The sequence below is a fragment of the Erythrolamprus reginae genome, chromosome 1 (genome assembly GCF_031021105.1).
Source record: "Erythrolamprus reginae isolate rEryReg1 chromosome 1, rEryReg1.hap1, whole genome shotgun sequence".
Classification (NCBI taxonomy): Eukaryota; Metazoa; Chordata; class Lepidosauria; order Squamata; family Dipsadidae; genus Erythrolamprus; species Erythrolamprus reginae.
The window spans coordinates 209,654,555-209,897,877 of NC_091950.1; the positions used below are offsets into that span (position 1 = coordinate 209,654,555).

A 243,323-nucleotide genomic window follows, 5' to 3' on the forward strand; every position below is an offset into this window, starting at 1 on the left:
GCCCCAGTGTGATTGGACACACAACGAATTGGTTTTTGGCGTAGATTCTCTCGGTGTACATGAGAATAAAATATATTCATCACGAATAAAAAGAGACAACACAGTGATAATCCAGGTTATTAATAAACTATCAAATCGTACTAGGAAACACAAACTATAAATTAAAAGATACAAGCAGAATACAGTAGTTATAATCATAAATTGGAAGAGATAGATACTAGGAAAGAAGAGAATAATAGTAATACAGTCTTAGTAAATTATTTGACAGTATTGTGGGAATTAGTAGTTAAGCAGACAGTCTGTGTCTAGTTGTTCTGGTGTGCACTGCCCTATAGCATTGTTTTGAGGGTAGAAGTTGAAACAGTTTGTGTCCAGGATGTGAGGCGTCTAAATATTTTCACAACCCTCTTTGATTTGTACTGTTTTAGGTAGTGTGTATCTGTTACTTATAAAATAATAAAAAAAATGTTTTTTTTAAAAAACCTGATGTGTGCACTACACAGGTCCTCAGTGGAAGACAGGTTGACAGTAATTATTTTTTCTGCAGTTCTGATTATCCTGTGAACCCTGTGTTTTGTTTTATTTGGTTTCAGAGCCAAACGGGACAGTTATGGAGATGCAGGTGATAGACTCAATAATTCATCTGTAGAACTGAATCAGCAGCTCTTTGGGCAGTTTGAGCTTTCAGAGTTTACACAGAAAGAACGTTGTTTGTTGTGCTTTTTTGATGCTTTTGAGGTTGCACCACAAGGCTAGGTGTTCAACCTCCTGTCTGTATGCAGATTTATCGTTGCCCTGAATGAGACCACTCACTGTTGTATCATCTGAAAATTTCATGATTTTAACAGAGGGATCTTTTGAGGTGCAGTCATTGGTGTACAGAGGGAAGAGGAGAGAGCACACAGCCCTTCCTCCCATTTAAATCATTTCTTGGTAGCAGAAGCTTTCTTAAGGAAAAAGCTGCTGAGTTTGACAGTGGCTTCTGCTTTCTTTTTCCCCTGAGGAGAACTAAAAACAAGGGTGGGTTTCCCCAGCTATGACAACACAAACTAATGGGCTGGGTTAACCAGCAGTTCATGATTCAACTATGGAGTCCTTGGTGCCCACTCAGCTTGTTTTCTTGCAGATGTTAGCCAAATAACATCTTCAGTTGATCAGAAAATGTCGGGAGTGGGGGGAGAGAAATGACCCATGAAGCTCACTGAGCACCAAGGACTCCACAGTTTTGTCTTTTGATATTAGTGAGAATAAATCCCCTCCTGGAGAATAGGTCCACTACCAAATATACAGTATACACGCCTTCTTCCTTTTTCAGTAGTAAGTGAGAAACTGCTCAAGTGTAAAGACGCCTTTGCTGGAAATGAGTTGAAAAATGTGTTATTTACACTTCACAAATTATACATCCGTTAGAGGGATATGAAAGTCAGTTGAAGTCAAATTTCACCAAAGCAATACGGTGTATTTTTTTTAGAATAGAATGAAATGGAAGGGACCTTGAAGGTCTTCTAGTCCAGCCCCTTGCTGAAGCAGGAGAACCTATACTATTTCAGATAAATGGGTGTCTAGACCGAAGGGGGGAATGGTGGTCCATGGACAAAATGCATGATGTACAGGCCACACCCACTCCCCAAAGGGGGGGAAACGTCTTGAGATGTCATGTGACAGCAACATAACGCTGCGAGTTTGACCCCCATGGTCTAGACCAGTAGTTCTCAACCTGGGGGTCGGGACCCCTTTGGGGGCTGAATGACCATTTCACAGGGATAGCCTAAGACCATGGGAAAAGACAAATTTCCCATGGTGTTAGAAACTAAAGCTTCTATTCTGGCACCTTGGAACATATTTTTACAATCTGACCAATCAGGCCTTTACAGTGGGTACTCTGACCTTCCTGCCAATCAACTTAAATCTGTTGGGAGAATTGGCACTAAACTTTTGATTGGTGATCACAACATGATTAGCATTAAGGGGTAGCAGCTGCACGAATCCCAGCAACCAGTTAGATCCCACAGAGTGGGTCTTCTCTGGGTCCTGTCAACCAAACAATGCCGCTTGGCGGGACCCAGGGGAAGAGCCTTCTCTGTGGCGGCCCCGGCCCTCTGGAACCAACTCCCCCCCAGAAATTAGAATTGCCCCCACCCTCCTTGCCTTTCGTAAGCTACTTTAAACCCATCTCTGCCGCCAGGCATGGGGGAATTGAGATACTCTTTCCCCCTAGGCCTTTACAATTTTATGCATGGTATGTCTGTCTGTCTGTATGTTTGGTTTTTATATTAATGGGTTTTTAATCGTTTTTAGTATTGAATTATTATTGTACACTGTCTTATTATTGCTGTTAGCCGCCACGAGTCTCCGGAGAGGGGCGGCATACAAATCTAAAAAATAAATAAATAAATTAGAAAGATTGAAAACCACTGGTCTAGACTCTTTAAAACAACCAGGGACAGAGTGCCCACAATTTCTGGAGGCAAGCTGTTTCACTGGTTAATTCCATCTCCTCACTGTTTAGAAGTTTCTTCTTAATTTCACGTTGCTTCTCTCTGTCATAGAAGTTTTCAACTACTGGAAATGATTAGAATTGATAAGAGCCAAGACTTGTGCCTGTGAAGTTGTACCAGTGATGTCATTCCTTTAGAAGAGGAACAAAGATCTGTTAACAGAAAACCTTCAGGTTTTCTGTATATCTCTGCTGCTTATTCGTGGTCTGGAGTTTTGCAGCCAGGATGTGGTGGTGTATTCTCCACCCTACACTTGCTCACATCATTTCCACATAAGTGTGGGCCACATAGAAGATCAAATAGAATCAGGAGAGAGAACTAAGAAAAAAGTGCACTTGTGTACAATTAATAACGGGTTGTCTGTAACTTTCCAAACCAGGGATCATTCTGGTCTACACCCTGCCATTCAAATCTCCGCATTCTTCTCAAAAGAAAGCCTAACTCAAAGATACCTAAGTCAAATGAGAAGACACATTAATCACATGAACTTGTTAATACTGAAAAATATTTTTGCTTAAGCAGGCTCATGTGTTTTATTTATTTATTTATGTATTTATGTATTTATTTATTTATTTATTAGATTTGTATGCCGCCCCTCTCCGCAGACTCAGGGCGGCTCACAACAGCGATAAAAACAATATATAATGACAAATCTAATAATTAGAATCTAAAATAACAATTATACATTTAAAAATCTAAAAGCAAGGAACCCCAATATAAAAAACATACATACAGTCATATCATGCACAAAAACTACATAGGCAGGGGGAGATGTCTCAGTTCCCCCACGCTTGACGACAGAGGTGGGTTTTAAGGAGTTTATGAAAGGCAAGGAGGGTAGGGGCAGTTCTAATCTCTGGAGGGAGCCGATTCCAGAGGGTCGGAGCCGCCACAGAGAAGGCTATTCCCCTGGGTCCCTCCAGACGACATTGTTTAGTCGACGGGACCCGGAGAAAACCAACTCTGTGGAATCTAACCGGTCGCTGGGATTCGTGCGGCAGAAGGCAGTCTCGCAGATATCCTGCTAAATTATATTTAGCAATAAATTTTACTGTATTTATCAACACTTATTATTGTAATTCGACTCTTTATTTCACAAAATGGGGAATTTAGTCAAGCATAAATTAGGCTACCATATGTAGGCTTCAAAAATCCAGATGTCTATTACATGGTCACAGAGATAGTTTCCTGCCACCTGGTGGCTACTTGGATTTTTATAACCCAGATATAATAGGCCTACTGGGAAAACATAGTCACATGGGATTTTTCCATTGAAGAATCCATCTTTAGCAGAGACTGAAATCTGTTAGAACAGGGTTCTCCAACCCTCAAGCTGTGGCCCACTACTGCACTGTGGCTTGTTTGGAACTAACCTGTATGAGCTATTGGGCTAGTATGTATAGCTCCACTTATATGAGCAGTTTCCCTCTTCCCTCCTCCCCACCCTGCCAAGCTGCAAAGTTTGTGACTCTCCGTGTTACAAGATCTAAATCGTTTTGCTGTCATGGCTGCAAGGAATACCCCCAATGAAAGAAGACCCCAAGGCTTGAAGTTCCTCAAAGTTCAATTTTATTAGAGATGACATATTGGCATATCTGGAAAAGAATCTGAGAGTTCTGGGTTTTCCCCACCCAAAAGTCAAATATCCATCCTCTGCACCCACAAGTCCATCACACGGTCCAATCAATTTACCATCCCAATTGGAAACAACGCCCGGTCACTCCCATCCAGGTGCAGGCCAAATGCCCTGGACTCCCAGAGAAAGGAATGTTATTATGGCTAATCCTCCTCCACTCTGTGTAATCCCCTCTCCCATTTTACCAGGCACTAAATGTGGCAGCCCTGAAGCTCCAACGGTAAAGATGGGTTCCAAGGCTGATGTGCATTTTCCTCAATATCAGAAACATTATGTTAGTAAATATTTTATTAGTTTAGCAAGTCAGAATAATAATTATCTATCCTCTCTTTTTACGAGCCTGTAATCCAGAGGTGGCATTCAGCCAGTTTGCACCGGTTCGTGTGTACCTTTGGCAGAAATTTGGCCAAGGTGGCTGAACACGGCAGGCTCGTCATGCCCTCAAACCATTTCCCCAGTCGTTGCTTGCTCATCCTGTCTGCCATGCTTGTCAACATGTTCTTTGTGCACGCACATCTCATTGACTTGCAAGTCCAATGGGATGCACATGCATGAAGAACATGTCAGCAATGGCAGCATTGCAACAAAGAGTGTGACACTGCGCCAAGAAGCATTGTATATGGAGTGTGACGCCACGCCGAGAAGCAGAGAGCAAAAGTAGCAGAGAGAAAACAACTTCCCGCGCAGCCTTTTCTAAGGCCATGCAACAGGAAGTGCCGCCCGTCCCCGCTCGCCGCAGATGTGCCGGTGCTAAACCTCTGGCTCCCCCGGCGCCCTCCCGCCCGCCTGCCCGATCCGCCCCTCTCTCCGGTTTTCTCCTCCTTCACCTCCCGCCTTGGGGTGCTGCTCCTCCCGCAGCAATGGCGGCTGCGGCTTCTCCTCCTCATCTGGCCGCTAGCGAAGGGGCTGCGAGAGGGATGGGGCAGGTGTTCCCAAAGCACTCCCAGGCTATGAGAGGGTTTTCTCCGAGTGCTCCGGGAGCGCCCGCCCCAACCCTCTTGAGTCGCAGCCCCTTCGCTTGGAGCGCTTTCCCCAAGCGCTTCCAGTACGCCTCAAAGAAAAATCTTCCACGGCCTCCAGAGAAGAAAGCAAGAGAGAGAAAGAGAGAACAAGAGAGAGAGCAACAGACAGAATGAGGTAGAAAGAAAGAGAGAATAAAAGAGAGAGATAAAGAGAGATAGCAAGAGAGAGAAAGCAAGAGAGAGATAAAGAGAGAGAGCAACAGACAGAGCGAGATAGAAAGAAAGAGGGAGAAAGTGAGAAAAAGAGGGAGAGAGAAAGAGGTGGGAGAGAGAAAGAGAGAAGGGGAGAGAGAGTGAGAGAAAGAAAAAAGAGAGAGAGATGATTTTGTTTTATTATTAATTTCTTTTAATAAAAAAGAAGGGAAATTTTTTATTTATTTGTTTGTTTGTTTATTCTTCTATGCCGCTCAGTCCCAAAGGGACTGCCGCTCAGACACTATATTTTTCCGCCCACACCGGAAAAAAATTAGAGGGAACATTGCCTGCCACATGTAGAATATAACTGTGGGAATAGGGGAGGGGTGGTTGCATTAGAGGGAAAAATACTAGCCACAATGAATTGTTTCCAGAGATTCAAGATCATGCTTTGTTCAGCATCAGCTGGAAGTACAGGGGAGGATCATGGACATTGAGAAAACTGGAGTGGTCCATGTGATGAACTTTTGGGTGTGGGGATGAGGGATGAACCTTAACGTGGGTGGAGAATTGTAGGAAAAGTTAGTATCGGGTTGACTACAGTTCGTAACCAACATGGCTCTGTTAATAAATTGGAACTTGGAAGAAGGTCAAAGTTTGGAATCTGATTTATTTTTTGGATGCTAATTGGTATGCTGACAACTAAATGATTTAGGGGTAAAAGGAAACCAGACCGAACATTGTGACTGGATGCTTATCAGAGCTGACACCAACTCAAGATCAGAAGATATAGACACCTAGCCCATAGAATTGCCAAAAGTAGGACTTGACTGAATGGATAACTTTATCATCAAATGATTTAGAATGTTGTATATTTGCTATATATTATATTAATAAAAACATTAATCAACAGTCTTTTAAAAGTTGGACTACAAAAGTTTAGCATCCTTACATTAGTAAAGAAAGCTTCTCCAAAATACACATCCAAAAATACAGATAACCATTTTAGTTAGACAGCTTGGAAAAATAGTTGAAATGGATAGCCAAAATCCAAAGTTTTATTTTATTTAACAAGTAAATGTAATACACTTCATGGTTGTGTTTTTATAAATTTTGGTTTAATAAACCAATATTCAAGAAAGCAACCCTTCCTTTGGTATACAGCAAGCAATTACGGTAATTTTGAAACCTCTTCAATTAACTAAACTTTTGTAATATGAATTATACAAAGGTGATGGAGTGGCCAAGCATGTCTCCAGACATAAACCCTACTGAGCATCTGTGGGGCATCCTGAAACGGAAAGTGGAAGTGCACAGTCTCTAACATCCACTAGCTCTGTGATATCTTCACTGAATGAAAGAGGACTCCTCGGCAACTTATGAATGCTGGTGAACTCTATGGCAGTGCTGGGAAATATTGGTGGCCACACAATATATTGACATTCTGTGCTTTAGTTGGACATTATCACTTAAGGATGTACTCACTTTTGTTGCCAGCAGTTTAGACCTTAAGGGCTGTGTTGCATTATTTTGAGGGGACAGCAGATTCATAGTTTTACAAGCTGTATACTCACTACTTTATATTGTAGCCAAGTGTCATTTCTTCAGTGTTATCATCTGAAAAGATATACTTAAATATTTACGAAATGTGAGAGGTGTACTCACTTTTGTGACATACTGTACTTGAAATTGCAAATATCTTGCTTGAGCAAACCTCTGCCATTCATTAATTGGCTGCCACATCTCCAAAATAATGAGATAGGAAGGTATATCCATTTAATAAATAAAATTGGAGGTGACACTCAACAGGATTAGGAGAAGCTGTCTGTTAACTGACCAGGAGGATATCTTGTGAGAGGGAGAAGATGCTCTTCCAGAGCTGCTCTGTATAGACAAGTTCATTTCTCCTCCCAGCCCATCTTCTCAATCAAGGCCCACGGTGGACAAACTGCTGGGTGGAGAGTAAGATTCACCCCTCCAGTTTTGGCTGTGGCTCGCAATGGTCCATCAACCCCTGAAGGGATGCCATCTACAGCAGGAGTCTTCAACCTTGGCAATTTTAAGACTTGTGGACTTCAACTCCCAGAATTCCTCTGTCCACAAATCTTAAAGTTGACAAGGTTGGAGACCTCTGACGCAGGGGTGGGCTACTACCCGAAGTGGGGGGGGGGGGACGCGGTGGGGTAGTGAAAATGGAGCTCCACCCAGAGCACCCAATGGAGCTCCACCCAGAGCACTGAAAGATGTGGAAAGAAAATGCAGGGCGTCCTGCATAAGCCACGCCCACTGTGTGGTAGTAAAAATTTTGGTAGCCCTTCACTGCCTCTGACCTATAGGGTACTTACTTTCTGGGGACGAGTTGGCCTTCCGACGAGCAGGCGAAGGACGGGGTTATTATATAAAGGGCAGAATTCCAAGAGCAGGAACCTCGTCTCATCCACGCCTTCGAGCGAGTCTGAGCGTTCCACGCTCTACTGTTTAACCGGCCTCCTTTCCTCCACGCCTGCGCGGGAGCTTCCCTCGCAGACTCCGCCCACCAGCGGAAGTTGACGTCGCCGCGAGAAGGCGCTCAGCGCCCCCTTCCATCTCGCTTCCCGTTTTTTTTCTTTCGAGCTTCACAAAATGGCGAAGATCGCCAAGACCCACGAAGGTAAGGGGGGGGGAAACAACGGTCGCCGTCTTTTACATTTGAGCCGCGCTCCTTCTGGCTACCTCTCCTCGCCTTTCCCTTCCCAACGGTTCGTCAGGTTCTCGAGAAGAAAGCGCAGGGTGTGAGGAGAATCCGGCTGGGTCTCCGGTCGGGCCTGCGCGTAATGGCGTCGCGGAGAGATTTTTTCCCCGTTTGCGCTCTCCACTCCGTCCGGCCTCTGCGTCGTCGATAGAGCAGTGGAACGGGAAGGCCCAGAAGGCGGTTGCAGTAGTTGGGGTGTGAGCCGGAGAGCCACGGGCGTTAAAGGGGATGGGCCCGTCAGATAACCGCCATCTGTTTTCTTTCCCGCTTCGATATAAGCCGCGCACTCTTTGGTGCCCGCTCGACGGATTAAAATGGGGGAACGCTTTTTGTTCGTTAAACGGCGAAGGCTTTTGTTTGACAACAACGGTTTATTATGAAGCTTGAGCGCCCGGGGGGGGGGGGGACGTGCGAGAATATGTAGGGGGCGTGCATAAGCGCACCATTGTGCCTACCGTTCCTGTCCTATTCCTAATTTACTTGTACCTACTTTGCTAATGTTTATACCAATAACTACTACCTTGTACATGCTTGACTAAATTAATAAGTACATACATAAATACATAAACAAATAAATAAATAGTAAAATATGGAGATTGGGGTCGACCGGTATTGGGACATAAGGCCCGTTCTCTTTTCATTTGGGGCGTCCGACGAAACGTAGCCTGCTTTTGGGGTCGGGTGGGAAGTTTGTGGTTTAACCTAAGACGGTTAAAAGGTCCAAAGGGGGTTTTACTAAAGGAAACCCGCAACAGACCAAACATGAGAAAAGGATCTCAGAGTATAGGAGGTGTGTGGTTATGATTTTGAACCAGGGTGGAACGACACAAGTTTAGATTCATTAATAACAACGGAAGTATTCTTGCGCATAAAGCTTACTCTCAGGGTTACTACTAGGAGTATGATTTGTTCTTAGTAAACTTAGTAAACTAAGAACCTCCCGAAAAAATACTCATAGAAAGAACCTCTCAAACGAGACAAAGTCATGTAATTTCAATTTTCAGATATGCAGGGAATTTTTTTTACAGGGTCTCAAACTTTGTTTTGGGTCAAATATGACCCGAACACAACAGCAGGGTTAAGAGAGGAACACGGTGCAGCTCTTTTTGCACTTTTCCTGCCTGAGTTATTCATTAACTTTTTATTTCAGATTGGCTTGTTCTTTTCAATAGGAAGTTCAAAATGTATCAATCCAGTTGAGCACCTTTTTTAAAAAAAAGTTAATGAGGAAATGAATTTTTCACTTTAAACTCACGGCATAAATGTTGATTGATGAACATTAAACAGTATTAAAGATCTTAGAAAAATTAGAAATTATATAAATGGAAACAATTCTAAAGATATTGGGAAAAAAGGAAAATTCAATGTTCACATAACATACAAAAAACTATTATTTATAGCAGTCATTTATATCTATTTATATCAATCTATTAATTAGAGTAGTCATGAATGTACCACATAATATATGTTTTAAAATTAATAGCATACATGTAAAACTAATCAGAAGATATTTCATCTGTTTTTAAAAATTGAATTGGCATGTATTTTGCATGGCGTTAAGATTTCTAGAAATGGTACATCAGAATGTAAAAACAAATATGGAGGACAGGACCCAACCATAGACTCATCGGTATAAGCTAGGAATGGAAAGAGAGCTAAATTTAGTGTAAATGTATTATTTAATCAGAGATTTGAGAATTTTCCTAATAGTCTGGTGAGTTAATTTCTTTAATAGAAAAATGATTTAGCTTGAATATGGACTGAAGATATTCAGGGAAAGATGAAAAATTATATGGCCTACCACTAATAATGCACGAAAGATTGGTTTTTAATAAGTTGGTCTATTTGTATTGAGAGTTGGCAAAATAACTGCATTTATTGAGATGGCTGGATACCACAGCTAGGTATTCATATATTACTTGCTAAATATTATGTATTAGTTATTTAAAAGAGACTGTGCATTAGCATGTCACATTAAGCAATAACTTTAAGAGTCCCTGATTAACTGGGATTTATCAAAATGGTAGGGTATTTTGCTCAGATGCTTCCACTTGGCTGTTGCTGTAAAGCAGGATAAAATTGAAAACAACCAACCAAAGTGTATTATGATGTCTGAATTCAGACTTCTGATTTGTTTCAGTCTTATAAATCAAGAGTTGAAAGTCATGAACAAAGATTCTAGAATGAATTCTAAGAATTAAAGTGATGCAAGCACAGCCTTTGTTTATAGAATTTTGTAGAATTCTATAGAATTTTGTTTCTTAATGTTCTTAATGTGTTTTTCTCACTTCAATGCACATAACAGTCCTTGCATATAATATCTTCTCTGATAAGTTAGAAGATCTTTAAGCTTCTTAAAAAGTTGTTTGTAACGTTTTTTGATTTCCCCCCAAAAAAGTAATGGGTAGTATTTTTACAAAATTGTAATATTGGTTAAACCAGTTGTTTGTTGGGGAGAGTTACTTAAATATGCCAGTGTTTAAGATCCCAATCCCTTTCTGTTAACTGGTCCCAGTATCCAAGTATCCAAAATGCAAGTAGATAAATAGGTACTACAGTGGGAAGATAATAGTGTTCCGGGCACCTTGGCATATAGTCATACCAGCCATATGACCATGGATGTATCGCTAAACACCGGCTCCCTCAGTTAGGAAACAGAATTGAGCATCGCACCTTAGAGTCAGACATGACTGGATACAGAAATCTTTACCTTTTTTTTTTACCTTGCCCTACTGTACTTGTTGAATGTGTATGCTGGAGAGTGCCCTTAATTAAGAGTTCAACATATGTGGTTTTTTTCCATAAGAACAAATTAAAGTTATTCTCACTTGGAAAAAATGTATTTTTGCACATTTTATTTATTTATTTATTTAATTTTTAATGCCGCCCTTCTCCTTAGACTCAGGGCAGCTTACAACATGTTAGCAACAGCACTTTTTAACAGAGCCAGCATATTACCCGCACAGTCCAGGTCCTCATTTTACCCACCTCAGAAGGCTGAGTCAATCTTATGGATGAATATGGAGCTGGAATATATTGCAATATGGTTTAAGCAAAATATGATTTGATATGGTATTGAATACCGTTGGTTAAAACATAATGCATTGCCCAATCATGTGAAACTTAAGTTTTCTCTAAAATGCTTTAATACTTCCTTTTCCTATGCATGGAGGGGAAGGCAAGCTGACAATATAAACCATGGTTTATTAATTGTAAGCATTTAACATACAGAGTAATAGAAGGTTCTCCAACTCAAAATCTTTTTTAAAAGGTAGAAAAATTAGGAAACTTTGGGACCAGTTCCTAATATTTTGGTATCTCCAATTTCTAACAGTGCTAAAAATGCTGCTGTGGGACACCCAATTGTCCTGCAGCACCATAACAAAAAAATGATTCTGATAGACTCCTTTGAGAAAAGACCCCTCCCCCTTTTAAAAAAAATATGATGAATGAATATAGGAGTTTTTTTCCTGGCTATTTTTGTGTTTTCAGACAGTTGTGTGACTCAGGTTAGAGTCTAGTTACATTCTGTCATTCAAACATTTATTAGGGTTTATGGAGTCACAAATAAAATTTGATTGCGAATAAAGCTAAACTTCTCAAAATCAGGCAGAAATTTCCCCAGAGAATAAATGTGCATTTGATGCTTTTTAAGCATATTCATATAATTGTTCTTTACGCCAAGATGTGTGTACAAGACATTCATCAAATTATACATTTAAATTGACCTTACACAGAAATCATATGCAAATTCTCAAAATCAATTTTGCCAAGATTCATAAATTAAGAGTGGAGAGAAGATAAAAGTTATAGGAAAGGTCAATGTAATGCTTTCAAGATGTTTATAAAATTGTTTTGAAATGTATATAATATTGGCTTGTAACTTTTTCACAGACATTGAAGCCCAGATTCGAGAAATTCAAGGCAAAAAAGCTGCACTTGACGAAGCTCAAGGGGTTGGCCTTGATTCTACAGGGTATTATGATCAAGAGATCTATGGTGGAAGTGATAGCAGGTTTGCTGGATATGTAACTTCAATTGCAGCAACTGAACTTGAAGATGTAAGTGTAACTTATTTTAATTAGCTACAGCACAACTGCATTGTTTAAAGATTTCATGGATTCAGTTGTTTAACCATTAAGCTTAAACAGTACCATTTACATTTTTAAAGAAATCTTGAATTATTTTAGTACAAAAGTATATTAAATAAAAATGGTATTGATCTCTCCTAATCATCTTGATTTTTTTAGGATGATGACGACTATTCTTCTACAAGTTTGCTTGGCCAGAAGAAGCCTGGGTATCATGCTCCGGTGGCATTACTTAATGACATACCCCAATCAACTGAACAGGTAAATTTTAGAATATATTAATACAATAATATAGAGAGGTGTATGTATGTATGTATGTATGTATGTATGTATGTATGTATGTATGTTTCAATAAATAAATAAATGATAGGTAGAGTATTGACAACCCCTGTGCCGAGGAGAAGAACCAACACAAGAGTCAACTGGGGTCATATAGTGGCCTCTTTATCAGCTATTCTGTGCAGGGAGTCCAAAAGACGAAAGGTGGAAGGAGTGTAATATACAGGAGAGGAATTTAAGTGGAGGCTGTTTGTGCAGCAGGACAAAACAAATGTGAGGTATTTGCCTAAGGACTGTGTGGTCCTGGCTTAATGACTATAGCAGAAATTGCCTCCATTTACTTAGTAACATAAATTCTGGTCCCAATTATGGTCATTAAGGAAGGACTATCTCTAATCAATATAATTTATATATAAACAAGATTCCTTATTTAGTAGAATATATTTTGATGGCAGATTTTAAGGGGGACCTGGGCATTTTATGCACCTAGGTCACATTTTGCCCTTTGGGTATGTTGTCCAGCCGTTGTGATGTCAATTGGAAATTAGAAATCAAATATACATGGATGCCATGAATGCAATACAACTGATTTACTTTTATTTTGAAGGTGACTTTTTCAATTTACATATGTGCTTGTCTGTCTGCCTGTGCACCTTTACACTCCTGTTTTGGCCTTTTACAACATTGCCCATTTCTTATGTGCCCCCCTGGGAAAATTAATGCCTACCTCTCTTAAGGGGATTAATGGCACTTTATTGTTGATAGAATATATTATTTGAAAATAATTATGCTGAAATCTAAAAGATTAGAACATCATCTTAATTCATCTGACTTCCATGATGTAGAAATGTGACTACAAATATAAAGCTCAGAGTCCTCGGGAGAGGGGCGGCATACAAATCTAATAAATTATTATTATTATTATTATTATTATTATTTATTCATATGTTGGTATTTTACCTAAATAATTGTTTAAGGAGAAACAGTACTAATCAGTAACCTCTTAGACTATTCAAGGTAATGCAAAGTATAGCTACATGAAGTTCTTTTTACCATAATTGTCTTCAGTTTGTCTTTTTCCAGTTTCTCTAGAATGTCTTTCAACATTCCAGAACAGATTTTGAGTACGATAGAATAATCTGTTCCAGCCTTTATCCAAAAACCTTTATTGAGAGTTGTATCTTATTTATCTCATGTTTAGTATGATCCATTTGCTGAACATCGCCCACCAAAGATTGCCGACAGAGAAGATGAATACAAAAATCGGAGACGGATGATGATTATTTCCCCTGAACGTCTTGATCCTTTCGCAGATGGTAAATTATTTTCATTTTTCACTCAACTTTATCAGTTTTGTTTCCTTAAATTATCTTTAGCCCTTTGATTTCTGTTGGCATGCTTGAAAATTCAGGAGTTTTAGTTTATACACTTTGAAAGTTGTTTGAAATCATAGCTTGCCATTTTGTTCATCCTTTATAATACAGATTTTCTTTCCAGGTAGAAGGACAAGAAAATAATGAACCATTGCCATAGAAACACAAAGGGTTAAAGGTTTCTCTTTTCTTATTGCTTTGGTTATATGTGCTGTACTTTGAGTGATTTTAATATTTAGTGCTCAAGAATCTTCCAACTTACTGGATGCTTTCAATCCAAAAGTAGAACATAAAGAATTACTGCTTTTAAAACAGTACCTATCAAACTGGAGCAGTTGATTCTCACATTTTGAATTTTCAAGCTTAAGCTTAAAAGAAACAAAAGTAACATTTAAGAATATTTGTTACTTTTAGTAGTTCAGATATATTCTGATAGATTTTATAAATCTAGCTTAGTGCAAGGGGTACCTGTGGGCCTGATGGAAGCTTTCCTTGGGTGAGTTAGTTTGACAAAGAACCTTGGAGCACCTGTTGACTGAAACTATAACTGGTTGCAGGTTTTTGTAAATTGGCATTTCACCCTGCATGAATTAATAGGGATATGGATTTTACTTGCTTAACTGTCATTGATATAAACATGTGTTGTCAGAATTCACAGGCCCATACTAACTGTCCTTAATTTCTTTCCTACAGCAGTACTGCTATATGCCAGTCCTGTCTGCATTCTTAAGGGTGCAGTTCAACACATCCTGTGTAGATAATGGTGAAAAAGTATCCCAAAGGAAAGTCCTATCAAAGCTGGTGTCAGAATGACACTGCCAATTGGGCATTGATGTTCAGCATAGAAAATGTATTACGAATTTTATTTTGTCCTAAATACTTATGCTATACTACTGGTATAGCCAATCTGCACTTTAAAAATAGTGCTTCCTAGATAAGATTGTTACTATATGGCTGGGCTTCTGTAAATATTTGAAGTTAGAATAAATTTCAAGATTCAAATTAGTATTTATGATGTGGGAAAAGACTTTTTGCCTGTGAGTATCCTTATGGTAAAAACAGTGTACTGCAATCAGTTCACAGTTGTAATAATACCTTCAAAATAAGTGGGGGGAGAAATTGGGTGCTCTTAAAGGGAAGCCCTTTTAACATGCCTCCACAAAGTAAGAATCTGGGGTTCGTTGTCCAGATTCATCAAACATATACACTGATCTGTATAATAAGACAATTTGAGTTATTTAGGTTTACAGTAGTACATATAGTCAGATATCATAGGCTTTATCAGCTTGAACAAGGTAATGTGTTGATTATAAATATCTTTCCAAAGTGTTACTAATGGTAAAGAGATAATTTTCTAGGCTTCTATTCTGCTGCTTGAAGTCAGAACTGCTGATGGAGACAAAAGGCACGAAAGTGTACGTATTCCGGATTAGCAACCCAGGAACCCATCACTTCTGAAGACTCTTAACTGTGCTGTCATTTTATCATTCTTATCTCCTTTAAAATATTTGTTTTAAGCTGTGTAGTTATGTTTGTGTTCAAACAGGTTAAATTGATCAGCAAAGTGAATAAAAGTAAGATTCGTATAATTTCTTAAAAATCAGACAATATTAAAATTAATTGATTTTGAAATAAAGTAAAGTTAGAATAGAGCAGTTTTAAAAGCCAACTTTTCTGCTTTTCCTGCACTTATTATGCTTTTGTCCTGTTGCTGTTCTCTTCTGCAGGTGGGAAGACACCTGATCCTAAAATGAATGCCAGAACATATATGGATGTTATGCGTGAACAACATTTAACAAAAGAAGAGGTCAGTTGGTTAAGATAGTACACTCAGTTTCATTTCTCTTGGGCAAGGCTTTATTTAGTTCATGGCATGTTGAGGAGTTCCTGAAAAACCATTAGTACTGCTGTCTTCTTTTGGTGTATTTCCTCTCTGCTTAATGTCCACTATTGAATGCTTTGGAGACAGAATACTTAAGAATATTGTAGGAAAATTTAGCGATATGCAACATACAGAGAGGTTCCTCTAACATTAATGTTGAAATGTTGATAATATACAATTATATGAATATTTAAAAGCCTGTTGAAATTCCTGTCTCAATAAATTGATTAAAAATTCTGCCTTGGTGTACATGAAATAGGCTGATTTGTCTGCTGAATAGATAATGCTTTCAGAGAAATGCATAACACATGTTTCAAGTATAAATTATTCAGATAAATATTTATTTAATTTAAAAAAAACCTGACTTACACTACCTAGGAAATACTGTGACAATTTAGAAAATGTAGACCAATATATTCTGTGTTTTACTTCATATGCCACTCTCTGTATACGTGGTTTGGGTCCATTCATTTAACTATAGAAGTTGTTGTCACTTAATAATGGTAATGGGACTGGAATTTCTGTTGTTTGACATGCTGCTTAGTGGCAGCAGTTCTGGTCTCTGTGGGGTTGCCATTTGTTAAGCAAATCACCATTAGTGACAGCTTCCCCATTGACTTTTTTCTTGGAAGCCAGTGGTGACGGTCTCAAATGATGCTCATGTGACCATGGGAGACTGACTAACATAAGTATGAGGACTGGTTGGAAATGCCACTTACTGAGCACTGTTATGAGTTTGAATAGCTGCTGAATGCTGGTTAAAGGAGGATCATCTGTAATTGATTATAATATTTTCTCTTTGACAGAGAGAAATTCGACAGCAACTAGCAGAAAAGGCTAAAGCTGGTGAACTTAAAGTCGTCAATGGTGCTGCATCCCAGCCACCATCAAAACGCAAACGACGTTGGGACCAGACTGCTGACCAGACTCCTGGTGCCACACCTAAGAAATTGTCTAGCTGGGATCAAGCTGAGGTAACATCTTAATGCATGTTCTATTTTTTATCCATTAACTTTGTATTTGCCAAGTTGGAAATAAAGTACAGTAATACCTCATGATACGAACTTAATTGGTGCAAGGAGGAGGTTCGTAAGACGAAAGGTTCGTAAGACGAAACATTGTTTCCCATAGGAAACAATGTAAAGTCAATTAATCCGTGCAACCAAAAAACCCCCCCCAAAAAAACGGCTTTCCGGCTGTTTTAAAAGGTCGCAGCCGGCCTGGGGGGCTTGCCAGCACCCCCCGCACCCGGGTTCGGGGTGCGGGGGGGTGCTGGCAAGCCCCCCAGGCCGGCTGCGACCTTTTAAAACACCCACGCTCTTCCCTCTCCCCCGCCCCCGCAAGGCATCGCAGCGACAAGCAGGTTTTTCCAACGCGGGTCTTATGCGCCCGAGCCGCGTTTCCCCCCACGTCCGGGCCCACGCACCTCTTCCAGCGGGCTATTTTCCGCCGGTAGTAACGCAGCGCCTCCTGCCCGTTGAGCAGCTTCTCGGCCGGCCTCTCGGGGGTGCTGTAGAGCGGGTGCGCGAATAGCCTCCTCAGCTTGGAGTGGGGGGGCCTGGCTGCTCAGGTTGGCGGGTGGCCGAGTCCGGAGCTTTGGACCGGCGGCGACGGCGGCTTCTTCGGCGGGGCAGGAGCAGCGGGGCTCAGCCGTCTCCGTGGCCGGACCGAGGCGCCGCCTCATTTGGGGCCAGAGGTGGAAGTAGAAATCGGCGCTGAGCAGCGCCCCGAGAAGCAGCAGAATGAGCAGCCGGTCGCGCCGGGTCCCCAGCATGGTCAGCGCCGGCGGCTGGGCGAGAAGCAGGCCGGGCGCGAAGGCAGCGGCGCACGGGCGATGCCGGGCCGTGGGTGGGAAAGGAAGGCGAGCCACGCGCCTGTTTGGCCGCGAGAGCCCGGGCGAGTCCCGGCAGGGCCTCTGCCCCGCTGCCGCCGCAGGAGCAGGTGGGGGAAGCCGAGGCAAGGGAAGCAGCAGGCAGCGCCCCGCTTGTGGCCGAGAGGCGACCGGCTGCATCTTTGCCCGGTGGCCTCTCCCGAGTAGGCAGACCGTGCCGCCTCTGGAAGGATGGACGCGTTGGGCGTTTGTTTGCATCACGTGATTGACCGGGTGAAATAAAAGATCTAAAAACCCCTTGTCTCCCCAACCCGGATTTTTAGATCTTTTATTTCACCCGGTCAATCACGAGATGCAAACGAACGCCCAACGTGTCCGAAAGCCAGAGACTTTGGCTAGAGGTCTCTCCGACGAGCTCCGGTTCTCGTTGGAGAGACCGCTTGCCAAAGTCTCTGGCTTTCGGACACGTTGGGCGTTTGTTTGCATCTCGTGATTGACCGGGTGAAATAAAAGATCTAAAAATCCCTTGTCTCCCCAACCTGTATTCAATCCGGGTTGGGGAGACAAGGGATTTTTAGATCTTTTATTTCACCCGGTCAATCACGAGATGCAAACGAACGCCCAACGTGTCCGAAAGCCAGAGACTTTGGCTAGAGGTCTCTCCGACGAGCTCCGGTTCTCGTCGGAGAGACCTCTAGCCAAAGTCTCTGGCTTTCGGACACGTTGAGCGTTCGTTTGCATCTCGTGATTGACCGGGTGAAATAAAAGATCTAAAAATCCCTTGTCTCCCCAACCCGGATTGAATACAGGTTGGGGAGACAAGGGATTTTTAGATCTTTTATTTCACCCGGTCAATCACGAGATGCAAACAAACGCCCAACGTGTCCGAAAGCCAGAGACTTTGGCAAGCGGTCTCTCCGACGAGAACCGGAGCTCGTCGGAGAGACCTCTAGCCAAAGTCTCTGGCTTTCGGACACGTTGGGCGTTCGTTTGCATCTCGTGATTGACCGGGTGAAATAAAAGATCTAAAAATCCCTTGTCTCCCCAACCCGGATTGAAAACAGGTTGGGGAGACAAGGGATTTTTAGATCTTTTATTTCACCCGGTCAATCACGAGATGCAAACAAACGCCCAACGTGTCCGAAAGCCAGAGACTTTAGCAAGCGGTCTCTCCGACGAGAACCGGAGCTCGTCGGAGAGACCTCTAGCCAAAGTCTCTGGCTTTCGGACACGTTGGGCGTTCGTTTGCATCTCGTGATTGACCGGGTGAAATAAAAGATCTAAAAATCCCTTGTCTCCCCAACCCGGATTGAATACAGGTTGGGGAGACAAGGGATTTTTAGATCTTTTATTTCACCCGGTCAATCACGAGATGCAAACAAACGCCCAACGTGTCCGAAAGCCAGAGACTTTAGCAAGCGGTCTCTCCGACGAGAACCGGAGCTCGTCGGAGAGACCTCTAGCCAAAGTCTCTGGCTTTCGGACACGTTGGGCGTTCGTTTGCATCTCGTGATTGACCGGGTGAAATAAAAGATCTAAAAATCCCTTGTCTCCCCAACCCGGATTGAATACAGGTTGGGGAGACAAGGGATTTTTAGATCTTTTATTTCACCCGGTCAATCACGAGATGCAAACAAACGCCCAACGTGTCCGAAAGCCAGAGACTTTAGCAAGCGGTCTCTCCGACGAGAACCGGAGCTCGTCGGAGAGACCTCTAGCCAAAGTCTCTGGCTTTCGGACACGTTGGGCGTTCGTTTGCATCTCGTGATTGACCGGGTGAAATAAAAGATCTAAAAATCCGGGTTGGGGAGACAAGGGATTTTTAGATCTTTTATTTCACCCGGTCAATCACGTGATGCAAACAAACGCCCAACGCGGCCATCCTTCCAGAGGCGGCCCGGTCTGCCTACTCGGGAGAGGCCACCGGGCAAAGATGCAGCCGGTCGCCTCTCGGCCACAAGCGGGGCGCTGCCTGCTGCTTCCCTTGCCTCGGCTTCCCCCACCTGCTCCTGCGGCGGCAGCGGGGCAGAGGCCCTGCCGGGACTCGCCCGGGCTCTCGCGGCCAAACAGGCGCGTGGCTCGCCTTCCTTTCCCACCCACGGCCCGGCATCGCCCGTGCGCCGCTGCCTTCGCGCCCGGCCTGCTTCTCGCCCAGCCGCCGGCGCTGACCATGCTGGGGACCCGGCGCGACCGGCTGCTCATTCTGCTGCTTCTCGGGGCGCTGCTCAGCGCCGATTTCTACTTCCACCTCTGGCCCCAAATGAGGCGGCGCCTCGGTCCGGCCACGGAGACGGCTGAGCCCCGCTGCTCCTGCCCCGCCGAAGAAGCCGCCGTCGCCGCCGGTCCAAAGCTCCGGACTCGGCCGCCCGCCAACCTGAGCAGCCAGGCCCCCCCACTCCAAGCTGAGGAGGCTATTCGCGCACCCGCTCTACAGCACCCCCGAGAGACCGGCCGAGAAGCTGCTCAACGGGCAGGAGGCGCTGCGTTACTACCGGCGGAAAATAGCCCGCTGGAACAGGTGTGTGGGCCCGGATGTGGGGGGAAACCCGGCTCGGGCGCATAAGACCCGCGTCGGAAAAACCCGCTTGTCGCTGCGATGCCTTGCGGGGGCGGGGGTGAGGGAAGAGCGTGGGTGTTTTAAAAGGTCGCAGCCAGCCTGGGGGGCTTGCCAGCACCCCCCCACACCCGGGTTCGGGGTGCGGGGGTTGCTGGCAAGCCCCCCAGGCCAGCTGCGACCTTTTAAAACACCCGCGCCGCTTCCCATGTGTCTCCTGGAGCCGAATGCGGAAGTTCGGCTTTGCTGTTCAGCTTCAGGCTTTGCTGTTCGGCTCCGGGAGACAGCTGCGAAGCGGCGCGGGTGTTTTAAAAGGTCGCAGTCTGCCTGGGGGGGCTTCCCAGCAACCTCCCGAACCGAACCTGGGGTTCAGCAAAATTTTGCCTCGGTGTTCGGGAGGCTTCTGGGAAGCCCCGCCGCCCAGCTGTTACCTTTTAAAACAGCCGCGGGGCTTCCCAGCAGTCTCCGAACGCAGGTTCGTAACTCGAAAAAAGTTCGTAAGAAGAGGCAAAATTTTTCTGAACCCCGGGTTCGTATCACGAGTTGTTCGTAAGACGAGGGGTTCGTATCTTAAGGTACCACTGTATAGGATAAGCTATAATACTGCTCAATGGATACCTGTTTCAAGCACTGATAAGATTCTATGACATTTCTAAATTAATCCATCAATGCAAATGAATCTGCAGGTCTGAGCCTCAACATTAAAAAAAAATAATGTATCCTGTTATTTGAACCAGACATAAGACTGTTGATTGAAAGATATAAGTGTTTTTGTAAAAAGTTAATACTTTTCCTTGAAACCCTATTTTGTTTGTTCAGACACCCGGACATACTCCGTCACTGCGCTGGGATGAAACACCTGGTCGTGCAAAGGGTAGTGAGACGCCTGGAGCCACCCCTGGATCTAAAATATGGGATCCAACTCCTAGTCATACACCAGCAGGAGCTGCAACACCTGGGCGTGGTGATACACCTGGTCATGCAACACCCGGGCATGGAGGTGCAACTTCCAGTGCTCGGAAGAATCGATGGGATGAGACTCCCAAAACAGAAAGAGGTATTCTTTGTGGAACATGCTAAAATATGTTTAGTATACTGTATCAATCAGTAAATTAGCACATTATGTTTAGCAGTTTATCTTAATTGCAAATGAGACCAACTGCTTCTTTGGTGTGCTATTGGAAAGCTTTTGAGTTCATGAATTTTTATTCTTTTAACTTTATGTTTGTCCCCCTAGTTCTATTAAACTAGCTATATCTTGATGACTAATATTTAAGCTTAAAGTAGAAATGTAGGTGACCTAATAAGCTACTTTTTAAAAAGGAGTGTATTTTGGGTATGTTTATGGAGGTCTTTTGCTCAGAAGAGCAAGACAGTATTGCATATTAGTAAGCTCCCTGTATATCAGTCCCAGAAATTAAGCTAGTAACTCAGTATAACTTTGCTTGGTTTAATTATTATAGATAAACCTGAGATTAGATTAGTTAAAAGCACTGTGAAAGTTTTCATCTTTACTTGTGAATGGAATTCAATTTGAAATGGTTGGATTTTGTTTTTCAGATACCCCAGGACACGGGAGTGGATGGGCAGAAACTCCTCGTACTGATCGAGGGGGTGATTCCATTGGTGAAACGCCAACTCCTGGAGCGAGTAAAAGAAAATCACGTTGGGATGAGACACCAGCAAGTCAGATGGGTGGCAGCACCCCTGTATTAACACCAGGCAAAACACCAATTGGTACACCAGCTATGAATATGGCAACACCTACACCAGGTAATTTCAGTTACCTTAATAGCCAAAAATCTAGTAATGTCTGCTAGACATTACATGGTATTGCTATTACATGAGAAGGGATCTTTGGCCAGTAGAATTTTCATTATATTCTTAAAGTTTAATTAAAGTACACATACATCTGCCCTGCTTGTCATTTTCCTTGAATAGGAACATTTTTGAAAACATTACTTCTCACAATGACTTGAAAACTTTGCTAAGAATTTTTTAAAAATATGCATATTGTCTCCATGTACTTCATATATTGAAAAATTCTTTATAGGGCACATAATGAGCATGACTCCCGAACAACTCCAAGCCTGGCGATGGGAAAGGGAAATTGATGAAAGAAATAGACCCCTTTCTGATGAAGAGTTGGATGCCATGTTTCCTGAGGGCTATAGGGTACGGAATAAGCCATGTACAATGATAGTATCAATGTGCTAATTTCAATGTATACATAAATAATCTACATGTCACTAATGGGAATAAAATATTTTGGTTCTATATGAACTATAAAAAAGAAATCTTTTAAAAGGCCGAAGATATTTCATTCTAAAATTTAGCATGATCTCGAAAATTAGACTGAACTTCAAAGATCTATTTAGAATGAACCAAAGTAGCTGAAAAGCTAATTCATCCCCCACTTGTTGATTTTATTGTATCTGATTAAACGGTAAGGGAGTTAATAAATGGTTGAGGAGGATCCTGGCTTTCAGCTCTTTCCATGTTGTTCTTTCTTTGACCACAACATCCTCTAATGCAGTTTCATTAGTAGGAGCTAAAAATTAACCCTAATAATTCTTTGAAAAGAATGTAGGACAAGATACAGGCATATTTTACCAGATTCATACTTTTCCAGTCTTTAAATACTGATATTCAAGAAGTCCATATCATTGGTGCATATTTTCCGGGAAGAGAGTCTTAGAATTGAGAAGGGCGGCATAAAAATCAAATAAATAAATAAATAAAAATAAAGGGTTGTGATAGCCTGAGTTACTTGGACACTCTACCTTACATGCACCTTTGACAGAATTGTATCCCAAAAGAGAGCTTGAGAACCGGCAGTGTTCAGTACAGTACAATGTACAGTAACTCTCAGAGTAAAATGACAAAAACTCTGAGTCATGGCATTTGTTGCCTTGGTCTGGAATAGTAGAGCTATGGGAAGGCTAGTTAATTGCTTTCTGTTGGGCCAAGCTGCCTTATAAGTTTCTTATTTTAGTGGAACATTGGGAATGCTATATAAATCACCTTGAGCTTCTAGAAAAAAGGCAGTGTATAAATTAACTTGAAACTTCCTAGAAAAAATAGCTCTTTTCAGTTTGAAGTACGAAATTCCTTTTTCTTCTGTGATGTGACTCTGCTTATTTGTCTGTTCAGGTTCTCCCTCCCCCAGCAGGTTATGTTCCTATTCGTACTCCAGCTCGTAAACTTACAGCAACACCAACTCCCTTGGGTGGTATGACTGGATTCCACATGCAAACAGAAGACAGGACTATGAAGAGTGTCAATGACCAGCCCTCAGGAAATCTTCCTTTCCTAAAACCAGATGACATACAGTATTTTGATAAACTGTTGGTGAGTTCTTTGTTCTGACAGTGTTGTGTTCTTTGGTGAAGAAATTCAAGTAAATATATGTTAATCTTGTACATATGTGACAATTACAGGTTGATGTTGATGAATCAACTCTCAGTCCAGAGGAACAGAAAGAAAGAAAAATAATGAAACTGCTTTTGAAGATTAAAAATGGCACCCCTCCAATGAGGAAGGTAAAATAGACTACTTCTGTATCAATGGCATTTTCCTTTCATTCCCATTTTTGGTTCATTTTGTCTTTGTTCCTAGATTGCTTTCAGCTTTGAGAGGTGTATGTGTGTCCGCATACTCTCTCTGTCTCTCTCTCTCTCTCTCTCTCTCTCTCTGTCTCTCTCTCTCTCTCTCTCTCTCTCACACACACACACACACACACACAAACACCCTTTATTAATAAGCTGCTTCTGAAATATTCTTGTTTGCTTTATGTGTCATAACTAAAATGGTTCCTATGTTGAAAGGCACTGTGGTATCAAATGTAACAGCAATGTATGTACCTTTATAACTGATTATTTGACAACGGAATTTTGGAGTGAACAGACTATATATAATACTCTGCTTTTTTTCTTCTGCTTCCATAGGCTGCTTTGCGACAGATTACTGACAAAGCTCGAGAATTTGGAGCTGGCCCATTGTTCAATCAAATTTTGCCCCTTCTGATGTCTCCAACCCTTGAAGATCAAGAACGCCACTTGCTTGTTAAAGTTATTGACAGAATCTTGTATAAGTTGGATGACTTAGTCCGGCCATATGTGCACAAGGTTTGTGTCTCTGAATGTAGTATTTCAGTGTGTTACATATTTGATCAGAAGCCTCTTGTAAACTCATAATTGTAACTAGATTTTGTACATAAATATAGAATGACACTGGCTATAATTGCAATGTAATGCTATTCTAGGATATAGGATTTTATGTGCAAGCTTCTAATCTTTGCCATATTGTTTCATACACTTTTCCCTCTCCTGTTGTTTTTTCAAATGATAAGAGAATTAGCATCATGTAAAAACAGAATTGTGATTAGAAACTAATAATAGGCTATTTTTTTCAAAGTCCTTGGGGTTGACAGGGTTTTTTAAGCAATTGATTAAATATATCATTTTAATAGGCTAAGAATTGAAATAATTGAAATGAACCTTAATTTATTCCACTTCCCAGCTATACAAGCAACAGAGAATGAGCAGGCAAGCCACAGGTTTTAAACAGTCCTTCAAAGAACTCTTTAGTGTTACCTATGAATTGCTATCTTGTTAAATTATTAGTTCAGATAGTTTCTATGTGAGTGTGTGTATAGTTTTCCAAAATTAACCTTTAAATGGAAATCTTAAGCTATCAAGTTAGATCGGTAAGTGTTTACTTTACAAGAGACTGAGGTTTAATTTGTGCTTGCAAAGTTAATATTACATTATTTGTATTAAACATTAATTTCCATGAGTTTTGATTTTTATTAAATTTCTTTTAGATTCTTGTGGTCATTGAACCTTTGCTGATTGATGAAGATTATTATGCTAGAGTGGAAGGCAGAGAAATCATTTCCAACCTGGCTAAGGTAATCTATCTTAATTTATTGGGTTGATATTAACAGATACTACCTTAGAGGTAGAGGAATAGATATGCCAAATCATTGTGTACAATTTGAATTGATGTATAGATATGCACACCAAATTGAGCTGTTAAAAAAGAAGGTTTCACTTTAATCCATATTCTATTTCTGAAAAGCAGCCAATAATGGCAAAATATGGAGCATGGATTTTTTTGGATTTTGATTGGATTAACAGCCAATGTTTTGGGGGTTTGGTTGGATTAATTCTTATGTTTTTGGTCCATTCAGGCAGCTGGGCTGGCGACAATGATCTCTACCATGCGACCTGATATTGATAACATGGATGAATATGTTCGTAACACAACAGCTCGAGCTTTTGCTGTTGTTGCTTCTGCGCTAGGAATTCCATCCTTGTTGCCATTTTTAAAAGCTGTGTGCAAAAGCAAGAAGTCCTGGCAAGCCAGACACACTGGCATCAAGATTGTGCAGCAAATTGCTATTCTGATGGGTTGTGCAATTTTACCCCATCTCAGGAGTTTGGTTGAAATTATTGAGCATGGTAAGTGTGTTAAATGTGTTACACAGTGCTGCTGTTGTGTAACTGTGAGATTGAATGATTTAGAGTTGAATGTTAGTAATCTAACAATTAAATGAAGTGGATTAAAGCAGTTGTTTTCTGTATTCCTTTTGAAATGTAATAGTCTTTACATTTAAGAATAATAAAACTTACAGTTGATCTTTATCCTTTACTTCCTCATGACAAATTAGCCCTCATGACAAATCAATACTGTATTGTTAGGTTGTAAGCAGTATATATCAATTAGATGGATTTTGCAGAAGTATAGGATGTTATGTCAAAAATGAGGTTATCTCTGGTGAAACAAACTATTCAGTATGTTGATATTTGTCTCTTATTACAATCCAGGAAAACTCCCTGCTTATTTTTTTGCTTTCATCTCTTTGTTTTCTGGGCTCTATCGCATTCTGAAATCCCCCCCAAAACCCTTCTGCTGTTGATCTTGTCTATCTCAAAGTTTATAAGACCTACTACCTATTGCAATACCCTAGTACCCTAACATCATTGCAGACTTTCCATGATGTTCCTCCAAAGCTGCCATCACCTGGACTTCTAGGACAGTTGCTGACTTCCCACCAAATATTAAGTCAAAAATTATTCTAGATCAGTGGTGGTGAACCTTTATTTTCCTTGGGTGCCAAAAGCACACATGCCCCTGCTATTGCATGCATATGCGTGCCCAAATGCATAATTCAATGCCCCCCATGCATCCCGCACCCCCATGCATGGGCGCATAACCCACCTGCTCCCATTTTCTGACTTCTGGTATGCCCATTTTTCACCTTCTCCAGGCTCTAGAAGCTTCCCTGGATCTTGGGGAGGGAGAAAACACCATCCCCCCACCCAAGGCCCTCCAGAGGCTTAAAATGCCCTCCCAGAGCTTCTACACAAGCTGAAAGTCAGCTGACTAGCATGTATGTGTGTGGTGGAACTTAGGTAGGGCAACAGCTCGCATGCCAGCAGATATGGCTCCACGTGCCACCCGTGGCACCATGCCATAGGTTCACCATCATGGTTCTAGATAGTTAACCCTGCAGAGCAGATCCTTGAATCTCTGGAAAAACCAGAGTTTCTCTTTATCTGAAAGCAGTAAGGGAAATTGAACCTTCCTTATTTAAAAAATAATAATTACCGTAGATGTTCTCCGCCCCGCCCCCCCTTTAGCAATATGTTTTTAAAATGGCAGCATAGTTACACACACACACACACACACACACACTCTATAATAGGTAAAAGAAATCTGAAATAGAGAATAAACTACATATTTGTTTTGCAGGCTTGGTTGATGAGCAACAGAAAGTACGCACCATTAGTGCTTTAGCCATTGCTGCTTTAGCTGAAGCAGCAACCCCGTATGGTATTGAATCATTTGACTCTGTTCTAAAGCCTCTCTGGAAAGGAATACGTCAACACAGAGGAAAGGTATGTCTAATTTAACATCAGCCAGATAATATTATTTAACAGGTGATGTTATTTATAATAACATTTGTTTTATATATATGTTTTAGGGTCTGGCTGCTTTCTTGAAAGCCATAGGATATCTTATTCCACTTATGGATGCAGAGTATGCCAACTACTATACCAGAGAAGTAATGCTCATTCTTATCAGAGAGTTTCAGTCTCCTGATGAAGAAATGAAGAAGATTGTGTTGAAGGTACGTAGCTATATTTGAACATGGAAGAATTTGTTGGATTCTGCTTTGTTCTGCTGATGGAAGCCTCGCCATTGTGAGATAAAGAAAAATGGATATGACTCTAAGATGCATGTAGAGAGGTGTACATAAATGTAGAGATGGTGGTAAAACTTAGAACTTCAGTTTCTTAATAAAAAATATTCATGATTGGCACCTACATTTCATTTTACCTGAAGAATTAGACTTCACAATTTTAAAAATATGTTTATATGTTCCTGTCCATTATCCAAATAATCTTGAAGTTTCTAAAATAAAGGTATAGTAGCTTTTTAAGATTTGCTAATGAAGTAGTGACTGAACTGAATTCTGAACTAATTGAACTAGTTTCTGAGGAGATTCTAAAGATTATTAGTGTAAATATGAGAAGCCTATAAGTGCTCTGGATATTGCTAAATTCACAGACCGCATTAGTATAATCACTCCATATATGCAAGCACATTCAGTGTCTTACTTTCTGGAAAATTTTACATCAGCTTGTCTTTTTTTTTGCAGGTGGTAAAGCAGTGTTGTGGTACAGATGGTGTTGAAGCAAACTACATTAAAACTGAAATTTTACCTCCATTTTTCAAGCATTTCTGGCAGCATAGAATGGCATTGGATAGAAGAAATTATAGACAGGTATGTTACTATTGATATCAGCTCAGTAAATTTTAGCAGAAATTCCTAACTACATTGAGCACAATATAGATAATACTAAAGGATGCTTTTTGTTGGTCAAAATTTAATTCCAATTGCTGGGAAGTGGAATTGGGAACATATGTAGAAGTCTCTAAGCAGCGACAATCAATGTAGAAGAAAAGGAATATATATTGTGTGCCTGATACATATATATCCTAAAGGGGAAAGAAATGGGGTGTTCCCTCATGTTTTACTTTGTGTTTGGTTACCTGTTACCAGCTACCAGTATTTTTCAGAGTATAAAATGCACCGGAATATAAGACAAAACTTAGTTTTGGGGGAGCAAAATAGGGGGGGAAATCTGCTTATCAGCTATTCATCTGGCTAATGTCCTTACTCTGGTTAGCTTCAGTGCATTATTTTAGGTTAGGGCTTTTAAAAAAACCTTATTTGGAGAGAGTAACAATGAAAAGCCTGCAAGCCGGTAAGATTGTTAGTACAGTATATAGTTATGGGTGGGGAAAAAAAGCTTTGAAAAAAGCTACATTCAAAGACACACCCAAATTTTCAGCCTCTTTTAGGGAGAAAAAGGTGTGTCTTATACTCCGAAAAATATGGTGATTTGTGATGGTATCTAGTATACTTTTCAAAAATCCAGATGTATCTATTTTGCCTTTATCCTTAATACATTATTTTTGTTTGGAAATGGAATTGAGATAATTCTAAACTTCTAAATTGATCATTGATGCCACAAAACTCTTGTGTTCATTGTAGTTGGTTGACACAACTGTGGAGCTCGCAAACAAAGTTGGAGCTGCAGAAATTATTTCCAGGATTGTGGACGATCTGAAAGATGAAGCTGAGCAATATAGGAAAATGGTTATGGAAACTATTGAAAAGATCATGGGGAATCTGGGTGCAGCTGACATTGACCACAAGTTGGAAGAACAACTTATTGATGGCATTCTATATGCCTTCCAAGAACAGACTACAGAGGTATTTGAATATACTCACAAAAATTATTCTGGATTCAGATTCAAGTTACAACAAATATTGGGAAATGCTGGAAAGAGATGTTCATGCCATCAAAAGTCACTTGATTGTTGCAGATGGCAAATTAATAATGTTAGAGATACATAAGGTCTGTTTAATGAGATATTTCATTTCTTACTAGGGCTATGTTTGAACTGAGATAAACTATTCTCTGCCCCAGTAAATCATCAGCATCTTTTTCATGATAGGAAAGAGCTCTCAAGCTTTCTTCTTCTATATTTCCTGCTTTTGGAGTCAACTTAGTCCTTTTTTCAGTAGAATAGAAATTAATATTAAAATTCTTAAATTCTCTTTGATGGGCATCATTGCTAAATATTCTGAAGATAGAATTGATTTATTTCAGTGTAAGGGCTGGGGTTACTGTAAATTATAGAAAGTTCTTGCATTCTTTTCTTATCAGAGGACTACAGTTCTAGTGCTTGCAATATTTCTTGCTTATCAGGTCACTTGAAAAGATGATAGCCTAGAATTTCATCTTGCCGGAATGTGACAATAAAAACCACAATCAAGGCAGTATTTTAACACTAGTCTAATTTTTTTTATTGATAGGACTCGGTGATGTTGAATGGCTTTGGAACAGTGGTAAATGCTCTTGGCAAGCGAGTGAAACCATACTTACCCCAGATCTGTGGTACAGTGCTGTGGCGTTTGAACAACAAATCAGCCAAAGTGAGGCAGCAAGCTGCCGACCTGATATCTCGTACTGCAGTTGTCATGAAAACCTGTCAAGAGGTATTCACTGTGCTCTGTCTTCTTCCATAAACATCTGCTATTGCTTTAAAGTTGTTGCATTTTAAGCATTTTTCTTTATCTTTTGGTCCTAGGAAAAATTGATGGGTCATTTGGGTGTGGTATTGTATGAGTATTTGGGTGAAGAATACCCAGAAGTACTGGGCAGTATCTTAGGAGCTCTTAAAGCCATTGTGAACGTCATAGGTAAGTATGTGAATTGTGGTTGGAGTGACATTTTTACTTTGAAAAACAGAAATGGAGATTAAATGTATTGTTTCCTGTATTTAACAGGTATGCACAAAATGACTCCTCCAATTAAAGATCTGCTGCCAAGACTCACACCTATCTTGAAGAACAGGCATGAAAAAGTTCAAGAGAATTGTATTGACTTGGTTGGACGTATTGCAGACAGGTAAATTCATTTGTAACACATTATAAATAATTAAATATATCTTAAGAATAAAATTACTTCTTAAAATGAATTTATGCAAGTAATTCTCGACTTACAATATAGTTCATTTAGTGACCATTCAAATTTACAGTATCACTGAGAAAAAGTGACTTACAACCATTTTTTCCAACTGTTTCAACAATCCTTATGGTCACGTGATCAAACTTCAGATGCTTGACAACTGACTCATATTGATGATGGTTGCGGCGTCGCGGGGTCATGTAATCGCCTTTTGCGACCTTCTGACAAGTAAAGTCAGTGGGGAAGTCAAATTCCCTTAATTGTGTTACTAAATTAATGACCCTAGGGGTTCACTTAACAACTGTGGGTAAGAAAGATCGCAAAATGGAGCAACATTCATTTTACAACTGTCTCACTTAGTGACATAAATTTTGGGCTCAATTGTGGTCGTAAACTGTACAGAGTTTATGAAATCTGAATTTATTTATTATTATTATTTGGATTTGTATGCCGCCCCTCTCCGAAGACTCGGGGTGGCTCACAACAAATGAAAAAACAATCCAATACATAATCCAATTAATTAAAATATTAAAAGTTTTATTAAAAAAACCTATACTAACATACACACACACAAGCATACCATGTATAAATTCAGCGGGCCCAGGGGGAGATGTTTAGTTTCCCCATGCCTGACGGCAAAGGTGGGTTTTGAGAAGTTTACGGAAGGCAGGAAGAGTAGGGGCAGTTCTGATCTCCGGGGGGAGTTGGTTCCAGAGAGTCGGTGCCGCCACAGAGAAGGCTCTCCCCCTGGGGCCCGCCAACCGACATTGTTTAGTTGACGGGACCCGGAGGAGGCCCACTCTGTGGGACCTAATCGGTCGCTGGGATTCGTGCGGCAGAAGGCGGTCTCGGAGATATTCTGGTCCGATGCCATGAAGGGCTTTAAAGGTCATAACCAACACTTTGAATTGTGACCGGAAACTGATCGGCAGCCAGTGCAGACTGCGGAGTGATGGTGAAACATGGGCATACCTGGGTAAGCCCATGACTGCTCTCGCAGCTGCATTCTGCACGATCTGAAGTTTCCGAACACTTTTCAAAGGTAGCCCCATGTAGAGAGCATTACAGTAGTCGAACCTCGAGGTGATGAGGGCATGAGTGACTGTGAGCAGTGAGTCCCGGTCCAGATAGGGCCGCAACTGGTGCACCAGGCGAACCTGGGCAAACGCCCCCCTCGCCACAGCTGAGAGATGGTTTTCTAATGTGAGCTGTGGATCAAGGAGGACGCCCAAGTTGCGGACCCTCTCTGAGGGGGTCAATAATTCCCCCCCCAGGGTAATGGACGGACAGATGGAATTGTCCTTGGGAGGCAAAACCCACAGCCACTCCGTCTTATCCGGGTTGAGCTTGAGTCTGTTGACACCCATCCAGGCCCCAACAGCCTCCAGGCACTGGCACATCACTTCCATGTTCTTATGAAGACCATGTGCCTACTATCATTGCCTCTGTCCTCATTAAATACCTTTCATCTTTCCTTTTCCCTCAAAATTTAGTAGTATATTTCAGAGATAGAAAATTCCCAACCTACTCTGTTTTTAGGTCCAAGAGAAGTCAGGACAAAGCTGTTCTCCTGCCGAGAAATCCCATCTTATTTAGTGCCTTTCTCTGCATAGAGAAAAGTACAGAAAGACCTTAGCATAAAGAGAGTGACTGCATCTATCAGGATAGATAATGCCATCTTGTAGAGGTGCTTTGGTGTAGAGGTTAGAGTTTTTGGGGAAGGAGGTCGTCTCTATAGATGCTACCTGATCTTCTCTACTATTTCACCTTAATTTGGCAGATGTATTTAAATGTTCTTTATTAATGTTATTAATACCATTTCCTCTTTCTTACAGAGGAGCAGAATATGTTTCTGCAAGGGAATGGATGAGGATTTGCTTTGAATTGCTTGAATTGTTAAAAGCACATAAGAAAGCTATTAGAAGAGCTACTGTGAATACATTTGGTTATATTGCAAAAGCTATTGGGTAAGTACTGATTTGTTTAAATGGGAAATAAAAAGTTAATGCTACAGTTTACTGTAATTATCTTGGATGTTAGTGGCAGGACATTCTTACATTGAACACTTGACCTAGCTTAGATTTTATGCATTTATCTGGAAATTAATTTCTTGAACAGAATTTAACATCTGAAACAGAAGAGGGCATTGGTTCATTCAATGTAATCATTCCAAAGAGAATTGGAAAGAAGAAAAAACAAGATGAAAAAGTTAGCAGTTTTAAAAAACCCTGATATAATCTGGCTGCGCGTTACATGTAAAAAAATGTGATTGATTAAATAAGTTGTTAGAATTTTTACCAAGGAAAATACTATGCATCAGACATTATCACATGAGCTTCCCCATGATTATTGTAAGCTTGTGTAATAATTACATATAAAGTTAATTTAGTTTCATATGATTTTGTAAGCGCATTCTAAAACTTCTGTCAACAAAAATACAAAATCTTTTCTTGAAAAGGATTAATTGTATGGATAGGCAGGCAGGCAGATTTCTAACTGTAATTTTTCTCTAACATTTTTATCTATCCCTCATTTTAGGCCCCATGATGTGCTTGCAACCCTGCTAAATAATTTGAAAGTACAAGAAAGACAAAACAGAGTGTGTACAACAGTGGCAATTGCTATTGTGGCTGAAACGTGTTCCCCTTTTACAGTACTGCCTGCACTTATGAATGAATACAGAGTTCCAGAGTTGAATGTTCAGAATGGTGTATTAAAATCTCTTTCTTTCCTATTTGAATATATTGGAGAAATGGGAAAAGACTACATCTATGCTGTTACCCCCTTACTTGAAGATGCTTTAATGGACAGGTAATTTTTCCCTCCACACCAAACTATTTTGTTAGTTTTTTTCCTTTGCTCTTATTTGCCAGGTTATAGTAAACCTAACAGATATTAAGCCAATTACATAGGTTCATGACTGTCATTCTGTGGAAGGGCCATAGAGACATGCACACTGAGATGTGAAATTTTGGGGCTAGCTGAAAATTATTTTTCTAAGGAATATACACATATATACAGTATATATATACTGTGTGTGTGTGTATGTGTGTGTAATATGTTTTTTGCTGATAATAAAATATATTTTGAAATTCAGCAAAAACGTGACATATCTATGAATCTACGTATCTATATCTACAAAAGCATATATACACACATACATTCATTCATTAGCATATTTGAGAGTTGTTCTACAGTATATAGCAGTGATGGTGAACCTATGGCACGGGTGCCACAGGTGGCACGCGGAGCCGTATCTGCTGGCACACGAGCCATTGCCCTAGCTCAACTCCAAGTACATGAGTGTGCCAGCCAGCTGATATTTGGCTCACACAGAGGCTCTTGGTAGGGCAATGATCTGGCAATGTTTTTTTTCTTCTTTTTTGTGGTAAGGAAGCAGTTTTGACTTTGAGTCAAAAGGGGGGAAGTTAACTCTGCCAACTATCAACCCAAGACTAGAAGAGAAAAAGATGAACAGTCATATTCGATATTAAAATATTTTATTTTATCAAATTAGAACAATTTCTGGCTCAACTTAAGCTTGCTGGCAAAAAAAAAGAAACTAGAAAAAATAGGGAGCAAGTTACTGATAATTTCTGCTATACAATTTCTTTTTCAGGGATCTGGTGCACAGGCAAACAGCTAGTGCAGTAGTGCAGCATATGTCTCTTGGAGTATATGGATTTGGTTGTGAGGACTCTCTGAATCACTTGCTAAATTATGTATGGCCCAACGTATTTGAGACATCTCCTCATGTCATCCAAGCAGTTATGGGAGCACTGGAGGGCCTAAGGGTGGCTATTGGACCTTGCCGGATGTTGCAGTATTGTTTACAGGTAAGTTGAATAAAAATGCGTGCCTAGATTTCTGAATAATTTTTAACCATAATATTACATCAGGAAAATTATTTAATTGAAGAGTATCCTGCCAGCTGTCTTAAAGACTTCTTTATATTGAACTGTAAAAAATAATTGTAATGTAGTAAGATTCTATGTATATGATTTGCGAATGAACATAGGTAATGAAATCTTCCAAGATCAGGTTTTGCTAGTTGAAAATTTTCTGAATGATTCATATGATAAGAAATAATATTTAGCATGGGCAACATATACATTTGTCTTAATAAACAGATAAATTATTTCAATAAAAGACTACATAAGCCACAAAGTATAAAATCAACTGATAAGTAGAAAGGCAATGGCTACATACAGTATAAGCAGTTGGTGGGATTCAACCGATTGAAGCAAATTGTTAGCTCTGACAATCAGCTGGAGTGAACCAGTTCACCCTGATTATCAGATGGGCCAATCTGTTATTTTTCTACCTTTATCTTCTCAGCTGAATTGCGTAGGAGAGCCAATTGCTGCGCAAATCAGCTGTGTTACACTTCCAAAGAAACCTGATTTTTTCAAACTGTGTGTGTGTATAGCGCATGTCTAGCCTGGGCACACGCACAGTGCACGATCACTGAACTGGGAGGATCCCAGCACTGCTTATAAGAACTTCTGCATTATTGTAATGTAGCTTTTACCACACCCTTCTTGTGGTCTATTATGTAAGTAGCTTCTCAAAGCGTTTGCAAACTATTTCTAGTAAGGATGAGCTAGACTATATAGATCAAATTGAATAGCATGATACTCAGATTGCTGAAATGTCATAAAACGCCATTTCTTTGTAAAATGATCAGTAAATAAGGTAATTTACTTAAGTGCAATTTAATTTCTGGTTCTATTCTTTTCCTAGGGTTTGTTTCACCCTGCCAGAAAAGTCAGAGATGTGTATTGGAAGATTTATAATTCCATCTACATTGGTTCACAGGATGCTCTAATAGCACATTATCCACGAATCTACAACGACGAAAAGAATACCTACATTCGTTACGAACTTGATTATGTCTTGTAATTTTATTTCTCATTTGTTTTGTGTTCAATAGACAGCTATTCCATATTTGGTTCAGAACTGGTGATGTACAATTTTTAAGACACTGCAGAGTACCGTAGAATGGTCAGAGGCAGAGCTTAGCATGATTTTTAAATAACATGTCTTTGTTTTGGTGTTAAAGCCAGTAGTGACCAAGAACACAATGATTGCAGAGAATATGAGGAGGGAAATCATCTTGATGAGGATTTAAGACTCTGTTCCTTGTGTTTAAAGGGGCTGTTTGAGAAATAAACATTTGTGTATAAAATATTAATGGTTATTTGTGTGTGAGCATTTTTGGGCAGGGAGACATATAAGAAGTCTCAGATCATCAAGCAATTCATGTAAAAAGGTGACATATTACATTTTACTTGTCTTTGTCATACCCTAGCTTTTGAATAAATAAGAAACGTTCACATTTTGATTGTTGTGTCTTTATCTTGAAAAAGCACTTATTATAAAATTGTCTTTTGTACAATTGCCTTGAGGTTTGAGTCTTTTTTCTTTTTTCCACCAAATATTTTCCTGTCATATGTCCACTGTTTTCTTCCATTATGATTTGTTCTACTGAAGCAAAACTGGATAGTTATTGAATATTGAAACATGGTTGTGGATAATACACTAAAATAGGTATATATGTGAGGTTGATTAGGAGGCTATGTACAATATGTAAGTGGGTAAAATATATACCAAATACCAGTGGCTGGTCATGGTAATATTTTTGTTCAAAAGGGGAAAATGGCAGAGATGTCTAACTGATGATAGCAGTATGTGAGATATGGAAAGACTGAGTACGTTTCAGGCCCAATGTAAAAGAAAAATAAAGCCTGTGGTTAACAGATGCCATTCAAGTTGCCATTTTGAGGTTGCTGTTCCCACTTAACTATCTGGAGATTGGAAAGTAACATTGACAATTGATAGCAAACATTCAATTCAACTTCAAATGACACTGCAAACCTGGGTGAACCTAGACACCCATTGTGGTAACTTGAATCAAGGGTTAGCAAGGGAAAGCATTCACTTGTTGGCCAGGGAAAACACTGTTTAATTTTAAAGACTAGGGCTGTAGCTGTGTGGTGAAAAATTGGGAGCCATGCAATGTTTATGGAAATCTTCCAAGGCCACATTTTTAAAAACTTGTCTCTCAATTTTTACTTCAGATTTTCTTTAAACATGCCAGAATTTTACGACACTTGGATTCTCAAATTCTTGAACATTCATGGAAAACACGGCAGTCACACATTTTAAGCTCTACTTTAAGCTTGGAGTTTGACTAAAATAATGCGCATCAGATGCTTACATATACAGTGATCCCTCGAGTTTCGCGATCTCGATCTTTGCGAAACGCTATATCGCAATTTTTCCACCCGATGACGTCACTCCCTTTCTCATCTTTCTTTCTCTCTTTATCTTGCTTCTTCCTCTCTCACACTCTCTTCCTCCCTCTCTCATCTCTTTCTTTCCTTGTCTCTCTTTATCTCTCCCCCTCTTGCTCTCGAGTGGCGGGCGGCACCCAGTGAAGGTTCCTTCGGCCGGACAAGCGGCCGGCGGAAAAGCAGCGGAAAAGCGGCGGGCAGGCAGGCGGCTCCTCAGCTGCTGGGCGGCGGAAGGAACCTTCCCTGGGTCTTCCCAGGTGCGGAAGTAAAAACACCATCTGCGCATGCGTGGCCATGGAAAAAGAGGCGCGGATGCACAGATGGTGTTTTTACTTCCGCACTACTACATCCTGAAAAATCTATTATCGCGAGGGGTCTTGGAACGGAACCCTCGCGATAATAGAGGGATCACTGTACTGTAGTAATTCATAGCCTTCCCATCTACTGGAATATTTTTTTTAATTCCAAAGCTACTTAGGGTTCAAAACACTAGCTTACTAGTTAATCTCACTTTTTTCTATCCCTGTTAGTTCTTTAACACATGGAAAGACATGCTTTTTTAAAAAAAATTATATATTTTCCCATACTTATTTCTCATTTCATTCTTTTACAAAATCTTTATACATATATGCTAAGGTAGTTCAAGGTTGCTTTATTTCACCATCCTCCCCATCTCATACAGCCCTTTCTCACCTTTGTCTTTCTCTTTCTAAACCTACCTCCTCTCCCTTTCTCCTTGTCTTCCATACTTCCCCTCCCCTCTTCACTCTTCTTTCCTCCTCTTTCTTCCTCCTCTCTTCCCTTTCTTCTTCCTTTTCATTTTTCTGGGATGGTATTCCAGCAACCTTGAATTCTTTTACAGTCTTACATTTTTTCATATTTTATTCCATATACACTGCTCAAAAAGATAAAGGGAACACTTAAACATAGTATAACTCCAAGTAAATTAAACTTCTGTGGAATCAAACTGTCCACTTAGGAAGCAACACTGACTGACAATCAATTTCACATGCTGTCGTGCACATTCAACTTTGTAAGGGAACAAAGTATTCAATGAGAATATTTCATTCATTCAAATCTAGGATGTGTTGCCTTTTTTTGAGCAGTATATATTCCTTTAATCTATTTCTTTTATCTTTGTTTGTCTATTAATACACTTCAGATTTAGGATTTTCTACCCCCCTCCCTATCCCCTCCTTTCTTTCAAGTAATAAATCTGGATTATATCATTCAGTAATACAGTGGTACCTCGACATATGAGTTTAATTCGTTCCAGACCCGAGCTCATAAGTCGATCAACTCGCATCTCGAACGAATGCCTTTAGACTTTGTTTTTCGCACTGAGATAACGAAGCAAGGATATTCTTACGCCACCTAGCGGAAGCTCAGCTCGTATCCCAAATTTGAGCTCGGGCGTCAAACAGAATTTTCGCTCGTGTCACAGCTCATAACTTGGAATACTCGCATGTGGAGCAGCTCGTATCTAGATGTACCACTGTATTCCAACTTCTTTATATTCATTTTCTAATCTATAAAGCTTCTGAGTCCTCTTTATCTTTTAATCTTAGGTTTAATCTTTCAGTGCAGTCCAAAATTTTATTATCTGCTCATCTCCAGGAATGATATCCGCTTTCCAATTTTGCACAAATACAATCCTAGCTGCTGTTACACTCACTCACTGTTATACTGTTATACATGTGCGTCTTATACTCACAATGTAGCTTTTTCAAAGCTTTTTTTCCTCAGCCCTAACAAGGTGCTAATGATCTTCCTGGCTTGTAGGGTTGTTTTTATTGTTACTCCTTCCAAAAAAAATTTTTTCAGCTCTAAGGAGGTGCTAATGATCTGGCTTGCAGGATTTTTTTCATTCCTATTCCCTCTGAATAATTTTTTTCCAGCCCTAAGTTTTTGCAGGCTTGTTTTCATTCCTACTCCCTTCAAAGAAAACTTTTTCGGCCCTAACCAGGGAATAAAATAATGTGCTGAAGCTGATCAAACCAAAGACAGTAGCCAGATGAATACCTAGTAAGGTTATTTTTCCTTCCCCAAAACTAAGGTGCATCTTATACTCTAAAAATACATTACATTACAACTACATATTTAGTAGTTGCTAAAGGTGAATTTAAGCCATCACCTTTGTGAGAAGGGGTCAAGACATTGGAATATGTCCTTTTATGGAACATCTCTGTGAGGATGAGTCTTACCTGAGAGATTCAAGGGCTATTGGTAAAAAAAAAGCCTATGGATTTTAAAAAGGTGCAGGCCATTTTTAACATCTTTAGATGTTTGCCTTCTACAAGCACTAGCCTGATCCTTCCCCCAATAGTTCCAGTTGCCTTTAAAAACTCTTAACTTTGGATCCTATGTCTACATTTGATGGCTGCAAATTTCATTACTGTAACTAGCCCGTGTCAAACAAGTACAGTAGTATTTCCCTTTATCTGTCCAAAAGGGGAGAAGAGTTTTTCCACGTCCTACTTGATTTTATATACCTATCTTATAGTTTCTCAAGTTCTCATCTTTCATTAGAAGACATATGAATTTGCCCTCCATTTAAAAATATTTAAATATTCAGTAACTGAATTTAAACATGCCTGGGATAAACATATATCCATCCAAAGATAAAATACAAGAAATAGTATAAGGGCAGACTAGATGGACCAGGAGGTCTTTTTCTGCTGTCAATCTATGTTTCTAAAAAATATTTCACAAGAAGAGTTCTCCACTCCTCTGTTCACAACAGACTACCTTATTCCACCAGACTTGAAATTTTGGGCTTAGATAGCCCTAGAACATTGTCGCCTGACCTAACTGTAGTTCACGAAATCATTTTACCACAATGTCCCGTCTGTCAATAATTTCTTCAGCTTCAACCACACGAGCACACAAATCGATTCAAAGTTAATGTAAAGTGCTCCAAACTCGACTGCAGAAAATACGCCTTCAGCAAGAGTGGTCAATGCCTGGAACACGCTACCTGAACTTTGTGGTTTCTTCCTCATCCCATTCCTCAGAGGTCTGTAAGGGGGGTGCATAAGCGCACCATCGAGCCTACTGTCCCTGTCTTTTTTTTTTTTAGTTTTTTTCACTTTTTTACTTTTGCTTTCTTTTTACTATTTATTTATTTATTATTAATTATTGGGATTTGTATGCTGCCCAACTCCTAATGGACTCTTGCCCAATTTACCTGTACCTACCTTGCTAATTCTTCTGCTAATACATTCTTGACAAATGTATATTTTTCTTTTATGTACGTTGAGAGCATATGCACCAAGACAAATTCCTTATGTGTCCAATCACACTTGACCAATAAAATTCTATTCTATTCTAATTTTTATGTTTATACCAATACCTACTACTTTGTACATACATGTTTGACAAAATGGATAGATGGATAGAAGGATAGAGATAGATGTACCAGTCCATATGTAAGTGACGACCTCGAAAGGACCAAAAAAGGCTGAACTGAAACGCAACGCCGTCAGAAGCGAGGGACAAACATAGCAATAGCATTTAGACTTATATGCCGCTTCATGGTGTTTTTACAGCCCTCCCTTAAGTGGCTTACAGAGTCAGCATACCGCCCCCAACAATCTGGGTGTCACATGGGCGTAACAGCATTTTCTAGCCTGGCCCAAGTACCCCAATCGAACCCAGCCGCGGCTAACTTTAATTGCCGATCAAGAAAGGAGAGCAATCGCAAAAGGGAAGATTTCGCGCGCGGGAGGCGGGGGGCGGAGGGAAAGGCGGGTAACACCAGGGAATGGAACAAAGGAAACGACGCCGACTGGGCTCTCCAAGGCAAGCCTCGCATTTCCGGACACGGAGGGAGGTAGAAGGACGCGGGCGGAGGAGGGCGGGTTCTTTAAAGAGCGGAGGCACAGTTCCAAGCTACGCTCGCCAGGGGGCGCTCTTATTCAAGGCGAGCGTGTTGGCGTGATGTCAGGGCTAGCTAGGTTGAACGCATCCGTACTTCCTGTATCAGAGCAGGCTCGGCTAAATACCAGCGGGTGTTTTTTTTTTCTCTCTCTCTCTCTCTCCTTCTTCTCCTGACCTAAGCGAGCTGCCGCGGGAGGAGGAGGAGGATTGTCAGCCCGCAATCGCGCGCGTCTCTCCCCTTCGGATCGCGGCTTGGCATCTCCAGGCGGGAGAAGAGCTGCATGTGGGCGAGCAAAGCCCGGGGGAGATCATGGCAGTGCTCAAACTGACCGACCAGGTAATTTTTTTTTTTTAAAAAAGAGCCCACCAACAATGGAATCGGGGAGTGCGGGGGGGGGGGACCCACGAATAGCTGCTGCGTTGCTGGGAGGCTTCTGGAAAGCAGCCGCTGCAGCAGCAAGCAAGGCGGCGGCAGGTCGCGTCGGAGGCCGGGTCTTCATTTTCGAGGAGGTCGGGGATCCTAAGCCGAGCGCCGGGTCTTCCTCCTCCTCTCGGGAGCTTTGCAAGCGAGCCATCTCGCGGGGGCGGAGGAGAGGGGAGAGTGCGGAGGACGCGGTTGAGGCGGCGGATCGCCCGTCAAGTTCCTCATTGTCTCTAGGAAATGGGAGTAGTTGTCAAAACAAGGAGGCGGCGGGGGGGGGGGGGACCGCAGCGCTTTAGCCGCGTTCGCACGACCGCGCAATCCTTGACGCGCTTTCAATGCGCTGGCCTTTCAGTGAACCCGCACGGACGGCCCGTCTCGGGTCTCAAAAGTAGCGGGTTGCGTTTTGGTGCCTCCCCCCCCCCATTTTCCTTTTCCCCTCAGTTCCGACCCGCGGCTTTGAATATACCTACCGCCGCGTTTTTTGCCCTCATCTTCCCTATCTTGGGCCGGAGACATTGCTTTTCACGTGTTGACCCGCCTCTCTCTCTCCATTGCTGGGAGCTGAGGGGAGATAATAAACGTCTCTTAATAAACATGTATCTTTGGGGGGGGGGGGAATAGAGAGCAAATGGTTTAATGGCTCCTTCGTGTTGCCCCTTTTTAGTCCCAGCTTTTTGACGCGAATGGCTTCCCCCGAAATGTCCATACATCCTTATGGCGCCCCCCCCCCCCCGCCTCTCTCGGCTTCCCACGTTTTATGCTTTAAGCAGTGTTTCCCAACCTTGGCAACTTGAAGATATTTGGACTTCAACTCCCAGAATTCCCCAGCCAGCGAATTCTGGGAGTTGAAGTCCAAATATCTTCAAGTTGTCAAGGTTGGGAAACACTGCTTTTATAGCGACCTGCCTTCGTGGCTGTTAATTGGCTGTTCAGTCGGGACGGGAGCCCAGTTTGCTGGTGAGCTCAAATATTTATGCAGCTTTTATTAAGTCGGAATTCTTAAAAAAAAAAAAAATAAGAAAAAAGGAGCCGCTTTTAATAGGTTGTTTGGTTGAACCAGTCCTCTGAACTTTTAGATTGGTTGAAGGACAAAGCTAGGAGGAGTGAGTTGCCAACTTACCCGGTTTTGGGTTTTTTTTAAGCGCTTGGTGGGATGAAAAGCAACCACAAGCCCCTGTTAAAAAGTGCTCTTGAGTGCATATTTGTCAAAGAATATAGGAAGGGCCAACCTAACTGTTTTTCCAAGCACAGGGATGCTATGTCTTTGGATGCCAGGCAGATAGGCCCTTTCATTCTTTTCTAGGCTGCAGGCGGTGGGTGAGTTTGGCAGAGATTCAGATGGTTTTCATAAATGAGTGAAATGTGGGGTGTGAAAGTTAAATTTCCTCCACCTTCCCCAGTGTGCTCCGAAGCCCACACGTTATACATCTAATTTGAAAAATAATAATAATCAAGATTGATAACACATTAGCTTTGGAACACACCCAAAAGAACTAAAAGGAAGTTTTAACCAGCGCAGTTCAAAATGTTCAGTTTAAATATTATCCTGGAACCTTGTAGTAAAATTGTCTCCAAAATCCCAGCAAGTAGGGATGATCTCTTTAGATTTGCTGAAAAGTAAATAAATTGTTGGTTGTCCTTGCATGAAATCCTATATGCTATTCATTGGGCAAGAATTATGCTTTCTTAGAGATGTTTGGGAAAGAACTTTTAATAATAATAACAACAGAGTTGGAAGGGAGCTTGGAGGTCTTTTAGTCCAACCCCCTGTTTGGGCAGGAGACCCTACACTACTTCAGACAAATGGTTATCCAACATCTTCTTAAAATCTTCCAGTGTTGAAGCATTCACAACTCATGGAGGCAAGCTGTTCCATTGATCAATTGTTCTGTCAGGAATTTTCTCCTTAGTTCTAAGTTGCTTCTCTCCTTGCTTAGTTTTCGCCCATTGCTTCTTGTCCTATCCCCAGGTGCTTTGAAGAATAGCCTGACTCCCTCTTCTTTGTGGCAATCCCTGAGATATTGGAACACTGCTATCATGTCTCTCCTAATCCTTCTTTTAATTAAACTGGACGTGGCCAGTTCCTGCAACCATTCTTCATGTTTTAGCCTCCAGTCCCCTAATCATCTTTGTTGCTCTTCTCTGCACTCTTTCTAGACTCTCAACATCCTTTTTACATTGTGGTGACCAAAAATGAATGCAGTATTTCAAGTGTGGCCTTACCAAGGCCTTATATAGTAGTATTAACATTTCACGTGATCTTGATTCTATCCCTTTCTTAATGCAGCCTAGAACTGGCTTTTTTGTTAGCTGCTGCACACTGCTGGTTCATATTTAAATGGTTGTCCACTAGGACTCCAAGATCCCTCTCACAGTTACTACTGTTGAGCAAGGTATCACATATACTGTACTGTGCATTTTGTTTTTGTTGCCTAGATGTAGAACCTTACTTTTTTCACCATTGAATTTCATTTTGTTTGATAGTGCCCAATATTCAAGTCTGTCAAGATCCTTCTGTATCTTGAGCCTATCTTCTGGAGAGTTGGCTATTCTTGCCAGTTTGGTGTCATCTGCAGATTTGATTAATTCCCCATCTATCCCTTCGTCCAAGTCATTTTAAATGCATATGAAGGAGAACTTTGACTTAATTCATTCTAAATAATTTATTTCTATTCTTACTGTAAATAGAACATTTTTTTCTAATTTTCTTATCAATAGTCAAGTAAAGAATTTAAGGGTGATATTAAGTTCCTTTAGTAGTCTAACATGTCAACAGAATATGCTGACTATTTTGCATTTAATTAATTTAATCTAATAATTTTGATTTAATTTAGTGTGTGTGTATAATTTGTCACATGGATTTTGGTCTCAGCCTTCTAAAAGTATTATTTAAGATTTATTTATAGGAATACAGTACAGCGTCTTCTCTAGATCCAATACACTACTGTACTGCAGCATAGCTAATAACTTCATGTAGTCTTACATTAAATTTATTCTGTAAGGTAGACAATATGTTTTTGGTAACCTAGATTTTTTTTTAGAGTTGTAAGGCTAGTAGCATTTAAAAGTGCTGTCTCAGGACTACCTCTTGATGCTGCTTTATTTTTATATAGATACTCCTAACATACAACAAAATGCTTTCATTTTAGGTGGATTTCTCTAGTCTCCACAGGATATGTCCAAGTTCCATTAATTCAGCTAAGATTTGTAAATTGAACATCTTTCCTGCAGTGACTATTTAATGTGTTTATATTTCTGAATTTGCGCATTCTGTAAAAATCATCTTTTGGCTTAGCATGTTGTGATTTTTAAAAAATATATATATATGAGTAAACAAACTAATATTTTAGCACAAGGTGCGAAGGAGTTTATTTTTTTTCCTCATGTTGATTAGTTTTAGTCATAGGCAAATTAGTTTTAATCAGCCAAACTTAATAATAAGAAATAAGACTTCTCTGGAAAGTAAAGGCAAGACTTCCTGCTTTTCCTGATATGGTTCCAGCAAACATCCCACCCACCTCTCCATCCCACCTCAAATAGGAGGCCTTCTTATTCCCTGGAGCTTTTTCATTGGTTAAAAAAGGGAAGAGCCAATCTTTGCCAGCAGCCTTTTCCCCTGAAGATTGAGGAGCAATCCAGAGTAGTGGGAGAGGTACAGGGAGAGGTTGTTTCCATCCCTACCAATTGCAATAAAATTAGACATGTTGGACTTTTGAATATTGACCAAAAGAGCTCGACTGGTTATCTTAGTCCAGTATTCCTCAGAAAATGGGCAACCAGATACCCGTTGGGTGCTTACTAGAGCAGCGACATACCATTTTCCCACCCTTATTTCCCTGCTGGTATTTGGAAAAAGTGCTACATTCAGTCTTCAGGATTAATAGTTTCTGAGAGACGGTCCACCCTCTACCCTGCCCCACCCCCCTTTTGAAACCATTGTACTTCAAATTCTGTTTTGAATTATGATTGTTAAACCGTTTTCAAATAGCAAAGCTGGGAGAGAAATAATGGCGAATAAATAATATTTCTGTCAATGGAAAAAGCATGAATAGAAAGGTATGCTTTTCTAGGAAATCATCATACATTCAACAGCCAAACATTATGCATGCTTAAATTGCCTCCCTTACAAATAGAGTTACGTACATATTCTCTTCTGTGTGATATAAATATGCCCGTTATCTTAGCTGTGACCCTTTGTATATGCTAAAATTGTTTCCAAATTATTATTCTTAATAAGACAAAATGACAGAACAGTCTCTTTAAACACATTTAAATGTAAATCAAATTTTAATTACAATTTTGTTCTGGCTCCAGCATGACTACCTACAAGCCATTCAAATCTATATCAGCTCTCCACCCCTCAAAAGTTGCACACTTGTGGCTTATTGCAGCTGTCACAGCACACACTGTATGTTCATCTTGTTGAATTGATTGATTTTTGCCAGATGTCTTTAGCTTATACTGTCCACATTTGCTACTTAAGGCTGGAGGTGCTTCAGCAAATCCCCTTTCAGTGAATGTGTTGTCCTGTGAAGAACTAATTTCTGCTTTTTAGGGAGAGAAGAGACCTGTGGTTTGTGTAAACATCCTGCTTGTGAGTGTTTCATGGAGGTTGATGCAAGAACTTCTGCAATTAACTCTTGTGACATATGTTACAAGACACTATGCCCCTGGATTTGCTACAAGTCTGTGAATCTGAATGCAGTGTTACTGCATGCTTAGCCAGAAATAAATGTGCCTGTTTTCATGAAATACTTAGCATGGTATATTGCATGAAAAACCATTTCTAAACACAGAGAAAGTTCTGAGCATGAGTAGAATATTGGTTCTGTGATGAAACAAACACGTTATTTTGCAAGCAACAAGACAATTCTGCTTAACTAGTAAACATCCAGAAAAAATACCCAGCAAAATCATCATCATCATCATCATCATCATATTATTATTATTATTATTATTATTATTATTATTATTATTATTATTATTATTATTTATTGGATTTGTATGCCGCCCCTCTCTGCAGACTCGGGGCGGCTAACAACAATGATAAAAAAACAACATGTAACAATCCAATTTAATAAAACAACTAAAAACCCTTATTATAAAAACCAAACATACACACAAACAAACAAACATACCATACATAACTTGTAATGGCCCAGGGGAAGGAATATCCTAACTCCCCCATGCCTGGCGACAAAGGTGGGTCTTGATACCATTCATTGGTACAGTTGGGTAGATAATTGCTACGCTAGGGTGCTTTCAGATTAAAAATCCTGTTGACGTAACTCAGATTCTTCATAGATCCATTCATTGATTAGTTTTGTATGTTTTATTATGCTATGTTTGTCTCCTCTATGGTTTATTGAATAAATCACAATAGGAGAGATTACATATTTCACCAAACCTAATTATGAGTTACAAATAGTAATCATGTGCTTGACTTAATCTGCTAATCTAAAACCAAATCATGTTTTCGCACAGACTGAGTATAATTTAGGAAGCAAATAGCCATAAACTGAGTTCAACCTAGAGTAAAATTATCAACCCTCAAGCTGAATCTTAAATATTCTTTAAGCTATAGCTCTTAGATTATGATATTTACTGTAATTCCACCCCAACTGTTTATTGTACCCAATACCCCTCTAAAGCCACAGGAACAATAAGGAGTCAATTTAATAGCTTTAATGTTGCCTTCAGAAATATCACAATATGTTGAAGAAACCAAAATGATCCTAAATTTGACAGAAACCATTAGTGATTTCAAGTGACTTATATTGTATTCTGGAATAACTCAGCCATCACTGAAGGGATATAAATCCTTTCTTCATTACTATTCTGTCAACACAGTCTGGGTTAGATAAATCTAGAGGAAGCACTGTAGTCAATATGACCAAAGGCCTGTTACACGCAACACTCTGTTCCCCCAATGGGCAAGGAGATCAGGACTTTAGCCCAACAGCCCTTTCTACCACAGACACTATTATTAGTATAAAGTTCAGCTGACAAGTCAATTATCTCTGTTTGCATTTAAAGATTTCTCTCTTTCTCAGTCACTCTATAGCCTGTGGTCAAAATTCAGTATTTTACAAAAATGTGAACTCCGCAAACTTGCTAACCAGAGTAATGATGCTTTTAAAAATGCCTTTTTCTTTTATTCGGTTCATTGTTTGCTTTTTTGAACACAGAATTTCAGAGAATCTGTATTTTTATGACATTTTCAGAGCTTAAGGATATGGATTAGGAATAGGATGATTGCCACCATTCCCTCAGAGCTTTGCAAATAAGATTTGTGTTTATATTTTAGCCTCAAGGAAGGAAGAGATAAAATTAACTGTGTTTATCAAATGGTTCGTCCAAAAGAAATCTAATCAAAATATGTGCCTCTCCCAGAAAGTAATTAGCTACAACTTTGCTTTTCGAATAAGGAAGTGCAGCAGTCTATAAAAGTCTGTTATATTATGTGTATCCATCGGTTAGGTGTACATGCGCTTTCTTGAAATATAAATGTCATTCACCAAAACTCTTCATTCTTAAGGTTTTTTTCTTCTGTGCCTAATGTGTGACTTGTAACCTTTTCCACCTAATTGCAGCAGGGGGATTTGGTTGTCATGCCAACGTTTGAATAGCCGGGAACCTTATACTGTGCAAGCATTCATAGATCCTGGTAATCCCAAGGCCATATCTGACCTTATAATGAATGTTTTTTGGATAAGTCTAGAGAAGCAGGTAAATTTTGCTGATAGCTTTCCTATACTGTAATATGATCAGCTTTAACCAGCCTGAACATTTTGGAATCAGGAATGGAGTCTGATTTGTCTGTAAAAATTAATTTATTTGCTGTTTAAATTAAATTCTTCTTCCCTCCTCTTTATCTTCCTTAGATCAAGCTAATTGACCTATGTCAAAAATAAGCATAAAATTTAATCTAATTTTCTCTAGATACTTTTCCCAAACCTTGAGTGTGCCTCAGTGGTACTAGTAAAGTGTAATTTTTAAGATGAACTTACAAACACCATAAATCCATCTACAAATTAAGGAACAAGGTTTATGCAAATTTATAGTTCAAAAAATATACAAAACAGCATATTACTTATCTGGTCTATGCATGATAAATGTTTTATAGTTTCTCCTTTCCTTCTCAAGCTTCAAGGGAATCACAATACAGTATTCTGTAATATTAACCATATTTATTTATTCACAATATTGTTTAGGATTGGCTGTTAAAAGCATCTGGTATAGATAGTGAACTTTCATCACAACAGGATTTATATACGGTATTTGTTTTATCATGTTTCCACAGTGAAAAGGTAGAAATTGCTATTCTGACATTTAGACTCAATAACTGGATTCATAGTTCAGAAAAATAGGATGCTTCATTGAGTTCAGTATCCGTGGTCCAACCTTGTTTTCTTTAGGATAAGAAGACAATTTTTTTCATGTATCAGTGACATTTCATGGTTTTAGTCCTAGCTCTATCAGGTTCCTTGATCCCGTGAAGCGGCCTTCCTCAATCTGAGGCTGTGAAGTTATGTTGAATTTTGATGGCCACAACATCTGTAGGATGGATGGGAGTTAGCTTAAACCAGGGGTGGGGAACTAGGGCATTTTTATGACCTATGGACTTAAACTCCCAGAATTCCTGAGCCAGCATGTCTGGATCAGGAATTCTGGGAGTTGAAGTCCATAAATCATAAATGGAACATAATTCCTCACCTGTAGTTTAAATATTTATAGAGAACAGCAGGTGAATGAAGACTGCTGTGGGAAGTCCTGTATATGTTCAAATGAAATCCTGTTTCAGCTAAAAGACATGGATATGTAGGACACAGGCCAGAGGTGGGTTTGGATCAGTTTGGACCGTTTCTTCCAAACCATCACCACTGGTGATGTCACAATGACGTCACAGAACCTGTTTGATTGGTAGTGGTCCATGGGCACCGCCATCTTTTATTTATTTATTTTTTTATCTTTATTTTTTTTCTTCTGTACATGTGCATGTGTAGAAGTCGAGTTTCTGGTACTGTGCATGCACCACTAGCTTGTTTTGGGCTTTTTTAAAAAATTGGGTTTTTTCGCACTGTGCATGCATGCACTCACAAGACACAACCATGTGGCACGGGAGAAAGCAAACCGGCAGCGAGGTGAATTAGAACCCACCGTTGAGGCAGGCCTAATATCTATCACTCTGTCCCCTTGCACAGTTTGAGCCTACCTGCATTTTAGAAGCACCGCTAATCTTCAGAATAAATATTAATAGAATATTGCATTGGGTGTATTGAAAACTCATCACATTTGCAGATGACACTAAACTAGCAGGAATAGCCAACACCCCAGAAGATAGGTTCAAGATCCCAAAGGATCTTGACAGGTTTGAATATTGAGTCCTATCTAGCAAAATTAAATTCAATATGAATAAAAGTAAGATTTTCTTACTTTTTCTTGCTTTTTTCACGTTTTACCCAATCTATTCCATTTCTACAGGGATAGATTGGGTAAAACCTGACAGTATACATGAAGTTTTTTTTATTATGTGATTAAGAAACATAGACAATGAATGTCGGTTGATCTTTTGCATGTATTTTTCTCAGATACATGTAGAGCATTCAATATTTCTATGCTATGTAATAAAATGAATAAAGCAATGATTAAAATCATAACTTTTAAAATAAAACAGTAATGAGGAAATAGTAGGAATGTCATCCACTGGAATATACATTAGTAGATTATTAAAGATTATTCATTTTTAGTTGACTAAAACTATTTCTGAAAGAAACTTTTTTTCATTTTTAGATGAAATTGAATGCATTGCAATTGGTGGCAAAGAAGATTTAGAGGATATACTTAGGTGGCAAGCCAGATAAATTTATTTCTTTATTTCTATTAGCAAGAACTAAAATAGGAAACTACTGACTCACCCAAATGCAGTTGAGCTCATTGCCATCTAGTGACTAAACGATACCATGGCGCTATCAGCACCAAAGACATAATTTTAGGGGAAAAATGCCATCTTGGGTAAAAATTATTTTAGAATTATTCTGAGAATGCAGAATGTTCTTCTGTAGCATCTGTAAGTAGAATCTTGATCAGAGTGGCATATAGATCTGAATAAATAAGTGCCTATAGACCAGACTGAATAAATAAGCACAAGAATTGGAATTGTCTTTGTGTGATTTGGCTTGGCTAATTGGAGTTGGTCTCAAACTTGGGAAGGTAACAGTTTGAGAAAGCTGGGTTGAATACTTACATAAATTTTTATAGTTATGAATGGGCTGTTCTTTTGGGAAATGGCCCTCAAATGCTGTACTGTTGTTCAGAGAGAATGAATGTTATGAAATGCAGCCTAATCCTAAACCTTGTAGTTAGGTCACCATTGGTCTTTCAGTAGAACTTTGACTAATTCATCATTTCACTCTCTCTTTATTTTCCTATAATGATCTGCAAGTCTGAGAGTGTCAGTTCCTACATCTTTCTTACTTCCTCAAAAAAATAATAATAATTTGGTGTATGCATATAAAGAGGAAGTGAGTATTTTGTAAGAATATTTTCTTAACATATCCTCAGTGAAGGGCTACCAAACTTTTTACTACTACACTGTGGGCGTGGCTTATGCAGGACACCCTGCATTTTCTTTCAACATCTTTCAGTGCAAATTGGGTGCTTTGGGGTGGAGCTCCATTTTCGCTACCCCACTGCGTCCCCCCCCCGTCCAGGCAGTAGCCCACCCCTGAATATTAAGAGTCAACATTCAGTTCTTATGATATATTTAAAACATGAGGTTTCATTTTAATAGTGCCGTATACTAAGAGTCTTATGAGTCCTCTAGGTTAGTAAGAAAGAGCTTATAAATCTTAATAAGCTACTCATTACCCTAATTTTTGCTTTTGATTTAGATATTTAATCATAAGTCCACTACAGGTCTCTAGTGCTGCCTTGTCATATTCCCGTTTACAGGATTTTGACCACATTAGTCTTATGCCCTTGGCCAATAGTGTATTTCTCTGTTGTAGGACTTGCTAGAAGATAAGGATGCTTGTTCTTTGTGTTAGGCCTCCTGCTTATTGAATAACCTCCCCGGGTTATTGATCTTTAACATGGGGACAATGAGGTTTTACTAATGATAGCTAGCTACACTGCCAAAGCATCATCACATTTTGCCAACTTGAGCATGCCAAATTATCTGGCTGTTTTCATCTTCACAGTGGGTCCTTGTTAGTCTAAGACTAGCATTATTGTGGTAGTACATCAATTATGAACTTTGGCTTTGGGCTCTTCCTCGTGACCGCCTTGAAAGGGCAGAGAAATAGGAAATCATATTTTGCTGAACCCTATTCTGCTTTAATCATGAAGACAGGGTGTGGTGATGTACCTATGATTTTAATGGTGGATTTTCCTGGTTTTATTCACTCTTCCTCTGTAAGGTTGGCAGGAGAAACAGCCATCCGCCGTTTATCTTAATGTGGAGTAGGTTGTTTGAGATGGTTAAAGGAGTTAGGAGGGGGGTTAGTCTTTTATCAAACCTTGCTCTGTCTTTGTGTAAGCGTTAAAAGGAAGCTGGAATAGTCTTTTTTTGTTTATTAAAGGGTTAAAACAGCATGGCTAAATTAAGGGATAATTTTCAATGTGCTGCTGGGTGGGTCACACATTTTATAAAGTAAACAGTTAATGTTTCATTCCACATGAAGGAGTTTGAGTATACAGTGGTACCTCTATTTAAGAACTTAATTCGTTCCGGGATCAGGTTTGTAAGCAGAAGCATTTTTTCCCCAGAGGAATCAATGTAAAAGCAAATAATGTGTGCAAACCCATTAGGAAAGAAATAAAAGTTCGGAATTTGGGTGGGAGGAGGAGGAGAAAGAAGAGAAGAAGGAAAGTCACTGCCCAGAGCAAAGGGAGCGTTTCTTTTCTCTGGGTGCTATCAGAGGTTTATTCCCTCTCCAAGCGCCCAGAGAAAGGAAAATGCTCCGTTCGCTCTGGACTGCCAAAGCCTCCTTAAGTGCCACCGAAAGGCTCCTCTGGCAGTCCAGAAAAGCCCGAGATGGCCGGGATTAAAGGGGGAATGGCAGAAAACTGGCCAGGCCTTCATATTTCCTAGGAATTTTTTCCGGGCTCGGGTTCTTAAGTAGAAAATGGTCCTTGAGAAGAGGCAAAAATATCTTGAACACCCGTTTCTTATCTAGAAAAGTTCTTAAGTAGAGGCGTTCTTAAGTAAAGGTACCACTGTATTTTGAGGACTACTGGAGTACTAACTTTGTAGTTAGTTGCTCTACTCTAGGTGGAAGTTTACTTAGCTGAAGTGAACGTACTTTCTCTTGCCCTTGAAGGGGGCACCTGTACACATTAAGAGTCTCCACTACTGTATCTGAAGGGAGCAAGTCCTAGTAAGAGATTCTGTCTGCATTTGGTGGTTTACATCTGTGGTTCACAGGTTGAGTCAGCTTCCATCCTTTCGAGGTGAGTAAAATGAGGACCTGGATTGTGGGGGCAATATGCTGGCTCTGTTAAAAAGTGGTATTGCTAACATGTTGTAAGTCTGAGTCTAAGGAGAAGGGCTACATAAAAAATAGAATGAATGAATGAATGAATGAATGAATAAATAAAATAAAAAATAAAAAACCCTCACCCTCAAAGATCCCCTTGTGGTACGCAGAGATCAAATGCTCGGAAACTGCAAGCAGGGACTCTTTCAGCAAATTCTGAGCTGCAGCTTTCTCCAAAAATGAAACTACAAACGATTGTCTGGGGTAGGATTTAAATCTTTGCTTCTGTCTTTATTAGTATATTGAGGTTTATTGTTCCTATGGCTGAGGTGAGACCACCCAGAACCAGCAGGACAATTGCAATCCAGACCTCATTCTTTTGCACTGGTGATTAAAACCTGGTGACCTACTAAAGAGATGCAGGGTCTAAATAATGGCAAATAACGGTTAAGAGCTGGTTTCACACTGTTTGTACAGAAGAGAGGGAAAAAGTGTCTGCTGTTTAGGCAACTATTCGCAACATAGCATGCATTGCCAACTGGCCTGTCTGTCTTTCTTTCTTTCTTTCTTTCTTTCTTTCTTTCTTTCTTTCTTTTTCTTTCTTTCTGTCTCTCTCTCTCTATCTCTTTTTGTTTGCTTGCTTGCTTGCTCCACCCTCTCTCTCTTCCCCTTCCTTCCCTTCCTTAAAACAAAAATAGTAATCCAATCAGTGCACCAGATTTGCCCTTCTGACATCTGTTTATAGTTACCTGTTTAGTATGAAGCAGGCAGAGTTTAAATCTCCAGCAGTAAACATTGAAACAGCGACCCCCTCTCTCTGGCCATATGTGCTCTTTCCAAAGTACCAAGAATCTAGAAATAATTGTTATCTACTGAGATTGCATGCTGTTATTTTGCCAGAAGGTGTGGGTTTGGAAAAATATGGCTTCAATTAAGAGCTCCCTCCTACTTTTTCTTTAATACCCCAGCATCAAATTCCACTTTTCCTCCAGCATGCAGCCCTTTTGGGCCTTGGCTGCATTTTTTCACTTGTGCCGTAATGCATCTTGCCCTGTTTTGACACTTTCCAATTTCAGGTGAGTTGAAACTGCAGCGCCCAGAATTATGAGCTTGGCTATGTTGGGTGGGAATTCTGGGAGTTGCAGTCCCTGCAGAGCTGGAAGGACCAGCACAATAATGTGTTCATGGCAAAACTGTGTAATAGATCCTGAGCAATATGTATCAAATCTCATGTTGTTTCAAGGGGTTTTTTTCTGAAAGATTATTTAAAGTAATTAGGGGCCAAACGCAACAACAGATTTGGAGGCTTTACCTATGCATACTATAGAACAGTGTTTCTCAACCTTTGGCAACTTTAAGATGTGTAGACTTCAACCCCCAGAATTCTCCAACTACCGTGAAGTCCACACATTTTGAAATCCCCATGGTTGAGAAAAACTGTTCAAGATAAACCGTGCCAATGGATTCCTGCAAAATGTGATGTTGAAGCAGCGTATTAAAAATGGCATACCCAAGAGCCAGAACTATACATGTAAAAGAATCATATTAGACACTAGATCTGAATGTTTATTATTTCTATTTTTTAAATTTTTAAACTTGATTTCTTTAGGGAGAGCCATTTACTTCAGCAAAAGGAGAAAAAACAATTTTCATTTTTGAAATGCACTTTTCCATGTTTTTATCCACTGTGCTTTCACAAAACTGCTGTAATAACTGCCTCTGATTCAGCTACACCAGAGGTCCCCAACCTTTTTTGCACCAGGGACCGGCTTTAAGCTAGACCAGTTTTCCATGGCCCGGTGGGGGGGGGGCTAGCTGTCAGCGGCGCCGTAAAAGGGGCGATCAAGAGAGGAATGGGTGAATGAATGGACGGAGGGTGGGAAGGAAGGAAGGAAAGAGGGAAGGGACAGGAACAGAAGAAGGGTGCAAAGGAAGCAAGGAAAGGTGTGAAAGGGGAGAGTAAGAGAGGAAGGAGTGAAAGAAGGGAATGAGGGAGGAAAGAAGGGAGAAAGGAAAAGGAAAGCAAGAAATGGAGGGAGGAAAGGAAGGAAAGAAAGAAAGAAGGGGGGAAGGGACAGGAACAGAGGAAGGAAGCAAGGAAACTTATGAAAGGGGAGAGTAAGGGAAGAAGGTAGGAAGGAGAAAGAAAAGAAGAAATAGAGGAAGGGAAGGTAAAAGAGAGAAAGAAAAAGAGCAAGAAAGAAAGCAAGAAAGAGAAAGAAAGAAAGAAAGGCAACTTCAAAGAAAGGCTCACTGAGCATCTCTCACTCTCTCTCTCTTTCTATCCCTCTTTCTTTCTTTCTCTTCCTTTCTCTCTCTCCTCTTCCTTTATCTCCTCTCTCTCTCCCTCTCTCTTTCTCTCCCCCCTCTCTCCCCTTTCCCTCTCTCTTTCTCTCTCTCCCTCTCTTGCTATCTCTCCCCCCTTTCCCTCTCTCTTTCTCTCTCTCCCTCTCTTGCTATCTCTCCCCCTCTCCCTCTCTCTTTCTCCCTCTCCCTCTCTTTCTCTCTCCCCCTCTTTCTCTCTCTTCTTCTCACTTTCTCTCTCTTGTTTTCTTTCTGTCTCTTTTGCTTTCTCTCTCTCTCACTCTTTCTTGTTTTCTTTCTCACGCTCTTTTTCTCTCTTGTTCTCTCTCTTGCTATCTCTTTCTCCCCCCCCTTTCTCTCACTCTCTCTTTCACACTTTCTCTCTATCTTGCTGTCTGTTGCTATCACTCACTCTCGTTCTCCGTTCTTCTCAGCGGTGACGCGCGCACGCCCTGCCCGCCTCACCTTTGCGAGAGCACTTTCGCCCCGGGCTCTCAGCAAGGGGGTTTGCAGGAGAGGTGGGGCCGGCGAAGGTGATATTCAATGTCGGGGGCGCACAGGCGGTTGCACGCGCTCCCTATCTCCCTGCTAGCCCACTCGGAATATTCAAAATAAGAAAAGCCTTCGCCGGCAAAGGTTTTTCTTATTTTGAATACTCCGAGTGGGCTAGCAGGGAGATAGGGAGCGCGTGCAACCGCCCGTGCGCCCCCAACATTGAAGACCTCCGCTGAGAAAAGCCTTTGCCGGCATTTCCTCTCGGCGTCCAGGAGGCGCAGCGGCGGGCGGAGAGAGGGAAGGGGGGGCAGCGGCGTCCCTCCTGGCCTTGGCGGGCCGCCTGACCCTTCCCACCTCCTGCAAACGCGGCGGGCGGCGGGGGGAGAGCGAGGAGCCGGTTCCGGCGGGCGCGGGGCTTGGCTGGCTGGCGGGGGGAGCGCCGCTGGTGGTGCGCAAAGGCTGAGGGGGCCCTGGCGCCGCGGACCGGCTGAAAACCCCCAACGGCCCGGTGCCGGTCCGCGGACCGGCGGTTGGGGACCCCTGAGCTACACCAATGGTGGCTAACCTGTAGTACGCATGGCACAGGTGGCACGCAGAGCCATAACTGAGGACATGTGAGGTGTTGCCATATGTCGATTGTCCCATTTGGCCATTGTTCACTGTACCCATGCTTCAAGAGGCTTTCCTGAACTCTGGGGAGAGTGAAAAACAGCCCAATGGGCCTATCGGAAGTCCGGAGACTTCAGTGAGGCCTGCACATGTGTGGGGTCCAGCAAAGAGGGGTTGTGCTCATGCACAGCTGAAAAAAGTTCACCATCACTGGATTAAACTGTATTATAGGATGAAACCAGAAATCATGAAACATATTTCAAGAGCCGTATTTCTAGAAGTAACATACATGTACTCATGTACTCCCACTCACTGTTTCCTGGTATTTGGTCAGTTGCTTCATCAGAAAGCAACCTGTTTTGCTCACTGACAGCTGCTAAGCTTTTTTAAAATTTATATTTATCACTATGTAATGAAAAGAGGGGTGGGCGTAAAAATAGTCCAATCTGTATGCAAGGTAATACAGGGTGCGTTCCAAAAGTAATGCAATTTTTTTTTTTAAAGTACAGTGGTACCTCAGTACTCGAACGCTTCCTTTCTCGTACATTTCGGATACCGAACAAAATTTTCGGCAAAAATTTGCTTCGGTATCTGAAAAAAAATTCGGATACCGAACAGCCACAGAAAATTTTGTTTATTATCCGAAATGAGTGAGAAGGAATGGGAGTCGGAATCCGACACGCCCATTCTGGCCGCCCACTAAACAGCCTCCCAGTCGTGCTCCGAGCTGTAGGGAGTGGGGGGGGGGGCGGCTGCAATACCGGCAGTTTCGGGGGAGCTCCTTTCCTTTAAGCAGTTACACCAACTTTCTCTTTCCCGAGAGTAGCGACGGCAGCAGAGGCTTTCCTTAGAGCAGCAGCAGCGCCGGGAACGTGAGATGAGAAAGGGAAGCCTCTGACGTTCCCGGCGCTGCTGCTGCTCTAAGGAAAGCCTCTGCTGCCGTCGCTACTCTCGGGAAAGAGAAAGTTGGTGTAACTGCTTAAAGGAAAGGAGCCCCCCCGAAACTGCCGGTATTGCAGCCGCCCCCCCCCACTCCCTACAGCTTGAAGCGGAAGGGTGTAGGAAGGGTGGGGCGGCTGCAATACCGGCAGTTTCGGGGGGGGCTCCTCTCCTTTAAGCAGTTACACCAAATTTCTCTTTCCCAAGAGTAGCGACGGCAGCAGAGGCTTTCCTTAGAGCAGCAGCAGCGCCGGGAACGTGAGATGAGAAAGGGAAGCCTCTGACGTTCCCGGCGCTGCTGCTGCTCTAAGGAAAGCCTCTGCTGCCGTCGCTACTCTCGGGAAAGAGAAAGTTGGTGTAACTGCTTAAAGGGAAGATGAACCACTGAGGAAAGGAGCCCCCCCCCGAAACTTCCCCCACCCTAACTACAGCTTGAAGTGCTTAGACCTCATATCTTTATCCCATAGGAAATAAAGGAAATAGGGGCTAGAAACCAATTAAACCCATTTCCATTATTTCCTATGGGATAAATTAATTCGGTACTCGACCAAATCGGTTCTCGACCACACTTTTGGAACGGATTATGGTCGAATACCGAGGTACCACTGTAATTTATTGAACAGATTTGCACAAACACTTAAAATTCTTCAAAGTACTGTCCTTGGGCCTCTACACATTTTTTCCAGAGACTCTGCCATGACCGGTACGCGCCTTGGAAGAGTCTTTGGGGACCTCTCACAAGGTCTTTGTCATGGCTGATTGGATCTCTTCTATGGATGAAAAACGGGTTCCTTTCAGGGCTGGGAACAAAAAGAAATCTGCTGGGGCTGGGGCAGCATTGGCACCTGTTGTTTGGCCAGGAACTTGCGGACTCGTAGCGCGTTGTGGCTAGGCACGTTTACACTATTCCCCCAACCACCTAAGCCCTTAGTGGTATTATCCAACCTCCCAGCTGACCGGCCTGGAATCCAAGCTTTGAGTCCTGACCTGGATCCCTCTTGCCTTGAGCTTCCCCTTCCCCTGCCCTGACCTTGAGCACCGGTGCTGCCGCCACCACCATGGGAAACGCCGGCAGCGAGCACAGCAAAGCACCCAGCTTGCCGCCCTGTTGCCCCTGCAGGTTCTGGGGGGTAAGTAAAACCAGGAATGGAGAAGGCAGTGGGAGGAAGGAAGGAAGGAAGGAAGGAAGGAAGGAAGGAAGGAAGGAAGGAAGGAAGGAAGGAAGGAAGGAAGGGAGTGTCTCTACTCCGTGGAAATTTGACTTTCACAGGCGGTCTTGGAACGTATCCCCCACGAAAGTCAAGGGACCACTGTAGTACTTTGGTTTGCCAAAAGTCAAGGTACAACTATTATTTGTTAAGTTTATATTTTGTCTTTTATTCTGGAGTTCGAGGCAATGTACCATAGGTTCCTTTCTTTCATTTTTCTCAACAATAATCTTGTGAAATAATGGCTGAGAAGGTGACTGGCCTGAAGTCATGCAATGATCTTCCATGACTGAAGTGACTAGAATTTGGGTCTTTGTTCCTAGTTCAAAATTTTAACCACTGTGTCAAAAATAATTCAATAAAATCATATGAAAATAAAAGAAAAAATATCTCAAGTTAGGTCAAATTAACTTTAAAAATCATAATAGACACACATATCCAATTTATTTTTTATTGTGTACCAAAAGTTTAGGAACAGTGAAGCTGACTTCATAGTCAGTTTTTGTTATAAAGAGTTGTGTCATCTATTTCTCAGCAACCTCGCCATTCTGAGTAGTAGAATGGATATTACAGCAGCCTCAGAGGGAGATGAATAGTTTTATACACAGGAAACAAGAATTCCAATGTGCATGTATTTTCTATGTATACATGCACTACATCAAGAAACTGGTACCAAACCTAATTAGTCAAATGGAGAAGCTGTATGTTAGAGATCTGATTGTTGGGGTTGCAACTTGAAATACATATTTCAAGATGAAAATAATAGATTCGTACAAGGAAACAGAACATGGCTAAGTAATGTAGAGTTGAGATCGATGTCAAAGCTGTGAAAGTTTCTAGATTCTAGACGAAAAGGGCTAAGATCTTAGTGAGTTAAATGAGGAAGTTCAACAGGACTGCCTGTAGTTCCAAAACTGCATGAAGATTTATTGCATTTGGGCAGATATGTTTTTCTACTGTTTAATTTTAAAGCTGTCCTGGTGGCTAATTAAGTCCATAAGGCAATGGAAATCTATTATTATTTTGCTGAGTTACTGAGTCACAAGGGCTGCTAGAGTGACAGAACTTTAAGGACCTGGCTTTTGATTTGCATGATCTAAAATACCTACACAGTTGCCCTCAGCCAACTTTCAGCACCTGCCATTTTGCCATGTGGCAACAATTGCTTTCCCTTTCCTTGTCTCCTTCCCCTTCAGCTAGATGTTGCATATCTTTCCTTGTGAAGCATACTGCTCTGATTTCAGCAGTCCTGGACTTGTCAAGAAAATGGTTTAGAGCAGGGGTCTCCAACCTTGGCAACTTTAACCCTTGTGGACTTCAACTCCCAGAATCCCTCAGCCAGCAAATCTGGCTGAGGAATTCTGGCAGTTGAAGTCCACAAGAGTTAAAGATAGCAAGGTTGGAGACCCCAGTTTTAGAGGATGAAGAAGTTTACACTGCTGGAAAGAGTTGTCTTAGAAGTAATTGGTATTTATTCATGGTTTCATCATTATTCAGTTTCTTTATGATGATTTCATTTTGCCTTGGGTCCACAGTCCAATGTTAAGCTAAGTATTTGTTCCTTTCCAAACTATGTCATTCTAGCTAACAGGAAGTGAATGTTGTACAGAAGATTTCTGACCTTACTGATAGAGATCCGCTGTGAGCCATTTCTCTCCTCAGCTGCTGCCCCAAACATCTGCCATCCTTCAAAGAGAGAAAACTCAAGGGACTTTCCCCCCATGCTGGTAGTTTGTTTTGGTTGTAGGCATGATAACAGGAATGGTAGCAACTTCTTTCAGTTCTGAAGTTTTCTAATATAGTTCTGTGTGCTGAGTTCACAAATTATATGAAGGTTGCCTTTCCTAAGCTGGTAGCCTCCAGATGTGTTGACTGAAGCATGGCCATTGTTGAGAATTCTTGGACTCAAAGTCTATACAAATGTAATACTTGCAGTTTGGGGCAAATTACTTAAAGTCACAATATATTTTGTTTGATCTTGATTTAATGTATTTTGTTAACATTGTAAGACATAGGTAAAACTTGGTATGTTATATAAATCTGAACAAAAAATAAATGATGTATTTAATACAAGCATGAACAAAGTCGTATGGGGAGTAAAAAAAAAAAGGTGGGGATAAAAATCACAATCTATACAAGTTGTGAAAATACTATACGGAAAGTATAATTGAGAGTAAGGGTGACATCAGAAGATTATCATCCCCTATTGTGCTAAACTGTCAACTGTGTACATATAATTTCTCAAATAATATCATAAACTTTGATTTATGGAATATAAGGGTTCTTGGAAATAACATGAAAAAGGAATTGAATCATATCACTTATCTAAGATTCATAGTAATGAAAGAAATCTAGTATATGAGAGCAATTTAGTTTCCTGCTGCAGCCTTAATGTCCCTCTATAACACTGAACAATAGAAATACAGTATGGTTAGACCTTAAAATTAAAAAAAATCTCCAATAGAGCTCTCAACTTTCTCTACATGAATATCTAGTCCTGGCATAATTATTTTATCTCATGTGCTTTGTTTCTATGGTCAAGTGGCAGTCAGAAATCCCTGCTGGTTGATTTTTATTTTTATATTTAATCTACATCCTATATCTTGTATAGGAATTCCAGAATTGTATATAAAACTCCTCTTATTTATCCTTCATAAAGAACCCAGCTGAGACCCACTGACCAAAGTCTTCCACTGAGCTTCCAGAAACACCATGGACTAAAATCCACTCTTGTTCCTAGACCAACTCCTAGATCAACTACACAATGGAGTAATTTATCAGTCAATTATCCAGTAATTTTTAGTAATCTCAGTATCAGCAGATTCAGAACTACTTCCTGATGAGCTTTAGAGTGGACAGGATTGAGGTATAAGCTCAAAAGTATGCATTTATTTATATAGTCAAAAACAGTCAAAAATATAGAAGTATATGCAACATTCATACATGTGGCTGATTTACTATAGTCTAGGTAACTGCATGCAATTGAACAAACTCTTTCAATTGTTTTGTTTTGTTTTCAAAAAATAAGTAGAGTTTCATGTTCAATGTTTTGCCCCTGGTACAATGTGTGAAGAAAGTACTGTGCTGCATCCAACTGAAGCAAAGCCCCTTTCAACACAGAAGAACAGAACAGAATATAATAGAATTCTTTATTGGCCAAGTGTGATTGGACATACAAGGAATTTGTCTTTGGTGCGTTTGCTCTCAGTGTACATAAAAGAAAAAGATACATTTGTCAAGAATCATGAGGTACAACACTTAATGATTGTCATGGGGGTCAAATAAGCAATGAGGAAACAATATTAATAAAAATCTTAAGGATACAAGCAACATGTTACAGTCTTACAATCATAAGTGGGAGGAAATGGGTGATAGGAATGATGGGAAAAACTACTAGTAATTGTAGGGCAGACTTAGTAAATAGTTTGACAGTGTTGAGGGAATTATTTGTTTAGTAGAGTGATGGTGTCTAGTTGTCTTAGTGTGCAGTGCTCTGTAGCGACGTTTTGAGGGTAGGAGTTGAAGCAGTTTGTGGTCCAGGATGCGAGGGGTTAATAAATATCTTCACAGCCCTCTTTTTGACTCATGCAGTATGCAGGTCCTCAATGGAAGGCAGGTTGGCAGCAATTGTTTTTTCTGCAGTTCTGATTATCATCTGAAGTCTGTGTCAGTCCTGTTGGTTTGCAGAACCAAATCAGACATGTGAAATTACATATAATTTAATTACATAACATACTACATACTTTTTATTTACTCTATGTGTGTGGGATTAAATGCCCATATAACCTTGTTTGTGCCTAAATTTAGATACATTTAGATATTTAGATAACTTCAACCTAAGAACACCACTACTTAAGAACTTTTCTAGATAAGAACCGGGTGTTCAATTTTTTTGCCTCTTCTCAAAAAACATTTTCTACTTAATTTCCCTGGAAATTTGAAAGCGGCACGAAGGCCTGGATAGATTCCCGCCATTCCCCCTTTAATCCCAGCCATCTTGGGCTTTTCTGGGCTGCCAGAGGAGCCTTTCGGTGGCGTTTAAGGAGGCTTTGGCAGTCCAGAGCAAATGAAGGTTTTCCTTTCTTTGGGCGCTTAGAGAGGGAATAAACCACTTCGCTGTAGTGATTCCCTCATTCTGCCTCCCATACACCCAGCGCAAGGTTGCCTCCCAGCGTGTCTGGGCGCGGAAAGGCCAAAGGGGGTGTTTCGCTCTGGCTGGATCAACTCAGCTTCAGCCAAACCGAGGAATCACCACAGTGAAGGAAAAGCACTGGCTTCAAAGAGAGTGAGTGAGAGGAGAGGGGAGCCCTTCAGCATGGGAAGGAAGAGGAAGCAGGTAGCAGCAGCCACCTTTCGGTCAAAGGAGCGGGAGGTTCCCCCCTCTCGCCTGCCTGGGTTTCTCCCTCTGGCGCAGTGTATGGGAGGCAGCCTTGCGCCGGGTGTATGAGAGGCACATGCTCCTCCTCACTGCCTCAAAGTCCCTCTTTTTTTTTTAAGCCTTTAACATTTTGGATTTTTTTGATTCCCCTCACCTCACCTTCTTCCTTTGGCAACGACTGTCCTCCTCCTCCTCCCACCCAAATTCGGAGTTTTTATTTCTTTCCTAAAGGGCTTGCACGCATTATTTGCTTTTACATTGATTCCTATGGGAAAAATTGCTTCTACTTACAAACTTTTCTACTTAAGAATCTGGTCACAGAACGAATTAAGTTCTTAAGTAGAGGTACCACTGTATTTACTTTGCACCTAAATTTTTAATTTAAATCATTTTCACTCTATCCCTTTCTAGTCCTGCAACACCTGGTAACAAAACAAAACAACAAAACCCTGTAATAATTACAAGCAATGTTTGACAAACTTTACAATTAGAGTAGTAAATAAAAAAGAAACCCTTGATGTTTCAAGGTTGCAAAACTGGACTCAATTTGGAAATCTTGGCTATGTCAAAATAGTTTTACTTAGGATCAAAACCACATTCACGCTGCTGCCTGTTTGGTCTTTCTGCTTGGAAAGTGAGTCCTCATGTCAATGATGAAGACTTTCTATGATGAAGAAGCATTGGGAGAAGAGGGTCTAGAGATGAAGAAGTGCAACAGATCTGATTTACTGCTTTTTAAAATAAATGTTGCCCATTAACATCTCAAATATAGCTCCACTTCTTTACGACCACCATAATTGGACGTTTAATAATACTTGTATGCACCATACCATAACTATGGGAATGATGGGCTTTGTTTCCAAACCTCAGGAAATCCAGAATATCAGGGAATATCCAAGAATAGCAGCATACAAATCCAATAAATAAATAAAATCAATAAAAAAGTTTGCTTAAGAAAAGGCAATTGCACTGTCAGTGCTAAGGTGCCAAAAGGGTACATGCGCTATAGTGCACCTTTATGCTAAGGTGCCAAAAGGGTACATGCGCTATAGTGCACCTTTATGCTAAGGTGCCAAAAGGACGCATGCACATGCCCACATCCATAATGCAATACCCCCCTCCCATGCATGCACAACCTCCACCCCCCCCACCCACCCCGTACACATGCATGCAGGCCTCACTGAAGCTTCTGGACTTCCGGTAGACCCATTGGTTTGTTTTTCACCTTCCTCAGGCTTGAGGAGGCTTTCATGAAGCCTGTAGAGGATGAAAAATGGCCCAATAGGCCTACCGTAAGTTTGGAAATGAACTTCTGGTAGGCCTGTTGGGTCCGTTTTTCACCATCCACAGACTCCAGAAGCTTTCCTGAAGCCTGGGGAGTGTGAAAACAGCCTCCCCACAGCTTCCAGAAGGCCAGAAATCAGTTGGCCAGTACACACACGTGTGCTGGAGCTGAGACACGACAATGCCTTGTGTTTCTTCAGATATGGCTCTACGTGCCACCTGTAGCACATGTGCCATAGGTTCGCCATCACGGGCCTATAGTATTTCTTCTTCAGTGAAGTAAGAGCAGGAAGTAAAAAGCCAAACCTTACTGAGTTAGCTAGAGGGACTCTTTAAAAAATGAATAGATAATTCAGGCGTCACATTTCAAGTTCATACATAGTATTTCAAATTCATGAATTTTCAAGTTTTTAGTTCCTGAATAATATTTTTATATTCTCTTTGCTTTTTTAAAGTACCATAATATTTTTGGAAGAAAAGTAAGAAAAGCTTTACATGTGACATACACTTCAGAAATAATTCTATTCCAAGTCCACCCAGTAGACTAAATTCTGGAATTGCAGGGATGGAACAAAGCATTTTGAGCAAAAGCTGACGCAACTTTGTGTTTGTGGAATGTTGGTTGCTAGTAGGAAAATGTAATATGAGGATGACTTAGATAAAGCTATGAAGGATGGAATAACAAACAGGAGGCTGTCATTTCCTTCCCAGTGCCCTCTAGGCTTTTGTTATCAGACTGATGACAGAACTTGCATAGATTCAGGCTACCATAACTAAATGTATTATTTGTGGCTTGCAAAGAGAGAGAGAGAGAGAGAGAGAGAGAGTTTTAGAGCATTTTTTTAAAGATGAAAAGAAAGCCTATTCATGGCTGCCATTTGAGATATCTTAAAATATAGCAGGAGTATTATATAGGTCTAAAAATAAAACCATAACTTACTATTTCTGAAACGTATCCAAGGGCTCAGTGTTATTGAGGCTCACCTTAACAAGGGTCCCAGTGTTGACTCATCAGTAATATTCTGCCTGCTGTACTACTCTTCCTTCTTGATCTCAGAGGCAAACAGAAATGAGAAAGGCACCATCATTTTCTCTTCACCTTCTATTTCTTTCTCCTTATTTAATTGTGGTGATAGGGACTAGGAGGACCTTGTCCAACTCTGTAGCCAACACCGACACATCAACAAATGGTATCACTCATACTTTTGGGTATATGTAGACATGGCCACTGAATCCATTCAGAATTAGTTGTCAAATTATTGCTTGTAATGTGAAACAGTAAAAAAGATAAATGCACAAAGAATAATCATACAGTCTGTATTGAATCCATTTTAACACTGTTTCCATTTAAATTAAATCTCAATTTATCTCTTTCCTTGTCCTACCAACACTACTTCATCTTGGAAGCAGCATGCCATTTGAAAGCCAAGCATGTTCTCAGCCCCTAAAAAGTTATACACTCTTCTTGAAAGGCAGTTATAATTATGTGGTATAAGCAGACTTTCATCAGCATCGTATGTCCCATGAAGTCTTATAGTATAATATTTTTTTGAGTTGTATTCCACCAATCTATTCTGCTAGTTAGTAGAATAGGTACTTTCTATCACCTTCCCTTTATTTAAAATACTGTGCACTTATTTACACAATAAATCAGAATAGAAACGAGACAAGTATGTGTATAGAAGAAAAATGTAGGAGCAAGTGAATGCATAATGTGAAGAGGAGCCCCATTAAATTGCTTCAGTCTTTTAGATGCTGTTCAAAGTACAGGAATGGCTGTGCTTTTATACATGTGATCTTTGACTCTGGTTGCTTTAGAGAGCAGAGTATGTTGTGCTGTTATTTCATGTGCTTCCAGGGTAAGAGGAACGTGTAATCCAGGCATTTTCTACAATTGAACATGACCACTTTCCCTCCTTTGAAAAGCAACCACAATAATCGATGGTCAAGTACACAGTTATCTTGGTCATCTCCTGTTTTTTTATTAGGTTTCCTGAAGTGATTTTCATAGTTGTTCCTGTCTTTGTTTCTTCAATATTCCACTTCAGTTCAAGAATCTTCTATCCCTTCGTTTGTGTGCCCTTTTCAATGGTTTAAATAAATATTTGCACTTTGAGTCCCGGAGACCATTCTTCTGTATCATGTTGCTGTCCAGATGCTTTTAACCTCAATGTCTCTCGTGTCTCCCAACATCCCCAATACAGAATATCTGGGTGGGAAAGACTATGCTGGCCATTTGCTGTGGCGTAGATTCAAACAGCTTACTTTGATTGATTGATATAGCTTGCTTGCTTGTTTGGTTGATTATGTGCCATAGGTTGCAATCAACTCTTAGTGACCACATAGATTTCTTTTCATCATTTTCTGTCCCTCACCCAGGCCTTCGGCTGTTGCAGTGGTGCACTCATTGCTATTGTAACTATCCACTTTACTGCTGTTTGACCTCTTCTCCTCTTTCCTTCTATCTTTCCCAGGATTGCAGCCTTCTCCAGCGTTTTAATAGATGTGGTCCTAGACCTAAACCAGTGAAGCCCGAAATCGGTATATGCAATAAAATAAATTGGCAGGTTTTTAAATGTATTGCTTGGGATTGCAGTTATGGGAGTTTTTATTTTGAATACTCTCGTGGAAAAAACTTCTCCAGATCAGCCTATCTGCAAAGAGAGGTTAGGAACCCATTGCTTTTACATGATCACCTGCATTCTTACTATCAGAGAGTACTCAAAACCAAATCTCATTTCCAACTTCAGTGATATAACCCATTTTTTATATTAGCTTTGTAAACCAGGCCAGATATTATAAGCTTAAATTATGACCATCTCGTACTCACTTCTCCAGGTTAACTTAACTATGACTGCTGTACTCCTTTACGCTTGTAATAAATAAACTTTTTCTATGTATATGTGGCCTGAAGCACTATCCTCAAATATTTGAAACTCTTAACATGCTGTATTTCATTTCCCTCAATAGCTGATTTAATTTTGGGGGGATTTTCTAGCAAAACATCACCACTTTGTTTTTCTGGTCATTGGCCGTTACTGGAAGGTGTTCTCGTTAGTAATAAGTTGAAATCTCTTTTGAGTTAAAGTGGTGGTTTCCACTTGCCTCTCAGGCTGTTTCCTTGTGACCATCTGAGAACTTGTTCTTCTCATGCTTGGTTTATAGATTTCCAAAATAGATTCTCTTCCTTTACTCTTAACCACCTGTGCTGTCACAATGCCTTCCTGCCATTAACATTTTAAATTTCTCTTTCAGGTGCTACTTTAATTGCGATATGAACGAAGGCCATATTTTGGCTTGATCTTATTGACTATCTTGTAGTTAACTAACTCAATAGTTTAGAATAAGACTAAATATGACCATTAAAAAAAAGGAGTATCATGAAATCCATCTCCGTTAGAGTAGCCCAGATACTATTGACACAGTAAAATAGAAGTGCAACATAGGCAAGCACATATTTGCCTTGTTTCTTTGAGTAATTGGAAGCACCAAGATTCCTGATTTTACCTGAGATTCCATAAAGAGGAAGAATAATTAGAAAGGATATTTTGCACCACTAAGATTTCAATGTAAGCATGGTGCTTCCTGATGAAACTTTCATCATAATTCCCCCCCCCCTTCATTTATATAATTTTACAGGAGATTTGGATTATATTATTTTCTCTAGGTTCTCTTCAGATCATGTAAATTGTTAAACTTTCCATTTATAAATCTTCCCATCATTTCTTCCATCTCTCTTTTCCTTTTTCCAGAAAAAAAATAATTAAAGGGGAAAATAATACCGCCTTTGTCCTTACTTTCACAACAACTGTCTGGAAAACCAAAATGCTGCATAAGGAATTGGAATCTCTAGCTTGGGAGAGATCTTGCCTTCGGAGGACATTTTTGGTTGTTGCTATTGTTCCTGAGGGAGGAGGACGACAGGGGGATGATGTCACATTTGGTCCTCTTGTCCCAGTGAAATCCCACTACTTCTCCCCCCTTTCTCCATGGTAACCATTAAGAAGGTATCTAAAAATAACTATCCTCATCATAGCATTTTTAAATGGTACGTTTAGCATCAGATTCACTTTTGCCTCACAATGAGTTGTTTCCTTGATCTTGCAGCCAAGCCTGGTTGTGGTCTTCATTAAGTAGCCTGAATTTGTTTGTTAAGCTTTCTATATCCAAGGCAAACTCCGAATGTAGAGCCATCACTATTTCCAGAATTTCTACACTATAGTAATGTCCCTCTCTCCTCACCATCTTTCAGAATACTTCTATCTGAAACATATTTCATATGTTTACCTGCTGTTCCAAGGCTTTTGTCTTGCAGTGACTCATTAATAATGAAAGGTATAAATAATAGGCAGTGCTAACAAGCCAGTATGAGGATTTTTAAAGAGAGGACTGGGTCTAACATATAACTCAAAGAAAATTCATTTCATTCTTTTAAAAAAATATTGCTGAAAGTAGATGGATTATCTTGCCTTCATTGCTGAAATATAAAATATGAATTGTGGTTGCTAGGAGTACATCATTGTAAGTAACTAAAGTAACTGGGAATTACAGGAACTGTAAGGTTACTTAAAGGTAATGTAAGGCAATAGTTTCCTGCATGTGGAAAGAACCAGGTTAACTAGATTGGTAAAGTCCATATTGGCTTTGTAGCAACTCATCAAGGTTTTTTTTCCACTTTGGGTGACCAGTGGAAGCTACAGATCTTGCAAGCATGGAAATGTTAGTAAATAAATCATCCCATGGATATTACCACCCCACTTAAATATGGCCGTTTAACAAATTGAACTTTAGTATAAATGTCTAGTTTCATGTTCCTTATGCATTCCTAGCTTATTAGCTACTTATCTTAACTTAATGGCCTATATATATGTCATCCTGGCTCTAGCTATCATGCTGAAATTATGTCTTTTATGTCTTTTATTTTATTTTATTGATAAAAAGAATGGCAATTGCGTGCCTCTCCTGTAAAATCCATTCCATGAAGCAATGTGATAGCACAATAAAGACCTTGTCTGAAAATATCACAAGATAGGAGAATCAAATCAAATGGATGTGCACTTATTAAATACATTTTGGCTGTCTGACGGGGGTGGGTGGGTATTTTTTAATGCTAAAAGGAATGCTCGGAGAGAGAAAAGCAAAATTATTGCTACTTCTCTCCTTCTGCTACTTTACTTCCATTTCAACCCAACTTGATTTAAGTCCCCCCACTCCAGAAATTCACTCATTGAATAGAAGTGTGTGTGTGTGTGATATTACCTTCTCTCCGTGTCCTAGTAACCTAGTTAAATAGGTCATACATACAAACAGGATTCTAATACTGTGCTGCATACAATTTTAAAAAATGTAATATGGTGAAAACATAGACACAGAGCAAGCAATCCTGACTTTTATATAAACATAATAGATAAATGTTAACAATGAATTTACATATTAGCTATGTTAAATCTAATATGTTTCTGCTGTATATTAATAAGATGGCAGTTCTTTGTCTTTCATCATTGTGTACTGTAGCAGTCATTCTTCCAGCCAGCAAACCCTGCTCCCTGAGACATTGGTCATAGCCTTCCAACCAGAATAGTATTGATGGAAAAGCTTGAGAAATGAAAACTATGGGTTAAAGACCCACCCACAAAAAGGAACATGTTTGATGTTGGTTGTCCTGGCATGGGTACAAGGGAGGGGGAGGGATCTGTAAATCAGGATCCATGGTAACCACTGTCTGGGCAGAACCACCTGACTACTATCATTGCCCAAAGCCAATAGATTAAAATCCACACAACAAATTCTTAAGATAGCTTCATTTCCAGCTGGGTTCAGCATAGGAGGTAAGCAGTTTAAGGTTGCTATGTGGATGAGCCCTGAATATTTTAATCCTAAAAAAGGGTATTTGTGGATTGCTTTTATACATACTTTTTAAAAGTAAAGCAAACTTTTCTGTGGGCATCATAACAAGAGGAAGTCTCTATTCACCGAGTTGGTAACATGTGATTGTTGATGATTTTGGCATATGTGAGCCAATATTTTCCTGTATATTTCTGAATGTTTGCTTTGGTAACTTGGAAAGAACTTTGGGCCAAAGTGAAAGAAAAAGACCAAATAAAAGTCTAGATACGGAAAAGAAACAAATTAAAACTGCACGTTTTAGAACATGTTGATTTAATCCCTCATTTCTTTTTTCTACCCATTCACAATTCTTTCTCTTTTCTCTGCCTCCCCTCAAGAGAATTCAAAGATGAACGCAAACAGGAAGTGATATTATGCAATCTTGGTGTATGTATCTACCCCAGAGTTCATATACTATTTTAGCATCAGGCTTAAAATCAACAGACTACAACGCTCCATTAGGAGATCATTTCTTTTTGCAAATAATAGACAAACAAATATTGAAATAACAGGGCAGCAAAACCTGTTATTTGCCAGAAATAGAAGTTGTGCACATTTGAGATTTTTGTACCTAATTGTACAATTTAGGGAGAATTTTAACATGCTCCTTGTTTTAATATTCCGTGATTTATTTGCATTCCGTCTGGGAGCACATGGTATAAAAATGAATATAAACAAACCTGGGGGTGGTGGTTTCCAATTGCTTGTTGCCTCTAATATAAATAGTCTGAGCAAAACAGGGATTCATATTCATAATGTCATCTGTGCTGGAACCATTTCTATCTACCCCAGAGTTCATATACTATTTTAACATCAGGCTTTTGTGTGAATAATAGTAAATATAAAGATTAGTATATTCACTCATGTTTTGTTTATAACAAATTTGTTGTCCCTAAATTTATGTAAGAAACAAATAGAAAAAATGTATACAGTGGTACCTCTACCTAAGAGCGCCTCTACTTAAGAACTTTTCTAGATAAGAAACGGGTGTTCAAGATTTTTTTTGCCTCCTCTTAAGAACCATTTTCTACTTAAGAACCTGAGCCCAGAAAAATTTCCCAGGAAATTTGCGAGTGGCACGAAGGCCTGGACAGTTTCCTGCCATTCCCCCTTTAATCCCAGCCATCTCAGGCTTTTCTGGGCTGCCAGAGGAGACTTTCAGTGGCATTTAAGGAGGCTTTGGCAGTCCGGAGCAAATGGAGGTTTTCCTTTCTCTGGGCGCAGTGTATGGAAGGCAGCCTCGCACTGGGTGTATTGGAGGTACGTGCTCCTCCTTGTCGCCTCAGAATCCCCCTTTTTTTTTTAAGCCTTGAAAGTTTTGGATTTTTTTGATTTCCCTCACCACACCTTCTTCTTTTGGCAGTGACTGTCATCCTCCTCCGCCCACCCAAATTCCAAGCTTTTATTTCTTTCCTAATGGTTTTGCACACATTATTTGCTTTTACATTGACTCCTATGGGGAAAATTGCTTCTACTTAAGAACGTTTCTACTTAAGAACCTGGTCACGGAACGAATTAAGTTCCTAAGTAGAGGTACCACTGTACTTGTATACTTTTAAAATAGAAGAGGGACCAGTAAAAACCCTGCTGGATGTTTGGTAGTGACTGGAGTTTGATGGATGTTCACATTATGTGTGTCAAGGGAGAGCACACTTGCTGCTTTTATTCTACACTGTTACTAGAATCTAGCCGTGCTTTTTCACAATGATGCTAGAATGTAGATCTATAAAGACCAGTTACTTACGGGACCGTCTCCTGTCTCATGAATCCCAGTGACCAGTCAGGTCCCACAGAGTTGGCCTTCTCCAAGTCCCGTCAGCTAAGCAATGCTGCCTGGCGGGACCTAGGTGTAGAGCCTTCTCTGTGGTAGCCCCTTTGGAATCCCTCCAGGGATTCGTATCACCCCATCCTCCTGGCCTTTTGTAAGGTTTTTAAAAACTCACCTTTGCTGGCAGGCTTGAGGCTGCTGAGCATTGGCATCCTAGTCCAGCCACATATATGATTATAATGGAATGAATATGGATGGTTGTTTTTTAATAATTGGTGTTTTTAGATGAGTTTTAATGTTTGGGTTTCTTACATGTTCCTTTTTTGCATTATTCCTGTTTTATAAGCCGCCCGAGTCTACGGAGAAGGGCAGCCTAGAAATCCAAAGAATGAATGAATGAATGAAAGAAAGAAAGAAAGAAAGGTAGGTAGGTAGATATATGGGTGGGTAGGTAGGTAGGTAGGTAGGTAGATAGATAGATAGATAGATAGATAGATAGATAGATAGATAGATAGATAGATAGATAGATTCCTAAAATGAGCACAAAGTAAGCTTCAAGCCTTGGGGAATTAGAAAAGTAGTGGAAAGGATAGTAATAGTAAGATCTGCCCGATATATCAACGTCAACATGCAAATTCTGATTTTTACTTTGGTTCCAGCTGTTGAGGGGCTCTTGCAGACGTCATCATCACAATGATCCTCCAGACCTTAAGACAGCATGTTGGCGTAAATTGTCCTATTGCCAATTCCTGTTCTGCGGCAGATGAGGAATGCTGTGCTCATGCACCTGTTGCTGACCAAGTTAACATGGAAATGGTTCCCCTGTTTCTTTTTCCTCCCACTTGCTAATGAGAAAACAACCAGTAATCACCCTCCCCAACATGGGGTGAGGTGGATTGGGATGCCTGAACTGCAAATTTAGCTCTCTGTCAAGTTGCTAGGTTAACGAGTGGGATGCCTGGGGTGAAACAAGAGGAAGCACCACCCAACCCCTCCGGCTGAGCACAAACCCTCCGTGCTTATGACCTGTTAACCAGTCCGTTTCTGAACACAAGTCTGCCACTCTTCTGAAAGAATGCAAAACGGGGGTTCAAAAGCAACCTGTTTGACATGTCCCAAAGGTGCTTTTTCAGCCATGACCTGGATGACTGAGAATCTGCATAGACAACATGTTTGACAAGTCTTAGGCTTGGAGGAGTGGTGTACAACAAAGCAGAAGGGAATGATAATTGTGAGTACCACCTTCAGCTAATACTGCAAGTAAATGGCATGGTGACAGTTAATAACAGGGGTGTGGGTGGAGTCTGGTTCTGTCCTCATGGTCAGCAAAATCCATAAGTAGGTGGTAAAACTGCCGAAAACATTATGGTATCTATCGCAGTGATGGCGAACCTATGGCATGGGTGCCAGAGGTGTAAAGTGACCAGATTTGTACACTGATAAAAAGGGACACCGTTGACCGGGGTGGGGGACAGGGACTTGATTAAATATTTGGCCTATATGGACCAAAGCCCCCCGCCCTTTCTTTTTCCCACTCTCTCTCCTTACTTCCTCTTTTTTCCTCTTTCTTTCTCTTCCTCTCTCCCTTTCTCTCTATTTCTCTCTCCCCCCTCTCTTTCTTTCTTTCTTTCTTTCTTTCACTTTCTCTCTCTCCCTTACTTCCTCTCTTTTTTCTCTCTCTTTCTCTCTCCCTTCCTCACTGTCTTTTTCTCATTGTGGGTGAAAAGAGAAAGACGATTCCTCAAGTCTTTAGGGTCTCTCGCACGTTTTCCCAGAGACCGCATGGCAACCCGTATGTTCTGTCTGCGCAGAGTGGGGCAGCCCCAAACCTTGACCAAGGTGTGGAGGGAGGATGTCTGAGATGGCGTTTGTCTCATAATCTGAGGTCTCTGTTCCTCTCCCCTTCCCCTTCACAGCTGGGACTGCAGCTTCCTTTGAAGCTTTTGTGGAGCGCTTCAGCTCCTGCCTGAGGAACAAGCAAAAGGGTTGCTCCACAAATACCTGCCGCCTTCAGGCCTGCCTTCCTTCCTCCCCGTCTTTCTGGATGTTCCCCTCGTCCTGCCCAGAGGGATGGAATCCATCGGGATGCTGCAGCGCCCCACTAGCGCCCCTTTGGGAAGGTAGGGCTGGAGCAGAGGGGCAGCTGCGGGAAGCCTCCTGCATCATTTGGGGGCTCAGTGCCAAACCCGAAGCACCTCCCCACCACTTGAAGCTGCCCCTGGATTAAGAGGCCGAGGCAACCGGCACATCCTGAGCCTCCCTTGGGCAGATGAGCTGCGCAGCTGCCTCTGGACCACCATTTCCAGGCTCCCGCCGCAGCCCTGAGCGAGGAGAACTTTAAAAAAAGTGAGACATATTCAAAGACCCCGGGACGTGGGACAAATCATCAAAAAGCGGGACTGTCCCACCAAAAGCGTGACGTCTGGTCACCTTACACAGGTGGCACGCAGAGCCATATTTGCTGGCATGTAGCTCAGCTCCAACATGCATGTGTTTGCCAGCCAGCTGAATTTTGGCTCGCACAGAGGCTCTGTGAGGGTGTTTTTGGCTTCCAGAGAGGCTCTGGGGAGATAGGGGCGTTTTTACCCTCCCCTGGCTCCAGGGACGCCTTTGGAGCCTGGGGAGGGCAAAACGTGAGCCTACTGGGCCCACCAGAAATTGGGAAATTTCTGGCCTCCAAAGGGCCTCCAGGGGTGGGGAAGTTGTTGTCACCTTCTCCAAGCATTGAATTATGGGTGTGGATACTCGTGCATGCTCTTTCAGCACCCAAGGGAAAAAAGGTTCACTATCACTGATCTACTGCAAGCAAAGGCAGAGTAGAATAGGCCCTCAATCAAAGTAATAAAAACAGTAAACTCTGCAGCCCCTTGAAGCCCCTTATTATCAGAGGCAGTGAAAATGTGCCCATCAGTGACAAAACTAGCAACCCACAGATGGCAGAATTTGACTTTCTTTCAGGGTTTACATTGACCATCTGCATAAATTGATCCCTGACTATGACAGCAACCATGGTGATGTGTGCCAGATTGTATCTACAGCAAAAATTGTGTCAGGAGTACAGCAGCAACTACCCCCCCCCCCCAACCTTTAAAACTGGAACAGTTAAGAATAATTGAGTTGCCTCGGCACTTGCTGTTTCGTGAGGATGTCAGAAGAAAGCAGTTAGTAAAAAATGAGGAGACCAAAAATAAATAGAAATAAAGTGAGGCAGCTTGCTTCTTTGTTTGTGAAAGGAAACACAGTTTTATCATTTGTCTGTCATTTTGGATGACCTTCCCCAGATATTACTGACAATTATGCATTCCATTGCTTTGGTTTTAAAATTTTGCTCTTGCCATTGGTATTTCTAAAGAGTAGTAGATCCTTGGAACAAACTTCCAGCAGACGTGGTAGATAAATCCACAGTAACTGAATTTAAACATGCCTGGGATAAACATATATCCATCCTAAGATAAAATACAGAAAATAGTATAAGGGCAGACTAGATGGATCATGAGGTCTTTTTCTGCCGTCAGTCTTCTATGTTTCTATGTTTCTCTTGCTTGATATGCATCTCAAAGATTTTTGGGCTTCAAAATTCTCAAATCCCAGAAGCAGAGCTAATAACCCAGTTGTACTTCATTGCTGAACTTCATTTCCCAGCATCCCTTCCCTTTAGCCTTGACGGCTGAGAGTGGTAGTTCAGCAAAAGCTGAGGCACCAGTTTTCCACTCCTGCTGTCCTGGTTTCCAAGGCTTTCCTTGTCCTGCAAGTGAAACACCCCACGAGGCACCAATAATAATCTCTTGGTTCATTTTGTCCTTAATCAGCCCTTTTAATCGCTTCAGTACTTAACGTGAAACAGAGAAAGGAAGTACAGTGTCGTTCCCCCAAGCTCAAAATCTGGGGGAAGCAGATTTGTAAAAGTCCTATACAACTGAGGAGAATATTTATGGTGGTACAATTCTACAAGTCAGTTTTTAAAATGCTACAAAAATAGGTCAAATATTGACCGGAATCTGTCCTGAAGGCTTAGTAAGTGAAGACAGACCCTTAAAAACTATGGTCTGTGCATATCTTGGAATTTGGTAAAAGGAAATACAGTGTTCCCTCAATTTTCCCAGGTTCGAACTTCGCGAAAAGTCTATACCACGTTTTTTCAAAAATGTTAATTAAAAAATACTTCGCGGTTTCCCCCCCTATACCACGGTTTTTCCCAGCCGATGACGTCATATGTCATTGCTAAACTTTCGTCTGCCTTTAAAAAACATTTTTAAAAATAAACTTTAATAAATAAACATGGTGAGTAATAATCTAAATGGTTGCTAAGGGAATGGGAAATTGCAATTTAGGGGGTTAAAATGTTAAGGGAAGGCTTGGGATACTGTTCATAGCCAAAAATAGTATATTTACTTCCGCATCTCTACTTCGCGGAAATTCGACTTTCGCGGGCGGTCTCGGAACACATCCCCCACGAAAATCGAGGGAACACTGTATTCCAAATTTAGGAACACATATGATTTAGAGTGGAGGAATAAGGTGTTTCTCTGATACTCTTAGTTACAATTAGGCCTGTTCTTACTTGTTTAATTTTGTTCTCTGGTTGAAGTAGAAGCCTTCCGCGGAAGAAGTATTTGCATTCTAAGCACCACATGGCAGTGCTCTGTGGTTTGTTGCTAATCCTGGCTATTTTCAGAAATCCAGTACTACAAGAAACCCGGGAAGGCCTTAAGTGCCCAACGGGCTTGGCTTCTGGCCAGTCTGAGGATTTCATGTTTTATTTTCAGGAGGATGACGGCTAGAATAGTCTATGCTCTTGAATGGATTATTAATGTTGCCAGAAAACGGAATGTACTACAAGAAGTGGCATTAAATGCCTTCATTTATTCCCCTAGTCCTTACTCACCCATGCCAATCCTTCATTTCTTTCTACATAGCTCTGAAAGGACAATTATTCATAGAGGAAAAGCTGCTAATATATTTCACATCTTCCTATCCTGACTTTTCCGTTTTTATCATTGTTAGGAAGAATTATATTATGAACTAAGGAGAGGTCTGCCATATTTAAAGGTGTTCTCTGTATTTATTGCAGTCATCACTGTTCTTAAATCAGTAAATTAAATAACTTTCAAAACTTTGGACCATGGATATATGCATATTTGAAGTCTTGCATTCTTTCTCTAGCTAAGAAGGCAAGAGAGATTTATTTTGGGACCGTTTTCCTCATATCTTGGCTGCTTGACAGGGGCAGTGATACTCCAGTTCATTTTTCATGTTAAAATGCATGTTCAGTGACAAGCAAAACTTCATCTTGGTCATGGGCTTTCTATCCCAAATTAATAAGCAAAGAATTCACTTTTACTCTGTTCTTTTGTAGAAGAAGAATTTTAATAGTAATTTAGCATTTCTAAAGTAGAACAAAGAGTATTTGTTTCATTTCCCTCGGAGAATTTGGATGCCCTGTTTATTTCTTATAACCTTTACAATAATGGGTGCTATATAGAACACTTCAAAACCTGTCTTCATTTCCTGTACAAAAGTTTAAAAAGAGAATTGCTATTTCTTCATGCCGTTGCTTTTTATAACAAGGAGGCTATGCTTATGCTTTAAGTTGAACCTGAGACCATGTCTCGCCAATCAGTATGAAAGATGTATGCAAAAGCACTCTTCTCAGTCAAAAAATGGGTGGCTTTGAAGGTCTTAGTGAATACAGTGTTCCCTCGCTTTTTGCGGGGGATGCGTTCTGAGATCGCCCGCGAAAGTTGAATTTCCGCGAAGTAGAGATGCGGAAGTAAATACACTATTTTTGGCTATGAACAGTATCACAAGCCTTCCCTTAACACTTTAAACCCCTAAAGTGCAATTTTCCATTCCCTTAGCAACCATTCAGATTATTACTCACCATGTTTATTTATTAAAGTTTATTAAAAAAAATATTTATTAAAGGCAGACGTAAGTTTGGCGATGACATATGACGTCATCGGGTGGGAAAAACCATGGTATAGGGAAAAAACCCGCAAAGTATTTTTTAATCAATATTTTTGAAAAACTGTGGTATAGACTTTCCGCGAAGTTCGAACCCGCGAAAATCGAGGGAACACTGTATATGTTAATATATGGGGAGGAAAGGAATTAAAAGGCAACATTCTTATGAGGCAGATCACAGTTTCTTGCAGAGGACTGAATTAATCCGTCAGGAGAATGCATTGTTTATCCACAGGTTTCAAAATTGTCATAGCCTTTAAAGTGATCTATATCCCTCTTTCTTATTATTTTCCCTTTATCAAAAATCTGCTACCTTACCAGCATTGCTATTGAATTCAGAAAGTTTACTGCTGCACTTCCTCAGCCAATAGAGCCATAATGTGAATTGTCACTGTCCGCTGGTCTTTTTCTTTGTTCCTTTCTCACAGTTTCATGATTAACCAGAACACATACAACAACTTCAGAAAGTTTTCAACGTACAATGAGAATGGATCTTTTTTCTTCCCCTACCCTAATAAGTTTAATAACCTGCCAATTTGATCAGTGGTGAAATCCTTTTTTTTTTTACTACGGGTTCTGTGGGTGTGGCTTGGTGGGCGTGGCAAGGGGAAGGATGCTGCGAAATCTCTATTCTACCCCACTCCAGGGGAAAGATACAGCAAAAGGTGGTATTTGCCGGTTCTCCAAACTACTCAAAATTTCTGCTACTGGTTTTCCACTCTTAGAACCTGCTGGATTTTACCCCTGAATTTGATCATACAGTATTTCAGATAGATGTTCCACTTTAGCCAGCTACATCCAGGAAGTTAATAAAGGTTGAGTCATTTTGTTAGCATTTTAAATAATTGTATTTCCCTCATGCCCCATTCCCCTACAGAAGTTTCTTACAGATTAGTTAGGCACAAGGCAAATGACAGATACTTGGATAATTGGAGGAAGTGTACTCAGTTATTGCTTATGCATGAATGGGATGCACATTTAACTCTTAGTTAGGTTGAGTCTTCAAAATAGACTTTCGATTGGTTCATTTTATTTGCGACCATTATTGATGTATTTATAAGGCAGAATTATAGACCTGTTCACAATTAATATCATTTGAAGATCAGCCTAGTATCAAAAAAGTTTTTTTTTAAAAAATGAATGTTTTTTTCCAGTTTTGACATAGGCTATGAAGCTTTGGAAAAGACAAAAGCAAATAGGAAGTTTCAAGATGAGTGCTTCCTTTTGCAGTCAGGTGCTGTCATCATTTCCGTGGTATGCCTGGCTTTGGAGCTAAAGGCCTTCACAACTATACAAGTACAAAAATCATGCTTTTTAAACCTCCAGCATTTGATCTCCATCAGGAGTATCTGTTCTTCCCATTCACCATGTGTTACTGATTTTAGAGCAAAGATCTGCAATTCCCAATAGAGGGAGATGATTGGCAGTCAAAAAGAATGAAGCAATGACACATAATGGATGGGGCTGTAACAAGACTGAAATTTCTCTTTTTCTACCATGAAGGAAAAGGATTATGATGGTTGCTGATTACAGATATAGTACTGTTAAGTTGCTTCATTTTGCTGTTGCAATCAGAGCCAATAGAAGGGCTCAGGGAACACACAAAAGCCTAGGACATAAATTGGCCAACCCAGGCAATGGTATGAACTCAAGCTGGTTAGACATGTGGATGAACCAAACTCTGAGTTCCTAAATTCTAAACTACTTCTCATACAAGAAATTAATCAGATTTTATAAATGACAAGTATTGCTCACTTACACTTTTTATTTTAGATAGAAACAAAGTCCCTAGAGTTGGACTTAATTGGACAGGGGAAATCTTTATCTTTTCCATAAATATATCAAGACAGGTAGGATTCCTTTCTGTCTTCAGTTTCTGATTAAAAGATTAATAGTAATAATTCATTTTCAAATACTGGGGGAAAAGGTTTCTTCCTCTCACCAATTTCTGCTGATCCAACATACACAAAGTTAGTTCTATCTATGACAATTTGCAGACTACCCTAGGGCACCTTAAAATTAAGTGTAAGCATATCTTGCATTTGCATGCATTAAAGGCAAAATCAGATCCCAAAGTCTTATCTATAGTCTCCATATTTTAGGCATATATCTAGAAATATGTAAAAATACATTGTTGGCCCCCAAACGATTAAATGGTAAAAACATATATTCTGTAACATTTATTTGCAAAGCTGAAATGTATGTAAGATAAGCACAAAATATCATTTGCAACAATTTCATGCTGGCCTTGTTTCACGTGGTTCTGGCAAAACGAGAAATCTCAGTAAGTTTGATTCTATACATTTGAAATGATTTTACAGCAAGGTTTTTTCTCCTGTGGTAGCTATTAAATTACCAAAGAAAAGCGTTTTTGCAGACATGTCTCTTCCTGTTTGTCTCAGTGAAGCAATTCAACAAAATCTTTAAAACTTAACAATTGTAGGATTCTAGAAATGTATGATCTGGTCCAGTTGCTGAGCCACAGCGAGACAAAAGAGAAATGAGGTGTCACATGTTCTTTACAAAAAATTTGTCATGCAAACCCAGTGCAAGGAAAATAATAAGAATGGACACCAGTCTTCTGACAATTTCTAAAACAATAGCATCAAACCCTTTGCAGATGACAGTTGGTCATGTAGCAGCTGAACCAGAGGTGACATTCAGTAGGTTCTGACAGGTTCTGAAGAACCGGTAGCAGAAATTTTGAGTAGTTCGGAGAACTGGCACATACCACCTCTGGCTAGCCCCAGAGTGGGGCGGGAATGGAAATTTTGCAGTTTCCTTCCCCTGGAGTGGGAAGGGAGCAGGGATTTTGCAGTATCCTTCCCATGCCATGCCCACCAAGCCACCCCCACAGAACTGGTAGGGAAAAAAATTGAATTTCACCCCTGAGCTGAAGAAAGGAAATGTTTCTTTTCCAGAAAGTCACCTCTTTGATAAAATTGCTCCATGAGGGGTTGCTTGTGGTGACCTAGGTGCTAATTAGAGGCATTTCAAATCTTGAAGAAGTCAGATCTAGATCCAGTGAAACTGTGCTATTGGCCAATCCTTAAGAAGATTCTGGCACCAGGGTGCATAGTCTGCTTGCATCCAGATATAGTCGTACTTAAGAACTTAATTTGTTCCGTGCCCAGGTTAAGTAAAAAAGTTTGTAAGAAGAAGCAATTTTCCCCATAGGATTCAATGTAAAAGCAAATAATGTATGCGATTGGGGAAATCACAGGGAGGGTGGAGGCCCTGTTTCCTCCCAGGAGATTCCTAGAGAGGCCCCACGGAGGCTTCTCCCCATCTTTTCCGGCCCTGTTTCCTTCCAGGAGATTCCTAGAGAGGCCCCACGGAGTCTTCTCCCCGCCTTTTCCGGCCCTGTTTCCTTCCAGGAGATTCCTAGAGAGGCCCCACGGAGTCTTCTCCCCACCTTTTCCGGCCCTGTTTCCTTCCAGGAGATTCCTAGAGAGGCCCCATGGAGGCTTCTTCCTGCCTTTTTTGGTTAGAGTTTCGGAGGCTCGGGTTGGTAAGTGGAAAATGGTTCTTGAGAAGAGGCAAAATAGTCTTGAACACCCGGTTCTTATCTAGAAAAGTTCGTAAGTAGAGGCGTTTGTAGGTAGAGGGGCCACTGTATAAGAAAAGTGCCTGTTGAAGAAAACAAAAATATGAATTGCTTATAAATAAAAGAGTATTCCAGTTTTCCAGTTGTCTACCCTCTAGCTCCCACATCTCAGTTTTGCAACAATTTTTGGTGCTTCATAATGGTTGTGGGCATTGAATCATGAATATCCTCTGGGGTTTATGTAGTATATGGAGATTAGCAGATGCACAGAGACTGCATGCAGTTTTGCTGGCTTCCATGTGCTTTGGCTTAATTAGCAATCTGAGAGAGCCGACTAGGTATGCAAACAAGATTGACTTTGCTTGAAGCAAAGCAAGATAGTTTGAATGGCAGGATCTTCTGGGCACTTGTTTGGAAAAACCACTATATTGTAAGAAGAAAGAGACAGGTTAGAAAGCAGGAGACTAAATTCTAATCGTGCTTTAAGCAGGAAAGCTAGCTGGTGGCTTTCGACCAGTGCTGGAATAGGAAAAAGTAAAAGACAGGTTTTTTTAAAAAAATCAGAAACTGACAGGTTTTCTACTACTGGATTTGGAGATACAACCTAGGAGTGTCGAAACCAAGCCAAGAAATTAAATAAACGTGGTGTAGCTGGTAAGATGACCAAAGTCATTTTTTGACAAGCCAATTGAACTGATTTTATATCTGTTTCCAGCAAAAACTGTTATATGCATTTATTGTACTTATACGATATTAATAATCATATATAGACATTAATAAACAGCCTTGATGAGAGCCAATTAGTTTCATCGGATAATTTTCATGTTAACAGAGTTCATTGTCATTTTTGACTCTGCTTTACATACAGCTATGTAAAAATTGAAATCACATTGTTCCCACTTCTTTCTCTGACTTTAATAATGTGCTAAACAGATGACTATGTTGCACAGAGATTTATCTTGTCATTCTATTTTCACATAATGATGCAAATTAGAGATGGACACATCAGGTATGTATTTATGGCCACCCAACTCCATAAAAACTCAGAGCAGCATACAAGATTAAAAATAGTAAGAACAATAAATTTACTGCAGAGAAATTCAAACTACAGTAACTTATAAAGCACTATACAGTGGAACCCCGACATAAGAGCTGCTCTACTTAAGAGCAACTCGAGATAAGAGCTGGGAGGGGAGAGATATTTTTGTTCTACTTACAAGCCCAAATTCGAGATACAAGCGCCAAGGAGCTGTCTCCTGAAGCCAAACGCTAACTTCCGCGTTCGGCTTCAGGAGACAGCTGCGAAGCGGCGCGCGTGTTTTAAAAGGTTGCAGCCGGCCTGGGGGGCTCGGGGGGGTGCTTGCAGCTTTCTTTCTTGCTCTTTTTCTTTCTCTCTTTTACCTTCCCTTCCTCTATTTCTTCTTTTCTTTCTCCTTCCCACCTTCTTCCCTCCCTCCCTCCCTTCACTCATTCCTCTCTTACTCTCCCCTTTCATAAGTTTCCTTGCTTCCTTCCTCTGTTCCTGTCCCTTCCCCCTTTCTTTCTTTCTCTCTTTCTTTCTTTCTTTCTTTCTTTCTTTCTTGCTCTTTTTCTTTCTCTCTTTTACCTTCCCTTCCTCTATTTCTTCTTTTCTTTCTCCTTCCCACCTTCTTCCCTCCCTCCCTCCCTCCCTCCCTTCACTCATTCCTCTCTTACTCTCCCCTTTCATAAGTTTCCTTGCTTCCTTCCTCTGTTCCTGTCCCTTCCCTCTTTCTTTCCTTCCTTCCCACCCTCCGTCCATTCATTCACCCATTCCTCTCTTGATCGCTTAAAGCCGGTCCCTGGTGCAAAAAGGGTTGGGGACCTCTGTCCTACAGGATTGGGTGGCAGAGAAGTTGAACATATGTAAATTTAAAAGTTTAAGAAAGTTTACAAGTTAAGTGAAAGAAACTTCATTATTCATTTATATGTACATGTACATTTCTTCATTAAAAACATGTCTTTCTGCATAATTTAGACTAACTTTGTGAGTTTTTTGAGGGCTGGAACCAATTAAAATTATTTACATTAATTCCTATGGGGAAAAGTCGTTCGAGATAAGAGCTGCTCGACTTAAGAGCCCAGGTCCGGAACGAATTAAACTCGTATCTCGAGGTACCACTGTACAGTGATCCCTCGATTAGCACGGTCTCGATTAGTGCGAAACGCTACAACACGGTTTTTCACAAAATATTAATTAAAAAATACTCCACGGTTTTTTTGCTATACCACGGTTTTTCCCACCCGATGACGTCATACATCATCACCAAGAGTCACTTCTCTGTCTCTTTCTCTTTCTTTCCTGTCACTATGCTTCAATCATTTTCTCATTTCTCTTTTTTCTCCCCTTTTTTCTATCATTTCTCTCTCTCTTTCTTCCTCTCTCACACTCTCTTCCTCCCTTCTCTCTCCCCCCCTCCACTTGCCCACGAGAAGAAAAAAAGCAACCTCTGCCGGGCAGCTCCCCTTGTGCCCCCGCTTTGTGCCTGCCTCTTTTGGGGATTTTTTTTCTTTTCTTTTTTGCGCTGGCGGAGGGAGCTGTTGGGGAGGGCTCTGCCGGGAAGGCCTCTCAGCTGCAGAGCCGAATGGGGGCGGAGGCAACAGCGGAGCCCGGCGCTGGGGCCATGCGAGGCTGTTCATCCAGGGGGGCGTGGACTGGCAAGTCGCCCTCCTTTCTCTCTCTTTCTCAAGATCGCTTGCCGCTTGCCTATTGCAGCGAAGGAGGCGAAGCAAGGCTCCAAGCTGCAAAGCGGCAAGCGGCAAGCGATCTTGGGGTTTCCCCTTTGCCTGGGCGGCGGGAAGACCAAGGGAAGGTTCCTTCAGCCGCCCAACACCTGATCCACTCCGCAGCGTGGCAGCAGCGAGGAGCCGAAGATGGGGTTTCCCCTTTGCCTTTACCCCATCTTCGGCTCCTCGCTGCTTCCGCGCTGCGGAGCAGATCAGCTGTTGGGCGGCTGAAGGAACCTTCCCTTGGTCTTCCCCGCCGCCCACACGCAAACTCCACCATCTGCGCATGTGCGGCCATGAAAAAAATGGCGCGCATGCGTAGATGGTGTTTTTACTTCCGCATCCAGTATAACGCGGAAATCGGTTAGCGCGGGAGGTCTTGGAACGTAACCCCCGCGCTAACCGAGGGATCACTGTACAAGGTTCTCTGTCCCTGTAACCCAAATTCTAGGGGAACATCGTTAAAAACTTAAAACGTTTTGTTAGGGTAGAAGCCATGTAAATCTTTGGAACAACATAGTTCCAGGGGGCAGGTATTTGGACAGAAAAGGTGTGTGTGTGTGTGTGTGTGTGAGAGAGAGAGAGAGAGAGACAGAGAGAGAGATAGAGGGAGAGCGAGAGAGAGAGAGAGAGATAGAGAATAAATATACCGTATATGTATGTATGCATGCAGTCTTTCTTCATTCTCTGACTATGGGAAAGCCGGAATAGCCTTTCATAGTTATAAGAGGGAGGCAGAAGGCTGTTCTTAAAATTATTCAACATTATTGGTAAATTGCAATTGCTCTCTTTATCATTAATGCTATGCAATCAGAGCAACAGAACCTAGATTCTCTGGACTGAGTTTGAGAACTCTGCCTTGTTTATTATGCATTATCAATGTGAAGGCAAATTACTATGCAAAATCCTGACTGGATTTATAATATTTTTTAATCCAGCTTTCTGTTGGTCATAAAATACTGTAAACTACTGTGGAGGTAGTTTCACCTTTTTTCAATGTGGCATTTAAATCGATAAATATTGTTCAGAGGACATTTCTTCCTCATTTTTCTTGTCCAAATAAGGAGAAAGTAACCGCTGTTGGAAAGAACTCAATTAATCTTTAATGCACATATTAAGTATACAAAGAAATGTCAAGAGCCCTTTTTTACTTATACTCACTGAAAAAAGTCTTTTTAAAAACAATCAGGGGGCAATAAATTCAGAGCAATTAGATGACTGTGCGTGTTTATATGTAAGTGAGTGAGAGAGAAAGAGAGAAAAAACTAATAACTTGCTGCTCTATCCTGTCCAAACACCTGGATGGATACTGTATATCTTGGAAACATTTTGCTTCAATCTCTCAGGAAGGTTTTTCCAGGTTTCCTCTTCTGAAACACCCAGTATGGATATTAATTAATTCATTTATTTAAAGTTATATGCTGCTCCAGTTGAATACTTAAATTTGTTATTGAAACAATAGAAATAAACAACCCAATAATTATTTTTATCATTTACAGAAAATAATAAATGATTAAAAGCAATAATGGCCTAATTAAAAGTGAGGAATCAAAAACACCCTTCCAATAGAAGGGAGCTAAATCTGAAGGATGGAGCCTTGTTGAGATAACTGAGACAAATCAGTTCTCCAGGGATTACTACTTCAGATGAGTGATGATCAAGAAGAATTTCCTCAGAGAGCATGCATGATGTTGCTTTTTCATGGAGGGAGACCACCTGACCCTATCGGGTGACAAAATATTAGAGGAAAGTGATTTCCCCAAATATTTATTGTACAGTATTAGGTTTAGATGATTCTTCAGTCATGTCTGATTGAGCAGCTTATACATCTCCATAATAGCTATAAGATTAAAACTAAACAAAGGCAATATGCATAATAATACAATCAAAATAACAACTTTATAAAGAACAATATCCAGGTCTGGAGCCATGAGAGGATTACAGTGTTCCCTCGATTTTCGTGGGTTCGAACTTCGCGAAACGTCTATACCACGGTTTTTCAAAAATATTAATTTAAAAATACTTCGCGGTTCCCCCCCCATACCACGGTTTTTCCCGCCCGATGACGTCATATGTCATTGCCAAACTTTCTTCTGCCTTTAAAAAACATTTTCTAAAATAAACTTTAATAAATAAACATGGTGAGTAATAATCTAAATGGTTGCTAAGGGAATGGGAAATTGTAATTTAGGGGTTTAAAGTGTTAAGGGAAGGCTTGGGATACTGTTCATAGCCAAAAATAGTGTATTTACTTCCGCATCTCTACTTCGCGGAAATTCGACTTTCGTGGGCGGTCTTGGAACGCATCCCCCGCGAAAATCGAGGGAACACTGTATAACCATGTGGGCTTCAGACCGTTTGACTTGGAAACTTTGGCCTGCCACATATTATTATGTAGAACGTATTAGTGCTGTGAGAATTTGGGAGGGGTTGCTGCTTGAGGGCAGTAGAGATGTAGTCATAACAAATTCCTTCTAGATTCTCAAGGTCATCCTTTGTTCGACATCTGCCCGGAAGCTGATGGGAGTGATGGATGCGCTGGCAGAAGGAGACTGGTTAACGTGCTGAACTTGTGGGTGTGGGAACAAGGAAATGAACGTTCAACTTGGTAAAGAAACCCACTGGACTTCAGATTTGGGTTTCTCACAGATGTGCCAACAAGGCTCTGCTAATAAATTGGAACTTTGAGGAAGGCCATGCCTCAGACTCTGATTTAATTTCAGATGCTATTTGGAACCCTGACAGTGGGTGCTGTAAGAGGTGCTGGAAGGTAGGTTCCCTTCCTGACCTCAGTCAAAGTACAGGTAGTCCTTGACTTACAATGTTTCATTTAGTGTCCATTTGAAATTACAACAGTACGGAAAAAAGTGGCTTATGACCATTTTTCACACTTACTTACAGCCTTTGTAGCATCCTTATGATTGTTCACCAGAGAGCCAGACAAGAAGCAATGGTTGGAATCTGTCCAAGAAGAGATTCAACCTGGAAATAAGGAGGAACTTTTTGACTGTGAGAGCGATCAACCAGTGGAATGGTCCACGAAGGTGGTGAACGCTCCAACACTAGTGGCCTTCAAGAAAAGACTGGACTGCTATTGGACTAGTGTGATGTAGGGTCTCCTGCACAAGCAGGAGGTTGGACTAGATGACCTGCAAGGTCCCTTCCAACTCTAATAATCAATAAATGAATGAATGAATGAATGAATGAATGAATGAATGAATGAATGAATGAATGAATGAATGAATGAATGAAATTCAGAACAAAATTCTGATGCTTGGCAATTGGTTCATTCTTATGACCTTGCTGTGTCCCAGAGTAATGTGATTACGTTTTGCAACCTTTGGACAAGCAAAATCAATGGGGAAGCCAGATTCACTTATCAGCCATGTTACTAAATTACCAACTGCAATAATTCACTTAACAATTGTGACAAGAAAGGTCATAAATGGAGCACTTGACACATGTCTCACTTAACAAAAGTTTGGAGTTCAGTTGTCATCATAAGTCAAGGACTACCTGTAAAAGCCTCATCCTTGCTCAAAACACTTGCAACCTATTCCAAAGAATACTTGCCAATATCACTTAGAATTAGAAACATTGTTGGTACTCAAATACAGTGATCCCCCGGTTATTGCGTCCCCGACCATTGCGAACAGGGTAATTTGCGATTTTTCAACCTGGAAGTCAAAACACCATCTACGCATGCGTGCCCTTTTTTCTATGGGCACGCATGCGTAGATGGCGCCCGGCAGATCAGCTGCTGGGCGGCTTCCGTGGGTCTTCCCCCTCTTGCTGGCGGGAGGGCGAGCAGCGGGCATCAGCAAGGAGTTTCCCCACCGCCCACGCAAACTCCTCGCTGCCGCCCGCCCTTCGCCCGCCCACACCGTTCATTCTCGCCGCTTTGGAGCTGAGTCCTGAAGCGAATTCGCTTCAGGACTCAGCTCGAAAGCGGCGAGAGCGAGCGCGGACAAGCCGTTCGCTGGCGCTAGCTCTCGCCGCTTTGGAGCTGAGTCCTGAAGCGAATTTGCTTCAGGATTCAGCTCCAAAGCGGCGAGAGCAAGCGCGGACAAGCCATTCGCTGGCGCTAGCTCTCGCCACTTTGGAGCTGAGTCCTGAAGCGAATTCGCTTCAGGACTCAGCTCCAAAGCGGCGAGAGCGAGCGCGGACAAGCCGTTCGCTGGCGCTAGCTCTCGCCGCTTTGGAGCTGAGTCCTGAAGCGAATTCGCTTCAGGACTCAGCTCCAAAGCGGCGAGAGCGAGCGCGGAGAAGCCGTTCGCTGGCGCTAGCTCTCACCGCTTTGGAGCTGAGTCCTGAAGCGAATTCACTTCAGGACTCAGCTCCAAAGCGGCGAGAGCGAGCGCCAGTGAACGGCTTGTCCGCCGCCTGCCTGCCCGCTAGCGAGGAGCCGAAGATTGGGGGCGGCGCGGCTGTTTTAAAACGTCGCCACCGGCATGGGGGGCTTGCCAGCACCCCCCGGACCCCCAACCCGGGTTTGGGGGGCTGCTAGGAAGCCCCCCATGCCGGCGGCGATGTTTTAAAACAGCCGCCCCGCCCCCAATCTTCGGCTCCTCGCTAGCGCTGCGGAAGTTAAAAACACTATCTGCACATGCGCAGATGGTGTTTTTACTTCCGCAGCGCTACTTCGCGAAAACCCGCTCGTTGCGGGGGGTCCTGGAACGGAACCCTCGCAACGAGCGGGGGATCACTGTATTAATAATCATGGTTATTATCTTTTTTTAAATTTCATAGCGCTTTTTCTACATGCTGAGAGCTTTTGGGTGCAACCTCCCACCTTCATTCCAACCGGGAGATAAATACATTATCATTCCTCTGCACAGAGAGAGAGATGAAATCTGGGAAGTTAAAACAACAGGCGGATAATTCCTAATGGAGTCAATCAGGCATAGAAAGAGGTTTGAACTAGAGCCACCTGCTGCTATTGCTGCAGACTTATGACTGTTAGATTACCTCAGTTTAATGGCACATTTTAATTCCTAGGAAGAACCCTTTGAAAGATGCAACCTGTAGAGCAGTGTTTCCCAACCGTGACAACTTGAAGATATCTGGACTTCAACTCCCAGAATTCCCCAGCCAGCGGATGCTGGCTGGGGAATTCTGGGAGTTGAAGTCCAGATATCTTCAAGTTGCCAAGGTTGGGAAACACTGCTGTAGAGGTAAAGTTATGCCTATGAATCTTGCAGGGGGAAAACAGCATGGGACTCTGGAATTAATAGGCAGCACATTTCCTCCCTGTATTCCTTTCCTATAACCCCATTTTACTGGGGGCAAGGTGGAAGTGTGAAGGTAGCTATGTAAATGCCTTGGTGTCAATTGATGATAGTTAATGCCTATCAAGTAAAGTCATTATATGACAAGGACATGGAATCAGGGAAGTTGTAGAGGAGAGTTTGGAACTGCAAAATAGATGACTGTATAATCTAAGCACTGCCAACTATCGGGTTGCTGAATAGAATAGGAATGTAAAAACCTAACATTAATCAAGCATAAAGCTGTTTTCTCTCTTTGAGGTAAAATACCAAATAGCAATAAATAGCGTCGAGAAGGCCTGGCCAGGAAAAAGCAGACAGGAAGAGTTATCTAAACGTGAGCAGAAATGCTTGTCACTTGGAACACGCACACCAAAATTACACAAATTCAAGATGACCCTTTAGAAATAGAAAAAGGCCTTCGGAAACCGAGGGCTGAAGGCAGTCAGCAATTTATTTGCATGTATCATTTGGTTCTCTGGAGCTGTCCTTGCTCTTTTTGTCACATGTAGGAATGGTTTTAGCTTTATAACCTGAAAGGTGCTTCCCCCCCCCCCCCAGGGCAATTTGACTTTTTCTTCCATGAGAAAAAAGAAGGCATTTCACTTCTCATCCAAGAAGCTTCATCAGTTCCAGCAAGATAATGGGGAGGATGGAAAGGATTAGTTTTGACAGGATGGGGGAGGTGGGAGGTTGGAAGGATCATATTTTAGCATGTATGGCATCGTAGGTGCCCAATATGGCAAGAGAGAATGGTAATGAAGAATTGGAATGGCAAGCAGAAAGGACCAGTTACTGTACCCTCCCAATAGATTTCCAATGAAATGTCAACAACTAGTTGATCCCTTCTATCCTGAGTATAAAGCTATTCCTAATACGTGCTTTAAGAACTTCTACTTCCACTTATACAACTGTAAAGATGAAAGTGCCTTTTGATATAGTAATTGCTTATGTTGGTTACTGATATAACTAAGAGAGCAATTTGTGTATTTTTTCTCTCTTTGTATATCTGTCCTGTGTTGAACATACTCCTGGTCAGTTGGAGGATGACTCTGATACAGATAGTGTTTATGAATTAGTGGTGAGCCCGGGTTACAGGTAGGAGAACAGGTGAGAGGCCAGCCACAGGATGTGGCTATGAGTCCAGAATCTAGCGAGGAAGAATCAGACGTTCACTGGGTCAATCCTAAATTCAGAAGGGTCCAAAAACATAAGGAACAGGTGTTTGGAAGAAGATATTAAGGGGAGGAATGGATTAAATACTGGAGTGATGTATTTGGTACGTCAGGGCGTCAGTGGGGAAGAAGGGTGGAATTTCAGTGTTGTAAGGCTAAAATGAAAAGTATTTCCGTTCAGCTCCCAAGCAAGCAAATGCATTCTGTGTTATTTTACAGTCATTTCTGCTGTTTTTGAATCATGCTGTGAGTACATAAATCTTGTTAAACGGAGAAGGATGGGAGGAATGTATGAGGAATGCAATTAAGAAAGATAATGGGAGGAAGAGGAATGTGCTAGTATGAACTGTATTTTGAATATGGAAGGGAAGAGAAATAAAGATGGAGTTTCGTTGTTTATGAAATACTGCATTTAGTAACAGTTATTTGTAATAGCTAAAGTTCTACCAGAAATCAGAACATCTTGCCCGATGTGTATCCCACTCATCTGAATTCATCTCTGCCAGGCACATCATACCTTCTATGAACAATCTCACCTTTTGCTTTTATCTTCATTCTGTTGCTTAAATCTGAAGTTCAATTCCTATTTGTGCAGAGTTTTGCAAGCGGGGGGTAAGCTCTTGTTACAGAATGAAGTGGATAAAATGTTCACTGTCAATAATTAATAGGTAGTGAGCTTTGTTTGAATTGGTGGATCAGATACGCTATCACCTAATACCATGACACTTCTGCTCCTCTATTTTATAGTAAGCCTTCACATATTTCCTTTTTTTTTTTTTTAAATTTTTTTATTATTTTTCATAAAAAGACAAACAAATACAAACAAACAATGAACATAAAGTGGGGGTGTATTTCCCCCGCTTCTTATGAAAGTATAAATTCAAATATAGAAAAAGAATACATATGTGTTAACTATTATAAAAAAAAGAAAAGATTAATAAATTTGGGTTGAAGTTTACAAATCTTAATGTAGGTATTAAGGTTATTATAACATAGTTACCAAAAAGGAAAGATACCTTTAATATAATCCTAATTACTATAATAAAATAGTGTTAAACCTTCAATCTAAACAGTAAGACTAAATTCAACTATTATACTTCAAAAATCTTAATATATTGTTTATACTTATACATATATAGCTATATCATAATCATCAAAAAATCCTTTTAAACTAATATTACTATTATTATCATCTAGATAAAAACTAATACAAAATAAAGAGAAAGAAAAAACAACCACTAACGATATATCTTATTTTTTCTTATCTATCCATTTGTAAACGTTGTTCCATGTTTCGTAAAATTTAGTATCCTCTTGATCGTTTAATCTTCTTGTCATCATATCCATTTCAGCGCAATCTAATATCTTAGCTATAACCTCTTCTTCCTTGGGGATTTCCTCCCCTTTCCAGTTTTGCGCATATATTATTCTAGCCGCAGTTAATATATGTATAATTAAATAGAAAATTTCTTTCTTATAAATCTGGGTTGTGACACCTAATAAATAAAATTCCGGGGTATTATCTATATCTTGTTTTATTATTTCTTTTAATATTTTTTCAATCATCTTCCAATATAGTTTTGCTTTGCTACATGTCCACCATTGATGATAGTAAGTTCCTATATCCTTCTTACATTTCCAACATATTGGGGATGTTTTGGGAAACATTTTTGCTATCCTATTTGGTGGGAGATGCCATCTATAGAACATTTTGATTTGGTTTTCTTTTAAGGAAACTGATTTAGTCATTTTCCAATTATTAATCCACACTTTCTCCCATGTGTCTATATCTATTTCCTTACCAATATTTCTACACCATCTTATCATAGTATCTTTTAAAGTTAACTCTATATTTTTATGAGCAATAAGTAGTTTATATATTTTCCCTATCATTTTTGTAGAGTTAGTGGTTATTAAGGTAGTTAAAGAATTCTTACTTTTATTAAAAATGTAAAGAGTTTTATCCTTCTGATATCTAGATCGGATCTGGGCATAGTGCCACCAATCTATTATTATCCCTTCTTCTTGTAGTTCAATTCTAGATTTAAGCTTCATCTGATCATTTAATAATTCTTTATATCTATGAGTCATTTTCTTGTCCTTTATAGACTTTGGATGCGTTATTGCTTCTAAGGGAGCTAACCAATCTGGGATGCTTAAGAAATGATTCTTCTTTATATCTTTCCATACTTCTAGTAAGTATTTCCTTAATGTATGCCTTTTAAAATATGAATGGTTTTTGTCCTTATCATACCATAAAAATGCGTGCCATCCAAGCATTAAATCATGTCCTTCTAGTTCGAGTGTTCTTTTATTATCTAAGATTATCCAATCTCTAAGCCATGTTAGTGCAGCGGCCTGATAGTATAATTTCCAATTTGGAAGGCCAAATCCTCCTCTTTCTTTGATATCTTCTAAACAATTCATTTTTATCCTTGCTTTTTTACCTTGCCATATAAATTTTTTAACTAAGTTGGTTAAAGTTTTTAAAAAGATACCCCCTGGGTTTATTGGTATTGTCTGAAAAAGAAATAAGACCTTGGGTAAAATGTTCATCTTAATTGTTGCAATTCTTCCTAAGAAAGATATTTTCAAATTGTTCCAGGTTGCTAAGTCTTTTTTAATTTCTGCTAACAATTTCATATAATTATCATTTTTTAATGTTATTGTTTTCGCTGTTAAATTTATTCTTAAATATTTTACCTTTTTTACAGTCTTTATTCCAGAAATAGTTTCTAATTTAGTTTCTAGTGTTTTGTTCATATTTTTAGTCAAGTAATGTGTTTTGTTTTTGTTTATCTTTAAACCTGCTACGTTTCCATATTGTTCAATGGTTTGTAATAAAGTAGGAACTGTTGTAGTCGGTTCTTCAATTATAAACATTAGATCATCTGCAAAGGCCTGGAGTTTATAGATTTCATCTCCTACGGTTAAACCTTTTATTCTGGGGTCCGCTCTTATTTTAATTAATAAGGTTTCAAGGGTCATAATAAATAGCAATGGTGATATAGGACATCCTTGGCGAACTCCCTTATTTATATCAAGTATTGGTAATTGACTGTTATTCAATATTATATTCGTTGTTTGTTTTGAATATATGGTATCTATTAGATTAACAAATTTTGGGCCAAATCTCATTTTATTTAATTGCATTTTTATAAATATCCAGTTAACGTTGTCGAAGGCTTTTTGAGCATCCAAAAACATTAAAGATGCCATCTTATCTGGGTGTTGTTCATAGTACTCTAGTATATTTATTACAGTTCTAATATTATTTTTAATTTGTCTCCCTGGAAGAAACCCATTTTGGTCTTGGTGTATTATTCCATTTATAACTCCTTTGAGTCTCTCTGCATAAATGGCAATAAAAATCTTATAGTCTACATTTAATAGTGATATAGGCCTATAATTTTTGATTTTTTCTGGTTCTGTACCCTGTTTATGTATTAAGGTTGTCAGTGATTCTGACCAAGATTTAGGAATTTTTCCGTCAAGTCTACAGGAATTAAAAGTTTCTAACATATGGTTTCTTATTGTTTCATTATCTATCTTATACCATTCTGCAGGTATGGCATCTGGGCCTGTGGCCTTGTTGCTTTTCTGTTTTTTAATTGTTATTAGGAGTTCCTCCATTGTTATTGGTCCATCCATGGTAGCCTGTTGATCTTCTGTTATTTGTGGTAAATTTGAAGCCTCTAAATAGTTAAAAACTTCATCTTCAATGACATGATCTTTAGCATATAGTTCCTTATAAAAATTATACACAATGTCTGCCTTACCTTCTGTATCGTATTTTATTTTACCATCTTTATCTTCTAATTTTTGGATTAATTTTGATTGACTCTGTTTTCTAAGTTTATACGCTAGCCATCTGCCAGGTTTATTTGCATATTCAAAGTATTGTTGCTTTGCTCTTTTAATCTTTTCAGTTAGTTGGTTTTGTTCTATAACTCTAATTTTATGTTTAATTACGTTTATTTCTGTCTTTAGATCTCTATTCTTAGTATGTTGCTGCGATAAGGATTCTAATTGTTTTAGTTCGTTTGTTAATTGTAAATACTCTAATTTCTTTTCCTTATTGTATTTTGCTGTATAAGATATTGTTAAACCTCTTATGTACGCTTTAACTGTATCCCATAAGTTCTGTGGAGTAGTGTCTGATGTTTTATTAATTTCAAAAAATATTTTTAATTCCTTTTCAATCCAATCCTTATATTTCTTGTCGTTTAATATATACCTGTTCATCCGCCAATTGTTCTGTTTATTATTCATCGTCATATAGACCACTATTGGATTATGATCAGCCCATGTATTAACGTCTATCTCAACTTCTCTTATTTGTTCTGCCACCGTTTTTGGTGCCCATAACATGTCAATTCTCGTCCAAATTTTGTGAGGATTGGAATAAAAGGTAAATTGCCTTTTGAGAGGGTGTCTTTCCCTCCAAATATCGCTTAATAATAGTTCCGCTTTCATTTTTTGAAAAGTACTGGGTAGCAAGTTTCTTTTTGTTTTTTTACCTTTTCCCCTTTTTTTATTACCTCCCCCTCCTGAGTGATCTAATTGTCTATTCGCGATAGCATTAAAATCACCTATTATCAATAGATTATCAATAGCTAAATCTGTTATTATTTGGTGTAAATTTTTATAGAATGTCATTTGGTCTTCATTGGGGGCATAAATAGAGACAACCACTAGAGGTCTGGGTTCAATGTCTACTTGTACAATCAATATCCTACCCTCTTTATCCTTATATATTTGTTTGGAATTTATAGAATTCTTGACATACATCACTACACCTCTTTTTTTTTGGTCTGCTAATGCAGCATACATTTTTCCAATTTTGGGATTCAACAGTAATTTTTGGTTATCTTTTTTAATATGAACTTCTTGTAGTATTGCAATCTGAACATTTTGGTTTCTGATTTTGGAAAAAATTTGCTTCCTTTTTCTTGGTTCGTTAAGTCCATTAACATTTACGGAAAAGATTTTCAAGTCTTTATTCGTTGTCATTTAATAGGTTTTTTGGTTTCTCGCTGAGGTTGAACTCTTCTAGAGCCTTGGTCCTGCTCTATTACTTGGGCAGTTGCCCCCAGGTTTTCTTCTTGCTGAGTTAGTGATTTTTCCCCTTGTTGCTGTTGAGCTGGTTGTAATTGGACCACTAGTTGCTTACTTGCATGGTCGGAGTGGCCCAAACCACTCTGTTCAAGAAAGAACATAGCTTGATCTACGTTTTCCAGTTTGTACCTTGTAGAGCGCCATGTCAGAGAAAGTCCTTGTGGAATAAGCCAACGGTAAGTGATATTTTCTTTAATCAAGATTTTGGTTAAAAAGTGGTAATCTCTTCTGTTTTCTCTGACACTTCTTGGAACTTGTTTTAATATCTTTATTTCTACTCCATGTCGTTGAGGCGGGGAGTTTCTTGAATAATGAAGTATCTCATCTCGCAACGCCTTTCTTGTAAATTTAATATGTATCTCTCTTGGGAGGTTGTGTCGACGGATATAGCTATTCGAAATTCGGTATACTTCATCGATTTCTTTCTGTAAAGCCATGGGGTCCTCTTGAAGTATACCTCCAATGATTTCCGCCATAGTCGTTTTTAAGTCTTCATCTTTTTCCTCTTTTATATTCTGAAATCGAAGTCCGTACGAAGCTCGTTGCATCTCCAGCTGGATGATAGATTCATCATATCTTTTGTATCTTTCATCAGCTCTCCCTTCAAGATACTCCATTCTTTTCTCATTTTTGTCAGCTTGCTCTTCAACTTTTTTAACTCGATCATCACTTTCTTGAAGAGTTTGTTGGATCTGCTTTATCTGATCTTTCATCTCGCCCATATCAGCTTTCATTTGAGCCATCTCCACTTTAAATTCTGCCAAGTCAGCTTTTATGGCTTCTCTTTGTTGTGTTGCCTCCTCCTTTATGGCTTCTCTTTGTTGTGTTGCCTCCTCCTTTATGGCCTCTCTTTGTTGAGTGGCATCTTCTTGTGATTTGACCATAAAGTCCTTCAAAGCATTCAAAGTCTCATGAATAGTTGCAAGATTGGACTGCATTGTTTTGTCTTTGTCTTTGTCTTTGGTAGACATGGTTAGCACTTGATGCGAAGGAGAAGAATGCGGTGACACTTGTGGAGATAGGGTAGTTGGTGTTGTTTGTTTCTTTGTTGTTTTAACAAGAGTTGAGGTGTGGGACATTATCAAATTAGAATCCACTATTTCAAATTTTAAGGTTAGTTTCAATTTTATATATAGTGAAAAAGAAAAGAAATTACTATAAATTCCAAATCTATTCAATATATTTTGTTTCCCTTATAATATGACTATACCAATTCAATAGCAATTCAATTAATAACAGAGTTCAAAAGAAGAAGAGAAAAAAGAAGTATTATTGTTTAGTGCCACAGGGAAAAAAAAAACAAGTATTAGCCTTTTCAAGTAAAAGGAGGACAGAAAATGAAAGAAGAGAAGGAATATCAACTATATATAGAAGACAAAAGAAAGAAAAGAAGAAGAAGAAAAAAAGAATTTTTTGGAGGAAAAGACTTTAGGAGGAGGGAAGAAAAAAGAAAAGGGGAAAAAGTGAAGTAAAAAGAATTGTTCAAAAAGAAAAAGAGGGAGGGTGATATTTTAGTTCAACTATTTAGAATAGAGCAGGAACCCAAGGTTTATTAACAATGCATGTAGTTCAAACCAAACTTCTTCTAGTAATAAAAATGTAAGGAAGAAAGTCAAAGAAAAATCAGAGAAAAAACCAGATAATTATTCAAAAACACAATAACAGTATTGTATACTTAAGTTCTTCTTATAGATCCTGTAATTTTGCTAGGAAGTAGAAATGAAAATCCAAATCTCAAAGGGTAAGGTTATATTTGATTTCAATTCAAAATTCAAGGAGTAAAGCAATTCCAAAGCTTGCTTGTGTTCAAGATGGAATCAGTTTATTTTCCAAATTCAAGACAGGAACAAAGAACAAAGAAAGAGATCCCAAGATGGAGTCAAGTTAATTTTCGTGCAGCAGGCAGATGTTAAACCAAAGAGTTCTCAGCAAATAATCCAAAAGGTGTCAGCAAATAGTCCAAAAGGCTCAGCAAGTATTCCAAATAGGTTAATCCAACAATAAGTAATCCAAGAAAGAAATGATTTCAATCTCTTCTAGATTCCATTTAATTCATGATTATTAAGTTATTCATGTTGTGAAAATAGGCAGCAAAAAAAAAAAAAAAAGGCAGCAAGACTGTGTTCCTCCGCTTCAAAAATTAAGTCCAGAAGATTATGGTTTTAAAAGTCTATCAAAAACAGATTCTGATCATCACTAGAAATTTTCTTTAGCAGTTAAAATTTTCTAAATAGTCATGTCAAATTTAAACTATTTTGTTAAAGCATAAAGTCAGAAAATTATTTTGTAGATTCCCAAGTTCACGTTCAAAATGGAAAAGTAAAAGTGAAGAAAAAAAAATTAGGTCCGGCTGTTATTTGCGGATGGGTTTAAACAAGAAAAAAACTTTCACTTTCGCCCTGGAAAAAAAAAACTTTTACTTAAAAGTTTTACGATCTTCTGACTTAAAAACGAAACACAATGGAGATTTTTACCTTAAGTCCTTTATCTGCTATATTCTTTTTCTATGTAGTTGTAGATATTTTTACTTTCGCTTCTTTGCTTTTATTCTTCCCGCTGAGTGAGGGGAGAAAGCGCTGGCCGGTCCTCTTAAGCAAAGAGGAGCGGTTCTCCCGTCTCCGAAGCTGCGGGGCGAACCGCTGCCTCTGGAGTCCTGGCGATGGGTCCTCGGGCAGAGGAGAGCCCCCTGTTCATGGATCGGGCCATCCGGGCCCGATCCGATCGCAAATGCGACCTTCGGAGGGGGTAGAAGAGATTCGCCTGGCAGAGCCCTGCCAGACACGTCTCGCCGCGATCTCCACCAAACCGGAAGCCTCAGCCTTCACATATTTCCTTGGGTTAACTTGGCTTTATTATAATATGGAGCTTCATTTGTTGTATATCATTGCTATATTCTTCTAGTATAATTGGTTATTATATCAACTTTGAAACAGACAAGAATTGAAGTTTGCATATTGGTCAACAATGTCTTTTATGAAAATTAAACAAAGGTATTTCACCTGGCAGACCTAGTATGGGATCAGAAACTGAGCAGAGTCTGGCCTCATTTGTGCTTGGCTAAAAGATCCTAGAGATCTTTATAGGGTTTGAAGAGGGAAAAAGGAAAATTCATGGGATTTCCTGTAAAAAATTAAGTTTGTGTCATGGTGATTAAACAAGTAAGCGCTATTCTTAATGTGCTATTCCTGTCATCAGCTGAAATTCTGTTTCAATTTTATAAGTCTGGATTTCATTGAGACAAATAAATCTTTCAAACACCCTTGTCTTCAACCAAGAAAGGGCTGAATTAGGAAACCACCTAAATGTAAATGCATAGCCATTAATGAACTTTGGCATGGTTTTACTGGTAGCCAGTAATATGTGGGTTGCATGCTGCTGCACCAGTACTGAAAATGGAAATAGTTATATTTTTTCATCACTAAACTCATTCACCTCTTTCAAGAAAACTATAATTACGAAGGAAATTAAACTGACATTCATTTTCTTGAAAGTCATTTTCTTCTTTGATGAATGTGGTACTGTGTGCTTCCACTAGAATTCCAAACTGGAGCCATATTAGTGATTTGTTCAACACCTGTGTAATGACATAAATTTGACTGTTGCATAAATCTTTACCTATCTAACACATCTGAATCTTAATACTTATTTTTGTTGCAGTGTATAACAACACAAGAGCTTACTTGGTTCCTGTGACTAATTTGATGCATTCAGGAAACCCACAAGCATTTCCTCATTCTTCAAATGGGAGCCTAAGTGAAAATGGTTGTGATCACACTTCATATTGAAGGATAATGCTTTTAATTTAGTTTTGGCTCCGTTTGATGGATTAGCCCATGAGATTTTTAAACCATTGAATTAATGTGAAAATCTGACTTGTGCCTTGAGCCATGACTGAAGCAAGCTTTAAATTAATGTCATGTGTGAACTGAGCTAGTGACCTTTCCAAGAGAAACCATAACTCCATGTCAGAGGCAGTATCTATACCAATGATGGCGAACCTTTTTTGGCTCAGGTGCCAAAAGTGTGCGTGTGTGAGATAGCGTGCACATTTGCATGTGTGTGCCCATACACCCTGCATATGCGCACAGCTCTCATTCTGTGAGTAGTCTGTGTAGCGCTTCTGTTTGCAGTTGGAACCACATTATTCAGCATGTATGTGTGTAATCTTTTAACCTCCTATTGTGGATCTTACCGTAATCATTCTTCTATGCTTGCAACGTACCGGTATTGTAGTTGAAAAAAAAGGTTTCAGTTAGAGAACATTTGGTGCCTTTCTTCCAATGCAAAATAACAGATACAGTGGTACCTCTACCTAAGCACACCTCTACTTACGAAATTTTCTAGATAAGAACCAGGTGTTTAAGATTTTTTTTGCCTCTTCTCAAGAACCATTTTCTACTTACAAACCCAAGCCTCCGAAGCTGTAACTGGAAAAGGCAGGGAGAAGCCTCCGTGGGGCCTCTCTAGGAATCTCCTGGGAGGAAACGGCCAGAAAAGGTGGGGAGAAGCCTCTGTGGGGCCTCTCTAGGAATCTCCTGAGAAGAAACGGCCGGAAAAGGTGGGGAGAAGCCTCTGTGGGGCCTCTCTAGGAATCTCCTGGGAGGAAACAGGGTCTCTACCCTCCTAGTGGTTTCCCCAATTGCACATATTATTTGCTTTTACATTGATTCCTATGGGGAAAATTGCTTCTTTTTACAAACTTTTCCACTTAAGAACCTGGAATGAATTAAGTTTGTAAGAAGAGTTACCTCTCTACAGGGTTTCCTAGGGCAATATAGGAATAAAGCCTTTATTCCTAATCGGGATTGGGTTCCTTTGCAAGTTATTTCTAAGTGAACAATCCTGCACACCTGGACCAACTAAATGTGAAGTGCTACATCCTTGACAATTTTATTTGTATAGAGACAGATAGTTTATATTGAGATATGTTATTAAATTGTACACACACTTTATTACTGAGAAAGATAACACTGTGGGAAAGAAAGTTGCATATACATCTGAGTCTCTTTAAAACTTCCTTATGACCCTTTCTTTCCAAGTGCATATGACAAATTCAGTCCATATGTTCCCAGAGATGGTATAGATTTATTTAGCTGCATGAGCTCACTACAAAAATTACATCTTGAAAAGTTTTAATGAAAATTCAGTTTATAAAAAAAAGAGATGTTTGAATCCGTAATACGTTCTGTGGGGAGTGCTGGTTTATTGACTGTTTAGATCTACATAAAATAACAATGATTGCATTGTTAGGCTTTAATAATGATGACAATGCTATATTTAACACGTGCAATATTTTATTCCACTATTTTCAAGATTTGTATCCCCAAAGACATTTTTATAGGTAAAATAATTAAAATAATACAAGGTAATTATTAGGAGAGAATGTGACTTTATAATATTGGAAATAGAAATCAGATTGGAGAGGAACAGTCTGTAACTGAAAAATTGTCAAAGACTTTTTGCTTATATTTAATTTTTAATATTTAATTTTTCAGCCAATGCAGTTTCTTATATTGCAACATCGTCCATCCAACAAAAAAGTATTATTTTGTTTACCAGTGTAAATCTGGTATTAACAAAATAAATTGAAATTATTTCTTATCATTTTATACATATTAAAAATAACATCACCCTAGAATTAATTATCTTTATTTTTTTTACATAGATAATTAAACAAACATACAAATAGACAAATAAAAACAAAACAGTAAATAAAACAAAACATATAATTACAGACATTTGGGAAAAATAATTTCCCCACTCTTTCAGACTATTTGATCAGATAAATTTTTCCTCTTAAATTGGTATTCATTTATTAACATATTGCTTTGCTTATACTTTTCTAATTTGTAATTTATTTATTTTATCATTGTCCTTTTCTCTAGTCAATTATAGAGATTTCCCCATATCTTATAATATTCTGTATCTTCTTTTCCTCCTAATATTTTGGACATTCTGTCCATCTCTGCACATTCTAGTAGCTTTTTAATAATTATACCTTCTTCCGGTATTCTGTCTGCTTTCCATTGCTGGGCGTAAGCTATCCTAGCAGCTGTTAATATACGGATGGCCAAATACCTAATTTATTTTTTAATTTTTGTATTAAAGATGCCCAATAAATATAGTTCTGGTTTTTTTTCAAATTCTTGCGATGTTATTTCTTTTAACCAATCTGCTATCTTTTTTCAATACTTCTTAGCCTCTGGGCAAGTCCACCATTGATGGTAGAATGTGCCTTTTTCTTTTTTACATTTCCAACACAATGGTGAGACTTTCGGGAACATTTTAGAAATTCTTTCCGGAGATAAATGCCACATGTAAAACATCTTATACTGGTTTTCCTTGAACGTCATAGACTTTGTCATCTGCCAGTTATGAATCCAGAGCTTTTCCCACTTTTCTATATCTATTAGGTATCCGAAATTTCTTCCCCAACTTATCATAGTTTCTTTTACAATTTCCACTTCTGTTTCGTACCTAATCAAATATTGTATTTGTATATTCGCTCCCTAAGAGTATCTTGTCCAGGTTTCCCTTCCCCACCTGAAAATCATGTTCCCCTTTATCCTTTTGGTATGCATCCTTTATTTGTAAATATGTCCACCAGTCTAATATTCTACCACTTTGTTCCAATTCTTCCTTTAATTTTAATTTTTTTTGTTGGTCTAATAGTTTTTTATATCTAATTGTATTTTGAGGCCTAATTAAACTTCGATGGTATTTTGATTCGATTGGCACGACCTACTCTAGTATCTTTATATAATGTTGTTTTTTTATTTCTTTCCATATTTCCGTGAGCAAGTTTCTTAATACTGTATAAGTTTTTTGAAATATTATCTTTCTAACTGGGTAGTTTTTCTGATTTCTACAAAAGAAATGGTTTTGCTGTGGACACTATTGTTAAAACACTAGGCTAGAAACCAGGAGACGGTGAATTCTAGTCCCACCATCGTCATGGAAGACACTGTGCCAATTATTTTCTCTCATCACACAACATCAAGCTTTGAAATTAGCTGGTCAGTCAATTCCTATTGCAACCAATGGACCATATTCAGTTGATTCAAAAAGCAGACTGCAGTTGCAAGAAAAATACTGGGAAAGGCTAGGATTTGACTTTGTGAGAATCAATGAATTAAACTGGCTCCCGGCTTCTTAAATTCACTTCTTTTTTCATAGTTTTAACCATTTATAAATGTATGTACATGATTCTAGGTGAAATCATTTTTTTTACAATTTTAACAGCTTTATACAGTATATAAATAACATAAATGAGCAGACACATAAAGGAAGCTCTGACTTTTAATTTTCATTGCCATTGTTAAAAATATGAAATAGTTGGATGACTTATTTAATCTGTCTTAATTGTGGATTTTGAAAAAAAAAATCTCAGGTGGTTGTTAATCCAGCATTTTTGGAAGATAACTGAAATAGCAATTAACTCCCTAGAACTGTGATGGCAAACTTTTTTTGGCCCTGGTGACCAAAGGGTGCACACCCAGCGATAACATGCATGCGTGCCCACACCCATAATTCAATGCTACCCCCTGCTACAAACCCTCCCCATGCTGTCCCCTGCGCATGGCACAGGCATCACTGAAGCCTCTGGACTGTTGGGCTGTTTTTCATTCTCCTTCAGGAAAGCCTCCTGAGGCCTGACTGCAACTGTCCAAAGCCGAAGAAGTTCTTGAAGACCTCTGACAGCAAAAAGAAGGCTGTGGGTGATGCACACAAGTCAACTTACGGTTGGCCCATTAAGCCTTTTTTGAAGCCTAGGGAGAACAAAAATGGCTGCAAAGAAGGGCAAAAATCAGCTACACAGTACACACATGCGCGGAGCTAACATAGGGCAACGCCTCACGTGCCCTCAGATACAGCTCTGTGTGCCACAGGTTCACCAGAATTTCATCCCTCTAATTAAATGTGTGGAAGGAAGGCAGCGTATGAATTAAATAAATAAGCTGTGGAAGATTGCCACTTTTTGTCATTCAATTTTATGGTCCCCAAATCTGCTTTGCAAAAATCTGGACATCTGCTAGATGGCAAAGAGATTCAAAACAAGTCCAGCCTTTTGCTGCTCCCTAGTGGTCACCAAGATAGGAAAGAGTAATTTGTCATTGCCTTTTATGTAATTTGCCTTTTTTTAGAAGTGAGATAGCTCCTTGGAGTGTAAGTGCTGGCCCATGGAGAGCAGTAGGAAAATGCTTGAGAAAAGTTATGTATCATTAGACTGGATTTACATGCTCTAAGCTGGGCTGCAATTCTGAATGTGTGGAAGAGCTATGCTGTTGGCAGCACTGAAGTTATATCCTAACGGACTGGAAGAGGGACAGTTTCTATCATCAGGCACTAACCCGTCTTGCTTTATTCTTACAGCTTTTTGGACATTAGCTTCTCAAAGTTCTTTCTTCTCCTGCAGAATGTTACTAGGGCCAAGTCATGGAGGGCAGCTATCTCAAGTTAGATGGGAGGAAGTCTGGTGTTTGGGGGCAGCTCCCCTCAAGCATTGAGTAAGGACTTTAAAAATTTAGGCTTGGGTTAGTTTTATGCACTATGTGCACAGTACTGGATGTTTAGGAAATCAAGTCATGAGTATGATGAAAGTTGTGAATCTCTCAGCTTCATTCCATTTCCTGCCTAAATGTGCCATGTTTAAAAAATTAGCATTTTTTTTTCACTTTCTGAAATTGCTACCATTTGGAGATACTGTTCTTTCTTTCTTTCTTTCTTTCCTTTCTTCCTTCCTTCCTTTCTCTCTCTCTCTCTCTTTCTTTCTTTCTTCTTTCCTTCCTTCCTTCCTTCCTTCTTTTCTTTCCCTCTCTCCCACCCTCCCTCCCCCTAGGCCTTTAAAATATAGGCTGTATTTTTATATTGCCTCAGAAAAAAGCTTCACACATGGTTCTAGTGTAAAACAAAAATATTCAGCCTGTGGCTTTGAGCGAAAACCTCATTGCATTAATTTCCTGTTATCACCAAATGAAGCAGAGAAGACAGTGAAGCTTTAGATTTCCGGAGCTTAAATGTTCTGAAGGAGCTTGTGTAAAATAACTCTGCCTGAGGCTTTAAAAAAAAAAGTTTCCTGATTGCTACTCAATGTAGCAAACCAAATTTGAAAAGGCAGTAGCAGGGGGAATTAAAGGAACTAAAGAGGCAGTGAAATCAGTGGGTGCTGAAATTCTTTAGAGAAGATGTCTGTAGCTAAGGAGAAGTTGCCCTATTTGTCTGAAAACGCTTTAGCACTTGGCAGTAATTCTAGATTTTAAGTGGTTAGATTAACAGACATTTCCTGATTACATGCATCCACTTTGCTGGCACTGATGTCCTTGCCTTCAAGAAAAACACAGCCAATAGCAAGGAAGATCAGAGTGCAGTTGAATATACTTCACCTGAAGCAGAAGATACTGGTGATAGTGGCAGCAATGTGAAGGTTTGAGTAGGGAAATTAAAGTGTTAGGAGGATAGGGGTGTCAGGGTTTCAAGTAGCATCCAAGGCATAGCGCTCCTCAAAGTTTCAATTTATTAGCAGAGCCATGTTGGCAAATCTGTGAGAAACCTGAATCTGAAGTCCCATGGGTTTCTCCATTCAGTTTAAAGTTCATTCCCTTGTTCCCACACCCACAAGTTCATCACATGGCCCAGTCTGGTTCTGCCAACTTGTCCAATCCTCCCGTCCACTTCCGGGCAGATGCTGAACAAAGGATGACCTTGAGAATCTAGAAAGAATTTGTTATGTCTACAACTCTGCTACCCTAATGCAACAGCCCCTCCAAAATTCTCACAGCAGTAATAAATTCTGTTTTCTAAATTCTCCAAATCAAACAATGGCTTTGGTCTGACAAGGGTGGTGGTGGTGAACTTTAAACAAGCCACTGCTGCTAATGTCCCTAGCTTTAAACATTCAGTGGCTTGTTTCCCCCTTCCTAAGGAGTGGGACAAAAAAGTGGATATAAGTTTGCAACATGCATGGGAAGCCAACCGGCTTTGATATTCGAGAACACCAGCAATGGTGACATATAAATGGAAGGGAAAGGAAGGTGTTAAGGAGATTAGAGGTAGATCGATGGGTTGCTGCCACCAATCTCTCTGGTTTCCGATGCAACATATCCAGCTGGCCCATTCAGTTATCTAAGTGAATTGGACAGAACATGGAATAGAAAACAGTTCCAAGTTCCAATTCTGCCAAACCAAAGACCACCCAGAATGCTTCAGCAGAACTTTTGAGACACGTGTCTGCTTTTACATGAAACAAAGCATACAGTTTCTTGAGTTGTACCTGTAGTCTTACAACTTTTAAACTTTCTTAAAGCATTTATGACTTCTTTTTGATCAATTTATTTTGAATTCTAACATTTATAGCATTTCTTTCAGTCTTACCCTTTGATCTATTATTAGTATTTCCATACAGATCTTTAAAGTACGCCTTCCAGAATTCTCTCAGTTCAATCTCATCCAAAATTTCCTCATTGCTTCTGTTATTAATTCCAGTCAGTCTGCTGTTAGACGCCTTGTTTAGTTTTGTTCATTCACTTCCTAAATAATTTTAATCTCCCTATTCCTAGGCTCCTAGTTCAATACAGGAGAAGGAGGTAACGCAAGATGCTTTGAAGTGAATCAGTGTTGTATTGTCTGCAGTTACAGCCATTGCATTTCAAAAAAGATATTGGACACCAAATAGAGTAGCTTTGAATAATTTTCTACCTAAATAAATTAATTAGTCTAAAATAAAATCTGTGGTGGTTTGCAAATATTTACTAACAAAATGTATTTCCAGCAGGCATCCCAGGATCAGGGAATCCAAACTGAGTTATCCAACCATCTTTAAATTGGTAGAAAACTCTGGAAATTATTTATATATACAGTATTTAATTTTTATTAAAGATGTTTTTAAAAAGAAGATAAAACCTAATACAAATAATTCAAACTAATATAAAATAAGAAAAATGCAAGTAATCAAAGAGGAAGCTGAAAGTGCAAGAAAGGAAAGAAAAAAGTGAAAAATGAAGTAGAAAAGAAAGAAAAAAGGCACAAAGTAGTAGCTTCTAATCTTTATATCAATTATAAGTACAATTATAAATTTACCTCCAACTTTATGGTTACAGTATAATTCTCCTCTTTCTATAATTTATCCTGTCTAACCATAAAAACCATAAACAATAAATTTATTTTTTTCTATTTCACACAAAGAGTTTATAGGGGGTTTCTTGTCAGCAATAAACAAGGAAAATGTCTTTGATCAAAGAAGTCAATTTAGTCATCTCAACCAAATCCATAATCTTCATTGTAATTAGTACTGAATCTTTCCATCTTTGTGCATATACCATAATAATCCCACTTCAGTTATCATGTAAAAAACCCCTAACATTTTATAACTTTCCCCCAACTATTTATCCATCAATCCTATAAGAAAAACCCAGCCTCAATTTTATATTAATCTTTAATATCCTCTGAATCATCATATGTATTTTAATCCAGAATTTTCTAGTTTTTTTACACATCCATTAAACATGATAAAATGTCCCTTGCACCTTTTCAATGTAAATGTGGGGAAGGGGTCTCTGCATGTTTAAAAAAAATAATCTTCAGGATGACTCTCTGCAAATTATTAATCTGTGTTTATGTGAATGGACAGTCTGATTATTTCTGCTGACTCTTATTATTTCTTCTCAATTAATCTTGGATGTTCCTGTTCTTCAGCTATTCTCTCCTTTAATGGTTTTGTATATGTGTGGTTAAAAGAAGTTGAAGAAACAGTGTAAAAATTATTTTGTTGTTTGAACACCCCATGAAACTTTGGAAAGAAGGCAGAAAGGCCTGATTTGGAAGTTTCTGTTTCCTGTTTTCTTGTCTGAAATTTACTGGAGGTTTTTTTAAAACAATGGGGGGGGGGGGGGTGTTGCTCTGGCTGTTTCCACCTTTATTTGTACAGTTTATTTTAAGAGTAAAACATTCTTTGAATGAATAATTGTCTAATTTTTAATGTATAACTCTAAACATTTGAGGTGCCACAAACTAAGGGATTTTTAGCAGGGGATGTCATTCCAAAATAAATGGTTCAGAACAGAATATGCTTTTGATATTTCTTTCCAGAAATAACACACATCTTCAAGTGCTTGTTGTCAAAGGCCTATGTGATGCATTTGAAAATGTAAGTTATTTTGTTGTAATTTTCTAGGATAGGAAAATGGCTAGATTCCTAGGCATTACAGGAAGTGGCCTCTCCTTCACCTGGAAACAGTGATCCTGAGGGCAACAGTTTAGTTATAAAAATAAAAATGGATATTAGCCATTTTGGAACCAAGGCGCTGCCTAAAAATAGTGCAGGAACCATAAAATAAACCTCTATTTATTTCTGTGCAAGCACAGTTAATCTTTATTTTGGTCAGAAAACATAAAAAGAGCCAAGTCTTTTAAAGAAAACATGTAAAATAACCTCACTTCAGATGATATCCTAAATATTGGATATATAATATTGTTAACAAAATATTTATTTTAAAGCTACAGTTCCCAACATAAAGCCATATCATTTAAAACTAAATCTGTAGTCCCAACCCAGAAACTGGAAAAAATAGAATCTGAAAAATATAACCTTATATTACTGACACGAAAATATGGATACAATTAAGAAATTAGGTTTTTTTTAAAAAAGGTATCTGTCCTTTAGTACAATTGATGACAGGGTATTAAACTGAGTGATGATAGCCTTTCTTAGTTTGAGAGCCTTGTATGTACAAGTATCCATTACTTATATCCTGGAATGAACTTGACATAACACTTGTAACCTTATTTATACAATTTGGAGAACCAAAATAACCTGTCCTTATTACAGGTAGTCTTTGACTTACAAAAGTTCACTTAGTGACTGTTCAAAGTTAGAACAGTGCTGAAAAAAATAACTTATGATGTTTTTTCACATTTACAGCCATTTCAGCAACCCCATGAACATGTGAAAATTCAGATGCTTGGCCATTGGTTCATATTTATGTCAGTTGTAGTGTCTTGGGGTCATGTGATCAGTTTTTGCGATCTTCTGACAAGTAAAATCAATGGGGAATCCAGTTAGTAATAACCATGCTTGTCAGGATACAGCAACCTTCATAAATATGAACCAGTTGTTAAGTAACAACCATGTCACTAACTTAACAAATGCAATGATTCACTTAACAACTGTGACAAAAAAGTCATAAATTGGGAACAACTCATTTAACCAATGTTTCACTAAGCAACATAAATTTTGGGCTCCATTGTGGTCGTAACTCGAGGACTATCTATATATTAGATTTCTTAAGTAAAAGGTTGGATGTGTCTATATATCTAGGACTGTACCATCAGCTGCACTAAGGAGCTTATTTTTTAATGAAAGGATGTTCAAGATACCTCAATTGTTTTTATGTATGCAACAGTTTGAATCTTTGTTGATTGTAGAAAGGAATAACATTTACCTCTCTCTTTTCACCACTATCCCCCTCCTCTTTTTATCTCTTTAGCCACCGCTGGTCCAAGCAATTTTCAACGGTGATCCTGAGGAGATACGTATATTAATCTACAAAACTGAAGATGTTAATGCTTTGGTAAGCAATTTCTAATTCCTTCTAACATTTCTAATTCTTTTGGTATTTCATCGATAGGAGGCAAATGTCTTGTGGAGGTGAGATAAGATTTATAGCAAAGCCAATAATTTTGCAGAATAATTTTCCCTGCCTCCTACCTTAGTAAATTACAACCAATAATCCTCCTTTTTTTCTTAATTTAGCACATACTAAACTCATGCAGGTGTTTCTATTCTGACCCCTGTGACCTTGTGCTTGGAAATAGAACTTTATTTCTATATGGATTATTATTGTACATTGTTTTATTACTGTTGTTAGCCGCCCCGAATCTCCGGAGAGGGGTGGCATACAAATCCAATAAATGAATGAATGAATGAATGAATGAATGAATGAATGAATGAATGAATGAATAAATAAGCAAGCAAGCATTACTGCTCCCATCCCCTAAATTATGCCTAAGACTTCAAAATTATGATGACACAAGTCTATCCTCATACGAATATGATGGGAATAGAAATGTCCCATTGGACCCTAAGCATTGTTACATTCAAATTAAACTATGTTGTATATCAGAAATGTTTCTGCCTGACAGCTTTCAGGGTGTTCAATCTGATGCTTTTAACTACTTGCTTTAGAATAATGTCTCTTTTTGTTCCTGTGGTAGACAGGTAGACAGACAGGCAGACAGACAGATTGATTTCCCCTGAAAGTTTCTGATGCTCTTTAGCATATTTAGCTTGCAAGGCCATATGGATCTACAGTTTCTCTTTATGCAGAATTTATGGTACCAATGCAACATACATATAATGGATCCCTTTTTTTCCCCCTTTGGTTGTTTTACAATTATAATCAATAGTTTACTAGGAATTCCTCTGTTAGTTAATTTCACAATCAGTATTTAATGACAAGTCAACCTGGAAGGCTCTTGAAGTAAAGATGCAGAACTTTCTTTTTCCCTAAAGTTATGGAAGTTCAATTGGGCAGAACAGACAAAATCAAGATGGCCTGCTGGGTTTTCTTTTTACATTCTTCATGGAAGTGCTTTTTTTTTTGCTGCTTAGTATGCTGTTTTTGTAATCCACTGCAATAACAGTATTGAGGTGAGGTGGTTAGTCACTAGTTAGACAGTAAATAAGGATATTTCAAAGATAGTACAGTAGTTGTTTTATTTATTTTATTTATTTATTAGATTTGCATGCCGCCCCTCTCCGTTGTGTGGGACAATATGGGGTGTGTGTTTGTTATTAAGACTTCAACATTTTAAGTCATTTCTTTATAAGATTATGAAAATGTATAAATGATGAGATTATACTGGATATTTTAATGATACTACTTTGATAGCAAGAAGTGAGGAAGAAGCTGCACAAATCCCAGCGACCAGTTAGGTCCCACAGAGTGGGTCTTCTCCGGGTCCTGTCAACCAAACAATGTCGTTTGGCGAGACCCAGGGGAAGAGCCTTCTCTGTGGCGGCCCCGGCCCTCTGGAACCAACTCTCCCCAGAGATTAGAATTGCCCCCACCCTCCTTGCCTTTCGTAAGCTGCTTAAAACCCACCTCTGCCCCCAGGCATGGGGGAATTGAGATACACTTTCCCCCTAGGCCTTTAAAATTTTATGCATGGTATGTCTGTATGTATGATTGGTTTTTATATAATGGGTTTTAACTGTTTTTAGTATTGGATTATACTGTTTTGTTACTGTTGTTAGCTGCCCCGAGTCTGCGGAGAGGGGCGGCATACAAATCCAATAAATAATAATAATTAAAAAAAGAATAATTTATCATGGTAAAAGAAGAGTATAAAAATTGGTCTATTAGCTCATATTTAAAAAGTCCTTAAAGTTATATCAAGCAACGCCAATCCAATGGAAACAAGAAAATGCAAAGTTGAAGCAATGAAAAAGTGAGTTCAAAATTTCACAAGATTGGTGACTAAAGCTATGAAATACAAAGACGTCTGCAACGAGCAAAAGATATGACAGAACTAGACAAAATGTTAAATTATAAAGATATCACACTAATTATTACTGTCATAGTTTCTCTAATTGCAGCATGTGACTATAACAACTGGACGGTCAGGAAGACTGAATGAAGAAAAATTCATGCCTTGGAATTGTTATGCTAGACAAAATTATTCAGAATATTTGGACCACAAAATGAACAAATAATACCAGGTGAAATGAAATTGGATCACTCACTGGAAATGCTAGTAATAAAGTTAAAACTTTAAAAACTTGGATACATATCATTAAAACAAGGGTCGCTGGAGAAGATGCAGATGCATAGAAAATTGTAAGCAACCAGAAGAGCCTTACAGAAGATAAGGAGCTTAGATCCCCATGGACAATTGGTGGGCCACTGTGTGACACAGAATGCTGGACTCGATGGGCTTTGGCCTGATTCAGCAAGGCTCTTCTTATGTTCCTATGTTCTTAGATACTATCGCTGATGACAGAAGTGGGAGTTTACAAGAAATCAAGCAGTTACTGACAGATAATCCTGGCTATGGTGATGTCATGAAGATGTCACCGAACAAAATCGGTCAGTGCTGGTCCATCGGCGCTGCCATCTTTAAAAAAAAAAAAATATTATTTTGTTATTTTTATTTTATTTTTTATTTCTTTCTGAAATAAGAAAGAAGCTGAGTTCTACCACTTTGCATGCAGTCGCATCTTTTTTTGGCTTTGTTTATATATTATATATAAACAAAATATTTTGTTATTGTAATATTGCAAAGCACGCACATGCCCATGAGGCGCAACCACATGGAGGGAACAAACCAGCAGTGAAGTAAGGTGGAATCTACCCCTGAGCAAAAATGATTGGGGGACTGGAGGCTAAAACATAAAGAACGGCTGCTGGAACTGGGTATGTCTAGTTTGATGAAAAGAAGGACTAGGGGAGACATGATAGCAGTGTCCCAATATCTCAGGAGTGGACACAAAGAAGAAGGAGTCAATCTATTCTCCAAAGCACCTGAGGGTAGAACAAGAAGCAATGGGTGGAAACTAATCAAGCAGAAAAGCAACCTAGAGTTAAGGAGAAATTTCCTGACAGAACAATTAATCAGTGGAACAACCTGCTTCCAGAGATTGTGAATACTCCAACACGGGAAGTTTTTAAGAAGAGATTGGATAATACGGTAGTTTGCCTGAAGAACTGAAGGTTTTCCTTCTTAAGCAGGGGGTTGCACTGGAAGACCTCCAATGTTCTTTCTAACTCTGTTAATCTATTTCTAAATTAGAGGATTGCATTTTCTCTCCCTCTCTCTCTCTTTCTCTCACTCACTCTCTCTCTCTCTCTCTTTCTCTCTTTCTCTCACTCACTCACTCTCTCTCTCTCTCTCTCTTTCTCTCTCTCTCTTTCTGTGCGTGTAGGTAGGAGACTTCTATTTGAGTGATCCTGGCCATTATGTATAATTTACTTTAGGGATTTCTAATTGTCTCTTTCTTATTCTTACTGCATAGTCAGTGCTGTTTGCTGTTTCAACCTATGTGAAAAAATCCTCTTTTTACTTTTCACTGATGGAGGACTGGTGTTGGGTTGTAATTTTTAAAACCAGTAAGCTGTGATTTTGGTCTTCCTGCAATGATTTTGCTGCATAATGTTGTAAGAAGAATAGAGACATTTGTTCCCTTTCCTAATGTGAATTTGTGTAAAAATATAGCATGATTATATATGTAGAGAGTGTTTCATTATGAATTTAGCTTGTTTTTCCTGGTTCAAATACTGTACTATCTTGATTGCTCTATTTTTTCCTCAAAAATTTCTCTCTGTATGTCTTACCTTGTAGTCCTGATTGTAATCCCAGTGTTCACACATGTGGTTTCGTAGGCTAAATATCCATATGGAATAAGGGGATTTAGAATTCCTCATACTGAATTTATACAACTCAAATATATGTTCTTAATCTAACAATAGTTTAGAGACCTGGCTGGTTCCCATTGTTGTATATCTAAATTTCACTGAAAGTCAATATTTAATGACTCTAATTAATATTAAGGTATTTTTTTTTATATTGACAGGCCATTTTTTCTCATTTATTCTTTGCACAGTCTGAAATCCATTGTAACTTATGAGGATTTATTTGGTTATCCTGAGCCTCGGGGAATATGAAGCTGCCATAAATTGGCAGTTAGTATAAGAATTTATAGGACTTTTTTCAATATTTTAAGATGGATGGACCAATTTTGAAATTGAGTCATTTTGTGTCCTGAATTAAAAGCTGGTGGTTTTCATGTTTTGGAGCTATGATCCAGCCCCCAAAATTATTTTCGCTGTATTCCCTTCTACTGATATATTAACTATAGTGTTCTGTTATCAACAGTGTCAAAATATTTTTGTGATTCTTGTGCATGTATGTAGATATATTTCCCTAACTGGTAAACATTAGCGATAGACTTTTTGATCCTGCTTCAACTACCACTTCAGAAATGCAGTCAGTACGTTATTGGTTTTGGTTTTCCTGTTTTTGAGGTCCATGCAGTTTCTTGACAATGTTGGAAAATTGGTTATTTTCACATCAATATAGAATATTGAAAACCCATGTAAAGAATAGCTTTTCAGAATTTAAGGCCCACTGGCTGGACACTATTAAAGGTGACACTGTGTTGTCCATGGTGGATCTGAAGGAGGTGGTATGAGACAAAGGGTCATGAAATGCGTTGATCCATATAGTGGTCGAGGGTCGGACACAACTGAAAGGCTGACGGCCATTTAAAGCTCACCACTTTAGTTGGATTCTAGTTCCCCTAATTCCGTATTGCTCAATATTCTAGTCCAACATATTTGGATTTAATTAGATAAAGAAAGACATGTTTAAATGATTGAATAATATGCAGTTGTCATTTGTTCATTTTTATTTCTCAGCAAAAGTTACCTTCCTCATGTATCAGTTTGCTTTTATTTTTTAGCACAAAACTATAAACAGTGTAAAATACTTTCATTGAAGGCTAAAGTACTGTAAATACGGCTATTGTTTGGGGCCATTGCTTTTTAGTTTAAGATCTGTGTTTAAAACATACCATGCTTATTTTAATGTGAGATGTCCTTCCTCTGCAATCGACATTCTTTAATTCAGTTGTTCTTGTAAACTAGAATCTTTCAGAATATTTATAAAGGAAGAGTGGTGTCTTCAATATATTAGCCCTGATTTTTCCCCCCTGTCCTTTTGATATAGAGCTTGATTACTTTTACATATTGCAAATTGATCTCTAAATTGCCACTCATTCTTGAATATCTGGTGTATTTTAACTAATAGTGAAAAAGCCAAGTAGGATTAGGCCTACCAGTAATTAATAGAAGGATTAATAAAAGCTTATCAGGAGATGCCAGCTTTATAGGCTAGATTGAGTAGAAATGAGAAGGAAGGCAATATAAAATATTTCTATATTGTTGGCAAGAAAACACAAAGGCATGTACATATCTTCATCAAGAGTCAAGTGCGCTTGAGGAAATCTTTGATTATTTCATGTGCGTTTAATTTTATTTGAACTTAATGCTATATCCAGAATGTCCACATACTGTACTGTATTCCTAAAATATGATGTACAGTAAAAGTGCCACAACTTTAATTAAATTCAGAATATCTGTTTCTAGCTAATTGCTACCTTTGTAGTTTCTGCTTTGAGCTCTGTGATTCAAGAAAGCCCCAGATGGTAGATTTAAGGGTAATACTAACTTATTGAGGTATAGACATTTGGCAGTAATGCAGTATAACATGTTTCCAGATAATTTCCGAAAGTTAGACATATTTTTTTAAACCATATAATGAGATTATTATTATTATTATTATTATTATTATTATTATTATTATTTATTAGACTTGTATGCTGCCCTTCTCCGAGGATTCGGGGAGATACTTTAATAATAACAGGATAAGTGGAGCCCTGTATTAGGACTAGGGGCTACTGACAAATTTCAGATTTACTTGTTTACTAGCATCTCCTAACACTGTTTTCTTCTAGTGCTTTCCAAACACACACACACACACACACACACACACACACACACTGATAGAAGGTGAGGCAGGACCCTGTAGGAATAGGATTGTTTTGTATAATGGATTGGAGATATTCAGACGTCTAGTTTTCTTGTTTATCTTGCCTTTGGTTTTACTGTATTCTGGAACCATACAGAATTGTGCTTTACAAGATGGGCATTTGCATAAATCAAATAAATGAACGAACAAACAAACAAACAAACAAACAAATAAAACAAGGGAGTGGCTCTTTTTCCCTTGCCTTTACCTTCAGAGCAACTGTTATGTGAGGGCTTAGAATGAAGAGGTAGAACCCCGTGTAACTTTCAGCACTTTATTTAGTTTGACTCTCAGGAAAAACAGCATGCTGGCTGGCAGACAGAGCCCTCTTTTAAAGGGCTCTGATCATCAGACCAGCCACTGACAGTGCTGTGTTTTCCCACCATTCAAATGGACCAGTGAGCAACGGGTATGCTAAATCGCTTTCTCCCTTTACATATCTAACACTCCTTCCCTCCCGGAATGGGTTACCCAATCACTAAACAGTTTAGAGTATGTAGTCATGTAGATAGGTGGGGCGTTAGTGAGTTGACCTGCACAGCTCATTTGAACTACCACTGGTCTGTGCAAATAAATTTAAATAATTAAAAAAATAGTCCTAACTTCTCTTCCCTGAGAATTGAATTCAGACCTAGATACAAATACAGTAGTCCCTCACCTATCGCTGGTGTTACGTTCCAGACCTGGCCGCGATAGGTGAAATCCGCGATGGGGAATTTATCGACTGATAGTACTTATTTAAGTATTTATATTGTAATTGTTTGGTAAGTTTTCATTGTTTTAAGTGTTTATAAACCCTTCCCACACAGTATTTATTTTAGATACAGTATTTAAATACAGTATTTACAATTTTAGATATTTTTTTTTAAAAAAAACCTGCCGATCGAGTTCGGCGGGCTGTTTAAATCTGCCGATCAACTTCCTCAGAAACCTGCGATGAAGTGAAGCCGCAGTAGGTGAAGCGCGGTATAAAGAGCTGAAAGCATCATAGTGGGGGAAGAACTCTTGGAGCTGTTTAAACTCCTACCCTAGAATTTCATCTCAGGTTCACTAAACAAATAAGGTGCTCTATAGGTGAGCTTCAGTCCTACCACACAATTCTTGTGGCATCCAAATAGATGCCACATGCAAGAGAGGGGAACAAATTAAATTCTACATGTTGTGGGATTGTGTTGTTATATAATTTTTGAAAAAATAGAATAAGGGGTCTGTTTTTAAACACTTTTAACGTGCAAGAAAGAACAGAAACAAAAAAATGGACGGTACACAATGCATACAGTAAATATTATTCTCTTTTAAACTTTCAAGTAGTAGTTTGTAAATTAAATACCATTCCATTGGCTGTTTTTGGTTACATAATTTGCAAACGTGTTGTTTCTATAAGAAAAAATAACATTCTCTTCAAAAAATAAGTGCATTTTTATAATGGTTTAATAGCCTTAAACTTTGATAAGATGCCAGCCATCGTTAACTAATTAAAATCCAGATGGCAACTTGAATTCATACTCAGCCCCCAAAGTAGAAACTACGTGACTTTAATCTTTATGCTTAAAGTCTTAAGCACATAAAAGGATATCAGGAACACTATATATACCTGCAGTAATTACAACTGTGTTGTCTCATTTGCAGATTAAACTTCCCCCAAATCAATTGTTTTACATCAAAAGTTAAAGTCCCAATAGTATAACAACATATCAGAGGCCCAAGGAAGGAAGGAAACTCTGGATTTGATTTCAATTAATGAACCAAGGAGAAGGAAGGTGGAAAGTTATTGACTTTCTAGAGTTTGGCTGCACAGACCCAACTTTTTCACACCTGTCCCAATAGCAATGTCATACCATTTTGCATACTCCATCGTTTATAAAAAATAATAAGGCAAATTTCTGAAGGTCTTTCTTGATCCTCAAGTCAGTACTGTAGGGTAACAAATACCTCACATTGGGAAGCTGTTATGATAATGATTATTTGCTAAGGGAGGTAAGGTCGGCTAGGGCAAGAAAAAGTGTGATCCAAAATCTGTATTGATTAAAAAACCGACTTAAGCCTACCGAAAGAGTCAGTTTGATGTATTGATTAAGGCATTAGGTTAAACTTTGGATGGGTGACTTCACGCTAATGTCAACCTAGGAAATCATTTCTTAAAAAAAACTTACCAAGAAAACTTCAGGAGCTAAACCAAATACTAGTTACCAGGAGTCAAGACTGACTCAAAGACACCCCCTCTCTCTTTAAAAAAAAAAAAAGATCTACACCACTTCAAAATTATGATCTTAGCCTCCTAGTTCATATGGCACAACATCTGCAGTGAACTTTTAAAACCATTTTTTCCCTTTTGTTTTTTTAGGACACAGAGAAGCGCACCCCGCTTCATGTTGCTGCTTTCTTGGGAGATGCGGAGATCATTGAGCTCCTTATCTTGTCCGGTATGTATCTTTTCTGTTTGAGAATTATGAAAGCAAAATTATTGACATGCTCATAAATGCTACAGAATGAAATGCCTCATTTGGTAATGCAAACTAAGAGGTTTAATACATGTAATACATCGATTGTTACATCTGCCTCTCTCAGCTTGTACCGTTCATATATATTGAATTTCAATTTCTATGCCAGTTGGTATTTACTCGAATTGAATATGGGAGGGCCACCAGGATAGGAAAGCTTGCAATATATGTCTGGGTTGGTAACTGCACAATGTTACTTTTTTGTTGTTGAAAGCATTCTAAATACAGTACTACTTTTTCCAGTGTTCAGTCTGTAGCAACTTGGCACTGTGAAATGTTAAGCTTCTCTCAAATACTGCTTTGGCTCACAAAATGGTTTTTGTAACTGATTACTTGTTAATGCCAGTGTGTTAGCCACATAACTTTAAAAAAATGAACAGTAATGCCAATTTTTTTTCAAAACCCAACATAAAGATAAACCCAACATATAGTGTTATGAAGGACTCAGTGGAAAGCTTATTTTATTTAATCACTTTGAAAAGTTGGCTATTTTCTTTGTTGCTGGAATGCCTTGAAAAACTCTGGTTCTGAAAGCAGCTTTTTGCAATAATGAGTTTGGACTACTGATCACACTACTCTTGAGTTATTGTGGCTCCCTAAGGAGTTTATGGAGTTGTTGCCAGCACATCTAATGGGCACAAGGTTGCAATCACCTGGTACAAGACTAGGCTTTTAGACCATTCTTGCCCTATTCTAGTAATATCTGCCAGTCAAATATTTCTGATGGCATTTAATACTTAATGAATGACTATCTCCGTCCAAATACAGTGGTACCTCTACTTAAGAATGCCTCTACTTAAGAACTTTTCTAGATAAGAACCGGGTGTTCAAGATTTTTTTACCTCTTCTTAAGAACTATTTTCTTCTTAAGAACCTGAGCCCGTAAAAATTTCCCAGGAGATTTGAAAGCGGCATGAAAGCCCGGCCAGTTTCCTGCCATTCCCGTTCGGTTTCTTTCCCTGGCACAGTGTATGTGAAGCAGCCTCGCGTCGAGTGTATGGGAGGCGCGTGCGCCTCCTCGCCACCTCGGAGTCCCTCTTTTTTTTTTAAGTCTTAAAGTTTTAGATTTTTTTTATTCCCCTCACTTCACCTTCTTCCTTCGGCAGTGACTGTCCTCCTCCTCTTCTTCCTCCTCCACCTCCCACCCAAACTCCAAGCTTTTATTTCTTTCCGCATTATTATTTATTTCTTTCCGCATTATTTGCTATTACATTGATTCCGCATTATTTGCTATTACATTGATTATTATTTATTTCTTTCCACATTATTTGCTATTACATTGATTCCTATGGGAAAATTGCTTCTACTTACAAACCTTTCTAGTTAAGAACCTGGTCACGAAACAAATTAAGTTCTTAAGTAGAGGTACAACTGTATCACTAATTCTTAATCCTTTCTAGAAGTCCAGAAGTTCATAACTACCTATGTCTGAAAAATAAGGAATGTTCCATTATCTCATAAAAAGAAGACAACCATTTCTTTTCAATATACAATTCTGAGTGCTTCTGGTTTGTGATCAAAACACACTTGTGATCAAAACACACTTGTAATCAAAACCAGTCAGAAATAGGAAGCATAAGGTTTTTAACAAGACAAGAAAATGTTTCTTTAAAGTATTAGATCTAAATGGGCATTTTATTTCAGACAACTGCACTGAAAAAGCTAGAGGTAACTTGGAATAAAGACTGGAAGTAGTAGTGGTAGCAGCAGTGGTGTGGAGACTGAGAAGAGAAACATTGAAAGGAGTGCACCAAACAGCTTTTTTTTTTTGGCGATCATTTTCTTAAAATTAGTACCACATGGGGCTTCCCTTGCAGATCACCCAAAAGCAAGTGCAACACATCATTGGCATTCCTTGGCATGCCCATGTAACATTTCTGCTTCACAAGTTGTGTTGATAGCAAATTTATTTCCAACTGATCTATTTCAAGGTTCTGATTATCTATGAAGGCCTGGTTACTTTGTCTTCTATGGTATCTGCCGGGATGATTTGATCTGGCATATTTGGCATGCTGTGGTGCTTTTGTTTAAAACATGCCATCTGACACAGCACCTGCCATCTGGAACTAAGGTTCCCCACCCTTCAATGCATGGGCTTTTTGCTCATGCTTTTCCGGAACCCCTATTAGATTGTGCAAGTTTGCTTTTGCTCCTGTCTAATTTGCTGCCTTGTTTTTGCTTATTATTACATTGTTTTATTCCTTTTAATGTTATCTTTTTGCGAACCTCTCAGAGTCATTGGGAATTGGATAGTATGCAATGGGATAGATAGCTGTGGTGGCACAGTGGTTAGAATACAGTACTGCACACTACTTCTGTTGCCTGCCAGCTGCCTGGATTTTGGCTGTTCAGATCTCACCAGGCTCGAGGTTGATTCAGCCTTCCATCCTTCCAAGGTGGAGAAAATGAGGACCCAAATTGTTGGGGGCAACATGCTGACTCTGTAAACCACTTAGAGAAGGTTGTAAAGCACTGAAAAGCGGTATATACGTCTGAGTGCTATTGCCATTCCTATTATCCAGACTAGGCAACTTTCTTACAGTAGAGAGCTGTACTGTTTAAAAATGTATATATTTGATCCTGGATGCTGGAGGCATGTTGCTGATAATATCATGGGGCTCAATTTGGAAGGTTAAGAGTTGAGTGAAAGGTTAAGGGATGAATAAAACCCCATTTGCTCCTCACAACCTTCCAAATTGGGAAAATAAGACGTTGCAGAGATTAACTATGATCCATAAAGACATCTGATAAGGCAAGCACAAGTTGCTCATCCTTACTTTATGTAGATATAGCATATTTCCACTTCTTACTACCATATAGCATGGTATCACATGAGAAGTCTTAGCTGGAATTTTAACATTTTGATGCATTTATTCAATTCTTGCAGATTCCAAATTTGAAAGAATTTTTACCAAGGCTGATTGTAGAGACAGATAGTTTTTACAATGTCGGATTAATTATAGCTCTGCAGATTTATTAAATATTTTTTTAGCTATCAAAACTCAAGCCATATATTTTTAAGGCAAAACAAATCCTTTTGGGTATTTTTGAATGAAACTGGGCTTGCGGGCCTGTTGTGTTTTTGTTTTAAAGTTGAATAAATAAAAGGGTTTTTTATTCTACAATTGAAATAGTTGTATTAAAATCATAATAACATTCTATCAGTTCTATAAAAATGTATGGTTATTACTTTTTCACTAATGAGCATAGCTGCTTAATGTTATTTCAATGAGATTAAAAAATGGCAGAACACAAATAAAATTAAGCAATGGAATAGAAAATTTATATAATTGGGGAAGCATCTATTTTTTGAAAATTATTTCTTTCCCACTATGAAAAATTGATATGTGGCCAAGAGTTATTCTTCTTCAAATAAGAGCAGATACACAAAACAGAAAACCAAAAACTAATTCTGAATGTGAAAATTCACACATCTACTTAATACAGTATTACTTATTGATTAGCTATTAGGCAGTCCTTACATTGAATGTACTTATACTAGCAAAGCCCCAAAAATAGAAGACATAACACATACAGTATAATATTTGAATGTCAATTGTATAAGAAGGAGATATCTGTTATCTGAACTGCACATTAGACAAATAACCTATTGGGATTCTTGTATTAAAACAGCATATTTCATATGCGACCAGAATGCAAAAATTACATATAACCTGACCCTTTATTTGTCCAAAACAGTACAGTTGAGAACTGTATATATGGATCAGATTGAAGTTAAATGTCACGTAGAAATATGATTTGCATTTTCTTATTGCTTTTATTCCACTGTTAACATAGGATCTTATTACTGTATGTTTTATGTTTTGTATTCTGATATGGCTTATTGGCTAATCAATATAATATTACATTATTTCTGAGAAAAGATAAAAGATACTTAGAAAAACTATAGAATACAAAGTTAAGAAAAAGAAACTTTTTAATAGTTGATGCTAAAAAGAAAAGCAAAAGCACAGTAGATAAGAGAAGAAAAAGAAAAATACTTAAAAAAGCAACTTCCAATCTTCTTTGCAGAAGTTAAAAAAAGATACTTATTGTCACTCTGTCCTGTGAATGTTATATCACAGTTTGGGCTATTTTTTAAACTGAAGATTTCTGTCGGAAAAATAAAAAACTCAGGTCTAATAAGTTTGATTAATGAGGCATAAAATGAGACAATTGATTGTTTTCCCACGACTGGATCCCCATTATTGTCTTTAAGTTACTTTGAAGAAGGGTCATAATGAAAAGATGCTTTGGAGTGGATTAAATAAGTTGTGACTATACCTAAGAGACAGAAGGAATTAACTGCAGCCAGTACAACTGTCTGACAGGTGAGACCTAAGTTTACAGAATATATGTGGGTGGAGAAAGTATCTCAAAAGGGATCTTCCCTAGTTTGGGGAAGAGCAAAAGTAAGGTAGGGAAGAGGTGCTTTCAGATTTCCAAGATTCTGTTACTATAAACTTTCAGTAAAAGTAGTATAAGACTCAGGGTTCTGGTTTCCCATCTGGACTATTTTGAAGGTCTTATAGTGGTACAGTATATCAGAAATATCCCAGTCTGTGCATTGATTTGATTTATGTGAAAGATATATATCTGAACATATGACCATAGGTTTAGAACAATTTAAAACATTAAATAACAACAACAGCAGCCTTGTCAAAACCTTGTCACTTTGGGACTTTCGAATTCAAACTGTCAAGGTTTTGAAACACAATACATCGGACCTCACGATTGTGGGAAAGAAAAAAGTATGGATCATTGATGTCGCCATACCAGGTGATAATTGAACTGATGAAAAACAAAAAAAACCTCAACGATATCATGATTTTAAAATCAAACTACAATGACTCTGGCATAAACTAGTACAGGTGGTCCCAGTAATAATCGGCACATTGGGTGATGTGCCAAAACACCTCAGCTGGCAATTGAAAACAATAAACACTGTCAAAATCATGATCTGTCAGTTGCAAAAGGGCACCGTACTTGGATCTGCGAAAATACATCACATAGTCCTAGATGATTGTGATATTGTGAAACGAAATCCAGCGTATCAATCTTGTTTGCTGTGTATTACTGTTTTTTCTGAATAAAATAATAATGATAATGATGATAATGATAATAAACCAAGTACAAATACATTGAGGTCTAACTCAAAAACTTCTCAACATAAAAATAAATAGAAGCCAAGCTTACTTAACATTTTAATTTAAGGCTTGGTGGTCTTTAAGGCCTTAAAGAAGGCGAATAAAGTAAGGCACATTTTCTGGATCCCATCAGAGCACAGTAATAGAAAAGACATGGAGCATGTCCACTTTATCAGTTCTTGTGATTTGGGCACAATAATTTAAGATAGGTGGTTCCAACAATTTTCTGCTTCTGCGCACTGTGTAGAGCTACTACCTCCAAAGTAGAAAAGGCAGGGCTAGATAAAATGATAGTTAGAACTCAGCATAATCAGTCTCCTCGCATTTCCCCTCCTACACATCCTCTTTCCCCCAGAAATCATCCCAATTGGAAAAGAAGGAGAATAAAAGTATGGAAAAATAATATCTGCTGGAAATTGCTTCTTATTAACCACATGACCAGAAACTGGCTGTGAAAGTCACAAAACATGATTATAAGTAACAGCTTTGAGATTGTGACATAAGTCATTTTTCCCATACCATCATAACTTCAAACCACTGTTAAATAGCAATAGTACTTAGACTTATATACCGCTTCACAATGCTTTACAGCCCTCTCTAAGCAGTTTACAGAGTCAGCAGATGGAAGGTCTAGTCAACCTTGAGCCAGTGAGGACTGAAGACCTGGCAATCAGCAGAATTAGCTTGCAATATAGCATTTTAACACCATGGATTTTTATGGTCATAAATCAAGAGCCACTTGTGGAAGAATCCACATTCCAAATGTTTGCTTTTTTACCGAATTGATAAAATTGATCTTCCTCCCAAGATAGTGTGTAAGGATTATGGAGATAATGAATATGAACCCATTGGGATGCTTAAAATATGTTTTCTGGATGTCAAGCTTTGTTTTTGTGCTTCAGTATTGGTGGAGACTTTGGTGCAAACATTGGTGAATATTATATTCAAAAACCTATTTTAGAGAACTCTTTCTTCTAAAGTAGCAATTTAAGTTATTCTCAAAGGAAATGGGTGACATACAAATGAAATAAATAAAGTAACTGATTAATAAATATGTATATCGATAAATCAATACACCTTCCTTTTCTGACCTGGCAGGTCAAAAACGTGACCTCATGTTTTTGAGGTTTGGTCAATGCTTCCTTTTTGGGTTTGTGTGTTATTTCTGGCTGCTTTTCTGGCTGCCTTGTAGTCCAACCCCCTGCTTAGGCAGGAAACCCTACCCCACTTAAAACAAATGGTTATCCAAAATCTTCTTAAAAGCTTCAATGTTGGGAGCATTCACAACTTCTGGAGGCAAGCTTATTCCATGGATTAATTATTCTAACTGTCAGGAAATTTCTCCTTAGTTCTAAGTTGCTTCTCTCCTTCATTAGTTTCCACCCATTGCTTCTTGTTCTACCCTCAGATGCTTTGGAGAATAGTTGACTCCCTCTTCTGTGTCGCAAACCCTGAGTTATTGGAACACTGCTATCATGTCTCCCCTAGTTCTTCTTTTCATTAAACAGTTCCTTCAACCTTCCTTCATGTTTTATCCTCCAGTCTCCTAATCATCTTTGTTGCTGTTCTCTGCGCTTTTTCTAGAGTTTCAACATCCTTTTTGCATGGCGGCGACCAAAATTTAATGCAGTATTCCAAGTGTGGCCTTACCAAGGCCTTATAAAGTGGTACTAACACTTCACATGATCTTGACTCTATCCCTCTGTTAACACAGCCTTGAACTCTTTGTCAGCTGCTGCACACTGTTGGCTCATATTTAAATGGTTGTCCACTAGGTCTCCAAGGTCCCTCTCCCAGTTACTACTGTTGAGCAAGGTACTACATATACTATACCTGATCTCATCTGCCAATTCCTTCAGAACCTTGGGGTGTAATCCATCCGGTCCTGGTGATTTGAATTCATCTAGGGTAGAGTTGGGTTGAGTAGGGTAGGTGAAACTCTAAAGTGCCATTATTTATCAAGAACATCACTGCTTGTACTCCTTTTTGAGTAATACAAGGTTATGACTTATAAATTACTTTGCTGTAATGCCGCTCTCTATCAGACTAATGCATTTTCATTTGTTAAAAATAGGTCTACATTTTGGATGATGCTTCATAAAGGATGAATTGGTTGAATACTGATCAGCCTAAACAGCAGACAGCAAAACTCCTCAAATCTTTTCTGTTCATTTTTTATATTTAAAGTAATGCAAGAAGGATTTATAACCTGTAGCAGTCTTACCGGGGAGGCTAGAACCTGCAAAAAGAATTGGCCCATTGAATTTCCCTCAAGGCTCAGGAGAGACATTTGATGAAATATGCTCATAGTTAGCCTTGTGGCACATGAACTGGTGCACCAGCAGTACAAATAAACATAGCATGTAATGAATAAAGCATATGTCCTTTGCATGGAGACATATCAGGAATGGGCCTCTGGGTTACCATTAAACAGAAATTATTCAGAGTTAATGCAGAAGACCTGCAGCCAGATGTCTCAAAACAGCACGGTGAAACCATAGCCAGCGTGACTGTTTATGTAGGTTGAAACTGTCAAATTGAGATTGTGAGGCAGGGGATAAAAGGATTTTGGAAATCCTGTTTGAATTTATATATAATCGAATAAGAGAACCTGTGTTTTCACATCAGGGATTTACGGTTCGATATCAGACTTATTTAGCCTGCACAAAAAGTTGCCTGCTCTCTAAGGCTAGCAGCAATTTCTCTAATTTTTAAAACTGAAAACCATTTGGGTGTGACAGATTTTTATCAGGAGCATGCTTCAAAGAGAGAGGGGCTATCCTTCTCCCCTTTCTGCCACCCTGCCAAAAATAGCTCTTGCTTTCATAAAATTAGTTTCAGCACAAAGGAGACTCCCTCCCCCTAATGTTAATTTATTTATATGTCTAATTAAACTTATACTATCAAGGGCCACGGTCCCATAACGGTATAAATCTCCCCTCCATGTTTGCTGCGCCCCTGTTGAAATCACCCCCGTCAGCACAGCTTTAAATTTAATAAAGAACCATGTTATGATATGATTATTAGCTACACAATTCAGAGCAGATTAGGTTGTTTGATTCTTGCTAGCTGTGGGCCAAAGGCGGTGTTCAGCAGCACAGCAAACTTCAAAGAGAAGTGTGGCTCTTTGAAGCTGCTAAAATGAATGTCTGAGCACATCTTCAGGACACTTAATATTGGTTAGGACTGTGTTGGGTTTGTTAAAGAGCGAGCTGCACAGTGACAGTTCTACCCCAAGGTTCCATAGAGTTACATGTGCTCTGATTAGTGTGGTCCTTATTCTTTATTTTATTAATTGGATTTGTATGCCGCCCCTCTCCAAGGACTCGGGGCAGCTCACAACATATATAAAAAAACCATAGCAATACAACAATCCAATCAATATAGTTAAAAACCTTAAAAATCCTAATACTCTAATACAGAATATCAGCCAGATAATCAGGAAGAAGCACTTAGTTTATGGATTAATGCCAGGGGTCCCCAAACTTTTTACACAGGGGGCCAGTTCACTGTCCTTTGGACTGTTGGAGGGCCGGACTATAAAAAATACCTATGAACAAATCCCTATGCACACTGCACATAGCTTATTTTAAAGTAAAAAACAAAATGGGAACGTACTATTTAGAGGGGGGGGAGGGAAGAAATCTGAAATTCATATATGTTTATGTTTTGTTTTTAATTTTCTTTTGTTAACATCTGATTAGCTATACAAGGTTTTCTTGGCTTATAGAAAAATGTATAAAGAAAGAAGGAAGCACTTTGGCATAATGGTTAATAAGTTAGAAATATAATTGGTGTTGTACTTTTTTGAGGAGGGAATTTAATTAAAAGAAAATGAATGTAACTGGATCACAAAATTAGAAAAAAAAACTTTTGCAACTTTTTTGATGATTGATATTAGTTACTAACAAAATACCGCATTATATTCATGGAAAATTAGATGTGCTCCTGTCACTCACCTGTGGGCCTGATAAATAGCCTCAGCGGGCCGCATGTGGCCCGCGGGCCGTACTTTGGGGACCGCTGGATTAATGCTCTTCTGCCAACAATATTGTCTTGTCTCTGAATGTGAGGAGCAGAAGTAGATCTCGGAGAGTTGCTGGTTGAGATTTATGGAAGTTGTAACCTAAAATATGTTGCCGAATAGTGGTCCATTTTATGTAACAGAGCCATATTCTTTGAGCCAGCAAGGCAGTATAATATCAGGGTCACATGATTTTAAAATAAAAAGTACCGGTAACTAATTTGAATGGCTCTTTTGCAGCAGTGGGAAAGGTTCCATTCTTAATCAGACATTCTGAATAGTTGCTTTTAAAATACATTTAAATACATCAGTGAAATTAAATGTACAGATAACTTCTCTATGTTAGATAAACAGCACTTTGAAAATTTGCAAAGGCAGAGGATGTGGAAGCCAGATCTGATTAAAAAGGCACTACTATACTTCTGTGGTATGTTTAGAAATGTGTTTCATTTCCCAGGAAAATTTACACCTTATTTTTTCAGAGATTGCAGTCAAGCAATCAGTAAAACTGTGAATTCCTTTCTTCTTCTTTTTTTTAAGGTATTATATCAAAACTATGTAATGTATTGGGCCTATTGATGACAAAAATATTTCTTCCATCTTCTGTTTAAATCTTATTGAACAACAATAGGATACTAGAAATAAAAAACACAACTTGGAGAAACAGCCTATTCACAGAAGGGATTTGCGATGGAATGAAGAAAGCAAGTAGTATTGATAAGGACTATCTTTTATTTTAAAAATAGTAGAATGAGGATTCTACTAATAGAATAGGGAACAGTCACTCAGTTGAGATGGACGGTTATAGAAATTGAATGAATGAACAAATAAATGAATGTCCACTTTATTTTAGGGTTTAGACAATGAATCCAATAATGCAATAAAATGCTGTCTTAGCGAAGCTATGAATTTTGGCCCTTCCCCTGCTTCTCCGCTTTCTCATTTGCTCCAGATATAGATTTAGAGGGCAGTTGGCCAGTGCACATGAACTAAATTTTGTATAGATAGATGGATAGCCACAGAATAGGATGTGTATGATCAGTATCAACAATGCAAGTGATGGAACTGCCCAGTCTTTAATCGTGTTATAAGCAAATGGCTGATGCCTTTCATGATTTTTTAGTAACTGGTTAAAGCATCAGATTAGAAACTGTGAGACGGTGAGTTCTAGTCTTGTCTTAGGGTCAGTCACTCAGTCACAGTGTTATTTTTGTGGGAAAAATAAGAGAAGAAAAGGCTATTAGATATGATTGCCATCTTGAGTTATTTATAAAAATAATAAAGGCAATCACTCAATCAATAACTTTGATTACATTTTTGATGCCTTTGATTAGAATAGAATAGAATTCTTTATTGCCGAAGTGTGATTGGACACACAAGGAATTTGTCTTTGGTGCAGGTGCTCTCAGTGTACATAAAAGAAAATATACATTTGTCAAGAATCATGATGTACAACACTTGATGATTGTCATAGGGGTCAAATAGGCAATGAGGAAACAATCAATATTAATAAAATCTTAAGGATACAAGTAACAAGTTACAGTCATACAGTCATAAGTGGGAGGAAATGGGTGATAGGAATTATGAGGAAAAAACTTGTAGTAATAGTAGTGCAGACTTAGTAAATAGTTTGACACTGTTGAGAGAATTATTTGTTTAGCAGAGTGATGGCATTCGGGGGAAAACTGTTCTTGTGTCTAGTTATCTTGGTGTACAGTGCTGTGCAGTGATATTTTGAGGGTAGGAGTTTAAACAGTTTATGTCTAGGATGCGAGGGGTCAGTAAATATTTCCCCTGCCTTCTTTTTGACTCATGCAGTACAATGGAAGGCAGATTGGCAGCAATTGTTTTTTCTGCAGTTCTTATTGTTGTATCCTGTAATGGCTACCTTGTAACTCTGTAAATAGTTTGTTCCTCTTTCAGCGCTGTCTGAGCCCAAGCAGGAAGTCGCTCCTGATTGGCTCAGACGCGGCCGGCTCTAGCTTTGGCGGGAACCGCAAATATATAAAAGGAGCGGTTTCTCCAGGCAGAGTCAGTCGGTACTCGCTGAATTGTCACTTTACCTTGCTGAGCTGTCACTTGTTCTCTGAGCTGAATAAAAGTACCGATTGCTCAAAACCCTGTCTCTGGGTCTACTTCACTGGCGACGAACAGACGGAAGAAACTTCGCGTGCAACATGGACAAAATCCAGATCGGCCAGGCTCCGGAACTCTTCGATCCCGAGAAATCGACATGGGACGAGTACATGGCCACCTTCGAGATCTTCCTCGAGGCGGCGGGAATGCAGGACGCCAAAGCCGATCGCAGACGGGCTATTTTCCTTAACTACTGCGGCGCAGAAATCCGTAGACTTGCCCAAACTCTCACCGAACCGGAACAAGCAAGAGCCACAGCGTGGGACGTCCTACAACAAAAACTGGCGAGCCATTTCAAGCCGACCAAACCAGCCATGGTTTTTCGGCATCAATTCCACATGATGGCTCAGAGGGAAACCGAGTCGATCAGCCAGTTTACAACGCGGCTTCGAACGGTACTTGCTCAATGCAAGTTTAAAGACCCGGAAGCTCGCCTCACCGACGCCTTGGTTTTCGGCATGAAAAGCAGCACGGTGAGAAATAAACTCCTCATCGAAGAAGAGCCGAGCCTACAAACCGTGATTAAACTGGCGCAAACCGCAGAAGCAGCCGACGCAGCGGCGAGAGAATTGAAAGAGCACGGAAGGCGAGAACTCATTGCAAAAATCGACTCCGCGTCTCCCAGCGCCGTGGAAACAGACAACAGCCAACAAATTCCCAGCGGAGACAACTGCCTCCTGGTGCAAGACCAGCCGAGACACCTGAGAGCTACTCACCCAGCCCCCTGCGCGGGCTGCCGGGGAAATCACCAGCGCCATCGATGCCCCTTCCGAGACGCTACATGCCGCCGTTGCAACCGGAGAGGCCACATCGCCATCGCATGCAGAGCAACAGCGCCAGAGGAAACATTTGCCACACCGCAATACCAGCGACCTCAAAACCAGACCCCCCAAGCGCGAGAAAGGAGACCATTCCGCAACGCGGGTCAAAGGAACTACTCAACCGCTAACCGCGACTACTATAGAGGTAACTCTCAATTTTCCGTGAATAACACGGCAACCAAAAAAGGGGCTAAAATTGTTATATCACTGTTACTCAATAACCAACCTTGCTCAATGGAGCTGGATACGGGCTCTAGATATACCATCATGCCCTGGGAAAAATTTAAACTGTATATGCCTAATGTATCTAAGGCTGACCTAAATCAAACCTCTTTGGTGATTAGAGACTTTCAGGGGGGAGTAATCTCGGTCTTGGGAACAGCAAATGTACCTATCGCATTCAAGAATGTTAAATGTACCCTTCCCATGCTTATTGTAACAGGGGCCAAGCACTCTCTTCTGGGTTTAGCATGGATGGAACCACTGGGGATCGAGATTTCGGGTGTGTGTAATGTAAACTGTTATGATATGCCTAACTTTGTGAAAGAGTTCCCTGAAGTGTTCAGCCCCACACTGGGATTGTATAAGGGGCCCCCTATATCTTTCTCTATTGACCCCAAGGTCCCACCGATCAGACTAAAACCTCGCAGGGTCCCCCTGCCGCTCCTCCCCAAACTAGACATACAGCTGGACAAACTCATTAGCCAAGGTATTTTGGTCCCTGTGGAACAGGGGCCATGGGAAACTCCCATAGTTACCCCTCTGAAGCCAGATGGCTCTTTAAGAGTTTGCGCTGATTACAAATCGACCCTAAACAAGGCACTCCAACACCACCCCTACCCCATCCCGGTTGTGCAACAACTGCTACACTCCCTGGGGGAGGGAAAAAGGTTCGCAAAGATCGACCTGGCGCAAGCTTACCAGCAACTTCCGGTCGATGAACAAACAGCAAACGCTCAAACAATTGTAACGCACAGGGGGGCTTTCAAATGCACGAGGTTACAGTTTGGGGTAAGCATAGCCCCAGGAATATTCCAGAGCATTATGGAACGCCTATTGTCAGGGGTAAATGGGGCCATCCCATACTTTGATGACATCTTAATTGCAGGGGAAAACCAGGAACAAGTAAACAAAAGAATAAGGGAAGTACTTAAGAGGTTACAGGACAAAGGTTTAAGAATCAAGCCTGATAAATGTGTCTGGGGAACCAACAGTATAGAATTCCTAGGATATAAAATAGATAAGGAAGGTATCCACCCCACAACAGAGAAGCTGAGAGCAATTAGAGAAGCCCCAGAGCCACGAGATAAGAATGAGTTGCAGGCATTTTTGGGCCTCCTTAATTTTTATTCCGTTTTTTTAAAGCAGAAGGCAACAGTAGCAGAGCCTCTCCATCGTTTACTCCAGAAGGAAGCCCGCTGGACATGGGGGAAAACTGAACGTGAAGCTTTTTCTCAAATAAAAAATTTATTAACTTCTAAAAGTGTAGTAGTCCAATATAGTGCTTCACTACCCATTAGGCTCACGTGCGACGCTTCGCCGTACGGCATAGGAGGAGTCCTAGCTCACGTTCTACCTAATAAGACAGAGGCCCCAATAGCATTTTTTTCAAGAACCATGACCAGCACAGAAAGGAATTATAGCCAGTTAGACAAGGAGGCTCTAGCATTAGTGGCAGGGGTAAAGAAGTTTCACAATTACATTTTTGGAAGAAGCTTTGAGCTAGTAACTGACCACAAACCCCTACTAGGCCTGCTAGCCCCCAACAAGCCCACTCCACCTTTTATGTCTCCAAGACTAATCAGATGGGCTCTTTTCCTCTCAGGGTATCAGTATGAGCTCACCCACAAGGGGGGGAAGGAAATCAATCATGCAGACGGTCTCAGCAGATGCCCCATAACAGACTTAGTGGAAGACCCTGTTCCTTCCACAGATGTGTTAATGATAGAACTTGAGGAAAACCCACTAACCACAGCAAAAGAGGTAGCTGCACACACGCAGCAAGATCAAATCCTTAAACAAGTGGTGAACTGTGTTCTAAAGGGATGGCAAAATGATGTTGTGAAACCTGAATTGTGTGATTTTAAAAACAAAAGACTTGAGTTATCGTATGTAAAAGGTTGTTTGCTGTGGGGGGATAGAGTGATCATCCCCAAAAGCCTAAGGGGAAAGGTACTCAAAATGTTACATGTGGGTCATCCTGGGATTGTCAGGATGAAGAGCCTGGCAAGGGGGCATTTATGGTGGCCAGGGCTGGATGCTGATATTGAAAGTTGGGTTTCAAAGTGTGATCCGTGCCAAGAGTCACGGCCCAGTCCCCCCAAAACAACTCCGGCTGAGTGGGAACAGCCTGCTGGTCCTTGGTCTAGAATCCACATTGATTTTGCTGGCCCAGTGGGGTCTCAGTATTTTTTAATAGTGGTTGATGCCTTCTCCAAATGGTTGGAAATAATAGCAATGAACAACATAACCACAAGTGCCACTATCAAAGCATTGAGCAGACTGTTTGCATCCCATGGTTGCCCAGATCTCTTAGTGTCTGACAATGGGCCACAGCTAACAGCCAGGCAATTCGAATTGTTCCTAGATGGCCTAGGGGTCAGGCATGCCCTCATCTCGCCTTATTCGCCCTGGGCTAACGGATTGGCAGAACGTTACGTACGGGTGGAAAAGGAGGCATTGCGCAGGTCAGGCCCTGGGGATGTGCAACAGAACTTGGACCAATTCTTACTCACCCAACACATTACCCCTAACTCGCACACACATGTAAGCCCTGCAGAGTTATTGATGGGAAGGAAGTTGAGGTCACCACTAGACAGGTTAAACCCAAGGTTCTGTGTTAATAATAACCAAATGTGTACAAAACCTGAAAGAGAAATGTATTTGGGACAAAATGTATATGTAAAAAGTTTTGATGGAAATGTAAACTGGATGAAGGGAATTATTGTTAAGCAAAATGCACCTAAGACCTATGTTGTTAAACTAGAGGATGGTCGTTTGTGGAAACGACACATAGACCACATTCGGAAGCGAACAGAAAATCAATTGCCACAAACCGCTGACATGGACTCTCCCCCTTCAACAGACTTTAGTACATTGCCCGAAATAAGAGACACGCAAAGAGACTTATCGGGCCAGGGGGAACCATCCAGCGACGCCGAACCATCCTCGTCCTCCGAAGCCTTCGTTGGGCCCGCCAGGCCAAGTCCGCCACACCGGGAGAACAGTGGCGAGCCATCCTCCACAGTCAGTGGCGAAGGAGGAATTGAACTGCGCAGGTCAGCGCGAGCTCCTCAGAGGCCCCACCGATTGGACGACTTTGTCACATGGCTTTCTTGATGGATGTGTCCAACTATGAGGGGAGGGGTGTTGTATCCTGTAATGGCTACCTTGTAACTCTGTAAATAGTTTGTTCCTCTTTCAGCGCTGTCTGAGCCCAAGCAGGAAGTCGCTCCTGATTGGCTCAGACGCGGCCGGCTCTAGCTTTGGCGGGAACCGCAAATATATAAAAGGAGCGGTTTCTCCAGGCAGAGTCAGTCGGTACTCGCTGAATTGTCACTTTACCTTGCTGAGCTGTCACTTGTTCTCTGAGCTGAATAAAAGTACCGATTGCTCAAAACCCTGTCTCTGGGTCTACTTCACTTATTATTTTCAAAATAGTATTGTTTGGATATTTCCATCCCTGGCCTCACTAGGTCTTTCCTGCTGCAAGTTTTCTTTCTCTGTAGGAGGTATTAGTTTAAGAAAGTCAGTCCTTTTTGCTTCTCTTTCCTGCTCAACTCTCCAGGATTATTTTGGGAGTCAGCAGGGTTACATTGCCTTTGTTATCAGCCATCTTGAAACAAACGTCAAACATTGGGCAGTATGGTCTGAAACACATTCCATATTGCCTGCTGCTATGTTTAGTAAACCTCACTTTTGAGTAAGGTGGGATTTAAGAGATGTCCATTTGATTTGCAGGAGCTCGTGTCAATGCCAAGGACAACATGTGGCTGACCCCTCTCCACCGAGCCGTTGCTTCAAGGAGTGAAGTGAGTAATACATCCAATGCTTCAGGAATATATGCTTCAGAAGTTTCAACTTTAAAAAATGCACTACTGTTACTTTATCTCTTGAACACATATCTGTAAAGAACCGATTCAATATAATTGTCTATGTAATTCCAAGTTAGGTGTCTTGAATAATGGGCTACTATGTATATATTTAATGTGTTTACTTAGTAGTCAGCTGGATCAGGGAATAAAAGCTGTGAAGCAGGCATATTTGGGGGTGGTGTGGGGTTTCCGTTGTGTCCTGTTTCTGTTGTGTTCTCTATTGTTAACTTATTCAGGAAAATGCAGCTCACTTGTATCCGTAAGGCCCCAATAAACATTTTGTCTTCCTAAAACCTTGAGACTTCCAAAAGATTTATAAATAAATTAAGTTACAGCACAAGCTTCTTTACATTAACAATTTGGTGACTAAACAGAAACATTTTCTATTTTCCCAGAATTATTTGTGGGCCTGGTAATGATTGCATCGTATTCTTTGATGTGGTGATCATTTTTGTCTATGACACAGATGAATAAATGCTGAATTTAACATAAGAAAGGCTAGCATGCAAAGCTTGTGTGGTTTAGATGCATATATCTGGTTTACTTAATAGATTTGTACCATGAAATATAACCCCAGTCACTAATAGAAAGCATAAACACTTATTTGAGAAGAGAAATAGAATTAAAAGTTGGTATCTCATGCTGATCCAGAATTTTGCTTCTGGACAGGCCGGAACAGAAATCAACATACACCAAGTTCCTGTTGCTAGCAAGGAAACTAATTGAAATCTATTTGAAAGTTTTAAAGTTTCCAGAGGCTTGGAGAGCATAAATGTCTTCAAGAAACAAAAGCTGATATTTCCTTTCTTGTATAATTATGGATCCAGTAATTGGATTGAATCCCAGCCTTCACTTTGCCAGAACAACTGGAGAGAAGAGAACTTCCATTATTCTTCCTTTAACCTTCTTTGTATACAGGGGCTAGGCTAGTGGATAAGTTGCAAGTAAATACCACTTAAAAAGTAGAAAATCTAAGAGAAATGTTTGGCAATGTGATTACAATGCACATTAACTTAATCAGTTCAACCCAGCTAGGGGCAGGTTGCACTTACTGGCATACCAGTACGATGAGTGCGCATCCTGGCAATTTGGGCACTCTCCGGTGCACCCTGTGTGCACGATTTTGCTTTCGTGCATGCACAGGACGCAAGAAGCACTGGAATCTTGCAAGGGGACGCTCACGTGCATGAAATTTTGCCATTTTTTTTGCTTCCATGCATGCGTGGAAGCAAAAAATTGCCAAAATTACATGCAAGCTTCCCTTCACAAGATTTTGCTTCTGTGCATGCAGAAAAAAGACCTAAAATTCAAAAAAAGAGAGATGGCAAAGACGATACCGGAATGGTTGTGTGCCAATTGTGCAATCTGTGGGCCGCTATCGGAACAGCGCACCCTAGCATACTGGTAGGGACTCACCCCTGAACCTAACTCTATTTTAGACAGTGTGGTTACCTACATTGCAGTCAGTGGCAGAAAGGGAGATATTCTGCCTAAAAGCACCCTCAACTATTTATTTTTAAAAGTAAAACTGGCTTCATGTTGTCAGGTTGCTCACCAATACTGTCTTGTTATCAGTGTTGAAATAAGATTGCCAGGACTACTTCAACTGAAATTAGGAAATAATCCACAATTTATTTAATCTCTATTCTGGTGCAAGGAAAGAAAACATGAACTAAAATACCTTGAGTATCCTTGCTTTCGATTTATTTCCTGAGTTGTATTAGGAGTGCACAGGTTGCGCTGTAAAAAAGGGGAAATGGATCTAAACCATGCATTTGGTAAAGTAAGAGAGACTATAGGGAGTGCTTTGTAGTTGTTTTAATCAATGGTAGCATCTTTTCCAATCATTTATTAAAAGGTCTCAGTTTCCATCTGGGATAACTCCCTTTATCAGATCAAAAAGGCATCGGATGGAGTGAGCTATGGTTCACAACAGCTTATGGTTTGTTTGTTTTAAAAAAATCTTGTTAACCAGTAAAATGTTATCAGATTCTGGATTTATAAGGAATGCTGAAACTTCAACAATATTGCTTGGATTCTCGAGTGAACAATCCAGGAAAAGCAGTTGTTACTGTAGCTCTCTCTCTCTCTGATGGAGGCATAGAAATTGATTGAGGAAGTATAGAGGAAATAAAATGTTGCAGTCTATAAGAATTAGCTTCTGTCTAGTTTGCTGTCATGCTGGTCTCAAAATGGAATAAAACCTGCGTAGAGTACTGAAATCTTTTCTACTGGTTTCAAACCCATGAAGCAACCATTACAATCCCATTGGTGAGCATCCTCTTTCAAGTCCCTGTAAGTTCTGCCACAGTGCTTCTTTCCCCCTTCTTCTTTCACAGATGAAACAACTACAGCTGCCTGCCATCCCTCCACCACTGCTGTTGCTTCTAAGGTCTCTGGGAATGAGCCAGCTACTACCATCACCACCTTGTTGAGTGTTCTGTGTTTAAGACACCAGAAAAGTGGTCTACCATGCAAGGAGCCATTAATTCCACTGAACAGGGAAACCACCAAAGGGACAGAGGGAATGTGGCAAAATGTCCACATTCCACTGTTTCAGAAGCAGAAGAAATGACATCCTCTGTCATTGACCACTTCGTGAACCTTGGGCTCAGAGCAAAACTGATTTTTAACATGCTTATTGATACATTTAAAATCCCTAATGATCTTGACTATAAAATGAATTAATCATGTATAGTGTTCTTCACTGTAGCTAGCAGTCTTCTAAAATCAGACTCTCTTTGGAGAAAGAACACTTTTTGCTAAATGTAATTTCATTTTAAAAACACTCACTTATTGCCTTCTAACATCCTTGCAGAAAACATTCCTGAATGTTGCACTTTCTTTTAACAGGAAAAGTTATGTGATGATCCAATAAAGCATGGCATAACTTTATCTTTGACATTCCCAAGAGATTAGGATACCTGCTTAGAACAAGACTATATTAAAGGGAGACGGCAGTGTGTCAGAAAGTAGTGACGTGAAAGTTTGATTGGGCACATTCTCATCCCCTCCAATCATCTCTTATCAAAATATTGAAAATAATGCTCAAGGCAGCAAAACCTGTTTGACAAATTTCCTTAGGTCTGCAAGTTAATTCTATCTTATCCTGTCTGGAGTTATAGCTCAGTATGGTATTTTTTATACTTAAATATTCTATTCCCTCTTTTGTTTTACTCACTTAAGACTTAATAAGTGAGAAAAATAACCAAGTGTAGCTAAATTTTCATTTACAGTATAGTGTGCTCCCATTCTAAGCTGCCATTTTGCAGGGCATTTTCGTTTTCCAAAGTTGGGTCTACACAATCCATGCCAATGAATTGGCTGTTGAGAAAGTCTTCTTTTTCAAAGGCTGCCAGCTTGGCTTTTCTCCAAAGATTGGTGGAATTGCTTTTGCAACTATTTGGGTCTTTGCCAAGCCTAAGGGGATGAATTCTTAGAATTTGTTTCTAAATGTGAGTACTCTTTGGCTGCCTCAGTATTGGAGTTTCCCAGCTGTTGGCTTCTGGTAAAAGTCCACTGAAGGGGATTAGTAATGAACTACAAATCCTTGGGAAAAAAGGAAGGTGGATAGAAATTGCCACTCCATGGTTCACATTAATGGCATAATTTAACATCCAATGTCAAAAGAAAAGTGATAAAGCTATGATCTTGATATAAAACTTATTGGACTTGTTTTACCTGCCAAACCTGTTTGTTTCTATTGAACATGTTTAGATGATTTGTAATCTGTCTCAAATATAGTTGAACAGTTAAAAGTATTCACATACTTTTTGTTTTGTTTTTTGCAGCTCAGTTATATTTCTTTAGCACACACATACTGACATATATAGGTTAGAGTGCAGCAGCACTGCAGGCTACTTCAACTAACTGCTAGAATGCAGCTGCGAGAGCTATCATGGGCTTTCCTAAATATGCCCATGTCACACCAACACTCCGCAGTCTGCATTGGTTGCCGATCAGTTTCCGGTCACAATTCAAAGTGTTGGTTATGACCTATAAAGCCCTTCATGGCACCGGACCAGAATATCTCCGGGACCGCCTTCTGCCGCACGAATCCCAGCGACCATTTAGGTCCCACAGAGTTGGCCTTCTCCGGGTCCCATCAACTAAACAATGTCGTTTGGCGGGACCCAGGGGAAGAGCCTTTTCTGTGGCGGCCCCGACCCTTTGGAACCAACTCCCCCCAGATATCAGAGTTGCCCCCACCCTCCTAGCCTTTCGTAAGCTCCTTAAAACCCACCTCTGTCGTCAGGCATGGGGGAATTGACATTTTCCCTCCCCCTAGGCTTATAAAATTTATGTATGGTATGCTAGTATGTATGGTTGGTTTCTAAACTGGTTTTTTTTTAAATTAACTTAAATATTAGATTTGTTTATATTGTATTATTATTGCTGTGAGCCGCCCCGAGTCTGCGGAGAGGGGCGGCATACAAATCTGATTAAATAAACAAACAAACAAACAAACAAACAAACAAATAAACAAATAAACAAATAAATCTTACCACTGGCTCAAGGTTGACTCAGCCTTCCATCCTTCCGAAGTGGGTAAAAGGGGACCCAGAGTGTTGGGGACAATATGCTGATTCTGTAAACCACTTAGAGTGGGTTGTAAAAGCACTATGAAGCTGTACAATAGCAATTAGGTACATGTAGATTGATCATCATTCTGCTTTAAGCATATAATGAATCTGAAGGGCCAATTAAAAGAACAGTTCTGGAAGCTGCATGGTTTTCCACTATACCCATTGTCAGCCATGCATTGTGGGCAGATGTCTGCAAGTCAAAAGTCTTCATGTAGTAGTCTTAGTTAGTGAGGGAACCATATAATTATGTATATAACCAAATAATGTCCATGTGAATAAAGTCATTGATTACAGCTAATTTTCCCAGGTAAAATCGAAGTTATCTCAAGCTGAAAAAAACTTTCCACTCCTCCTTTTTCTCTCCCTAATATTTAGTAAGATGTAAGTTTTTTCCAGCTCCATTCCAATTGTTTGATGGCCACCTGTGAGAGGCATGGGTGTACATATTGAGTTCTTGACTTTCAAATCTTGGCTTGTTAGAATAAGAAAAAACAATTCCCCAGCTGCACATCACATTAAAACACACTAAGAAAAAATTATGCTGTGATTTATTTAATCCTTTGCAATGGCAGCAGAAGCAAAGTTGGAATGACTCAACTCATTCACACGAGGCCAGAATTCTTCAGAAGGCACTGTGAAACAGCTAACAACTATATAATCTAGATTAAACCAGTAAAATGTACTTTTATTTTGCCATTTTTACCTCCCACTCTCCTAAAAAGGATTTTAAGTGACCCACAACTTTCCTCACTGCTTCTGCCTCTCACACTGCTGAGAAACATTAAGTCAATCAGCTGATCAATCATCAAGCAGCAAAAACCGTGTCTAGTCAGTGCCTCATTTCCCCTTTTTTATTTGCATTTTGTATGATATGTATTTGATTTGTAATTTCTTCTACCAAAATGGAAAGTTATCGGCTAAGTAGAGGGAGCTATAAAGCCACCAAGGTTTTGTCCTTTGGTACTTTTTAAAAAGTTAATAATAGCGCATCAGTCCAAAGCAATGACAGCTGATTCTCTGTAGGAGGAAGGTGAGGCTAGATTGAGCCAAGGAATTTTGAGGGAGGGTATACAGAAGAATTCCCACCAGTGGAAAATTGATAAGCTCTCCAGAGCTGTCAGAGAAACCATTTTAAGTGTGATTTCATATACTCTGCAACCCAACCAGGTAGATACCAGTTCACTTTCTTGCCAATGCTGTATGATAACAGAAGACTTCAGACTGGATGCAGAGTTACACATTTGATAAGTGTTTTCAGTTACTTAACAATCCAAATCTAAGCCTACTGATAAATAGTCTTCACTAAGTTGGATCTGAATAAACATGGTTTGATATTTTAGTTTGGGAATGATGGAGTTTGCAACCCTACATATCCGGTTGGAGAACTATCGGAGAAGTATGATTTACAGGAAATTGTACAGGAATATGAATTTATCTCAAAGTAGGCTGTTGACTATAGCATTTTCTTCCATATTGAGCACTGTTGGATTTAAACACTTCAGTCAAGCTAGAGAAACATTTCTATGGCTATTCAACACAGTATGCATAAAGGTAATGGAGTCAATCACATACATACGTACGTACGTACGTACGTACGTACGTACATACATATATTCATACTTGTATATATAGGCTACTGTTCAGTATAAAATTTGTAAATTTAATCTATAGTTTCTAATAAATGCTTTCCTTGTGATTTAATTGTGTGACCTTCTAGGAAGCCGTACAAGTATTGATTAAGAATTCAGCTGATGTCAATGCCAGAGACAAGAATTGGCAGACACCCCTACATGTTGCAGCTGCAAATAAAGCTGTGAAGTGTGCGGAAGTGATAATTCCACTTCTGAGTAGTGTCAATGTCTCCGACAGAGGAGGTCGGACAGCATTACACCATGCAGCTCTGAATGGCCACGTTGAAGTGAGTGCCTTAATAACATTGTTCTTTTACTTTGAAATCTGTCTGGTCTGTCAAAATCATTTGCCTTTATGTGATGTGAGCTGAACACCAGACTCAGAATTGTTCTGCTAATTTGAATCCAATGGATTGGGTAAAATGAATAAATAATCAATCAATCAATCAATCAATCAATAAAAGTAAATACATTTGTTAAGTAGAAATCAACATTAAGTCAATTGTTGCATAGTCTATAACTATTGACTGATGTACATTTTGGGGCTGTTCGCTTTTTTTAGATGGTGAGTTTACTTTTGGCTAAAGGAGCAAATATCAATGCCTTCGACAAAAGGGACCGAAGAGCTTTACACTGGGCAGCATACAAGGGTAAGAGAGTTCTTTTTTTCTTGTTAGCAAAATGTCTGTAACATGATTGGCAATAAGTAGTAGCAGTCATAATAATTACAATACGCAAGATCTTCCCTTAATTTAATAAAGATATTTCTTGTAGTTCTTTGAATTTCTTCTGTTGTTTGATATATTCTTCTAACGTTAATGTTTGATAATTTATTTCTGTTTGCATCTTAGGGTTAAATAAATCCCAGGTTTATATCACATTTTAAGGAGGAAAAATTAAATTAAAAGTTAAAAGTCTTTAAATTAAAAATATTTGCTCACTTTTCATTTGAATATTTTTTAAATATTTCAAACTGAAGTGGTTTTTCAACTCTTGTATGGTTCAGAGTTCATGTAGTGATAAACAAAATATGCATTAAAGCCATTGCAGGTATCAAGTGAAACTTTCTGTAGAGACCTCAGTATCTTTCTCACAGAAAAGTAGACACAATCTTACCAGTAAGGACAAACAGTATTACATTTTACAAACCGATGCTCATGAAAACAGATGACTGACACATAGTCTTCAAGCAGAAAGGAAAATCAAAATGCATTAGTCATAATATGATACATATATATAATTTATCCCATAAAAATCAAAAAATAATTAAAATGAAAATGACTCACGATATTATATCTGGGTCAAGCTGAAGTCAACATATGTTATCAACAATTGGTTTTTTAAAGAAGAACCCTCAAGGATAATAACTTTGAAAAACATCGTGATTTTTTAAAAAAAACTACAATATGTTGAAATCACAAGTAGAAAAGGGATTCTATCTTTGAACTGAATCATATCTATAATTTATATCAGAGACAGTGTGTAATTTATTATGTATAAAACTTCATTTTATAAAATAGACTAAGGAAACTATTCTTTAGAAATGTTGCTTTCAATTAACTATCTCTTTTGATCAGGAATCCATGTGTTTTGCTGAAAGACTCTTCTGCTTTAATGACTTACAAAAGAGTTCTCTATATGTTAGCTGAAAGGGAAAAATGTGTAAAACATATGGGAAAAGATCAGGGTCATTAGTATATGGAGCTCATCTTTTAGATTTAACAACCATATTTTACTGCACAAAGAAGACTTCTGATCTTAATTGATACTTTTCTTTGCAAAGCTTTGTAGGCGCAAGTCTGCTGAAAATGGGACAGTTTTTGAAGAAATTACTGAGATAAGTTTGGTGTTGTCATTACGCAGTGATATTGGTTCAGGAGCTGCATTTTGCAGAAATGCAAGACGGTTTATCTATAGAGGCAGACACTCTTAAAAATAAGTTTGGGTCCATTGTTTGAAAATATGCTCAAAAATATGTGTAATATTAAAATAATTTGTTTCCTCCTGTACTTTTCAGTTGAATGTCTGTTTTTCTGCTTTAATTGTAATATTTAGTTACCTTTAGTTCCCTGTAGTGTCCAACTTTCAACATCCCAGCCTGTCAATTCTTTTTTTTTTAATTCAAAATGGAAGTTTTTCCCATGAAGAATTCTAAAATCTTGTTTTAAGTCTCTTTGTAATTTTAATTTTAAAATTAAAATTTTAATTAATTTAAAGTTTTAATTAAAATTAAAGTTTCAATTAGTCCCTTGCTGTTTATTAAAACAAATTAAGCCCTTAAACCTGTATTTAAAACTTATTTTGGTAAGGATTGAAGGAAACTGTAAGATTTCTACGTTATTTATGTTTTTCAAGTGATGTTCTTCACTTCATACAGCAGAATTTCTTCATAGCAGAACCGTGATTCAATGTATATTGGGGTACAAATACAATGACTCCAATATAAAACTTATGCTTTTATTTCTTCTTTTCTCATTGAACTGGTTTCATATTTACACAAATAAACAAGGTGACAGTATTTCTCTATACATCTGCTCAGGGCCGCCATCAGGAATTTTGGGGCCCCATACAGCCTAAGTGTCTGCCCCCCCCCCGCCATTTTAAAACTACTTTATTTTGCGACATACCAATTATGTATTAAATTTACCTTTCACAAAAAAAAATTAAACCCTGCCACTACAACAAGGTACACTTGTTTGACAGATTAATAATATGAATCATTTTGTTAAATCTTTTGGTCAAGTATGTTTATTACTATAGTGCAAATATGACATCATAAAGGAAAGCACAGTGAACTGTAAACATATACAAATATTTACTAGACAACACAACATTTAACAAATATAACATTATAAAGTGCAGCTGCTAGGGTCACCAGTTCTGTCATATATTCAGCTTTAGTAAAAGCCATGCTGATTCCACATGTCTCTTCGGTGGCCTCTCAGTTTTTGACCAATGTGTTAATAACACAGAAAATATATTCAAGTCACATCAACATATTACATACATATAAATAAATAACCAGAACAGTGCAAATACACCAAATTAACAAAATATTATTAATTTTGCCATCAACAATATTAAAAGCAGCAATAAGATGGCACAAAGGATAAAGACAAAATACTCCTGCACCACACTAGAAAAATATTTGTTTTCACAATAATACCAATAAATAACAGGTAACCAGAAGATAAATTATACGCAATAATGTTTAAAACTATACGTAAACTCCACCATAGATGTAAAAAAAAGTCAACCCTTTGCAGATAATTAGCGCCTATTAAAAAATACCCCTAAAAAAAATTGAAAACATCTTGCGGTAGCATAATCAAAGGGGAAAAAAACAAAACAAATAGGATCACCAAATATTGCCCAATTAATCCAATTACAAACCTAATTACTAATTCCTTTATATAAAAAATTTAAAATAAGTTAAAAAAATAGAATTAAATCTGTAAACAAATAAGAACACAAAGAGATATAAACAGAAAATAGAAAATTACACTAAGTATATAAGGTAAATATGAATGTAAAGACACAACAGGATGAAAAGAAAAAACAAGAAAAAGAAAAAGAAAAGCACAGTGCAAGAAAAAAGAAGAGAAAGAGGAGGGAAGAGCAAAAAAAACCCCTTCCGTCTTCTTCTCATTAACCTCTCCACCTATCTCCTTATAGCATTTTCCAAAGTTTGCAAAATTTTAAAATTGCTTTATAAAAAAGAACATACCCTCATGTATCATCAAATCCATATTATGAACCAAATGTGCAAAAAAATCCAAGATTTTTTCTCATAGATGTACTTACTATTAAGTTCGATAACTTAATATATTTAAGCTTTTAAATGTGTAATGTATAATGTCTCTTAACAAATAGCATGTCCGTGGCTCTAAGAACAACACCTTTTCTTTCTCTTTTCTTCTTCTTTTTCTAGGATGTTATCATATCTATTAAACATACTGTGAGATGTTACTGTATGCATTTAACATAATGTAGAATGTAAAATGTAAACTAACAAACTCCCGCTTCAGATCTTCTCCACACAAGTCTCAAAATATGATGTAGTTGTTTGTTCTGTTGAAAAGTCCTTAGATAGTAGCTCTACACAGCTTCTCCTTTGCATATTCAAATCTTCCCACTTCCCACAATGCTTGCTTCTCGAATCCAGGATGGTGTTTGCTTCGCGAATCTAAAATGGCGAGATGGCTCCAAAAAACGTGTCAACTCCAAAGCAACACATCTTTTCCTCACACTTAGAAGGGAACAATTTTGAAAAAAACCTAACACCATAATCAAAATGTATACCAAATTAGCTCTGATCCAAACTTCATCTTTAACAGCTATGAAGCTCTTTAGGCAGAAGAGAGAAAATTAGGCATTTTTGCTGATCTGTGTTACCGGTCTTCTTCAATTGCCCCCCCCCCCTTTTTTTCAATTTGGTCGGGCCCCTGACGCCAGCAGCAGTAATACTGGCCTATCGGCGGCCCTGCATCTGCTCTCTATGATGCAGATTCACCAACAGTCAGCATACGAATCTCAATAATTCTATCTTCCAACTGCCAAAAACTGACCACATGCCAGTATGCAAATTAGCTCTCTCTCAACATCCGATGCCCTTTTTCCATGCTATATGCTAATATACCCCTGCTGAAATAATTTACATTTATTTTTTTTTTTCAAACAAACAATATAAAATCATCTCTTATTTCATCTGCATGGAAAAAACATTATTTATTTACATTTTCTCTACTGCTAGCAAATCCATCAAGTTTCCATGCCTTTCATTTGATAATGGCTTTGTAAATATATCAGCTAGCATATTTTTGTTGGCACATATTCTAAGACAATTTCTTTCTTAAACACCATATATTTTACATGATTATACCTCATTATGTTGCCTTCTCCATTATACTGTATTTGGCATTAAACACCCATTTGCAACCAATTCACTTATTTTCTTCTGGTAGCTTTACCAATTTCCAAGTTCCATTTCTCTTCAATGAAATAATTTCTGATGAAGCTGCCCTTTTCCATATTCTTGCCTCTTCATTTGGCAATTTGTTTATTTCTTCCCAATTTTGTGGCTCTTTTACTAATACCACTCTAGCCTTATTCTCTTTTTTAAATTTAGCTACTTCCTGTGTTTCCTTTTCCTTACTGATTTCTTTTCTAACATTATTTTCTTTCTCATTATTTTTTTCTCTCAACCACACATGGTCTCTCCCTATGTCTACTTCAAACATTACACTCCTAGACACTACTATCCTATCTTCTTCTTCTATATAAATTCTGTATGCATGCCTATTCTCATCATATCCTATGAAAATTCCTTTCTTGCCACTTGAATCTAATTTTCCTCTGATCTGCTTTGGAACATGAACATATGCTATACATCCAAATACTCTAGTATAGCTTAGATTTGGCTTTCTTCCATATAGAACTTCATATGAAGACTTTCTATGATAGGAGTGATAAATTCTATTTTGTATGTAATTTACACACCTGAGCCCTTCAGCCCAAAATTTCCTTTTATTATTATTATTATTATTATTATTATTATTATTATTATTATTAAATTCCCCCTTCTGCTGGGGTATTTATTGGAGTGTGTCTGTGACTTATTCCTTGTGACATTACATAATTTTCAAAATTTCTATTTGTGAATTCACTACCATTGTCACTTAATATTGTAGTGATTGTATTTCCAAATTTCCTCTTTGACCACATAACAAAGAATTTGAACCATTTCAGTACCTCTGACTTATTCTCCATTGGACATTACATTCTCAAGCAATATCTTGAGAAATCATCGATAATGATTAAAAATAAGATTTACCACTAAAACTTTTACAAGATACTGGTCCATGCACATCAATGTGTATAAGTTCCATTACTCTTTTTGACCTTCCATTACTTCTTATAGGAACTGTTTTTCTTTTTGCTTTTTTAGTGTTACAGCAGTTACACACTTCATAGTTTCCACATTTTTGTACCTTTAAATTATATTCATCTTTTTCATTTGTCATCTTATTCGTATTTTGTATTCCTGTTGTGAGGCGCTCCGAGTCTTCAGAGAGGGGCGACATACAAATCTAATAAATAAATAAATAAAATAAATTCAAATACCCAAAATTCACATGGCTTAACCTACAGGGTGTGTTCCAAAAGTAATGCAATTATTTTTTTTACAAGTAATTTATTGAACAGATTTGCCATTTATGTATGCAATTTGGAACTTTACATTTTTCTTCACTTAAATTTTGCAAACATCCTTTTGCCCTTTCCAAATTCTCCTTCATTTCAATTACATATAAAGACCCTTCCATCTTGCCTGTTACACACACTTTGCCCTTGTGCATTATCTTACATATATTGTTTTCAAATAATACAAAAAACCCATACTTTTTAGTCTAGACACAGACAATAAATTCCTACTGATTTCTGGACTCCACATAACATTGTTCCACACATTGTTGTCTTGATTATTCTGGATGTTTCAGTGCTGATATATTCACCTTTCTGACCCCTCCTGTTCTTATTTCTTGTCCATCAGCCATCTCAACCCATCCATCTGACTCTTCTTGCTTTCTAACCTGCAAAAAATTATTTTTATTATAACTCATATGATTTGATGCTCCTGAGTCGACCACCCAATGTTGTAGATCATCTTCCTCTGCATCATTTTCTCTGCACATCATCATCTTTTCAGGTTTCTTTTCTTCTATAGCTTTGGAAGTTTTCTTTATTCTTGGTACTCTGTTTCTCTGAATATTGTCAAATAAGATTGTTTGTCAGACCCACATCTGAAGCATCTTTTCTTCTTCATCTTTAATGCTTTATCCACATTACTCTCAGCTAATCTGGTGCTTCCACTGTCACCCCCTGCTGATATTTTAATTCTTTTATTGTATTCTATCAATTCACTTGTCACATTTTCTACAGTTATCTGTTTATTTGGCAAATTTTCAAGAATATTGACAATGGTTGAGTAGCTATTTTCCACTGAACTTAGCATTACTGCAACTTACTCTTCATCTATTTGTGCATTATTCTTTCTCAGCTCACACACAGTCTTTTCAATTTTGTCTAGGTGATTTATCATGCTTGTGCCAAGTTTCATCTTCATTTGATACAACATTCTCCTCAGAAACAGCTCTTGCTTACAAATGGCCTTGCAAATAGATTTTCAAGTGTTTTCCAAATTAATTTTGGTGTTGGTATTGAATTCTGAACAAGATTGAATCTTCTATACTGTATTCATAACCAGCAACAATTTAGCTCTGTTGTTTTCTCTATTGTATTGTCTTCTGGCTTCACATTCTTCTTGATCTTGCTCAATAAGATACCATGAGCCTTCAGACTCCAATAATAACTTCACTTTTATATACCATGAACTGTAATTTTCTCAATTCAATTTGCTGATTAGTGACTTTTGTATCATATCCCCAGCCATTTTGATAAATCTTCAGAGAAAAATTTGCACTTTTAATATTGTACCTTTAAATTTTCTCCTCACACTGCCAACTGTCACAGAAATTCCAGCTAGTACAGTTAACACCACCGACTGCCACAGCCTTCAATTGTCTTTTCCACAGAAATTTTTCTTTCTGGGTATTTTCTGGTTATCTGGGCCCGTAACCCATTATGTTGGATTTCTATGTTATTTATGTTTTTCAAGTGATGTTCTTCACTTCATACAGCAGAATTTCTTCATAGCAGAACCGTGATTCAATGTATATTTGAATACACGATAGAATGACTCCAATATCAAACGTATGCTTTTATTTCATCTTTTCTGATTGAACTAGTTTCATATTTACACAAATAAACAAGTTGACAGTATAACTATATTTCTCTATACATCTGCTCTCTATGATGCAGATTCACCAACAGCCAGCATACGAATCCCAAGAATTCTATCTTCCAACTGCCAAAAACTAATCACATGCCAGTATGCAAATTAGCTCTCTCTCAACATTCTACCCCCCTTTTCCATGCTATATGCTAACAGAAATTCACCTGTTTTTTTCACATATGCCAATCCAGTGATTCCTTATAGCTGAAGAGCAGTTAACAAGCAATTTTTAAAAGTGATTAGTAAAGGAAGTACCTGTATAAGAACCCAGTTTTAAAGTTGGCAACCATGGTTTGAGAAGGCGATTGCAGATTGCTGTCTTGCAAACTCTTTGCAAGGAACAGCTGTATTGAGCACTTGTGCTTTCTTTGTCCAAAAAGGAATTACAAAGAGCTCATCTACTTGGTGCATTTTATTTTGCTGTGCTTCTTTGCTCCACTTTTAGTGGAGCTGTCTTGAGTTCACCATTTCTTTCCCAGAAATCCAAAAACCCAGAACTCTCAGTCAGCCCCATCTTTAAATACTTCTATTTATAGGTTGTTTGAAAAGGGGATCACTAACTTATCAGAAGCTCAATAGAGTTAACAGTTAAGGAAAATAAAAGATATTTACGTTTTATTTACTGTACTGTGAAATTTAACAAAAGCTAACACAGTTCTAGGCTGCATAAACAGAGGGATAGAATCAAGATCACGTGAAGTGTTAATACCACTTTATAATGCCTTGGTAAGACACACTTGGAATACTGCATTCAATTTTGGTGACCATGATGTAAAAAAAGATATTGAGACTCTAGAAAGAGTGCAGAGAAAAGCAACAAAGATGATTAGGGGGCTGGGGGCTAAAGCATACGAAGAACGATTGCTGGAATTGGATATGTCTACTTTAATGAAAAGAAGAACTAGGGGAGACTTGATAGCAGTGTTCCAATATCTCAGGGGTTGCCACAAAGCAGAGGGAGTCAAACTATTATCCAAAGCACCTGAGGGTAGAACAAGAAGCAATGGGTGGAAATTAATCAAGGAGAGAAGCAACCTTGAACTAATGAAAAATTTCCTGACAATTAGAACAATTAATCAGTGGAACAGTTTACATCCAGAAGTTGTAAATACTCCAACACTGGAAGTTTTTAAGAAGAGATTGGATAATCATTTGTCTGAAATGGTATAGGGTTTCCTGCCTAAACAGAGGGGTTGACTGGAAGACCTCCAATATCCCTTCCAACTTTGTTCTTCGATTCTATTCTAAAACAATTATCACATATTAATGACTCTTTTTGAATCTTTTCTTTCGCTGCCATGTATATGATGGCAACTTTATTATGAAAACAATGATTCACAGCACAACAATTCAGCAGTTTAATAGCAGAAAAATGGTGAACTAATTAGCATTCATATGTTTAAAAGTCTTTTCATAGGATCTTCCCTGTGAAAGTGATACACTTATTTGGAATAATTATGTTAGAAGTGTAAAGGGGGAAAAAAACAGTTCCTTAAAAATAGCTGTTCATGTTCCTTTATCTAATTGAAAAAACTGCAACTTTTGAATTGTCTTAAAAATATAAGTAAGCCTAAAGTAGAATATAGTGGAATTAAAATAATTTCTTTTTTTAAAAAGGGGAAATGATTTATGTGAAGATCTCTTCAGTATCGAATTTCCTAAAACAGGAATCTTGAAACTGTCTGTGGTTGCTCTCCTTTTCTTTTTTCAAAGGGCTGAAGATAAGTTGAAGGTTATAGATCAGTGTGTATGTATGTGCGTGTGTGTGTACAGTATTACAATTAAGCTTCCATCTTCAGGTTTCATTTGTTTTATTGTTCTGTCTAGGAACAACTATCCATCCATGATTTTTTAGATTTTATATACATCATATAAAATTAGATCCCTCAACTTCCTTCAGTTGTCTTAAAAACACACACTAACCATTGTCTAATGAATGAGCATTTTTGTTTGAGATTGAGTTATGAATCTAGAGTGGCATGCCAACAGTGAGGGCCATATTAAATTGGACTGCCAAGATACAGAATAAATATTACATTTTCCTTGTCTTTTTTAGGCCACTTGGACGTTGTTTCATTATTGATCAGTCATGGGGCTGAAGTGACATGTAAAGATAAGAAAGGTTACACTCCACTTCATGCTGCTGCATCCAGTGGCCAGATCAGTGTAGTGAAACACTTGCTCAATCTTGGTGTGGAGGTAAGAAGTTGTTAATACTACTTTTAACAAGCTAGTAAAGATTGAATTGTTGTAAATGTTGATTGTTTAAACTTATTTAAAATAAAATGAATGCATGCAGTAGTGGTATTCACTTACCTTCACTACCAGCACAATGCTTCTGTGCATGCACAGAATCTTCTGCATATGTTCAGAGCATCCATGATGATGTCCAGGTGGGTGGGTGGAACCTCCCGTCACCACTACTACCGGCTCACCTGAACCAGTGCGAACCGGTAGAATATCACCACTGAATGCATGGCCACCATTTTAAAATGTGTGCTATCTTTGACAGGGTTGATTAACCATTCTTTGGATTATAAATTATTTTAATTATTATGGATAATGATAATAAAACAATAACAATATAACAATATAAAACAATATAACAATTAAAGTTCTTTTTATTTTAAAATGCAGTTAAAAAAGCAGCCAGGCCCTGGAATTGTCCTATAAATGCTGGAGCAAAAATTCAAATTTTGTCTTAAATATTACATGGAACAAAGTTCATACAGTTGGAATAGAGCAGAAATGCAGTACAGTATCTGTCTCTCTTTAAGCGACAGCATATTTTCCCAAGATTGTGCTTTTAAAAAGTCAAAAGGTTATATTCTTCATACTATAAAATATGTTTTTAGAACCGGGTCTATAGCTTTGCAAGTTCCTATTATCTCCCCTGCTTAAATCCAAATTAAAACAATCTCATTGATCTAGGCTGGCTTTAACCCTACTGTTCTGTTCGGGTCGTATGTGACCCGAAACCAAGTTTGATTCCCCTGTAAAACATTTTCCCTGCATATCTGAAACTTGAAATTTCATGACTTTTCATCATTTCAGGGGTTCTCTATGAGAATTTTTTTGGGGGGTGGGGGGCTTAGTTTTTGCTGGGCAAAAAAACTTCCTAATGTTATGTTCGGGTCACATACGACCCGGACCGAAAACTCTTCATTTGAAGTGCTTATGTTTGGTCAATTTGAAAACTTTTTTCACTTGGAAAGTAGTCTGAACATTTCTGCACACAATGATATGAAAATTGAAATGAAAAAAGTAAATCTTATTGGTTATTTTGCGGATATAATGCATGCCCCCCCCCGTTTTTGTGAATTTTTTTCAATTTATGGATAGTTTTGCTTGCAAAATCCATTCTATTTTACTAAAGTTGGTGTGGGATTGGTAGCTTGAACATTTCTGAATATAAGAAAAATATAAAGGAACTGAAAAAAATGATTCTTATTGGTTTTTTAACATCAGAAATAAGCCCCCCCCCTCGGCTGCTTGCATCCATTTTCACTTTTTATTTTTTTATGCTCCAAATCCGAAATATTCTTTAAAATCTTAGGCATTCATTTACTCAATTTAACAATGCTGATCATCAAAAAAATATTTGTGGGGGTGGGGGGGAAATGTTTTTTCTGGGCAAAAAAAAAGTCACGTTTACTCTGTTCGGGTCATATAGACCCGGACCAAAATGATTTTTTTTAGGTACTTGAATTTGATCTTTTTGAAAACTTTTTCAACTGGAAAACTAGTTTGAACATTTATGAACATAATGATATGAAAATTGAACTGGAAAAATTGAGACTTATATTTTTATTTTGATCAAAAATCCCCTCCCCCCATCCTTTCTGAATTTCGTGTCAATTTCTATTTTTTAAGGCTACAAATCCCTAAGGAATTTCCCCCCAAAAGGTTTGATATACTAAATTGAACATTTCTGAATATAAGAAAAATATAAATGAACTGGAAAAAATGGTTCTTATTGGTTTATTTTTGCCACAAAAAGGCCACCCCCCCTCGGCCTTGCTGTGTGCCATTATTGTCACTTTTTATACATACTGTATTTGGCTAGAAATATTTGGAATATCCTTTTGAAAATCAACCACATTGTAGCCAGAGAACTAATTTTATGAAACAAATCCATTTTACTAAAAAATAGTATGTAAGTTTGATATTAACAGCATAATTTTTATATAAATTGAAATAATTGAACACGGGGGGAGGCATACATTTATGTGCAAAATAAACCAATATGCATCAATTTTTCCAGTTCAATTTTCATATCATTATGTTCAGAAATGTTCAAGCTACCAATCCCACACCAACTTTAGTAAAATAGAATGTATTTTGCTAGCAAAACTATCCATAAAGTGAAGACTATTTAAAAAAAAACAGGGGGGCATGCATTTCATCAACAAAATAAACCAATATGCATCAATTTTTCCAGTTCAATTTTCATATCATTATGTTCAGAAATGTTCAAGCTACCAATCCCACACCAACTTTAGTAAAATAGAATGGATTTTGCAAGCAAAACTATCCATAAATTGAAAAAAATTCACAAAAATGGGGGGGGCATGCAATATATCCGCAAAATAAACCAATAAGATTTACTTTTTTCATTTCAATTTTCATATCATTGTGTGCAGAAATGTTCAGACTACTTTCCAAGTGAAAAAAGTTTTCAAATTGACCAAACATAAGCACTTCAAATATGAATGGTTGGATGCTAGTTCTCCTAACCTCAGAGTTTGATATCAATATTATAAGAACAAATTCAGGAGCACACACCCTTGTGGAGGGTATAACTTTTTTAGTTGCATTATTCATAAAATTGAATTATTAAATTTTGTAGTAGTAGAGGTTGCAATTATTTTTTCATATGTTTTATGTAGTCATGTGATATTTAGACCTTTTGTTGTATGATACAATTTTTCTTGAAGAAATGCATTACCTTCTATTTGAAATATTAAGGATCAGTTTATCCTTACTAGAACCTCTTTTTCTTTTACACAAACTCATATGGCATAGTTAGTATTTTTTAGTTATAAAAGATTTTATTTTGTTAATTAATAACAACCCCTGTGCTGCAATTCTCCAACTAAGTCAACATGCAATGCTCTCTTCTAGTGTGCTAAAAAGAGCCAGAAGTCAAACATTTTTTCCTTTTTCCTCTTCTACCTTACACTATCTCCTCTTCCCTTTTTCTCTTCTACCTTACACTATCTCCTCTTCCCTTTTCCCCTCCCCAGTTTCCCATTTTTTAAATTTTCCTTTGAATGTTATGCTCTGATATACAATACTAATTTTAATAAAATTGAATTAATACACAAGAAGACAATGGGCTAGATCAGTGATGGTGAATCTTTTTGACACTGAGTGCCCAAACTTGAATGTGCGTGTTTCTGCATGCATGGTGCGCACCGGAGCACCAGAAATCCAAAGACCAGCTGGCCAGAGTGCGCATGCCTATTTTTGGGCAGTTTTTTAGCCATTTTCAGGCCATTTTTTGAGAAAGGCCTGAAAAGGACCAGAAAAATGCCCAAATAATGGCCCAAAACAACTCAAAAAATGAACTAGTTTTTGGGCATTTTCAGGCCGTTTTCCAGTACTCTGGCACCCACAAAGACTAACTGGCCGACATGCCAGAAACCAAAAGAGCAGCTTGCGATGACGCACGTGCTCACAAAGAGGGCTCTGCCTGCCACCTCTGGCATGCTTGACATAGGCTCGCCATCATGGGGCTAGACAAAACTAATGCTTTAATGTGAGTGATTTCATATGATCTTTTGCTGTTGCAGATTGATGAAATGAACGTCTATGGAAATACTGCCCTTCATATTGCTTGTTATAATGGGCAGGATTCTGTGGCTAATGAGCTGATAGACTATGGAGCTAACGTCAATCAACCTAATAACAGTGGATTCACTCCTCTCCATTTTGCTGCTGCTTCTACTCACGGGGCCCTTTGTCTGGAACTACTTGTGAATAATGGGGCAGATGTAAACATTCAGGTAAAATTATAGGTTTCATATCTCTTCCTTCTGATTTCCATTTCTTACATCTTTAAACAGCAGATAAATGGAACAGAGATCAAATAAGTGAAGGTTATGTGTTACACTTACACATTTAAATGCTGAGCTTTAAGGTATGCCTATTAAATACAGAGTACATTTCTTTACTGAACAGTATAGGAGGCATGACTATTGAAGGAGAAAAAAATTCATGACTATTGAATGTTTAACTTTCTAATTCAGACATACTCTTTCTATGCAAAATGCTTGGAATGGATAACTGTTACGTTAAAGTCACCCTGGACAGCAAGACGGGCAGCTTATAAATTTAATAGGTGAATAATAAATGGATATGAAGTTACATAGACAAAAAAAAAGAAAAATGAGGCAGTGTCCTGCACACGGTTCAGAGGTGAAGAATTCAAATCAAGGGTTGTTCAGCTTCTCTTCTGCCATCATTAAACATGTAGACACATCTATCCCACTATAAGGAACCGTAGCTTTTGGAGTATAAGTCACACTGAAATATAAGACGCATCTTAGTGTGGAGAGAGGAAAACGAGGGGGGGAGAAATCTGCCTCTGCCTCACAGCAAACAGTACAAATGACATACACTGTTTGCTGTGTATTTCTGTGCATGTGTGCCTGATCCATAGAAATAACAAAGAATTGGAGAAATGTACATTATGGCAGTATATTAATGCCACAAAGTTTTCTTTAATGTAGTCACAGTAGCCCCTCCCAATTATTTAAATAGATCTATTCAGTGTTGGGCAGCAACTGGTGCACTCAGGTGCTCTGTCCTGATAGGACTTGCCGGGATCTGTGGCCAGCTGCGCGCCCCTGTGTGAGATTTGGCTTCTGTGCATGCGCAGCAAGTGAAATTGTATACGCGGAAGCAAAAATATTGGCAAAAATTGCCTAAATCTCACTTGCGCATGCGTCCTTGGGTGAGATTTTGCTTGCTGTGCATGCTCAGGTGCCAAATATTGCACCAATGCACCCATGGACGCCCATGATGGCCTCAGAGGGCGCACCGGTAGGAGATAAGACTAGCAACCCTTCGCTGAATCTACTCCAACATGACTAAATCAGGGTCTAACTCAGCTGCCTGATCTTAATCACTGTTACATTTCAGATTATACTTGTACAGATGCTGTTAAAATTGATGTGGCTTTCTGGAAGTATACATTATTCCTGCTATTTAAAAGACGATACAAAATCACTAGGCCTCGGGATCAAACATTTATTTTAAAAAGCTTCTTCATTTGTTAAATTGTCTAGAAAAATAATAAAGTAGTCTTTAAAAATAAGTCTAATAATTTGAACATTGTACAGACATTTATAGTTATTGACTTACTTCCTTGCATCCAGTTTCAGCAGCCTGATTAGCACAAGAAAATAAAATTCTGCCTCTACCTCTCAGCAATTTGCCTCCTTGCAGCTTTAGTTTAGCTTTCAGTTTTAGCACTGGTCTGTCTGCAGCCTCAATCAGCTGAGGGTTGGGAAGCTGATAATCAGTTGCTTGGTTTAACAGCTCTGTTCTATTTTCTGCAAGGAGGTAAATTGCTGGGAGGCAGAGGCCAAAAGGTGGAGTGGCTGAGTGCGACTCTATTCAGTGTATAAGACTCAGCCAAGGGTGAACTCTTTTGGGGGGTAAAAAGGTGTGTCTTATACTCTGAAAAATACGGTATTATCACAAATGGGATCAGAAATAAAAAAATTCCTTTCTTGCCCCATCCCTTAGCAGGATTACTTCTAACTCTTATTATTATTATTATTATTATTATTATTATTATTATTATTATTATTATTATTATTATGTCAATACAACACAGCAAACGAGATCACTATGCTGGATTTTGTATTTCATCAACAGTCGGGCGCTTCCCAAGCACCTAAGACTGAGTGATTTAGCGGCGAATTATGTTTGCCGATCCCAGTAAAGCGGCCTTTTGCAATTGACAGATGGAGATTTTGTCAATTCCGATGGTTGTCAAATGTCCGCTGAGATCCTTTGGCACTGCGCCCAGCATGCCAAGTACCACTGGGACCACTTTTACTGGCTTATGCCAGAGTCGTTGCAGCTCAATTTTTAGATCTTCGTATTTCACTAATTTCTCTAGCTGCTTCTCCTCAATTCTGCTGTCCCCTGGGATTGCGATGTCGATGATCCATACTTTCTTTTTCTCCACAATCAGGATGTCTAGTGTGTTATGCTTCAGAATTCGGTCAGTCTGAAGTCTGAAGAATAATAATAATAATAATAATTATTATTATTATTATTATTATTATTATTATTATTATTATTATTATTAATTAGATTTGTATGCCGCCCCTCTCCGTAGACTCGGGGCGGCTCACAAAACTATAATGCTGTAGTCTGAAAATAGAGGAATATGTTTCTTCTCCCCCACCTTTTCTTGCAATATTACTTAGAAAATTGGCAACCGTCCCTGAATCTTTTTGTTTTACAATATCATTAGATTATTTAGAATTGGGGAGAAAAAGTAACATTTGTAGGGGGAATGTGATTCATTAGATAGTTATGCTGTATCTTCTTAGAAAATCTTGTTAATTTCTCCTTACCCATCTGTTCTCTATATTTTAAATGTTTTCGGAACATGAACCCAGTTATTTATTTAAAAAATTCCCAAAGGCTTGATCAAGAGGTAAACGCAGTGTAAAAAACCTTTGTTCTATAAAGTCTTAGAAGCTCACTGAGCCATAAATGTTAAGGTGCTTTGAATATTATTTTAATTGATAAACATTCTTCTTTCTGCATGTTTAGGAAGTGTCTTAATGTTTCCATTTTACTTCTAAACATGGGGCCTGAAGAGCACCTTAAAGGAAATAGGCACTTCACTACCAATAGGTGTGATCTGTCTTATGTATGTTTTTTTGTTTGACAGAGTAAAGACGGGAAAAGCCCACTGCATATAACAGCTGTCCATGGGAGGTTTACACGGTCACAAACTCTCATTCAGAATGGTAAGCTAGTATTTCTTTTTAATATTGCATCATTTTAAATAATCTCTACTAATTTTGTCAAGTTTTAATCTTTAATCTTTTTAGAAAATGAACAATTGTATATTTTCTTTCTTTCGGATATATAGTCCAAAAGAAGCAAGAGTGAAAAATAAAACAGTTTCAATTTTATTGTACCTTATGTATTTCTTTATTTATAGTCAGAGACAACTGAAATGGCTTAGGAAGAGTAATAATGAGCAATAAAATGATATTAACTATAACCTAAACTTAATTAAGACATCAGCAGGGTAAAATAGTAAACAATAATAATGGGAATTGAGCAAAACTTAGTAACCCCTCTATAAATAAAAAAAAAACCACTAGCAAAAAGGAGAAGATAATATTGCCTCTAAGGTTAGGGTTAGGGTTGGGAATTTTTGGTTTCTTGTTATTTTCTTAACGTTCATTGGGTTTGCAGACAGTTGCAGATCATCTCCAAAGAAGATACACAATAAGCAAGGTACAGTTGGAATATCCAAAGATCTGGTGTTAAAACTACTATTTTTTTATTGCTCTGTTATATGGAGAAGTTCTCATGATTAAATTTATATATTGGTTCATCTCTGACAAAGTTGCCAAAATGAATGTGCTGGATATAAAAATCGTAGGTTATAAAGTCAGAAAAATATTAGAAAAATATTTTTTAGTGAAACTAAAAATTCTGGCATATGCAGATTTGCTACCAAAAATAGTACTGCCCTGGGTTCTCTCCATTTGCCATCATATCATTACAGTTCATTCCAGGTCATGATGTTCTCATTAAGAAAGTCTTTGTTTCGAGTTGAAAGCTGTCCAAGCTGTTAGTATGATGAATTATCAAAAAGATAGTACAAACTGGAACCAGTTTTAGCCCTAAGTCCTAATAATATCTACTGCATTTTACCAAGGAAATGGTTTTTAAATAAAAACTTAAATATTTCTTTGCTTAAATCTAAAATAATAATTTTGCAACATATTTAGGTTTGGTATTAATCAATAAAATACCTTAATCAGGTACAAAATATTTGGAGCATGGAAGAGGTGGGTTCCTCCTGGTTCACACCGGGTCTATAGAACCAGTAGTAAACCAGTGATGACGTCGGTTCTGTCAGTGTCAGTCTGTGGATGCCGCCATCTTTTTTTTTTTAACATTTTTTTTAAAAAATTGCTTGGTTTTTTGCTTCTGCGCATTTGCAGAAGCCAGGTTTTTGGCAGTGTGCATGTGGCACCATCTTGCTTTCAGTGGGTTTTTTTGTTATTTTTTTGCTTGTTCTTTGGCACTGCCAATGTGCAATGTGTGTGCAACCACATGGAGCAGGAGGAAACAAACTGGCAGTGAATAAGTTAGAACTTACGTTTGGAGCATGAGGAAATAGTAGAAACAGAAAATATATGTTTGATATATACCATGAATGATCCAAAAAAATCTATGGTATTTTTCAGAGTATGAGACACACATTTTCCCTCATAAAAGAGCCTGAAAATTGGGTGTGTCTTATACTCCAAATATAGCACTGCCCACTCGCCGGCCTCTACCATTTGGCCTCCATGCATTTTCTTCCTGACTGCGGATATTGCCACTGAGAATGGCTTGTGTTTTTGAGTTCTGTGCATAGTATTTTCTCCATCCAAATGCTTGTGTGGTGCCCAAATGCCCAAAATGGTTACCCAGAACAGCTGCTGCCCTGTGTTACCCTGCCTGCTTTTCTAATTGCGGCACCCTCTGACAATCAGCTGTGCTTTAGAAGCATAGCCTCAACTGTCCCCAACCTTAAAACCAGTGATCGAATGAATGTGCTGAAACTGACCAGGCTAAGGACAAGTCAGATGAATACCTGGTAGGCAGAATTTTTAATACACCCCCAATTTCCCCCCCCCCCAAATAAGCTGCGTCTTATACTTGGTGCATCTTATACTCCAAAAAATAAAGGACAGAAACATCCTCAGTGTAAGATAATTTCTCTCTCTTTTTCTTTAGTTTTTTGTCATCCTGTTCTGTTCAGAGAAGGAATAGATTGCTCTTATCAGAAGTGTGAACTCACCTTTTTTTAAAAATGAGACCTCTTATACTAATCCATAAGGACCAAATATTATTCTTAGTTTTAGTAATTCTTTTCCTTACTCAAAATCTTTCTTTAGTTTCATGTGGAACTGAATTGTGTAATAAAAATACAGTAATCTCATTATAGTTCAAATATAACTGACAAAGAAGTAGAAATATTAGCAAGCAAATATTAGCATACCTGAAGCAGACTAATAAATTTCTAAATTTCTGAATTTCATTAGCAAAATGTTAGGGGGGAAAAGAGAGAAAGAAAAGAAAACATACATCAGAAAATATAAGTTGGCTAAAAATTCATGGGAAGTTCTGAAAATGTGCTAACTTATTTGTAATATTTACATACCTGTTAAATTAGTTAGGGAAACATCTAGATTGGGTTTACCCAAAATGCTTGCCTAAGTAAAAATGAAGATGGGTAGGACCAGAATCAGTGTTATATAAACTTTTACTGATTCAAATTCATTTTTGAACTTATTGTCTTACAAGTTCTGCCTTTATAATTTATGTTGTAAAGCATAAGAATTCCAAATATGCACTCAGTCGAACAGGTGAAAATATACAAGTAATACTTTGTACTACCTGTAAATGCAGGACACACATATGCAGCATGTTGTCCAAAATGCACAGAAATTGTCAATATCCCTGAAATCTTTGTAACATTCTAAAAGTGCATAATTCATGTTCGCTGCAATAAAAACATTGTTAGCTGAGGTTAAGGCACAACTTCTGTGCAAAATCTAAGTTTGGATCATGTAAACATTTTTATTAACTTGGAGAGGATGCAGCCTAACTGTTAAGGTATTTCAAGACCAAATGTGGTTTTTGCTTTAAAGTTAGCCTAACCTAACCTAACTTGTGACTCTTATTTGGATATGCATCATGTCATATTGATTCAAATTATTTCCTCCCTTTTGTCTTTTCACTCTTGATTTCAATTGATAATTTTGTTTCATTTAAGTAAGATATTACATGAGAAAATTAAAATGCCATGGCTTTTCATCTGATAGAATTGTCTTATTTTCTTCTTTTTCAATTGGTCACGTCTTTGATTGATGGAATTTGGTATTTTGTAGTTCATAATGTTCAGGGAACCCAACCATTGCCTTAATGTGCAATGGTGAACAGGCCATCATATTAAGTCATAATTTGTTCTATTTGTGTGGAATTATGGTTTGTTAAATCTTGTTAGTAATTTTTGTGTACCAATATCAAAGTTGTATGCAGCGCTCGGCTACGAGCCAGAACGCTAAATTGTGCTCGCCGCCGCAGCTCATAAGTTCTTGCGCGGCCAGCGCAATTTTGCTGCTGCACCTGTGGAGGAAGCAAAATTGTGCACGGAGCCGCAGGTGTGCCCATGTTTCGGTGAGGTTTTTTTGCTTCCGCGCATGCCGAAACATGGGTGCACCTATAGCTCCATGCGTGATTTTGCTTCCTCCACAGGTGCAGCAGCAAAATAGTGCTGGCCCGGCAAGAACTTACAAGCCGCGGCAGCAAGCGCAATTTAGTGTTCCGTCTCATAGCCCACCACTGGTTTTATGGTAATGTACTTTGGTTGCCCTTTCAGGATATAAACCAGTAATCTAATAGTATAGAATTTCTTGATTAGTAATATATGATATAGTAATTCAATAAATTCATTGCTGATGTTTTCATATTTTTATCTCAAATAATATATTGTAAATAGTGAAAAGACAGTTGTTTCATATCTTCTACTGGCTCTATGGGTGAAATTCTCTACTCCTTGCAAATAATGTATTAATTTTTTCATTAAATTGCACTTTATCCTTACATAATATTTTCGTATTCAAATGACATATCTAGGAGGTGAAATTGACTGCGTTGATAAGGATGGCAACACTCCCCTCCATGTGGCTGCAAGATATGGACATGAACTTTTGATTAATACCTTAATAACCAATGGAGCTGATGCAGCCAAGTAAGTTGCTGAAGAAATAATGTTCCAAATTTTAAAACTATATCATTAATTTTGGATATCATCACTTTGGATTGGGAAAATGGCCTATTTAGCAATAGTTGATAATGTTTTGTAAATATTTAAGGTGGATTAATGGTTGCTGGACCTTTTTTAATTTGTTAAACTCATTAATTCTGCATGACACCAATAGATTTGATTAAAGTCAATAGCAAGACAAGATCAACAAATTGTTTACAGTTGTATTTAATAGAAAATAAAATATATTTCATTTCAGCTGTTACAATTTTTATATCTAATTTTATAATATGATTGGATTGTACAACTCAGAATTATTGCTATATTTTCTTTCTGGCAAAAAAAAATACCATAAATGTTTATTATTTGTTTAGATACAAAAATAAGGTTTAGAAGAATACGATCTACAATATTTTGGGCTTATTCCTATATGAATTTTAATCCATTCCTTTTCTAACTGTTGAAGATAGAATGAGCATCAGTGAGAGAAAAGGGTTCAGCAATCTAGGTTATCCGCTCAAAATTTCTATTTCATGCTTCAATGACCTATATGTTGATCAAATAAAACACCTCTGTCAGTGCCTGAAATGTCCAGTGAAGTGAGAATCTGGCTTGGAATCATTAGGTAGACATCAATGTCAGGATGGGATAATATATCTGGGACCTAAAATGAAAATGTGAATTGTTCTTTGTCAAGATCATTTTGTGTCCCTCTAGATTGGCATCTAGAAACAGAAACTTTGCAAATAGAATGCTTGAAGAGGTAAAGTCAAAGGGCATTATCTGAGATAATTATGTGTAAGAGGATGAAGTAGTAAATAACTAAATTTGACTTCTTTATATTCAGATAGGAATTTTTTAAGATGTAACCTGGACAATGGACATTGTACAATAGATTATTCTAATGAATCCCAGTAAATTATTCCTGTACTTTTGTAATCTGTCTGATAACATATTTGTATGATGGAGATTACAAATTGTTTCTGGAAGGGATTGTTATTTAGTAAACAGGAAATGTTTGTTAAGCTTTACCATATATCAGTAGAAAACATATTGCTGTCTTATCATTCTGAAAAAAAACCCAATTTCCTGTAGGAAATAGATTTAGAAGAGAAACATATAGAAACATAGAAACATAGAAGTCTGACGGCAGAAAAAGACCTCATGGTCCATCTAGTCTGCCCTTATACTATTTTCTGTATTTTATCTTAGGATGGATATATGTTTATCCCAGGCATGTTTAAATTCAGTTACTGTGGATTTATCTACCACATCTGCTGGAAGTTTGTTCCAAGGATCTACTACTCTTTCAGTAAAATAATATTTTCTCATGCTGTACAAACTTTATTTGAAGAAATGTTTATATCAGAGGTTTGTGTATTTTGCAGATGTGGCATCCATCGCATGTTTCCTTTACACTTGGCAGCACTTAATGCACATGCTGACTGCTGTAGGAAGTTGCTTTCAGCAGGTAAGCAAAGGCAAAAGAAAATGTAAAACTAATCTCGTGAATGAGCTGATTACATTGTCACTAATGTATGTCCGTGTACTTAGCAACTCAAGGCCCTACATTTTATTTCAAACACATGCTGTTGTATGCTTATATGTGCAGATCTGTGTGTTCCTATGTGACTGTATACACAATCCTGTTTGATGCATTGTCAGTATTTAAAGCATGCTGAATGCTGTTCCCTTCTTTAATGACCATAGAGAATGATCATTCCAGCACCCATTATAGCAGGGGTCTCCAACCTTGGCAACTTTAAGACTTGTGGACTTCAGCTCCAGTTGGCTGAGGAATTCTGGGAGTTGAAGTCCACATGTGTTAAGATTGCCAAGGTTGAAGACCCCTGCATTATAGGATATTGTACTATTTCTGGAGGAAAAGAGGGAGTGATTTTTCATCATTTGCTGTTCTATGTGCAGAACCTTGCAAAATCTACAGGTGGGGATGAAGGTGGAGAGCAACTCTATGGGTCTTGATTGTAGGTGGAGGAACACCACTGTAACATTGAACAAGCCTTAAACTGAAATCCTTTCTGTGAATCAAAGGAACTTTTTGTTTATGGAACAGCCACTTAATGACTTGTAATAGCTGGGGGTTTTCTCAATAATTTGCCATAGTATAAACCAGGTTTGTATGAATTTTAGTTCTTAGTTCTTCTTACCACCAGGAATTACTAAATTCCCAGCTGCTTCTGCTTATCTCAAGTAAATGACAATGGCTTCTATTAATCAAAATAAAGTTAACTTTACATCCAAACCCTAACTGCAGACTTTGAGAGGACTCGTAATTTATTTACAATTCTGGTTTGTTAGAGGATTTGCAAATTTCACCACCAGCAGCTTTCTATGGCTGGTATGTTTCTGATTATTTTTCCATTCTGGCTTATAGGTTTCAAGATAGGAATACCTGTGTAGTACTGTATGTACTAGCTTGCTTGAGGTTAATAAATCAGAATTGTCAACAAGTCTAGTTTAATAGTAAGCCAACAGAATCTACTTTAGAATAGACATATTTTGTTATCATATGATTTATTAATCTTATTTTCAATTTCTAATTTCAATATCACTTGGTTTTTATTATTGACTTGTGTAGCACTCTGCAGTCCTAAAGAAATATATAAATAATAAACCAGATTAAAGGAGGCTACATACAATTATTTTTTGTCTCGCAAATATTTTTGATGTCATTAATTAGGCCAATTTAATTCAACTATATGGGAGAACCAAACTTACAGAAAGCAATGCTCAGGGACACTATGTACAATTTTTCATCACCATTTTTGATTAACAAGAAGAGAGACATCAGAACTAATGGCTGTTTTCATTATCCAAGACCAATGTGATAGTCTTTGATTTTGAAATATCAGTTTCCTATAATATGGGCTAATCCAAGTGCTTAACTACTTGCTCTCCAAAATTAGTGAAGCAGCTGTCCCTTGCTCTGGCCTACCAATTAGGTCTTGTGCCCCATTGGGCCAAATCTACCATCAGTTCTAATCCTTACAAGATTCACGAGTCTTCGGAGAGGGACAACATACAAGTCTAATAAATTATTATTAAATTATAATTATTATTATTACAAGATGCCTTTCTGTAGAGGGAGCATCTGTTCTTTTGTTCCCAAATGTTAAAATCAGTACAGTATGGCAAAGGAAGGATAATGGAAGCTGCTTTTACAAGTATGTTTTTAGACATTTTTAGTCATTCATTGCATTTTAAAATGCCTAATATTAGAGCTGTTATATTCTCTGGGTGGACAAGATTGCAGAAGTGTAATGAGTCTCTTTAATCTCTTAGTTTGTTATCTTTGTCATCATTATTATACTAAACAAACATTATACTAAACAAACATTAAATCTAATTTCAGAGCTGCAGAACATCTTAAGTGAGGCTCTGTTTTTTGTTACTAGTCACTTCAAACAATTTGTGGCCTTGGCCATTTCCCATTGCACCACCTCTCTATGGCAGAAGCCCACCCCAACTTCTGTTGAAGGAATGAGATGGGGATAATGCAGATAAAAGAAGCAGACAGAAGTCAATCCAACATCCTTGTGACTCCACTGTCTGTTGCCTTAAGGGAAATGATAATCATTTCTCCTTTTCTGCAATTTCACAGAGGTGACCCACCCCCTCCTTCATTGTGGATTTTATTAGGTTCTTACTGCAGTGCTGCCGTCCATACAAAATATCTGTCCTCCTCTATAAAGTGATTATTTCCTGTTGCTGTGCAAAATCTGAAGCCATTAGTAAATAAAAACTCTCTTTGATGCATGCTGAGGCAATTCTTGTGACTTCCTCATTTTCCTCGCAGAGCTCTCTGCCTTCATGCCTGCTGTCACTTCTCTTGAAAGTCTCCTCCTGAAATGCCTGCTGCATGATTTAAATACTTCAATAGCAATGGGGTGGATGTGAAAATAGATTCTTTTTGACTTTATGGTTCTTTTTTTTTTTTCTGTAGCGGCCAAGCTTGAACAGCCACTGTCCGTTTCCATAACAACCTCTTGCTGACTACAGTTGTGTCTTCATTCTGAATTTTTTTTTCTGACTAACTGATTTTTCTGTCTCTGCAATGTTTCTTGCGGTTTAACTAGGACAAAAGTATAGCATAGTGTCCTTGTTTAGTAATGAGCACGTGCTGTCTGCAGGCTTTGATATAGACACCCCAGATAAATTTGGAAGGACGTGCCTCCATGCTGCTGCTGCAGGAGGGTGAGTAGTTTTGAAATTACAACTGCAATAGATATATGTAATTTTAGCTCTGTGGTTTCCCTGCAATTTCCCCCCACCCCAAAGAGAAACAGCAAAATGACACAAAAACTACTGTAATTTATGAGGCCACTGTTTTGTGTGGAATGCATGAGCACACACAACACAAACCTCAGTTTAGGGGAAAACTGCACATGACAAACTATGTTTGTTTTGCTTCAGTTAAGTAGGTAACACTGTTCCCCTATCACAGACTAGGCTTCCTTGTCCTCAACTGTTTTTTCTTCCTTTTTTGGTCATTGTATTCCTAACCCATCACACAAGCGCTTGCAGTTTATCGTGCTGAAAACCTCAATTGTAAAGATGAATATTTACAAATCAATGGCAGGTTCTGGCTCTTGCACAAAATGCTTTGACAGGCCAAGTATTGTGGGAACCGATCAAAAGAAGAGATAGGAGGCCCAAATTGAGCCACTTCTCTTTTGCCCCTTTTTATCCACAGACTTGTGGGGGCATCGTGTGATCCTTCCCAGGGCCTAGGGGCCATTTCTCTTTACCATTTCATAGGGTAGATTTCTCCTTACCCAGAAATAAGGATTGCCATTCCAGTGTATTGCAAAGAATAGGTTGTTGTGCCTATTCTTCTTAAGAAAAAGCAGGACAGGAACAGTGTGTTCACATCCATTCCTATACTGAGTCAGAATTCTTTCAGGTTTCTACACTTGCAAATTTGAATTAGCCCAGATAGCGGTAAACACACACATACAAACAAGCACCCTAAATGGACATGCATTTAAAGATAAATGTTATATTCCAAGTTTGTTTACTTTCGCTCCTAAATGGGTAAGATTTCTCTTCCTTGCACATTCAGGCTAGACCAGACAAGCCCATACTTTGTTCTTTAATATAGGCCAAATTGTAAATTACTGTCCTGGAAAACAGAGTTGCCAGACAGGAAAGAAAATAAACACTCATAGTTCCTCAGCCAGATCACTCCTTTTAATAGAGTGTGCTTTCCCTTGTATCAAAGGCAAGCTATAAAAAGGAAGGGTGAACCCCTACCATTCTAAAATTTATGCATCTGAAGACTTGTTTTTAAGGGATGAGAGGGGGGAAAACAGGCCACAGACTTCATGGATTGCACAGTAACACAGTTCTTCCCACCAAGAGCTTGACTGAAGAAGAATATCAACTTAATTTCTTTGGTTACACTTGAAATAGCCAGTGCATCAAATTTATTTCAAGGTTTCTTAGCTCATTCAAGACATTTTTTTCAGCAGAATGTTCCTCTGCACTTTATAAATGTAATGAAATGATCCAGAGCTGTGCTTTTTTTTTTAGAGGTGTGTGTATCTTTTTATGTTGTTCCCATTCATCATAGCAGGCTGTGCGCAGGATAACTTCGTTTCAAAAGGGTCTTGAACAAATTAAGCAGAGTTAAAATGTATTGAATGCAGTGATTCTTTCTGACTGAGATTAAATTTAATTTAAGAAGAATGCTCTTGTTATTCACATTTTTAACTAAGAAATTGTCTAAAGGTTCAGGAAAAAAAAGATTCTTTAAGGGTATGTATCATAACGCTGAACATGGCTGGTAGGTATTGGTAATAGAGAACAGAGCAATCTCAGTAGATCTTGGAAGGATCAAGTGGGAGGTCAATTCTCTATGCCAGTTCAGAAAGAATGGTGAGACTAAGGGACTCACTTTTTTGAGCTTTTCAGCAAGACATGTCCTTCCATATATGAGAAGGAAACAATTTGAGCTGCAGGTCCTTCCTATTCCTGCCTTGCTTTCATCACAATAAGCAAAACTAGGACTCCTCTAGATTGAAACTTTTGTGTGCTGGCCACATGAGAGGAGCAGTTTGCTGTAACAGTTAAGGTACCAGACTAGAAATCAAGGAACTGTTTCTAGTCCCACTTTAGGCATGAAAGCCCACAAGGTTGCTGTTATGAAGAAAAAAGGAGGGGAAAGGAGTATTATGTATTTTTGCTGCCTTGACTTATAAACCAATAAAGGCCAGATAAAAATATAATGCATAAATAATAAATAAAAATGCTAGATATTAAGATTCAGCTGTGAACTACTAACAGCTCTTTCTAGGGTTATATTGCTAAATGTATTTAACTGGAACTAAGCTTCTCTGAACTTTGGTGAGGTGTTCTTCTAAGTAGACAGATTTGCTTATGTTGCGTCTATCAATGAGATTTCAGTTACTATTCTTTTAAATAAAAAGACCATTCTGGCTCGGAAAGATGGAAGATGACAGGCTGAAGAAGGCTGATCTAACACATGATGGATTCTTATCTTAAAAATAAAGTGCTTCACTGTCATAGCAACCTTGAACGGTGCATGTCCACAAATTATTATTTTGTTTTTTGTTAAGTAGCTACTCCATTGTTTCAAGCAAAACAACTCAGCGTCCATTATGTTCAATCAGTCTTGAATGTGCAGTGGAAAGTGGCAATGAAGTTAAGCCTTTACAATACTGGTTTAAATATACTCAGATTATTATTGGAATGTCTTTACCTTTGTACTTGCTAACATTCATACCACTATATCACAGAGAGGGGAAAAGTTAGAATGTTTGCAGCAAATCAATATTTGGCCAGTCATAAAATATAGCAATAATTTTTTTCCAGAGAGTTGAATTAAAATAATATACTATACACATTTTTACCATGGTGTGCATGTCCATCCCCCTTTAGAAGGCGCTTTTTTTGGGTCCAATTTTAAAATTCTCAAAAAACCACGGGAAATATGTTTTTAGTATGTTTCTATCATATGATCTTCAATACTTTTAGAACATATAGTTTTATAGTGGATAAAGCTTTTGAACAAATTAATTAAAAATTAGCAAGTCAACCTTAGTAAGTGAAGCAAGACTTTTGTTTTTAATAGTGCAGGGCTGATACATAAATTTAGAAACTACTCTCAGTTTGAGCCAAATATTTAATAACCTTGTACAGACAGCATATTGCGATCCCTGTGTGGAAATTTTGACATGATTGTATCCTTGGAAAATGGTTGATTAAATTTGAAATGCTCAAGTCAGAGGCTCACACAGGCAGATGTGAATTCTGAATCCTTCTTTCCAAGGGCTGATTGCATTGTCACCTAAAATGAGCACTGTCACATTCTGATAAAGGCTCTGTGAACAATTCCTATCGACTATTTTCCTCATCACGATTTTATTTTATTTATGCATCCTTTTCTTTCTGTATCTTTTCAGCAACGTTGAGTGTGTGAAACTCTTGCAGAGCAGTGGAGCAGATGTAAATAAAAAAGACAAATATGGAAGGTTTGTAACTTACAAAAACTTCAAAAATCAATATGGAAGTCGAGATCTTACTTTCATGATACTGAAATTAATTGAGGATTAGGAGGAGCTCATGCTTGGCTGCCAGACTTCATATTTGGAAAACATGTAGCACAATTCTTAATACCAATATTTTTCTGGAAAGATCAAGAATATCACATACAACTTCAGACAAGGCTGCTATTGCTCAGTTGCTTATCCTTCTTCGTTTGTGGGATTAGCACTGAATTCAGATGTGAACATTCTCAGTTTGTAATTGTTTTTTCCCATCATTTTTTGTCATATTTTATTCTGAGGAAATGTATCAGGGAGGGGAAAAATATAATGTTTGCACTGTATCTTTTAACTGATAATGCAGGAGACCATTGTTTGGCAACAGATAAATAGGTTGTTTTCAGACTGGAAATCCATTGAAGGATGTAGGTTATCTAATCCTAATCTCTCCTCTCCTCTCCTCTCTCAGTGAAGTAAAAGTTTGAAATTGTATAATAACAACAGCAATAATAAATTTACTTATACTATACCAATTAGGTGAAATACAAACATAGCAAGATAGAATTAAGACTCAGACCAGGGGTGAAATCCAGCAGGTTCTCATAGGTTCTGGAGAACTGGTAGAGGAATGTTTGAGTAGTTCAGAGAACCACCAAATACTGGCTGGCCCAGAGTGGGGTGGGAATGGAGATTTTGCAGTATTCTTTCTCTGCCATGCCCACCAAGCCACATTCATAGAACTGGTAAGGGAAAATTTTGAATTTCACCCCTGACTCAGACATATGACAGTAGTGGCTATGTTTATTAGTGTTTAAGGTTACAGCTCCCTTCATAGGAAATATACCTTTCCTGTCCAAACTAATTCTAAAAGAGACAGATGCATGCTATATCAATGGTATTTTCTTTCCCCTATCCTAATAAGATTTAAAACTTTTAGTTCTACATTATTTTGCACCAGAATTCATCTACCGTATTTTTCTGTGTATAAGACGCACCTTCCCCCCCCCAAAAAAAATATGCCAAACACTTGGAGTGTCTTATACAAGGAAGGTTGCATGGGGGGGGGGGAGTTGGGTGGTGGTCAGCAATGTCGGCAGCAGCCTTCCCGGTGTCAGCTGCCAAACTGTGTGAAAAGCCACCACTGCAGGATGGTGGCTTTTCACGCGGTTTGGCAGCTGACGCCAGCTGCCATTGCCAAACTGCGTGAGAAGCCGCTACTGTCAGACTATAGGAAGGCTGCTGCCACTGCTGCTCCTCTCCGCGGGTTACTTCCCTGTGCAGGGTTTGGTGTAAGTTACTTTGCGACCCCCTCCGCCCGCCTCAGGGTAGAGCGAGAAACTTTTTGTAATCTTGGGGATGGAACTGCGGCTGCCCCCTCCTTCCCTGGCACTGAGTCGGCACCCGTACAAGGGGATTCCCTTGGCCCTTTATCCTTCTGCAGTGGTCTACCAGTGGTAGCTGAAGGAACTCATCCTCACGAGATTAAGGCGGGCTAGCGATGGAAAAGGCTAAGTACGCAGGCGGCTCCCAGACATCTGGGCTGAGGCTGGGCACTATGTGTGGGGTTCTGCCGGTGGGCTGGCCCTGACTTGCCTGTCCATTGGATGCCTAGACGGCGGGGGAGCCTGCAGAGCCATTTCCCTGGCAACAGCCTGGACCCTGGATGCACGAAAGGTCCCTAGGACAAACCTTTGGGGTAAGAGCAACTGGCGTTTGGGACAATCTTTGAGCGCTGAGAAAAGCTGCTTCCTGTAGTCCGGTGAATTCATCAGCAATTCCTCCCAGTGAACCATAGGCTAGTTAAGGCTGAAGATGAGGATAGGCAGTGTCTTCCACCACCTCCAAAAGACCATCAATGGTAGGCTAGTCCTGTCCCCTGAGTTTACAACTCGGCCCCCGCGGGGAGGAGAAGCCACTCGGATCCTCCGAAGGGGCACCCCGAACAAGAAAGCACGCAGCGAGCGTTCTCCTCGCCTCCCGAACTCCTTCTGACTCCGCATGGTAAGAAGTGGCAGCAGCAGCAGCACAGAGCTTTTAGACGCAGTGGGGCCTTCTTTCGGTCTTTGGATGTGTGAGAGCTGGAAAAAAAAACCCTCTGGGGCTAAGCGGGGAAAGCAGAGTAGAGCTTGGGGGTGGGATTTTGAGGTGGGGGCAGTGGCTTGGCTCTCCTTGCTCCTATCGGGGACACAGGACAGTTTATACACACACGCAGAGGGTGGCGCGAGAGCGCGGACATCCCCTCCCACACAGACAGACAGACAGATAGACACAGACACACAGACACAGAAAGAGTTGGTAGGGACTCTGTACTGTAGGTCATCTGGTCCAGGATTCTCCAACGTTGGCCACTTTATAGCTTGTGGACTTCAACTCCCAGAGTTCCTCAGCCAGCAAAGGTGGCTGAGGAACTCTGGGAGTTGTAGTCCATAAGTCTTAAAAGTTGCCAAGGTTGGAGATCCCTGCTCTAGAAACTCTCCTTTTAAGGAATATTTCTGGCTTATCATCATCACCATATATTTCCATGCACTTCATTTGTAAAAATTGGAGTAGTCAAGAGAGGGGTCCTTGAAAACCTCATGGTATAGTAGTAATATTAAGGCAACCTCAGCAGGGAACTGTAATTGTAAATGATTCTATCACTAGCCATTTCTGTGACTAAAGGAACAACTAACAAAATTAATTGTCCTTGTTTGTTTGTTTGAGTCGTATTAGGAGTGCCAAGGGTCTTCAAACCTGGTAAGTTTAAGGCTTGTGGACTTCAATTCCCATTTCTGAGCTAGCATGACTGGTGGAGGAATTCTGGGAATTGAAGTCCACAAATCTTAAAGCTGTCAAGTTTGAAGACCCCTATGTTAGAAGTTAGGAGTGCAAGTGTCTTAAAACCTGGCAAATTTAAGGTTTGTGGACTTCACTCCCATTTCTGAGCTAGCATAACTAGTGGAGGAACTCTGGGAGTTGAAGTCCACAAGTCTTGAAGCTGTCAAGTTTGAAGTTTGTAAAAAGTGTACATGGTTTTAAAAAGTGTACATGGTTTTAAACAGTATACATGGTTGTAAAAAGTATTCTGATATACTGGTATTTTATTAAACAATATAATACTACACCATTTAGCAAAGAATACTTTTTTTCTTGTTTTCCTCCTCTAAAATCTAGGTGTGTCTTATACACTGGTGCGTCTTATACACCGAAAATAGGATATATGGTTGCTCAGAAAGAATATTTCAGTATAAAAAGATTGTGTGGAATAGACCTTTGCTCTGTCTCTGTCATTATTTAAGCAGCTAAATCAGAATTTTTTAAAAAGTACGGTACTTTTCTTCTAGTCATTCTGAGTTATCCCTTGTATTTCTGCACTTTAACCAAGCAACTTTTAGACATCTGGAAGAGGAAACAGTGAAGTTATGCTACCTTCTGAAAGTATTTTCCTCTCAAATTAAGATTAATTTTTCACTGGGCTATATAAATATCTTGTTTTCTATCTACAATAGTAACAGTTTACATATCTATCTGTACAATGTTTTCCTTTGTAACAAATCTTCCTTGTTTTTACAGCCAGTGGTTTATTGTGGTTTATTCTTTGTTTATAGTTAGTTGAATAGCACTTCCTACTCTTTTTGTTTGTTCACTTCTTAGCCATTTCTTATGTACTTATTTCAAATCTTCACTGAAAGAGAAAGAATATGTTCTGCATTCAATTAAATACTGCTGTTGTACCTCGAAATAGATTCTCCCTATAGTAACGTTGCTGTCAGAAACAGTTAACATAATTGTATCCTGTTTCTCAAGTAGTGCCTTGGCTAATATGTTTCTATTTATTTTTCAGAACACCTTTGCACTATGCAGCTGCAAATTGTCATTTTCAATGTATTGAGATGCTGGTAACCACGGGGGCCAATATTAATGAAACTGATGACTGGGGACGAACAGCTTTACATTATGCTGCAGCCTCAGACATGGACAGAAAGTAAACAAGCTTATTTGTATTTGTTGTTTCTAATTCATTGCTAAGCCGGTATCATTTCTGTTCTCTTCATCCAGCAATCTCATTTAAGAAAAAACTCCCCTTTGACTCAAATACCTCTTTAATGTCCCTGCTGCTAGAATTGCTTTCAGTAACAACCTGCTCCTCCATATTGAGATACTTTTGCAATTGTGTAGTTTCTTCCAGGTTGCTGATTTCTGCATAAGCCAACTTCAACTTTTTAATATTTATAAAGAAATATATCTCTTATTTGTGTTTATCTTACTAATTCTTTTCACATGGTTACACATGGTATATAAATGTTTCACCCGCTTTCCAAAGTGTTAGCAAAACATGTTGACTGGTCTTAAGGGTTTTTCTCTGAATATTGAATTTTCTTGAATTAGAGGAGACATTCAGAAAACTCTTATCTTATGAAGATATAAAATAGTATTAGGTTTCGAGCAATGGGATGACGTTTTGTAAGGAGAATAACATTACGATGGAGTTAAAATATCCTCTCTATTCCTAATGCTCCTGATCCCTGTGATTGAATCTCTAAATTTTCTTTTAGTCTGAATGAATATTGAAATTACGAGCATGTTGTGTTACTGGGCCAGAATGTTTCTGGCTTTCATGCTCATTTCATAATGTAGTTCTTTATATCAGATGCATAAAATTTCTAGCAAAAAATGTTTTTTTAAATGATAACTTTAAATGAAGTATTTCTCTATAAACTAGTTCTCACAACATAAATATCCTATAATAAGTAAAACAATTCCATCAAATTCTGAAGAAATTGTTAATTATTATAATGAAATTGGGAATAGAGAAAATTTATAATTTCATGCATTGAAAGTGTAAATATGTTTATTGACACAATTTGCAAATATGGACAACTGCAGACAATCTTTACTGTCCTTATAAACTTACTATTTTTGTATATATATATATATCTGATTTATAGTTACATGAAAGAAGGCTTCCCATGTTTATGTATCAAATAGACGTTACGATATGAATCTTTTCTTAATTAAGTATGCCTTAAGAAAAATAGGGACGCAGTGACTGAGACGCTAAGCTTGTCGATCAAAAGATCAGCAGTTCAGCGGTTTGAATCCCTAGCGCCACACAATGGAGTAAACCCCCATTACTTGTCCCAGCTTCTGTCAACCTAACAGTTCAAAAGCACATAAAAAATGCAAGTAGAAAAATAGGGATCTCCTTTGATGGGAAGGTAATAGCATTCCATGTACCTTTGGCATTTAGTCATGCTGGCCATGTGACCACAGAGAGGTCTTTGGACACCGCTGGCTCTTTGGCTTTGAAACAGAGATGAGCATTGCCCTCTAGAGTCGGGAATGGCTAGCACATATGTTTGAGAGGAACCTTTACCTTTACCTAAGAAAAATACTAGTTTACCCTAAATATATTGTGAAAGGAGTTTTGGCTTCAATTGAAAAAACAATTCTATCAAAATAAGTAGACGAATAGTGTAGCTCATGTGCTATTTATTCTTCCCTGGTTTCATTAGCCAAGACCCCAATACTATCTCCTAAGAGTTCTCCAACCTCCTAAAGGACCATTATCCTAACAAACCTAATTTTTATCCCAAAGTCAGCAGAACTTTGCTGAACAAACACGCACACATCATGGCATGTATACAGAAACATAGACATATGTATATCTGTACCACATGTATGAGCACACACACACACATTGTTTGTTAGAAAACTGAAATTGGAAAGAAATTTCTGGGGCTCAGCCAAGATTTGTGCTTATGAAACAGAATAGATTCATGGTTTAATCATATTTTTAAAATGATAAACGTCATGCACTTTTGTCTCTATACTGAGTGCAAGTAAAAATATCTTGAACTCTGGGGAAAGATTATAATTGAAAAGCTGGTTTCTTTGTAGCTATGAATTTCCATATAGTTGTAGTAAAATAAATTCTAAGATCATCTCTCCCATTGGTAGCTAAGTTCAATATAATTTAAACATTAAGATCATAAAAATTCCCTGGTGAATCATACTACTGTGTGCCATCAAATTCATGACCTTTTCTGCAGTAGGTTATTGGAAAAATGTTTAAATCTTGATAAAAAGATTTATTTGAAAAGTGTGTGCCTGAAGACAGAGAATTATGATGAATGACTGAGTCAACCTCCCTCACCCTTAGTTTTCATTATTGAAAAATGAATTCATGCATAGAAAAAATACCTAGTTTAGCATAATATTACTTGGAGCTGTCTTAATAAAAAGATTGATTTAGAAAAAAAATAGCTTTTGTAATTCTAAGAGCTGCACAGTTGTGCAAACAGTGACCTTGAAGGGACATATGCAGTATTAATTAAACGTTTAAGGGTGATGGGAGCATTGGTTTAGTAATGATGAGAATAATAATGCATATTAACCAGAGATACAACCAGTCAACATTTAAAAATTCCATATTACATCATTTTCCAAGTAATTTGGGTAGATCTGTGAAATCTAATTAAATAATGTCTCAAGTATCCATGGTATTTATTTATATTGTCTTTTGAAGGTAATATTATGTGTGAAGTTATTTATAATGCTTTAAACCATCAATCAAATAAAGCCCATTTCCACATATTGCCAATTTTCTACTTGCATGTACAATTGTTCACATACGGTAAATTAAAATACCACCTGTATTTCTACAATTGCTTGCATTTATTCTCCATCACTGAGGAGACACACATGGTGGTTGGTCATTTTGGGGGGGGGGGGGGGTTGGTCCATTTTCAGGAATGTTTTTGTCTAAGTTAAAATTAAAAAATAACAAATCAATTTCAGAAGAATTTAAATGGACCACAATGTTTTTGTTAAACATTTGAGAGAAACTGTGGCAATGTTTTCTTACTGCTGTTGGCTCATCTCTCGGTTGCAAGTTAAATGGATACATAAAAGATTTCTGTATTGAAGAAGAATATGACTATAATAACGAGCAAGCTAAGATTCATCATCAAGATGAATTAATACTGTAATGCATTACTATGATGGCAATTATGAAGCTGTAGGCCTCATGCCTTCCTCAGTGAATCACATCTTAGTTGTGCTTGCATAAGAAATGGTGTGTGGATTTAGAGAGAAGGAAACTATGGCTGTCATTGTTACTTGTATGTGTTTCATCTATACAGGTAATACTTGACTAACAACCATAAAATTTATGTTGCTAAGTGAAAATTTGTTGAGCGATTTTGCTCCGTTTTATGACTTCTCTTGCCACATTTGTTAAGTGAATCACTGCTATTCTTAAATTAGTAACAGAGTTGTTAAGTGAATCTGGTTCCCCCATTGAGTTTGCTTGCCAGACAAGATGATCACATGACCTCAGGACACTGCAACCATCATAAATATGAAGGGGTTGCCAAGTGACCACATAACCGTGAGGATGCTGCAACAGTCATAAGTTTGAAAAATGGTTGTAACTCACTTTTTTCAGTGCCGTTGTAACCTTGAATGGTCACTAAATGAACTGTTGTAAGTCGAGGGCTACCTGTACTTTTGCCAATGGGAAAATAATGTTTTTAGAATTGAATAATACTTTTATACCCTAGTATTCCCAACAACTTTGTTTTATTACTCCACTGTCTTCTAATATTGGTGTCACAGCTAACACCAATTCATATTGTACTTACATTGAATTAGACATGATTGCAATTTATGCCATTGCAGAAGCTTTTTAGGAAGAGTCTAGAATTGATAAAATTGTGGAGGAGTTGAACTTATAAGTAGTATTTATGTAAAGTACCCAATAAAACATTCCTTCTAGATGGGATACACTACTTTCTCCATGGAAATATGGAGCTTCGTGGAGACTTTTATTGGTGAAATTATATAGCTGAACCGATATTTAGGATGAGGTTGGAATTGGTGAGGGAAACTATCTAGCAAAGATGAGCTGAAATGATAAATAGCAGAAAGCAGTGTGATGCTGTGATGTAGAATGAGGACCCTAGAAATACTTACCATTTCTGAGTGCTCTTTATGACTCCTGCCGCGTGCCAATCTGTGAAACAGTTATATTAAAAACTTTCCTGGCAGCACTCATAAATGTATTTACTGCTTGAAGTGAAACGATAAAGAGTAGCTTATACCAAAGAATCTCAAAATGAGTTGCCTTTTTCATTCAGAAAGAATATTTTGGGTAACTCCCATGAAAACTCTGAAGAAATTGAAAGAGCCAATGAAAAGAAAGAAAAAGAAGCTGCATTGTAAGTTTGGTATCAGTATAGCGCTTTTACCACATCTCTGCATTATGCTTCTTCTTCTGTGGGTCGCAGTTGTGTCCATTCTTTAGTTTTGTTCTGTGTCTCTGTTTACTGCTGCATTTGACATCTGAAACCATAAAATGCTAACCGTAGCGTTCTTGTTTATTGATGTAAATGTATGTGTTATGTGTACTGGTATATTTATTATTTAATTATTTTTAAATTTTACGTAGTATCTACAAAATGACAAAAGCAACATTTTGACATACGCATTGCTCCTTTCATGAATGCATCATGGCATTCTATGCAGAGCCAAAAAGAGCAATGCATACAGTTTGGGGGAATAATATTGTTTTAATCATTTTGACTGAACATGAGTCACTTATTCACCTAAATTGTTTACTGTCCACTAACAAAAGTCCATCTTGTTTGGGTTGAGGCTAGATTTACTGGCTTTTATCCAATAAAACCCATTACTGAAGTGTTACACTGACTAATCTACTGAAACTGATAGGATGCTATAGAACTGCAGAATATCAATAAATTGATGGGTCTTCATTAAAAATTTCATATGATCTCCCCCAGCAGTTTAATGTAAACATTGAACAGTATGGCACCAAACCATTTAAATGATATAGCCTTGAACAGAAATTCCCCAGTAGCATTGTCTAGATAGACCTAACTCAAAATAATTAATTATATTAGAAACACCTAAAAGAATTCAAGTGTACAATTCCACATGTGTACAATTCTGCTTGTAAAGGGAGGGGATTATTCCATCACCGAATCAAGGCACATTTAATGCCAAGACCACTAAGACCAAGGCCAAGGATTATATCTGTTAAAAATCAATTTTATTCAAGACTGTCTGGATCTGATTATCTGCCAACAACTCAAGCACCCTTCCCAGAAAGATGTTGCCTGCTTTCTTTAATTAAAATTGTACTTTTCCTACCTTTAAAAAGAATTGTATAAACACCTGCATCTAGCTAAACACTCCCTTTCTATTCTGGTACCTGAATAAACCATGAGAAGCAAAGTTTGAGCAAACAAATGCCTGTTTGAACACTATGCAATGTTTCTTGAACATATTGTTATGTTTTAAAGCTCTCCTGACTCCTCTACTATCTGATTGCCAAAACTGCAGAATCTAAGTCTAGACAATTACAATAAATTTTTCCCTCAAAGGATCTTGGTATCATGTTACATAAAACTATCTTAGGTTCTACATTCCTCTCTTTAATGAAGACTCAGAAAGTTCCAAGTCACTTGGAGAAGTTCTACTAGATATCACTAAGAGAATATAGTGATGATGGAAAAATGTAATAATGAGATCTTAACAGTGTCTAAAACCTTTGAAATGATTTTTGCTGCAGGTGTCTCTCTACTTATTTCAGCTTGGTATATACCAAAGATATAAAGAAGAATTTCACAAGTAAACATTTACTGTCTATGCTAGAAAATTTCCCTTTATGTTACCTGGAATCAACTAGAATCTATTAATTTTCAGAATCATAATCTTAACTCTAACAGATTCCCTATCTTACAGAAGTAATAATTGATAGATATCTAAAAATCTCAACAGATCTGACTTTTGCAGAGGAATAGATTTAACATCTCCTAATTTCAAAGTGCTATAGTCTTTCCTGGCAACCCCCATTCCAGAGGTCCATAGAACAGTGCAAAAAGGGCACATGTGAGCCCACACCCATAGTGCAATGTCCTCCCCTCTTGCATGCATGCACAGTCCCCCCTGCTGCACTCCTGTGTGCATGTGTGCAGGACTCACTAAAGCTTCTGGGGCCTGTAGATGGTGAAAAATGGATTCCAGCTGGTTTTCAGCCTTCCATAGGGTTGGGGAGGACATTTTCACCTATCCCAGGCTCCAGGAAAGCCTCCTGAGCCTTTAGATGGTGAAAAACAGACCCAACGGCACAACCAGAAGTTTAGAAACCCAGCTGGCTGTTTTTCACACTCCCCAGGTTTCCCTGAAGGCTGAGGAGGGTAAAAAAATGACCCAACCAGAAGTTTATTTCTGAACTTCCAGCTGGGCCATTTTTCAACCTCCTCAGGCTTCAGGAAACCCTCCTAAAGCCTAGGGAGTGTGAAAAATGGCCCAGTGGCCCACCCAGAAGTTCGGAAACAAACTTCCAGTAGGCTCAATTGGGTCCTTTTGTCGCCATCGACAAGCTTTCCTGAAGCCTGAGGAGGTTGAAAAATGGGAAGGGGAAAGCAAAAATGACCTCCCGTCATTCTCTGGCAGGCCTAAAAGTTGACATAGGGCACCGCTTTGCATGCCCTGAGATATGGCTCTGTGTTCCATCTATAGCACATGTGCCATAGGTTCACCCTCACAGCCACAGAAGATTGTCTACATGTGTTGACCTAGTTATGTCTATGTATGTTTGTGTTTTTAAAGATTGTGTGTGTGTTAGCTGTTGTTGTACCCTTTTAATAAGGCCTGGAGATTGGTTATGTTGTCTCTATGTCAAGTAGATTGTAATAAATACTGTAAGGAAAATCTTTCTTTCATAAACTTGATACTTAGAGTTGGTATATCTTTCTGATACTGTTGTAGGTTTTGTTATATCAATAATCAATATCTTGAATGTACATAGCAGCTAGTGATGTGTCAAATCTCTGTCATAAAGTTTCAAAAAAAAAAGGAAACAAAAAAAGGAAAGGAAACATAATAAAAACAGTTGATTTTAAAATTTAGTAATTATTGGGAATTATGTTAAACTCCAATATCCAGAATAATTTCTTCAATTTGAATAGCTGTATAGCAAATAATATTTTAGCAGATAGTCATTGAAGAGCTAAAATGACAAAAAGCATTTCTCATTATAACTGTGTGGTTATTTGAAACACTAAAGCTGTCTCTGGCTGCTCTTATTGCCGCACATTGGAACCCTTAATTGAGATGAATGTAAGTCAAATCTGGCTAATCCCCAGCATAAGAAACACTTAATATATTGTTAATTTACTCATAGAAACAAAACATTATAGAAAATGTATAGCGGGAATGCTTTTAATTGGAACTTATAGCAAGCATAGTTCCCTCTAAGCTGAGCAGTGAGCAATCGCTCACTTAAAAATCATCATCAACTCAGCGTTTTCCAAACCTGCCCAGAAGCCAAGAGGGAAAGAATGAGAGGGAAGGAGAGAGAGAGGAAGAGAGAGAAACAGATAGAAAAAAGAGAGGAAGGAAAAGAGAAAGAAAAAGAATGGGAGAAAGGAAGAGAGAAAGAAAATCAAAATCTAGTTTGAAACTAGCTCAACTATTTAAGTGGCATTTTGATATTGATAGAGTTGCCCTATTATGAGCTCACTGTTATAGACACACAGTACAGTATTTTATTTTGAAATTCTCTGAGGCAAAACAGGTTGGGTTTTTGTTTGTTTGTTTGTTTGTTTATTTATTTATTTATTTATTCTGTGCCGCCCAGTCCCAAAGGGACTGCCGCTCAGACATTATACTTTTCTGCCCACCCCCCCAAAAAAATTAGAGAGAACACTGATAGCAAGTATGTAACTTTTAGGCTATTATTATTGTACAAAATCCCAGTGAATATAGTAGAATTGAAGATTCAACAGGTACAGGATTCTTCTACGTAGAAATAAAAAGTTGGTATTATACAGTTCTAATATTACAGTGAATGTTTATCTTGGTATCTGTCATTATATGTAGTTAAATGGTAACATTTTGGTTTATATTTCTAAACAATCCACAGGTGTCTAGAATTTCTTCTTCAAAATGAAGCAAACCCTTCAATCCAAGATAGAGATGGCTATAATACAGTGCATTACGCTGCTGCTTATGGACACAGGCAGTGTCTAGAACTGGTGAGTAGGCTTGAAACAGTGCTAAAATGCTGCATTGCAAAATTGATTTCCAAATAAAACATATTCTTCATTTTTCAGAGCTATTACCTTTATTTTTTGACACTGAACAATGTTATGTTTTTAAATTTGCCCAGAATATGGCTATGCAGGAGAGGTTCAAGCATTTTCATTATTTTACTCCTCTAACATAAAGTTGATAGAGAAGCCAAGCATAATCAAGGTGTGAAATTCCTCTGGACTGCAAGTTCAGAGGCCTATGGAATATGTAGTGATGAGGAGATGAAAAGAGCATGCACTTGCCGTGATCAAACACTCTTCCTCCGGAATATCCACTGAGGATGTAATGGGTGAAAATGTTTGGGACTAACTTTCTTGATGGCCTATTCAATATTTGCTATATATTGTTTGAGAACACCCTTGTTAGGCTAGCTATCAAACTAAACTGATTGAATGGTCCAATCATTATGAGTTTTTATCTTAAAGGGATAGTTTTTCCAGAAACCCTTGCCATAAAATGCATGTATCTGAGTTTATTTATTTATTTATTTATTTATTATTATTTAGATTTGTATGCCGCCCCTCTCCATGAACTCGGGGCGGCTCACAACAAGGCATAAACAAATCGTACAAATCCAAATAGATTCAAATAAATTTAAATATTTTAAAAAGTTTAAAAAAGAACCCCAATATACTAACAAGCACACACACAAACAAACATACCATACATAAATTGTACGTGCCCGGGGGAGATGTTTCAGTTCCCCCATGCCTGACAACAAAGGTGGGTTTTAAGAACTTTACGGAAGGCAGGGAGAGTAGGGGCAGTTCTAATCTCCGGGGAGAGTTGGTTCCAGAGAGTCGGGGCCACCACAGAGAAGGCTCTTCCCCTGGGGCCCACCAACCGACATTGTTTAGTTGACGGGACCCGGAGAAGGCCCACTTGTGGGACCTAATCGGTCGCTGGGATTCGTGCGGCAGGAGGCGGTCTCGGAGGTATTCTGGTCCAATCCCATGAAGGGCTTTAAAGGTCATAACCAACACTTTGAATTGTGACCGGAAATTGATCGGCAACCAATGCAGACTGCGGAGTGATGGCGAAACATGGGCATGCCTAGGTAAGCCCATGACTGCTCTCGCAGCTGCATTCTGCACGATCTGAAGTTTCCGAACACTTTTCAAAGGTAGCCCCATGTAGAGAGCATTACAGTAGTCGAATCTCGAGGTGATGAGGGCATGAGTGACTGTGAGCAATGAGTCCCGGTCCAGATAGGGCCGCAACTGGTGCACCAGGCGCACCTGGGCAAACACCCCCCTCGCCACAGCTGAAAGATGGTTTTCTAATGTGAGCTGTGGATCGAGGAGGACGCCCAAGTTGCGGACCCTCTCCGAGGGGGTCAATAATTTCCCCCCAGGGTAATGGACGGACAGATGGAATTGTCCTTGGGAGGCAGAACCCACAGCCACTCCCTCTTATCCGGGTTGAGTTTGAGTCTGTTGACACCCATTCAGGCCCCAACAGCCTCCAGACACCGGCACATCACTTCCACTGCTTCGTTGACTGGACATGGGGTGGAGATGTAAAGCTGGGTATCATCAGCGTACTGATGATGCCTCACCCCATGCCCTCGGATGATCTCACCCAGCGGTTTCATGTAGATATTAAATAGCAGGGGGGAGAGGACCGACCCCTGAGGTACCCCACAAGGGAGAGACCTCGGAGTCGACCTCTGACCCCCCACTAACACCGACTGCGACCGGCCGGTGAGGTAGGAGGAGAACCACTGAAGAACAGTGCCCCCCACTCCCAACCCCTCCAGCCGGTGCAGAAGGATACCATGGTCGATGGTATCGAAAGCTGCTGAGAGGTCAAGGAGCACCAGGACAGAGGATAAACCCCTGTCCTGGGCCCGCCAGAGATCATCCATCAACGCGACCAAAGCAGTTTCCGTGCTGTAACCGGGTCTGAAGCCCGACTGCTGGGGACCTAGATAATCGGCTTCTTCCAAGGACCGTTGGAGCTGGAGTGCCACCACCTTCTCAACAACCTTCCCCATAAAGGGAAGGTTTGAGACTGGACGATAGTTATTAAGTACGGCTGGGTCCAGGGGGGGCTTCTTGAGGAGGGGGCGCACGAGCACCTCTTTATAGAGAGTTGGAAAAATTCCCCTCCCCAAGGAAGCGTTGGTAATCTCCTGGACCCAGCTCCGTGTCACCTCCCTGCTGGCCGAGACGAACCAGGAGGGACACGGATCCAGTAAACAGGTGGCGTAACTCACAGATCCAATGGCTTTGTCCACTTCATCAGGTGTCACCAGATCAAACTCTTCCCAGACATGTGGACAAATACGTGCCCCAGTCACCTCGACTGACTCGTTGTCAGTCGACTCTGTTTCCCAATTGGAGTCGAGATCGGCCCGGATCTGAGCGATTTTATCAGCGAAAAACGTGTTAAAATCCTCGGCACTGCTCTGCAAGGGCTCCCCAACTCCCCCCTGATTAAGAAGGGAGCGGGTCACTCTAAACAGAGCGGCCGGGCGGGATTCCGCTGATGCAATCAAGGCGGCATGGTACGCACATCTTGCCGCCTTGAGCGCCACTTTGAAAGTCTTAATAAAAGTTCTTACAAGTGTTCGATCAGATTCAGATCTACTCTTCCTCCATCGCTTCTCTAGACATCTCTTCTGGCGTTTCAACTCCCGGAGCTCCTCGCTGAACAATGGAGCTCTATGGGGTCTAGCGCCACGGAGAGGTCGCAAAGGCACAATCCGGTCAAGAGCCTCCGCTGCGGCCTTGTTCCAGGCCTCCGCAAGAGACTCCACCGAACTGTGGACGAGTGCCTCTGGAATAACCCCAAGCGCCGTCTGAAAGCCTTCTGGGTCCATCAGGCGTCTGGGGCGGAACCTCTTAATTGGTTCCGCCTCCCTGCGGGGAAGGATTGGAGCCAGGAAGTCAAGCCGTAGTAGGAAATGGTCTGACCATGACAAAGGCAAAGCTTCTAAGCCCCTTAGTCTCAGACCATTACTCAATTGCTCGGAAAGGAATACCATGTCAGGTGCGTGCCCTCCCTCGTGAGTCGGACCCTGTATTACTTGAGTCAGGTCCATGGCTGTCATGGTGGCCATGAACTCCTCTGCCAACCCAGAGGTTTCGCCGAGTGACGGCAGGTTGAAGTCCCCCAGGACAATAAGTCCGGGGAACTCCACCACCAACCCGGCTACCTCCTCGAGTAGCACAGGCAGGGCTTGTGCCACGCAGCTGGGAGGCAGGTACGTGAGAAGCAAGCCCACCTGAACCCCTAAGTCCAACTTCACAAGGAGGGACTCGCAACCTGCAATCTCTGGAGCAACGAGCCCACGCAGGCAAAGGCGCTCCCTGGCTATAATAGCCACTCCTCTCCCCCTTCCCTGGGGTCGAGGTTGATGCCATATCTGAAACCCGGCTGGGCAAATTTCCGAGAGAGGAACTCCTCCCTCCGGGCCCAGCCAGGTTTCAGTTACACATGCCAGGTCGGCCTCCTCATCCAGGATTAAATCCCGGATGAGGAGAGCTTTATTTACCACCGACCTGGCATTGAGCAGCAGCAACCTGAGCCCAGGGCCAGAGTTACACTCATCACCAGTGCCCTGGGTTGAGCTCACGGAGCCGGAACAAGGAATAGTTATTAGACAGCGATCCCTTGTTCCCCTGGAACGGCTAGCTCCGTGGCTCCTGCCATATCTGCCTCTCCCCAGCAACACCAGGATATTCCGACCCTCTGCCACCCCAGAGATCAGTGCCCCCTCCCCTCCCGCCTCTCCGGCGTCAGGTGGCCCAAATATCTCATTCATACTATTTCCATTCATCCCGTCCCTGGCATAACCCCACCCACTCCAACCATCGCACTCATACCAATCATTCATCCCATACACGTCATTGCACCCACTCCAATTATGCATCAGTTAAACCCCCCCAATTGATTAAAAATAGATTAAATTAGCAATAGATTAGTGTACTAATAAAATATTACAAATATATAGGATATAAAATTATAAGTCTAAATAAGTTAATAAGATAAAAAGTTAATAAATTAATAAGATAGTATAAAAATATAAAATATAAAATATAAAATCAGATCTTAATTAATATCAATCATCAGTCAATCAACCAATCCAGGTCCGAAATCCTCTATAGATCTTCCATATAGTCTTAGAATCTTTATGCATTGTAACCCACCCAAGCAAATATCAGCTGCATCATATGCAAACTTAGTTAAGTTTGTTACTGTCACTATAGCCAAAAGGTTCATTTATTTAAATTCCCCATAGCAATATACAGTACTTGGTGCATACAAGGCTGTTTATGAAAGTAGTTACGTTGTGGTTAGCTCTGACCCAGCTCCTGCCCCAAGGAATGTGCAGGTGGATGTGGAGGAAACATCCACATGCCGCAGGCCTATTTTGCTCCCGATGGAATCTGCCAACGAAGCCTCCTCTGACCAAGGAAGCGTGAGTGACAGGGAAGAGGGGAGTTTGGCAGACAGCCCAGGAGGAGATCAATCATCTGTATCCTCCTTGGATTCTGAACAAGAATTAATGACACATCCACGCATGTGTAGAGTGATGCATAGAAGACAACAACTGAAGGATTATTACAAGAGAAAATGAGGCCACCTGTGGTTGGGTGGCGCTGCTGTAATTAGTGCTACAGATAAAAGTGCAACCTGGTGTTTTAGCCTCATGGCAGTTTATCTGATTCATTGTTTCATCAAGATCGTGGTTTTTGTGCTGTTCAAGATTGTGTGTGGACTCTCTAGACTTTAGAATTGGACTCAATTTCCCAGTTATTGGGTGAGAAATTGGATTGCATTTAACCTGTGCCTTGTGTGTACCAGAAAATCCCTTTGACATTTAAAAAGGGAGCTGTTTCTGTTTTTCTGTTTATAAAAACTTTTGAGCTTTCCTTTTATCGTGTGGTGTGTGTCTTCCTGGACTAATTACCCTGTAATTACGGACAGTTGAAACATGCCGGCAGAACAAGTTACATAGTAAGTTGTCGTGTTATTATTTTGCAGAAGCTGATCCATGGGAAAGCAAAAATATTTAAAGCTATTACATGTATGACTATCTATCAAATCTCACAGTCCAAAAGTAAAATAATAATAATTGTGCTGTAATAATAGTATCGCAGAATGAAAAGTAATGACAAGATTCTTGAGAGGTCAACAATTCATAAAATATGTAAATGATAGAGCTAGGCACTAATTAAGTGAGCATTACAGTAGTCTGCTTTTACTGCGTTAAAATCCGTTTCATTTTACAAAGAATTCATTTTTGATTCTCCTAATTCTTTTTAACCCTTAGTGATCAATAATAGTAAGTCTGATTGTTCAATGGTATTTAAACAGTCAAAAGATGGTGGGTTTTCTTTAAAGATAACCAGCATCTAGAATTGCACCTAGAAACCATATCAGCCAATGTAGTTCACAAATCAGTGCTGCCACATAGGCATTCTGAGATGTGTCCATTACTCTTTGCATCTCTGCTTCTGGTCTTACTGTAATTTCTGAAAGGTCTTTCAGAGTAAACACACACACACACACTTTAGAATTGTGAGATCACAAAGGGGCACTTGATTATCTGGAGGATCTCTTGAAGTAGGCACAAATGCAAAGACAATTCCTTAAGCTCATGCCCCAACGGAGGGCAATTTGATTTTTAATGGAGGCAATTGAAACCTTGTTTAAACCAAATTAATGGTCTTTTAAGAAGTTCACTTTTTAAATAGTAAGAATTATATATCATGGGGGAGGGGCCATCAGGATTTTAGAGATGCTTAGATGGGTCATGGCAAAAAAAAGTTGGGAACCACTGGCGTGGATGAATCTCTGCAAAGGCCTTCTTCACCATAGTTGTCACCTGTTTTTTGAGCAGGAAATGTGAATCCAAGAAACACACCCACACCCCGGCTGCCCATTAGTTTCAAGTGGGGAAATACATTCCCATCCAAGCGGAAGACGGAGAATTCCCAGAATTGGGGGATCCAAATACGCTATCAAGTTAGAGCCTGAGTCTGTTTCTCCCCACTAGACTTGCACATCCTCACTGGGAGAGAACATCAACAGCACTGCTTGGAGGGGCTTAGGGCAAAACCTACAATTAGGTATCAATAATATATTGATGGTACCAGGTCCTAAACCAAAGGGCTCCTTCAGCACATCATGAGGTTTCAGATTGTACAACTACTCCTATTTATGACTTGAAAAATAATTTAATGCTACTGTAGTTTTATTAATACAATATATCAACAACAATAGCAATAGTGGATAATTCCTCAAGCTTCAGGATTCACATGGACTAATTTGTGGAATTCTGCCCTAAAATGATAGATGATCTCTCCCACCTTTTTTGTATAGAAATTAAACAGAGGGGTGAGAACATCATGCCCCAAGGCCCATCGCCAGTGAAACTGGAAACTTATTAGTGCTTTAATATGCATATTCTCAGATACCTAATTTGTATGATTATAGTTGCAGATCAAACACGGAGGAATCAGAATCATAATTGTACTCCCCAAAGGCACATTATTCCTTTTTCAAATGTGTCAATAAATACTTATTATGAACTAACACTGAGCCAGTTTAGGCTGACAAATCCTATTGCCTGGAGATATTTATATAGAAACTTGGAGAAAGCATTTTTCCAGGACATCAATTTTAATAGTATCATATAAAATTATAGAAAATTCCCATGATAATTTATCTCCAATTAGTATGAAGAACTAAGTTTGTTAAGAGCTAGAAAATCATTAGCAGGTTTTTTAAGTTTATTTTTTTCAGTAAATTTGTCATTGCCTATTTTCTTGCTTTTTACAGCTGAAAACCTAAAAAGCTCTCAGCTTTATGTTTGTGTTTATGCTTAGCATTATAACAGATTTCACTATTTTTCAGCATCAAGCAATTAACCTTTATTTATCTGTATCTTATCTGTTTTATGATTAATAGCTTGGGCATATTTTAATAAATGACACACACACACACCCAAATCTGAAATTGAATTATCACTTTCTATAAAAAAGATTTGAAGTGTTTTCATGTTGATCTTTGTGTAACCAGGTCATTTTCATGGACTGAGATAAAAACAATCAGAAATAATAAAATTAACTTTTTATTTTGAAGGCCTTTTGGAGAGTGAGCAGCAAAGACCGAGAAAAGAGTTACTAGGCATTTTATTTTTAGAGTTTATGTGCCTGATATTAATGCAGTCATAGCTCATGAAACTGAAAACAAATGGTTGAAGTACTATACTCATATTATGCACTGGCAAAATCTAATAAAATCTATTGCAGCTGTTGCCGAGGTCTATTTCTCTTGACATCTTAACTGAAACACATTAAAAGAATGTTTCAAAGACAATGGCATCTGCCTTCCAATGAAGGTGGCAGCTTGTCTGTCTCACACAGATTGAAAGGAAATGTACCGTCATGACAGTCAGCATTCCACCCAAAGTGTTCAGTTCAATTATCATTCTATGTGTCAGTATGCTGCACACACTCTTGCTGATGTCAAACAGGCAACAGTGTGTAGCTTTTAGGATAGTATTCTTAGCTTGAATAGAATAGTGTGAGTGTGCTTGTGGTGAACAGGGCTTTGACTGAATTTCTCATATCCTGCACAAAATGTACTAAATGTGCTGGTATTATCCTTACCACTTGTATGGAATTTGCACCTGGCACAGATACAATTATGTTAGGTAATCTGGTAAGTGAAAAGTACTAAGAGTATGATCAAATCAAATATTTATTTCATTGTAATCCAGTGTAAAGTGGGTAGGATACAATCAGTTTAAGGTGGATTAAATAGGATTAAAAAGCATAAAAGATATATCAAAGCCTAATTTAAAAAAGAAAAAAATATCCTAAACATATATGTTATGTTTATATAAAACAGGAGTCTAAAAAAAATCTAAAGGGATGGAATCCAAAAATATATATGTTCTGCTATATTTACCTAATGTTGCTATTCCTCCAGATTTGTAATATGTGTGAAATGAAAGAAAAACATTATTGATGAAACTAAGGTTAAGGAAAAGAATACATAGATCTGGATGTAAGTAATCTGATCTTGGGGAGCAGATTTGATGAATACAGTGTTCCCTCAATTTTCGCAGGGGATGCGTTCCGAGACCGCCCGCGGAAGTCGAATTTCCACGAAGTAGAGATGTGGAAGTAAATACACTATTTTTGGCTATGAACAGTATCACAAGCCTTCCTTTAACCCTTTAAACCCCTACATTACAATTTCCCATTCCCTTAGCAACCATTTAGATTATTACTCACCATGTTTATTTATTAAAGTTTATTTAAAAAAATATTTACTAAAGGCGGGCGAAAATTTGGCGATGACATATGATGTCATCGGGCGGGAAAAACTGTGGTATAGGGGGGGGAAACCACAAAGTATTTTTTAATTATTATTTTTGAAAAACCGTGGTATAGACTTTTCGCGAAGTTCGAACCCGCGAAAATCGAGGGGACACTATATCTTTGTAGAGTGATGAAAAAGTTAAAATCATATCCAAAAATATAAATTAGTATAATTTAAATTGTTCTGGTTGTGTATGAAATAGAAATCCATAGGTTGGTGATAGTTGCACGCTGTGTTCCAGTGAATAGCGGTAATGTAATAATCGTAATAGGGGGGGATTACAACATTCAAAATTATAACACTTTGAATGCAATTTGCTCAGACATTAATAACAATGATATTTATTAACCACATAAACGAACAATTGCTGCAAAAAACAATGAAAGTCTTATGTGTATGTAGAGATAAAAAACAATTTAGAGTTAAATGATAAAGGCAGATAAAATGTAGGGTAATTCTGAGAGGAATAAAAATTGTTTTAAAAGTACATGAGAGTAAAAAAGAATTTCCATCAGAATGCATGGCATTAAAAATAGAAGTGATTTAATGATTAAATGATTTGGGATACAATTGAAGGGAAAGAATGGTGGAAGGAGTTAGATATTTATGATTTGTTCTTCAGTAAATTATTGAGAAATACATATGTAGTAAATATTAGTTAATTCGTGTGATGCAGTAAAAAGAGTAAGAATCTGAAAATTAATGTATTGATTTCACCTAAATAATTTGTCTATTTGGTAAATGTTTTCTTAAGATGGAACAATTGTTGGAAAAAGAGGAAATATAAAAATAATGGATAATATGTGATCTGTTGTAAAGAATGAATATTTATTTATTTATTTTATTTATTTATTCGACTTGTATGCTGCCTAATCCCAAATATATTGTCAAAAGCAATACTTTTTATTTATAAAAGAGTGTTTCTGGACTTGTTTTCTAGAAGTAGTGAACACAAGAACAAGGGGACACAATCTGAAGTTAGTTGGGGGAAAGATCAAAAGCAACATGAGAAAATATTATTTTACTGAAAAAGTAGTAGATCCTTGGAACAAACTTCCAGCAGACGTGGTTGATAAATCCACAGTAAGTGAATTTAAACATGCCTGGGATAAACATATATCCATCCTAAGATAAAATACAGGAAATAGTATAAGGGCAGACTAGATGGATCATGAGGTCTTTTTCTGCCATCAGTCTTCTATGTTTCTATGTTTCTAAGTATGTCAACTGGGCCTGGTATGTCAGGAGAAACCTAAACATAGTTGAATACAGAAAACAAAAAAGCATACAGTCCGAAGATAAGACTGACTGAAGGTAGAATAAAAAGGAAAGCAAGTACCGTAAGCACTACAGAAGAAATGCTTTGAAAGGTTCTGGTTAGAAAGAGAATGAATGAGTATAAAATTGAGTGGGTGAAGAGAAAGGAAAAAAGAGGAAGCCATAATTGTTGTTGATATGATTTGGAAAAAGAGGTGAGAAATTTAAAGAACAAAATTAATAACTGAGAACCAGTTTAGTCTAAGGTGCTGAACTAGAAACTGGAAGACTATGAGGTCTTCTTTCGATCATGTGAATAATTTTAGGCCAGTCATTCTCAACCATCCTACCACATAGGGTTATTGTGGAGAAAATAGGTGGGAGCATTCTGCATCCAGCCTTGAGTTGTTAAAATAAAGATGTAATATAAATGTTGCTGTTACGATCTTCCTTGCTTCTCAGATGTTCTGAAGAATCACCAGTGTTTCAGAGCAAATTTAGAAGATGGAAAAAGGTTTAGGGAAGAACAATTCGCAAAAATCAATTCCCTTCCATCTAGGTTTAGTATCTCTTATTACCGTAACTCACGGGACATGCTTTACCTCTTCACCATAGGTATAAATAATTTCCTTCTTTTGTTTGTCCTAGCTTCTGGAGAAAACAAATAACTTTTTTGAGGAATCAGATTCAACATCAGCAAGAAGTCCTTTGCATTTAGCTGTAAGTATAGGTTGGGCGAAATACTGTTCTAATAAGATCAAATAGCCTTCTGTTTCTTATCTAAAATATACTGGTGATTATTTATGATGAGACTTCTTTTCTTTGAGGCATATCCAAGTCTCCCTAGCCAAATTCAAAGCCCAAGATCCTTAAGTGAAAACATTGTGATTGCATGAAAGCTAATACAGTACTTTCTAAAATAGAAGCCTCTTCTTAGAGATGTGGAAAGAGTTGAAGTCAGTTTTAGTTAAGCTACTTTGGGGGCTGATATAAATATGCTCTAGTTAGAATAACAAATTCAAGAACCGTGTGAAGGTTTATTTCTTTACTATGTTCAAATTATTCATGTAAGGAACATCTACTATAGTCTGTAACTGCTCCGAGTCTCCGGTGAGGGGCGGCATACAAATCTAAATAATAATAATAATAATAATAATAATAATAATAATAATAATTTAAAAACCATTGGAATTGACAAAATCTCCATCTGTCAATTGCGAAAGGCCGCTTTACTGAGATCGGCAAACATAATTCACCGCTACATCACGCAGTCCTAGGTGCTTGGGAAGCGCCCGACTGGTGATGAAATACGAAATCCAGCATAATCTCGTTTGCTGTGTTGTACTGACATAATAATAATAATAATAATAATAATAGTAGTAGTAGTAGTAGTAGTAGTAATAATAATAACAACAATCTTCAATTGGATGAAATTATGCATCTCACGGCAAAATTTCATTTATTTATTTAGTCAAATGCGAATTGGTAGTATACAAAGATATAAGAATGTTTATATACATAATACTAGTTAGAGAGAAACATTAGGACAGGGGACGGAAGACATGCTGGTGCACTTATGCACCATATGTTCAAAAACATTTTGAAAAAATGTTTTCGACCAAAATTCCTCACATGGGCTAACTAAGTTTATAGTTTATTAGATTTGTATGCCGCCCCTCTCCGAAGACTGATATTTTTTCAACATCCCTGGTCATTCTAGTTCTTTGTTTAGTTGAGGAAATATCTCTGAAATGATGATCCGATGGGCCACAGGTCCTCTAGTTAATATTAAATGCAGTTTTGTGCACTTCAGAATTAATTTCAGGACATCTGTCCAGCTGCAGCTCTGCATACAATCACAGTTAGAGAAGCTTAATGACTGCGGCCTTGGCTTAACTATCATGGTTTTCACACTTATGGCCACATCCATTTAACGATTGCCTCAAAAAAGTCATAAAATTAGCAAGCAGGTATATGGCTGATTCCATGAGGTCGTAACTTGAGGACTACCTGTAAAATACTTACTATGGAATCTGAGAAACTTTTGAAGGTTTAAATTGAATTGTTTATATACAGTAAGTTATTTACAATTAATTTTCCCATTGCTAAACTACCCCCTCAAACTGTCCCAAGGATTTTTTTTGCAAAATAGTCAGCCAATATTCATTACCACATGTACAGAAGTAACCCCCCCCCCAAAAAAAAATAATAATATATGTACAGCTTCCATTTTGCTGTGATTATATAAACTGATTAAAACTTTTCCTTCAACCTCTGGTCCAGCTGACTGGCTGCGGCATCTACTTTGCCTTTTATCTGAGATTTTATCTTAGCTTTTTTTTTGGAGGGGTTTTTTAGAGATTGTACTTGTTGATAGTTCTTGGATTTAAGTATTTATTAGTATTCCATTTCTCTGTTTTCTTTCTTGTTTGATTTTATATGCTTCCCAGAGTTCTTTTGGATTGGTGTAGGTTATAATTGTTTATTGGTATATTATTGGGATGAGTACCGCCCCCTACAGTTGGAAACAACTAGCACATATGTGCAAGGGGAACATTTACCTTTATCTTAGGTTATAAAAACATTTATAAAAAATTAAAAAAATGTTTGTCACCCAATTCAGATTCTTTTCCATTGGAATGCATGTATTACTTATTTCCAAAATTATTCTAAATTCATTTAATTTGTAATAGGTTAAAACTCCTACAAGGTTAGTTTATGTAACATCTTTTAAAAATGCAATTTCAGAGAAAAATCTGGAAAAATATAGTTTATTTTGAAGAGATAAATAACACATTGTGAAACGGGTTTCACAAGCCTAATGAGATTTCTTAACCATTCAGTTTTCATATTAGGAGAAAACTTGGTGTATTCTCAAGTGTTTAGACTCAGTGAAAAACTGCTGGTCTTAAAGACCTCATTTTATTTCCTAGGCCTATAATGGTCACCATGAAGCATTAGAAGTACTGCTTCAGTCACTAGTAGATCTAGATATTAGAGATGAAAAAGGACGTACTGCCCTGGATCTTGCTGCATTTAAAGGACACATGGAATGTGTTGAAGCGCTTATCAACCAGGGTGCCTCTGTCACAGTGAAAGATAATGTCACACAACGAACCCCACTCCATGCCTCAGGTAGGTGAGATGCTATTATTTTGATACATTAATTACAGTTAAAAAAGAATGGCATGCAGAAAAGCTCATGGAGATATCAGCTTTGACAGAGTTTGGTTACTCTTTAAACAGAAAAAAATCTTACCTCTTTAGAGTAGGGGAGAAAACTGTAGCAAAAATTGCAAACTGCAATTTACATCTGTTCCTGCTAAGGTCACTTTGTATATTGTATGACCTCAGAGTTCTACATAATAATTCAAGTTGAAGAGAGAAACAAATTATAGCAATTGTAGAAAATTACTATTTCACGTGAGTTCTTCATGAATAAGAAAATATAAGAGTGATAATTTCCCCTAAAATCCTCCTCCTTTCTTAATGAGTTATGCCAAAGATTATTTTTTACTAAATCTCCAAAAATGAAGAAATAAAGTAAGTGCAACTTCTTACAGGTAGTCCTTGATTTATTACCACAATTGGAATGAGGAATTTCCTTCGCTAAGTGATACAGTTGATAAGTGCGTAATCCTATGATTGTGCCCAATTTTACGATTTATTTATTTATTACTTAGATTTGTATGCCGCCCCTCTCCGAAGACTCGGGGCGGCTTTTATGATCTTTTATGCCACAGTCATTAAGCAAATAACTCTGGCCATTAAGTGAATCACACTGTTATTAAACAAATCCAGCTTCCCCTATTGACTTTACTTATTGGAAGCCAGCTGGGAAAGTCATAAATGGTGGTCAAGTGACCCACCTCAGGACCCTGCATCCATCATAAATACATGCCTGTTGCCTAGTGCCTGGATTGTGCTTACATGAGCGAGGGGATACTACAATTGTAAGTGTGAAGGATAAACTTCTTTTTTAGTGTCACTGTAACATCAAATTATAGCTAAATAAATGGTTGCTAAATCAAGGACTTACCTGTATTCCCAAAACAGAGACTGTGTTTGACCGGCCAACTACAGTGGTACCTCTATTTACGAACTTAATTCATTCCATGATCTTAAGTAGAAAAGTTTGTAAGAAGAAGCAATTTTTCCCATAGGAATCAATGTAAAAGCAAATAATGCGTCTCCCCGCCTTTTACAGCCCTGTTTCTTCCCAGGAGATTCCTAGAGAGGCCCCACAGAGGCTTCTCCCTGCCTTTTCCAGTTATAGTTTCGGAGGCAAAAAAATCTTGAACACCTGGTTCTTATCTAGAAAAGTTCATAAGTAGAGGCGTTCATAGGTAGAGGTACCACTATATAGTGAATCATGATCCTTGACACTTATTACCAGTTCATCAAATTATCATGATTTATTGTGGGATTGAGCAATAATATGTTTACAGGTCTTCTGATCCCTAGTTGTGCATGATCATTTTGTCTAACCAAATGGTACCCCAACATTTCATATTTCACTGAAATGAAAAAAAAGTTTAGCATAACCACAATTGGATTGGCATGTGAAGTTCCACTCAAGTTCTAGTCTTTAAAACAAATGGCTAGGTTCAAAATTCTGCCCCTCCTAAAGCAGACCCTCAGTTGGTGATGTCAGCATGCTGTGAATTAGATCTGTTTCTCCTCTTGAGTTGTGCTTGCTGTTAGGCATTTTGAATTGAGATCAGCACATTACTTAATTTTACTTATGCCATAGTTTAGAACTGATTATACCGTATATTGCCATTTATTTTTGCAATAGTTAACAAATAAACCAAGTACTGTATATTATTTTGTATTGAAATGAAACATTGTCTTAGCATGGCCTAATAGAGACCTCTGTTGGCTAAAAACAGGCTTACATTGTCCACCAATAACAGTTGAAGAAGGCCATATTTGACTATAATTAAGTAGGATTTCTTTATAGCAGCAACTCAAAATTGTTGCTGCTGCTGTTTTCCACATGTCTTTGGATGCTACTGCAGTGTTGAAAACAATCTTGAAAAATGTGATGCATATAGAAAAATATGAATGTCATTTCTCAATTCTCTATTTTCTCATCCTATCAAAGACAATATGTATTTTGGTTCTTCTTCCTAACGGCAGTCAATATGTTTGGAGACTACACATTAAATAATTACATTATTAATAAATATGAGTTAAATCATCAAACTTCATATCTAAATTTACTTCTTATATTAAAAGATGAACTTCAGGACTTAATATATATAGAGAGATATTTTTCTTTCTTAATGGATTATTCAAATATATTTTCTCCTAAATATAACTTGATACAAGTTTGACTCTTTCATTGCTTTTATTTGAAAAACATGTAAAGTATGTCCTTCCTCTTTATAGTCATCAATGGGCATACATCATGTCTACGGCTTTTATTAGAAGTAACAGATAACCCTGACGTAGTGGATGCCAAAGGACAGTAAGTTTGTTTAATTTTGAAATTTATAATTTGCGTGACTTTGGGATCATTTCAAGCAGTAGCACTCAGCTATCAATCGTGGCTATGTCCTCACTCAAGGATGTTCAGAAGTTAATTTAATATCTTCTAATTAAGGTAACGATTGCCTCCCCACACCATGGCTAGCCAATTAATGGTGCTGCTATCAGTCCTTCAGCTAATAACACTGGAGTCAAAGAGGAGAAAAGCAGTTGGACACAACAATTACAGCTGTAAGAAACTGGTATGAGGCAAGAAATAGAAAACACAAAAAGCAAATTTGCAGCATCCCTAAGGAAATGAGATTATAATTGGTGTTGTGCTGCCAATGTATGTCCAGTAGATGTTTTCTGGGATTTCTGCTACAAAAAGCATTCCACTCCATGCCAGATGCCAGAAGTGTGTTCTTTATTTTACATCTTAGATAAATTGTAGTGAGAATGAAAGTTTGAAATGAAGGACTCTAGGAATGCAGACTGAATGTATCTCCTAGTATGAACCAGAATCTTGAAAGATGATCCTACTCTAGATCCCTATGACTCACTCTTTTTGGACAAAGTTCTTGTATATGTGATTATTTCCTATAATGTAAGCCAGAAAAGCCAGCCAGGAGACTTTGGTCAGACCCTTTCTTTTAGCCTAGCACACATCTTTTTTAGGGTTGTTGTGTGAAAAATAGGAGGAAGGAGGAGGATTAAAAATCTTTGTGCATGTAGGAAAATAGCACATATTTCTGTATGCAGTGAATCTCTCTCTGGCTTCTCCGTGCCTCTTCTCGTGAGAACATACCAGGGGTGAAATTCAGCAGGTTCTGACAGGTTCTGGAGAACTGGTAGCCAAATTTTTGAGTAGTAGTTTGGAGAACTGGCAAATACCACCTCTGGCTGGCCCCAGAGTGGAGTGGGAATGGAGATTTTGCAATTTCCTTCCCCAGCCATGCGCATCAAGCCACATCCACAGAATCAGTAGGGAAAAATTTTGAATATTGCCCCTGGAACTGTGAATTGCTGAAGGGCAAAAACATTTTTTTCCTCTAGATTTTATAAATTGACTCTGATACTACTGCAGTGTGACAAAGAATTAAAATCTAGAAGCTGGTTCATAAATATAGCCATGTGTTATGGGCAATAGGATAGAATGGAACTATCACAACTTTTCATCTATCCATTTCCTCCCATAACAGACAAATTCAAAATGGACAAGCTGCCAAATAGATATGGGAAAATGTTTTTATGTAGATTCTGGCCTGTTCCATAGATTGAACTTTACATTTATTTATTTTTTTCAAAAATAAGGTTAAGATTTAAGCATAACCTTTTACATATACAGTACATGATTCAGTGATAATATGGAGGCTTTTTTAAATGCAGTCTCATTTCAAGATGAAATATTAGCATTTCATTTACTATGATTAGCTATGGATTTATTTTATTTATGTATAGTATTACTACAATATTTTGATTTCTTTTTAATTAATGGTAGTGGGAGATGTTTGGGATAGAAATTTAACATACTCTTTTATTTCCATAATTGTAGATTGCTTTGATGTCTATTCCTTTTCATGTTTATTTTAGAGTTAAGAATACCCAAACAGAAACAATTAAGTTAAGAGATGCAGCAATAGGTAAAGACAACTGATTAGAAATAAACCTTTTGCTGCTCGTTTTTAGATAACCCTCCAATATTATCAAATCTAGCTATCTCTGGCAACCTTTATAGTAACTAATGGATATTACAATGGTTGGAGAAGTGGCAAATATTTTTGGATAATACATGGAATAAAGTCACAAATCAGGAATATATGATGATGGTTATGGACCTCTCATTTTTTAGAACTCCGCTGATGCTAGCTGTGGCTTATGGGCACATAGACGCTGTTTCTTTGTTACTTGAAAAAGAGGCATCCGTTGATGCAGCTGATATCCTGGGATGTACTGCTTTACATCGAGGGGTAATTTCTCATTTTTATCTAGTGTCTCTGCTGTATATTTTTTAAATGGCACTTATGTCTAATAATGGTAGAGAAGAATACAGAACACTAAAACTGACTTTGATGCTAACATATATTGTGTGAGTCTGTGAATGCAAGCTGCTTAGGATAAGCAACAATGATCTGCAAATCTTTGCTAGAAACTGCTGTTTTAGATATCTCAATTAGTTCTTAATATTTTTAAGCAGTAAATTTATAAAAGAATGGATATGATTGGAGAAGAAAATATGACAAAAGCTGTGCAGTCCACAGTTATATAGCACTACCCTAAAGGAATTGTTTGGTCATATTTAGAGTTAAATATATGTTAGCATTGGGAAAGATATCAGAAAACTGCCTTTATGGAGATGCAATAAATTTTCTTAGGTAGAGAGAAAAAAAATTGATAATCTAAATTTTAATTGGTTATTACTAAGGCTTTAAAGTTTTATGATGATTAGAAAAAAGACAGTCCTTTTGGAGGGGGCTTTGCTCATAGCTTTACATATAGGTTTTGTCAATAATCCTTCAACCAAAGCACAGTGGATTCATAGAAAGATTGTGTATGCCTACCGACATATGTTGATGTATTTATCTAATTTTATAAGTTGTTCCACTACATTTCAAATTTAAATAATGAAATACTTGGAACATGTTTTTCAAAGATGCCTCATCCACATATTTATTTATTTAATTATTATTGTTTTCAAGTAGCCCAATTTTTAAATTTTCCTTATATTTTCAAGAATGCATGGAGAAAAATTAAAATAATTTCTAGCAGTTCAGGATGCATCATCACCAAAAATATTTTAATGTTTAGAGTATCTTGTGGAGGGGGCACAATCTGAGGTTACTTGGGGGGAAGATCAGAAGCAACATGAGAAAATATTATTTTACTGAAAGAGTAGTAGATGCTTGGAACAAACTTCCAGCAGACATGGTTGATAAAACCACAGTAACTGAATTTAAACATGCCTGGGATAAACATATCCATCCTAAGATAAAATACAGGAAATAGTATAAAGGCAGACTAGATGGACCAGGAGGTCTTTTTCTGCCGTCAATCTTCTGTGTTTCTATGTTTCTAAAAAGTATTTCTTTTCATTAATTTTTTAGAGAAGACAGTATTCAATGTCCAGGTTCCCATATATGCAAGTTACTAAAAAAAAATCTTTGTCACTGACTGCCCATATGGAGAAACAACCAAAAATCTTTCCAGAAACAACCCAAATCTTTATGATTAATATTTCAGACAAACTTTTTCAGTTATTTGTTTATATCTATTTAGGATTGTTGATTATCTTACATAGCTTTATGAGAGGAAAGGCATATTTTACTAAAATGAATCTAATTTTTAAATTTTATTTGAAAAAGATTATGGCAGGGCATGAGGAATGCATTCAGATGCTGTTGGAACAAGAAGTATTAATTCTGTGTAAGGATGCCAGAGGCAGGACACCTCTACATTATGCAGCAGCTCGAGGACATGCCACATGGCTGAGTGAATTAATGCAGTTGGCACTTTCAGAAGACTACAATTTTAAAGATAATCAGAATTATACACCATTGCACTGGGCTTCTTATAACGGTAATCTTTTATGCCAAGCAGATATTTATTACCGGCTATTAAGTTTGGTATGGAAATTGCATGCAAAGGGAGATAACAGGCCTTCTAAAACAATAATTGTGTCTTGTTGTATCATTAGAGATTTGGCACCATTCCCAGATCAACACAATGTCTATATGATCTGCATTGTCTCGATTTGACAGCTGACCCAATTTCTTGCGAATGGTCCAGTTTTCAATCTGACACTGAAGCTCTAAGCAGTTTTTCGGTTGGTCGGAATTTCCCCTTCCCTGCCATTGTGTTGCAATAAAGCAAGTCTCCAGGTTAAGAAAGGCCCATCTTAAGGATGACGACCTATAGTTAAGTTAAATATTCAGTGGTTCAAGTTAAATTCACAATAGTTCAATTCATTAGATCAGTGTTTTTCAACCAGTGTGCCGTGGCACACTAGTGTGCCGCGAGACATGGTCAGGTGTGCCGCAAAGCTCAGAGAGAAAGAAAGCAAGAGAGAAAGAAAGCAAGAGTGAGAGAGAAAGAAAGCAAGAGAGAGAAAGAGAGAAAGAGAAAGCAAGAGAGAGAGAGAGAAAGAGAGGGAGGAAAAGAGAGAGAGAGAAAGACATAGAGGGAGGTAGGGAGGGAGAGAGACAGAGAGCAAAAAAGAGAGGAAGGAAGGAAGAGAAAGAAAGAGGGATGGAGAGAGAGAGAAAGAAAGAGGAAGGAAGGGAGAGAAAGAGGGAGGGAGAAAGAAATAGAGCGAAGGGGAGGAAGAGAGAGAGAGAAAAAATTTTTGTCCAAACTTTTTTTAGCCGCCCCCCCCCTTCCCCCCGCTCAATGTGTCCCGGGGTTTCGTAAATGTAAAAAATGTGCCGCGGCTCAAAAAGGTTGAAAATCACTGCATTAGATCATGCTACTTAGACAGTATGATACAATAACGCTCTTCTGGTTTATATACAAATTTGATTTAAGGACAGACCGGACATTCTTAAACTGGGGACTACTGTATATGTATTTTGAACACACCGATGCTTTGTATTGAGCAATAAAATGGAATTTTGGCCCTTCCAAACAGCAGTCCCAATGACTTTTTTATATTACCAAATGAATAAAATGATTTATTTTTTAATAAATCCCAAACAGCATATGCAGACTATCTCAGATTTAGTAACTTGTATCTTCAGTTCAACCACTTTGGAGAAGTTTCTTCTAGTCAGCATGAGCAATACGCTGACTTGAAACAGAGGACACAATTTTGATTCTGGATAAAGTATCTTCAGAGAATCATATCAAACTGAATGATGACACATTTTTCTTTTGACATACTAAGCATTTTTAAATTTGTTTTGGAACTTGAAATTATCATCTCATCCCTTACAGGAAATGAAAACTGTATAGAGGTACTTTTGGAACACAAAGCTTTTCGCAACTTTCATGGGAACGCTTTCTCTCCATTGCACTGTGCGGTGTAAGTAGAAATAGAAATAAATTTCCCTTCCTATAGCCTAGGCTGTGTGCCAAGTTAAACTGGAATTTAAAAATAATAAAGCTTTGAGATACTGCTGTTTTTATAATTTCAGTCCCCATTCCACTCATGCACACAGTTACAAGCAATTAAAATTCCTTCTCAGCAAATTTCTCTACTAGGAAATGAACCATTTTTATTATAATTTATGTAGTTTTCATTGCCAGTTTTTCTGCAGCACAAACTTTAATTTCAAATTGTGCTCTGAGGATTTTAATAAAAGCAAAAGTAAAAATAGTTGTGACCTGAACAGAACATTCATGAGACATGGTTATAATTATTTTCATTTGTTGCCTATAGTACAAAAGTGGTTGGCCATTACTTTAAGGCTAATATCCATAGCCTACAGTCCAATATTCTCTTTTGATCACCCATCCAAGTATTTAATGGGCACAGATCAGAAATAGGAAAAAGTCTTGGGACACCTTGCACATTAATTCTAATAGAAACTTTTGAAGTTAACTCATGACAACTGAGTAGGCATTTGATTACTAGAAATAAATTGTAGAACACTTACTTAGTGACAGTGATGTTGTTTGATTAGTGATACTATCTTGAGAACGCCCAATCTCTCTTCAGTCAATGCCTGAGGATATTATTATCCTTAATAATACTGATGTAATCAAAGTACATCACATGCTTTTTCAGTATTTAGCTCCCTTGTCTGTAAGTGTATTATTGTGGCTTTGTCTGTTATTGCTGCTAAGTAGCTATGAAAACAGCCTTCCAGATTGCTAGAGTTACATGAATAGGAAATCTATAATAAGAAACAAACTTAAATATATATATTACCTTGCTTCATTTTTTAAGGAAGTAATTTCACACATTTCTGTTAAACATTATAGCAGGTATATATACAATATGTGATATGTATAAAGGGGAAAGTGTATGTACAAAGAAAAAAGAAATGTCTTCACTCATGTTTTGATTCCCCCTCTGGTCCCATATGCATTTATTGTAATTTCTGAAAAAGCAAGTGGAGTGTGGTTTGTGTGCATTAGTGGTTCCTTGTTCATGCATGTGAACATATAGGCAGTTCTAAGGAGAATTATGTAAAGATCAGTGAACCAATTCAATTAGGATTTATAAATTATACATGCTTTACTGGGCAAACTATGCTATGGACAAAGCTATAAATCCAGGCTGCCAAAATTCTGGACTGAAGTATAATGGCGAGCCTATATTGAAAGTAAACCCAGGGAAATCCAGTTGAATAGTGCTATCAGATTAATGAAATAAATTACATGGAATTAATAGTATCCTTCCTTAACAGAATAAATGATCATGAAAATTGTGCTTCACTACTCATTGGGGCATTTGGTGGTGGCATTGTTAATTGCAAAGATGAAAAAGGAAGGTAAGAATTACTTTGATGAAATAAGTTTATTAATTTGTTTTATTTTTAATGAATTATAGTTCTATTTGAAAATGGCGGCAGCAGTTGGCATTAATGTATTAATGAAGAAGCCTTTCATCTGTCAGTAAAATGAACAAAAAACATTTTAACAATGTTTTCTCCTTATTGAGTACCCCGTGGCCAACTTACCTCACCCAACTCTTCAAAGGGGATTGCTAGAGGAAATAAAAGGATCGGGAGTCTCCATTCCATTAATAAAGATTTCCACAAAGTCAAAGACATTTGCTTCAGTGAAGAAATACCAAATTGATTGTATTTAATGGGTTGAAATAAAACTAGTGAACCCTTTAAAAGCTGGGGTTACCAATTTCATAGATTAGATAGATAGATAGGTAGGTAGGTAGGTAGGTAGGTAGATTAGATTAGATTAGATTAGATTAGAAGATAGATAGATAGATAGATAGATAGATAGATAGATAGATAGATAGATAGATAGATAGATAGATAGATAGATAGGAGTGAAAATCTTTCATTCTACTGGATCCAGAGAAGGCTTCTTGAGGAGGGGTCTCACCACCGCCTTTTTAACGGTTGTGGGAAGAAACCCTCAAAAATGTGTTAACTAAAGTCTGAAACCAGCCTTGTGTCACCTCCCTGCTGGAAACCAGTACAACAAACAAGTAGAAGAATTCATTTCTCCCACAGCCTTGTCTACCTCCTCAGGAGTCACAGTTTCAAATTCATCCTATATAATAGGACTAAGACTTGCCCCTGTCATCTCGGTCGGAATTGCCCAATCAGAGTCCAGGTCCATCCGAATCTGAGTGATTTTATCCAATCGAAACTGAGCAAACTCCTCAGCTCTACCCCACAGGGGCTCCTCCATTCCCCCTACATTAAGGAGGGAATGAATTACCCTAAATAGGGGGGCTGGGTGTGAATCAGCAGATGCAATAAATACGGAAACGTGAGCATTTTGCCTCCCGTATCGACACTAAATAAGTCCTAATAAAGGCTTTTAAAAGTGTTCAGTCAGATTTAGAGTTACTGGTCCTCCAATGTCGCTCTAGACATCTCTTTTGGTGTTTCATTTCCCAGAACTCCTCAGTAAACCAGGGAGCTTTCCTGGATCCATCGCTGTAGAGAGGTCGCACAGATGCCTCCCTATTCCAGGCAGCCACCAGGGACTCGGCCAGATTGTGGACAAGTAGTCTGGTATCACCCCAAGCTCCTTCTGGAATCCTTCAGGGTCCATTTGGTGTTGGGGCAGATCCACATAATCGGCTCCACCTACCTGTGGTGGGGAGTAGCATCCTAAAGTCTAACCTCAGTAGGAAATTATCTGACCATGACAACAGAAAAGAATCTATACCCCTTAATTCCAGATAATCTCTCCACTGCCCCGAGAGGAACACGAGGTCAAGTGTGTGTCCCCACCCCATGAGTTGGACCCTGAACTACTTAAATCAGGTCCATGGTTGTCACGGAAGCCATGAGTTGCATCTGAGGGATCACCAAGTGATGGCAAATTGAAGTCCCCCAGCACCATAAGCCTGGGGAACCACCAACCTAGCTACCACCACTAGCAGTGCAGGCAGGACTTTTGTAACACAGCTGGGAGGCATGTACATTAACAACAAGCCCAACTGAACCCCTGAGTCCAGCCTCAAGAGGAGCGACTCACACCAACTATCTCCAGGGCAGGAATCCTATGAGGATAAAGATTTTTCCAGACAATGACTGCTACTCCACCACCCATTCCCTGGAGTCGCTGCTGATGTAAAACCTGAAACCCATCTGGGCAGATCTCTGAGAGGGGAACACCACCCTCTTGGCCCACCCAGGTTTCAGTTATAAAGCCCCTCCCTCTTCCAGAATTAAATCTTGAATGAGGTTTTTTTTTGTTGAAGACAGACTTGGCATTAAGCAACAGCAGCCTGAGGCCAGGGCCCTGGCATCCCAAGTCACCAGGTATACGAGAGGAGTCAGAACAAGTAATTGCTTTGAAACAGCAAGTCCTAGTTTTCCGAAAGCGGCCTACCCCTTGCTCGCCATATCTACCTCTCCCAGTTCCGACCGTAATGCTCCAGCTCTCCAAACTCTAGAGATCTCACCCACATCTACGGGGCTCCTCCTTCCTGGCAGGTCGGGCTCCCCACTCATACCAAGCGGAGGGTTATATCTGGGTCCCCATCTGCTTCAGTTTACACACTCAACAGAGGGGCTCCATTCATTCATTCTTCCTGAAACTCAGTCACTCCCAATCCATCCCGACACTCTTTCCACACACACACACACGCACACACCCCACCCCAAGATAGAACCAATCTGTAAATTAAAACAAAATGATAAAGCAGGATAATTAAGAGAAAATGATAAAATTCGTATTATAACTGCAACCCTAGGTGGCATGAGAGGGTAGTCTATAGGGAAGTGAATTTTCAGAAAGAAAACACCACCTTGATATGGACTGTCGTTAGAACCCATAATTGGGGCTTGTCAATGAAATATGTCCTTTCCAACGGGACCTGCAGAATGCTGAACCTAGTTTCCTCCAACTGAGGGAGAACAGGCAGGCTCAGATGGAGGAAACAAACAGACTCCGCAACAAGCAAATTCTACAATCTTTCTTATGGGTTTCCTGAAATCTGCCAAAATACCCAAACTGCCCCTGGGCTACTCCGAAGTTACTCACGAAGGGAGATAGATGTGTCATGGAGATGCCATTGATAACGCATGGGACAAAACTTCTCCACTCATCCGTTGCTCCCTGCTGGTTCCTGGCTTGTAAGGAAGCCAGTTTAGGTGGCGTTGGCCGAGAGTTTCTTCCCAGTTCTAAAACCAGTTATGAAGCCAAGTTTTTGTGACTCCGGCGTTGTCTTCCCAGCAAGAGAAGGAGGAGGGCTCTTTCTTTCCAAATTGTAAAAAGCCAAGATGCCGGCTTAGGTGGTAGCATCAGAGAACTTCCTCCAAGGAAGGCTCAGATGGGGGGGGGGGGGGGGGTTTGACAAACAGGGGATGCAACAGGCAAACAGTTCTTTTTGTGTTTCTTCTTCTTTAATTCTTCCACAAGTCTCTTTATGGATTTCCTGGTTCTGCCAAAATCCCTAAGCTGTCTCCTCTCATCCCCTTCTCCCCAGCTGCCCCTAGGCTACTCCAAAGTTGCTCACGAAGAGGGGGGGGGGGGGTGATGGAGATGCCACCGATAATGCAGGGGACAAAGCTTCTCCACAGCTTCTCATTAGCTTGATGCTAATAATAATAATAATAATAATAATAATAATAATAACAACAGCAACAACAACAATAATAATGTAGTCTTAGTAGTCTAACTAGTCTAATGACATGACATAAGAAGAGCTGAAGAGAAAGGGGAAGGGAAGGATAGAGTTTATTGGCAAGTGTGTGATTGGACACAGGAACTTGTCTCTAGTGTATAACTTCTCAATCAGGATGTAGAACATAAATCATACTGGTAATTACAATCACTAATCATGAGATACAAACAAGTGATAAATCATAAGATAGGAGAAGATAATAGGAAAGATGAGAAGATGAGAAAGAATGAAAAATGAAAATGAGATGATGAGAAGGATAATAGCAATACAGTGATCCCCCGCTCGTTGCGAGGGTTCCGTTCCAGGACCCCCCGCAACGAGGGGGTTTCGCGAAGTAGCGCTGCGGAAGTAAAAACACCATCTGCGCATGTGCAGATGGTGTTTTTACTTCCGCAGCGCTAGCGAGGAGCCGAAGATTGGGGGCGGCGCGGCTGTTTTAAAACGTCGCCGCCGGCATGGGGGGCTTGCCAGCACCCCCCGGACCCCCAACCCGGGTTTGGGGGGCTGCTAGGAAGCCCCCCATGCCGGCGGCGACGTTTTAAAACAGCCGCGCCGCCCCCAATCTTCGGCTCCTCGCTAGCGGGCAGGCAGGCGGCTCGCTCTCGCCGCTTTCCACCTGAGTCCTGAAGCGAATTCGCTTCAGGACTCAGGTGGAAAGCGGCGAGAATGAACGGCGTGGGCGCGGGACGCGCGAGCGAGCAGCGGACAAGCCGTTCGCTAGCGCTCGCTCTCGCCGCTTTCCACCTGAATCCTGAAGCGAATTCGCTTCAGGACTCAGGTGGAAAGCGGCGAGAATGAACGGCGTGGGCGGGCGAAGGGCGGGCAGCAGCGAGGAGTTTGCGTGGGCGGTGGGGAAACTCCTTGCTGATGCCCGCCACTCGCCCTCCCGCCAGCAAGAGGGGGAAGACCCAGGGAAGCCGCCCAGCAGCTGATCTGCCGGGCGCCATCTACGCATGCGTGCCCATAGAAAAAAAGGGCACGCATGCGCAGATGGTGTTTTGACTTCCGGGTTCAAAAATCGCAAATTACCCTGTTCGCAATGGTCGGGGACGCAATAACCGGGGGATCACTGTACAGTGATCCCCCGATCATTGCGAGGGTTCCGTTCCAGGACCCCTAGCAATGATCGGGTTTTAGCGAAGTAGCGCTGCGGAAGTAAAAACACCATCTGCGCATGCGCAGATGGTGTTTTTACTTCCGCAGCGCTAGCGAGGAGCCGAAGATTGGGGGCCGCGCGGCTGTTTTAAAACGTCGCCGCCGGCATGGGGGGCTTGCCAGCACCCCCCGGACCCCCAACCCGGGTTTGGGGGGCTGCTAGGAAGCCCCCCCATGCCGGCGGCGACGTTTTAAAACAGCCGCGCGGCTTCCCAACTGAGTCCCGAAGACAAACGTCAAAGGCGAACTTCCGCGTTTGTCTTCGGGACTCATTGGGAAGCCGCGCGGCTGTTTTAAAACATCGCCGCTGGCATGGGGGGCTTGCCAGCACCCCCCGGACCTCCAACCCGGGTTTGGGGGGCTGCTAGGAAGCCCCCCATGCCGGCGGCGATGTTTTAAAACAGCCGCACGGCTTCCCAACTGAGTCCCGAAGACAAACGTCAAAGGCGAACTTCCGCGTTTGTCTTCGGGACTCATTGGGAAGCCGCGCGGCTGTTTTAAAACGTCGCCGCCGGCATGGGGGGCTTGCCAGCACCCCCCGAACCCGGGTGGCCGGGCGAGCAGCGAGCGAACGGCGGGTGGCCGGGCGAAGGGCGGGCGAAGGGTGGGCGAGCGGGTGCTGGGGGGGGCTTCTCGCCCTCCCGCCAGCAAGAGGGGGAGCGAACGGCGTGGGCGGGCGAAGGGCGGGCGAGCGGCGCGCGCGCGGGCAGTCAGCGGACAAGCCGTTCGCTGGCGCTGCTCGCTCGCGCTTCCCAGCTGAGTCCTGAAGCCAATTTGCTTCAGGACTCAGCTGGGAAGCGGCGAGAATGAACGGCGTGGGCGGGCGAAGGGCGGGGCGAGCGGCAGCGAGGAGTTTGCGTGGGCGGTGGGGAAACTCCTCGCTGATGCCCGCTGCTCGCCCTCCCGCCAGCAAGAGGGGGAAGACCTAGGGAAGCCGCTCAGCAGCTGATCTGCCCGGCGCCATCTACGCATGCGTGCCCATAGAAAAAAGGGCACGCATGCGCAGATGGTGTTTTTACTTCCGGGTTGCAAAATCGCCATATAGCCATTTCGCAATGATCGGGATCGCAATACCCGGGGGATCACTGTACCGCCTACTATGCGGATAAACATCTTTAGCCTAAAATAGCATTATGGGAATTAGGTGTTCAGCAGAGTGATGGCACATAATACTGTTGATAATTAGTGCTGAACTCAGCTAAAACCAAGTATTGTTTATCTTCATAAAGAATTCTTCACAGAAATTTTATAATAAAGCTTTGTCTGTTGTGGCTCCTCACTTTGGAAAATCCCTGTTCCTTTTATTTTATAAGGCTCACGCTTATCTCCTTTTAAGTAATTATTAAAAATCTATCCTTTTTCTTTAAGTTTTGAAGGACTCAGATTTACGTTGCTATTGAGCATCCCTGTCTTTTTGTGGCTTTTGTTCTGTGCTGAATTTTGTTTTATCTGTGAATAATATTTCATTATTCTAAATAATAGTATATTTTTTCCTGAAATATTAGATTAAGAGATTAATTAGAAATGAATAAAAATAAATCATGGGAATAATAAATCACTCAATTAGTCAAATGTTTCTATGTTCCATTTTTTCTTAGAACTCCTCTTCATGCAGCAGCCTTTGCTGATCATGTGGAATGCTTGCAGCTACTTTTAAGTCACAATGCACAAGTTAATGCTGCAGATAATTCAGGGAAAACTCCACTTACCATCGCTGCTGAAAAGGGGCATGTAGGCACTGTAGGTAAGGAATTGCTTTCTAGATATCTAGGTATGTCATTGTATACAATAGGTCTATTTGTTAGGTAAGAAAAAGCCATCTTTATTGCTTCTATTTATGACCGTCTGCAGATCTTTCAAACTTCCTGAATAGATTATTTATTACTTGGGTGGAATACAGGCAAAGGGTTAAGTGGCAACTTCCTTAGAAGAAAGGCAAACCAGTAGAAGAAAACTTCAAGACAAAAAGGTGAAGACAGGAGAGAAGCTCTTGAGAGTTGGAGGGAAAGCTAAAGTGATAATCTGTATGTAAAAAAAGAAAAGAAGATCTAAGCAACAACTCTGATTCTGTAAATAAAGCATAAAGGAGGAATTTACTGACACACTGTTCAGAAGCATGCATGCATTCACACACTTACACTCTACTCACAGATATGTGTATTGTGGTATTCCTTTACAGCAGTGTTTCCCAACCTTTTTTGAGCCACGCACATTATTCATATTTTCAAAATTCTGGGGAACACTGAACGGGGGCGGGAGGGCTAAAGAAAAGTTTGGACAAAAAAATATCTCTTCCTCCATTTCACTCTATTTCTCCCTCCCTCTTTCTCTCTCTTCCTTCCTTCCCTTCTTTCTCTCTCTCCATCCTTCCGGTTCCGGTCCAACTGTAAGTTGGCAAATGGGCCATTTTCTGCCTCTGGAAGGTCTCTGATCGGGATGGGGAGGGCCGTTTTCACTCTCCCCAGGCTCCTAGAAAAGCTCTGAAGCCTAGGAAGAGTGAAAAAAGGGTGTGCCATTGCGTGCTGTGAACGGGTGTGTGTGACGTGCAAATCCGCGGAGGACCCACATGGAATTATGGATGTGAGCACACACATGTGGGAACTCCCCATGCTCTCCCCCTTTTGGCATGCGAATAAAAAAAGGTTCACTTTTGCTCTCTATTTTCTCCTTTTCTTCATTTCATTCCAATATCTATTTCTTTAGATATATGTTTTCCAATTCAATTTTATTATTTTTTTCTTTATGACCAGTCTGTTCAATGTATTTTCATACTGACCATTTACTTTTGTAGACAGGCCACATTCATTTATCCAGCACCCAGAAGAAGACTATCTCTTCTGGTTTTACCTATATTTTCAACAAACATTTATTGCAATATATTTTTTTGACTATAACATGCTCCAGGTTATAAGATGCACATTAGCTTTAGAGGAGGAAAATTTGGGGGGCGGGGTGTTGCCTCTGCCTCCCAGCAATTTGCCTCCTTGCAGAAAACAGCAAATAGCCTGGTCAGCTTCAGAAAAGCCTGATTTAGCATGAACAGTTGATTGGCAGTTGGACCGGAATACCACCGATCATCTGTTCTAGGCTGCTGGGATTGCCACTGCCCATTGCTGCCCATTGCTGCTTCCACCCATCTTATTTTTGGCCTCCACATGTCCCATTTTTGGCCCGTTCCACGCGGCAGTGATCCCTACCACCTGGAATGGGCCGAAAACAGGACTGGTGGAGGCCAAAAATGGAGCATGTGGAGTCTGCAGTGGGCAGCAGTGATGCATAGTGGCAATCCTTGCACCTCGTGACAGCTGATCAGCTGTATTCCGGGAGGCTGATCCAACACCCAATCAGCTGCTTGTGCTAAATCAGGCTATGCTGAAACTGACCAGGCTGTTTGCTGTCTTCTGCAATGAGGCAAATTGCTGGGAGGAAGAGCCAAAGGGTGGAGGCCGGTGGGCAAGCGGGGCTTCAATAACATTTGCTCTATAAGACAGACATTTCCACCCACTTTTTTTGAGTGGGGAGTGCGTCTTATAGACCGAAAAATATGGTATATCAGCAGTTGCACATCTTCAAATTCCCCATCCACTTGCCTGTCCTTTAACAAACATGCTACCTTTTAAAGGAGAAACTATTATATAATCTATTCATATAATATCACTCTAAAATACAGTTTTAGTTCTGCATTATCAACTGATCTTCTGAGTAATGTAGAATTTAAAATTCCCTTCCTCTGTAGTATGCTACTAGGTAAGAACAGATGAGGGAATACAGATAAAAGCTTGTTACTTTACTATTTTGGAATAATAACAATGAAATGTTAAACAATCATTCAAACCCTGGTCACCTCTAGTCTGGACTACTGCAATGCTATCTACATGGAGCTATCCTTGAAGAGATTCAGAAGCTTCAACTGGTGCAGAGTGCAGCATCATGGGTAGTTCTTGGCACCCCAAGAAGGGCCCATGTTAAACCAAGCTGCACATATCTGTTAGTTTGCTTCTGGGTGCAGCTCAAGGTGTTAGGTACTTCCTTTAAAACCCTGCATGGCATGGGTCCAGGTTATTGAGGAACTGTCTCACCCACTGGGACTGGATTGCCCCATCCGCGTTGGCAAAGAAGGCATGCTTGCAGATTCCATCAGTCAAGGAACTGGTGGGTCCAAGAAAAGAACCTTTTCTGTAATGGCTCTTGCCCTTTGGAACATCTTACCCAGTGATGGGTTGCTGCTGGTTCGGACTGGTTCTTTAGAACTGGTAGCGGAAATTTGGCACCGCTCACCAATCCAGCAGTGATGAGCCCGTTCTCCTGAACCAGTCCTCCAGTCACTGTGGATTACAAAAACCCTCTGCACCCATCCTTCTGACCTTTTCCATCCTTCTGACCTTCGCTTGGACACCAATGGGTGAGTATCACACTATGGATGGTTGATGAGTTAACAGGCTCATAACCTCCCTCTCTGCGCAACCTGTTCCTTCCCTCCCCATCTTTTAATCATAATTCTATTTTTCATTATAATTTCCATTTTTATTGTTATAGAAATTTATCTTTTGTGGTTTTAATGCTTTTAATAGTGTAACTCTCCCAGAGTTGCTTTGAAATGAGAAGGGTGGCAAATAAATGTAATTAATTAATTAAATGAACAAATAAATAAATTTATATCTAAAACAATTTAGAAAAATTATGTCACGTATAAATTATTTACCATATAAATAACTTTATTTGGCAAAATTGTACCATATACAGGCTTATGGATGTTGACAATTCAGAATTCAAAAAATATGAAATATGGAATAAAAAATTATTGTTTGAAAAACTGAATTTGTAAGGTGCCCCATTCCAAATGGCTTGAGATGGCTTTACAAAATTCAAACAATAGTACTAAATAGCTATAGCAAAAAAAAAAGGTAGTGATCAAAATCCTCCATCCAGGTTTCTCATAATACCCAGAGCCCATTCCTCCTCCTAACCCTGATCCAGACAATATCATTCACCATTTGTGATGCTACCTTTCCTGCAGTTTCTTCCAGCATTTTTCATGTTACAGAACATTAGTTAAGAAGGAAAATTAGAATAACTGCACACTAAAAGCACTTTTGGGGGGAAATTGCTTTATGTTGCGACTTTATTAAATTTTGTTTTGATCTCTTTTACCACAGTTTTATTTTTCTTACTAATTTATTATGTAAACTTTATCTGAAAAGACTGAAGATATTTGAACTTGTGTTATGGATGTAAACTTATGGATTATTTTTTTTTTGTATTTTAGATTTTTTGGTGAATAGTGCTAAGGCTGATTTAACCTTGATGGATAATGACTTGAATACATCATTGCACTTGGCTAGCAGTAAAGTATGTTTAAAATTGTGTTTGGTTCTGTTTGTGTGTTCATGTCCTCAGAAGTGTGCAAAATATGTCATGTGTTGACACTTATGTTAGAGAGTAAATAATCCCTGTGTAAATTAAGCACTTTATGAAACTGGGTTAGCACAAAGTGTATGCTTATATAGTTTTTTAACATATCATCTAACTTGCAGCAATCAATGCATCCTAATTTCAATTTATATATTTTATGAATGTGATAATTTTAAAATCTTTATATTAAAATATAGTATTTAAAGTAAATGAAATTATGATGAGAAAACAGTTTGGTTAAAATAAATCCTCATCAAAACATTCAACAGAATTTGCCCGTTCTCATTGAAAAGTCAATTTTTATTGTTTGTTCAGGTAGTGATTATTTAGCAGCTACAATTGAGATCAGTAATTGTCCCTAAGCACTGTGATCATTAAATGAAATAACACATAACTGTGATTTATGATTTTTCTTCTGCTTTCACTATTAACTGCTGGTGACCTTCTACCGCTGCACCATAGAGAGTATTTTAACTTACTGCACTTGTATATGGTTTGCCAATTGCATAGTAGCAGATAGGACAGTGCTCCAAAGAGTAATTTATTATTATTTATTTATTATTTATTGGCAGATGGTACAGGATAATAAAAAAAAGGATAAATAGACTGAAAAACAGTTTCTATCCCATGGCAAGAACCATATTCAGTTCTACTATATAGTGGAATATTAATGCAATATCAGGGGTTTTAAATTCAATTGTATAGAATGTGAAGGATGTGTGTTTTTGTTTTATTTTTTTATGTATAATGTACATTGAAGATGGCATTTAATTGCATTGTACAACGTGCAATGACAATAAAGTAAATTTAAAACTTAATTAACTCTACATGTTACAAGCCAGTTGCAAAAAATTGAACTGATAAACACATGACCATATAATGAGACAATTGTAAAAGTGAAGGTTGATTGTAAAACTTTTATACCACTTGTAACTTGAGTGGTCATTAAACAAGGCAATTGGAGGATGAGGACTACCTGTATATGCTCTGGAATTGGCAACATTGAAATTCCACCATCCTTTTATTTTATTTATTTATTAGAATTGGAAGAGACCTTGTAGATAACCCCTGCTCAAGCAGGAGTCCCTATATCATTTCGGACAAATGGCAGTCCAATCTCCCTTTGAAAGTCTCAATGTTGGAGCACTCACAACCTTCACAGGCAAGCTGTTGCACTGGTTGATCGTTCTCACCTGTGCCATACTAATTGATGCCCACAAGAACTGATGTCCATATTGTGCATTGCACATTTTAATAGCAAATTATTTTCCTAGTAATTAGTGTTAGTTAAATATCACCAGAATCCTGAGGTACCTCCACATTTTGCATTAATAAAATTTACAATAATAAAAATGGAGAGATTTAAAAACAATCCAGTGATAACCATTGGTTATGAATTATTCAGTGCCTGGGGTTGAGGCTAAAAGAAAGAAAGAAGGAAGGAGAACAACAGAATGCCAAATTTTGGAAAGATTGACTTGTCTGCTAACAGTCTGAAAAGAGCCTCATAATACTGCATTTTTAAAATTGAATGTTCCATTAGTGTAATATGTAAACAAATTATAAATTTTAGAATACAGGTTTTTTAGCTTGTTTGCTCTTTGTTAGTTCTAAGAATTTCTAATTTTGGTATGAACCCATAACCCAAGTAGCTTTCCCAAATATATATTTACTTATCAGCGCCTGTGAGTCTTCACTATTATATTCTTAAGAGAAATAATCTTGCCGACAATGAACAACAACCACTCTGTCTTATCCTGGGGAACTCCTGTTATTTGATGTTATGGTTTTATGATTATGATTTTATGGCTATTTGTTTTATTGTTGTGAGTTGTGTTTAAGATGGATGCCAAAATACATCTTTTAAATAAGATAAAGTAAGGTAAAGTGAATTTTAAAAAGCAACAACAACCCAGCTTTATAGCATTATTTTTACTATCTTAGATTTTCTTTCAATCAAACATTCCTGAGTCAAAGCAAATCTTTCAAATTACCATAGTCAATGGTAGGAATGGTGACAGAGGAAGCATACAGAACAAGGAAAACTCTCTAAACCTGAAGAACAATTTACATCATTTTTTCCTTTCCTTGACTATCATGATTTGCTGTAACTGATTGTATTCCCCCCCCCACCCCAACCCCATCTGTAGTGTGTTGGCTTTGGCTAAGTAGAAAACAAGAGGCAGGTGACTAAGAGGTATGCAATAACAATATGGATTTAGGAAGCTTGGACAAGTTAGGTGACCTCTCAATATTTTTCATTCCTTCTACCAGAACTTGTAGCTTGTTTGTCTCCCTAACTCCCACTTACAGTACATCACTGGCAAGGGAGGGAGATATAAATAAACTACAAGCTCTACCATAAGAACAAATGAAACATTCTAATAAATTTATAAATATATTTCAGTAAAAGCATCACATTCTTTCAGCTTAATGCATTTCCATAGTTTACAGATGGAAATCTCTGTTCTCATATCTGCTGGACTTTCCTTAATAACTAAGATCAGATTTTAAAATCTATGTGTTCTAGAATGTTCCAAATACTGTATAGCTAGATATAGTGTGTGTGTGTTTGTTTTCCAGGGTCATGAAAAATGTGCCTTGTTGATACTTGACAAGATACAAGAACCAAGCCTTATTAATGCAAAAAACAATGCATTGCAAACGTGAGTATAATTTTAATTAACTTGCATTTTTATTTAACAATTTTGATAACAGTAAAGTGTCATATAATTTATACTTTTGTAGTTTGCAATCAGAGTTCACATAGTGTTTTAATGTAGTTAAGCATTTGAACAAATTGTGCCTAGTATTATAATAGACTTTTTGAAATACATCAAACCTACTGAATCTAGATATTACATTTTCTAGACCTCTTCATATTGCTGCACAGAATGGCTTGAAGATGGTAGTTGAGGAATTGTTAGCAAAAGGGGCATGTGTACAGGCAGTAGATGAAAATGGTAAGTGAAGAAATTCATATTTTCATTTATGAACAATAAATTAGCAGTCATTATTCATTACATATGAATATGTGTTTCTAAAATATTTTAAAGCTTGCTGACAGTGGTTATTAATTTCCAAAATGCAAAAATAGAATTTATGTTATCACACAGTTCTATTTAAACTATTATATAAAAACAAGCCCTATTATTATATCACGTGCAGCATTTTCTTGACTATACATTATGTAAAGTAACAAAACTTAGAATTTTCTAGTTTTATAAAGTATCAGAACTCTTATAAGGAAGAGAACTACATTTTAAATGTATTAATGCATTCATTTATGGAAGAATGCAAAGCCTATAACATAATTTTTAACTATAGTCTCATTCTTTTTTAAGTTATAACTATTTCCTGTTTTTTCCACATCAAGTCACTGTCATTTTATGGCCTTGGGTGAAATGTAATGAATATAGTGAATAATATTTAAGCAAATCACTTTTCATTTGAAATCACATGACCTATCTGATCATTAGATGGTAACCTTCTAGAAAAAATACAGTAATCTATGATCAAACATATCTCAATCTGGATCTTATGTGCATAGCTTTGCAGACCCCAACTGCTTTGGATGAAGATTTCCTGTATACTATATTACAAATCTTTGAAAGAAGCTTAAATCCATTTCATACATACTGTCATGTTTGAAAAGAGATTTATATTAAATATGCTAAATGTTCATATGGATGTATCAGTGATGGGCTACCAAAATTTTTACTACCACACTGCGGGCATGGCTTACACATTTTATTTCAACATCTTTCAGTGCAAATTGAGTGCTCTGGAGTAGAGCTCCATTTTTGCTACTCCACTGCGTTCCCCCCCACTCCCCCCCCCATCCAGATAGTAGCCAACCCCTGATTATCTACTATATAAATGTATGTACACACACACACACACGCACAGCTCTTCTAAAATTATACACATTCAACCTCATTTACTGCAATAGGAAAAACATACCCAGAGCCCAGAAGGGGGGGGGGGGGGAGAAAATTTTGCTACCGGTACTGCCTACCTGACTGTACCCATAGTAGCCCATCACTGGGATGTATGGATGTCTAAAGCATGTACTTGATATAGCTTTTAGGATCTTGGCCTTTTGAAAGCTAACAATTAATCATATTAACCATATTCTTCATGAAATGTTGGCCAGATATTGCACACTCACAAAAAATACTAAATACTAAATATAGAATAAAATACTAAAATACTAACTAGAATCCAAGAATAAGAACTGGGCTTTTGAAGAAAAGCTATGCCAAAAAATAGTGCCATGTTTTTATGAAACATTCATTGACTCCTTCTTTCCTTACTTATTAACGTAGAGATATTTTTCTTAATATTCAAAAAGTCCATACAATGCTTCCCTTCAGATAGCAGATAGAAAACATCAATTAAATAACTTCATCTGCATGAAAGTCCATATTCTAAATGAATTATTATTTGAAGTACATATTGGTTTTCCATATTACATGTGTGTGTATAAAAGGCAATCCACTAATATTTGGTTATGTGTGTTTTTTTTTTAGCAAATGCCAGTATATAGCTTATGAACATCTTCTGTACTTTCATAACATGCTGATGATTTGCTAAAAGCTGTGATTTTTTAAATAGCAAATCTTAAATAGACAATCTAGCATTTAGTGCACCACAATAATTATTGGAATATGGACTGTAGATTGCCCATAACATTTGTGTTTAGTCTTCATTCTTTGGGTTAGTGAAATGTAATGAACCTATTCTATTTCCTGTCTAGCAACAAGGAGTTCTGAAAAGTTAATTACCTTCAGCAAATGTAGTTTTAGCCAATATTAAACATTGCTTTAAAAAGCCATATTTAACCAAGAACAGAATTGAAAACTTTTGATTTCCTGAATATATGGAAAGACCTAACTGGGAAGCTAGTTTCATTTTCACCGTGTTTAAACTAAGCAAAGTATTGCCTATACAGAAAAGAAAAGCAATGCCTTTTTGTATAGATTGTTATCGTTCCTATTGTTGTTAATATTTTATTTCTCTTCAATATGGAAAGATATCAAGCTTCCTTCTCATTGCACAGTGCAAAAACTTATGAAGAGGCTTTTTTAAAAGATTGTGTTATGTGCATGCGTGTGTTGATATCCAATTTCTGTGATGCCATTTGTCATGGAATATCCAACAAGCTTCCCTGATATTCTGGAAACATATAAGCAGAAGGAAAGAACTAACCACTTTTTTAAGGGACCACCTGCTTTTCACTTTCCCTACGAGAGATGATTTCCCTATCTTAACATCCTAGTAAAAAGCACATTGCTTGTCCTACAGAGAGACTCAGCTGTCACATTTTAATAAACATGATTGGGTTTAGCTAAAATTTAACATTTAGATTATTTATTTAACTTTCCAATAGAAAAGATTGCAGAATTAATCATCCACTATATTAATGCTAACCAGATTATTATTTTTGTAAAAATGCAATAATCTATATTACTAACTTAGTAACTAATTAGTCACTAATTTAGTGACAAATATCACACAGTTTCTTTTGAGTGAAAGCCATTGCTCTTAGAATAAATCTTGTGATTTAAATCTAACAGTGTCTCAGCTTATATTTATTCACATTGTCCTCCAGGACTGTGGTCTATCTGTTTTTATTTCATTTTGTGGAGAATTTTAAGTTGCCTTTTGCTTTTTATTAAGTAGTGCTTGTTATGAGAATCACTTTGTGAATTGTGTACCTTCCCAGCATGTCTAATTTTAAAGTAACCCTGGCTTTGTCTGCTGTGATGGTGACTAAACATACATCTCCTAGCTTTGAGCTCATCTGGTGAGATGTATCCAAGGAATGCTCAGATCTTTTCCTAGTTCCCTTAGTACTAACCATGGCTTTGTCTGCATTTGTGCCCAGGTCATACACCAGCCCTGGCTTGCGCTCCTAACAAAGACGTGGCTGACTGCCTGGCACTCATTTTGGCTACCATGATGCCTTTTTCTCCTTCCAGTACAATGACGCCGCTCAACTTCGTTTCTTTTAAAAAAGACCATTTGAGCAGGACTCTTCTCTGCAATAGCTCCAATATGAGCAACCCTCCTAACTCATATAGTAAAACCTTAATGAATGATGAAGGAGCAGAAAATGGATACAATGACAATGATTCTGATTCTGAAACATTTTGACTTCTTAACATTCAGTGCCCCTTTCTTGATTGCATTTGCATTTAATCTGAAATTTTCTTAAGAAACACCTTCATTTATGAATGAGAACAACAAAGACTAAAATTTGCAATTAAATAGAGCCTTTTAGAGAATTTAAGGATTTTTTTTTCTTTTAAAAATGCACTCTAGTTAATATTTTGCTTCCAGCACTACTGTGCTTTCCATAAATTCTAAGGGCTCCTCTGGAAGTCTCTACCTCCTATTATATGCAGAAAAAAGAAGCTGCCTTTTTCTGTTTTGACAGCACAAGTAACCAGGGAACTGTTATGTCTATATTAATATGTTAGCTATATTAAACTGCTGATCTAAAGTCATTTTTCAAGTAGGGTGTTTCTGGATTGTCAGAAGACCTTCCCATCTCTAGTATCTCTTGTATAGACATGTAGTCTTCATTTTTAGGTATCTTTGTTATAAAAACCAAAGGTAAAGCCACAAATTTTGATTTGGGTTTGAACAAATACTGCCAACATCACCATTTTCCATGGCAATTAAGATTTTTAAATTCATCAAAGTAACATTCAATAGGTGCTTTAAAACAATAGGTATTTGCTGCTTCGGAGACAAATCTAATAAATAAATAAATAAACAAACAAATAAATAAATAAATAAATAAATTTGCAGTTTAAAATCATTAGAATCAAATCTTGCTTGCCTCATTACAACATACCCACCTGCAGCTGCAGCAAAATGATTATTGTAAAGGCAGATGAGATTTGCCTTATTTTTTTTACCATTCAGCACAAGCATGCATGGTTTATTTGCACTCTCCAAGCAGGGTTCCTTGGGAATTTGTCTTACCTGTGCTGTCCAGCAATTATTTGTTTTAGGAAAAATCAGTTCTAAATATAATGCCTAATGCAGCTAAATGTTTCACCCTGCTCATTTGAATTGACTTTTTGTTATCTTTATGTGTAATGTAATTTTTATCATAAGCATTGTCTGACTTTTTTGGAAAGTATACAAGGAGATAGGTTACAGACCTTCATATTTACCATTGCTGTGCTAAGATGCAAACAGGAGACAAAACCAAAATATAAAATGGAAAAGTTAAGTAATCATACAGAAGGGAACTGGGTTGTACTAAACAGTCCTGCTGGCATCAATTTACTTTTTAAACATTTGCATTATGAATATCTGCTCCTTCTGCCAAAGCTTCTAGGTCAAACGGACCCTTTTCCTCGCCTGAGAAAGGTTTACAGAAAGAAGAGTGAGACTCTTAAAATATAAAGAACTAACCAGCTATACCATGAGGACCAAAAGGCTTCAGAAGACTTTATTATTTTTTTAATAATGTAAGGGGGGAAAATCAAGTAACTTTTCTAATCACCAATGCACAAATAGTGTTTTCTGTAATTAAGAGTCTTGGGTTATTTCTAGTAGATACTTTGACATTTGTAACCAATGATGATGATGTGTTGATCACAGTTTATTTTTCCAGACTAGTGTTCGTACTTGTAATGTCAAATGTATTTATATTTATTTGAAATGAAACAAGTGCCCAGAAAAATTGACCATGGTTTGTCCTCCTTCTTAATTCTATAATGTGTTATTAGCTATGAATTTAAGCAAATTTAGTGTGCTGAGTTTGATGGAACAAATGCACAGAGTTATCATTTTCAGCTCTTATGCAGCCAGCTGAGAATAGCTTCATGCACATTTTGTCAGATGCAGTGGAGGAATACATTGCATAGTATTTGTTGGCAAAGCAGAGGGGAACATATAAAGGAAAAAAAATGTGTGGTTCAGTCTTTAAAAGGGTGGTGATGAAAATTTGTCAAAGTTCAAAAGGAGAATTGTGGAATCAAGAAGGAAATGTCCTTCCTCATTTATGGAATGATCTTGGATGATCAATAAAATGTAACAAATTTTTGCTTTGCTTCTGTAAACAAGATTTGCCGGGAAAGTTTCCATCTTGAGACTGCATCTTCATCTAAGTCAAATGTATTTTCATTCTGGCCTATGCACTGCAAAAAATAGAAACAGACATGTTGCATTGTAATGGAAGTTACCAAACATTTCCAATTTGAAACAGTTGTTTCTGCACAATATTGTTCTGATTTCACTGAAACTGTTCTGTTGCTGTACTGTACCAGTATTTGAAGAAGTGTTACAAATTCAAAACGCTTTGCACACATCTAAAATGTAATCCTCATAGGAGACTCTTTATTCTCAGACAGTGACAGGGTTCCTCAGATTTCAGCCATTTTGTAGTTACACCAAACAAACAAAAATGCCTGAGATGAAAAGGTACCACTAAAACTGACTGAAACACTCCGCTGGTTCCTTTTTTTAATCCCCAGGCAGTATATTGAAAGAAAAAATTCCCAGGAAAATACCAAAAGAAAAACTAGGATCAGAAATATTCCCATAAATCAATTGATATTTCTGCCACATGATTGATTCCCCCCCCCCCCAGCTACTAATTAACATATCAGAGATTAAATTTTCTTTCCCAATATAAAAAAGCACAAAGTTATGCACTTCTATTCTAGGAACGTTTACTACCCCAAGCTCTTTTTGAATTTAGGGCAGGGGTGTCGAGCTCACATTTCACAGACCGGATGTGTCATGTGTTGGCCACACCCACCCATTTTAGCAAAGGGGGAAAGTGTAATACATCACTTGACAACAACGTGACACCATAAGTTTGACACCCATGATTTAGGATAATAAAATATTCTCCAGTTGTTTTTCAATTTGATCCATGATTATTTACAAAATTCTCCATCATGACACATACTTTCAACCAGGTCTTAGAGATGTTTTTCATACTACAATTTGCATTCTGTAGCAATGATAAAATAAAAAGAGACTATTTTTCTTAAGAATGCAAGTGTGTATAAATTGTTACAGACCTCTAAAAGACAAAATGGTAATTACGAGTTTTTAAGAAAAAGCCAATATTTATGCACACATTTTGGAATTGCAATATTAGTATATATGTATTTTTAAATATTTGTACATGACTAGGAACTATGATGTAAGAGGCCCTCACTAGTTATTGCCTTGATTCCTATTAAATCCTGTTGTGGGTTTTAAGGTGTTTAAATTTTAACGACTACTGGATGTTCCTTAAAACCCACAGTTAAAGTTTTGCAGTGAAACTATGGATGCTTCCCAGCAGAAAGATCTTAATCATAGCATTTATAAAAAGTAGTTTTACACCTTAGTTGATTTTTTGAAAAAAGAACAGGAAATGAAAGAATGAGGAAAATGTAGAAAGGTCACTTGGTTTTCTTGACTGTTCAGTAAAAAATTCACTCGGATATTTTCTAGATCACCAATCACAAACTTCATTAATGAGCCAATAATTAGAGTACCTTCATTTTATAGAATATAGTCGTCCAGTTGTACAGCACTTCAGGAAGTGAGAGATTACTGTAATTTCTAAATGTGTTTTAAGAGGAAAAGGCTAATGTTGAGTAATTTCTGCTTATTAAAATGCTTTGGCATAGAACAGTGTTTCTTTTTAAAAAAAAAATTCTCAGGATCTCTTCCCTTTTTGAGAATCATGGAGAACTCCAAAATAACTTTTAGATGAATGGGTTATATTTATCTATCTTTATTATATTAAGAATTAAAATTGATACTCTTGCTTCTCATGATTGTTGATGGGATTTTAATACTGTATAATTTTTCAATCTAGCTGAGCAAATAATTTTCATTTTATAGACTTGAAATGACCCCCCACCCACCCACCCAAGGGTCCTAAGACCACTTTAATAAATTTTAGTATAGAAGAACCTAGAGATTTCATACCACACTTCATCAGAGCAACTCTCTATAATTTGACATTATGATTTTTGATTAGTTAGCAGAACTCACCTGAAGCCCAGAAGATTCCCCAATTTTCTACTTTTCTACTATTAGAGCTTGGGGACAGGCTGTTTGGTTTACTTGTTGGTGGGAACTCTCAGCTCACATTTTCCCATAACTCCTAAGCTGCCATAGCACTATTATATCATGTCCTTTTGCCAGGCTTTATTGTTGTCGAAATGTGGCTTTGCAGCTCTGATTAAAAAGGCCTTACCTTCTTGCACATGTTTTTTACTCTCTTTTTCGGCTTTTCTAGAAAAAGAAAGTATGGAAGGAAATTGAGGGGGTGGGGCACAACTTGAATGCCATTTTTGATACTTCCCTGTTGGTCTATTAGGAAAAAAAATACTAAACTCTGAGGGGTTTATCAGCAGCTGACATCAGGACTATAACAGGTTGATGCAGAATAATTCTGAGTTTATAGAATGGCTGCATGGAAATGCCCTCTTAGTTGTGAGTCATCTGGAGCCTACTTATCATCTATTACCAATAGTTTGCTGTTGTGTGAGTTTTTTCCTTCAAAAAAGAAGCAATGCATTTGGTTATAATGGTATAGCTATGAGGGAAGACATAAAATAAAAAGAATTAACCCCCAAAATGGATCATATATAACTTTATAACTGAAGTGAGTTCTCTAGAACAGTACTAAATATTATTAAACATCAGTTGAAACAAAACACCAATGTTTCCATATAGAATTGAGTAAAGTCTCATTTTCTTCTTCCTTCTTCTTGGCTGATCATATTAAGCTAGTCATCATGAAATACATACACACCCCACTGCAGCCTCTGCAAAGCATCAGGAGGGTAGGGGGAAAGCAAATGTGGGGTACAGAGGTTAAAGGACAGTCCACCATGCAAATATAAATCTTCTACCATATTAGAGTCATTCATAGTACAATACTGTTCTCACCCAAATAATTTGATTTCTATCAATACATTTTTCAACACTTTATGCTAAAATCTTCTGCATAGTTATGTAGAAGTAGGGTATAGTTCTCTGTTCCTGAGTTCCGACTGCGTTGTGTGTTTCTGTCCTATCAACAATCTCAGCCTATGGTCTTGAAAAGACAATAAGGCTAAAATCCCTGGCTATACAATCTTAGAAACTTAAAATAATTTGTTTCTGAATAGACCTACCTAGATTCGTTTGTAGTGCCATCTTTTCCAAATGTATGCTTACCTATCTCTTTTATATGTCTTATTTTCATATAAAAGAGTAATGAAACCATCTTAATTATAATGGAAAATTTGCAGTTGGTGGTCACTGGACTATGGATTCCATTCTAATCATTTTCTTATCTAAATGGCAATACGGTTTAGTAGCAGATAAGGTACTGTATTTTAACTATAGTAATAAATGTCAGTTATGGCCTGTTTTGATTTGTTTGGTTAGCTTTTGTCAAAAGACAAGCACTCTGTTCTACTGACATCGGTGATGTTAATTTGATAAAGATTGAGAAGCATGATCTAGAAGGTGAGTAATAACGCATGCACCTCTCTATAGTTATGGTTCTGTGTTAGCAGCTTGTATTCCATTCATGTGAAACTTCAGCTGCCAGGTTACAATGCATGGCACTTACCCCTTGCTGATCTGTATTGTTTCAAGTGTTAAGATAAACTAGCTCAGGGGATATCTGTATCACTACTAAAAGGGCACCATGTTGTGTTTTGGTACTATTATAGCAAACCTTTGTATTTAACTATGAATTGAGTAAATTCAATTTCTTGTCTTTTCTGTTTAGAAACTTGATAATGCACCTGAGTTTCATAATGTAAGAAACTTTTAGAGTGCCTTTTTATATTTGTGTATGCTGGATATCTATTGTGAACATGTTTTTCCTTCATTTGAGTCATACTGAAGCAATATAATACCTATATGTTTTCATTTCAAAGCTTTACGGCTTTGTCTTTTTTTAAAAAAAATATTTGTGTTGACCTAAAATTAATATGCTAAATTTGTATAGGAATTTATACATTTTCTTATTACACAAAGCAAACCTTAAGTTAGTGTTATTGGGAAGGATGTTTTAAAATGGTGACAATCTTGAGTGTGTATTAAATGCAGCTATCTGTGTTTGTAATGCAGTGACATACATTTTAAAAAGCCAATATCTAATGTTTTGTAGTTTTGTCTGTATATTTTATGCTTTTAGCATGTGCAATATATCTTTACAAACCATGGTGTCATGAATCTGGTGCCAGTGTTACATTTTGTATGAAATATTTGTAATAAACAGTATGAAATATTGTTGAATGGTTTGTTGTTAATTTTTTAAAATGTGTACCAAATTTGAATTAACTAATGTGTTACATTATGTGATTTTAAAAATGGATATGAAATATTACTTTGAACCATAGGCTAGGTGCACTCAAGTTTAATATCCTTTCAATTATTGTATGCTGTACTAATTGTGACGGGCTCTTTTATCTTCAAATTACAGTAATATTAAAATGCATTCAGATGGATATTTTTACAGATAAATTGTACAAATACCATGGCAACTCCAAAATCATTTATCAGTACTTTTACATACATTCAGGTTTCTGAATGCCTATAAACAATAAGAAATACATAATTGCAGAAAAATACTAATCAGTACAGCTTTCTGAGCAGTGCTTAAAATACATTGTTAAAAATAAATACCTAAAACTGTAAAAACATAAAGCAATGTGATCATTATGAATAGCATAAATGAGACTGATATATCCCAAAATCACTAATGAAAAACTTTGCAAAATAATAAAATGGTACTTCAAAAGTTATCTGACATAAAGATACAAAGCCGGAAGACGTCTGAAACGCCTGAAACACCGAGGCACTTGGGGCAGTGGCCGCTGGGAGTGGTTGTTGTCCTGGGGGCGGTGCCTGGCAGAGGCTTTAAGAGCGTGCTGGAGGGAGCCTGTTGGCGTCAGCTACAAAGACGGAAGACGCCTGAAACACCGAGGCACTTGGGGCGGTGGCCAGTGGGAGCGGTTGTTGTCCTGGGGGTGGCGCCCGGCAGAGGCTTTAAGAGCATGCTGGAGGGAGCCTGCTGGCGTCAGCTACAAAGCCGGAAGATGCCTGAAACACCGAGGCACTTGGGGCGGTGGCCAGTGGGGGAGCGGTTGTTGTCCTGGGGGTGGCGCCCGGCAGAGGCTTTAAGAGCATGCTGGAGGGAGCCTGTTGGCGTCAGCTACAAAGACGGAAGACGCCTGAAACACCGAGGCACTTGGGGCGGTGGCCAGTGGGGGAGCGGTTGTTGTCCTGGGGGTGGCGCCCGGCAGAGGCTTTAAGAGCATGCTGGAGGGAGCCTGCTGGCGTCAGCTACAAAGCCGGAAGATGCCTGAAACGCCGGAAAACACCGAGGCACTTGGGGCAGTGGCCGGTGGGATCAGTTGTTCTGGGGGCGGCGGCCAGCAAAGGCTTTAAGAGCGTGCTGGAAGGAGCCTGCTGGCATCGGCTACATAACCGGAAGACAATCCAGAGGAGGTTGCTGGCGTCTATTTAAAACCTAAGACGCCAAAGAACAACGCTGGGGCATTTGGAATAACCAATATGCCAGAGCAACCCTCCTTGTTAGGGCTCCTTTTAGGGCTGCTGCGACTCCTGGGATGTGGAAACTTAATGGTCTTTGGACTTGGCCATTTAACCCCCACTGTTGTGGTGACCGTGGACAGTGGTCAGGGAAGCAAGAGCAGGAGACAGTCTTTTCCATTCAGACTGGACAATATTTTTCATCAGACTATAATCTCTGACATAAACTACAAGAACTCCCTTAGAAGACATTTTTAAGTTTCAGTCTCATATATCTTTTTGTACAGATATTAGCTAACAATTTATATTGGATCTTACATCTTTTTTAATAATTGTTTTAGATATATTGCTAAGGTTATTTTATTTTAGGGGAGTGGAGTATGACTGATTATGTGTATGTTAAATGATAGTGAGGGTGGTTGTGATGGGACACTATTTATGGGTGATATAACCTTTGTTTTTTAATTTTTTAAATTTATTAAGGAGATCAATCTTAAGACAAATGTATGAATATGATTGGATGGAGAGGATGTCTGGGATGTATGAAATGTATGGAAGGGACAGCTGGTTTGGCGGCTTGGAGGCAGGAGGGATGGGGGTGCCTATCTCTGGGGTGGTGGAGGGCCTGAATATTCAGGTCGTGCTGGGGAGAGGCAGATATGGTGGGAGACATGGGGTAGGCCAATCACGGGGAACAAGGGACCGCTGCCTAAAAGCGGTACCTTGTTCCAGCCCATGGACTCAACCCAGGGAACTGGTGAGAAGCGAAATCCAGATCCTGGGCTTAGGCTGTTACTACTAAATGCCAGGTCTGCTATAAATAAAGCTTCCCTCATCCAGAGCGGGGAGTTCCTCTCTCGGAAATGTGCCCAGCCGGGTTTCAAGTGTGGCACCAGCCGCGACCCCAGGGAAGGGGGGGGGGAGGAGTGGCAATTATAGCCAAGAAGACCTTCAAGCTGCGTAGGCTCACTGGTGCTGAGATTGCGGGCTGTGAGTCCCTTATGAGGTTGGAACTAGGGGTATAGGTGGACTTGTTGCTGACGTATGTGCCTCCCAGCTGCGTGTCAACAGCCCTGTCTGCGCTGCTCAAGGAGGTAGCTGGGTTGGCGGTGGGGTACCTCAGACTTATTGTCTTGGGGGATTTTAACCTGCTGTCACTCGGTGAACCCTCAGGGTTGGCGCAGGAGTTCATGGCCACCATGGCAACCATGGACCTGACCCAAGTAGTTCAGGGCCCAACCCATGAGAAGGAACATACTCTCGACATGGTTTTCCTCTTGGGACAGTTGAGTAATGATCTGATATTAAGGGGCTTAGAAACGTTGCCATTGTCATGGTCAGATCAATTTCTACTGCGGCTTGATTTTAAGGCTCCAATCCTTCCCTGCAGGGAGGCAGAACCGATTAGGAGGTTCCGCCCCAGATGCCTGATGGATCCAGAAGGTTTTCAAAGGGCGCTTGGGGTTTTGCCGGATTCACTTGTCCACAGTTCAGCGGAGTCGCTTGCTGCAGCCTGGAATACGGCTGCGACAGAGGCTCTAGACCGAATTGCGCCTTTGCGACTTTTCTCTGGCAACAGACCCTGGAGGTCTCCTTGGTTTACCGAGGAGCTCCGGGGAATGAAACGCTAGAAGAGAACTCTAGAGAAGCGCTGGAGGAAGACCAGATCCGAATCTGACCAAACACTTGTAAAAGCTCATATTGAGATTTACAAAGTGGTGATCAGGTCGACAAGGTGTGCATATAATGTCAGCCTGATTGCGTCTGCGGAATCTCGCCCGGCCGCCCTGTTTAGGGCGACCCGCTCCCTTCTTAATCAGGGGAGTTGGGGAACCCTTGCAGGGTAATGCCGAGGCTTTTAATAAATTTTTCGCAGACAAAATCGCTCAGATCTGGACTAACCTTGATTCCAATCGGAGTGCAGAGTCAACTGATAACGAGTCAGTTGAGGTGACAGGGGCCCGTCTTAGTCCATCTGTTTGGAGCGAGTTTGACTTGGTAACACCTGATGAAGTGGTCAAGGCCATTGGAGCTGTGAGTTCCGCCATCTGCTTATTGGACCCGTGTCCCTCCTGGCTGGTCTAGGCCAGCAGGGAGGTGACACGGAGCTGGGTCCAGGAGATTACCAACGCTTCTTTGAGGGAGGGGTCCTTTCTGGCTCTGTACAAGGAGGCACTTGTATGCCCCCTTCTCAAGAAGCCTTTCCTGGACCCAGCCATATTTGATAACGATCGTCCTGTCTCCAACCTTCACTTTATGGGGAAGGTTGTTGAGAAGGTGGTGTCGCTCCAGCGGTCCATGGAAGAAGCTGATTATCTAGGCCATTGGCAGTCAGGATTAAGACCCGGCTACAGCACGGAAACTGCTTTGGTCGCGCTGATGGATGATCTCTGGCGGGCCCGGGACAGGGGTTTATCCTCTGTCCTGGTGCTTCTTGACCTCTCAGCGGCTTTCGATACCATCGATCATGGTATCCTTCTGCGCTGGCTGGAGGGGTTGGGAGTGGGAGGCACCGTTTTCTGGTAGTTCTCGTCCTACCTCTCTGGTTGGTTGCAGTCGGTGTTAGTGGGGGGTCAGAGGTCGTCTCCAAGGTCCCTACCTTGTGGGGTTCCTCAGGGGTCGGTTCTCTCCCCTCTGCTGTTTAATATCTACATGAAACCCCTGGGTGAAATCATCCAAGGGCATGGGGTGAGTTACCATCAGTATGCTGATGACACCCAGCTGTACATCTCCACCCCATGCCCACTCAGCGAAGCAGTGGAAGTGATGTGCCAGTGTCTGGAGGCTGTCAGGGTCTGGATGAGTGCCAACAGGCTCAGACTCAATCCAGACAAGACGGAGTGGCTGGGGGCACTGCCTCCCAAGGACACGTCCATCTGTCCGTCCATCACCCTGGGGGGGAATTATTGACCCCCTCAGAGGGGGTTCACAACTTGGGCATCCTCCTCGATCCACAGCTAACTTTAGAACACCATCTTTCAGGTGTGGCGAGGGGGGCGTTTGCCCAGGTTCGCCTGGTGCACCAGTTGCGGCCCTATTTGGACAGGGAGTCTTTGCTCACGGTCACTCATGCCCTTATCATCTCGAGGTTCAACTACTGCAATGCTCTCTACATGGGGCTACCTCTGAAGAGTGTTCATAAACTTCAACTTGTCCAAAATGCAGCCGTGTGAGCAGTCTTGGGCCTTCCAAGAAATGCCCACATCTCACCATCACTCCGCGGACTGCATTGGCTACCGATCAGTTTCTGAGCACAATTCAAAGTGTTGGTTATGACCTATAAAGCCTTACATGGCACAGGACCAGATTATCTCCAAGACCGCCTTCTGCCGCACGAATCCCAGCAACTGGTGAGGTCCCACAGAGTTGGCCTCCTTAGGGTCCTGTCGACCAAACAATGTCGGTTGGCGGGACCTAGGGGAATAGCCTTCTCTGTGGGAGCCCCGGCCCTCTGGAATCAACTCCCCCCAGAGATTCGCACTGCCCCCTCCCTCCTTGCCTTCCAAAAGAGCTTAAAAACTCATCTCTGCCGCCAGGCTTGGGACTCTTAGATCTTCCCCTGACCACTGAATGCCTTAAGTATGATTGCTGAATGTTTGGTTAATAAGTTAATTTTTTAGGTTAATCTTCTCTTTGTAATTGTTTTTAATATTATAGTACTAATTGTTCCGTTTTTTATATATGCTGTGAGCCGTCCTGAGTCCTCGGAGAGGGGCGGCATACAAATCCAATTAATTAAATAAATAAATAATAATCTATTCATATACATATTAAACACCTGAAAAATTAAAAAATGTGTTCTTCTATAACACAAGCAGGGCCGCCGATAGACCGGTACTACTGGGAGTCGCGTCACGGGCCCGCGGAAATTGAATAATGGGGGGGGGCGGTGCTTCTCCTGCTGAGCCCAGTCCTCTCCCGGTGGCTTTCGGCTCCTCCCGCTGAGGAGCTGCAAGGCTGGCCTTGGAGTCTCGCGCGGCCAGCATTCCCTTGTGCCCGGCGGGCTCCCCTTTCCTAAACCCCCGCCAGCCCCCTCTTTCCCTTCCCGCCCTGCCCTCCTTCCCCGAGGCGTCCCTTGCCCATCATCCCCTGCCGGGCAATGGGGCAGCGGGACTGCTAGATGGGCAGCTCTTCCGGCGAGGGTGGGCAAGGCGCACCCTTCTCAGCTCTCGGCCTCCGCCCGCGCACAAAGCATCCTTTCTCACACCCAGCGCCGGCCATGGGGGCTTCCGCCGCCGCCTTCCGCAAGGCCCCCCGAGGAGCCGTGTGGGTCTCCAGCCTTCTCCTGGTGAGTCACCGCGGCAAGGATGCGGGCGAGGGAGAAAGGGGAACCCGGCGCCTCGGGCGCTTCCCTCTTGCGGTAGAGGGGTAGGTGGTTTGTGGGGAGTGGGGGAGGGAATTGTAAAAATCACAATTTCTTTCGTTGCTTTTTCTTTCTCTATTTCTCTCTTGCTCTTTCGTTCTTTTTTCTTTATCTTTCTTTCTTTCTCTTTCTTTCTCTCCTTCCTTCCCTCTTTCCATTTCTTTCATTCCCCCTCTCTTTTTATTTCTCTTTCATTCTCTTTCTTTCCTCTTTCTTTCTTTCGTTTCTTTTTCTTTCTTTCTCTCTTTCTCTCTTGCTCTTTCATTCTTTTTTTCTTTCTCTTGCTTTCTTTCTCCCTCTTTCTTTCTCTCCTTCCTTCCCTCCTTCCATTTCTTTCATTCCCCCTCTCTCTTTTTATTTCTCTTTCATTCTTTCTTTTTCTTTCTTTCTCTTTCTTGCTCTTTTTCTTTCTTTTACCTTCCCTTCCTCTATTTCTTCTTTTCTTTCTCCTTCCTACCTTCTTCCCTCCCTCCCTTCCTTCAGTCCTTCCTCTCTTACTCTCCCCTTTCATAAGTTTCCTTCCTTCCTTCCTTCCTCTGTTCCTGTCCCTTCCCCCTTTCTTTCTTTCTTTCTTTCTTTCCTTCCCTCCCTCCATTTCTTGCTTTTCTTCTCATTCCTCCCTTCTTTCCTCCCTCACTCCCTTCTTTCACTCCTTCCTCTCTTACTCTCCCCTTTCACACCTTTCCTTGCTTACTTTGCACCCTTCCTCTGTTCCTGTCCCTTCCCTCTTTCCTTCCTTCCTTTCCACCCTCCGTCCATTCATTCACCCATTCCTCTCTTGATTGCCCCTTTTACCATTCCTTCCTTCCTTCCTTCCTTCCTTCATAGCTCGCCCTCACCTTTCTTCCCTTCCTTCCAGATGGGAGTGCCCCCTCAAGACACCCGCCTGACTGCTAGTACCCTGCTTTTTCTCACCCCTCGTCCTTTCCAGCTCCTCTCCGGTGGCTGCCGGGTGTGGGATCCCCCTCCCCTCTCCCCTCGCTAGAAAGCACATGGTTTTGTCAACAAGAAGGGAGAAGTGCCAAGGAGCCGTAAATAAGCCTCGCTCCGCCTGACCGATGCCAGGATCTTTCTTTCCCTTGTCACTCCCGCTTCTTTCTTTCTCCTGGATGAGTCCACACAATCGGCTTAACCCAGTTCCTGAAATAGCCTATGGCAGTGCTTCCCAACCTTGACAACTTGAAGATATCTGGACTTCAACTCCCAGAATTCCCCAGCCAGCATTCGCTGGCTGGGGAATTCTGGGAGTTAAAGTCCAGATATCTTCAAGTTGCCAAGGTTGGGAAACACTGGCCTATGGGACCGCCTCGCTTGGCGTGAAGCGGGAAATGATCCCCAGGGGATGGAGTGGCTTGGCGACTTAAAATAGTTTTTAAATGGCGGGGGGGCCCAGACACTTAGGCTGTATGGGGCCCCAAAATTCCTGATGGTGGCCCTGAACACAAGTTTAATAAATATGCCTCCTGAGATCTTGAAAAATAGCATTTTCTATAAACTTCTATCAATTGTCATACCACTTATAATTAGTATGATAATTATGATACTGTACACTTAGAAGCGTACAGTAAAAGTTTGAAAGGCCTGTTCCTTATTCTTGAAGGAGCAGGTATGAAGGGAGAAAGGATTTTTAGAGAAGAACCAAATATAATTGGAGAAAGGTATTTGTATGGTTGTGCCTTTGTTGCTTATGTCCATGTCCATAACTGTGCATAGGTTAAAACTATACAGAAACCAGAGTTGAGTATTGCAGTGTTATCCAGAAATAAGTCCCAAGTGAAAAGATTAACAACTGACAATTTTAAAATCATTGTAGAAGTCTGTAGGGTCCTACATTATAAAACAGATTGCCTAATGCTGAGACAGCATTACATACAATGGTCCTCTTGGATCATTGCTAGATGGATTCCAAAAATCAAAAGATTCATTCAGCTGCTCATCTGTTTATCTGTTTCTTTTATATCCCACATTATGTACTGGAACTCAATGTGAGTTACATAGACTCCTTTCTGTTTCCCCCCACAACCATTATCTAGAGATTTGGCTGGCCTAAAGTCACCTAATGACCTTCTAGGCCTGAGAGTGGAATAGAATCTGGGTCTCCACTCCCACTGCTAGTCCAACTCTGTAACCACTTTACCACACTGGATGGGAGGTGCTATCTAACTGGTGCAACAACCACTTTATATGTACCATCTCCATCTTCCTAATGTCTTCTTACTTCTCACTGCCAAACAACTATAATTGAGCCCAGAATTGTGGTTGTAACTCATTGTGATAATAAATTGAGGTATCATACAACCATTCAAAGTTGCAACTGTTTTTTAAAATTAATTAAGAGTAACTTAAATTATAACCCAAAACTAATGGAGGCCAGTGCAAAACTTCAGGAAAGGTATCACAAGTACAGTAATACCTCGTCTTATGAAATTAATTGGTTCCGGGACGAGGTTCATAAGGTGAAAAATGTGTAAGATGAAACATTATTTCCCATAGGAATCAATGGAAAAGCAAATAATACGTGCAAGCCCAAAACTCACCCCTTTTGCCCATTACTGCCAGCATCCAGATCCTTGTTCGGGGGCGGATGGTGGTGGTGGGCTGGACGTGACATTCCTGGTGCTGCTGCTGCTTCTCAAAAGGAAACTGCCACCGCCACTATCCTCTTGTGCTGGCCAGAGGGATGGAATCCACCGGGATGCGGCAGCCCCACCCTTTGGGAGGGTGGGGCTGGAGCAGAGGAGCGGCTGCGAAGGGGCTGGCTCTGTGAAAGCGCTCCCAGCAAAGGGGCTGTGAGAGGGTTTCCTCTGAGCACTTCAGAAATGCCTGCCCGTCCCCTCTCGCAGCCCCATCGCTGGGTGTACTTTTGTGCAGGGATGTCAGCGAAGGGGCTGCAGGAGAGGTGGGGCGGGTGTTCTGGAAGCGCTTGGCGAAAGTGCTACCAGCGAAGCGGCTGCAAGAGCGCTTTCTCCAAGCGGTTTGGAAATGCCCGCCCCACCTCTTCTGCAGCCCCTTCGCTGACAGCCCTGGATGAAAGCGCTCCCAGCGAAGGGGCTGCAAGAGGGGCAGGGTGGGCATTCCGGAAACGCTCGGCGAAAGCACTCCCAGAGAAGCGGCTGCGAGAGCACTTTCTCCGGGCGCTTTGGGAACGCTGCTCTGCCTCTCCTGCAGCCCCTTCGCTGGGAGCGCTTTCCTCCAGGGCTGTCAGCAAAGGGGCTGCAGGAGAGGCAGGGCGGGCGTTCCGGAAGCGTTTGGTGAAAGCGCTCCCAGTGAAGCAGCTATGAAATCCCGGCGGGGGCTGTAATCAGATAGGAAATCCCGGTGGTGACAGTCACAAGGCAGGGAAATACCTGCGGCAGTCAAAGAGCGCATGCACAGTACGAGAACGCACACACACTAAGAGAGCCCACGCACCCGGACTCAGGTTCGTAAAACGAAAATGGTTCTTAAGACCTGGCAAACAAATCATAAACCCCGGGTTCGTATCACAAAAAGTTTGTATGAAGGGGCATTCGTAAGACGAGATATCACTGTACTTCAAAACACCCATGAGCACTGCAATCACTGCATTTTGCACAAACAACCTTCAGTCTGGTCCTTAAAGGCAGCCCAGTGTGGACAAAGTTGCAGTATAAATGTTACAATGTTCCAAAAGCAGAACTAATACACCCATGTAAATTGCAGGAAATAAAAAGGGTAGACCACATACTACTTTGAGTCAATTTTATACAGGTCTTTGAAATAATTTAATAAAATCATCATTGCTATATTCAGATAACATCAGAGATTAAGAATAGTGAAGCTATCTTGGTTGCTTGAAGGCCCATAATCCATTTGACCTGAAGGCCCATAATTAATTATTGGATTGTCAATATGTAAGAAAGAAAGTTACAGCTATCATTTCCAAACAAGAATAATTTGCTGGAAATTTTCTTATATTATTTTGTTTTGCAATTTTTTTATTTTAAATCATCTGTTGAAATATGATTACTATTTTTAAGGGTCATCTTTGACCATAACTAAAAATGTCTGATTGAAACCCTTGTAATCCTGATCAGAAAGTACTTTAACTGAGTTTGCCTCATCTTTACATACTGGAGGTAGGATAAGCATATTGTAAATAGTAGGGAAACTGTTCACAAGCTTCCAGAAGACATTGAACTGACCTCTGCTGGAAGCATAATGTTGAATGGTTTTGTATTGGTACATAAGCCATTTGTACAGAAAATTACTATTTGTAAAAAAACAATTTTATATTTATGTTCTTTAAACTTCATGGTTGGAATTTTATGTATCATTAAACTTTTAAGATTAATTTTTCATCATCCTAATTGCCTGATTTCTTCATTTCTTCCTGCAAATGTAAAGCATGGGTATTTGATTTTTACAACAAAATAATTCAATGCAAATTTAGCAATAGCACTTAGATTTATATACTGTTTCACATTGCTTTACAGTGCTCTCTTGAGTGGTTTACACAGAGTCAGCAGGGTGTCCCCAACAATCTGGGTCCTCATTTTACTGAGGTCAGAAGGATAGAAGGCTGAGTCAACCTTGAGCCCATCAGGATCAAACTTTAGGCTGTGGGCAGAGTTAGCTTGCAATACTGCTTCTAAATGTTGCACCATTGGTGGTCTTTTAGACAGCATTTTCACATAATGATTCTATACTGGTTTGAGAAAAAAAGTCAAACCTCTGTAACGTCATGAGTTTGGCTCATTTAGGAACTGAACCAATTTATTTCTGAACCTCAAATATCTGAATCTTCAATACAACAATGATCTTTTGGTGGGAAAACACAACATTTCTATGACATTTTCTCAATTACAAAATCTTCTGCCTCACCCTGTTTCCTGAATTGCACATATTTCAAAGAGAAAAAACGCCTTCTTTTCCAGAAAGTGGACATGTTTTGCACACAGTATAAATAAAAAACATGAACAGAGAATATGTTCATGATTTATTAAGCAGGCCTGATATATTAACTAAGGGATGGGCAGAGATTTTTGCATACTTTCATTTCAAGTTTGGCAGGTTTCAAGATAATTGTGAAATGTCTTTGTATGAGCAGAGTAATCATTGTTTATCAAGGTTGTGCACACACAGAAAACGTTTATATTGAGATTAGTTGTGAATAACTACTCAGCCACACAAGATATACTAACCTGAATTAAAGTTTACTTTGAGAAATAATATATTAAGATAAACAGCCCAAAAATCATACACATAAGTCAGAATAACAATCCAAATATTACCAAGTACATAGTCTTTCTTACCCATTGTCTTTGTCATGATCAGCAAACAAAGATATAAAGCCTAAACATGTTTTAGCTATAATATATAACTACAATAGAGAGAGATTGCAGAGAAAATGCAGAGCAAACCTAACAGTGAGTAGCCAGACAAAGAGAAACAGAGAAATAAGCTATGACCTCTAGCTCCCTCTAGTGGCAGTCTGCAACACCTGCAGTCAATACATTGGCAAAACAACAGATATGGACAGAGTCCTAACAGTCTTCAACCATCTTTTGAGGGGGGGAAAGGGAAGCTGGATTCAAGCAAAAGCATACAGGTGAAACTCGAAAAATTAGAATATCATGCAAATGTTCATTTATTTCAGTAATGCAACTTAAAAGATGAAACTTAATATATGACGGATACTCATAACATGCAAGACAAGATAGTTCAAGCTGTGATTTGTCATAATTGTGATGATTATGAGATACAGCTCATGAAAACCCCAAATCCACCATCTCATAAAATTAGAATACTACTAGGTGATCAATAAAACACGGATTGTACAGGGTGCGTTCCAAAAGTAATGCAATTATTTTTTAAAAGAAATTTATTGAACAGATTTGCACAAACACTTAAAATTCTTCAAAGTACTCTCCTTGGGCCTCTACACATTTTTCCAGTGACTCTACCATGACCGGTACGCATCCTGGAAGACGTCTTCGGGGACGTCTCGCAAGGTCTTCATCATGGCTGATTGGATCTCTTCTATGGACGAAAAACACACCTTGCCACAATGCGACATGAGTCCGCGAGTTCCTGGCCAAACACCAGGTGCCAATTCTGCCCCCCCCCCCATAGTCCTGACATCGCCCCAGCAGATTTCTTTTTGTTCCCTCGGATTAAGGCATCCCTGAAAGGAACCCGTTTTTCATCCATAGAAGAGATCCAATCAGCCGTGACAAAGACCTTGCAAGAGGTCCCCAAAGACACCTTCCAGGCACGTACCGGTCATGACAGAGGCGCTGGAAAAAATGTGTAGAGGCCCAAGGACAGTACTTTTGAAGAATTTTAAGTGTTTCTGCAAATCTGTTCAATAAATTACTTTAAAAAAAAATAATTGCGTCACTTTTGGAATGCACCCTGTACAAAGAACAATATTGCATCTCTGAAAAGTATAAGCATGCATATGTATTCAGTATTTTGTTTGAGCACCTTTTGCAACAATTACTGCCTCAATGCGGTGTGGCCTGGATGCTATCAGCCTGTGGCACTGTTGAAGTGTTGCGGCAGACCAGGATGCTTCAATAGCTGTCTTCAACTCTTCTGTATTGTTCCGTGTCATGCCTCTCATCTTTGTCTTGGCAATGCCCCATAGATTCTCTATGGGGTTCAGGTCAGGTGAGTTTGCTATCCAATCAAGGACAGTAATCCCACGGTCATTAAACCAGATTTTGGTGTTTTCGGAAGTGTGAGCAGGTGCCAAGTCCTGCTGGAAAATTTAAGTCACTATCCCTATAAAGCTCATATGTGGATGGAAGCATGGATGCTCCAAAATCTCCTGGTGGACGGCTGTGTTAACCCTGGACTTAATGAAGCACAGTGAACCTTAGTTTCCAAATGAGATGCAAAAGTTGGAAGCAGAAAGAGAAAAAATGGGAGCAGAAACAGAGGCTTGAGTTTCAAAGACATGGACTTGGAATGAACGAAGTTCTTTCCTGCAAATTGGTCACTCAGTTTCATCATTTAATTAGGCTATAGGAGTGGCCGATTAGCCCCAAACCTAATCCTGAGATATTGTTCTCCTCAGGAACCATTCCTGTCTTTTGGCAGCTCTGCGCACATGTGCATTGAGAACAGACTCCTCCTCTTCATCTTCACTCAGGGCAGCCTCTGGAGATTCTGAAAGCCCTGACCGAATCCCTGCCTCTGGCACTGAGCCTTTTCCAGCCTCCTTGCTGTCCATATCTGCTATGAGCTGCACAAGACTTTGATGGATCACAACACTGCTTCCTGTGCTGGCCATGCCTAACCACTCACTAGGGCTTATTTTGGGGGTAAGGTGTTACTCCCCAAAAATCAGGCTGTGCCTTACTTTTTGAATAGGTTGTATTTTGGGGGGGAACACGATATATAATTTCCTTTCAATCTAATGAAACTTTAACAGTTCTTACTTTGAGTGCATATGAAGTATTTTTTTATTGGTCTTATTTATTATTACCCAGCATAGTATGTATGGAGGTATACTTATGCTGCAAATGAAATCTGATTATGCATTGCATATGACTTGCAACCATTTTCTTAGCGACTATTCATTTACAAAAGCACTGGAAAAAGTGACTGATGACTGGTTTTCACACTTAATCAGTTGCAGTATCCCTGTTGTCACATAATCAATATTAGAAAGCTTGGCAACTGTCATGTGTTTATGATGTTTGCAGTGTCCTGGAGTCATATTATCACTTTTTGAGTTGGAAGCAAGTTCAATAGAGAAGCTAGGTTCACTTAACTGTGTTAGTAACTTAACAAGTGCAGTGATTCACTTAACTGTGACAAGAAATGGTGCAAAAGTCAATTAACTGTTTTGCTTAGCAATGGAAAAATTGGGTTAATTTGTGGTGACAAGTTGAGGATTACTGTCTAGCCAAGCATAGTATAATGGAGCTGCTCATCTATTCCAGATTTGACTCAGCATCTCTTCAGTGAGCCTTAATGTCCTTTTTTTCTCCTATCATTTTCTCAATTTTGATTTTGCTGTTGATTCATAATTTCTATTACTACCAGCAAGTTGCAAGCAGGGTTAAACTATTTAGTTTCCACACTATATGTGGATTTATATAGTCAGGTGAAGAATTGGCCGGTAAGAGATTAGGAAGAAAAGAGTTGGATGAATCCAAACGACCAGGAGATGACACCAAGAAGTTGAGAGTTTGATAACTCTAGCAGGTTGTGCAATTTTTATTTTATTTTATTTTTTTGCAGTCCAGATATATTTATTTTATTTTAATTTATTTATTTATTTTGTCAAATACATATATATTGGAGATATGTAAAGATATAATAATATCCATATACATGATACTAGTAAAAAAATAAAAAGAAACATTAGGACAGGGGATGGAAGGCACGCTGGTGCACTTATGCACGCCCCTTAGGAATTGGGAGAGGGTCAACAGTAGATAGTCTAAGGGTAAAGTTTTGGGGGTTAGGAGATGCTACTACAGAGTCTGGTAGTGAGTTCTATGCATCAATTACTTGGTTACTAAAGTCATATTTGCTTCAGTTGAGTTTGGAGCGCTTTACATTAAGTTTGTATCTGTTGTGTGCTCGTGTGTTGTTGTGGTTGAAGCTGAAGTAGTCATTGACAGGAAGGACATTGTAGCATATGAATTTATGGGCTATGCTTAGATCATGTTTAAGGCAATGTAGTTCTAAGCTTTCTAAACCTAGGATTGTAAGTTTAGTTTCGTAGGGTATTCGGTTGTGAGTGGAGGAGTGAAGGGCTCTTCTGGTAAAGTATCTCAACATTTTCTAGAGTGTTTATATCCGAAATGCAGTGTGGGTTCCAGACAGATCAGCTGTATACGCAAAAGTTTTGTGTGCTCTGGTTAGTATGTGAGATTGCCGGAGCAAAAGCTACATAGGATTAAGTTAACTACTCTTGAAGCCTTTTTGGCAATGTTCTTGCAGTGGGCTTTGGCACTTAAGTCATTTGATATGAGTATCCCAAGGTCTTTTACATAGTGAGGGTTGTCTGTAAGGTCTTGTTTATTCAGCTTGTATTTGGTGTTGATTCTTTTTGCCAATGTGTAGGACAGAGCATTTGTTGGTTGAGATTTGGAGTTGCCAGATGTTTGACTGTTCGGACACAAAGTCAAGGTCTTTCTGGAGAGTCGCTGTGTTATTGGTTTTACATCACCGGCGAAGAGAACACAATTGCTTGTAATGTCATCACAAATATCATTTATGTAGAGTATGAAGAATGTGAGTCCAAGTACACTGCCTTGGGGGATGCCGCTCTTAATCGGAACAGGGTTAGATATGGCACTCCTTATTTTGAAACTTGTTGTCTGTTTGATAGGAACTCAGTTATCCAACTATGGAGGGATCCTAAGATGCCATAGGATTTGAATTTTTGAAGTACTTTGTCATGAACCGCTGAGTTGAAGGCTTTGCAGAAGTCAATATAAATTGCATCTATAGGTTTTCCCTGATCGAGATGTGTAGTCCATATATTTTTGCAGTGAAGGAGTTGTAGATTACAGGATTTTTTTCTTAAACCAAATTGTTTGTTAAAGAGTAGGTTGTTAGTTTCTAGGTGGAGAGTAATTGATTGGTTTATGATTGATTCCATGACTTTGCATGTGACACAGCATAGTGAGATTGGTCTGTGGTTTTCAACTGGACTGGGATCTCCTTTTTTGAAGATGGGAAACTATTGGCATCCACAAAGCAAATATCTTCGCTCAGGGGTGATGTTCAAAAGAGTCATTATTTTGTTTGCGTTATTTATTATTATTATTATTATTATTATTATTATTATTATTATTATTATTGTTGTTGTTGTTGTTATTGTTGTTATTATTATTTAAATTTTTAAATAGCTTATTAAGTTTCAAATAGTGAAATGGGAAAGGGGGGTACATAAAGTCAAAAGGATGTAGGAAAATAGAAATATTGTTACATATTAGGGCATATTATTACATATCAGTGCATAACGATATATATCTTAAACTGTACAAAGGGTTGTCTTTGCCGTTGAAATAAGTATCTTGTTGTCTGAATTACATTTCATAACATATACAATAAAGCAGAGGTCTTCAAACTTGGCAATTTTAAGGCTTGTGGACTTCAACTCCCAGAATTCTCCAGCCAGTAAAGCTGGCTAGATAATTCTGGGAGTTGAAGTCCACAAGCCTTAAACTTGCCAAGTTTGGGGACCCCGGCAATAAAGTGTATATACATACTGCCTGATAATAGGTAAGATTGGTTTGTACAAAGCAAAGAAAAAGCGATAAGATTGAAGAGTAAGAGGAGGAATATTGGGGAAGGGGAAGTATAAATAGAAAAAAAAGTTAGGTAAGTAGGGGGGTGGGAAGAGGGGAATCTGTGAGGTCGCAGGTGTATTCGGGAGATACGACAAAGTAGTGTCGTATTTATTAATTATTTTATTATTAAATAAGTGTTCTGATTTAATAATACACGTTTCGTCCAGGAAGCCGCGCCAGTCATGTTTTAAAGAATGTGTCTTAATTTCCCGAACTCTTCGTCCTTCCCTCTTTTTTCATGTTCCTGCTCGTTTATGATTCGGGCTTCAATTGGAAATTTCATGCAAGCCTCCGCACCTGCTAATAGGGCTTCCCAACCTTCGAGGGCGGAATCTTCCCCGCTGAAAGTCGACGGAGGCTCTCAGCCGTCTAGGTCCCGCTTGTCCCAAAAGTGCTTAAAATAAAAAGCTCAGCCACCAGCCGTCTTAACGGCCCACTCCCCCCGCCCACCCGATCCGATTGCCCCTCCCAAGATGGCGGATGGAGAGGCTCTTTGAAGCCCGCCCGATAATTCCGAAGCAGTTGGGGTCGCCCTTCCCAAGATGGCGGACGCTCAGGCTCTTTCCACGGCTTCGCTCCACCTGGCGAAGGAGGCACTCGGAGCGGAGTCCCGCCTCCTGGCGGGTGTAGCCCGCAAGCGAGAGGGCAGAGGTGTCCCTGGCGGGGAGAAGAGCCGGGCGGCCGCCGATGAAAACGACATGTGGACGGCGGGAAGAGTGACCGGAATTTTGTTTCACGGGGTCTTGGCGGCTCTGGTGATGCTGGGAGCCCGGGACGTCTTATTTCAGTATGAGGAGAACCGGTGCAGCATGACCTACATGTTCGACTACCCGGAGTACCTGGTGAGTGGCTGGGCGATAGGCGACAGCATCCTGCAAGGGGTCCCGTTTTGCCTTCCCCTCAGCGAGTTCCCCCTGAGACGCTGGCTCCGTGACCCCCCCACTCCTTCCCATGAAGAAAGAAAGACCTGCTTCCTCCAGGATGGAGTTCCCGAGCAACTTGGTCTCCGGCGAGACGGGAGCCCGTGGAGGCTCCTTTCCGCAGCCGAAGGCAAAGCATCACCCCGGTCTCGGGGATAGCTCTTTCGGAGGAAGAGCGCCTTTGCCTTGTGCCCTTCCTTCATCAGCACTTAGGAGCGGTCCCTTTTTCAGTCCCTTTTCATCTTCGTAGGCTTGCTTTGTTTCATTCCACGGGCGCCAAAGGTGGCCTAGAGGGCTTCAGGTGGTCCATGAAGTGAAAAATAAATTTAAAAAATTGAAATGTTTCTGTTTTGATTCCAAATATGGTAAATATTGAAAGACATTACTGCTTAGACCAAAACTCTTTGGGGTCCTCACTCATTTTTTTAAAAATGCAAAGAGAGTATGTCTGTGTGGAGATTCTCAGTCGTCCAAGTCATGGTTGTCCCAAAAGTGCTTTTTCAACAGGCATCTGGACTTTGTGGAAAAAGTCCAGTTGCCTCTTGAAAAAGCACCTTTGGGATAAACAGAGACCAGTTTGAGACCCACTGACCTAGCGGAATAAAAGGCTTTAGTAAATTGCTTAACTATAGGGGGGGGGGAGAACCAGCTCACCTTTGTGGAGAACATGCTTTTCAAGTTGGATCTCAAGAGTCAAGCTTTCTATTTTCAGGCAATCAATCAAAAGTCAAAGCTGTATTGACTCTTGTTAACCAGCTAGAAAGTTGCCAATTCATTAGCTGTTTAGCAATTGCTTAATAGTGACAGAACATGAATGATGAACAGTAATGTTTCATTGTATTCATAGCAATAGTCACAAAGTATTTCCTCTGTGAATGTTGATACAATTTTTCTTTTTCTTTAAAGTGAGTACTATAGGTAGGCATTGACTTATGACCACAATTGAGCCCAACATTTATGTTGTTAAGTGAGACATTTAAGTGAGCTTTGCGCCGCTTTACAACCTTTATTGTCTCAGTTGTTAAGTTTATCTCTGCCATTGATAAGTTAGTAACTTGATTGGTAAGTGAATCTGGCTTCCACATTGGTTTGTCAAAAGGTTGCAAAAGGTAGACTATGATCTTGGGACACAGTAATTGTCATAAATCTGAACCAGTTGCCAGGCATCTGAATTTTGTTCATAAATATCATGGGGATGTTGCAAAGGTTGTAATTATGAAAAACAGTCATTAATCATTTTTTTCTGAGCCATTGTAAGTTTGAACAGTCACTGTTTTGTCTTGTGGCTTCCTAGTTCTCAAAGCATTCTCCTATCACTATCTTTTGCTGATCTATGATGAAGAAAATGCAATAGTATTCTGTCTTTTTCAAAAGCAAAATAGATCAATTTTATCCTGAAAATATTTATGCTGGACCTTTTACTTTCTGTCTGCTTTTCCCATTTTCCTTTTTAAAGATGGCTATAATGTCAACAGTTTTACCATTGTGGATAATGCCGTGCACAGACCAAAACCAGTATAGACATGTATCACAAATAATTGGTATGATGGTATGATAGGAAAGCAAAAACAGAACCTCCTGAAATTCTTTTTCTTTGGCATCATTTTCTTTTCATGTGGTTGTTTTAGGCATGGGAAGTGAAGCAATTAATTTGCCTTTATAATTACAATATGTGTTATTCAAAAATTATTTTTGTCTACTTTGAAGTGATATTCCTTATATAGCATATTCAGCAAACAAAAAGCTGCTGGTGTTTTTTTTCTTCCCAAGATGTTTGTGTAAAGTATGTCTCATCCACAAAGATGATTCTAGTATAGAGAATGAAAATATGATGAACATTAATACATAGAGTAAAATATAAAAGCAAACAGCTTTATATTTGAGAATTCAGGGCTATCCCTAATATTGTAATACTTTTCCCAGAAGAATACAGAGTTGACTCCTGGAAATGTGCCTTGTATAGCATTCTGATTTAATAACTATTTTTTCTGGCATAAGAATCTCGGTGATGGTCTTTATCCAGTATTGATAATAAATCCAGATTAAGGTGAGAAGCAGTGTTATATAAACTGTTCTGATCCAAAGTTGGTTGTTGCTGAGCTACTACAGAATAAACAATGTTGCTTTTCTAAAAGCATGTTCTTTGAGATGCCTTAAGAACTCTGATACTTAGCTTTAAAGTGAAGGTTACTTTGTATTTGATGTCCCACATACTATTTCTTGCTATGGCTCTAATGGAAAAGGACCTTGAGGTATACGCTTCATATGGATTCCTGTAATAAAATAATTACACTTTTATTTTTTTGTAAAAAGTATTCTAAAATATGTTATCTCCACAGTAATACAGGAAACTGATGCCATAATTTTGACCAGGATTCAATTTGTCAAACAGAAGATTGTTTAACCAAGGAAATATTTAGCACGCTTTTAAATATAAAACTTACCGGTATATAGAAAACTGTTCTACATTGTTAAAGCAGTCAATAGTATATACTGTATTTGCCACTTTTGGTAGTCATATACTTGTATTTCTTGTTATGGTCTTTTTCATTGTTTATTTTATTTAGCACACTTTTAAATATAAAGCTTATATAGGAAACTGTTCTACACTGTAAAAACAGTCAACAGTATACAGTATATTTGCCACTTTTGGTAATCATATACTTGTATTTCTTGTTATGGTCTTTTTCATTGTTTATTTTATTACTTCTGTTCACATTCTTTTCATCTCTTTCTTTTTATGGTTGTAAGTCAGCTAGAGGAGCCCCACAGGGAGATCAGTGGCAAACAAATATATATATATATATACAAATGATTCGACACAAAAATATGTAACCCTTCCCTGGTGCAGAGCTGAAGGGATTGGATACCGTAGCCTAGAGGATAATTCTCTGCCTTACAAGGCAAAGGTTGCAGGTTCAAGTCCCAGTGGGTAAAGCTA

The 243,323-nt window shown here is 39.1% G+C and overlaps 3 protein-coding genes across 11 annotated transcripts in view; all 3 read left to right on the plus strand.

Annotated features, from left to right (window-relative positions):
* The first annotated feature begins 7,817 nt into the window (after window positions 1–7,817).
* Window positions 7,818–35,422, plus strand: SF3B1 (splicing factor 3b subunit 1). Of its 3 annotated transcripts, XM_070732116.1 has the most exons (25): window positions 7,819–7,941; window positions 11,917–12,083; window positions 12,273–12,374; window positions 13,594–13,708; window positions 15,493–15,572; window positions 16,454–16,621; window positions 20,852–21,089; window positions 21,593–21,805; window positions 22,086–22,207; window positions 23,186–23,383; window positions 23,473–23,574; window positions 23,980–24,159; window positions 24,858–24,944; window positions 25,227–25,497; window positions 26,792–26,937; window positions 27,024–27,170; window positions 27,702–27,827; window positions 28,602–28,823; window positions 29,430–29,612; window positions 29,705–29,816; window positions 29,904–30,024; window positions 31,920–32,051; window positions 32,623–32,895; window positions 33,704–33,920; window positions 34,828–35,422. In XM_070732116.1, the coding sequence occupies exons 1-25, from the start codon at window positions 7,914–7,916 to the stop codon at window positions 34,984–34,986; spliced, it is 3,909 nt and encodes a 1,302-aa protein (XP_070588217.1). In that variant the 5' UTR covers window positions 7,819–7,913; the 3' UTR covers window positions 34,987–35,422. The 3 variants fall into 3 exon arrangements, 2 of the variants coding, with proteins under 2 accessions (XP_070588217.1, XP_070588219.1); XM_070732118.1 differs by lacking the exons at window positions 7,819–7,941; window positions 11,917–12,083; window positions 12,273–12,374; window positions 13,594–13,708 and adding an exon at window positions 13,890–15,180; XR_011557322.1 differs by lacking the exons at window positions 23,980–24,159; window positions 24,858–24,944; window positions 25,227–25,497; ... (9 more) ...; window positions 33,704–33,920; window positions 34,828–35,422 and adding an exon at window positions 13,890–15,180 and having other exon boundaries at window positions 7,818–7,941; window positions 23,473–23,524.
* Window positions 35,423–40,295: 4,873 nt separating this feature from the next.
* ANKRD44 (ankyrin repeat domain 44) lies at window positions 40,296–223,553 on the plus strand. Of its 7 annotated transcripts, none has more exons than XM_070732107.1 (28): window positions 40,296–40,596; window positions 108,332–108,415; window positions 116,776–116,854; window positions 133,021–133,091; window positions 139,458–139,658; window positions 139,934–140,021; window positions 149,280–149,422; window positions 153,019–153,231; window positions 156,144–156,222; window positions 160,124–160,238; window positions 161,642–161,724; window positions 164,351–164,468; window positions 167,699–167,767; window positions 171,603–171,743; window positions 175,900–175,980; window positions 179,712–179,823; window positions 190,130–190,201; window positions 192,415–192,616; window positions 194,876–194,954; window positions 196,806–196,923; window positions 198,316–198,529; window positions 199,883–199,970; window positions 201,301–201,384; window positions 207,476–207,621; window positions 211,144–211,226; window positions 213,873–213,955; window positions 214,161–214,252; window positions 218,640–223,553. In XM_070732107.1, exons 1-28 carry the CDS (start codon window positions 40,570–40,572, stop codon window positions 218,696–218,698), a joined length of 3,024 nt encoding a protein of 1,007 aa, XP_070588208.1. In that variant the 5' UTR covers window positions 40,296–40,569; the 3' UTR covers window positions 218,699–223,553. The 7 variants fall into 7 exon arrangements, with proteins under 7 accessions (XP_070588208.1, XP_070588203.1, XP_070588210.1 ...); XM_070732102.1 differs by having other exon boundaries at window positions 217,180–218,994; XM_070732108.1 differs by having other exon boundaries at window positions 40,340–40,596; window positions 164,405–164,468.
* A 16,411-nt stretch (window positions 223,554–239,964) lies between these two features.
* Window positions 239,965–243,323, plus strand: part of PGAP1 (post-GPI attachment to proteins inositol deacylase 1) — a 54,992-nt gene continuing 51,633 nt past the window's right edge. Inside the window, exon 1 of the mRNA XM_070732124.1 lies at window positions 239,965–240,304. Coding sequence (XP_070588225.1) covers window positions 240,005–240,304 — 300 coding nt within the window. The 5' untranslated portion in view covers window positions 239,965–240,004. The remainder of the gene's footprint in view (window positions 240,305–243,323) is intronic.

What these genes read in the sequence shown, in the direction of transcription:
- SF3B1 (XM_070732116.1), top strand. Translation starts at nt 7,914, where the DNA reads ATGGCGAAGATCGCCAAGACCCACGAAG. An exon ending in GACTCCCAAAACAGAAAGAG is followed by an intron (nt 21,090 to 21,592) that starts GTATTCTTTGTG and finishes TTTGTTTTTCAG; the next exon opens with ATACCCCAGGACACGGGAGT. An exon ending in TCCGGCCATATGTGCACAAG is followed by an intron (nt 24,160 to 24,857) that starts GTTTGTGTCTCT and finishes AATTTCTTTTAG; the next exon opens with ATTCTTGTGGTCATTGAACC.
- ANKRD44 (XM_070732102.1), top strand. Translation starts at nt 40,570, where the DNA reads ATGGCAGTGCTCAAACTGACCGACCAG. An exon ending in ACAGGCAGTGTCTAGAACTG is followed by an intron (nt 179,824 to 190,129) that starts GTGAGTAGGCTT and finishes TGTTTGTCCTAG; the next exon opens with CTTCTGGAGAAAACAAATAA. An exon ending in AACCCCACTCCATGCCTCAG is followed by an intron (nt 192,617 to 194,875) that starts GTAGGTGAGATG and finishes TCCTCTTTATAG; the next exon opens with TCATCAATGGGCATACATCA.